This window comes from Lytechinus variegatus, chromosome 12 (genome assembly GCF_018143015.1).
Source record: "Lytechinus variegatus isolate NC3 chromosome 12, Lvar_3.0, whole genome shotgun sequence".
In the NCBI taxonomy this organism is placed as follows: domain Eukaryota; kingdom Metazoa; phylum Echinodermata; class Echinoidea; order Temnopleuroida; family Toxopneustidae; genus Lytechinus; species Lytechinus variegatus.
The window spans coordinates 2,296,260-2,540,052 of record NC_054751.1 but is presented as its reverse complement, the minus strand read 5'-3'; the positions used below and the strand labels follow the sequence as shown (position 1 = coordinate 2,540,052).

General features: G+C 35.3%; 4 protein-coding genes and 1 long non-coding RNA gene across 11 annotated transcripts; 2 read left to right on the top strand and 3 right to left on the bottom strand.

The window, feature by feature from the left end:
• Positions 1–1,674: 1,674 nt before the first annotated feature.
• On the bottom strand, positions 1,675–62,049 carry LOC121425045 (centromere protein F-like). 6 transcript variants are annotated; one of them, XM_041620990.1, is made up of 33 exons: positions 61,778–62,049; positions 58,899–59,625; positions 53,855–54,061; positions 50,411–50,500; positions 48,969–49,022; positions 48,133–48,207; positions 47,439–47,555; positions 46,022–46,189; positions 45,642–45,782; positions 32,258–38,374; positions 30,919–31,071; positions 29,105–29,254; positions 27,450–27,566; positions 22,918–23,011; positions 22,296–22,565; positions 21,561–21,813; positions 20,423–20,663; positions 19,094–19,189; positions 17,494–17,598; positions 16,214–16,285; positions 12,652–12,768; positions 11,459–11,599; positions 10,545–10,700; positions 9,810–9,932; positions 9,105–9,161; positions 7,381–7,956; positions 6,223–6,849; positions 6,173–6,176; positions 5,407–5,591; positions 4,309–4,521; positions 3,762–3,896; positions 2,912–2,983; positions 1,675–2,044 (listed from the first exon to the last, which is right to left on the bottom strand). In XM_041620990.1, exons 2-33 carry the CDS (start codon positions 59,592–59,594, stop codon positions 1,910–1,912), a joined length of 11,757 nt encoding a protein of 3,918 aa, XP_041476924.1. In that variant the 5' UTR covers positions 59,595–59,625; positions 61,778–62,049; the 3' UTR covers positions 1,675–1,909. The 6 variants fall into 6 exon arrangements, with proteins under 6 accessions (XP_041476924.1, XP_041476922.1, XP_041476923.1 ...); XM_041620988.1 differs by having other exon boundaries at positions 20,423–20,681; positions 61,778–62,048; XM_041620989.1 differs by lacking the exon at positions 6,173–6,176 and having other exon boundaries at positions 6,225–6,849; positions 20,423–20,681; positions 61,778–62,048.
• Positions 62,050–65,111: 3,062 nt separating this feature from the next.
• On the bottom strand, positions 65,112–89,339 carry LOC121424964 (isocitrate dehydrogenase [NAD] subunit beta, mitochondrial-like). Its single transcript, XM_041620862.1, has 10 exons — positions 89,233–89,339; positions 78,650–78,712; positions 75,965–76,089; positions 73,459–73,599; positions 72,699–72,831; positions 72,097–72,230; positions 69,802–70,051; positions 69,079–69,173; positions 67,862–67,922; positions 65,112–66,178 (listed from the first exon to the last, which is right to left on the bottom strand). Exons 1-10 carry the CDS (start codon positions 89,275–89,277, stop codon positions 66,104–66,106), a joined length of 1,122 nt encoding a protein of 373 aa, XP_041476796.1. The 5' UTR covers positions 89,278–89,339; the 3' UTR covers positions 65,112–66,103.
• An 8,415-nt stretch (positions 89,340–97,754) lies between these two features.
• On the top strand, positions 97,755–122,179 carry LOC121425072 (upstream activation factor subunit spp27-like). 2 transcript variants are annotated; one of them, XM_041621034.1, is made up of 10 exons: positions 97,755–97,885; positions 111,853–111,943; positions 113,186–113,342; positions 114,910–115,029; positions 115,910–115,963; positions 116,805–116,946; positions 117,563–117,621; positions 118,943–119,002; positions 119,997–120,051; positions 120,698–122,179. In XM_041621034.1, the coding sequence occupies exons 3-10, from the start codon at positions 113,211–113,213 to the stop codon at positions 120,781–120,783; spliced, it is 708 nt and encodes a 235-aa protein (XP_041476968.1). In that variant the 5' UTR covers positions 97,755–97,885; positions 111,853–111,943; positions 113,186–113,210; the 3' UTR covers positions 120,784–122,179. The 2 variants fall into 2 exon arrangements, with proteins under 2 accessions (XP_041476968.1, XP_041476967.1); XM_041621033.1 differs by lacking the exon at positions 97,755–97,885 and adding an exon at positions 100,150–100,319.
• A 15,830-nt stretch (positions 122,180–138,009) lies between these two features.
• Positions 138,010–169,436, top strand: LOC121424772 (sideroflexin-5-like). Its single transcript, XM_041620545.1, has 12 exons — positions 138,010–138,187; positions 151,443–151,511; positions 153,337–153,441; positions 153,929–153,983; positions 154,893–154,972; positions 155,528–155,584; positions 156,602–156,667; positions 157,984–158,074; positions 159,433–159,548; positions 160,612–160,700; positions 165,161–165,278; positions 168,844–169,436. The coding sequence occupies exons 1-12, from the start codon at positions 138,113–138,115 to the stop codon at positions 168,919–168,921; spliced, it is 999 nt and encodes a 332-aa protein (XP_041476479.1). The 5' UTR covers positions 138,010–138,112; the 3' UTR covers positions 168,922–169,436.
• Positions 169,437–169,593: 157 nt separating this feature from the next.
• Positions 169,594–172,710, bottom strand: LOC121424773. Its single transcript, XR_005971428.1, has 2 exons — positions 171,818–172,710; positions 169,594–171,604 (listed from the first exon to the last, which is right to left on the bottom strand). It is a non-coding gene; the product is annotated as an uncharacterized LOC121424773 (long non-coding RNA).
• Between the last annotated feature and the right edge of the window lie 71,083 nt (positions 172,711–243,793).

Below are 243,793 nucleotides of genomic sequence, written 5' to 3'. Positions count from 1 at the left end.
TCTCACCAGCGGCACATACCTACTACTTTTTTGGTCGAGTACCCCCCCCCCCCCCCCGATTCAAACATCCCATTTGGAATTTTCCTTTCATGGATGGAGATTTATCATCACAATGATTATGTATTGTGGTAAAGTCTAAACCATAAAATAAAATTCAAGCTATTCACATACATGTAATTAGCGATACAAGAAAAAACAAAACTTTACAATGATGAATATGTTTATTATATATTTAATCATTGATGGTTCCAGATGCACTATATAATGCATCTAATTATAAAGTTACATTTACTAAGTGCACAAATTTGATATATTTTTTTAAATCCATATGAAAAAAATTAATACAACAAAATTCTATGTCTCAAGGTGAAATTACAGGACGGAGTTTTGAATATAAATAATTTATTACACTTTGTACAATGCAAGTTATTGTGTTCAGTCAAAAATTAATAATTGTGATCCCTGTGGGATTACTTGATCATTACTTGGTATTTAAACACGATATATATCCAATTACCTTAGTAAATTATGTGATTTTTTTGGAGGGGGAGGTAATAGACATGTTCCAGATGAATATTAAATTTAGATATTTTTAATCTCGGCTCCCAAAAAGATTTAATTTTGATCATGGAAGCCTTGTGAGTTATACATCAGTAAATACAGAATATGTCTGAAATATACATAGAAAACAAAGGCTATAGCTTTCTATCGCATATGACACACAATTCATTAGGTATATGAAAGCCAGGATGTTTTTTCTTCTAACATAGTTCTGACAACATGATAAGTGTACAAATATATAATTATACATGTGACAATACTGAAAATCGCTGGCAAGAAAATGTGATGCATTTATAAAACCCCATGCTCATAATAGTCATTACAAGGCTCACATATTTTTACAGCCAAGCCTTGCTATCTAGATCAAATGAATGCAGGTAACCTTCATAGAACAAACATACCTGTCAAATGGCAGACAATTTTGGTGGCCAGTAAAGTGTAGTATAGTGTAGTGTAATAAAGGCCCATTTAAATGATAACACACTGATTCACAACTCAATATATTCATACCTCAATATAATGATATCACCATGTAGATTAACAAGTAATTCATATCTCAAGTTTTGGTTTTAATTTCTCTATTTATTTTAACCCTAATTCTCCAGGGGGGGGTCATAATGCCCCCCCCTTGACAAATTTCATGATATATTTGCTGCGCAAATTTTGAGACCAAACCTGTGAAGCCCAGGTATGCGGTTACAACATTATGCCGTGCATGTCAGACAAAATTGCTCATAAACGTGATTTCATGTACAAATCCAATGCAAATTGGGTATTTAGCCAAAATTCATTAATGTATCATTTCTACTTTTACTGATTAAACTTAATTTTGCCTTGTTTATGATCATAATTAAGAATGGAACGATTTCTATAGAAAAAACAATAAAAAACAAAAAGTAAAAAACAAAGAAATACATAAGAAATTAAAAAACAATAAAACATAAGAAATCGCTCTTGGTACCAGATTTTTTTTCATTCACAATTGTTAGGAATGCTATCAAGAATATTTTCACCAAAAAATAGCATTCTAGGAACCATATTTAGTGAATCAGAGCAAAAAGTATGATTTATTGAATAAATTAGCATAATTAATTCATATGAAATAAAAATATATGAATTCAGTGAAATTTACCAACGCAACTGCGTAGATTATGTCATTCTCTACCATCGTGCAAATTTTTGTTGTGATCGCGCAATCCGCAATTCCCCGGGAGATTTAGGGTTAAATAATAGGCTAATTTATTCTAAGAATGAATATATAGTTATTCATAACACACAGTGAATGAGAGAGTACACAAAGCTCATTGGCTCCCCTGGGTATTATTGCATTTGTCCAAGGAAGATAAATTTACATTCTTGATCCTCTATGTGTTTGTCCTTCTCTTCTTCTACTCTCTTTATCAATCCTTCCTTTCTTTTCTCTTCTTCTCCTTCCATCTGTAATACTCTCTCTGCTTTTCCTGGTATATAATTCTTGTGAGCCCTGCCATAAATGAAAAGGAAAATAGTCATGCATTAGACAGATTGGAATTACAAGTTATTGCAAAGAAACCTAAAATAATCAACATAACTTTAAGTTAGAGGAGACATTCACCCTGGTAACTTGGTTTTGATAAAAGCAGAAATATAAGAGGAAATATTGGTGGAGGCTTTATTGAAAAATGACAAAGTTTAAACAGCTCCTATATATATGTTGTTTGATGGAAAGTGATTTTATTTGAGCACGGATATCAGAAACCTCTTTTCATGCTCCCTTCTTGAAGAAAAAATGATTACATCATATTAAATAAAGCCTCTTCTGGGTTCCTCTAGATGTGGTCTACTCACTGTGACTGAAATTCTCTACAGCAAACGGAGGTTCATCTATGCCTCAAACATATATTGTCGAGCATGCATCAAGCCAACATTCAGCATAATAATACAGCCATGTATTATAACACACGGCTATACAACAAGCAAAACCTCTATAACCTTTTCACTGTATTTTTTTGCCAGCATAATCTGGTAATGCTAGTGGGTCTGCACTTTTGAATTGAAATCAAATCAATTTCTTTGATAAATATCACCCCCAAAATCAGAATGAAACAATATTTTGATGATAAGGTTTGGAGCAAAATAACTTTGAATGACATTTTAAAATGTGTACTGTGAACAATATATACTACATGTGTAAATGGTCATCTCTCAATCTCTTGTCTCCAAGTTGGAACTAACTTTAACTTCATCCTTCAATGAAAGTTCACATAGGTTCTTATTTACATGAAGCTGTCCAGTAAGACCTGATTCTTGACCGAAACAGGAAAATGTATTCCCTCAGTCATAGTTAATATATTGAGAAAGATATGCTTACCTTTTTTCTTGCCTCTCCCTTTGAGATCTCTTCAATGAAGTTTGATGGTACAAGACCCTTCCTTCCTTGAACCTGGTGGAACACACAAAGAATAAAATATATCTCAATTATTATTCATGAAAAATACTCAGAAGATATAAATCATACTTCACAGTTAATGGATCTGCATTACTAGAATAATCACCTTGTCATATACAAACACTTTCACTATGGAGAGCCAGAAAACTGACTGATCTAAAATGTTTTGTTATATGATGCATGCATCAGTGTCTTGAAAATTCAGTGATATACATGAAGATCCAAAATTGCGTATGATTACATAATTGTAAAATGGGCTGAATGGTCTATATCAAGCAACCAAACAAATGACAAGGATCTTTCTTGGTGTCAGATAAAACAGGGTATTCAAAGCTTTCAAAACAAACTTGATGAGTCAATATCATTCAAATGACAACAATAACTAGTATGTCCATCTATCTATCTATCTATCTGACTTTTTGTCTATCTGTCAATCCATTCATGATAAAAAAAACATTGGGTCTCTTATCTTCATCGAGTGTAATCATATCAACCTCATTTATCTATCCATCCCTTCCTCCATCTATCTTTCTATCCATCTGTCCATCAGTGCATATCTATCTATCTATCTATCTATCAAATCATTCATCAATATTTCTATCTATCTATCTATCTATCTATCTAATCATTCATCAATATTTCTATCTATCTATCTAATCATTCATCAATATTTCTATCTATCTAATCATTCATCAATATTTCTATCTATCTATCTATCTATCTAATCATTCATCAATATTTCTATCTATCTATCCATCCATCTAGTCCATACCTTTCCATGATAAAATCCATCAGGTCTCTTATCTCCATACACTGTAATCAGATCACCCTCAGTGAATGTTAATTCATACTCAGGATTGTCGTTTGGTGAATGGCTCTCAGGATCATAGGTGTAAATGGCCATGAACTAGAAAAAAAACACATGATCAAATCAAATGTTGAAAAAATTAAAATTATTGTTATAATTCAATGAAAATTGGAACTTCGAATAAAGCATAATAGCAGACAAGAGTCTGTCCAAAAACTGGGGCAGAAATTGTGAAATTCAACATACACAAGTAACTTGATACTAATCATGGTATACACTTATGATTAACAGGATTTACATTTCTATCAAAATCATATATTTTACTGGAAATTTTGTGCCATTTATATTCAACTTTCATGAAATTATTTGGCAATTAAACCACTATTTGACACATCGTTACTGTTGTTATGTTGCCATGGTGTCTGAGCCCTTATTTTGATTGAGTGAAAAATCTAAACCAAAGTAAATGAATGTGCTGAGGAAATTGGTCTCTGACAGACCCATTACCTACCAGCCTCTCTTCCTTTTGTCTATATTTTGGACCTGACGAGACTTCCGAGCTGATGATAGATTCGCTTCTTCCAGACTCTGAGGCAGTTGATGATGGGATTCTTGATGTGGGATTATAACTCAGTTCAGCCATGTTGGATGTTTGACCATTACCACCAACAGAGCATATACCAAATCTGTAAATAGTCTTCAGGTAGATACCGTCAACCAGTGCCTATAAAAAACATTGATAAACATAGCTTGATATATACACTGCTTTTTCTAGAGGATACCCAGCGCAACTATTATTATACCAACTTAAGCTGGAGTAGCCTCAGTCCATTCAAGGAACTATTTCTACCTGGGACCTGTTTTATAAAGAGTTACAACTGTTGTAACTTTGCCATTATGGGAACTACCATGGTAACCTTGATTTTGATTGGTTGATGAGCCTACATGTAGCTGTTACCATGGTAGTTGACATAATGGTAAAGATACAACAGTTGTAACGGGCCCCTGGTATCCATTCACCTCACCTGAGTTGTATGCAGCACAATGTGGATAAATTTCACCATAGACAATATCATACAGGATGTTGTGTGTTTGATTTACAAACATACAGAAGGGTGAAGATTAGAATGGATTCAAGAATGTGAAAGAAGAAGGCATAAAGATTTATATATCAACGACCCAGGTATCTGCTCTGTTTGAAGACACAAACACTGAATACATATATTCAGGGTAGTTATATAATTAAGATATTATAACACATACATGTAGACTGGTTTAATAATGTTTTACTAGATCAGCTGATTCTTCAGGCTCAGTTCAATATCATGCCATAATATCACTGTGAGATTTTAAAGTGAAAAGATTTGCCTAACATGCTGCTCATCATATCATTCCTAATTCATATGATGTTTACACTCCAAAAAGATTACCGTATTTACCCATTACTTTCAGGAACCCATTTCATCAAAATAAATGCAGAATTTCTAGAACAAGTTTACCATCATCTATGAAATTGAACGATTTCAGGAACTTTAAACTGTTACCATTTCACGAAAGGGAAAAGAGATAGAGAAAAAGGCTACCAGTATTGTAACAGTAACTATGTTACCTTGGTCATATGAGCACTTGACACTAGTTGTTTCTGTTGTCCGTTGACATATATCCTATAACCTACTACCTCCACACCATTGCTACGACACATTACATCCATAGAGGGCAGGCTCCATGTCAGTAGAACACTGTGTTTGCTCACTTCACGGGAGATAGAAAGAGACTTGGGAGGATCAGGTATACCTAAACAACACAAGAATATTAGGGTAAGAATCTTACAAGGATTGCACAAAAGAGTGTGTTTCAAACACAAAAATACAAAATGCATATGAAGTATAAAAAGATGTCTCTTTTCTGCTATCACTTTAAAGCATATTCAAGGCTATATTTTCAAAGATTATATTCTAAACTTGTAAATTCAAGTAAGTTTGTGCCCCCCCCCCCAGTGCAATTAACAACTGCATGTTGCATTCTGGTAATCGAATGGAAATCATGGGGTCTTTTATCTGTCAAGACAAATTTCTACTGGAGAGGGCTTCCAATGGTGGTCATCTACCATTTACCTTTTCTTTTTTTGCTTATCAGAAAGCTTCTGCCCCCTCATCCCCTTTCTGGTAAATATCTGTTTCTGCCACTTCCGAAATAAGCTCCTTTGTGTCAAATTTTCTACCTGTTGGCTTTCATTCATAACATTGCAACATATATAATTTACAAAATGTATGAACACTTGTAACATATTTACAGTATTTTTCTGGGTATTCAAACCTTGTTAGATTATCTAAAAAAAACATTAATTGACAAACAATGCAATGTAGAGTACATGCATGTTTATTCATCCCTTTATCAAGTTCATTGCTGATTACAAAGTGCGCTAACCTGTATTTAAACCCTGGTCAGTAACACTATACACCGGACCATGATAAAGACCATTGGTGTTGGGTTGATTTCCTGGTAAATTCAGCACATTCTGATGACTCAATGGCAAGCTGGCACCAACAGAGGGCGTCTGTCCTACCCCATACATAGACGATGGCATACCGTTGGTTATTGGGTGTCCATTTGGTAACATACTGGGGTGAGGACGAGGGACGGAATTGTTCAGCATTTGAGGTAGTGGTTGAGGAGCTTGTGGGTACTGGTTGGGTGCGGAGATACCTGAATATTGAGCGGATGGTGGGTCCGAGGGATAAGGCCGAAGACCCTGAACAGGTGCTGAAGGTTGCTGCACTGGTCCCGTGGTACCTGGAACACCTTGTGGATGGTTCTGAAGGATGGATGGTGTCTGATGGGGGTAACCCTGGGGTAATGAGGGTGGAGCATGAGGAGGTTGGGGTGCAGGAACATTGTATTGATAGTGAGGCTGGGTAGGAGGAGAGGTAGGAAGGGATGGTTGAGTGGCAAGAGAAGCAGAGATGAGACCATCAGGAATGTCTAATCCAAGAGACCCAGGTGATGTTTGGTTACTACCAGGTACGGGAACGCCCAAGGAAGATGGTCTTGTCTGAAAAGAAGAAAGTAGTGCAAAACCATATCGGTAAGTAGAAAGGCCACCAAAATCAACCCCAATACTTAGTTACACTATTCCAGTCTATATTCTGGAAACCTTCTTCATTCAAGATTCCGAGAGTTTCTAATAATTACATGTACACTGATATAATGCTCTTTCTTACATGGTTACTAACCATTCAAGGGTTAATTTAATCTGTCATCAAAATCATTCCCTGTTGATTGGCCTCTATTCCCCTCTCATTGACTTGGATATTTTGTGTGCTTTTTCTAGAATTTCCCATTTTTTGTGCTGTAATACACAATTGTGTCCTACATAAAAGTGGCCTTTAATTGTCTTAAAAATATTAAAATCTAAGACCTGACTAGTATTTAGAAATCGATTGTTTAAAAGAACTTCTAGCAGATGTCTGTTGATGCCATAATCAAGATGCACTTATGACATCTCAAACAGCTATAACAAAAAATGAGATGGAATGAATTCTGTTGATATCCACTCCTATACTCAGTCTAGGTATGATCTTACCTGGCGATCTTTGACAGCCCTGGATTTGAAGGAAGAAGGAATGGAACTAAAGCCAAAGGAGACTGGTGATCTTCCCTTCCTGTCTCTGCTCCCTAACCCAATACCATTTTCAACTGAGAAATGATCACTACCGGTCTCTCCGGCTGTTCCAAGGAGATCTAGCTCATCCAAGTCAACATCATCTAAAGAACCTTTGATGCCATGACGATAACCGTTTGTTTGTTTCAGAAGTTCTTGGAGCGATATCTCCCCTTGATCATCTTCTCCATCAAACAACGCTTCACCATTTTCCAAAGATTCTCTCTTCAAAAATTCCTTTTCATCATCATTCAACAGCTCTGACAAGTCCGGCAATTTGTCCCTATTTGATTTCCTGGAAGTCTTGTGTTTACTTAATCTTGAACGAGTCTTCAGGGGTTCATTGTATGCTTCATCTGGTAACAGAGTTGAAAGGTTGCCAATTTGCTCCAATAGTTCAGAGGATTTGTCAGACTTCACCACTGCAATCTCCTGTTTGAGTCTCCGGATAAGATTATCCCTTTCTTGGCATTTCTTGGTGAGGTAAGAGACCTTTGCCTAGGAATTGCAGGAAATTCCAGAATTTTTACAAAGAATTTAAATATCTAAATCAAAACTTTTTTAATCTTTCAATTACTTATACTCTATTATTTTTCAATACCTATTACATACTCATGTTGGAAAAATAACAACTTTGGACAATGATATAATATTTTTATACATCTGATCAACATTTATCTCCATTCTATCTTGATCACTTCAAGTACTGCCCAGCCCATAATGATTTGACAGTATTATAAATACATGTATAATATGAACTCAAAAACAGATGCAATGCCTTTCAGGAAGGTCTAACATATAGAGGAACAGACAATCACAGCAAGAATTACAGTTCGATTTAAGCAATCCTGGGGCCGTATTCTGAACATTGTCTTTTCTCCATATTTTATTTTTTCTCAGAGATATGACAAAATTGGTATTCTGGTGGATGTCATAGCTTTTGTCACAAAAATTGTGTCTCTTCTCTTTAGCGCGCACCAAAAATATGCGGCTTTAAATGCGCGTAATCCTTTTATACAAGCAAAAGATATGACAGGGGGGGTAGCAGTCATCAATTTTGTCATATCTTTTAGTACCGAATATCCCGATACCCTGCTGACTAAATGTCAAGCAAATAACATTATTTGATATTATTTAGATTAGATTGTGGTATTGGTTTCACTCATCATCCATGACAATTTTCAAAATTATTTTTTCATGCTACAATCAGTTAGGCCCTACATATTTATTCCTCCTTTTTTCTGTTTTCCTTTTTTTCTACTTCTCCTCTAAAATCCTTCACAGCTCCCTGTCTCTCTTTGTAATTAAGCACATCAATATTCGTGTAGTTGCATAATGCCAGCAACTGGATGGGGGATACGCCCTACCTGTCACGGGGCCTTCCTATTGGCTAGAAGGGCTCCAACTGGGAACTAACAATGATTTTGATTGGTTTGCTTAAAAAAAGATGGGCGGGAACTTTGAGAGATATGACAGGGAAAAGACAATGTTCAGAATACCAACTTGTGACAATCATAGTGGTGTCACATCTCGGAGAGAAATGACAAAATTTATGACAAAAGTTATGACAGAGTTCCAGAATACCACCCCTGTTTGTCATCAATATCGAGCAGAGGAAATTACCTCCTCATTATTACCAAACATACCTTGAGTGGAGCTACCGCAAGTTCAGCTTCATTCCTTTCATGTTCAAGAGTTGCCATCTAAAAAAGACAAAATAGGAATACTATCATAAAACCAAAATAAAGACAATGGTCCAACCATGCAAAGCTTAGTGATTGATTGTAAATCAATTTTACAATCAATTGCAATGATTGAATACAATTGATAGCTAAACTTTGTTGCAAGACCCAGGGTAATTAATGTTTGAAATCAAACTTCAAAATGGCTAATCAACATCATTGATGAATGTAGTGTACATATTGTTCAAAATATTGCTACAATCTGATCAGAATCATTTATAATTGACATTTTGACAAAATCTGCTGTGTTCAGGGGCTAAGTTATTTCATAAGATTACAAATCTCAAATAAACAATAGACAAAATACTAATGCAAATATGTTTACAGCAATGAACATGTATATAACAATAGATTAGAAAAAGAGTTAAAAAAAAGAAGCAAAATAACTTCTTTTACTTTGTACACATATCACATACAGTACATCCAATATTTCTGATATTCACAATTTATTTCTGTTGTCATAATTCTACAAGGAGAATTTTAAGAACATTTATAGATCTAAAAATATCTTTGATTTTGTGAAATATTAGGATATAAAATCCCCACAAAAATCCAGCTTATGTTGAACCAAACTGGCAAAAGCAATTAATTCTGTGCATGTTTTCTTACCTGATCTTCCAATTTAGAGTATTCTTTCTCCAAGTCTTTAGTGTATGTATCTTGGGTTTGTATGGTTCTGAGTCTTTGTTGAAGGCTAGCATTATCTTCTGCTAACCTCATCTCATTCTCTGTCTGATATATTAAAAATAACAGTATTCCAATATGCATCAAAACAATATTTGATCACTGCTTGTTTGATTTCATGTTGTGGGTAAGGACAGGACCCCTTGGGGTTAGCATAAAACTCACATAAGGCAATTCAATAAAGTCTGATTTTTGTCCAACCCCTTACGTTTGGCCCGGGCTTCCTGAAATGACCTTGTCTTTTCCTAGTTCACATGAAAGGTTGTATAACTCTCAAATTATTGTGGCATGAGAAATTCATAAAGCAAGGAAACATAAGGGATGGACGTAGAGAAATGTTAATTATTTCATGGAATCGCCAAGAAGTGTTATAGGGGGAAAATACAGAAAGAATGTGGAAGTATGATGTGTTTGACCATCCTTTGGAAGCAATTACACAACAAAACAGTAAATATCTCATTTGCCACTTTATATTAAAAATAGAAACAATCTAATTGACATCACTTCTAAATATCCAAGTCCTTGGATTAAAACAAAATTGATTCTTGACTGCACACAGCCAAAATAAGTGTCTTCGCCATTAGACATCTGCTAAAATTTCAAATACATTGTATAGGGAAGGAAGTATGCCCTTTGAATATAATATCATACTGTCCCTACCTTTTCGTGGAGCATTTTCTGAGCTACCTGGAGCTTTCTCTCCATAGCTTCAGTGCTCCTGGTGGAATGAGAGCTCCTGCCCAGCTCTGATCGGAGCTCTCCAACTTGCATCTCCAGCGGTTCTAGCTCAGACAGCCTGGTACGGAGACTCTCATTCTAAAAAGTGAAACAGGGATTAAGAAAAGTTATGGCAAGAGAAATATATAGCTCACAAGAAGTCATAACCTTTTTGTAATTTCTTTCTAGCTCTCTATGACTACACCAGAAGACCAGCTTGTCTGAAGACAGCCTATCTAGCCCATGTGTGGAAAACTAGTAAATAAAATATAAAGGATCATCATCAGTGGTAAAAACTAAAATATTAAATGAACCCAGTATCAAAGCATATAGGATTAAGTGTCTGGTTTATAGAGCTAGGTCCATTGACAACCAACCAGCAACTTAGCGGTGGCAGCAGTGGCAGCAGTGGGATAATCATATTCATGAAACTTATGAGAGTATTTCATGAAGCAAAAAGTCATTGACCTTAATTAATTTATTTATTTATTCTAAGCAAATCAAATGAAAGAATTTCATTAGGTTTTAATGATTGAGAATCAATATCTATTTCATGAAATTCTCAGCAGAAAATTTGAAATACAAATTACTCACTAAAATATTTCTTTTGCAATGAATAATGCCTGAACCAGCTTGGCCAAAATCGTGAGGGAGGAAACAACAGTTCTTCAATACTTTTTTTTATTTTTTGAGGGGAGAAAATTTGAATTTGTTTATAAAGAATCGGTCCAAAATCTACTGAGAAGAACAACAACGAGGAAAAGGAAAAATAAATATAACAAAACATGAATTGATTGATCATCTCAGTAATGAATGCGAGGGGAAAAGAAACTGAATTAATAAGTTAAGTTGGTTACCTCAGCTGTCAGTGTGGTAAGTTTAGAAGAATACTCGGAAAGCTGAAGCCTTGTTGTGTCATCTCTCTGACCTTCTTCAACCAGTCTCATCCTCTCCTTGACCATGGTCAACTCATCTATCTTAAGCTGTAAAGCATTCTCCTGTATATTAACAGATTGAGCAGGAATCAGTACAAATACACCTTTCAAACTAATAGGATTTTTGACTGCATGCAATAAAACTTTAAGCATCCACCAATGCAAGACAAAAAATATCAATGACCTCTTGTCAATTTTATCTTGTGACCCCAAAATCTAATCAGACCTTCCATGGTTACTCACATGAACCAAGTTTGAAATTGATAATTAACAAGATTCCTTATAGTTAATGTGGAAACAAAAATATTTAAATGAATATAACAATCCCCTTGTTCTTGACTGCATAACCCCCTAAATAAACAGATCATCCATCTTTCATACATAGACAAAGTTTGAAGTTGATTCTTCATATGGTTCAATTGTTATCGTGAGAATGAAATTGGAATGGAGAGAACGGACCACCAAAAAAATGCATCTAGCAACTTATGAATATGATAGGTGCAGAAAAACAGGTAAGATCAACGCAACTTTTAATACTACAATCATGTAAAATGAATTTATTTTGAGAGCATAATTATTTCTAAAAATACATTATTCTAAAAAGATCTTGAAATTTATCTCTGTAGGTGTGAAGTGTAAAGACAAGAGCTGAAAATGTAATATTTGAAGAGGGTTATAGGACTACAGACTTAGTCTTCACTGCACTTAGCACTGCAGAGAGTATGTAAAACGAAAAATAATCTTGCCATCCGTTAAAAATTTATCCGCTGTGAACTCTTTGAATACGTGTTTCATATGCTTTATATCCATCGAACATCCGTCCACTGTGATTTCATTGTGTGCCCATTTTAATCATTATCAAAGCATTGTCTGGAGCAGATGAAGACGGATGGAGTCACCAAAAATTTTGCTTGTCCGCTGTATACGTTAAGAATACGTTTTGTGTCCGTCGGCCAATAGGAACAGGCCTTAGCTACAAGGTGTTTTTACAAACTATTTGTCTCTGACAAGAATTATATCAAGTACTAACTATTGACATTTTATCTCTAACAGGTTATGAATGTATAATGTAGTCAATGATTGATACCGCACAGCTACTGAACTGGAATTCTTACCTTTGCTAGAAGCTCCGTTTCTTTCTTGACAAGGTCAGCCTTGACTCGACCCAGTGATGCATCATGGGAATGAATCAAACGCTCCTTCTCCCTCAGCTGGTCCTGTGTGCGTTCCAACTGAATACAAGAAATAGGAAGGTATGATCTTAATATCACAAGTAATGCTACTAAGGTTTTATAATGGACAAAAAATATGATCTATGCTCTAATAATATATATATGATGAATTTGATTGGATCTACAAGCATTATCAATCATCATCAAGATCATCATCATAACATCATCATACTCATTGTCATCATAATCACTATCCTCATAATCAAGATTATCATCATCATATACATGTACTATCAACATCATAATGACATTGAAGAAGACATATTATCTAGTGCTATTTATGTGTGTTATATTTAAATGTGCCTTACTCCTCAAGTATATGACCTGTATCACCACCATCAATAGAAAGATTTGTAGTAGAAGCAAAAATACTAGGGGGTAGAAGGAGTAGAAGAATCAAAAATACAAGGGGGTAGAAGGAGTAGATATAGTAATAGCAATAGTAACAAATCTCATCGGATCTCTTCAAAAATTCAAAGATGTTTCAAACTTTCACACATTTTTTAATAAAAAAAGAGGATTCTACAAGACAGTGGAATTTTCATCCTATTTCTCCCCAAATACATGTATAACAACTTCAATTAAAATAGAACCTGAATCTTGAATATTTCTCTTCCCAGTCCTTCTCCCCCCCCCCCCCCCCCCTCTCTCTCTCTTTTTCTGCCTCTCTTCCTCTTTACAACGACAATCTTATTCACAACATGCAAATAATACTGTGCAGTTTACATTATTATTTACAATACACCAAACTATACACTGCACAATTATCATACACATATTAACTTACCAACAACCAAGCAAAAAGGCAAAGCATCACCATATGATAAGCAAATAGCAAACAAAAATGTTAAAGGCCACCAAATTAATAAATTAGTAAATTATGTACCTGTACCAACTGATTAAGTTTTAGTAGATTAAATGAAAAACCACATTTGATACAATGTTGTATTCAGCAATACCATCTGTGATTAGATTAAACACAGCTCCAAAATAAATACCATAATGTTTATGGGCTGTTGAAACCTTTGGTCTCAAAATCTAAACATTTTTTTTTAACAATGAGAATGGTGACAACTAGCTAATATTGACGAGAACTATGTCCAGGTAGAAGAAAGTAATGTAATTTCTTGTGTCAAAACTAGAAAATATAGCCTCATTAAAGCTGTCCTCATTTAAAAAATAATAATTTGGGGAAACAAGATTTAGTATCCCAACAAAAATACAATGTTATGTTGGATCTGCAATTAATGCCGACACATTTTTTGTCCATTTCACTTGTTATTTTTTTTCTATAAATTGGATCAAACACACATTTATAAACTGCCTGTTTTTTTTAAATTTTTTTGATTAAAGTGATTGTAAACATGCCTTCGTATATGGCCCACTCCTTAGAAAATATTACATAACTCAGGATGCAAGCAAATGATAATTCTTGAATGCACCATTTTATCATATTTCTTGGATGTATTATGAAAAATAAAAAAAGAGATGCTAACTTGGCAAACAATATCAATCAGTTAACATACTATTAATCACTATTACATTTCCATATTGCATTATGGTAATACATAACAGATTATTATCAAAATTAATTATTCTTTCTACACTATTAAAAATTAGCTATATTACAGAAAAAAAATGTCTAAGTATAGTTCCACAACATCACATGTGCACATACATTTTTTGCAATGATTTAAAATGAATGATTTTTTAAAACATGTTTATCATTTAAATAACAAAGCTCATGTCATTTGTAGAAACATTACCCAGACAATAACGCAGTGCATTAATTGCTAATGTAGTAGAGATGAAAAATGTGTACTTCATAAGCATAAACATTTTTTTATTTCAAGAATAACTGGCATGGTCAAGAATAACTGGCATGGTCCATAGATGGATAATTCTTTCAAAACCTCTTTGATGTGCATCAGTGCAACATGATGAAATATTGACACATGTGATTTATGCCCGAGGTGATGAAATTGTTCAGTAATATTTACTTTTTATACAGATGGATGAGATGTTGATATGAATTGTTTAAGATGGCGATTCTCAACTGAATGGTAATCATTAATTAATGATTCACAAATTCAAATTACCTTTTCAATCATTGTTGGTTTAAAAATTGTCTTATTTAATAATTCCTTCATCTAAAGGCGCTGTCACACCTTGGCGTTTTAGACAGCGTATGCCCGACGTATGAGGAATTTGGCAAATACGCTGGCGTACGTCGAATACGTTACGGGTAAGTTTTGCATACGTTAAGAGTACGCTAAAACACGCTGGTATACGTCGTCATACGGCGAGGTCGTCAAAAAATTTTGTGCAAGCACAAAATTTTTCGACGTATGCCAGCGTATGGCTCATACGTCCCGCATACGCGGGCCATAAGTTGTAGGCAAGTTACGCGATCGTTGATACACGTTGACACACGTTACTCATAAGTTACTCATAAGTCGATGTACGTCGAGATAATGTCCAGTGTACCCTAAAACTTACTTCTAACCTATGAGTAACGTGCTTTGAACGTATGTGTAACTTAACTCCAACGTATATTGACGTATGAAGACGTGCTCCGGACGACCACAAAACTTACTGAACGTGTTTATAACTTACAGCTACCGTATAATGGCGTATTGACAACGTTTATCATGTTTATAGGAATTGGTATATAAAGGTGGGGTTCACAGGAGTTTTCTTCGGCATGGCGGTGGTGTTGATAGGTGATGTATCGTGCGGTTATGATTTGAATAGTCGAGCGGCAGCCTTTTTATAGGCTACGACACGTGTTCGTCAGCAATACGCTACCGGCGCTATGCGTAAGTTAGGCTATCGTAGGGCATAAGTTGTGTACGCCAGCAATGCGCTAAGCATTCGTTGGAATACGTTACTTATAAGTTAACGAAGCGTTCGATATAAGTTACTAATATGTTATGTATACGTCCAACTCGTTATGAATACGCTAAGTATACGCCCAGAGTTGAAAAAAAAATCAAAGTTCAGCGTATGCCGACGTTTTAGAGAAATTTTGATACGTCGGGCATACGCTGTCTAAAACGCCAAGGTGTGACACCACCTTAACAAAATTATTAGCAGCTATAAGTTGATAAAAAGCCACAATGTTAGTTATGTTAATGTATATTCACAATTAGTTAAGAAACAGCTAGTATTTTTCATAAATTTAGGTTAATACAATTGCACTTTAGTGACTGATGTATATTTCAACTATCTTAAATCAGTGCTTTGTGTCGTTAATATCTTCACAAATTATACTATGACATAATTCTGAACCTTATGTTTGATATTTCTTTGGGCTACACTGCACAGGGAGGGATTGAGATTAGAGGTAGTTGTTTTTAGTACACATTGGTGTGAGGGTAATGGTCATGCATGGGAGATAGGGGCAGGGGAGGGGGAACAGTCAATATCTACACACTTTTTTTACCTTATCCTTTAAATGCCACATTGCCATCTCATCAGACTGACTAGTCTTTCCTGCCTGGGAAAGTGCTTCCAACTTTTGAAAATTGCGGAGAGGGGGGAATGTATGTAACACACAAATGATTGATGGTCATGATAACAGATGATAGTGTGCACAATATGTCAAGAGGCTCTGGATTTAAATAAAGGCAATTCCATAATCTCCTTTTTTCTCTCTCTTCTCCATTCTTACTTCAGATCAAAAATTGTGCAAGCTTTGATTATTTGAGAGCATTACAACTTACTCTTCATATGAGCTAGAATACAAAAAAAACTCCTTCCAGAAGTACAGTTTGGACATATATACTTCATGGAATTGAGTTCAAGTTGAAATCAAATTAGAAAAAAAATAACAACAAATTGCTTTCGAATATGATTTCCTCAATTGATCATAACCAATTAAAACAGAGGGAAATTTTAAGGCTGAAAGACCCATCAAAAACAGATTAATTACCTAAAAAATGACCTGAAAATCAATCAGGAAATTTTCAGCATACACGAGTGAAATACTTAATAAGATAAATTCAAAGAGTGAATCATGTGTTTAATCAAACGTTCCTATATCACAAGATAATTAAACACAGTTTGGGACAATAGTATAAGCAAGCCATAAAATGCTTTTGAAAAACTGCCTGAAAGAAAATTTGGATGATTTACATCTTTACGCATGACAATGAACTGCAATTTTTAAAAGATCTTTTTATACATTAGCAAACCACCTCTGATAGCTTGTAATTTTGTTTAGAAATTCAAACTATTACCTGTAGATGTACAGTATTCTACAAAAGAAAGATGGTTAAATATTGAGATATTGAGATTAAATCAATTATCATGAGCAAGTATAATTTCTTAATGAAAATATAAGTGCATGTAGAGTAAACATGAGTTCAAGGTAAAATTAATTTATATAAGAATTCAAAATACAGATCACTATGTTAAGTTTTATGAAAAGAAATATCCAAATCAATGAAAGTACAGTATGGTACAATTACTATACAAAAATGGATAACATGAACACTGAAAAATTGCTGATAAATATTCTTAACATCAACAAAATGTACATCATATGTAATGAAGAAAACACTACTTACATGTACATATTGTATGTCTCTCTTATCAGTTTGCAAATGGTATTAGTATCATGAACAAACCATACAATAAACAAACAAATACATGTATGTACACAAGTTCATATATAAGATCTGTGATATAAAATATCTAATGGTATTATGATATCATAATCACCTGTGATTTCAGTCGTACCACTTCCATCTCACGCTCTTTTATTTCAGTTTTCAAGCGCATCACTTGACGTTCTTTGTCTTCCAGCTCTAATTCCCGACTCTGAAGCTGTAAGAATTTATTTGAAATGGAGAAATATACTCACTGATATTAATTCCATAATGGATGACAACCAGCGAAATGCCAAAATTGTCCTGATAATGTTGACCTTGAAAATCATCATTCCACTGCTGCCACCATTAATAACACACCATGTTTCACAAACGATTTATAGAAATTTGTTCAGAATGGAGAAAGAAAGTTATCAATATTCAATCCTAACTAGTTGAAAATATATGAAATACCCAACCTTGTCCTGATGATATCTAACTGATCATTAAATATACATCAGGAAAGTGTTTCACAAAGATTTCAGTATTATTTAAAAACACACCTAAAGGAAACCAAAATACAAGGAGTGAATCCATCTTATCAGAAAGTATTAAACGAGAGAAGCAATTAAAAAACTTGTTTTATCAAAATCTGTTATAGAATAAGCGAGTTATGGAAGTATGAAAACTCTTGTTGTACTTTCTATTGGATCCTTAATTTGGCAAACATGCTTCAAAATGGCTGATTTTGTGGAAACCTCTCCATTTGTTTTGTTCACAAATTTTCAGTTCTTCCTCATTATCTTTCAAATTGCATCTTGCCTCCTTCTGAGCATGACATATGTAAAGGGAAAATATAATTCACACCACATATGTCAAGGTCAGGAGATAATGTGAAATACGTAAAATAAAGGGGAAAATCTGAAAATTTGTGTACAAAACAAAAGAAGAGTTGTCCATGAAATCAGCCATTTTGAAGCACGTTTGCCCATTTGAGGATCCCCATAGAAAGTACAAGACTTTTTAAAAGTCCATAACTTGCTTATTTAATAACCGATTTTGATGAAACCCGTTTTAAATAGTTCCTCTCATTTTACTTTTTCCAATAAGATTGCTTAATTTCTTGGGTTTTGGTTTCCTTCAAAGTTACCTGTGGTATATAACACACTATGCGGCATTGGTTACATCATATTCAGGGAGCACATACTACCCAATGCTCATCAGTGATATCATACATTGAATATGACACTCTTTGTGATGCTGCCCCCTCCCCATCCCTCAGCAAAATAGCAATAGACTTTAGCAGAAACTATAACATCATATCAAATATTTGGTAAAATGACCAAAGATAAAGAATGCTTTAATAATAAAAACATTATGCTTAATATAAAAAACAATCTTCTTTTAAATTTGCATCAACATATTTTACCCAAATTTACAAAAAAATGGCCCTTATTGACTTTCACTAATCACATGTTTGAAAGTTTCCTGTCAATTCTTAATGAAGGGCAAGAAAATGTACATTTTTTAAAAGAAAAAAATAAGACTTTTTTCAGCGATCTTTCCATATCTGGATGTTGAATCAAGTTTATTGTGTCAATTGAAGTATAAGATTTAATCTATAATCAGATTTTTACACAAATGTTGTAACTATTGGAAGTAGATATCCTTTTTTTTTACCTGAGAAACAGCATCCCTGATTACCTAAAAGTTTGATCAGAATTTCATTTTACCTTTTGTTGAAATTCTCTTGCATCATTAGCTCCTTGTACTTGTCTCCTCATCTGTTCTCTTTCAACCTTCAACTGACGCAATTCATCTTCCAAAGCCTAATGACAATATCATGATAGAGACGGGAAATAAGTATTATGTTAAAATACAGGAAGCAAAATAGAGAGCGAGTAAAGATTGTCAGTGCTATTTTTTATGTTATTTTCAGTTCATGAAATTATATGAATGGTATAAGTATTTAATGTCAAAATTAAAATTTTTATGCCATAAAATCCACATCGAATAATACTACATCTTGTATAATTACAAATTTCTATTATAACAATTTTGCAAACTGTGGTAACTGTTTTCATAATAAAACTCAACAGCCAATAAAATTCAAGGCTTTCATGAGAGCTACCATACTGGATTTTTCTGCTACAAAGCCATGGTCCTCAATGTGCAATTGATGCAAACAACAAAATTTGAAATTAACTAATCTCTGCTCTCTTTTTAGTCATAATTTCTGTGACTCCAGTGTCCCGTAATACAAAGATTAGCGATTGATTTTACTCTTGATCTTCACAATTAATTGTACATTGTAGTCAATGGAATCAATCGTAGAAAAATGTTCTACGATCATTGCTAAGCTTTGTGTTATGGGCCCCAGGTTGGTATTCCATGATTTTTCTCAAGCTACACACAACTTTATGTGCAAATGGCTACCTGCTCTTGTATTAATAAAAATATTCCACTTCTTTCATGTTTGTATAATTATCATAGGGGTGAAGATCATGCAACCCTGATCAAATTTTGTCAATTGATGAATTTCACATTTGGCTGCTGGGTTAACAATTAACAAACATTTCAATCTCTTAAGTTCAGTGGAAATTTCATAAAACATTGCTACATTGACAAAAGTTGCAATAACAGTTTAAAGCTGCTGGAATCATTCAATTTGAATGGGTGATATTAAAAAAAAAATAATATTGGATTAGTATAGAACAAGTATCCACCTTGTTAGGTGTTTAAGGCGCTCCTATATTACCCCGGCTAAGCTAGTCTACCCATTCTGGTGCGCACAGCTTTTTGAAGAATTCCTTCCTACCGGCACACATTTACCTCACCTGGGTCGAGTGCAGCACAGTATGGATAAATTTCTTGCTGAAGTAAAACATGCCATGGCTAGGATCTGAACCCACGACCCTCTGTTTGAAAGGCGAGAGTCAGAACCACTAGACCACGCAGCACCCATGTCCACACTGATAATAATCTTGTTGTAGAAAGTGTGCATTTCAGGTTACTAACAACCATGCAGGTCAACCAGGTTGCTTGCAAGGATGAGTCCTCACCTGATTGACTCTGGAGAGATGTCCAACCTTCTCCTTCATCTTGCCAAACTCCCCATGTTCCTTCTCCTTCTCTGAATTCTGCCAATCAACCATCTTCTTCAACCACATGGGCGTGCCTGGCTTAGGGGCAAGAGGAGGACCCACACTCCCTGGGACGGTAGGCAAGCGAAGCTGAGGGGGACCGGTGTGGACATCTTGTGAGTTGGACATTTCAATTTCTGGTTCTTGCGTTTCCATACCACTGTCAAGAGAGGGAGCCCTATTATACCAGAAAGGTGTAACATGAGATATATGGTTGATATTTACTAACATTGATTGGAACATTCTGTCATAATAATAATACACAAGATTTGTATAGTGCTATTTCAATCTTGATTAGATGCTCAAGGTGCTTCATAGCAGAACAAGAAGAGCCATTTACATAATAATACATGTCTGAACAATAAGTCAATGTCTGTCAAAACGCACTCTTAAACAGGTATATTTTCCGGTTGCCCTTGAAGGTGGTCGCTGAAGTCTGGGTTTTCAAACTCTGTGGGAGAGAATTCCACAGGTTAGGCCCAGCATGAGCAAAGGCCCGTTCCCCGCATGATTTCTTAGCAACTGGAATTTGTAAGAGATTAGAAGATGTACATGATTTGCCACAGACTCAGTTATGTTTAATTGAATAATTTTATTGGGTATAGAAAGCATAAGAAACAGAGTAAGAGAATGACAGTCAAATTGTTCATTTCTGTGAGGATATAATGAAATACCAGAATCAGATAGTTTTTAGTAGACTCCCTGCCACAATCAATGTAATTGTGTATTAGTTTAAACGTGATGTAGATTCTTCTTGTTCACCCAGTTGTGTTTAATATGGGAAATTAAATCAATATATGTGTACTAATTTTTTAGAAAACACACAATGCCTACTGAGATTAAACAAGTCGAGTATGCGGTATTAATGTGGTATCATATGATCAACTGACAACACGATCAATGCTATAGGGATACAATTTAAAAAGCTTTGAATTCCACACTCTGATACTAGAATCACTCTATTCATTTGCAATCTAAAAGAATAGTTACATCTTCACATATACCATAAAGCTATACTCAAGACACAATCTTTCAAGCAATTATCAACCTATCCTACCTCAGATGGGAGATTTCTCCTGACCCCTCTTTAACCCCGCCCATGTGCTTGGGTGGAGGGGGTAGTGATGGGAGAGGGGGTGGAGGTGGCGCTAGGTCAGAGATGTCTGAAGACGTGGAGTTGGTACGTCTATGGAATGCCTTGAGTTGACCTGGTGGGGAGGTCTCTGGTAGAGGAGGTGCATCTGACGACAGGGAAACGTCATTGTCATCACTTACGGATGAACCAACACGTAACTTGTCAATCTCATCAACTGAAAGTAAATCCAAAGTTATACATCTATAGGTAATATATAGTGTGCCATTGGCATCTCATAAATCCTATATATCATCATTATCATCTTTGTTAGTAATTACTAACATGCAATCTAATCCAATCTGGAAAATAATTAATATTTCATAAAGCAATAGCTGTTCAAACCACTATCTGGTCCATAGAGTGCAAGCTAGTCACTTTCTCAATCACTTGTTCTATGACTTGCTATGAACAGAATGATTATCATTAAATATGAGACAAATGATCTAATGACAAAAAAGAACAGTAACATTATTATAGTTGTCAACTTCATCATCACAATCACAATTATTACTATAATCATCATCATCACCATCCTCACCATCATCACCATGACCACCACCACCATCATCATCATCATCATCACCACCACCACCACCACCATCATCATCACCACCACCACCACCACCACCATCATCATCACCATCATCTGTTACTCACCCTCTAAACCAAAACCATCAAAATCAAATCCATCATCCAGCACGGGTTTTGTTGCCATGGTGACATGTCCTGTTTCTACCTCTTCTCCTATGGGCTGCTCTCTGATTGGCTGTCTATGCATGAAGGTTGATGCTGATTGGTCCACCTGGATCAGGTCTTCCTCTGTTTGAATCAGTGGTCCATACACCCTGATAGGGATGGGAGAGGCGTGGTCTGAGCTCTGGTGTGGAAGTGCATTCAAGAAATCTTCAAGGGTAAGTTCATCATCATCTGTGTGAATGAGGATTGAAAAGAGAGTGCATTCATATTGGAAAACTCAGGTGCCATTCATAATAAAGCAAATTCATTTCATTGTTAAATAATATCCTTGCAGGTATTGTTGATGATGACAAGGGGGCTATATCAAAAACCTTACATCATAAAACAAATTCTATGATTCACAGCCATTTAAATGGAATAGATTTCTGCTAGGATTGATTAGCAAATGTAGATCCTTAGTAAGGATTAAAACCCTGTACTGTGGGATATGTATACCTCAGAAATATGTATCCCTATACTACGGCATCTCATTTTACACTGATATTTCATATTAAGTTATGTCCAAGAGAAATATTCTTCTCACCTGCAAGTATTTTTGTTTGGAGAGCACCTTTTGTCAAAAGTTTCAAGGGAGTTGTTTGGGTTGACTTGGCTTCTATATCCTCCCCTCCAGACTCCTACATAGAATAAATTCATATAAATGGTAGAATCACAAAATGAAATACAATAACTCTACAGGCATAAACTAAGATATGCATGCAGTGAGAATGGGATTTTCCATCGAAGAATGGACAGAATCTGTGGCCATTTCTTTCCTGCTAAAATCATTTAAAACTTTTTTGGTGTAATATAATTCACATTGAGCATACACATGTATATGGAACCACTTTAACACAGAAACCCTAACTTGTACCTGATAACTTTGTAAGAATTTACATCATAACCTGATCTTTCAAAGAAAAATTTACTATAATTTTGTAAAAGGGGAAAAAATCAGTTCTGAACAAACTAGTGCTATACAGTGACATAATATAATGTACATGTATGTATCAGATTAAATCACCTAAAATTTCATTTTTATAAGGGGACAGTAAATGCATAGCACCAATATATGTACTAGATTAGAATCTTGAAAGCAAATAAATCATGGTAGTACATATATTGATTTCCAGTAGTAACAGCTGTGGAACTCAATCAAATTGACATTCATCCAGCTTTTATTTTTTGAGAAAGCAACAATCAAAGTCTTCTCAATTATTAATCTTATCACACAATATCAGAAACAATGGCTTAGGTTTGATTCTGCAGCTGTATTATTGCGCAGATATACAGTGCGTCCCAGAAAAAACGAAACCGAGATTTAGCGATCATTTATCATTACTTAATCATAAATAAAATAGACAAATGACCTACCAATTTAAAGCTTAGAATCTCCTCTTTCATCTGATATTACTTAGATTATTTCTCATTCACGCATGAGTGAGCAAATACAATTTGAAGAAAGGATATCAAAAACTCATTTGGCGGGGGGTATCTGGGTTTCAAAAAGAAAACCACATTTTTGAAAAGTTTAATATCTCCTCTTTAATTTGATACCTAAATTACAGAAAATGGTCAAGAAATAACAAAGTTCTGGTCATTTGAAATAAAGCTTGAATTTCAATAATTTCATAAAATGAAGAGGTTCTCCAGGCTGGCTTTCAAACACACTCAACACTCCGTTTTGTTGACGATCAGCCATGCATTAAATCTTTTGTTCACCATGCGAAAGCTTCTGTGGGAAACCGGTGAAAACACGTTTATCTCATGAAATTATGGAAATACAAGCCTTATTTCAAATGACCAGAACTTTTTTATTTCTCGACCATTTTCTGTAATTGAGGTACCAAATTAAAGAGCAGATATTGAACTTTTCAGAAATGTGGTTTTCTTTTTGAAACCCAGATACCCCCAGCCAAATGAGTTTTTGGTATCCTTTCTTCAAATTGTTTTTACTCACTCATGCGTGAATAAGAAATAGGCTAAGTAATATCAGATGAAAGAGGAGATTCTAAGCTTTAAATTGGTAGGTCATTTATCTATTATATTTATGATTAAGTTATGATAAATGATCGCTAAATCTCGGTTTCGTTTATTCTGGGACTCACTGTACAATCTTAGAAAGGATGTTTACTTTAATGCATATAAAATCAGTAACTACTGGTATATATGCATTCAAGGTTCAACAAATCAATCAATATCTCTTAATAGTGTGATTTTAAGTGGGTTTTTTATTCCCATTTCACACCCATACTCCCCAATACATAAAAAAGTATTTATTATACAAATCCCTGTGTTATATTTACATACATGTACAGCACCAACAGCAAAATGTGTTCTTAAATAAAGCATTTTGATATGATACTGATAATAAACTTTGTAGGGGATGTTGCAAGAAAATATTTGCAATCAGATGAAAATATTTTCTTGCAATTTTACAACTGATAGATTGATTTAGCTCCAGCAAATCAGATTACAGTCCTTGTTTCAAGGAGCATATATAGGCAATTAATCGTGAATTTTCAATTAATTGTACGACATATGATTGGTTTAGGGACCCAAAATAAACTTGCAATTGATCGCAAGTTTCTTGCAACACTCCATTAGCATACTATTATTCAACATTTATATTGACCTTTGAATTCAGCATTTTGATATGATACTGATTTGAATTCATATATTATAGAAATAGGATACAACCTTTCTTTGTGTAGATCGAGATTCACATTTGGTTGCACTGATACAGAATATAAATGTTGAATATGCGAAGAAAAATGAATTCAAATCAGTATCATATCAAAATGCTGAATTCAAAGGTCAATATAAATGTTGAATAATAGTATGCTAATGGAGTGTTGCAAGAAACTTGCGATCAATTGCAAGTTTATTTGGGTCCCTAAACCAATCATATATTTTTAAAAAAAAAATGTATTGACATGTCTCAAAATTAGATATACATGTAATAGGATATATTTTCAAGAATTTGTTTTAATTGAATTAAGATAAGCTTTAAATCTGCCTAAAAACTGGATTGCATAATACAATTTTTCAAAAAGTGGAAGCAATATAGTCTACCCATTTTTCCTTTCTATAAATGCCTACACCATGTATGTATATCACATTATCACATAAAAAGTTGCTGTACAAAGTATATTAAAAATTTATGCATTTTAATTTTCCAGTATGCATTTAATGTCTACTTCTGATACTGTATACACTGTACATACATCTGAAGCTTATCTCCCAAAATTCAAAAAATATCTCATATATCTTATCCCTTAGCACTACAGAGTTAAAGAATTCTGTAATCTAACTGGTCAGAGATACAAAGTATTTCTTGATCAATATCACTCCCTGCTTACTGTCACACAATATGATAAATATCCATGGTCTGTCTCAAGTCTCTTGTCTTACATACATATTGGAGCAAGAACATACTGTAGATACAGTATGTCTCATATCCATTTACAAGCAAGCAGGGTGTATGCCTGATTGATCATATTACCAATGCCTTATCAATATGCACTTTTAAATACCTAACATTTATAATATAATTTCACTTACCACCGATCATTTTCAGAGAATACACCTGTAGAAACACTGCATATTAGTGCAATATACATGTATGAATACAAAAGCCCTGCATGACAATGGACTGATGATTAATATACTGCTTTTACATGCACTCCCAAGTCAAATTCCCCCCTCAATGAGCGCTTGAGTCATCTAGGCCATTGAATATAAGTAATTATAAGCCTCCCTTGATGGTGAATAGTGAGCAAATATACACTGCACATCATCCACCGGCATTCGTTATTGATCTTTAAGTCTTGGGTAAATAAAATAATTTCAATTAAATGCAAGGGGCTTCAGAAATGATGTTAAGTTGAGAGGTTGGCTATATGCCTGTACAAGTACATGTAGGGTGACATTATTGACTAATATTATGACAATGGTATACAAAGCGTACCACAAAAAAGGAAACTCGTTTTCAGAGATAGACTTCACAATTATCAAAAATGCTTTTACTAAAAATTTGATACTCATGGCAAGATTGAAATCTCATCTCTAATTTTAAACCAACAGCTTACCAAATCGTTCACACATGGCAGATAACAAACAATAAATATTGCGACATATCAGAAAAAAATTGCGCAGAAATTCACGAGTGAATCTGAATTCACTCTCATTTCTGGATCAGTGATAGAATCCTAACAATGAATATAAAAGAAATGCTAATGAGCCAATTGTCAAATAAGCATGGTCGTCCTATTATGAACAAATCTTGTCCAATTTTTCTGCACAATCTGGTTTGACATTGAAATTTCAAAATCGTCTTGCTCATTAATGCGTGAAGTGTTTGTCTCATATTAGCTATCAAAATAAAGAGGAAGAATTGAACTACATGATTATGTAAATGAATTATCACAATTCATTTGCCGTTGAAGAATAAAGACATGGGAATTTTTGTTTCCTTTTTTCTGGGATGCACTGTAGCTAGAATTATATAGACTGATATGTTAGTGAATATATTGCAATTAATCATCTATGTTTACATTCATTCCTCTTTAATTATTAAACTCAATGTCTCACAAATAAAAATTACAGATATTACAGATGCATGTATTAAAACATCAAACAAGCAATCAGTGAAGAGTTTGATGTTTCATTTCAGGTATGGAAACAAAAATGATTTTGGTTGCATGATAAATAAATTCCAGATTTATCTTACTGACAAAATACATGTTGAATAAAAAATTCTCAATACATTAACATTTTTATTTTGAATGACAAGTGTAAGATTTCTTTTCTTAATAATTACATGCCAGCATGATGAGGTAATAGTAACAGTGCCCTAAGAACTTTGCAGAGTTAATATGAGCACTTCAATGCATAAAAAATGTAATAGAAAACATACTATATGCAGCTCCTGAACAGAAAAGTGATTATTTTTTAAAGATGGACTATGAATCTGAAAGTGAAAATATGGAAGAAACATGAAGACCATGTCACTCACAAACCACATACTTTGAAACAATTTAAACACATAGTTAATTAATATACCAGTTATTATACCTGGGGATGAATGTGACTGCTAGGGCCTCCCTTTGTTTGGAGGTCTCGAATCCTCTGCTTCAGTTTCATATTCTCTTTAACAGACTGGTTATATAACTCCTGAACCTCTCTCAGTTCCTAGTTAAGCATGAAATGAGTTGATGATGAATGAGTGAGATACTATAAAGAATGGTAGGAGGTATGAGGGTAGTTGGTCTACACACTGTGATCTTAACCCACATGGGTTATAACCAGTTTGACTTCCAATTGCCATTTAGGAATTGAAGTCCTGATGAACTACTAATAAATCTACATTGATACCCCCTCCCCCCTCTTCTTGTCTCTTTTTTACTGACTTTCTTTTGGCAAGATTTGATTCATATACCATTTTGTCAACTCTTCTTTTATACCCATTTTGTCTATTGGTCTTGATAGTTGAACTTTTTCAGAGAATAAAATTTTTATTTCACAAAGAGCGAAATAATTAGGTGATGAATTGGAAATTAGACCATATGGGTATTAGACTTTAGACTAAATATCAGACCAAGTGTACATGTATAGACCAAGACCAATCGGTAGTAGACCATTTCTGGATCAGCCCAGGAGAAGAACTAAGTACTTTCAGACATTGTGACGTCATCAATTTTCTTTTCTTTTATGTTTTTTTACTGTTTTTGATACCATATTTTGTTTGAGCATGATGAAATACCTCCACAACCCAAATTAGTTGGGAATTGTTCCATGGAGGGAAGCCTTAGATATGACCTCATGAATACATAATTAGCCCCATTGAAATCAATGTATTATTGACCTGGTTCTAAATGTTAGGAACCAGGTCAATAGTAGTAAAAACTTAGGAAATATTATTGGAAAGGATAATTACTATTGAAATTAATATTTTTTTTTCAACACCTATCTAAAAAATGAATAAAAAATTCAAATTATGCATATGTATATCATATTCCAGAGTTTAATGCATTATATATGTAACAAGGTCTGATTTATGTAAAGTTCAATCCTGCTTATATGTATTTATTTGGAGGCTTGTATTTTCATTAGAAGTGATGAACATGCCATTCTTTAAGAAGTGAAGACTGAATTATAGGGGCAACCATAATCAATAAACCAATATTACCAACAAGTGCAATATACACAAATGAATGATATATGAATGTAACATATGTAAACTTTGTATGATTTAGTACAAATTCAGTACAAATTATTATGCAGTCAATGAGAATTCACATAATGGTTTTTATGGATGAAAAATAATACTTTCAAAAAAATATCTCCTTGTTATCATGAATTTCACAAAATAAACAGTAAATGAGATAAGAATGTAAAATGTATTTTTTGTGTGTGTGTGCATCTACAAATTTCACAAAATAATTGAAGTAAATGAGCAAAAATGAAAATGCAAATTTGAATAAGTTTTTTTCTGATCAGAAATTCAACAAATCTGGTTTAAGTGTATGAGCAAAAATGTGATATGAAATTGGGGGCACTTTGATCTTTTCTTTCCCCTCAGAACAACTGATTTCATATCAAGTACATAAACAAAGATTAGATGAGACTTTAATATGAAAGTTAACAATTTTATTCTAATCCATGAACATCAGAAATGGATGAAAGAGCAAAAGTTAGATGGGATATAGATATATGTGATATTTTCTCACCTTGTTCTTTTGATCCAATCTCATCCATACTTCTCCTGCTGCTCCTCCTCCTCCTCCAATCTCCTTAGCTCCAGGTGTGTCTCCATCAGCCAAGGAGGCCAGGGTTGCTTGTGCTTTTAGCTCCTGGTATTCACTCACTGATAAACTTACCTTTATCAACAAATAACAAACATTCTATTTCTAACAACGGCTGTCCATGATTTATATACAAAATGATATTAAATGTACATTGAAATATTGTGACATTAAAAAAAACCATTTAGTTGACAATGACATCTTTGATCAGTAATTAATAACACAGAGTTTGGCATACTTCATTACCTCATACATACATGTACATGCAAATATCTATTGAAATTTTAACACATTCATGGCTTTAAAATCAGGTAAAGTTTAAGATATAACCACATTTTCAATATAAAACTTCAAATTATTGAAACCTTATGTATTGACATCTTAGGGGTTTAAGCCGTTGCTTTGCCTGCATTGGTGATCATCAGAAAGCAATCTCTGACAACTCTGTTTATGTGCATTTCATATCCTCCAAAGGAGGGCGCTATTTGATTATGACATATTTATATATATATATATCTGAAAATTTCATTGAAAATTTTCAAATTGATTATGTATTTCATGTTACAGATGGGCAATCGAATATGATTTGGGAATGGGGGAACTGAAAGAAGTATTTCTGAGACTGAAATGTACAATGTTATGCAATAAACACAGAGAATTTCAATACAAACAATTACAAGGGGCTGTGTACACGAAAAGGGAACTTGGTTTTGAGACGGATAATTTGTGTTCCTTTTGTAAAAAAGAAGTTGAGTCTTTTTTATTTATTCTTTTATTGTCCTGAAGTTAAGCGATTATGAGAAGAGATGAGTAAACGATTTCACGTGAATGGACTTGGCAGTGACAGTTGGAAAACAATTTTCATGAGGATATCTGGTAACACTACAAGAGTAACTTTAATAAACTGTATTATATATTTAATTAAGTATATCATTTTTAGTTCAAGAAAACAGGGAATATTGCCCACCGTACAGAAAGTGACACATTTGATTAAAGAGTATAGAGATACGGAATATCAAATAGCGTTTAAAAAGGGGAAGCTGGGGGTGCACTTAAGGAAATGGGAACAAATAAATGCATACCTTTCTTAATACTATGCATATATTGGTTGCTGATTTTGTTTTGTTTTGTTTATTCGTTCAAATACAAATAGTTGTACCAGAGCAGGATGCATCGTGTGTGGGTGTACGTGTGTAGATGGATGTGTGAGTTCTGTGACGGGGAAGGGGGGGGAGCTGTAGGTGGTGTTGAGTTGAAGTGAGCTTGTGTGAATGTCTGGGGAGAGAGATGAGGGGGAGGGGGTATGGGGGTAAGGTGAGTGTGTAGGGACGTTTTAAGATAATAACCTTCCTCTTATTAACCGTTAAAATAATCTTTTATCCTTTTTTATATTTCTTGTACAATAATTTAATTTTCTTTTCAGGGAAAAAGTCATCTTTTACAAAGTAATTTTTTTCTTTATTTTGTCGATTGATATGGGTTTTTCCCCTATACATGTAGTTTCACATTGCCATAGAATAGAAATTTGGCAGTTTAATTTCATTTGTAACCATTTAAAAGATATTTGTAATCTCATTGACATTGATATATATATTTATTTATTTGTTTGTTTATTTGTTGTATACATGCAGAGAAACTTTATTTATATGAATTGCTATTGATTTGAAAGAGGAAGAAAATAAAATATTATTCAAAACAAAAAAATATATATTATAAGATCTAGTATTATTATGTCTTACCATGCCATTACTCCTGAGATTCTGTTCCAGCTGTTGTAATTTTTCTTCCAGTTTGCCATTTGACCTCTCATAGTCATTGGCCCTCTGCTGTGCCGCCTGTAGCTCTCTTTGCAGAGAGTCATAATCCCCTTCCAATTTGTTTGTCTTGGAAACCTGCAAGCGACGATGATTCAAAATGGCAGTCAGTTCCTTGTCTTGTTCATACATGTTCACCTCATTGGCTAATCAACTCTGGGAGACACTACCATTACTGTCGTATGCAATTTCTTATGCACATAGGTATCACTTTCAGATAATAGCACATGAACAAAGTCATCGGCTTCAGCTGTTATAAGCAACCAAAATCAATGCATCTGATTGGCTCGGAGCAAATTTGTCAGGAAACATCAATTCATTTCATGAAACAGTCCCTCATACAGCTGTAGCTGCCCTTTATATTAGAATGGAAACAATACCAATACCACCTGCCCCTCTCAGCAGACATTGACTAGTACTTCATTAGTAGATGTGATGTAGAATTTGATTTGAAATTGGACGTGTGTACAGAAAAGGAAGTGTCCAGAATAGGATGTGTCTATGGATATAAACAACGACAACCATTAAGCAGGGAAGGGGGTGGCTTCTGAAGAACAGAAACACCTTCAATGGGTTGAGTCAAGTGCGTTGCTATATCAGTACATGAATTATATTTGGGTAGGCATACTCCAAGTCCCTAGTTCAAAATAACCACAAAATTAAACAACTGGACAGAATTGTTCTACATAAACTCATTTACCCATATGATTGGCATTTATGGATTTTCCCCAGGACCCTAGTAATGGGTAATAAACTGTAAGTGCTAAGCAGAGATATCAAATTTCAAATGCTACAGTAGGTACAATTAAATAGAGCTTATTTTTAAATCTATAAATATGATCACATGTTTTTGTTTCACAATCATAAAACGATCTGTTTGTAAAACAACTCTAGAGTTGTTAAATAAAATCTATTGAAATCCATGGGTAGCTCTTGCTTGAGGACTTTTGGGTACTGATAGTATACCGGAGTTACTCATTTCTACTCTTAAACAAGCCCTACAAAGCTTGATTTGCTTCGTATATATGTATATGCACAAAGAATAAAGTTAATCCTAAATTTATAATTTTAATAATCACAACAGTTATCTGTTTTGCTTTTCAAATACATACATACTGTACAATAATGCTTGAAATATGTTGATAATACAGGAAGCATAGAGGCAAATTTATGAACTTATCTATTTCTAAATCATAATCATAAACATAAAAAAATACTAAGTTAAAAATACAAAATACAAAAAAGTTCAAAATGTCATTCCTACCTTTTGTTTCAAAGTGGAAATAGAGTCCTCCAAGTCCTTGAGTTGTTCTTTGAGTTTTGCTTCCCTTATCTCAGAATTCTTCAGTTGCAGTCTGAGGTTGCTTTCTCCAATCTCCATCTCAGACAACCTGTTCTGAGTCTGAAGGTCCTGGCTCTTCTTGTCTTCTACCTTCTCCAATAGTATCTCATTCTCATGCTTGAGCTGGCTATTGTCCAGCTTCAAAAGCTTGACCTCTTCCTCGAGCCTCCTGCTCTGTCTCTTGGTGTCCAAGATAGCATCCTCCATCTCCTGCATCTCCTGTTTCCACTTTTCATCTGATCTCTCCAGCTTATTCACCTTTTGTTCCAGGTCTCGATTAGTGGTTTCCACTTGCTTCAAGTTGTTCTTGAGTGTTGATTCAGACATTAGCATGTCCTTGAACTTGCTCTCAAGAACCTTGTTGGATGCCTTTGCCCTCTCCTGTCCTTGGTCGCTCTCCTGCACACGGGAGGTCAGCATCTCAATGCTGTCTTCAAGTGCCTTCACAGTTCTTTCAAGCTGTTCATTGGACTGCCTTAACTTTTCCTGTGATTTTTCACTGGCTTGAAGATCTTCAGTGACTTTGGTTTCTGACTTCTCAAGTTTTTCCACATGAACATTAAGATTATCCACTTCATCCTGCAGTTCTTCTTTTGCTTTCTCCATTTGCTTTATCTTATCATTCATGAGTTGAACACTTGCTTCATATTCCTTATTTTCAGCAATGGAAGATGATAGTTTCTCTTGAAGCTGTTTCAGCTCATCTAGTTCACTTTTGTTTACATTTACCTTTTGTCCTTTACCAATCTTTTCTTTTGATATCTTTGATCTCATTTCATCAAGGTCATCCTTGAGCCTCTGTATCTCATTTACCTGTTCCTCACTAATTTCTGTCAAGGTTTCTTCACTAAGTTTGGTGTCTTTCAACTCTTCTTTCAACTCTTCCTGCAAAGACTCCAGTTCCATTATTCTTTCCCTCAGGGTCTTAACCTCATTGTCAGTAGATGATATGGATACATGTTCTTGAGCATGTCTATCTGCTTCACTTAGATCTTTCTCTTCCAGGAACAGCTTGAATTGATCTTCAAATGGCTTAAATGCATCTAGTTGGGCTCTCAAGGATTGGATTTCCGATTCCATCTCATTCTTCTCCTGGTGTGTAGGACTAGACTTTGCTTGTAATTCCTGATCAGATTGAGTTTCACTCAGGCGTTTCTCCATCTCCTGCAAGGCAGATAAAAGGTCTGCATTCTGCTTTTCCAGTTCATCGACTTTGACCATTAAATCAGCTATTTTCCCCTGGCTCTGCATCAGAGTATCATCACTATCTATCCTCTTCAGTTTTGGTGGCATCTTATTAGATTGCACTGACCTTCTCCTCTTAGCATTCCCTGCTTGGTGTTTTGGTTTTCCAGTCTCCTCAAAATCTTCCTCAAAATCATCATCAAAGCCATATTCTGTCTCACTGTCTTCATCAATGCAATCAAATATGCTACACTCCTCTTCACTTTTAGTCAGGACATCACTGGATCTTCTGCTCATCTGTCCTTGCTTTTTGGCTTCTTCCAGCATTTGTTTCAAATCATTGTTTGAGCTCTGGAGTTCACTTATCTCTTCCTTGAACTCATCCTCTCTTTCTGCCATGATAGAGTCTGCTGCAGCAAGTGTTTCATTGAAGGCACTTTGACGTTGCTCCAGCTCATCAATCTTCTCTTGCAGCCTTTCCTCATTGTCCATGAGGTGCTGGATGCGAAGCTGCAGGGCTTCAATCGTTGGAGCACTTTCCATTCTACCGCCCTCTTCAGGACTGTCAATATCATCATCTTCATCATCCTCATCGTTATGCATTTGAGCACTGTACTGAGTCAGAGGGGGAAGAGAAGTAGGCAGTGGAGGAGGAGGAGCCATTGTTTCCATACATTGAACTTCACTTGAAATGATCTCTTCCACTACAAAGGGAGTCTTCACATTCTCCTCAGGTACTTCAGGAACTCTCTCACTTTTGAGATCATCCATCATTTTTTCTAAATCACAGATGGTGACTCTCAGTTCATTGCATGTTGCAGTAACTGTTGCTAATTCTTTCTTTGTCATATCAAGTTCAATCACTTTCTTCTCCATGATATTTGCATTGTCTTGAAACATTTTGTTCTTCACCACATATTCCTCCTTCAGATGCTTATTCTGTGCCTCCAGCTCCAGGTTCAAATCCATCTCCTCTTCCAACCTCCTTCTCAGCTCTGTCAATTCTGTCTGCCTTTCTTCCAGGACAGTTTCATTTTCTTCTAGCATCCTGGATTTTGAAGCCACTTCACTTTCCAAAGACTCCACCTGGAAGCTCAATTCAGCAATAGACTGTTCTCCTCCAGCCTTTAGTTCCTCTAAAAACTCAATGTCTGCTTGCAAAGCTTTCATTTTTTCTACGAAGCCTGTGCGCTCTTCCTCTGCCTCCAATAGTTGCTTTGCTATCTGCTTATTTTCTTCTTCTAGTTTTGAGACACTTTCTGGAGTTATGAAACTTGAATTGGATGTGTCAAATTCAGACAATGTCCTGAGCTTCTTTTCAAGGTCATCTTTTAAAGTTGCCATCTGAACATAAGCCTCTTCAAGTTCTTTATATTTTGATAATGAGCTGCTATTTTCTTCCTCAAGTTTGTGATATTTATTTTCCAAATCAGTTTGAACATTTTGAGCTTTTTCCAGATCCTTCTGTAGCTGACTTAGTTTCTCATCTTTCTCAGTTTCCTCTTCCAGTTTTAGCAAAAGTTCATCTCGTTCAATCTCCAGTTCTGCCAGTTTTTCCTGGAGATCTTGATTTGTTTTAAGTGCTTTGTCAAGACTCTCTTCCATTTCCTGGTTCTGTACCCTTGTGTTTTCAAGTTGCTCTGAAGCTTCTCTGACAATAGCCTCATTCTGTTGCAAGGATTCCAATAATTCTGCTAACTCGCTTTCAGACTGTTCAAGGATTTCAACCTTCTCCATGAGCATGGCTTCAGATTTCTCAAGTTCTTCAACTCTCCTTTGTAGCTTAACCTTTTCATCAGAATGATCATTAAGTGCTTCAGAAGCCGATCCTTGGGGCAGGTCATCACTCAAGACAAAGTCCTCCTCTACATCATCATCCTCAAAGTCTTCTTCATAGTGGGAGAAGTTAGTCCTTCCTGTGTCTAGAGCACCCAATCCTTCATCCATCAAGGAAGGAAGGCTCTTGTGGGTGCCTCCAAGTTCATCTCCGGCAAGCTTGCTCACAACCTGTAACTCTTCTAACTCTGTCTCCATCTCCTTGAGTTTCTCTTTCATGCTTCTGTTCATAGATTCACTGTTATCCAACTGCTCCTTGAGCATTTCAGTCTCACTCTTCAAATGGTTTCCAGCTTCCTCAAGTTCAGCAACTCTTTCCATCTGCAGCTGCTCCGACACCCTTAGCTCTTTAAACCTCTCCTCATAGCTCTCCTCAAGATTTTTCATTTCTTCAAAAGTATCATTCACTTTCTCTTCAGATTCCTTTAGAGTCAATTCCAGTTCCTGGACTCTTCTCTTCATGGTCTTTTCTATACATTCCAGCTCTACTATTCTCTCCCTCAGCATATCTTCATTATCTATGACACTATCTTTCAGAAGCTCCTCAATACCCTTCATTCTTTCTTCCATTGCTACCTTTTCATCCTCTAAAGTTCTCACAAGACTTTCTAACTTGTTGACTTCCTCTTCTTTCTCTTTGAGCTGACATTGCAATTTCTCTTCTTGAATTTCAGTCAACTGCTCTACAGGTACAGCTTCTGTTGTGTCCTCTGCATGAGCAATGATAACATCTTCACATACAATAGGATTAGAGGCAGACTTTGATTCATTAAGGCTCAGTTTCTCATCCAATAGTTTGTTTTCCTCATTCAAAATTTCAACTTCAGATTTCATTTCCGTCAGTAATTTCTTGAGAGAAGATCGCTGTTCTTCCAACTGTAAAACATTTTCTCTTGTTGCCATCAATTCTCCTTCCAGTTTGAAATGAGTTGTCCTGATCATCTCCTTTTCTGACTTTTCAGTTTCATACTTTTCCTCCATTATATGCAAAGATGCCTTCAGTGTTGACACTTCAGCAATTTTCAAAGCAATATCTCGCTCTGCCTTCTCCACTAAATTTGACACTTCATCTTGAGAATCCTGAAAGTCAGCAAGCTGTAACCGCAATCCAGATAGCTCCTCCTCATATTTCCTCTTGCTCTCTTCTGCTTCAACTAGTTTGTTCTCACTTTCATATAATTTTGCTTTCAGGTTATCCTCTTCTTCTGTAAGCTGCATCTTTAGCTTCTCAATTTCTTGATCTTTCTCAGCAATGACATCATTAAAATCATGCTGTGCTCTTAATTCTTGATGTTCCAATCTCTCTTTAATATTTTCACATTCTTCTTTCTTTGCTGTCAACTTATTCTCTGCTTGTTCAAGTTGAGCTTTAATTTCTTGGAGATGTTTCTCTCTCTCTGCTATTACATCGCCTTGAACTTGCTTCTCTTCCCTTTCTAGCTTTAGTTGTGCCTGAAGCTGGATTATCTCAGAGCATTTTCTAGCAAGTTCTCCCTGTACCTTGTCCTGACTTTCTTCCATTTCTTGAAACTTGGAGACCATCTGCTCTTTACCTAGCCTTTCACTTTCCTCATTTTGTTCATATTCAGCAAGATTGTCCTTTAAAGATACTATTTCTTTGTCCTTTTCCCTTAAAATGTGTTCTGTTTCTGATAATTTCTGCTGTAAATTATCTTTCAGCTGCATGATATTACTAAGCTCATCATGTTTTCTTTCCAAGGTTTGATACTTCAAATCTTTCTCAGCTATCTCAGTCTCGTACTTTTCCATCATGCTGATGTTCAATTCCTCAATCTCCTTGACCCTTTGTTCAGCTCTTTTGTACTTTTCATCTAGATCATCTTGGCAAGTTTCAGTCTTATTCCCCTGGTTGATTGTATCTCCAAATGATTTTAATTGAGATTTCAAGTCATCCCTTTCTTCTATGAGCTGGTTCAATTGTTCCTTCAGAGATTGTTCTGATATTTGAAGGTCTTTGACAACTCTTTTCAAAGTATCCTCCTTCATTTTCAACTCCTCTAGTTTGGTCTCCAAACCTAGGGTATCTTCTGCTACCCTAAGTTTTTCAGTCTCTGTCATTTGATCACGGATCACCTGCTTCAGTGTGCGTGCTGTTGCCTTCATCTCCTGAATGGCCAGGTCTTTCTCTTCTACCAAAGACTTCAGCTCTTCATTTTGTGACACCAAATCAGAGAACTCTGCCTGGGAATCTTCCTCATGATCATCACGATCATATTCTGTACTCTGAGTCCCATCTGTTACTACTTTTGTAGATGAAGTCTTATCTTCTACTCCCAGCTTGTTGAGTACTTCACTTTCATCCCACTCCTTGTCACTTTCCTCTTCAGTATCACTGCTATTATCACTGAAATCCATTGTTGTATGAATTCCAGGAATTTGTGGGCTTTTATCCAGGACTCCACTTGCCTTTTCTGCCGGTGCTCCTTTCATCCCTGAACCTTTGAATTCTCTAGCTGCCATATCTGCTTCTGTGAGGTGTTTGACAGGCTTGTTATCATCATCCTCGGAATCCAGTCTGGACTCGGTGCAAAAACCAGAATTTGCATCTTGGAACATCTCGGGAACCAGAAGCTTCCTCTTTGGAGGCTCATCATCAGAACTATCATCCTCAACCTCATCATCTGGCAATGGAAGACTGAATGAACTATCTGTATCAACGTCATCTGCTACAGTATTTGCATCCTCTTCTTCATCTTCTTTTCTTTGTAAGTCATCCATAGCAGCCCCAGCAGTGGAAGGAGCTTTTTCTGTGCCCTTCTCCAACACTTGGAAGAGTTCCTCCACTGCAGAAGTCTCTTGATCAGACTGATCTTGAAGGAAGTTTAGTTGAGTGTCTGTCTCAGAACTCTTGTTGGCCTCTATGGCTTCCCAAAGGGACTCTGCCTGGAGTTCAGAATCGGTTTTCTCTGTCTCAGTTTCCATAAAGCTTGAACGTCTATGCTCAGACTCATGTGAAATTGGAAGCAATTCCTCACCTCTGTTTAGACCACCTTCTCCCTGTATCAAAGATATGATAATTATAAAAGTAGATGTTATGTTCACTAATGCCTAATAAACGATATAAAAAAGGACTACATGTATATATCTTGCTCTCTCATATATCTCTATGTATATGTGGTAACAGTAGTAGTAGTAAATCCAAAGTTGTAAATCTGCTTTGTCCCTGTGGATGGGGCTGACCAGATTCACCTAACACTATTAGCAATTGCCCTTACCCCCTTCCTCCACTTTGCATGATTCAATGCATCCTCAACCCAACCCTCCTACTCTCCTCCACTTGACTGTCTTCTTTGATTGTTCCCTCCTCCTCAAACCATCCACTTCAAACTAAAAAAGACCCTAAGACATGCCTGATATTCCTCCTCAGCACATGCCTGTTATCCCTCCTCAGCACATGCTCATACCAACGTACCCCACTTGTCTTTGCAAACTGGTCCACTGCTTCTTCCAAACCAAACATCTGCATCAAGACCTCAGTCTTCTTCCTATCCATCAACTTCACACCACACATCCCTCTCCCTATGACACTATGTCTCACTTCCATACAGCATCACCAATCTCACACAACTCTTTATTCTTTCATTTTCAAATGAAATCTTTTCCCGGGTAGTAGCTTGCCACATTCCCTTAACTTCACCCACCCAAACTTTGCTCTACCTGTCACAGCCACCCAACATCCACCACCCACACTTACCCTGTCCCCCAGGTATAAAAACTCCTTCACTGATTCTACCTCATCACACAGCTCTTCCTCCTGTTCCACCATCCCTCAAACTTGTTTCTGCCATCTTCCACTCACAAAAACTCTTGCGAAGCTTAAGGTCAATCCATTGTCTCACTCATTCCAGTTCATTAATCATTCTTTTGCACTCTCCGAAACCACATCAACCACATTTATCAACAGTGAATCTCAATGCACACTCACATCAAACTCCTTGGACAGCTCAGACCCTACTCTAACTCTTGTCTTAGCTCCATCATATAGGGGAAGGTGGGGTAAGTTGTGACACTTTTGGCATTTTGCATGTTAGAATCGATATAACTAATAATATTGTAGAAATAAGTACCTTGCCTTTAAATTTGATTCTTGGGAAATATTTTTCACCTATATATAACTTTCTAACCCCACACTGAAATTCATTGTGACCTTAGAAAAAACGATGTCAAATGGCTCAACTTGCCCCATATGTGGGTTAAGTTGTGCCATCTTCTGGGGTAATTGAGCCACAAAAACCCTGTACAAAATTATGCTGGAAGAAGCAGCATAGCATTTTTTAATTTCAAGCCTTTTCACTTGCTAATTCTCTATAAATGCTAACATCCTATAAAAGTAAAATAACTGTCATGTAAATGTGCACCTCTCTGTCTCTATATTAATGGCTTTTCAAGGTTTGTTTCTTTTTTTTATTATACATTACCATAAGAATTACCATGGCTCAACTTGCCCCATGTTGGCTGGCTCAAAGTAACCCAGTCCATACTTCATGCAATATTTTCACATCCACATATTTCTTATGCATCCATAATTTAAAAGACTATGACAAGAATGAAGATCCATACCTGGACTAACAATATTGCTCTTATTTCTTTATTTAAAGACGTGTGTGGGTAAAAAGCACTCCTCTATTTTACACCCTTTTTTTATACTTTTTTGGCTGAAATTTGTATTTTTCCGTCGAAAAAAGTACTTTTTGTTTCAAAGTCGAAAACAATATGGCTTGGTAAAGGGTTATGTAATGGGTCATCAATACATGACACCACCACAATATCTGACTCATTCATTATTGGTGTGGGGCTGGTGGCTCAACTTGCCCCTATGCTCAACTTACCCTGCCTTCCCCTAAGCTTTGCCTCTGGTACATCTATCTCATAACCCACTTTGTCACCTTCCTCTATCAAATCTACAGATCCACAAAACAAATTTACACTTTCTTCTGGGAGTTTCTTCCCTTTAGCTCAGTATTTCTCTTGCATGCATAGATGCCAAGTTCAAAGACCAGCTATGCATAAGATTTTCTGTGAATCTGAGTGAGATCACAGACATTGTGTACAATGTACATGGGGATAGGCTGTGATAGTTGCGTGAGACAGAGATTTGAGGGGATGAACAAGAGTCCAAAATGCTTGAGTCTCACGCATAATGCGTGAGACTTGGTAGCTCTGTGCATGCAACCTCCTCAAATTGAATACTATACATGTATCTATTACTCCTTTCCCTGGCATATAAACAAGCAACTTGTATTATTGGATTCTGGTCAAACATATTTTGATATTGTTACAACAGCTGGAATATACATGTTTAACCAAACTTATTTGTCATCATACATGACATATCTATTAAATAATATAAGATATAAATTATTATCAAAGTAATATTCAGTCCTTTAAGTAGTTGAGAGAAAACCAAATTTGCATTAAGTTGAGACAATCATGTTGATATTATAACAAAATCTTTGGATTGAAAGAAGCTTATGGAAGGTATTTGGAATCGGACCAGGGGGTGTTTCACAAAAACTTAAGTATGACTTAGAGTCGCACTTAAATGTCTAGTTGCGCACAGTATAAAAGGCATGACACCATTGGTCAGATCATGCCAAGAGGACGCGCACTACTGCGTATTGATCAATAAGATTGCGTGTTGCATATCATGTACGCGTCGAGATTTAAGTGCGACCTAAGTCATACTTAAATCTTTGTGAAACACCCCCCTGGATGGTCAGTAGTAGTACTATAATTTATATTATCACCCGTATCAGACATCTGAGCTGGTCATTTACAAAACCGTATTGCCCTACATTTTCTGAATATCGGGAAGGGTAGGTATATTGTATTTTCCTCGGTCTCAATGTGCGCTTTACTTTGCATGCAGAGACGACGCAAAATATACCTTGTATTTTCCCTTGTCTCACATCCAGGCATTTGTGGATGCGTATTAAGAGATACGCTTCATAAGGATCCGCGCACCAACAATACGTCATAATAAAGACAACGCTGGATCCGAGAGCTTGCAAGTACGTCATAATGGTAAAGTGCAGAGCCTAGACCGATATTAACATGACACAATAGAACTCTATTTTTAAAAGAAATATCCCCATTATCATGATTTTTGCTCTAGATATCTGATTTGGATGATAATAAAAATATTGACTGGCTCTTCTTTCGGGGAACATCAAATATATTGCCCTTAAAAGACCCATATTGCCCTCGTCTAAAGACTCGGGCCAATATGATTCTTTTGCTGGCAATATATTTGATGTTCCCCTCAAGGCCAGTCAATATTATATAATTATATTTTATTTTATATTTTATATTATTTTACTCCTCTAAAAAAAGCTTGATTTTCTGGTAATTCTTTTACCACATATGTAGTACATGTACTCATGAAATAAGGCATCTGGGAATTTGCCACTGGAATGGGTCGCTTTTTTGGAAGAAATCCCTAAACATGGGGTATAGTTTTATGTTGGAAAATCCCTAAACATGGCCCCAATTTTAGATATTGGCATTAAACATGGGTCCATATTCTCCTTCAATTTGGGCTATAACCTTTTTTTCTGTCAAATTTTAATAAATCCTTAATAATGGGTAGCTTTTTAGCCAAAATGACATGTAAATATATGGGTATGGGTTTTGAACCTTCAGCCACACCCCCCTCCAAACCAAATCTAAGTACCCCCCCCCCCCCCCCCCCCGGCACCTAGCCACATCATAATTAATGCTAGATCTGGGCGCTTGCAAGTGCATGTACGTCATAATAGTAAAGTGCAGAGCCTAGACCCTGATATTAACATGACACAATAGAACTCTATTCTTGAAATAAATATCACAATTATTATATTTGCTCTAGATATCTGATTTGGATGATAATAAAAATATTGACTGGCTGCTCTTTCTGGGAACATCAAATATATTACCCTTAAAAGGCCCATATATTGCCCTTGTCTAAAGACTCAGGTCAATATGATTCTTTTGCTGGCAATGTTCCCCTCAAGACCAGTCAATATATAAATATTGGGAGGACAATTGTGATGTTTGAGGACCGGGGGGGGGGGGGGGTCCAGGTAAATAGAGAGAAAACAGATATTTAGATTAAAAGTAAAATGAAAATATAAGGAGAAAGAATGCTTTAAAATCAAAAGAAAAACAAATATTACCGTTTATTGGAAATTAAAGAGAAAAAGAAGTGAAAGAAAAATTACATTAATGGGATGTCCTACATTTTTGTTGTTCGCTTTGGGCCTGTTGTTGTTTGAGTTTATACAATGCATATCATTCAGCCTATTTCACACCCTATAGCGGTCTCATCGGTGGGTACATGGTGTTAAGAACTTGAAGTTAAAAGACTGCTAGGTAATTTCAGTCATAAAGCACATGCACTGACTAATGATAAAAACAAAACTTAAAAAAAGAACAGAATAAAAGAGCTAAACTAAAGTGGGCACCTGCATTATGCTGATTTTAGAGTTAGATTTCAATTCTAAAAAATTAAAACATGTACAGGATGACAAATCATTCTTGCCACATATTAAGGAAAATCATGTATGCTGACAGGTGTACTTTCATGCTATCTCAATGATCAAACTGTAGTTTGTTGCTTGGCAACACAAAGCCAGATGTACACACTACTTGTACAATCATAAAATAATTCAATAAAAAGTAATTTTTATGATTTTCAAATGTATTTCCAAATCAGATGATCGCTTTAAATTAAATGTGCAGTGTAAATGCTGATTTGTCTTTCACCTTTTAGTTGTGAATATTAGGATCTATCTGAATTGTGAATACATGTACATAACAACATTCATATTCATTGTGAAATATACATGTATGTTAATTAGTTACTGTAAAGAATACATGAAGATATTCAGATGAAAATACATGTACTGTACATACATGTACTACAACATGCAGGATATTAACTGTTGACTTAAAAACAAAATTCCAAATTATCTGGGCAGTAAAGATTGTATACTTGTCTTGTTTAATATGCAGTAACTAGTGATTGAATGGCTTGATCTATGTATTCTACAGCTAGGGATTCTCCACCAATGAATAACTATAAGACACAAACAAACTTATAAGGATTCTCTTAAACAAGCCATTCCAATCATCATGAAATACTTCCATAATTTCAAAGTTCTTATCCAACTCACCTTAAATTCTGGTAATATTCCACATTATGATCAATGCAAAGTCAGACAACATCAATAATTCCATGAAAACACTAAACAAATGAGATACCATTCCTGGCGGAGGACTTCAGGGAATGGAACTACAAGGTAAGGTACTTTAACAGACCTCGGAAAAATAACAGTACATAGATAGGGTAGGAAGACCTGCGCTAACACACACATTTCAAATTGACTCCTTCTTCTAACTGTTCAACTCTGCAAACAGCCTTCGTTTACTCACTGCTCCCCTAACTGGTTTTAAAAAGGGGCAGTCAAGCATGGAGATTGCACCCATTCATGATGGGGAAGGGAATGAGGACAATACCATCCCCTAGCCTCAGTAGGCTTTTATTGAGGGGATAAATATTGATTACTGTTACTGTATTCTTTTATGAGGGTGTATAATGGAGTGAAGTCATAGTTATTGAAGAGTCTGGCATGGTTTACATCAGGAAGATCCATCTTTGTTTTCGGCCTTAATCTTATTATTCCACATCTTTGAATTTTATGTACACAGATTTAATCTATTTGCTTGCGTCATTGGATATCTATCAATAATTCACTGACTGATGATTAGACCTTTTGGGCTTATATGTTTTAATGAGATGATCAAAACTCTTGCAAGGGAATGCATATTGATTAGTGGATTGCTACTTTACTCCATCATTGTAGTATGATGTCACAGAATTAAATCTTCCAGGCACCATGCAATCTTCATTGTCACTTTCAATAATTAGCATGACGTGGGGGGGGGGGGGCTTGTCTCTTTGGTGGTTGTTTTTTCTCATCTTACTTGATTTTTTTCTTCCAGATGTCATCTTTGTAATCCTATTCAAAGATTTCCACAAGGAATTATTTTGAAAGCCAGATTATTTCTATGAATTTCTTTGTTTTTTAGAATTTCTTATGTATTTTTCTTTTTCACTGTTATATTTAATGAAAATTACAACAGACCACGACGCAACTAATTTTAACCCTATATTAATTAAGCAGGGTAATTCCATAGGCTGGTGGACATGAGCTTAAAAAATCAAATTCAATACATAGCCATCTGAACTGTAAATTTTAATTGTATGTGCCTTACTTATACTTATATTGCTGGATCTTTAATTGATGTTGAGGGCTTAAGGCAAGAAATGGAATGCATTTGTTTTACATTTTTTATTAACACAGCCCAAGCCAGATCTCAGACAGTTTAGTTTTACATTACCAATATATTGACCAATAAGTAAAAGAGAGGAGGAAACTTATTCAGGAATATTTACTTTAAACCTAAACTTGTGTCTGAAATCCTACTCATATTATTACAGAAACATGAATTTTACACACATTATTGAATTTTTAGTGACATTTATGTTGTTGACCATACATGGACAAAATGTAACGTGAGTAACCGTAACGTGAGTAACCACTTTATCTGCACAACATAGTTGATATAGGAGCCACTGACATTACAAACCCATTGTATATTTGTTTTATATTCCATCATATATAGAATATGTAATTTGTTTATTTAACAAACAGGAAGCCCAAGAAGGAATCATGATATAATACTACAATAAAAAGTTTTAACATTATGAAGGGAAAAATTATATTTTCATTGTTTCATTTGATAGAATACAAAACAAATATTGGATGTGTAACATCTCATTCTTTCACTTTCATATCTCCTTTGTTAACTGTTTTGTGAAATGAAGGGATTCACATGTCATAAATTTTGTATTTTCTATAACAAAATTTAAAGAAATTTACAGTATTATGTATCTTTGATTTTTCTCTATTTATTCAAACTTTCAAAACATTTTGTTTTTTGGGGTAGACTTGGCCTTCAATCACTTGACAATTAAATTTCTGTGTTGATTCTATACTAAGTCTTGTTTCGTTGAGCTAATTCAAGAATAAATGTGGAATCAACTACAATATTTCTCTTGAAACAATAGTAACATGCAAAGGTCAAGTTCATCCCAATGATTGTACATGCTCATTTCAATTAAAAAAAAAAAATCAATCAAGCATAATGAATAAATTTCATTAAACCCTGATGTGAAAAAATTAAGAGTTTAATTTGATGAAAAGCACTTAAAAGAACTCACCATTCTCTGTGTATATTCCAGTTGTCTGCTATGACCTTGATGACCCTGTTGTAGCTCACTTTCCATCTGTGAATGTTCTTTGCATAGATTCTCTATATGGAAGCGCTGCTCTTCCAATAATTTTTCCAACTCCAAGATCCTCTATTGAAAGAATGGTTAGAATAGGATTTATGTCCACTTCTGTGATAATAATGATGATAATATCTGCTTTTTTACAGCATCTACATGTACTATATCAGAAAGAGTTAATGGATGAAAGACGATTCAACTGACACTATTCTATAAGAAGATTGTAAATTTACCAAAGTTTTCTGACAGGCCTTAACAAATTGCCAGATGGAGTATAACATCATAAATAAAAACAATACAAGTAAACACACCTCTTTAAAGCTTTCTTCTGTCTCTTTGGAAGCACTGATCTCTTTCTTCATCTGGTTGTTTTCAAATCTAAGTTTATCTATTTCACTAGCTTTCGTGTCTTCCATTTCCTTGTATGAGGATACTTCTGCTTCCATTTCAGCTAAGCTCTTCTTCATATAGTCATCCCTCTGAAAAAAAGACAATAGACTATAGAACATTATGGTGGTACATAGGATGAAGAGTGGATCCTAAACTACCAGTGTACATATGGGTGCCTTAGGGGAACCCCTGCCCTTACCCTAGCCCCCCCCCCCAAAAAAAAAAAATAGATTTCCCACACACACTACATGTATGTTGTACCCATCAAACTATTTGGTGCATTAATGACACTGCCCTAAGCACACTATGAGTATTTGTCATTGTAAAATTGATAATTTCAGAATAATAATTAGAAGGATTATAATTGCAGAAAGAAGACAATTTAAGAAAACCAACTTCATCATTGAGGTTCATTTATTTCTATGAAAAAATGGGAATAGCAACAACCAAAAAAAAAAGATGAAGAAATGAAGCAAATTTGTAGTTAGTACCTTAAGAGTGCTGACAAAAACAAGAATGTAGAAAAAGATGTAAGATTGCTAGTTAGTAAGATACATTTTTTCAAAAATAGTTCTGGTTCACAGCCTACACTCTTAAAGCAATCAGTCAAATTGACTAGACCAGTAGTCAGCTGCGTGCAACTGATATGACAATCACTGATAATCACATTTCTGACATATATCTAGTCAGAAATAACTCTGTTCTGGTAAAATACAACTAAAAAATAGTATTTAAAAAAACTATAAAATAGTCAAATATGACTAGAATATCACTTGCACCCAGCTGACCATATTAACTAGTAATTTTTTACTGATTTGTTTTTAGAGTATAGCATTATTAAAGAAACTGTAGCGATTAGAGCATTATTCTTTTCTAGTGACAGAGGTGGGATAATATATCTACACAGCTTATAATTAAAATATATTTATTATTCAATCATATCAGTCAATGTGAAAGCATTCAGTATTCACTGGTAAGTCAAGCCTTTCACTGATCCTGTATCTCTACACACAGTGCAACATCTTAATGTTGTATTCTTACAATATACAACTACATGTTCCAGAAATGTATTAATTTACCGCTACTCTTTTTCCAAAAGTTATATCACACATTTCTATGGAAATAAAATGTTTTCCGTATGCTTCCAAGCATTCCGTATATTATCAATAAAATCCAAGGAACGTGATTTCTTCAACTAAAATTCACAACATATTTCTGATTGCATTGTGTAAGGGTAATAACGCTATCCTAATGCACATGATCCTCTGACAAGGTATTCACTCAGTGCTAGCTCTCCTAGGGTTTCACTACCACTTGAAAATAGATGTGATTAAATACCTGCTGTAATTTCTTGTTATCTTCTTCTTTTTCTCTTTTTAGTTTCTCATACTGTTCTTCCATTTCAAGAAGCCTCTGTCTCATATTAACATTGGTTTCTTCAAAATTCAATATGGTCTGGAGAGAAATACAAAGATATACAGAGATAGGAACTTTGAACCAATTAATCCCAATCTAATCAGGGCCCTGCTAATAAAAAGTGACAATAATATGGTAACTATGGTAACTACCATTGTAGCAATGCTCAGCAATATAAAAGATCAAAACAAAGGATTCTATGGGAGAAGCCATTGGATGTTAACAAGAGAGCAACTTAATGTAATGGTACTGACCAGATCTTTGTAAATCCCATAATAAACAACATGTATGTTGAAGTTGATCCACCACAAGGTTCTTCATTTATCATTAAACTGACCTCTGTGACCATTGACCTAGTGACTACAAAATATGATTCAGGCCAATATCATTCCCATGAAGTATACATGAGCAAAGTTTACATTAATTTGATCTGTTTGATCTTCACTAATCTAAAAATTTAATTTTCATGTAAAATAAAGTGACCTCTTTGACCTTTGATGTTATGACCCCAAAAACTAGTCAGATAATTTTCTGCTCCCATATGCATATGCATTATAAATGTGCAATTCAGAAAGTTTACATAAAGAATATGTGAAAAATAATAAAATGAAATTACCTCTTGAGCAGACTGTAGCACCTTTGAAATCGAGAAGATAAATGTCATATGCTCCTGACTAGCTAATACATTTTCCTGTTATAATACGAGGTGAACACATTGCAAGAGATAATGAATATAGAATTATTTAAGAAGCTAATCTGGGCCCTGTCTTACAAAGAGTTACTATTGATACGATCAATCATAACTCTATGGAAATCCGTCAGTGCCATAATTTTTTTCTTCGAAAAATTTGCACAATGTCCTCTGAATGCAAAGAGAAGCGCAGTGAATTTTCAAGAAAACAATGAATGTATAAACACCATAGCTACAAAATATTTTGAACAAACATGCATAATAGATGTTGACGTTGCTGGCCATCCAAAGTTACGATTAAACAGATCAATCGCAACTCTTTGTAAGACAGGCCCCATTAACTGTTTGTATAATGCACATGAATATGAAATATATGAATATAAGGTTGCATAGTGTTGAATCATTGCCATACTTGATCTGCATACATGTATGTACTGACTACATCCATGAACCCATTTTATAACAATTACTAAACAAAATGGTTTTTAGTGCTTTACAGCATTTGATAGGAGATGGCTTCCTTGACAGTAATAGTTCAATTGATCTGAAGTATAATAAATTAATAAGAAATTAATAACAAATCATTATGATTAAAAATATTTCATTGCATGTTCACATTTACATAAGGGCAATTCTAAAACTCTCTATATGTGGGACCTTTATAAAAATATGAAATGCACTCAAATGATCAGAAATTCATGAGAAAAATGAGGGTTGGGTATACAAAACTGTTGATTATTTTATGAAAAATGTAAATATACCTCTTTGCAAGCTAATTGGTCCAACTTTTGCTTCAGCTCTGGAATGTGCATATACTGCATAAGAAAAAGAGAAAAAGAAATGAACCACTAACCCACATGGCATTATATGTAAGATATGGCAAAGTACGAATATACTGTAGGTACATGTATAAACAAGAATGACAAAATATATACAATGTAGTACATTTCCAATTGAATCCTCTCTATCACTGCATTCTTACTCATTCTTAAATTTTCTCTCTCTCTCTGTCTCTCTCTTTCTCTATCTGTCTGTCTACCTCTCTATCTCTTTTATGAGGATAATAATAACGGCATATTTACCCAGAGTAGCCACTTCAGTTGTGAAAACTGTTCTCCCTGTGGGCCCTGCTGTTATTACTATCCTGAAAGCATCTTGGTGGTGTTTTTTTTCTATGTATCTAAACTCCACACTCCTCTCTTGAACTTACATTCCCCACTTCATTAATCATTCTCCTAATATTGTCATTAAATCAACTAGGGGGTCTCACACAAGCCAAGCTTTGTAGTAATATTGCCACGATTCTATCAATTGTTATTGTTTTACTAACGTTTCTACTTGTAAATATTACATTATGAATGTGGAATATGAATAAATCAAACCAATTAATACAATGATGTAGATGTGTATGAAATAAATAGATGGAATCTCAATTGAACATTATCAAAATTTATGCCTCTACAATCGCCAAATTATTATTTTTTAAACATATTTCACCACTAAAATTGTAAAATTGATTCACGATCCCTAATAAGACCGTCAATCAAATATTTCTGTTTCAGTTATGGTAACAGCTCTTGAAGAAACTCTGGACAGCTTTTTGCTGGTAAATGCCAAGCTGGTATATAACTGATTGTATAAACAGTTTGCATCCTGGTTGATCAGGGATAGATAGAGGCTGAAGGCTTATAGACAACAGAAATTACTCTTGTTTCTTTTTTTTTACGAAAGTGGAGACTATGGCAGAATGGAGAATTGAATTCACAACCTCACCACTATGAGTCCAATGCTCTAACCACTAGACCACACGACCCAAACAAATATTTACAAATTAATTTTGGAGTTGATTTGTCAAGCAATTCTTTATTTCTTATTTATCTTCAGGTATATGATGACCTCTAAATCTGCGACCAACGCTCTGATCATAAACACATCTGACTAGTTTTTGAAGGTGATGTAGCAAATGGCTTTCAAGTAATTACTATGAGAATGAAACGGGGCAAACAGATCGACAAATAATCACGGAACATTATCAGGGTTTCCATGGTAAAACAATTTGATAGTGTAGATATGAAAAAGCATAAAGACCCCCAATTTTTTTTAACAAAAAACTTTTTCAGAATAACACTGAATATAACAACCACCTATGGTGGGCACAGTCAAATGAATCATAAAAATAATCTAGACAAAACAGATTACTTACTGAGAGTTGTTCAAAGGCTGTATCAAAATGAATATCACTTGAAAAGTGTGATGGAAGAGTTGATGATTCAGGTGCTGAGTTGTCTTTGGTCTGTAAACAAAAGAAATTTATATTTCACAATGGATTAGAACCGGTCTCCCGAAAAAAGACATCGACCAGGACATTAGTAATGTGAGGAGGGGCTGGCCATTCTCAATCTACGGTCCTAATATAAGAAGAGATAAATAAGAATATAAATCTGCAGAAAAGTAAACATTCTGAATCTTATTCACATTTAAATGTATAGTAACAGTGCATATAAAAAAAGTTTGCACTTTGAAAAAGCCCTGGGAATTAAAGAATAAACAACATGTGGGTAATTTTTTCACATATATTCTTGGGTCTATCCAATGAAAGTGAAAGTTTTGACAGAATGTTACACTTGAGTGAGCACTGTCCATTTTTTGTAAAGCTCGCAGAAATTTGTTTGCGCAGAAATGCTTGTTTCACGCTGTGTCAAGGGGAAAGGCTGAAATCAAACTTACCCTGCGTATAAACATTTCTCATACATTTCCCTTGCACTTTTAGTCAATTGAAATAAAACGGAAACAATCAAGCATTTTGTAACAATTTTGCCACCCAAATTGAAATTTCAACACTTAGTAAGCACAACCTTTACCCTTTTTGTGCCAGCTGGATCTGAGGACATCACAGAATCTGAACAAAAGTTTATATCAGACATCTCTAGCATTTTTTCACAATTTTTTTTATCATTTAAAGTGGATTTACATTTCATTTTTCATTTAATACTTGTTTCTCCACACTTTTCCAAAGCTTGACAATGATTAACAAAATGAAAATCAAGCCTAAGCCATTTTTTTGTATTTTATTATATGAAATATTTTTATTTTCTCGTCATTGTCATGTGAAATGAAGTTTTATTCCTCCCTGAACACATGGAATTCCATTGTTTTAACATTTTTGCTTCAGGCAAGGAGGTCCTAATTGTCAATTCGTAAAAATTGAAATATTGTATAATTCAAACAATAAAAAAAAAAGAAATAGTGAGTGAGTGACATCATATACTCGCTCAATTGGATATAACTGGCTCGTTCATATTAACTATTTTTTTAAAATAAGCGAAACTTTGAAATGTCATAACTTTCTCACTTTACATCTGATTTTGATGAAATTTTCAGCATTGTGCTTGTCTGATTTTTCTCTATTGATTCAAATCAACATTTTTCTAAAGTGGACTTGACCTTTAAGCAAATATCGTTGAGATGGCATCAGTTTGTAGGGAAGTGGGGTGGGGCGCAATGCGCTCTTCAAAGTGTTTTGGGCAAGGAAACCAGTTGAAAAAGATATCCTCAAATCAATTTTACAAGCTATATTTCATGTGTTCTTCATGATTAAGGTCTACTTTTCTTCGCATAACTATTTCAAAGTTCTGCACAAATCATTTTTCACTAACATTTCAAAAGTGGTGCTCACTCAAGCGGAAATATTTTTCGACAGTTATATCATCATTTGCTTAAATGGATCTGTACCAATGTTAAAATGTGGAAATATCTTCAGGATATTACAAATGTATAATTTTACATGATATTTTTTCAGAGTGAAAAACCTTTTTATGCACTGTAGAGACCATACTACACAAAGTGTGGACTTTGAAGAATTTGAGTGCTATTGACAGGTTTTGATAAACTCATGTGCCTCCATGGGAATTGATTTTAGTGGTAGGAAGTACTAGGCAGGTGGCTGCTATAGGCAGGTGGCCACCAGCAAAGATTTGTCTGTATATCACTCGGTTAGAGCACTATATAATACAAATGCTGGGATTTATAACCTCTTGATGACATGTACAAAAACAAAGTAGAAAATAAAGAAGGATCGAACCTTAATCTGTACAGTATTCCTCTGAATAAATGAACCCACAATTTATATAGTTAATGGATCTGTACCAATGTTAAAATGTGGAAATATCTTCAGGATATTACAAATGTATAATTTTACAGGATATTTTTAATCTTAATCTGTACAGTATTCCTCTGAATAAATGAACCCACAATTTACATAGTTAATCCCACCACTGACACAATAATAAACAAATAACATTGATTACAAATGACTGACATTTTGGGATGTGTAAGACCCATTTAACTTCTGAATTCAATTAACCATGCCAGATTGACAGACCCACTAAAAATCTTGGCAAAAATGTGTTTCTTTATAACACAATCTGAGCTAGCATCATCAAGCAAGCACAAAGACAGCCTGGGATAAGTTACAGATACCTTTAAAAAAATATCAATTATTTCTAGACAATTTGAATAAACCTGATATACATGCTGCAATATCATGGCAAATAATTATTAATACATGTATATGCTACTGAAAAAACATTGCTAAGAGTATTAAAATATTGCTTTTTGTCCAAGAGTAATAAAATATATAACATAGTATTAGTAACAAAACTACTCTTACAAATATTTTCCTTTAAATTTTGTCACACAGCAAAATAATTTTTCTTAAATCAGAAATTAAATCATTTTATAAAATAAATCATTAATAATCAAACAGTGTATCTTAAAAGCTGTTTTGCTCATTCAATTTTATTAAAAATTTTAATAATCATTACTTTTGAAAATACATTCTGTAAAAAAAATTGAAAATACGTTCATCTATTACAATCGATAAGAATAGCTATATTATGGTACCGAGTTCTCCAGATTTCTTTTACAATCAATATTTCCACTTTGAACGAAATTTCCTGAATTCCAGGAAATTTATACCTCTTTTCCAAAATTTCTGAGAAATAAAAAGTCTCAAGGAGGTTCAAGGAAATTTGAAATAAAAAATGACACAATACTTTAACGTAACAAGTTACAATAAATATTTGTTATAGAAATATTTGCACAGTTTGTAGCTCGTAACATTTTTATTTGAGATTTCTTTTTTCCCCAACTCAGGAAATGTGTTGACAAAAGCTGTCTTAATCCTTTATTTCTGGCCACCTGGTCTACTTCAGACTTGCATGCTGTATGTATCATCAATGTCTAGTCTCATATGCTTGAGTAATAAAATTTCCTTTTTTATGTCAATGATAAAGCTATAGTGGGTAGTCATGTAAAAAAACGATAACCAATAAAAAGTGATCGATTATGAGTGAATTAGAGGTGAAAATGTTGTGTGTGTCATACAGGACTCAGAAATGTTCCGTACAACACCCAACATTTTCACCTCTAATTCACCCATGGACAACATATTTGTTCATTGTCATTTTTTACTGGACTACCCAATAGTATATACTTATTAATACCACAAAACCAATTGAAGTTTCTCATTTGTTTGGACAGCAAATTGGAAAGTGTTGTGAAAATGGCTGATTTAAAGAGTCCAAGAAATGTCACTGAATTTCAGTTTCAGGGGTAAGGTGTATACACTGTTAACAATTAAACTCACTTCATTTTTATTGCTATCTGGTGAGAGAGCTATACTCCTGCTCACAGATGGACTCCTCTTCTCCCAGGTGTCAGCCATCTTGGCTAGCTTGAGCTCCTGTCCGAGGGTGTCTTTCTCCGCCTGGAGCTTGAGAGCATAGCCTGCCTGCTGTCCTAGCTCTTTCTCCAATTCAGCAATCACACGCTGTTTGCTTTTTAATTCTTCCACCTATGGTTGGAATCAAAATATAGTGAAATGTCATTACATATGAGACATGAGTCTGACTGACTATCATTTATGGCAGCCATAACTGGGAGACTTTCAAAGGAGATCACTAAACTGGTTTACACAATGAGCAAGTTGATGCTATGTCATTGCATCTAAAGCATTCTGGTATACCCCAATTAGAAAATACCAAAACATCCATACTGATTTTGGTGTATGAATCTTCTCTTCTCCAATACTTCTTGAATCAAATCATTGCAATCAATTTTAATCAAATTAATTTTAACCAAAATCATTTGGGCATTTCAGCGGAAGCTAGGCAGTGATTGCTGAATATAGCTTTAAGAATTTCAGGAATTTCATGAAATACTTAAGTACATATGCTTCAAAAAAACAAAGGGTTGCATTCTACGTTATCAAGCTTGTGCACAACTTCTTAAAGACACAATATTATGTGTCTTTACATGTACTCCATGTTCATAAGCACACACATATATACACAAGTGCTGCATAAAAAAAATAATTTACAGCTTCACTAATTATCTAAAAACTATATAGTATACATTTCTAGTCAATCTGCATGAAAAATCATGATTTTTTTAAAAACAATTTATATCTCAAAGAGGTAAATAATAGCAGGTCAAAAATGAAATACTCACACAAAATTATATCAAATACAAGCAATCAAGGTGGTCTGTGATTCCAGTAATTAAACAAACATAGGCAGTTAGCTTCAGTCAAATACTTTGTTGATCTTTTGTACTTTGATCAAAGTGCATTTAAGTTCATGGCTTGACAAATTCCTTTGGTTATCTTGAGATGCAAAGTTTACATAAACTATTGATGGAACAGATAGTTTAAGAAATTAGACTATATATTTTTTTTTCACATTTTTCAATGATTAATATAGGCCAATGTATTTCTTGGTTCTTTTCAAACAATACACAATACCAGAAAAGATTAACTGTTCTATAAAAAATATATTAAATGCTATATAAATGCAGAAAATAAACGAATTATTTAATCTTTCAGATTACAAGATATGAATTGCTCATTATTATTTTTTTACAGACTTTGCAGTCCTAATGCAAATCATCAAATCACCATTTTAGAGGAAAAAAATAACAATTCAAGTGTCAAACAAGTCCACAACCACTATTTAACTTAAAAAACTGGTGAAATATTGTTCAAAGCAATCAAACTTCAGTGAGCATTGTATAACCCTAGTTATCTTTCTTAATTTTGCTTAAAATACCATACTCTTATTACTCTTCTTTCTCCCTGCTTGTAATTACTACTCTATATTTTGGACTAATTTAACCACAAATTTCATCTTGGTGCATTTATGATATTTCCATAATTTTTTTCCTTCACAATTGTATCAAAAGGATGATTAATCAGTATACTTTCTAAAGATGACAGAAGTTGAAAAAGCACCTTAACGGGATGGTCCGGGCTGAAGATATTTATATCTTAATACATAGAGTAGAATTCACTGAGCAAATGCAAAATGCTGAAAATTTCATCAAAATCAGATAACAAATAATAAAGTTATTGAAGTTTAAACTTTAGCAATATTTTTTGAAAACAGTCTTCATGAATATTCATTAGGTGGGCTAATTATGTCACATCTCCACTTTCCATTTTCCTATGTTATTACATAAAATCATATTTTTTTTTCTTTATTTCATACTTGTGTGAATAATATGTCTCCCTGATCATGAAGTAAGTTGCAGCAATAAATATCTAATGCACTAAATCAGTTGTCAATCTAATTTATCTAGTTCTTGGAGGAAAAAATTTGAATAAACCTAATTTTGTATAATAAAATACAAAAAACAAGTGGAGATGTGACATCATCAGCCCACCTTATGAATATTCATGACGACTTTTTACACAAAATATTGCTAAACTTTAAAATTCAATAACTTTGTTATTTTTTATCCGATTTTGATGAAATTTTCAGCATTTTGCTCAGTGAATTATACTCTATTTGTTAAGCTATGTACTTTCAGCCCAGACCATCCATTTAATTCTATTTGGTAGGACTATCATGCACAACATAACAAGGTCATATGGGGGTCACTGTCGGTTGCTAAGGACCTTGTTTACCATAGTCATTTCAATTCTATACTACGCATTCACACCTCATTGCATGTCAATTCAACACATCAACCACAAAAAGTGATATCAGAAGAACAAAATTTAACACTGTCATAAGGTTATAAATAAGAAAATTATGACATTTTTAAGTTCTGCTTATTTTCAACAAAATAATTATAATTTTTATGCACAATTTATTCACATGCAAATAAAAGAATCAATTATGTCCCTCACTCACTATTTCTTTTGTTTTTTATTGTTTGAATTTTACAATACTTCAATTTTACAGATTTGACAATAAAAGGACCAACTTGACTGAAGCATAAAATGCTAAACAATTCTAATTCCACATGTTCAGGGCAAAATAAAACTTTGTTTCACAGGACAATGAGGAGAAAATTAGAATATTTCATATTTGATATAATAAAATACAAAAGAAATAGTGAATGAGTGATGTCATCAGTTCCCTCATTTGCATATCCTGTCCAGGATGTATATAACTACTTTGTGAAATTAAATGAAACTTACAAATTTCATTACTTTCTTATCCGATTTTGATGAAATTTCAGTGTTGTGAATTAAGCTTGTTGGATTTTTCTCTTTTTATTCAAATCAACTTTTAGTTGGGGTGGACTTGTCCTTTAAATACCAATTAATAAGGAAATATAAATAAATAATGGATAACCATGTCCAGATTCAAATAGGGAAAAGGAAAAGAAACAAAAAAGAAGGTAAAATCCAAAGCCATCTCCTCTGGAAGATTTCAAGCCCACAAGTGCTCTATGTTTATACTATCAAATTACAATAGAAGGTCATGGGGTCATGTTGGTTGCTAAGGATCTTGTTTAACATGGTTACAGCATTCTGGCTTGGTCATGGATCAGCAGGGGTATACGTTCTATGAGAAGCACACCTGCTGATATGGAAATGTCAATATAGATCAGCACAATATGACTTTGATTGTGATAGCCATGAGGTACTCCAATCTCAGATTGAGGAGCGAAGTCTTAGTTCTGCACTTGTGTATGGTCAGAGAGAAACACTAGATATAATACCATGTACCTACAACTCGATTCATATTTTATTAAAAAACCTCAACCAAAAATGGTAGGCCTACGGTACATAACATATTTTGGTAGTCAAGTCAATGCTGGCTCTTATTTTCAGTCAGTGAAAATTAAATATCTCACTTTTTTATCATAAAAATTGTGAACTCTTTTAATTTCCAATGACTAGAAACAGTGACCATCGAGTGCAAAAAGCCATGCATTGAATACTTTTAAATAAAGTCATGAAATTACAACAAACTATTCCAAATATGAATTTATAGGAAACTAGAGTTGTCTGGACATTCAATTCAAATAACTAGCCTATATCTCTCACCATACCCATAACAATAGTTCCCTAAATTTGTTATGCTTTAAACATCTGCTACAGTAAAACTTGTTATGATTTTCCACAATTTTAACCTAACCCAATTCAAGCACTTCAAAAATCAATGATAGACTACTCCTATAACCACTGGTAGATCCTTCAACCTGAATCATTCCTTTGATCCCCATCTATTTCTCAAAATACAAAGATTGGGGATGTTGGGGTGGTTGAAGTCTTTTCAATAACACACAAAAGACTACTCCATGCACAGAAGCTGACAATAGAACACTGAGAGCACTATCAATCAAATATTCAATGGACTTTATAGGGAACTACTGGATTTTTTTATTGATTTGCCTAGCTACAATGCAGCACTGGTTGTAAAGTTTTCCTCATGAACTTAACTGTTCTTTATGAGCAGGAGTATAAGGTTTACTAATCCTTGGCACACAATATTCCATGAAATAAGAAGCCAAAGTCAAACTTTCTTGTACATGCAAACTGGAACAAGTTTCTCTTTTCAAATGCAAATTGCAAACAAATAAAACACCAAGTGGTGTACAGTTACTGTGTTTCTTTGAAAGCAAACACTTGTACATTTCTAAGCTGATTACAGAATGATAAGCCATTCATTCTTAAGGAGAAATGTGCAATAGTATGGGTTCTTTGGCGTGGGAGATGTCCTGCTCTTCCCTTAACTTTCCCTCACAAGTAATTTTCTCAAGTTTGCTCTGATAAACATTTCTACAATTAGTAAGAATAATAACAAACATGGTCAATGAATACTTAGAGAAACATAATTCATATGCCACAACCATAAGACTTTAATTCATCTGTAAATAATCCATATATTTTCTTATAATCAGGTGGGTGTTTCATGAAAGTTGTCAGCACTGACAATTTTCAGTGAAATCACTGGTTTTGATTAGCTGAAAGGCACTGGACTCTGACTGTTACTATGGTAACTGTCGGAGAAAGACAACTTCCCAGTGCTGACAACTTACATGAAACGGTCCCCAGATCTTTATTTTCATACAATAGTATGTTGTGTTTTTATTGTAATTTGAATGTAATTTAGCCTTTAATTTGGCTGCTATTTTCAGTAATACTATTTATTTCAGTTGCCACTTAGTAACTAAGGCCCTGTATACCTTGTATTTTAATATTTAAGGGAAAAAAAGCACATGACGACACATCCACACCTTATCATCTCCATCGGTACATGGTATGTCTGACACCCTAGTTTAGCTTGCCTTCAAGAGGGCTGCTTACATTGAGCAACACGTAAGAATCAACAGTAAGCTTACAGAGAAAGTTCCAAGACTAACCCTCCTTTGATATCAAACATTCAGAATGCACTTACCAAATGAATGATGTCCCTCCGAGCCTCTTTCTTCAGCTGGTCCAACTCTCTTGAATGTTCCTCTGAAATTCTCCGAAGCTCACTGCCATTTTTTCTGTTTGCTGCCACCGCATGTTCAAGTTCTGCTTCTAATTTCTTCTTGATACTCCTGAATTCAGATGTCTCATTTAGGAAGCGGGTTCTTTCTGCCTCATGCAGCTTCTTGGCTTCTTCTTTAGCTTCTATCAAGTACTGATTCTTTGATTTCTGTAGGACTGCATCCATCTCCCTTTGCTGTCCAGACTTACTCTTCATGGAAGCATCCTTCTCTTTTAACAATTTACTCCTCTCAGAAAACATCTGCTTCAGAAGAGATTCCCTCAAAGTCTCCAGCTCCTTCACCTTCTCTGTCTCCAGCTTGACCCTGAGGGTTGCCAGAGCTTCAGCAGATTTCTTCTGCTCTTCACAACGGATGTTGCGCAGCTCCATCATCTTGTCACGCTTGAGTCTCTTGGAGGACATCCTCTCCGTCTCCAGTTCCTTCTTAAGTTTTGTGATGTGCTCCTTCATTTCATCCATTTTGAGCTGAAGACTTCCGGGTCTGTCTGTCAGCAAGGTGGAGCTGAGAGAGGCTCCAGCTGCTCCTCCTCTGGGTCGGGGAATGGGATCCGGGGGTTTCTTGGAAGCCATTTTTTGAGGGTCTACGAGTTCTTGCATCCAATGATTAAACCCATGTCAGTTCCTTATTCTGAAACACAAAGTTAGAAGGGAATACAACATTGGTCATAAAATGTTGTGTGATTGAGGATAAAAATAAGTAAAACAGAATGGTGACAGTTGGGTTAGAAATTGAGGAAGCAAAAAATTTATATATGGCTGTTTTAAATATAAAATTGGCAACAGGCTAAGTAAATTATGACAAGTGGTAAGAATAACTTTCCCATATAATTAATATAGGCCATGTACCTATCAAGAATTTGTGGTTTTCTCCTTAATATCAAAATATAACTAGCATTTTTTTTGTTTTTATGTCCTCATGAAAGAAAAAAATTATTTGAAAACTTAAGAAAAAAATTAGCCATTAATAGAGTAAATCGAAGAGTAGTCCTTGCTTTATATCACTTAAAAAAGAAAAAGAGCAACTGGAAGTCTCCATAGGTACAGTGATTACCAATTGTAACTTTAAAAAAGCCAAAATTTTCTTATTGTTTGTTCAATATTGTTAAGACTTTTAATGTAAATATTTCTTTCTGTACTACAATTCAATTTAAAAAAGTAACTTTGTTGTATTCTTTACAAATACAATGTCCATGATAATAGTGAGAATCTACAACATTCAAATTACTTTTGTAGGAGCTGTATTTTATATATTATTAGCTCTAAGTATATGCAGGTTCTTCCAATGTTTCACAGAACAAGAACAGATAAAGAGGTAGATGTTGCTGGTTTGAAGGTCTGTGCTCACAACTGCCTTGGTAGGGCAAAATTTATTCTTCATTTCTTTCCTAGGCTTTCTTTGCACAAGGTACTAGATTTCAATACATATATTCAAATTACCTTGGAAGATGACAATAACAGAAGTAACGCATCGTCATGAATATTAAGAACCAATCACACATAAGGAGTCTTAATATTCATGATTCAGTCAACCAAGAGAGAGGTGGGGAGTAATTAACATAGCTGAAGAGAGGACCAAGAGATAAAGAAATTTGATAACAAAAAGAATGGTCAAGTGTGGGGTGCAAGAAATGCAGGATGGATGAGGATAACAAAGGAGATGGGGATAACAAAGATAAATGAGGATAAATGGCAAGAATGCTGATGGAAACTGAAAAAGGGAAAGCAAATTAAGGTTATTTTGGAGTAGAGCAATGTCCTGAAAATAAGAGAAGGGTTAAAGAACTCTGTAAACTCTGGTTTAAAAGTAATGAACTTGTAACCAAAACTGAAAAGAACAAACAAAACTGCAATAAACTTGAATAATGCACAAACTAGTTCCCTACACTTTTATCATGGCCTATAAATAAGGCAACAAATGATAGAATCATAGGTGAGCAATGTATTTCATACAGAATTTATCATCATCATACCTCCATTGCAAAATAATGTTATTTTAAAATCATTCATTTTTATTTGAACAGACTACATCTAAAAAAAGTCATTCATAAAAAAAATTCAAATATGAAATTGTTTCATATTTTTACAATTTTGCCCAATGTGTGAATTGTTTAATTATGGTCTTTTTCCATTTTGATCATTCTTTTGAACATATATATAGATGGCAAAGTTTGTTTTCCTGTTTTTTGAATGGTGGATATGAAAATGATATCAGGCTGATATCAATCAATGAATATTCCTTATGATTAACATGATTTCATCTTTATATGAGCTCACTTGAGTAAATGGAAATTGGAATTTCAGTGATGTGTGCATGCCTTAGCTGTTTAATCAATTTATGTTCCAATTACATGCCCGGATGAGTTTATCCTATAAAAATGACAATTTCAGGAACTATGTGATCATTCATATATTCATATATTCAAGCACAAATAATCACAATTTTTTTTATCAATTTCATGCACAATTTTTGTTTTGAAAATCCAGGCCAGCACCATAGAAAAGGCCCTCATCCCATATCATACATAAATCATTAACTAATAGAACACGAAGCATTTGATCACCAGTTTTTTTTATTAATATCAAGATTACAGGTATGGTACTTGACTGGTAATAATTTACAGTTTGTCCATTTCTTCATCACTCTTTGACTGATAAGTATGCATCCCTCTACATTACAAAAGCTAATTTAGCCAAGCCATATCAATAACCATGGAAACAAATCTGCATCCTTATTTCTAATTATCTGAATTCAAAGAAGTCATTGTCAAGACAATACTTACTGTCAAGTCTAGCTGTGGCGCTAAACCATGGCATAATTTATCATTCTCTAGAAATTCTGTAATTTATTCCTTCCTGTATTAACGAAGTAGCCTGGTAAAAAGACGATCGTATCGAAGGAATTCAAGAGGTCGGCAAAGGCAACAGAGGAGTTCCTTTCCCATCGCTTAGTATTATAAGGAGATTTGCTGCTATTCCAATGGAGGTCTACTGTACGTTCCGGTATGGTTAAATTCTCAATTTCGCTTGCAGCTTGATGCGTATTGTTGAAGATGCGTGTCAATAGACCGGTATTAATGATGCAAGTGAGAGGTGGACCCGCGATTCGTTGTATTCTTTAGACTCGTTTTCCGTTTTCACACTTGTATTACAAGTTGTAAAGCGTTTTGATTCATTTTGTCACTTCATGTCCAGACCGCCGTACTCAAAAAGTACGGTACTTGGGGGAAATACCCCCAGCACTGAATTGAGTGAGAGTATGTTCGGTCAATGCAATCGGAGACTTGAGTAGGGCGAATGATTACCGGTAATGGAAATATGTCCAGAAGGGGGGGGGGGGGGTAAGTGATTGGGGATGTGAGACTAGTACAGTGGACGAGATTGGAGAGAATAAAGGGGTAGGGGTTGGGCCATTGATACAGGACAGAGAGTCAAGAGAAAAGAAAGATTGGAGAAAGGGAGAAATTCTTTTAATAGAATTTCGAGGATGGGCGTCTGAGGGGTAGAGAATTGCTGGGATGGTTACAATATTGAGGAATGGGTAAAAACAAAAGGGCAGTGAAAAGATAGAGAGGGTGGTTGAATCCCGGGGGTTGAATTCTAGAAAGGAGCCAGAGAATTCCCCATTCCATCTGACTCCTTTATCACCTTTATTAAATCTTTCCACTTTCTCTAATAGTATACATTTTCTTCTTTTTTTCTTTCTCTCTCCTCTATCCTTGTTTTCAACATCTTCTCACCCAGCCCCTTCCCTGACATTGCACTCTTTAGTGATTACTATATTATTGATAATAATGATAGCGATAATAATGATATGATATCATATTTTTTTTTAAATAGAAAATTCTTTCCTGCCCTTCACCCTTTTCTACCTACCCCTTTCTTTCATCTCTTCATCACTATCCCCCTTCCTCCCTGTAGTATTTCTTTCCTAATTCTTTCCTCTTATTCACAAGAAATATCTCTCTTGTTCTAAAGCACCCCCTCTCTCTTACTCTTCTCCCTCCCCCTGTCTTCTCTCTTTCTTCTCTCTCTCCACTCTCCCCTTACCCCCCCCCCCCCCCGATCATTGTCGTTTCCCCTATAAACTTCTTTTGCATAACTTTATATACTTCCCCAGAAATTGAGAAGCAAATCATTTTTAAATATCATCATAATCAATGATTATTTCAAAGTCCAAAATTGGAAGAAAAATTTTTTTTTAAAGTTTTCAATCACTCAATACTAATCTCGACAATATCACCTCAATTTTTTTTAATAACATTTTTTTATTCAGCACCAAGGATATATCCTCATCTGATGATGCAATAAAATTTATATTTCTCATCTTCAACAAGATATTTTACACAAAATAAATAATAAGATAACATTGACAATGACTTTACACAGACTGAGAAGTTTCATTGATATCTATTGCAAATTTGCAATAATGAGATCAAATTTTAACAAAAGATATTCAATTAATTCTTTCTGATGCAAAAAAAAACATACGTCTCAACAACAGCTGTTCCATTCATTCATTCAGTTACAAGAGAAGTAGAACAGTAATCAATCACAACTTGACAAAAGTTGACTTGCGATTGATTGCTAAATCTACTGGAATGCGCCCCCCCCCCCACTGCTTTTCTTTCATATGTCCAGATGACTGCAGATTTAATTGAAGGTATTAAAATAAGGACACTTGCATGATACACCATTTTATTAATTCTGAAATCTGATTGGCCAATATGTTTGTGAGAAAAACCCATATTTACCTCATTTACTTTGTCAAGAAAGACCAATATGAGCCTGTATTACCTGTTGGATGTTCATGTTGTTTTAATATTGTTTTCATTGTAACGTGCATGCCCAGTGCTGATTTCAACCACGCAATATGAGACCGTATAATATGCATATTCAAGCATCGCGCTGCACAAAACCATTTGTGCATCAATTTTAATGGCAAAATGCACATTATTCTTTTTACTGTGATCATTGTGTGATGTCATAAATGATTTTTTTTTTTCTCAAAATACAGAGTTTGCAGTTTTTTCTGGTGATTTCCCTTATTCTGCAATAATTAAGGATACACTTATAGAGAGATAAAATTGTTATACCTTGCTTGTTACTATGAAATTCAGGAAATATCTATGTCCTGGTTCCATATTCCGTACGGCCTCCAGCCTCATGAAATATGAAACCAAAATGTAGATATTTCCCGTATTATGGGAACAAGCAGGGTGAAACTATTAGTATTGGTCCAGTATCATTTCAAAGTGTATCAATATACACATCCAAAGTGCAGCCTAATGTGTTTATCATTATGACACCCTAGCAAAGTGATACAGGTCTGGTAAGATGGTGATGTTGATCCTTGTTTATTTGATAAACCTCATCTCAAAAATATGACCAAAACTAGCTATTAAAACTAATCAAATAAATAACTGGTCAAATGATAGATATTAGCCAATCATTTTATTAGGATGCACATCAGCATTTGTCATACTCTGTATGTAAGACTAGCAATTAATGGAAATTTCTGTTGTATTAATGTGTTTCAATCATTATTGAGTACATATATTATCTCCAGATAACACCAACAAGAACACTCTGAAGAACTGAAGAAACATCGCAACAAAATGAATATCTATCAGAATTAAAACAGGTCATAAATAAATTGAATTAAATACATGCCTCCATCTATTTTTCATACATTGGTTAAAATTGCATGCAAATCACACACAGAAATAGTACAAAAGAGAGGCTATATTATATACAGGAGATAAAAGAATAAGTTTGTGCGTATAGATAAGGGTTAGGGTTTCATTTTTTCATATTGATGAGATCTGGAAAATATGGAAATTGTAGGTATAACTTAGGCCCAGGATTCACAGATGAGACTGGTTTGAAACCATGGTCTATACATATTTCATTGTAAAGATTAATTATGCTTCAATTAAAAGTGGAATTCGATCCAAAGAAAAACTTGCTTTTAGATGAAAAATAAAAATCAGACAAGTTGATATGTGAAAGTTTGAAAAGTGTCTGACAAATGATAAGAAAGTTATGAAATTTTGAAAGGTGTAAATATTGGTAATCATTGTACCCATGGAGACTTCAAATTGGCCACATATGTGATGTCATAGTGATGTAAGGCAAAAAGTACTCTTCCATGTACTCCAATACATAAAATGGCTAAAATGTCATTTTTTCACAGGTTCAAAGGTACTACAGAGAAAAACACAAATCCGTGATAATTAAGTACATGGCCTATGGGAAAGTTGCCCGTGCCCTTATTGTCATATTTACTTTAATACCCAGTTGACAATTCAAAATCTACATAGTCTTAGGAATCTCAATTTTAATGCAGCCATAACTTTCTTATTGCTTGTCAAATTTCTTTCAAACTTTCACAATTCTGTTTTGTTTTGTTTTCTTTCTCCTTTCCAACACAACATTTTATGACCAAGGCTGCATTCCCATTTAGCAAGAACTTTGAAAAGGTCAAATCATGCTTCTGTCTCAGATGTGGTTAATTTATGTTGTTGCTATGGTTTAAGCCTAATTTTCGTTTAAGCCCATAAAGATGGATAAGTACGTCTACTGCTTCCTTCAACTAATCTGAATAAACACTACTATAAGACTTTTCTAACATACTCAGCCTAAGTTTTAGAATGAAATCTGTATAAATCCTGGTTTCAAACAACAATATCAAAACCAACTTTTTAAATCTACCTCTGTGAATTCTACCATGTACATTTTCCCCACAACTAAATTTGAAGTCAATTTGTGCCAGACAGACACATCACAGTACAGGTATTTTTTTCCATATTTGGTACAAAAGCTACTGACACACAAAAAAAAGGAAAATGATTTCTTGTTTGAGGAGAGCATCTTTCAGAACAAAAACAGTTTTGTTGACCAGAATATTCAAACTTCATCATGTGTATGAAATTCATTTAGGTAGAATTCTCATTCGCACTTAAACACCATTTATCACCAATATGATATAATACTCTTCTGCAATCGCAAAAATTAGTTTTTCTATTCAAATAAATACTGAGATATAATGTTGATTTCTTCAAGTCTTTGAAATCTCCTCAGAAAATGGCAAGTAAAAACATGGCCGTCTATCTCATGTTGCTGATGACTGCATTTGTGAATTCATGGGTTGTTGCATAGCCACCGAGATCTTGAGTTCGAACCTAAAAGTCAAGAGCAAAACAATTAAACTATTAAAAAGCAAAGCAAGGACAATGCATTTATTGATGGAATAAGTATGAAACCTGGATAAGCCAAAAGCAACACCTATGATGGCTGGAGTCATGAAAGGTGGGATGACCATATTGCACCTATGTTCCACAAAGTAATAACATACTTTTTTAATTAGTTTGGATGAAATTTTCACTGTTTTACATGTTTACTATCATTCAACAGTTTAACCTCAGGGCAGGGTATCCCATACATAGCTGAGCATGTCTGGTTGCCAGTATATTACTAGAGTAGACTGAAGAATCTGCTGTTTTGGAGGAGTTCTATAACATTTTCTGATTTTTCTCAGCTATCCTCCAACACAGACGGAAGACTCCCATAGGACAAGTAATGGTGGTGATTCGTGACACTCAAAGGTCCTATGACACCAATTCCATCTTATTCTAGATACATATCTATCATTAGTTAGTTTTACTTGAAAAATGCGAATTTGCGTATGACGAACCGGTGTCGTGTTATTCCATGGAAATGAACTTCAACGGGAAAGCCCATTAAAATATTTTTGAAAGAGTCGACTGATAGACCTGTCAATCATTGTGACGTCATCGAAGGAAGGCTTTCCCAGGTGTGCGGCCGGACCCCTAGTTATTGTACATGTTCCTCGTGTACTTGCTGTTTCGACCGAGCCCATCCTTAACAGATTTTTTTAAGATTTTTATGAGGTTTTGATCATGGCTGCATCATCATCAGCTGCGTCTGATTCTTCAGACTTTGAAGATTCAGGTTCTGAATATTATTCCAGCAATTCAATTTATTTACTTTGAATCCACACGTGCATCCACAATAGGCACTTCAAACGTCAACAACGCTCAGCAGCTTCCTTCCCTGACGTCATAATTGTCACGTGATATACGAAACCAATTCGGGCTGAATTTTTGTGGTTGGGGCGAATTTGGCTCAATTTTCAATATAAAATTGCCTTTGAACCTGATGTGGGATGTTTTTCGGGCAAAATTTTGATGGAATCGTAATTAGTAACCAGTAAGCTAACGAATAAATCAGCATCTTTGCTGTATTTCATGGGACCTTCAACTACACCGTATATAGGGAAAAGGGTGAGCTGCCTCACTCTTTTCAATTACTCCTTAAATCCAACTTTTAATGGGACAAACAAAGCGTGTGAATGAAAACTTTTTATGGATAACCCATATGTCGTGTAAAATACAAAAGTTTTACTCCAAACAGAAAGGGCTACTTCATCATGATTTTTCTACTGCAGCTTGAACATACCAACATGCTACCATGTTGGCATCATGTCTACCACCAATACTGCGGTGCATGTGGAATACTTGGTTCTATGGAGGGAAGGGATGCCACAAAACCAGACGGAGCCTCAGCGGAGCATATCCTGACCAAAATAGATTAATTTTTTTGGTCTAATACAAGAGCTAAACATTGCTATTATAATTATTTCAATAAATCAAATCCCAGACCTTAACATTGATTTCAATACTTTCATGCCCACCACATGTGCTGGATGCAATATGTTTTGGGGTTGTTTGTCAGTGTGTGCGTCCAACCAATGTGGCAGATATAATTGCTCTAATTATCATTTCTATTTCCTCCCAATATGACCACTAGCATACATGTAGTGTGTAATGAACAAACAAACTTACTTTTCCACCCTTGATGACTCTCTCAATAGCATCAGTCATTGTCTTAGCATACACGTCAAGGCTGTAAAGATGAGAGAGAGAAAAAAAAACATTAATTTTTACATAATTATAATTTTACTTGCTTACACAGTCCTAATTTTTGGTGAAAATTTCGATTTTGACATTTCCAACAAATATATACAAAAAATTAAAACATATTTAATTTCCTACGTATTTCATTGTTTTGTGAATTCAAGTATTTCTATGTTGATTTCAAACTTTCATTTTTTTTTTTGCTTTTGATGATCTTAATCAGGGACTCTTTTGTAATCATAAACAACGTAAAATGAATTCAAACCAGAGAAAGTAACAAAATTATCAAACATTCATAATTTTGGGTTAAAAACACTATTTGTATTGACTTAATTTCAGACATGAGGGCTCTCCAAAGTTAAGGAGTAGATCGACCCCAGTTCATATACTCTCTTTATCTTTGGTATGTATTCCTGAACTACACCGGAAAGTTTGAAGAATATTTCATTGTTTTGATGGAGACATGGAGATGTTAAATCCAAATTATAAACCTGTGAGGACTAGCAAAGTCCAAATTCCCTTGACTCTGCCCTTTTTATCTTACTCTCAATTTGGAGAACTTCAAAGGTCGATAGGAAAAAAATTAAGCATATAAACCTAAATTACTTTCTGTATACTTTGTTAATATAAAAGTTACTCAGTGTAAAATTTGTTGAAAATGACAGTTTTAACTTTGAAATGTCCTTAAATCCAGATCTAACTCCAGACAAAACAAGAGTTTTGAACCACACTTTATCTTTCTTTTCACTATTCCAACCAACGAAAATGTAGCAAGTAATAAGTAGTAAATTGCAATTTATTGTAATATTTCCTCATTATCATCATTTTCTTCTCCTTTTCATAAAAGATAACAATTTTTTGAATAACTTACTACCATATGATAAAAATTATTTATTCTTGATGGATGAGATGACAAATGACTCTCCACAAGAGTGTGGTCTACGTTAGTCTCTTTTTAGCTGTTGTGGAAATACTAAGCAATGAACAGTACTAGTGTTATAAAGGGTATGAAAATATTGTTTAGCTTTGTTGCATCTGGGTCATGTTTCAATGTACCAATCACATTGAATGGTTTCAGGAGCTCTGTTATTGTAAATTTGTTATGATATATTTTATGAAAACAGGTATATCTGAGCAAGACTTACTTGAGATGTTTGAGCATGTTGGCAGCAGTCAGTAGCATACAGGTAGGGTTGGCAATGCTTCGACCAACAGCTTGGGAAAAGGTGTGTCTTGCTCCCTGCATAATTACATAAACACACATTTCTTTCATATCACAGAAGGTAGTAACAGAGACATCTATAATCAAGAAAACAGTCTGAACTCACCAGAATTGTTTTGTGATATAAAGACCTATAACACTTTCAAGGGTCTGAAATTTACAATGGCATTCCTGTATTCACAAGGTAAATCCTTCATGTATGTGAAAAAAATAAAGCACCGTATTATAGCAAGCAATGAAAATAACATACAAAAGTTTAATGAAAAAAATATAGTAACAACAAAAAAATAAAACATTATTCAGGATTATAAAAAGATTTTAACAATATAGAATGATTTTTTTCTCTTTCCATTAAAATAGTAACACAAGTTAAGGGCAATTCCCCCTAAACAATCAACCTTTTATTTTCAATATAGATCCGAATCTCAACTTTCACATTTTTTTCTTTTACTTCATTTCATAAACTGCTCATTCCCTGATAATTTGAGAGCAATACTGATGAAATTTCATGTGAACTAGAAAAAAAATAATCATTTCAGAAGGGTCCCACAAAAGAGAGGTCAGACACATATAATCGCACTACCGAACTATTTGTTCAACTACATAACATGGTATATATAACAACATGAGAGCACTCATGACTCACCGGTTCAAAGATTGCATAATCTTTTGAGAAGTTCTCTCCTGGAACCACTCCAGCACCACCAACTAGACCGGCAGCGAGGTTATCAACAATGTTGCCATAGAGATTGGGTGTAACCATGACATCAAACTGATGAGGATTGGAGACCAGCTGCATACAGGTGTTATCAACGATCATGGCCTCAAACTCTATCTTAGGGTAGAGAGTTGAGATCTGCCGACAGCTCTCAAGGAATAGGCCATCACTTAGCTTCCTGTAAGACCAGAATTATGAAAAGATTCTCGACCTCACATGCTTGAAGTTTTTGCCTCATCCATTGCCAGATATTAAATATTGCATACTTAATTCTGATGTTGTGAAAACCATCATATTCATCTAATTAAATATTGTCATTATAGGCAATGACTTTTAATATATTCCACACATATATATATATATTTATTCATTTAAAATAAGAGGCCTTTCATGAATTCAAAAGGATCTGTGAGCTTGATCTTTTACCTTGACACAAATGACAAAACTAATAAAATCATTGTAACTCTTTATGCATACATGATCCACATATCAAGTTGATCAGTTAAACAGTTCTTAACTTAAGTTATCAAAAATGGGAAGGACGGATGGCTGGGCAGACATCCAAATGGCACTGTAGAACAGTCATTCACATACTACTTCATAACTATCCTAGCTTATAACAAGGTGGTTCACAAACCAAGAGTCTCACCTAATTACACCATCAATAAAAAGTGCAATATGATCTTTTGACTCCTGGATGATCTTTGACCCAAGTATCATCCTCAAGAACACACATGTCGTTCCCAAAGATAATTTGTACTGAGTATAAACACGATAGATGCATACATAAAGATATGAGAGCAAGTTGAAAACTTGAAAAGGGATAGCCATCACCTTATGTCATTTGACCTCTACATGACCTTTAACCTATTATCGTCATGAACACACACATGTGATACTACCCAAGGATCATTTGTACCTTTCGTAACTTACAAAACTGATGTAGAATTTAAAAAATGAGAGCAGTTTAAATAAATCCTTGATCTTTGAACTCTAGATGACCTTTGACCCCCCATCATCCTCATGAATACACATGTGGTATCCAAGGATCATACATGTATGTACTTACAGTGTGAACAAAATTGATGCAGAAATGAGAAATGAGACTAATTTGAAGAAAAAAAATCCTTTTGACCCTAGACGACTTTTGATCCCACCTTCAAAACACATGTGGTATTACCCAAGGATCATTTTAACCTGATCAAATTTGATGCAGAAATAAAGAAATGAGAGCAAGCTGAACAAAAACTTCAAACAAAGCATAAGCGATGTTGTGTCTCGCCCACTTTTGAAAATGACCAGAAATATTGTGATTTGCAAGGGCATGCAACAGAATTGTATCAAAAGTTCATTGTGAAATAATTGGAATGGAATAACATTTGTCATAAGAGTCTTGAATGTAAACTTTAATGCTGACATTAAAAAATTACCTTTGACCTTACCATGTGACCTCCGACTGCAGCACAACATTCTAGTCCCTAAGTTCATCTACCATCCAAGTTTTATTGAAAAGTGACTTCAAAGAGTCTTGCATGTAAACTTTAACATTGACCTTAAAATGACCTCTGACTGCAGCATAACATGCAGATTCCCTAAGTACATCTATCATCCAAATTTGGTTGAAAAGTGACTGACGGATGGACGACACATAACATTTGGATCTTTAAGTCTCGCCTTCACCTCTGGTGGGTGAGACAAAAAGGATGAATATGACCAAATAGCATTTGACCTGTTGAATCCTAGATGACCTTTGACCCCATCACCCTCATGGACACACATGTGGTATTACCCAAGGATCATATGTACCAAGTATGCAAAAATAAAGAAATGAGAGCAAATTGAACAAAAACATAATTGTCATAACAGACCATTAACGGACCGATAGAAAAAGTGATTACTAAATCTCTGCCAAACTTTGTTTAACTTCAGCTCAATTTTTGGCTTTCAGGGATGACCAACTGGTTAATATTTCAAATTGCACTTTCATATAAATGCATTTAGCTGACAATCATGTCTCTTTGGGATCACAGAAATTAGTTTTGCACAGTCAGGTCTGAGATTCACTTAGAATATCGACTAATGCAGACTTGACTGCATTATTATCTAATAGATTAGGGAGCTGTCATATTCTTCTTTACCAAAAAATGTGAATAAAATATAACTCAAATGTGAAAAAAAAGACATGTATGCAATGCAGAGGTCAGCTCTTCAAATATTACTCACATGATGTTAGCCTTGTGAACAGCAGTGACCTTCTTCCTATCATGTTTTGTGGCATAGTCAAAGGCAAACTTGGCAATCCTTTCTGACTTAGCTCTGGTTATGATCTTCAAACATTCTACAACTCCAGGTATACTCTAAAAAAAGGAAAATTAGTAATCCAAGAATAAAAATAATGAAAACATGCAGAAATGTCTTTTTTAGAATAGTATATCTTTAAAACTATATAACTATAATACTAGGATTTAGCAAACGATTCTTTATATTAAAATGTAAAATGACTTTAGGATAAGACTGCTAAAAAATCCCACTAAATCTACATTTGTTTGACATAAGGTACAAAAGTCCCATAGAGCTGCAAAAATACATTTCAAGTTCTACCACAAAGTCCTAAGATTATTGAGACATTGCTGACAAAGCCAGCAAACATTTTGTATGACTTTCAGCAATAAAGTATATGTTTTAATACATAATCTTATTTACACAAGACTTTATTGCAACTAAAGGTTTAGGTAAAGTGGCATCATATGATGCATAGTTGGGGGTAAATCCTCTCATCACATCTTAGGACTGTGTTTGCTGTGAGGACTTGAAAGCACCCTTACCTCATGTTCCAGAGCACTGTATTCACCTTCTGTCTGTTCTCTGATAACCACAAAGTCTAGATTAGAATGTCTAGTTTTCACACCAGGGATGGTACGACAGCGAACAACATTGGCAAACAGGTCCAACTCATTCCTGTGTGATACAAGGGGGTAGAAACAAATGACAAGGCAAAATTGTATGATGACGAACTCCTATAGAGATAAGAATTGGCAAACAAGTCAAGTTTATTCATGTGTGATGCAAGGGGTGAAAAGAAATGACATGTTTCACCACTGCCATCATGATCACCATCATCTGGGTTAAGATTTGGGACAGGTCAAGCTCATTATTCTAAGAAGTACAAAAAGCTATGATGACTATTATTTTGTCATATAGTTCTGAGATAAATATGTCTTGTTTTGCTCATGTTCTATCATTCTATTATGAGGGGACAATCGGGCATCGTGGTCTAGAATCTCGTCTTTCAATCATAGGGACATGGGTTCGAATCCCATACATGCCATGTTTTCCTTCAGCAAGAAACTTACTAACATTGCACTTTACTCAATCTCAGTGAATAGGTACCTAGGAGAATTAATTCCTTGAATTACAAGGAGTGCTGGAAGGCAGATCAAGCTAAGGCCTAAGGGGGTGGAGGCGGTGAAGTTGTAGTAATAATAATATTGTGCCACAGAACAGATTACTTCTAGAAAGACAGTGCTATATTAAGGACTATTATTATTATTATATTGCTGAAATTGTTGAAATATTTCAACAAACCTTAGTTTCATGTTGAGCGTTTGCAGCTTTCCTGTGCCACCTGCAGTAGGTGTGTGGATGATTCCTTTGAGTGCTACATGATTCTTCTTCAAAGAATCCACCACATCATCAACACCAGCACTTTGATGATCCATCACCTCACTAGTACATTCAAATAGTATGAAAAATAAATACCAGTTCTGGTAACGATCTCAAAACAGAATCCAATGAAATGACCACCCAAGTGTTTGTATGCATTTAATAAAACATATGTGCTAAATGGCTCTGGAAAACAATTTATAGAAGCTGAGAAATGAGCAAAATAAACACAAAATTCCATAAAATGTCAGGTATTTTTCTAAACAATATTAATACACTATCCCACATATGCATATTTGTGTTAGTGATCATCGAATTATCGGTTTTCAGCTATAAAGTTTTCATGATTTCACAAAGATAACTTTATTTCAATGTACCAGATCAAGATCTACCATTATATGGTGGCATTTAAGCTTGATTTTAAAGACTTTCTCATGAAATAATGGTTTGCTGCAACTACTTTCTTTTACCTTTAATATTTATAATAATAAAAACAGTTCATGAACTTATTTTCTCGCTAATTTAGGATGGTATTTTCAAAATTTAATGTAAAAGAAAAATTTTCTCTATTGAAATTATGGCGAGAAAAGTTGCGCAAAGCGTTTTGAAAAATAGTACCTGGGGGATATCTGAGTCTGTAACTCAATTCATATTTTTCTGAAGCACCGTGCCCATGATTCTAAAAAGTCCACTCAGTAAGAAAGCAAGAATGCATGGAAGTAAAAACTGCTGCTGCTCTGGCCTGGCTGTCTGGCTACTATGCAGGCATGGATGGGAGACTGGACAGGCACGGATGGGAGCGATTTTCATGTTGGGAGTTGCTAGGTACTTGGCAGTTTTAGGCAGTTGCGAGTGATTCCCAAGCACACGAGAGCAAAATCGTTCGTCCCTCCCGTAAAAAATGTGCCTGTTATTTCCTAGACATTAATGAATTAGCCGGTCAATTAGCATGATGATTGATTGATCTTATCTCATAGCTGCGCCATTTTTTTCTATGAAATTTTGCCTAAAGCATAATCAGTCAGTAAAGTTCAAACACAATACAAATTCTATTTTGGTCAAAGCAGGGTAAGTTTATCTGCAGGCAATTTTTTTTCTCAATCATTTCAGGCTACTTTTAACAATCTACATTGTAGTGCAACATTGGATAAACATTGCAGTAAATGGGGATTTTTCCAGGGCTCTTTTGATCATTTCAAGGGCAACATCAACCAGAGCCCTATTTCCCCTGTAATAGGGGAACAGATCTTTGAGGAACAATGCAGAGAATAGAATGCAAATTACTTCATAACAAATATGAATTCATACCACATCATCCGATCTTCTAATTCACAAAAGTGTAAACGGTACCACACATAATTTTTAGTTTTTTTAATTTTTACTTAAATTAATAAATTTCTGTCTAAATTTCAAAATCAATCCATCAATAAATGATTTTCAATCTTGATTATTACCTTCTTCGGCCATTCATAATTTGGACATTAAAGAAGATAGGATACAAAATTCCTTTAGGACCAATTATTATTATTATTATTTTGTTTTGGCGTCACCTGTGCCTGGGAGGCGAAAAGCGAACTGAATCACTATGACCCGCAGATCTCTCCTCCCGATATAACTGATTGGGGGGAATGCAGGTGGACCACTACACCAGGGGAGCGTTTCATCAACATTTTTGTCCGACAAGTTGTCAGATCTGACATCTTTCCTTGATTTTGATTGGCTGATGGGCAATGTTACTATGGTAACTGTCGGATAAAATGGGACTTGTCGGATAAAACGTCTGACAAGTCCTTTCATGAAACGCTCCCCTGGGTTACCCCCTACTCTTATACGAATAGTGCAGTGGGTTCTTAACGTGCAAAGGTGGTGACTCTCCTCTACACAGGGCCTCCATTTAACGTCCTATCCGAGGGACGGAGTGTTTTCCATTGTAACATAGCCTGCATCTATGAAACATGGGAGAGACGTTTACATGAAATTCTATGATTACCCAGGCTTTTGATGATTTTAATTTTGCAAAAAATAGAATGGTTTTAAGTACATACAAGTATTCCACTATCAATTTCCAATTATCTGGTTTTCATGTCTAAATATATAATACGATTCTTTCATAAAAGCACACATCATTATAATCTCTCTAAGGCTTTGTACATCAAAAACCCTGACAATATCAGACTGTGTTGTTGATTTGCATGATGTGCCTAAATCTGATGAATCCCCAATAGGCTTGTGTACAAATTATGCTGTATAATACACATGTAGTGACATATTGATATTGGAATATTAATGATCTTGGATGGCTTTTCTTCACGGAATATCAGAAATATTTCACTAATCAAAGCTGATAATACACTCATCTTTGATTTGGGCAACTCATGGTATATGGTATTCCCTTCTAATAATAAAGTAATCAAGAATGATAAAACACCTGATAAAGATCTCATCAAATTGCACAGGAACACCACCAGCTTTAAAGACCTCCTTGACTGATTGCATGAGTTCTGGTCCCACACCATCACCAGGAATTAGGGTGACTGTCTTGATATCATCTGACTAAAATACAAAAGAGAGAAGAAATTTCCAGCATAAGTTCTATAATCCTCATTCTGATCTTACATGTTTAAGTCTGTGGTAATCGCAAACACGTCTCTCTAAAATGCTATCAATCTGAATTTAAATAAACTTCTATCCATTATATAGTAGTTATCAAACAAAATGTTTGTCATTATGGAATAATTGTTTTACATAAATTTCATATGCAAATTATGCATTTCACAAAATGTTTGGTGCTTATTATGAACCAAGGGCGGTATTCTGAAGCTCAATTAGCAATCTGGTATTCTGAAAAGTCACTTAAGTGCCCTTTCCTTATTTGGCAGGGTTGCGTTACGCGCAGTTGAATTAGTACGCGTTATGACCTCGTGAAGACTTAATTGAGTAGTTACAAGACTTTTGGTATTCTGAAAAGTCTCATAGCGCTCAATTAGAGGACTTTCCAGTGGGGAAAGATAATAGTGATAAGAGGTCCATTAAGTCTCATCATCTCTTGCTAAATGAGGCTTTCATTCATATAAATATCATCAATCGGTTTAATAGTTAATACTGCAATCAAAACTAGGAGGAAGAAAGAGAATCTTTGTATCAAGATCGGCTGCTGCAGGTGCACTGCAGCAGCCGATCTTCCGCTGAACTGCAAACCAGCAAAGTGAAGAGACACTGTGCGCTAGGAGAAATTAAAAAATTTTACGTTGTAAGAGCCCTTTGATTGGCTAATTCAGCTCAGTAGGGGAGTGGCCTAAAGGGAGTTAATTGAGTTTTCAGAATACGATTTTGGAGTTAAATTAGCGCTCCATTAAATGGGAAACTTATGAGGAAAGTTGAGTGGAATCCCCCCCCGAGAAGATATTCTTCTTCTGAAATGGGTGCGCATCTCCTGGTTAAGTTGTAGGATGACACTTGGGTATAACAATTATACCAAACATTTTATATCAACTTTTATTTATAAAAAAAAAACTTTCATCATAAAGCCCAGGTTTATACCTGTTTTAAACAAACATTATCCAGGGCACATGTGTGACCTGTCAGCCCCAAACCATATTAAGTCGCTAAATATGAATTTTGATATTTTTATTAAACTTGAAAGAGCACATCCTAAGCTTTTAAATTATACCTTGTTAAAATTGATCGACAATACCCACTCTAGTACTTGACTAAATGTATAAGGAATTCAGAAATAGCTTAAAAGAATGAGAGAAAAAAAAGGTCTGAAGTTCTGGGTTCACTCAATCATGAAATTTGCACATTGTAGAAGAATCTTTAATAGTGAAACTTCCAAAGTAGTCTAGATTTATCTCATTTTTTCTTTAATGTAACAACTTCAAATTTTAACAGCATGAAGGTGAATTATTTTTTTATGTAAGATGAGAACTTTCCCTGATGACTTTTTTTTTTGGGGGGGGGGGCTGTTACAAATACAGTAAGGTAATATACAAAAAAATATTAAAAAAGAGACATTGACATATTAAACGACATACAAATCTGATTGAAAATGAAATGATGCAAATGAGGAAAGGAGGGGGATCTCATGCTTCAACTTATTTTTTTGTAATTTTAAGACGAATTTGCATCAATTTATTAGTTTAATTAGTTTTACAAAAATATATGATTTATGTGAATAGAAGCAGATGAAAAAATACAGAGAAAAGTTTTTATCTCATTTTTTTAATAGGTGAATTTATGTAAAAATTTTCATAAAATTCAAGAAATTACACTGATGTTTAAAACAGGAAAATAAGGTCATTCATTATTTTTTGCCAGTACTGCATGCTTATTCTTTCAAACTGTCTCAACATAATCATGTAGACATGAACTGTTGGGAATTGTGGACAAATTCCCCCCTTTGAACTGTTAAGGTTACAATCATTGCTTTTTGTCAGGAAAAAAATATATCTGCTCTGAACAGTCATATACAAAAATATCTTTAAAGGGATGGTCTGTGCTGAAACTAGGTGTAGCTTAATAAATAGAGTAGAATTCACTGAGCAATATGCCTTAAATTTTATCAAAATCACATAACAAATAACAAAGTTATTGAATTTTAGATTTTAGCAATATTTTGTGAAAACAGTTGTCATAAATATTCATAAGGTGGGCCGATGATGTCACATCTTATTCAAATTAGTTTGTTAATTGTTACCACAAAATTACACACAAATCCACATTTCACATTCACTGACATATATTGTCTGTGATTAATCAAGGGTTCATCTCGTCTTGCAAGAAAAATTCATTTGATTTACAGAGGGAACAGGGTCTTTGAAGAGACTTCTAATCCATCAGCCTAAATGTATATGACTAATGCATGTAGTAATATGGCCTTTAAATACAAATTACTCTGCCAAAGTCAAATCTTTCGGGAACAAAGAAATCTGATATTTTAAACACATCTAGTCCTATTTTTTTAAACATATTCTGGTCTGAAAAAATGTTTTGAGATCATTTGACTCATGGTAAGTCCACTGTGCAATATTCTTTACCATTAAGTTTGCATTTATCTGTGAATGAATGGGTTAACAAGTTCTTAGGAAAAGGAATGCTATCTTCACAAATATACCTGCTTTGTCACTGCTGTAGCAGAAAAGCATCGCTGACTGCCTCTAATGTGTTGTTTGGATAGCTGCAAAGACACAAAGAAAAATATCATTTCTACTTTATTACACTGCCAAAAAATGCAACATCTCCATGTGAAAGAGATAATTAGTAAAACATATGTGCACTGTTATGAAATCTATTATACAAAATATAAAAAAAATTCCCCAATCACTTTTCATCCTTTAAGATAATGGGGGCATTAGATTTGTAATTAAAATCCCTTCATTTTTGTTTGAATATCTTGCAGATGGGAGATGTACATGTAGAAAGCTTTGTTCATCCAATGTGAAACAGGACCTCAGAGCAAAGATTTATAGCTCCATGATAAAAATATCATATTAGAGATCTTGCATAAATGATGGGGTCTAAGGAGATATACAGTCCGACTTCTCTTATCCGGACACGTTGGGACCATACCAATCCAGATAAGGGATCTGGGAGACCCAATATTAAATACACGCAGCTTGTGCCTCCCAATGGTAGCAACACGTAATATTTTGTAGTGGGCGTACACAGACAGTATAACCTGCAGTGTCAGTGCAAATTATAGGCATTTTTTTACGGAAATAAAATCAAATGGTTGCAAAAACTCTTGGATAATTTACCTGCTAACATGATTGAGGAATACATCGAGCATACCTCAAAAAACCGAGAATGATTCAATGAAACTAAGTTTGATAACTGGATCATCGCAGCTTCGAAAAGTCAGCCATTGTTATACTGACTGTAGGCTCAAACATGATAGATGGCACTGTCCGTAAAGCAAGACAAGGCCTGTGCCTAGCGAGACATTAAAAAAAGAGAAAATCTCGGCAAGTGTGCATCCGGATAATAAAAACTGAATAAAGGGAGGGTGGATAAGAGAGCTTGGACTGTACATGTTAACATCAAGTGTTTTCTTCCATGTTTTGCATCAAGCAGCACTATTATCTTTGAAGGTTTGTGGTTTGTATTGTAAAATTGTGTACATGTATTATGAATAATTTATAGCGCAGTGCCCCGAGACTGCAATGCCATCTTGTCTGCACACACGGGTATCTGCGTGATTAAAAGACACACAACAAATTTATAAAATGTACAAATTCTTACTCTGCATTACAGAGAGACATTCATTAAACAAGTGGAGCGCCTCTGGTAGTCTCACATGCATTACCTACTCACTATAGCAGGAGTGCTGACTTTGAAAACTACTATGAAATAAATATTTAAAAAAAACACCATTCATACGATACAATGCGTTCATTGACTCTAAATGACATTTGACCTTGAACATAAGACCTAAAACTTGTCAGTGATACATGATTACCCCTATATCCACATTTCATAAACTATGTCCATAAACTTTCAAAGTTGTGATACTGTAGTAATTCAACAAATACCCCCAACTTAGCCAAAGTTCATTGACCTTAAATGACCTTTGACTTTGGTCATGTGACTTGAAACTCAAACATAATGTTCAATGATACTTGATTACTCTTATGTCCAAGTTTTATGAACTAGATCCATACGCTTTTAGAGTAATGATGGTTATTCAACAAACACCTCCAACATGGCCAAAGTTCATTGATCCTAAATGACCCTTGACCTTGGTCATGTGACTTGAAACTCTGGCAGGATGTTCAGCAATACTTGAAACCTTACATTCAAGTTTCATGAACTAGGTCCATATATTTTCTAAGTTATGATGACATTTCAAATACTTAACCTTGGCTTAGGTGCCTCAGCCTCAGGTTAAGCATTTTGCCGTCAAGCTGAAATATCTCACCTAGCTAAATTTGAGCTTGAGTTTTTGTTTTAATCTCCACAAAAACTTTGGTCCGCAAAGTTAGGTCACACTTTTTCAAGATTTACATAGCGCGCATCCTTGGACGGAATAGAATTTTGGTTTTGAGATCGCAAAGAATATGGAACTCGCTCCCAGCAAAGATAGTTCACAGCACCTCCCTCGCCCAGCAAAGATAGTTCACAGCACCTCCCTCGCGTCTTTCAAGCAAGAGGTGCAGCAAAGGAGGCTTCGTTACGGCCTCTTCTGTTTTTAGCCGCACATAGTTTTGTACAGATTTTTACTCGCACTATTCATCTGGGCACTTGACAAGCACAAAGTACGATAATTTGCCAACGGCAGTCTGTAATTTACAGGAAGAAGAAGAACCAGCAAAACTCCTGTCATGGCCTTAAGCCTAAGGTTTGTCCTTGACCATGACCATGGGTGATTTCAAGTACGGTGTTGAAATCTGGTGTTGGTGTTATGACAACACCAACACCAGCCACAACACCGTACTTGAAATAAGGCTGGTTTTGGGATTGACCTTGAAAAATATGACGTATTTCCGGCAGTCGTGTTGAAGAATGGTGTTAAATATCGTCTGCTAAACCCAGCACTGCGGCTGGTGTTGACGATCTACGTGCAATTTCCCCATTCACCAAAACCAACCCCCAGGGATTGGAAAAATAATGATTTCAAGTTCGGTGTTGGTGTTGGCAATCTCAAGCTCGTGAACAGGCAGCGAAGATGATGAAACATCCCCGTAAAATTTGCTTTTACAGTTAAGATGAGTTCAAATTATTTGAGGTTTATATATTTTGATGAAGAATAATGTTCACTCTTTCGAATTTTTTAATTAATTAAAGCATTTGTATTCTCTACGATGAGAGTTTGATGCACTTCTCTCCGATTTCATTTTCGTCGTCGAGACTTCTCGCGTGAAGTTGATTTGAGATGATGTGCTATCGATAAACGCAACCGGTATCGTTCCTCTGAACTCAGCTCGGTGTTGAAGCTCGGTTCAGCAGACTTTTTACGCTCTCAACACCAGCACCAACTCCGAACTTGAAATCACCCCATGTTGACCATGTCCATGTTGACCTAACCCAGGGAACTCCCGCCCGCATAGCGGGCGGGAGCCCAGGACCTTACGTGTGAAGGCATACTCACCTGACAAGCGTGAAGTATGGTCAAAATAATTCTCTGAACAAATAGTTAAAACAGAAATCAAGCACTTACCACGATTATATGGATGAAGGTCTAACGAGTGGCAGTTTCCTGACATCTGGGCACAAACTGGAACCTCAAAAAAACGAAAAGTTCTCGATCGGCCATTTTGTTACAATTCATAACAAAAATGGCCGATCGAGACGGGGGTAGGAGAACTTTTCGTTTTTTGATGCACTTCTCTCCGATTTCATTTTCGTCGTCGAGACTTCTCGCGTGAAGTTGATTTGAGATGATGTGCTATCGATAAACGCAACCGGTATCGTTCCTCTGAACTCAGCTCGGTGTTGAAGCTCGGTTCAGCAGACTTTTTACGCTCTCAACACCAGCACCAACTCCGAACTTGAAATCACCCCATGTTGACCATGTCCATGTTGACCTAACCCAGGGAACTCCCGCCCGCATAGCGGGTGGGAGCCCAGGACCTTACGTGTGAAGGCATACTCACCTGACAAGCGTGAAGTATGGTCAAAATAATTCTCTGAACAAATAGTTAAAACAGAAATCAAGCACTTACCACGATTATATGGATGAAGGTCTAACGAGTGGCAGTTTCCTGACATCTGGGCACAAACTGGAACCTCAAAAAAACGAAAAGTTCTCGATCGGCCATTTTGTTACAATTCATAACAAAAATGGCCGATCGAGACGGGGGTAGGAGAACTTTTCGTTTTTTGAGGTTTCAGTTTTTGCCCAGATGTCAGGAAACTGCCACTCGTTAGACCTTCATCCATATAATCATGGTAAGTGCTTGATTTCTGTTTTAACTATTTATTCAGAGAATTATTTTGACCATACTTCACGCTTGTCAGTCAGGCGAGTATGCCAAATTACACGTAGGGTCCTGGGCTCGGGCGGGAGTTCCCTGGGTTAATGTTGACCTAGAGTTCGTCCTAAGCACTTGATAGTAGTTACTTCTAGTCTTGAGGACGCAATGATGATGATTTTTTTAGATATGTCATATACTTCTTCATCATTGACGTCTTGACACTCTCTCCATAGTGTCTTCAGCGAAGGACCAAAACAAAGATGGATTTCCCCAAGAAATCCATCTTTTTAAACCGAAGTCACGAGAATTCTATTAATTTTATTAATTCTTACACCTTCCTACGCCTAATGCGTAGGAAGGTTTTAAATATTACTATTTAAAAATGTAAAAAAATGAAGATTTCTTACCTAACTGATGCAGCGTAGACCCCTCCTAGTACCAATGAGGTCCAAACATTACATGTATGGACCTCATAGGCGACATCAGTGCTAAAATTGGGTTAGAGATTTATGTGGATCTAAATTTATTGTAATTTCAACAAAAGTACTAGCTAAATTTGAGGCTTTTGTTGAAATTTTGCTTTAATGATACATTAATGCTTCAATAAGTAACAAAAAATTGAAAGAAATGAAGGGGAACTTACATTTTGACGACTTTTTCCTGATTTTCTTGGCAGTTGTCCTTCACTTCTGACTCTCGATCGGACCTGATATGCAGATCACGTATACGCGTTCTCGTCAGGTGATCGGTCGGTTATTCTTTTCGCCAGATGTTGATAATTATATATTTCATAACGCAGCGTTCATCGCAAATTTAGCTGAAAGAGATTGAAGTTGAACAGCGCAAGCTTTAATTTATTCAGAAATAACGTTTGATTGCACAAGTTTCGCCTCGGACATTTAGGATCATTTGGTCCCATATTGGCGTAACTACGGGGGGGGTGTCCCTACCACCGTCCACACCGGGCGTCCACAAGCCAGCAATTATCTTTTTTCTCTCTTTTTTTAACCAAAATGCTTCCCCCAGAAAAAAAGAACCAGGGTTAAAGAGAAAGACAATTATGATAGAGGAACACAAAATACTTTATTTTTTCAGCTTTTAATGCATCGACTTATAATCAAATATTAAATGGGGCTTAGAACATTTTTTTAAAAAGTCAATTAATAAAAATATTCCGCTCTTCGGGATTTGAGCTTTCATGAAATATCCGATCTTTTTCATGATTACCGAAAATACTTCAAATGTCAAAAAAAAAATTATCGGTGTAGTAGCTGATACCTTGCGCCCGCCTTAATTATTTTAATGTTGAGATACTTTGCTTTAATTTAATGAATTCCTAAAAGCATTAATTCTCAGATCATTTGTCGCAATCGAATGATTCGATTGGTAAGCTAGTTGTATAATTATTATGATTCATGAATTGTTTAAAATGTGTCTCTCTATCAGTTTTGAATATTTAAAAAAATGTCAGCTCGTGCTTTTTGCTCGCAATATTTTGATTAGTAAGAAATTCTTGTGTATGCGAGTTTGATACATAAATAACTAGAGAGAGAGGGGGGTGTCCCTCAGCTACTTGTCCTTGCTTATTCCAATTTTTTTTATTATGCTCGTGTTGTGAGTATTTCAAAGTCTTTTCTTTTTCTCACCCTTTTTATTGTCTCGGAGCTTCCCTCTATTTCTTTGCTACGATGTATAGCCCATCTTACTTGTTTCATTTTTTTATGTTCTCATTTCATTGAAAACATAATTATTAAACTGACGTAGAAGACTTTACAACAAAATTTTGATATTGTTTTTTCTTGTTTGTTTGGCTTTCTTTTTTCTTCTCCTCAGTCCTTTTTCTAATTAGTTTCCCTTTCCTTATTTTATATTATTTCATTTCATGAGGCATCCGCCAACTTATATACAACAACAAACGTTAGAGGCGGATATCCAGTAAGGGGGCGTGGTGGTGTGCCCTCTAAAAAGAGGAAAATAGGAAGGAAAAAAAGCAGGATTTATCTTGGTGAAGATGATAGTGGTGGTGATGGTGGCGGTGATGATGATGATGATGATGATAATAATGATGGTGGTAGTGGTGATAAAGATGAGAATGAAGTTGGTGACGATGATATGATGATGATGTAATTTTGTCTTTAAAAAAATAATAGTGCAAAGGCGAAATCATTTAAAGTTTATTATGAAAATAGCAGAAAAAAATAATTTGAAAAATTGTACGTATGCGTATGGAAAATCTATCCCCCACCAAAAAAGAAAAAAAGTGAGATTTTGTTTAGTTATTTGTGACGGCGTAGGCCTATGCGAACAGCTGTGTGATATAATTATGGTAAAAAAAGTAAATGAAATGCCAAGAAATACATGATAATGACTTTTATTGTACATTCAGTATATCAGTAGATAAATTCATACTCGTTCCAAAAAAAGAAGAAAGTGGGTATATTATGGACCATTAAAAATGGGCAGTTGCTCTATATATTATATTACATAGAATATATAGAGCAACTGCTCGTGTGTAGCGGTAAGTTATTCACCTGATCTACATAATGCATGCGGCGCACGGCGCGTGCGCAATGTTTAATAATTATTGTTGTGAATACAATGAATGTCATCAAAAACATAATAACACAGATCAAATAGTGCCAGCTCGACGCGCAAAATGAGAAAAAAAATATATATTTTCTGCCCTGATAATTTGATAACCCTAACCTAACCCAATTTCTAAGTATTTTTATCATAAACAGGATAACTATATACAATGATTGAAATTAACTTTATATTATTTTGCGAACAAAATGAATATGAAAGACAGCTTTTTGATAAAGAACACAGTTTTAGAGCGTTAGAGCGCGATTTATACCTACAACCGCTAACATAGGCGGATCCAGGGGGGCCGAGGGGCCCGGGCCCCCCTATTGGCGGAGCAAAAAAAGAAAAAAAAAGAAAGGAAAAAAGAAAAGGAAGGGAAAAGAGAGGAAAAAAGAAGAAAGGCAAACATAAGAGGAGGAACATGATTAAATGAAATAACATTAGGGGAAGACTCTGAAAATAATTTTTTTTAAAATCTATTTGTTAGGATAAAAAATTTTCGCTCGCGCTTCGCGCCTTATTGTCTTTTAGGGTATTTGCATATCTTGCTCAATATGGAGCTTGAAAAATCAAACTTTGAAGTCATTATACAAAACATATTTCAGCTGGGAAATTGAACTTTCATTATTTTGTTTCATTTACAAATTGATTTTTAAAAAGTGCTCTGTAAAAATGTCTGTGATATCATCTGAACATTATCATTTTCTGCTTGCGCTGCGCGCTCGCAAAATTTGAATTTTCAGGTACGTATTATTTTCCTGTATTCCATAAAGTTCTCAAAAAGTTCCCTATTCAGGTCAGATTGTTAAAACGTATCAGCTAGCGCCGCACGCTATAGCATTTGGATTAGTCGGTTATGTATATCCCAATATTAATTCTAAATCAAACTAATTTGATGACAGTTTATCAAAAACTTCGACTCGCGATTTCTGCTCGCATTGATAGATATATAATGCCTCTTATGCATAATTACAAAGTGCTTTAAATGTCCAGTTTTCAGGCCATAAAATTAACACATTTCGCGCTCCCATGCGAGAGAAATAGGAAGATGGTCATCAATTTCATATGATGACATAATGCCCTCATAGCATGTTCCGGTCCTATGTAAAAACTCAAAGTAATAAAAATAAAATACATCAGCTCTTTTTTAACTGTGATCCATCACAATTCACAATTTTCCCACAAAGTGTTTGCATTACAGAGCTTAAATTCACCCTTTGTTATATCATATATTTTTAGCTCGCGCTTTGCGCTCTCTTTATTGATTTTCATGATAAGAAAGTTACTTAGAATACCCAAATTCTAGGTCGAAATCTAAAACACACGTTAATTCAGATACGCAGATTGTTCTCTATTTAAATCATCCAGTTTCAGATCACAATATCAAAAAGTGTCTGCTCGCGGATAAATAACTTATCCTTTTCATGATAAAACATGAATAGTGCGTCCAGAATCTTTCCCCATAATTTTGTTTACCCATCACATTTCTCCTATTTTCTCCTCCCTTTTATTTTCCATTAATTTTTCTTTCGTTCACTTTTTTTCTGTCCTCTTTTCCCATAATTTATTTTACCCATCACATTTCTCCCTATTTACTCTTCCCTTTTATTTTCCATTAATTTTTCTTTCGTTCACTTTTTTTCTGTCGCCTTTTCCCTTCTAAGTTCTATTTTTTTTTCTCGTCTCACCGCTTTTCCTCATCCCCAGCCCTCGATCGACGCCCGTGCAGATTCGCAAACAATATCAAGAGTATATGTCTACTTGCAAGGGCGGAAATCTCTCCCCAAAGGTAGGGGGACCAGGGGCTGGAAAATTTGACAAGCAAAAAACAAACAAAAAAAGAAGGTTTATCACCCTCTAAAGAAGGTCATCTTGACCAAAAGAAATTTGACAAGCAAACAAGCAAAAAAAGGGGGCATGCCAAAAGTAAGATCGTCTCTTCCAAAATACATTTCGAATTTGAACGACATGACCAAAAATAGTAGGGGGACATTTCATAATGTGCCCCCTACTATTTTGGGTGAGGGGACATGTCCCCCGGCCCTGGGGTTTGCGCCCATGTGGGTGGGGGTGTTGCGCCTCCCTATCGGGATCATATCACAGCGAGTATACACTCTTCCATATTGGAAGAGTGTTTACTCGCTGAGATTTCGATCTCACACATAATTTTATAAAAAAAATAGAACAGCTACGCCTTGAACACAGGCCAAAATGCCTAACGATTTCTCCGCGGCATTAACAACTCTCGTAAAGGGCGCTCCATTTATAAATAACGTTGCATGAACAGCTCTCTATGGCGACGAAATTTACCGCGGAATTGCAGCCAGCAGCGTGGGAAATTGGCAGAAAATTCAAGAAGAGAACCGGTGAGTACCGATTTAACAGTATTCATGTATTAATTAATATTTATTTAATCATAAGAATAATTTTTTTTTACGGAAAGAAAGCTTAGTTCTAAGCTAGGGCGGCCCAAATGCGCGTGAGTGGAGTCCCAGTTTCTTAACACGGGTAAGTATTGCGGTGTCGCCTAGAGTGCGTAGACCCCTCGTTCCACATGTAAACAACGGAAGTACAATAGCGTCGACCCTTGAACCGCTTATGTATGACGTACTTCCGGAAAGCAAGGCATTGCTTTCCGGAAGTACGTCATACATAAGCGGTTCAAGGGTCGACGCCACAACTGGGTGTTGTGGCGTGCGCCTGTAATCCAAGCTGTGGGGAAGTTATAAATTGATGCAGAGGTTCGAGCCCTGATCACGTCTTTCGGATGGTGACGTTAAAGGTCGGTCCCAGACGTAAATAATCATACCTGATTGATACACGTCTGACAAAACTCAAATACAGTCACACACACACACACGCTATTGTATTTCCGTTGTTTACATGTGGAACGAGGGGTCTACGCGGCATCAGTTAGGTAAGAAATCTTCATTTTTTTACATTTTTAAATAGTAATATTTAAAACCTTCCTACGCATTAGGCGTAGGAAGGTGTAAGAATTAATAAAATTAATAGAATTCTCGTGACTTCGGTTTAAAAAGATGGATTTCTTGGGGAAATCCATCTTTATTTTGGTCCTTCGCTGAAGACACTATGGAGAGTGTCAAGACGTCAATGATGAAGAAGTATATGACATATCTAAAAAAATCATCATCATTGCGTCCTCAAGACTAATTTACTTCAGTCTTCACCTTTTCGTCAATAATTTTGTACTGTACTCTTTAATTAATAGCTAGGCCCACTCATTCAATGAACAAGGTTATAATATAACCTTGTTCTCAGTTATATCTCCATGTGTGACAAAATAAGGGTAGCAATGTTTGGCTTATTTTCTCTTTTTCTTTGGGGCAAATGCTTGATTTTTTTACACTGACAGTTTCCATTAGACCTGTTTATTCATACTGCTTGGCTCTTATTCAAATTTGATTCTTTATATCATTTTTTCTTAATTAAAAATAGAGATAAAAAAATGAAAATTTTCTTGCCATATTACTTTCCACCAATAGAGGGCGTACACAAAAATATGCCCAAAATTCAAGTTTTTGAGCGCTCTGGTGAATACAAAAATTATTCCCACATTACTAATGATAAATAAATTAAAACTGTATGAAAATTAGTAATTTTGGTCACAAAAGTGATATTTTAATGATTTTTTAGAGTGTGTGCTCTATACAGCATTGGCATACCATAGTCCTACCTGTAGATTCTCCACAGGCCAGATGGTAGCAGTGAACAAGTGGCTAGGCCTATTATTATTAGATAATTAGGCCTAGTATTATTTGAAATTTAAATGGAATATTTTTGAACGGATTTCGCCGCATGATGAATACCGTAAATGTCCGCGAAGTTTGGACAACCCGTTTGTCTGGCCTATAAAGCCTTTAGCCTATGGCTATGGCAACCGTAGGAAGACGCCAGGTGAACGGTAAGAAGTTGCGTCTACGCCGGCAGCTCTGGCGACGGCCAAGCAACGGTACCGTAGGCGGTACCAGGTACCGTGGAACTCGCGGCCTGCTGTCTGCTGAGCCAAGTAGATCAGTCAAAAAGATGGAACAAAATATACCGCTACGGTAAAACCTTTGCAAATGTATATTTCCCCGAACCCTGCAATAAATAATCAAATATGCAGAACAGATTATCGCAACAAGAAAGCCTGAGGAAATTTGACACAGTGCAAATGGAAATAAAATTTTGTTACCTGCACGGCGGCAGCCCGGAAAATTTTCGTCATAGAACTCGCCATTTTGATTCGTACCGGTACGGTATCGGTAAATCACCGGTTCAATCAATCAATCGGTCGATTAATTGTCGATGCAGTATGCATGACGTGTTAAAACTGCAGGCCAGGGATATACAACAACTTTAATATCCCTGCTAGCATAGGTGTCGATCACGGGGGGGGGGGGGGGATGGGGGGATATATCCCCCAATATTTCAAGTGGGGGGATGGCCTGTATTATCATCCCCCCCCCCCCAATTTAGGGTAGAAAAATTATAATAATGATGATGAAAAATGTAAAGTTTGATCATGAAATCAAATTTCTCGTCAAGTAGAGTTAGACGGCAATATTGATGATATCTGGACTCTCTTCAAAACATCCCTCATGAAAGTGGTAGATAAAAACATACCATCGAAGATGAGGAGTGGTAGGAAATCTCTTCCATGGTTCTGCCACTCGTTGAAACGCATGGTAAAAAGGAAGGCTAGACTCTACAAGAAGGCTAAAGACCCCAGAAGGACTTCCAACAAAGCTGAAGATTGGGAGAAGTACAAGTGTTTCCAGCTTACTTGTAAGAAGGCCTTTAAGAAGGCAGAGGAGGAGCATGTAACGTCATCAATTGTTCAAGGCCTTGAAGAAAATAACCCGAAACCATTTTGGCGCTATATAGCATCAAAACGCCAAGACAGAACAGGGCTACCCCCACTCAAGAATGCTGGAAACCTTATCCATGAAAGTAAAGCCAAGGCTCAGTTGTTGGTTAAGGAATTCAAATCTGTATTTTCAAGAGGAATTTATGCTCCACCTGAATTGAATAATCCATGCAGAAGAAAGATCTCTCCACTGCACATCACCGTAAATGGAGTTGAGAAGTTGCTATCAAGGATAAATGCGGGATAAATGCTTCCATGCAAAGCGTCGGGTCCTGATCTCATCCCAAACACGGTACTTAAAGAATGTGCAAGGGAACTGGCTCCAGGTTTGCGAGATTTTTTCCAGTTATCAGTTGATCTAGGCAGAGTACCATCCGACTGGAAGAAGGCACATGTTACACCAGTCTTTAAGAAAGGTGATGTACACTCAACTGGAAATTATCGACCAGTCTCCCTCACATCAGTGATCTGCAAACAACTTGAGCATATCATCTGTAAGCACCTCTTCAAACATCTACAAGAAAACAATATCTTGTCTTCTCTCAACCATGGGTTCAGGTCTGGTCATTCAACTGAAACTCAACTACTGACCACAGTACACGATCTCCTTCGCCAAGTCCTGAAACTTACATCCTACTTCAAAGTGGTCGAGGGGTTGGTTCCTGCCCTTCCTGTTGATAAATTTCTTATTAAAGCAAGACCCAAACGTAATATCAAAGCTAAGAAATTTGTAAACTTTGCCAGTGCTACTAATGTGGTAGAGAAACAAGTTACAAATAATTCCAAGTGTTTCTCAATAAGACATTGTAACACAGAGCAGTTAAGAAATTCTTTTTTTGTGAATACAACGTTGGCCTGGAATCAACTCCCTAACGAAGTTGTCTGCAGTACATCACCAGAGGTGTTTAAAGCTAAGATCGAGGAAAGCCACAAACTCATTTGCGCCCTCTCCTTACCCGGTGCATTATACCTAACGGTCCTGCACTGTACTACATCCAGATCCAGATCCATGATGATCATAGAATGCCATCGATCTGTTTGTTTCCCTCACAATTTGTGTATATTGTTATTAAATAAAAACATTCTTTTTCAGGACTATTAAACAGATGGGTGGAGGTTCAAGATGAAAAAGAATGAAATGTTTATGTATATGATATTTTTAACACATGGCATAAAAGGACCCCAACGAAAAACAACTTTTGTTGATAGGGTGTTCCATCCCACCAGTGGCGAATAAATTAATTTTGATAAATCAGAAGGGTGGAAAAATAAACAGGAGTAAAAGGGTGGCAAGATAAATCGTCTAAGTGGTAAGCCCGATGGTGCACGAGAAGCCATACAGTTTGAAATTTGTGCTAGTCTTAATTGTCCGAATCTGCATTTTATCATCGTGCATTAAGAAAAAAGATACTGCCAGTCGGGTTGTATACACAAAGGCGTTGATCCTCAATAATTCCACATGTGCCACTAAAAAATTAAATAAGATTGTAATGTTACACTGAAATCAGAAAGCGAGATTGAGATACCAACTCGATTTTGATTCATAAAATTGTGCTCAAAATGTCTGCTTTTCAGATTGGAATATAAAAATTTTCAGCTCGCGCTTCGCGCTCGCATCATTTCTGTACCAAAAACACATACTTTTCCTGATGAAATAAGTGAATAGAATGTCCCGTTTTCAGTTCTAAACCTCAAAAGAACTCCCGCTTCGATTTGCAATAATCTTTTGTTGGATATATATCTTCTTCTTTATTAAAAGCGTCCAATAATCTGTCATTTTTTCCCAGATCGAAATATCAAAATTTTCAGCTCGCGCTTTGCTCTCGCATCTATTGTTCTTCTCGACAAACATCTTAATCATTGGTACCAAAAATGCTTAGAATATCAAGCTTTCAGGTCAGAATATAAAGAAATTTCAGCTCGTTCTTTAGTCAGATACATGTATCTATCCTCCTCATGAGTTACTACAAACAAACCTAAACAGGTACATTTTTCCTGTTTTCATGTCATACTAAAAAATTTCAGCTCGCACTTCGCGCTCGCATTGTTGGTGAGGGTGAGATATGTGTCTCTTTCTCATAAGTCATATATATATTTATATATATATGCCTATATGTGTGTGGGTGAGTTTGTTCGTTTTGTGTGATAGAGCACCTTTGGAACGTTGATTCATGATTTTGCCCCCCCCCCTCCACCATCTGAAAAATGGATCGACGCCCCTGTGTATACATCATGCTTAATAAACAGATCACTACATGGTCCAGATAATTTTTGTCATTTTTTTCTTTCGCATGAGTTTAGAATAGGCTTACTTGTAACACAAATTAAATTTTCAAAGAAATTATAAAAGTAAAGTACACTACAACAATGAAGGAATTTCCAAGAACACCATGCATATCAACCACTCCCAAATGTCCTAACTTGTGATTTTAGTGGGGGTAATGTTGAAACATCCCCATCCACAAGAAAATTTGTGTCAATCATCCCCCCCAACCAAGAATACCGATAGACACCCATGCCTGCTAGCTAGCTCGAGATAGGGGGAGGCAGGAGGCACTTGCTCCCCTCCCCCTTGGAAAATACCTGATCCACCCCTGATGTCTTTGGTATGCAAATGGAAATCCCAGGGGGCGCGCCCCCTACCAAAAATATAGTAGGGGGACACAATATCCCCCTACTATTTTTGGTCTATTCATAATGGAAAAAAATACATCATTCACAATCGAAATAATAGCTAAGGTGAGGTAAGTTGTGACACGTTTTGTGCATTTTGCACATAAAGCCTTTAAATTTGATACTTTGGAAATATTTTTCACCTATATCTGTCTATATGAGTCATTGTGATCTTTGAAAAAATGAGTGTCAAATGGCTCAACTTGCCCCATCTGTGGGGTAAAAATCGTGCCACCTTCTGGGGTAATTGTTGAGCCACAAAAACTATGTACAAATTGTATGCGGGTAGAGCCAGCATGCCAATTTTTTATTTAGTCTTTTCACTTGCTATAATTCTCATAAATACTAACATCCTCTAAAAGTAGAAGAACTGTCATGTGAATTTGTTCCTTTCCGCCTGCATATCGATGGCTTTTTAAGAGTTTTTATTATTATTATTATTAATATTATTATTAGTTATTATTATTATTACATTCCGCGAATTACCATGGCTCAATTCGCCCAGAACTTGCCCCATGTTGGCTGGCTTAAATTACCCCAGTCCGAAATTAATTGCGATATTTTCACATTTATGATCCATATCATGTAAAAGATTATGACAAGAATGAGAATCCATACCTGGACTAACAAGTATTGAGTCCCATTTTAGGTATAAATCTCGAATATTATAAAGGCTCGCATCATTAATATATACTTATCCTCTTCACGATTAATAAAGAAATGGTTAGAATTTCCATTCTTCAGGTAGAAAAAAAAAATTTGTAGCTCACGCTTAGCATTATTTGATTGTTGAAATATACGTCTCCATGGCTAACTGCAAGCAGTCGTTAACAGATCCTTTTTTATCAGATCAAAACGTATATTAATAATTTCTGCTCGCGCTTCGCGCTCGTAATAATTATGTAATTGGATACACACCTCATTCGCCCAGAATGTTAACATTTTAGGACAGAATACATCAAAATAAAAAAAAATAGCTCGCGCTCTCACTATTTAAATAATGCTTAATATGAAATTATTATATATTTGTTGAATGTTGAATAACGCTTAGAAGTGACTATTATGACCCCTTCAGAGAAAAAAACAAAAATCAAATCCGAGCTGCCGATCGGGGAAAGTGTGGCTGAAAAAAATTCGCCCCCCCCCCCCCCCGTATTGGCGAAGGCTGGATCCGCCCTGTTAAATACATTTGACCCCGTGACTGACCAGTCTTTTAAAACCACCATTTTTGTTTAAAATCGGTGTTTTTGATACCCTTAACGGGTGCTCGCACAGCCCGTGTCTAAAACTAAAAAAAACACACCATCTTAAAAAGCGTTTTTTTTTCACGCATGACTGGCCACCCCCCCCCCCCCGGGGGGATTACCTCTGCCATTCTTACCTCTGGTATTTTTGCCACTATCATAATTGACTGCTATTTTTTCCTCTGCCACTTTTACCTCTGTCATTTACCTCTGCTATTATTACCTCTGCCATTATTACCTCTGCCATTATTACCTCCGCCATTTTACCTCTGCCATTATTACCTCCGCCATTTTACCTCTGCCATTATTACTTCTAGCTGCCATTTTACCTCTGCCGTTTTTACCTCTGCCATTTTTACCTCTGCCAATTACCTCTGCTATTTTACCTCCTGGTAGCGTTTTCGCAAAGAACCTCCTATAAAAAGAAGCTTGTTTTCAGAATCTGCATAAATCTGCAACAATCACGAGCTAACATCCACCCCCATCCTCTCGGGAAAATGTAGGTTTCTAGTTTATAAAAGGCTTTTTAATTAGGTGCGCCGCATTAGACTGGTATGAAACTATTATTTCGGTGATCATAATTGCGAATCCTCAGCCTCCCCTTCACCCTCCTCTCAATGGTGACATCATGCACCGTGTGACGTGCATAATACGCATATGCTAATTTGACGTCACACACGATGTAAGATCAAACAAAATTAACAACGCGAATTCTTCATATTCATGTGATCACTGCTGATTGGCCATAAGTTTATTTACGTCACATTGCTTCCCATAGAAATCACGCTCGTTGCCAAGATCGCACAACAAATCCGGAGGCCTACACTTTCTGATTTATTGTGCATCGAGAACACGCAGTGTCTCTTCTTTCGAGTTTCCGTAAGCAATTTTGCAGCAATAAATTGCTGAAATTCTTAGCTCTCATACTTGAAGTTAGCTTGTATACAAAATGCCTATCATTTTTATTTTAAGGTTAGTTTATAATAAAAAGAGAGAGAGAAAAGGAGGATAAAGTACACATGGCACTTCTGGCTTTACAGTATCAGATTGTTTGCATTTTCTGGAAATTTCCATTTTATTAAACTAAAGTGAAATTGAAAAAAAAACATCTATTTTTTGTCATTAAAGAGCAATAGGAAAATTAAAGCTGTTTTTTTTTATTTTGAGAGAGAGAGAGAGAGAGGAAAAAAGAAACCCCTCGCCCGCCACCAGAGATGGAGATCAAAGATGACCTTTTTTTTAATTTCAGTCTCAATTCTCAAAACAGTCTAGACATAATTATGCTTATTTCATATTGGCAGTTAAAAATACACTGTTAGAAAATTTATCCTTACAATAAAACAAGTTCCTGCAGCATAGTCTCGAGAACACCAGTAATCTTACCGGATTGCGTAATCTTACAGGAAAGATATTTGTTTCAATCTTACAAATTTTCTTAAATAAAACACCCTTTTCCCCTTTTTAACCAGACCTGCTCTGTTAAATTGCAGAAAATTTCATGTTTTATCAATTTACAGAATGATTTTGTTATTACTTTTTGCAAAATCTTCTTTGTTTTCTGTAAAATCACGGTTTTTTAACAATGTACATAATAAAGGGCTGCGACAGAAAAGTCATGAATGATTTGTTCAATTTCTGAAGCATGATCAGACGATGGTCCCAGGTTAAGACGCTGACGTCGTGTGGCTATTCTGTGTCCGTCTCTGCCTCTAAACTGATAATTCTGAGATTGTATCAGCTGGAATAGAAGCACTGCTCGACGGAGAGAGTTGGGTCATGTCGAGAGCCGTACCGATTTTAGCTCCATGGTCGACTACCGACCCGAGAGCAAGTCGTTGACGGCGACCGTTCATACGCCTTGCCCGGCGAAGTCTCTGACCCGACAGTTCGATGTCTGTTGGAGTTGTGATGATCACCATGCTATAACAAAATGTTATAAAAGAAAAGGAAAACTATATTCTAGATGATAGTTTGGGAGAACTTGATGATTGATTTTGTAATGACAATTCCATCCCCATATCCAGATATTTCGAGCCACCAAGATATTGATTCATATATCACCATTTAAACGTTTTTGTCTGTTACATTCCTTTTATTATAATTTGTATGAAACCACAAGATATTAGGTCAAGGATTCAAAGACAAATGACAATGATGTGGATGTGAGGGATGATGATTATGATCATGATTATGATGCTGATACTATGATGATGGTGGTAATGAGATTATGATGATGATAATGGTAATGATGATGATTGGTGGTCGAGCGTGATATTCATGGTGATGGTGATGAAAAATGATGATAACGATGAGGATGATGGTAACATGAAGATGGCGACAATGGTAGTATTGATACAATGGTGATGATGATGATGATGACATACGGTGATGATGATGATGTTGGTGATGATGATGATGGTGATGATGATGATGTTGACGGTCGTGATGATGATGGTGATGATGATAATGATAATGATGATGATGGTGAAGATGATGGTGGTGATGATGATAATGATGGTGATGATGATGGTGATGATGAAGATGTTGATGATGGTGAAGATGATGGTGATGATGGTGATGATGATGATGGTGATGATCAAGATGTTGATGATGATGATGACGGTGAAGATGGTGGTGATGATGATGGTGATGACGGTGAAGATGGTGGTGATGATGATGGTGATGATGAAGATATTGATGATGATGATGACGATGATGATGACGGTGATGTTGATGGTGATGTTGATGGGAATTATTTGTTCTTGTTGATGGTAAGATGATGATGACAATGGAGATGATGGTGATGATGACCATGATAATGATGTAGGCGATGTTGATGATATTGAATAATTGGTGGTGATAATCCCCTGTGGAAAATAAGCAGACTGGACTTGAAACTCATTTCTTAAAAAAAAATCAGTAAAATATCGAAACTGTTTTTTTATTAGTTGTAATTTTTTTTGTTTTTACTTGTCAAATTTTTCGATGAAACAAAATTAATGTCCACCCACAGATGTGCCAAACTTGATCGATCGTGTTTTTTGCAGAAGAGAATCTAAACAATAACGCCATCCCAACCCGCCCCCTCAAAAAAAATGTGCAGGCCAATATTACTGTAGACAAAATTCATATTGCATGAGTTAGGGGCGCATTAGGTCTTTGGGCGCATCTTTAAGATATGACTGGTCAATTAAGAAGGGGAGACCGGGCGGTGCAAGTGTTGTTTCAAACCTTTTTCTACTAAGCAAGCAAAACAATACAATACAGGCAAACAAACAAAAACAAAAATGTGCCTCTGGATCAGCTCTGCATGAGTAATATATGGCAACAGTTTAGTTCTTTCAAAATATGTATCCCAAGTAATGTTCAAGTTTGAAAAATAGAATTGAAACGGACATATTGAAGTATACATCGTAATATACATCTCAGTTAACGTTTAGATTACACTAAAGTATCATTATTTTCAATATATAAGTTATTCATGATGACTTGTATGTCTCATTATGGCAAATTTACAATCAACTAAAAAAAAATAGAAAATTCGATAACCACCCACCCTAAATCAAACTGTAAAACACCCAAACGGAACTTAATTTATTTCTTTAATAAATTGTTTCCCAAGGGGTTTTTCGTGCATGCTGTTCAGTTCATTTTTTTCTTCCATAGAAATCGCCGGAGCTTTTGTCAACTTTTATCAATAAAAGTGATAACACCCTACAAGTGAATAGTTCTTTAGAGTTCTTCCAGCACCCTTTCTCTGCGCTCCATTATCACAATACATCTGATTTCTAAAGAAATTCAGGTGCCCTCTTTTGTAAAAATGAGTAAGCTTTGTTAATGATCGTCGCTGTATGCAATTCTGCCATATTTCATTTTTTTTACCAGACTATTACGTGTCCCGTAATATGTACAATTCTGTTGTTTGGTTCAGTCCGAGTCAGACGGTACTTTGCAATAGTAACCACGTGTAAGGTCAGGTTATATAATTTGTTAAGCGACATGAATGAGAGTTGTATTGCGGTGGTCATCCGGTTTACCAGTTAGTAAGCTATTTGGACTTTGTAAGTTTTTTAGTCTGTTTCTTATTGGTATAGATATTTGAAAATTTAATTTAATCAAAATTTAATCATGCCTCTTATGTGTTGTAAGATTTTGTTGTGCATAATGCAAATCATGTTCGTCTTTCTTATATCATGCTTTTGGAACAAAACAGGTCTTTCCTTTTTGTGGAGTTTTCCCCCAGGTGCGCTTACATTCGTTAAAAAATTGAAACTTTGAAGAATTTCAAACAGTCATACCATATATCGTATGCGAAGAGTGTAAGATGTTTTAACATTTAGAATGGTTTCGATATTTTCTGGTTGAATCCTTGAATACATGCTTGCATGCTTACTCGGACCATGACAACTTATCGTATCAGTCGGTTTGATCAGTCTGATCCCCGGTCTCAGTAGCGGACCGTGATCCGGAGGAGACAAAGCATTGGGGGGGGGGGGGGGCACTGCATTGTTTGTGAACAATGTCGTGCCCCCCCAATGCTTTGTCTCCTCGGGGTCGCGGTCCGCCACAGCCCGGTCTGATCTAGCCATTTGATATGTCTGTCTTAGTCTATCATGTCCATAGATTCCATGCAACGCCGAACACCGTTGCCTATTACGGAGCCTCCCATAGGTGATGATTTGTTCCTAAAACTGAATATAATGCATATAGTGGGTATGTGCCGCGGAGGGGACCCCCCCGGGACCCCCATTTTTACACCCAAATTTCCGTTCCAAGGCATAGCATTTTTGCAATGTCTTATTGAGAAAAAGAAAGAAAGCCGCTCCAAGGCATAGCATTTTCTTCTTATCGAGAAAAAAGAAAAAAGAAATCCGCTCCAAAGCTTCGCATAGTTTTCGTTATAGGCCGTTCCGGTCGCATCGATCTGCTGCAATTTTGGTGAAAAGCGGCCGCCGAGCGCTGTCCGACGATCACGGTCTCTGCGCGAGCGCACCCGGCGGAGGCCGCGCTAGCTGCATATGCACGCATGATATGCCCATCCCATAGAGATAGGGGTGCATACGCGCGTACATACACGCTGGCGATCCGTTCCAAGGACCCCCGTTTTCACAAAATTGTAGTTCAGAAGCCCGTTCCGAGGATCCCTCCTTTTTACAATAAGCCCGCTCCAAGGCCCCCGTTTAATTGTCTCGCCCGCGGCACACCCCTACCACTTTTTTGGTCGACCCCCCGGAGGGGGGGGGGGGGGGGGGAGAGCACTCGGATTGGAAGACGGTATAGTTTGTATCCCCAAATCCGAAACTATCATACCTTAATTGGTCACATTTGCTCTACGGCGGCCGTACGGCGAGTCGAAAACAGCCGTTTTATTGATTTTGATTTAACCACCTATCCCACTTATATAGTTGGACAAAAAATGTAAAAACGGCTGTTTTCGACTAGCGTCGTACGGCCGCCGTAAATGTGACCATAGTATAAGTTACGTCTATTTGAGCCACATAGGACCGAACGGTTAAGAACTCTGTAAATGGGGATGTTATTGGAAATATGCTTTCAATACTTTCCGACAATTACTTGCGATCATGAGGCAGGGGCCGCGGAACCGGGGGGGGGGGGGGGGCTGGGGGGCACCAGCCCACTTTATTCCAAAACCGTGTACAAAAACGCAAAAATGACCATACGATTGTGATTTTTAGCATGGTCAGCCCCCCCCCCCACTTTTGGCTCAGCGCCCCCACTTTGAAAACCGTTCCACGGCCCCTGTGCATAGGGCCGCGCAAGCGGTCGCCCTGCAGCTGGCTATGATTTTTCGAGATGTGAAAACGGGGAAGAAGACAAAAGAAAGAAGATCATCAAACAGAGTAGGTCGTGCAACTTACGTCTGTCAATTAAGAACAAAAAGGTTGGTCGTCTTGCCACGATCCCCCCCCCCCCCGGCCGAAAAAGTGATTAACCAACCAACCAATCAAAACAACCAGAAAACTTCAATAATCAATCAGAATTCGTGTTATTAATTTATTATTTGATTTTTTTTTCCAACTTTTTATTCTAATATTTATTTTATTTTATTCCTTTTTTTTTTGGGGGGGGGGGCGGCCGGGGGGGACTCTCTCTGCATGGTCGGGCCGCTTCCTTTCTAAAGAATTGGGGGGGGGGGGGGGTGCTCCTTTTGGGGACATATGAGTTGATTAAAAAAACATGTTTGACGTCAAATGATTTCTTTTGCATTTCTCTGTTCATTGTTCAAGGTTCAGTCATTCATATTAAAATGTTCGAAGATTGACAAATGAATTTATATCACTGAATAATCCATCCATCAATCAACGCGACCTCGTTTGTTTGTTTCAAGATACCATAATTGTTACTGTCTAGATTTTGATGCGTTGATTTGATTTTGCCTTTCTTTGTTTCCATGCAATTTTCATGCTGAAATCTTAATAATCTCCTTAAAGATGGCCCATCCAACTAAAGAAGAATTGCGACAAGAAATTTCACGTAAGTTTTCGTTCCTTCTAGGTAGAGTGAAAGTGAGAGTATCAGCTTTGACATGTTTATTTTCGTCACGTTCATTGGCTCTTGTTGTGATGGAACTGCTCTGCGATGCGGCACTCGTTCAATCAATGAACAAGGGGCGCGGGGCCGATTGCACGAAAGGGTCTTTGGCTCTGCAAGGACCGTCTTTCGTGTCTTCTTCTTCTTCGGGTTAAATCTGCCTCCTTCAGGATTGAAGATTCTTGCAGATGGTTTATTTAACATGTGTGTATGGCCGGGTTTAGGTGTGCAGTGCAAAATATATACAGGTGCAAGTAAAAAGTCCCATCAGCATGATCAGATTTAGTTCTGGCCTTCCGCCAGTCTCGGGCGGAAGGCTTTTGGAGAAGAGGCATTGATTATGTTGGGAGGAAGAGTATTCCATGCCTTGATCGTCCTTGGAAAGAAGGATTGACGATGGTGCTCTGTCCTGCAGTGTGGTAGACAGCTGGCAGCCGTCTGTTTCGAGGAGTTTTTTAACATTTTTTAATTTCTCCTCGTCCACAGACGGCTCGCTAGCGTGTCCCCGCCATTAGGGGAGGTACAACGCAAAATCCCCCCGGCGGGGCTCATCGATTTATTTATTAATTTCACAACGATATATAAAAAGAAACTTACCAAAATGCAGCTTGTTAATTCCTCTTGGCATTAATTGGCATTAAAGTGGTAAAACATCAATTCGAAAGGAACAAAAACAGTGACTTTCCTCGGCTGTCGTGTAGCTCCCAATTCACTCGTTCCTCCGAAGTCGATATTGTACACAAACATATGAGGTGGGATGAACTTCCGGGTCAACTGCTTATCGAAACCGTTGGCCAATCAGATCATCTCTTTTTACGTCAGGCTTATGAATATTAATATTCTTTTCCTTTTCAACGTTTCCTCGCGCTCGCCAAGCTATATGTGTGACGTAAAGGTCATGGGGCGGAGTCTAACTTTCGTCGGCCACTTTTTCATGAATAATTCATTACCAAGATGGCTGCCCACTCGAGTCGCAAGTGTCAACTTTTAGAGACAATCCTCTGAATGCCAGTTTCAAAGCGGGAATTTAGGGTAAGAAACTGTCGTTACTTAAACATTATCACCTAAAGGTCACCTAAAGGTGCATATAAATGCACTGTTTGTGTAAAATATCACGGTATTGAGGAGAAAAACGAGAAATTAGCCGTGGCCATTGATCCCCCGTACAGACGACGGTTAAACTTCGGTCTATGTATTTGGTGAGTGAAGCCAACGAAGTTCAGCTGAACAACCAACAAAACAGAGACCGAAGCTTTTGGTCTAGCAGTGTGGTAGCTCGTAGCCATTCCCTTGTTGCTGTGATCGAGTTCTTGTTGATCCAGTGAGTGTCGCCCATCTTTTATGATGCTCCATGTGAAACGCATTTTAAATAAATCATCTGCAAACATATTTCATTCGTCCGTTAAAATAAAACATTTGTTTATAAAATGATGTGATATATCATGAAATTGTATAAAATTTGATTTAAAAGCAAGCTAACCATGCTAACGAATCTTATTCTTTATCATAAATTTCAGAAACACCCCCGCTTATATAGCATTAGCGTATCATAAAAGCACTCTAGGCGACACCGCAATACTTACCCGTGTTAAGAAACTGGGACTCTACTCACGCGCATTTGGGCAGCCCTAGCTTAGAACTAAGCTTTCTTTCCGTAAAAAATCTTTATTCTTATGATTCAATAAATGTTAATGAATATATAATTACTGTTAAATCGGTACTCACCGGTTCTTTTCTTGAATTTTCTGCCAAATTCCCACGCTTCTGGCAACAATTCTGCCTACAATTTTGTCGCCATAGACAGCTGTTCATGCAACTTTATTTATAAATGGAGCGCCCCTTACGAGAGTTGTTAATGCCGCGGAGAAATCGTTAGGCATTTTGGCCTGTGATCAAGGCTTAGCTGTTCTATTTTTTTTATATGTGTGAGATCGAAATCACAGCGAGTAAACACTTTTCCATATGGAAGAGTGTATACTCGCTGTGATATGATCCCGATAGGGAGGCGCAACACCCCCACCCACACGGGCGCAAATCCCAGGGCCGGGGGACATGTACCCCTCACCCAAAATAGTAGGGGGCACATTATGAAATATCCCCCTACTATTTTTGGTCATTAATTCTTTCAAAATCGAAATAAAACATTTGGAAGAGACGATCTTACTTTTGGGATGCCCCCCTTTTTTTGCTTGTTTGCTTGTCAAATTTCTTTTGGTTAAGATGACCTTCTTTAGGGGGTGATAAACCTTCTTTTTTTTGTTTGTTTGTTTGTCAAATTTTCCAGCCCCTGGTCCCCCTACCTTTGGGGAGAGATTTCCGCCCTTGCAAGTAGACATACTCTTGATATTGTTTGCGAATCTGCACGGGCGTCGGAGGCTGGGGGATGAGGAAAAGCGGTGAGATGAGAACAAAAATAGAAGGGAAAAGAGGACAGAAAAAAAGTGAAAGAAAGAAAAATTAATGGAAAATAAAAGGGAAGAGAAAATAGGGAGAAATGTGATGGGTAAAAAAAATTGGGGAAAGAAGACAGAAAAAAGTGAACAAAAGAAAAATTAATGGAAAATAAAAGGGAGGAGAAAATAGGGAGAAATGTGATGGGTTACGTCGAGATTTTACGTGCCCGTGCAAAAAGAAATGAGCAGAGGTTGAGATGTTGTCCGTTTGGGCAAATGCCTGTCTGTTTCTCGGACTGGCGCCCGTGTTGCAAAAATTATTACCGTAATGGAATCACTGCTTCATACCGACAGTGACAGGATTTAGCGGTTGTAGGTATAAATCGCGCTCTAACACTCTAAAACTGTGTTCTTTATCAAAAAGCTGTCCATCATATTCATTTTCGCAAAAGAATATAAAGTTAATTTAAATCATTGTCTGTAGTTATCCTGTTTATGTTTAAAATACTTAGAAATTGGGTTAGGTTAGGGTTACCAAATTATCAGGGCAGAAAATATATTTTTTTTCTGATTTTGCGCGTCGAGCTTTGATGACATTCATTGTGTTCACAGCAATAATTATTAAACATTGCGCACGCGCCGTGCGCCGCATGAAATATGTAGATCAGTGAATAACTTACCGCTACACACGAGCAGTTGCTCTATATATTCTATGTAATATAATATACAGAGCAACTGCCCATTTTTAATGGTCCATAATATACCCACTTTTTTCTTTTTTGGAAAGAGTATGAAGTTATCTACTGATGTACTGAATGTACAATAAAAGTCATTATCGTGTATTTCTTGACATTTCATTTACTTTTTTTTCCCATCCCATAGCTGCTCGCATAGACCTACGCCGTCACAAATAACAAAACAAAATCTCAGTTTTTTTTCTTTTTTGGTGGGGGATGGATTTTCCACTGGATACGCAACGGTACAATTTTTCAAATTATTTTTTTCTGCTATTTTCATAATAAACTTTAAATGATTTCGCCTGTGCACTATTATTTTTTTAAAGACAAAATAACAAAATTACATCTAGTCATCATCATCATAGCATCGTCATGCACCAACTTCATTCTCATCTTCATCACCACTACCACCATCATTATCATCATCATCATCACCGCCACCATCACCACCACTATCATCTTCACCAAGATAATTTTCATCATCATCATCATTGCCATCATCGTCTTTCTTTTTTTCTTATTTTTTCCCCTTCCCTTCTTTTTTTCCTTCCTATTTTCCTCCTTTTTTAGAGGGGCATACCACTACGCCCCCTCACTGGATATCGGCCTCTAAATATGTTTGTTGTTGTATATAAGTTGGCGGATGCCTCATGAAATGAAATAAGAGAAAATAAGGAAAGGGGAACTAAGAAGAAAAACAAGAAATGAGGAGAAGAAAAAAGAAAGCCAAACAAGAAAAAACAATATCAAAATTTTGTTGTAAAGTCTTCTACGTCAGTTTAATAATTATGTTTTCAGTGAAATGAGAACATAAAAGAATTGAAACAAGTAAGAAGGGCTATACATCGTAGCAAAGAAATAGAGGGAAGCTCAGAGACAATAAAAGGGTGAGAAAAAGAAGACTTTGAAAACCTCACAACACGTACGAGCATAATACAAAAAAAAATGGAATAAGCGAGGACAAGTAGCTGAGGGACCCTCCCCCTCTCTCTATTTATTTATCTATCAAACTCGCATATACAAGAACTTCTTACTAATCAAAATATTGCGAGCAAAAAGCACGAGCTGACATTTTTTTTTAAATATTCAAAACTGATAGAGAGACGCATTTTAAACATTATTCATGAAACTTATTAATCATTCATTTCCAATCATTCGATTGCGACAAATGATCTGAGAATTTAGTGTTTTTAGGAATTCATTAAAAGCATAAAGTTGTATCTCAACATTAAAATATTGCAGGCGCAACGCATGAGCTAAAATATACAAAGATAAAAAAAATGACATTTTAAGTATTTTTGGTAATCACGAAAAAGATTGATATTTCATGAAAGAAAGCTCAAATCCCGAGGAGGAATATTTTTATGAATTGACTTTAAAAGCCGGGGGCCACTTCCATTCACGAGTGGATACCATGCGCGATCATGGGGTCTCAAAAAGCACCCTAAACACGTAATTTCCTGATTCTGAAAATGCACCCCTTAACAAGTATTGACGTGTACCGTACCCTTGACAAGAATTGGAAACAAAACGATACTCTTTAAATATTCCCTGAAATGACCCCTAAACAAGTACAGGAATGTTTATTGTTACGGGTCCTTCGGCCGGTCTTCGGCTTTTTTACCTTATTTGGCTTAGTACGACCCCACCTAGCTTCTACACCTTGCGCAAATTGGACTCTAAACACGAAGTGTTGGGGGAAAACAAGGACATCCTTTATAAAACATTTTAATCTTGTTTTATCATCCCCTCAAATTCGACCCTAAACACGTAATTTTCCTAGCGAAATAGATAAACCCCTTTTTCATTATTTTTGTGTTTTTGACACCCTTATCACGTTACGTATGTAACGTGCCCTATAGTGAAAAAGATTTTTTTTTTGGTCGCGCATATGGTATCCACTCGTCAATGTAAGTGGCCCCCGGACTTAAAAAACTGTTGAAGCCCCATTTAATATTTGATTATGGGATCATAAGTCGAATAAATAAAAGCTGAAAAAATAAAGTATTTTGTGTTCCTCTATCATAATTCTCTTTCTCTTTAACACTAGTTCCTTTTTTTTGGGGGGGGTATTTTGGTTAAAAAAGCTAGGAGAGAAAAAAAAATCATAATTTCTGGCTATAGTCGTTGAAGTGGTAGGGACACCCCCCTCCCCCCCCCCCCCCCGTTGTTATGCATTACGCCAATATGGGACCAAATGATCCTTCATGTCCGGCGCGAAACTTATGCAATAAATTAAACTTTATTTTTTGAAAAATTTAAAGCTTGCGCTGTTAACTCCAATCGCTTTCACCTGAATTTGCGAAGAATGCTAGCGTTATGAAATATATCATTATCAACGTCTGGCGAAAAGAATAACCAACCGATCACCTGACGAGAAAGCGTATCACGTGATCTGCATAACAGCTTCGATCGCGAGTCAGAAGTGAAGAGCAACTGCCGAGAAAATAAGGAAATAGTCGTCAAAATGTAAGTTTCCCTTAATATCTTTCATTTTATTTTTGTTGCTAACAATGTATTTACGATCCTTAATTATAATATTTAACAAAAAAGAAATAGAGCGCGTACTTGTGAAATAATATTGAAATATCCTGTACTCAAAGATTTCTAACCCCGCAATTCCACTGATGTCGCCAATGAGGTCCATACATGTAATGTTTGGACCTCATTGGTACTAGGAGTGCATAAAAGATGGGCGACACGAAAGACGGTCCTTAGAAAGACCCTTTCATGCAATTGGCCCCAGGTTTTTATATGATATACCCAGTTGTGTGTCCGGACGATCAATTTTAGAAAGTCATTTGGAAAAATTTACAAGCGAAGTTTCATCAATTTTTAGTGCAAAATGTTTATGGAAATATTATAGAAAACAAAATAGAAGATGATTATACTTCCATTGAATTTGTATGTTTAGTGTAATCCAAAGACGAAAAAGAAGGCTTCAAGTTCAAAATATAAAGTGTCCGGATACCCGACCCCCCATCCTATAACCTGTCCTTGTTCTCAGTTATTGGTGAGACTACCACATATCGACCACCTCTTTTGAAACCGACCACCTTGCGCAAGTTAAAATTATTGCGTATTACAAACGATACACGCGGGAGAGTAGGTGCAGTGTCCATAGAAACGGTACTAAGAATCGATTAATTTACAAGAAAAAAAGAAGCAACAAAATGTAAAAATTCAGTAGGCCTAGTAGAATTAATCAAAATTTATATTGACCAGACCAAAGACCAAACCCCGCTGAAAAAGCAAGAAATCCAATAGGAAACGGCTTTAGATTAGAACAAATAATGCATCTTCAATCGTCGAATCATGTGTCGGAGCTCGCAATGGAAGTAGTGAGACGATCATTTATCATGCAGGTTGACATCATAGAACTGATTTGGAAGAGTCAAAATATTTCGCCACCGAGACAAGAATTGGCCGTAAACTTAGTGTATCGCGGGTGGTTGGTTTAAAAAGATGGGTGCAAGGGAGCAAATGTAAAATCGTCGTATTCGTTGTTTGTTGATATATACGCGGATGGAATCGGAGTCGCCGTGCGAAACATGGGAATCTGATTTGCTAAAATTTCTGCACAAATGAGACGAAAACTGGGTAAAATTGATGAATATTTTCGCAGATACGATGCTTAGAAGATTAGGTGGTCGATGAGGGGTAGTTCCAACCATCATCTCTATGTGTGGCAAAATAAGGTTGGCAATGTTTTGATTTTTTTCTGTTTTTCTTTTGGACAAATTCATGATTTTTTTACACTGTCAGTTTCCATTACAGATATGACTTGGCTCTTAGTAAATTTGATTCTTTGAAATATTTTTTCTTTACTAAAAATAGAGACTGAAAAATGAACTTTCTTGTCATATTATTTTCCACCAATAGAGGGCGTACACAAACATATACCCAAAATTCAAGTTTTTGAGCGCTCTGGTCAATACAAAAATTATTCTAAGTTACTAATGAAAATTGAATTGCAACTTTATGGAAATTCATAATTTTTTATTAGTATTATTATTATTTTATTCGGCACTTAATCGAAAAGAAAACATGTACAATGCAAGATTAACAAATATTACAAAAATACAAATAGTGTTTAGACCTTTTCTCACCCAACCAGGTAGCCTGGGTAGGGAATAGGTCAACTTAATGGCCATGGCCCACAGGCCTTCCCTCCCACACCCGATTGAGTGAAAAAAGATCATTACATATAATAGGGTTACGAAATATAAAACAGGTAGGTTGCACAAGAAAAGGAATCAACTTACGTTTAACATAACCATAGAAAACCAGGAGGAACAAATATTTGATTAAAATAAAATAATTGTGCCAAAATTAGAAATCAGTTGAAGTAAATAACTTTATAATGCATGAGATAAAGGATGTAACAAAATCAGGATATTGGAAACCGTTTAGAAAAATATATATATATATAAAATTAAAAAAAAATTCTAAAAAAGCTTGAAAATGTGTTGTGGACCATTTAGACATATTTTTATTTATTTTATTTTAATCTAGCTGGAACTTTAGGATATCCCTCTTGAGGACACCCAGAATAAGATTAATATTTCCTGAGACCATTTCAACTCTGCATTCATAGGGCAGGGTTTCCCATACTATGGGATATCTGTTAATTGCAGTCTGATGGAGTCTCTCTGTTCTTGCCTTTAGGTGTACAAATCTAACACCTACGTCAGAATCCCTTACACGTATTACAATATTATCTCTTGCGACTTCGCAAACTATCAAGCCAAACAACAATTTAGCAAAAAAAGGACACCATTAAGAAAATCCTCCGAGATTTTAACGTGTGCCATTTTAATAATCGCAAACGTTGGTCATATGGCATCTCTTGACTTCGCTGTCTGAGTATCATTCGTGTTGCCCTTCTCTGAATGTGCTCTAGCTTATCAATATGATTCTGAGTATAGACCATCCAAGCTGGCACTCCATAATCAAGGATGGGCAGCACAAGTGACTTGTATAATGTCAGAAGCGCTCGTGAAGAGAGGCCAGCCGACATATGGGTTAGGAGCCCAAGCATACGGTTACACCTTGAAACAACATGATTTACATGGTCATCCCAGTTCAACTGGGAATTGAGAAATACCCCTAAGTACTTGATACAACTGACCTGTTCAATTACCTCATCTTCTATCATGTAACTAGTGTTACCAACATTCTTTTTGCGAGGAGCAATTCTCATTGCTTTGGTTTTACTGGAATTCAACTGCATCTTGTTAAGACTACACCATGATACAACCCTATCTAGATCTTCCTGAAGAAATCTGGTCTCAGCTGGGTCTCTAATCAATCTATATATCAATGTATCATCTGTAAAAAGCAGGCAATGTGATTGGACAACTCTTACTAGATCATTGATAAACATATTAATCTCGGACCCAGGACACTCCCTTGGGGTATACCAGAAGTAACAATTGCAAGATCTGAGCAAGAACCACGGTATTGCACAGCCTGGTAATGATTCGAGACAAATGACTTTATCCAATTCCACAGACTACCTTGTATATTGTAATTTTTAGAGAGCTTATTAAGAAGAATGTCGTGGGGCATGTGGTCGAAGGCCTTGCTAAAATCAAGGAACACAGTATCAATAATTGGGGTAGGAGATTTGTCAAGGGCAGTATACCATGTATGAGTTAGATTAATTAGCTGTGTTACACAGGACCTCTTTTGGCTAAACCCATGCTGGTTGGGGCTTATCAAGCCATATGTTTCTAGATGTTCTCGAATCCTATTATCAATCAAAGTTTCCATCATTTTACACACGATGCTTGTCAAAGCAACTGGATGATAATTTGACACACTAGATGCACTACCAGATTTGTGGACAGGGATAATAAGAGCATCCTTCCATTGAGAAGGCAATTTACCAAGTGAAATTGGTCACAAAAGTGATATTTTAATGATTCTTAAAATATGTGCTCAATACAGCATTGGCATACCTAACCCAGGGAGCTCCCGCCCTCGCAGCTGGCGGAAGCCCAGGGGCTTACCGTGTATTTGACCATACTCACGGGACTAGCGTGATTTATGGTCTAAATATTTCTCCAAATGAATTGTGAAAAGAGAAATTATGCACTTACCATGATTGTATGGATGAAGGTCTAACGAGTGGCAGTTTTCCTGACATCTGGGCACAGACTGGAACCTCAAAAAACGAAAAAGTTCTCTCCTACCCCCGTCTCGATTGGCCATTTTGTTACAATTCACCCGGCTCCCTGGGTTATGGCATACCATAGTCCTACCTGTAGATTCTCCACAGGCAGGATAGTAGTAGTGAACAAGTGCACTGCGGCAGAGTTTTTACTTGATGTTCATGCCTGATTGCTTGGCGTTCCATGCCCCTGGCTCTTGTTAGCTTCATGTCAATCCCGCTGGTCGCTCCAACTCTGCTGGGCCGAATCGGAATCTTGTCATTGATGGCAATTTGATAAGTGTTTAAAAATTTGATCTAGATATAGATCTAAGGCCTACTATTAAGGGTACTAATGATAATTTTAGGGTGCTGAGCTGATTGTGATTCAATGGTTGACCGGTGTAAATTACCGGTACCATACCGTACTTATCAATTTTCTGTAAGTGTAACCCAGGGCCCAGGCATTTCTGGGGCGGCCCCCGTGTATTTTTTTCCCTGGGACTCATCATGGTCAGGGTGACCAGATTTCACAAATTGAAATACGGGACAGTCGACAAATTAGATCAACAAAGAAGGCTACACAGTGTTAGACTTGTGAAAAAATAAACAATTGGAAGGGAGTGTCAGTGTGAAAGAATGAAAAAGAGAAAGGAAAGAGCTGAATTGAGCTTTACTTTACTTTAAGTCCACGATGCTGTAGGCTGTAACCATTGTGAATTTAGCATATCGTCGCTGCACCATCTCCAGCTTCCGGGTGTTGTCCTTGGTGAAGGCGTCCCACACTTCACATCCATATTCCAGGATGGTTCTGAGGAGAGATCTATAACATAGTACCATGACGCTTCTTGGGCTCCTCTGTAACAACGGAATTTTCAGTCTAGAATAGATCTAGATATTAATAATAATAAATGATAATGCTCAATTCTTGTATAGCGCATCACACATAGCATACATGTAGCATGTCCCTATGCGCTTAAAGAAGAAATAGTGTAAGGTAAGAATAAAGTAATCAAGATATTTAGATTAGATCATTAGTTCACAAAGTTGGTATTTTATGCATTGAAAAGATATGTTTTGAGGGATCTCCTGAATTTACATAAATCACTTTGATATATCATTGAATTAGGTAAAGCATTCCAGAGGACAGCAGAGGCATGAGTAAAAGCACACTCACCATATGACTTTGTTAAGACAGAGGGAACAACAAATAATGCTTTTGAGCTTGATCTAAGATTTCGGGATGGCTGGTATATGATACTAAATCGAGTAAATAGGACGGGGCAATTTTATAAAAACAGTTGTGTGCAAAAACTAGAAGCTTGAATACAATCCGGGAATGGACAGGGAGCCAATGTAATTCTCTGAGAACTGGAGTAATTGCTTCATACTTGCGTGTTCGTGTTACTAATCTCGCAGCTGAATTTTGAATGGTTTGCAGTTTTTTAATTTGTTTATTAGGTAATCCTGAAAGGAGACTATTGCAGAAATCAATGTGACATAAAACAAAAGCATGTACCAATTTTTCAGTGGTGGGTTTGTCCAAGAATTCACGAAGTTTACCAATTTTGTATAAGGCATATGATGCAGAGTGACATTTTTGGGATATAAATTCATCGAATGTCAATTTATCATCAAATATAACTCCTAGATTTCTACAAGAAGTACTTGTGCGTATGTCCATTCCACCAAGTTTTAATATCTGGATCGATTCTGTTTCTCGAAAACGTGAGGAAATGTGTAAAAACTCTGTTTTTCACCGTTTAGTTTGAGGCTATTTATCTGTGACCATTCTTTAATCTCTTGAATACCGGTACATTGTGTAATTTCAGCAGTGGGGTCAGAATCCTTAAACTTTTTAATATTAATATTACTAGACTAAAAAAAAAAAACCTGTTAGTCACAAGTCCATGTATTGATTTATCCCATTTATTTTATCAGTGATGGTGACAATTAATCTCCTATTCACTTTGTGTAGAGCTCACTCGTGCAAGGTGGAACATTCTTTCAGTGTTCGGGCAATATTTTCTCTCTCATCTGAGCAGTATTGCTTGTCAAATTATTAGATATTGCATTGAATTCAATGTTCAGATAAAGTTTAATGCATATTTTTTTTCTTAATAAATTTCTTACACGAGAAGTTTACAATACAACAAGCAGTTTTCCTTCTTTTTCTCATCCTCCATTTTCAGAAATACTTGAAGGAGCTGATTTGTCAGCATTGTCATCCAAGAAAGTGAGACTGAAACTTCAGGATATTTTCAAAGTAGACCTTTCTGACAGGTGAGTATATTTCATGTACACAAGCAAATGTAGCATACAAATAAGTGTGATTGTACAACGCCTACTTGACTTGTACGCGAGCAAATTGGAGACTGAATATAAAACATTCGTACCGTTGCACACACGACGTACCATCCAAAATGTACTGTTGCTTAGCTTTAGGAGGTGACGTCACAATACGATTCAATTCATTGCGCTCAGTAAATGATAAAGGGGAAATACTCGTTAGCTTGCTGGCTACATGCGCAATGCTTCCAGAGGTCAATATTTTTGCTCCCTTTTCATATTTGCGCTAAACTCTGAGGCATTGTACAACACAAATAGCGAATATTCTTATTCGTGCAATGGTGTGAGATTTCGCATTCGTCAAAAGAAAGATAGGCCTACACTCTATTCAACTCGGCTAACGCCTTGTTGAATAGAGCATCTTTCTTTCACCTCATGCAAAATCTCGCACCATCGCACTCATGCCTATTCGCTAGTTATATACTAGTGCTATTGAAAGTCGGTATAGTCTCACTCAGTGAACCAAACTTTGAATGAATAATCTAGATCGATCCAAGATATTTTACTATTCATATGAACATTTTTCACTAGTTCTGGGCAAGGGGGGAAGTTGTAGATAAATATAGTGGCCTGCACCAAATAGGAAGATATAACGTTCTGTTAGAGGCCAAAATTTTGTGCATTTAATAATACATGTGCCACTGACCAATGTTCATTATCATGATGGTCATTATGGGTTGACCATTTTTCTAGTGACATAAAAGAGAGCAATATCTGTGAGAATCAAAAGTTAAAAGAAATAGTTCATTGAAAGATTGAATCCATATCGCAAGGAAGAATAAGGGTTAATCAGCTTGGGAAAACTAGTGTTTGAATGGAGTTTTAATCGTAAAGAGAAATATGGTTGATCAATTTGTCTGGATTAAGGTTAAGGAATGACACCACAATGTGGGCTCAGTTTGCAAGCATGTATTATGAAAGGTACAAATTCAATTAAGAATATTGACATGAGGGCGATCTCATAATATACCACCACCTGTATGTGGGACCTTCATGAAATTTTCTCTCTCAGATTTCTGGTTCTTTTGACAGTCTGTAATGTTATAAAATGACCATGACTTGGGTCAGTTTATGAAGTGAAGTAAGACTTGAGAAAAATGTGGGTTGGATACAAAGAAAGGTTGATCAATCTATGGAATTACCCATAAAGTAAAGGCTATTTTTTTCCTATTTCAGGAAGAAAGAGATTGATCAGCTTTTGATGGCTCTTATAGCGGATGGCCAAGCTACTTCATCGTCTAAGGAGAAAGAATCCAAGGATGTTCCTCAAACCAGTGGAGCACACAGCAGAAAGAAAGGAGACACTCATCACTCTGATTCCTCCTCAGATGAAGTAATTTCTAAATATTCATTATCTTTATTTATTTGTTGGTATATTCTAATATTTCCCAGATGGAGTTGCATTCTTTCCAAGGGATTTATTTTGCCTTAAGTATATGGTGCTGAAGGAAAATATTCTCCCAATTAGAAAATGTAGCTTCAGCGAGGAGTTGAGGATTTATTTATTGAACAGGGGAGCATTTCATCAACATTTTTGTCAGACAAGTTGTCAGACATCTTTCCTACATGTAGATTTTGATTGGCAGAGATGAACTGTTACTATAGTAACTGTCGGATAAAACAGGACTTGTCAGATAAAACGTCCAACATGTAGTTTAATGAACTACTCTCCTGATAGACTAAATACCAGGCAATATTTGTTTAGTCTATGTAGATTAACCATCAGAATCTACATCGGCTATATGATGAACTCAATGCTTGTTGCTCTGATCCAACTACAACGAAAAATACAGCTAGTGCGTGCTTCGTGCAATCTACACGTTTTACACGGCTGCCATGCTACAGCTGGAGAAGTAATATCCAAGTTCTTTGGAAGCGCATAGAGACATTATTCATAATTGTGATATGCGCTATACAAGAACTGTTTATTATTACACGTTCACACTACCGGGAACATCAATCAAATTACCTGATTACGCAGTTTATAAAAAGTTAGTGACATAATGACATCACTGTCTGATGGGCTCAAGTTACAAACAAGTTCTAAGTACAAAATGATTATAAAGTGAATGATTTAAAAAAGAAAAGAAAAGTAGAGTAGGCCTATACAGAAATATATTGGAATTATACAAAAATTGAATCTAGGAATAAAGGAGTGGGAATTGACAAGAACTGTACTATTCCAGTTCAGTTTACACTGTCAGGGCAGTCTGCTCTGGGGAGCTATTTGAGACGTTCAAATTCAAAACTGAAGAGAAATGGAGCATTAATGTTGTTTAATGACTGGCCTTCCCCTTAAAAAAGATATAGCAAAAATAATTGATATCCAACTTTTTAAATTGTTTTTACTATATTTTTCATATTTTGCATGACACACTGTTAAGAACACAAAAATTGTCTTTTACTCCCTCTCCTATCAATTCATTGGTGCATCAAAATTTGCTCAGTTTACAAAGACAAGTTATATGATTCTGGCTTAAATTTCTTTATCGACTTAAGATATTTAGCTATAATTTTAGAATACAGAAATATATTTTTTTTGTAATGGATGTTGATAATAGAAAATAAAAGTTATTATAAACAATACAGGGCCTTTCAGGTATTAAAAACACATACTGATGATAACTGTACCTGTATTATGGTCTGCATTATTTGACTGTTCAATATTAGAGCATATCACATTGTGCTAAAATATGACAACCTCCCCCTTGGCTTATCTACAAAATGCTCTGTGAAATATTGTGTTGTATTTCACATTCTAATTTTTTATCTTTACCTAATGAGATACCAGAAATATTCCACTTGCCCTTCGATTTTTTGCAAAATTCCTTAACTCATATTTCTGATATCCCATTCTATGTAGTTCAATATAATGTGATTGTTCAATTGTTTCTAAACAGCTAAGAGATGGAAGCCCACCTGTTAAGAGAAAGAAAAAGAAGAAGAAAGAAAGCTCAAAAACAGCTACCAAGACAAAAAAGAAGGAGAAGACTTACCAAAAAGAAACAAAATCAGGAAAGGTTAGTCATCAATTGAATTTGGCATGTATACTTAATGATGAATAGATAAATAAGTAAATAAATGAATAATAATATATGATTTGTATAGTGCTCATATGTTAACCAATTGAGGAATATCATTGCAGCTTTGGAAAACATAAGGGTTACAGTTGATTTCACTCTTTGTCAATCAACCCAAATAGAATACCTTTTGGTGACTGTTTTCTTCAGTCACCCCAATATATGCCACAAACAATATTCATGGTCATGAAGAAAATGAATATTCTATGTGTGACAGTGTGATGATATTCTATTTACCACATGATTGCTTGTTGCACAAAAAAGTTGCGCTTGAAATGAAAGAAATATCCCCCAAAATTCAGTAATCACCCATTGGGGCAATTCCATAAAATAATCAACCTTTTTGTATATCCAACCCCCATTTTTCTGAAGTCTTAGTTCACTTCATAAACTGGTCAAGTCATGGTTCTTTGAAAACATTACAGACTGTCAAAAGAACAAGAATTTAGAGACAAAATTTCATTAAGGTCCTAAATATAGGGGTCGGACGTACATATTTTATGGAATTGCCATTGTGTAAATAGAAATTATATCCTTCCCCACATCACTGGACTTGAAAGAGTAATATTGATGGAATCTTGGATGTCATAAAGTATTATTTTGTTCTGGATGAAATTTAATCTCTTCCTAATATATGTAATCACATCTGAGTGATGCTCATTTTACTTTAAAACTTCAGATAAGATATATCTTGTATGATGTGTAATGTTTGAAAGACAGAAACAAACTTTCTATGTAATGTCTGCATTTATTATGCATCACTGACATTATTTTGTATCTACAATATGAGTGATATTTTTTTGACTTTGTGCTTAAACAGAAGAGGGAGGCACCTAAGAGCAAAGCTAATGTGGAGGATTCAGATGATGAACAGGTGAGGGGCTTAAATTGATATTCTCCTTCCTTTTTCCTCCTCCTCTTCCTCTTTATTCTTTTCCTCTTCTCATTCTCAAGTTTCTCCTCCATGTTCCTGTTATTCTTCTTTTTCCTCTCCTTTTTCTCGTCCTATTCTTCCTCTTCTTTTCCTGTGTCTCATTATTCTCCTCTATCATCTTCTCCTTCAATATATAGATGAAAATGTAAATGAAAATTAATAACAAACCCTATTATCAATGTTTTAATAGTCAGTTGGTTATATTCTCAGGATTATAATCTCATGGTTTAGAAGTATAATCCTTAAAGAGCAAAGTGTGCTTTTCCTGAAATGACAAAATGCCACCAACCGTAATTGTTTGCCTCTGTTATGGTAAACCACCAGTTTTTTTTGTTTTTTTTTGGGGGGGGGATGAGCAAACCACAAACCCTGTGGAATGGATGTTATGGAAAGTGGTAAATTCTAGTGGCTGTACATTAGAAGATTCCATCATCAAAATAGTGCATTCTGGGTAAAGATTCTTTAATGGCTTGAGTAGTTAAAGCTTTTCAATAAATGAATGAATGAATAAAAATAAATAATTAAATAGATAAATGAATGAATGAATAAATAAATAAATGAAGGAAGGAAGGAATAAATGATAGATGTCAGATCTGAAAACTTTCCCTTTTTTTGATTGGCTGAGAAGCATGATTGCCTTATTTTACTATGGTAACTATTTGAATCAAACTTTTGCTACATAAAACATGTGACAAGTCCTTTCATGAAATGTTCTCTTGAGCAGATGCTGTTCGGTGTGCCATATTTCCTTTTCAAATGAATTCTACATTTTTCTTTTAAGACAATAAATGATGAGGAGTTGGCATGGAAACTACATCAAGAAGAGAGTAGAAGATCTAGAACCAGAAATCATACCACCAGGAGAGTATCTTCAGTCAAATCCAAGAAAGTAAATGGGGCATCCAAGGATAAGGGTAAAACAGGTAGGTAGGTAGTTACAGAAAGTATGGGGGGGGCAATATCGTCAAAACTCCACCAATGCAACTTACACAGGGACAATCTGTCCATGAAGATTTGAATTTTATTTGCTTTTGAATAATTTTTCAAACCGGAATCAATTACTATGAAAGGTAGGTAGTCTCAAGAGTTGGGGGGGGGGGGGGTGAATTGGGCATTGGGTAAAAAAAAGCCTGTTTAAAGACAAAATCCATCCCAAAGTCCATCCCAATGATAATTAGAAAAATTGAATAGGCATAATACTCAAAATTTTGACAAAATGGGATTGTCAAATTATTAATGATAATACATGTATGCAATATTTAAATGGTGCTCAATGCTTACTATTATTCAAAATTAATAATGAGAGTTTTGCTTTAACAGTTGCACAATACTGGCAATATGCAAATGAGGGAACCAGTGATGTCAACCACACATTATTTTAGTTCTATACTCGAGTATTTTATTATGAGATATGAAGTATTTAATTTTTTTCTGCATAATATGTTGCTCCTTTCAAGTTGTTTTAGAACTATCCGGGAGTCCAGGTATTTACCCAAGGGACAATCTTATAATATAGGCATTTTGCGCTCTCTCTCTCAGGATACAATGCAGATATGATATTATCTCCAGAACTTGCCAAAATCATTGGAACAGACAGGGTAAGTTGCTATATTTTTGTCTCACCTGGGGGCCGTTTCATAAAGCTATTAGAAAGTTAAGAGCGACTTTAAGAAGGACTGGTGATCCTTACGCGCTAAACTATCGCCCATTTATTATTCCATTTACCACAAGAAAGGACCACCAGTCGTTCTTAAAGTTGCTCTTAACTTTATACGAACAGCTTTATGAAACACCCGCCTGCATAGCAGAGTGAGACTATAGGCGCTGCTTTTCCGATGGCGGCAACGTCAACATCAAATCTTAACCGAAGGTTAAGTTTTTGAAATGACAGCATACTTAGAAAGTTTATGGACCTGTTTTGATTGCGAAAGAGTCCCTGACAAGTTCATAGGAAAAGTCAATGGAAAACAAATGGTAGAAAACAAAGAAATACATAAGAAATCCACAACACAGTAAAATACATTAGAAATTAATTATGTTTTGGCAATTTTCTTTAGTAGATTTTTGTCAGAAATGTCAAAATTGATATTTTCACCAAAAACTAGCATTCTGCTAGGTATTTATGTGAGGTAACTGCAAAAACAATATTTCATACACTAATATGCATAATTGATAAAGTTTTGAAAATCTTTATAATACAGAATTGTAGTTTACATTCGGTTCTATGTACAGGCAAATTTTACATTACAGAATTGTAGGTTATATTCGGTTCTATGTACAGGCAAATTTTACATTACAGAATTGTAGGTTATATTCGGTTCTTTGTACAGGCAAATTTTACATACAGAATTGGAGTTTACATTCAGCTCTGTGTGAATGTAAATTTTGCGGCTGTCGTACAATCAGCAGCAGAGATCTGAAGGGGGTTTGGTCCAATTTTAGCCCCCCATATATCCTGGCCTGCCATAGCCTAGTTGAATTAGGATTTAAGTTTTACATTATTTTGATAAAAAAGTTCTGTGTATTTACTCATTATTCAGTGAGGAAACTGATGTCATATTCCCACTTGTTCTTTGGTATTTTATTATGTGAAATTATGTTTATTAAAATTCTGTCCATCAAAAATTGGATTGACAACTGATGTAGAGCATTAGATATTTATTGCTGTAGTTTATTTTATTATAAGAGACCTATCGTACACACATGCTAAAAAAATGAAATAATGATGATTTCAGTTTATAACATAAGAAAAGGGAAAGTGAGGATGTGACATCGTCAGCCCAGCCATCATAATGGCATACATATAACTGTTTTCATTAAGTATTGCATAACTTTAAACTTTAATGACTTTATTATTTGTTATCATGTTTTGATGATATTTGCTTGGTGAAATTTGGATGTGTTTTTTTTTTTCTGCAGCTGTCAAGACATGAAGTTGTAAAAAAGATGTGGGCAATCGTCAAAGAAAGAGATCTTGTGGTATGTCTTTTTGTATACTTAGAAATATCATTAATAGTAAAAGACTTCAATTGATAGAATATTGGTTCCATTTGTGGTAGAAACACACTGTTGGAATAATAGTGACTGTTTTATTTGAATGATGCATGGGTAGGAAGTTCATAGGACATGTCCCTAGGAGGACTGTTTCTCTGGATAATATTATATCATGATTCTTGTTGCTGTAATTCAGCTAGGAGATTCCTCCTCAATGGATGTTTCATACATGTATATAGCCAGTAGAACTTCATTATGATTTTCTTTACTTCGCGGATTCTGTTGGCTTCTTACCAGTTAGAATACAATATCTTGATCAATTGATCTTGGGAACATGAGCAGATTTCTTTTTAAAATTTATCAATTTTTAATTTTCTCTCGCTTTGCCAATGAAAGTATCACATGTCCCCCTATCCTACATGTTTTTCTCATTTAAAAATATCACGCCTCGGAATAGAATATTTCTAGAAAGATGGCGCTATTTAAATGTCTATTATTATTAAAGCTGATGTTGTTAAGAAATGGGATATATCAAACAAGTCTATATCATAATGAGTTTATTAATCTTGTCATGTTTGCATCCTTGATTATGTTTCACAGTTTCATTTTTAGATCGTAAAGCAGTTTGTTTTATTCTTATATTTTGAACTCTTTATGATGCATAAGTACTTGATCTTTATCAGTTTACATTTGTGTGAAGGGCTCTTTATTCTATGTTGAATTTGGTTGATAAACACATTATTCTAAAATATATCTTGGACTACCGAAACTGAGCTTTTTGGGGGTACAAAAAGCTTATAAAGTAATTAATTACATGTATAATCACCATATAAACATCAGAATTTTACTTTCATGTCCTAAGGATTGAAATGAAGCTATGAAAAATTAAATTAAAGGGAATCTAACTCAGTGGAAAATTATTTAAAAGACAAATCAGACAAGTAGGTAATTATTATCATCTTTCTCTTTGTTTATGCAGGATCCGAAGAATAAGCAGTTTCACATATGTGATGATGAACTATTCAAAGTATTCCGTGAGTAAAATTTTTACCCTAAATGTACCCCCTCCTCAATAATATGTTAAATAATCCAGATAATTGTATCCAAGGGGAACAATTTTTTGTGATGCCTGCCCAAGAAAGCGAGACTACAGGCGTTTTTTTTTTCAGACTGCCATGGGTTGGCCTCAACAGTAAAATCTTAACCAAGGTTAAGTTTTTGAAATGTCATCATAACTTTGAATATCCATGGATCTGTTTCTTGAAACTTGGACATACTGGTAATCAAGTATTACTACTCATCTTAAATGAGTCACAAGGTCAAAAGTCATAGTGTCAGTGAAATTTGTCCCTGGGGTCAAATTGAAATCTTAACCAATGTTAAATTTGGAAAATCTCATGATTAGTTGTTTTCAATGTCAGCTACTGAATTGAATTGTGTAATGCAAGCAAAACTGTTCTTGTGTCCATTATCATCAAATTCTACACAGGTCTGTATCACCTTTGCTGCACATTTACCATAATCATGAGTTGAAATGTATTCCAGAGTATGAAGCAAACATGAAACTGCAGAAATGGCAAGAGAAAAATGTTTCTTTACACATTGAAAAAAAAAATTACTGTATGATTCATGCAAAATGTTATCTGTTTTCCCTTTTCTTCCTTTTAATTTTACATTCAGGTCGGAGAAGAATTCGGACGTTCAGTATGATGAAATATCTGAAAGGACACATCAAAGACCCAAGGAATCTTACCATACCTGTATAGCTTTTCATCTTGCCTTTCTACCTTTAAAGGGATATGTCAGAACTGATGGTGGAGCTAAATGGTTTGCGGTAAATCTCAACTCCTAAGAAATGCCGAAAAGTATATATGTTAGTGGTGAACAGTCCAATTTTTCATTTAAAAAATCACTGTGATTATGCCATGTTTCATTGTACTTTTTAATAGATTGTCTTTCTGTGGCACACTTTGAATAGTCAAGACCTTTATTTTTTCAGGCAGAATGGGACATTTAAATTCACACCTTTTTGTGGGGTCTCCCTAAAACGAACTGTCTTTATTTCCTAGTTCATATGAAAGGTTGTAATGTAATGTAGCTTGAACTGTTGATAAAAATGAAGTAAACAGGGAGAAAATAGGGGTCAAATGTACACAACACTACACACTACAAATGGGACGCATCCGAGAATGAATCAACAATGGTACGCCGGGCTTCGCGATCTGACCTGAGAGTTGGGAGTCGGTTGGTACTAAAGGGTTGATCATTTGATGGAATTGTGCTTTCTTAACAAGAACTACATGGCTTGCATAAGGACTATTACTTGGCTCTATTATCCCTTGATCTAACAATTGCCTTAAAGTGTCCTTCACTTCTTTGACATAATGTGGGGAGAATTCTACGATAATTTTGGATAGGTGGATTGGTATATGAGGTGTCAGTTGATGATTGTCCTGAAGGGGTAGCTAGTAATAGTAACATGTACACGGATAGTAGTTTGATTCAACATTTCGGTCCCGTACTAGAGAGGGGGTTTGTCGTTTAAATCACCTGAATTCTGATACTCATAATTCCTGTTCTGTGATTGTTTTTGTAACTCCCAACACTGTGCCTGGATATGACCAGGTCTACCACAGTAGAAACAATTTTGACTTCATATAGATATATCACTGACCAAATAGATCTATCATCAGTATCAGTATATCCCTTTACATAGGAAATTTTGTATATATTTTGGGACTTTAAGATAACTTTCAGGGCTTCATTGCTAAAGAGGGCTTGTAAATATGGACCAAAGAATGTAAATCTGGAAGAAGAAGAGAGAGAGAAGTGTAAGCTAACATATGTTTTATTATATCATGATTCAGTATTAGTTAGTTCTCTTTAGAATTATGATGTTTTGATTTTCTTGTAACTTTTCATCAGTAAAATCCCTTGGGACCATGCACATATATTGAATAACGATTCCATGACATTTGCTCTGGCCACATGTCTCCGCTATAAATTCTACACACTAATCAAGTGACATAAACTCTATTGCAACCCTACGTCTTAGACGAAATAAAGCCCAGAGTAATTGTTGCAGGAGAAATCTAAATATAAGTCTGTAACTATTTATTGGTTGATATATATCAGCTAATTTATTGGTTGAATAAATTGGTTGAATATTTTATAACTAACAATATAATTACTTTGATTTTATGCAATTTTAATAATATTCTCTTTTGTTTGTCAGATGTCAGATATTACTTACTTCAAATTTTCCCGTTTGGCATAAAGGTCATAAAAATTTGTTCCAACATCAAGAAAAAATGATCATTTGTTTATATTGGTTTTACAAACTTAGCAAATAGCTAACCCCTTGGTTTGTCGCATTGAATTATGATAAACATTTCAATGTAATATTGGTGACTAGCTGTCGGGTACAGCTAGCGTGTTTGGGTCTGACTCCTGTGCAATTGAGGGTAGGACAAAATTTTGAACACACATAACATGGATGGATGATGATTAAAAATTTATAATTGCCTATTCTTTATTTTTTTGCATTTATTTCTTAAAATAGGATGGATACAATCTTTTGAATAGATAAGGAGGGAGTGTGGTGCATTTTAAAGGACAGCCACACGCCAGACACCAGTGCTTTTCAAAAATGGCACTGGTGAACATGGACCTTCATCTAACTTTTTGTTTCATAAATGCATCATTATTCCTTTTATTGATTAAAATCAATTAATTTGATCTTGTTTATGGTCAAGTCCCAGATAATTTCCATTAAAAAAACAATTTTAAAAAAGTTGAAAAACAGAGAAATACATAAGAAATTTAGAAAACAATAAAATACATAAGAAAATAAATGTGATGTTGAAATTTTCAAAGTATATTTGATCATATTCCTATAAAGAGTCTGTAAACCAAATATTAGCAATTTAGGGGCATTATTTAGTTAATTAGGGCAAAATTTTACACATAAATTAACATAATTGATAAGCAATGAGATTATTTATTTTATTCAGAAACAAATTCTTGATTGGCATGTTTATTAGCATTACACAAACTTAAATTAGACCAAATATGTTGGCTTTGTGTTAAGAGATACTCTACATTATATCCTTCTTTTATGAGAAGCATATTGGTAATTAGCTCATTCCATGTATACTAGTTTAAATTACATGTACCTCATTCAAATGCTGCAAAAAGAGCAATTCCTATGAAATACAATTTATATGATTTTCTCTAACACTTTATATTTCGGAGTAACTTGAGTGATTTCTGTAAATCAAAAGACTAAAATGATTATTATTCTTAAACCAGACGGTCCCATTAACAAATTTCTTTGGTATGACTCAACTTGGATCACACCTGCAAACTTCCTTTTCCAGAGGTGAAGGCGAGACTTATGGATCCAAATGTCGTCCGTCGTCGGTCACAAACCTAATGGACACATAACTCCACAACCATAAGTCGCTTTTCAACCAAACTTGGATGGTAGATGGACTTGGGAGACCTGCATGTTATGCTGCAGTCGGAGGTCACATGGTAAGGTCAAAGGTCACTTTCAGGTCAACGATAAAGGTAAATGCCAGTTTTGGTAACAATATCAAAATGAATTCGTACAGAATCCAATGCAATGACCACCAAAGTGTCTGTTTGTATAAATAAAGAATATGTGCCAAAGGATTCTGGAAGAAATTGTGTAATTGCTGAGAAATTAGCAAATAAACACAGGATTCGGGTCAAGCGTCGGGCACGACATTCAAAGCAATAATAATAGACTGTCCCATGTGCGCTTATCTGTGTTGGTGATCTTCAGTGTGAATATTTTTCAGTGTAGATTTCAAGATTTCACAAAGTTCAGTTTATGTGACTGTACCAGATCTAGATCCTCGATGATATACTGACAATTAGGCCTGGTTTTACAGACTTTCTCATAAAATCAGTGTTTACTGCAACTACTGGAATTTCTCTTTAAAATTGAGATCCCTAAGACTACATTTCAAATTGTCAACTGGGTATTAAGTACATTATGAAAATAGGGGCAAAGGCAACTTTCCCATATGCCATGTACTTAATTATCAGGGATTTATGGTTTTCTCTGTAGTACCATTTCTCCTGGGGCAGTAATCTAAATATAACCCATGTGGTATATTGTTTTTATTCTCATGAAAGAAAACTATAATTTGAAGTAAAACCTTTGAAAAATTGACATTTTACCCATTTTATGTATTGGAGTACATGGAAGAGTAGGTTTTGCCTTACATCACTATGACATCACATATGTGGCCTATTTGAAGTCTCCATGGGTACAATGATTACCAATATCTGCAGCTTTCAAAATTTCATAATTTATCGTTTGTCCGACATTGTTCAGACTTTCACCTATCAATTTGTCTGATTTTTCTTTCTCATCTAAAAGCAAGTTTTACTGCAACTACTGGCATTTCTCTTTAAAGTTTACATGCAAGACTCTCTTATGACACTTAACTCCGCAACCATAAGTCACTTTTCAGCCAAACCTGTATGGTAGATGGACTTGGGGGACCTGCATATTATGCTGCAGTTGGAGGTCACATGGTAAGGTCAAAGGTCATTTTCAGGTCAACGTTGAAAGTTTACATGCAAGACTCGCATGACACCTAACTCCTCAACCTTAAGTCGCATTTCACCCAAACTTAAATGGTAGCTGGACTTGGGGGACCTGCATCATGTGCTTCAGTCGGAGGTCACATGGTAAGGTCAAAGGTCATCTTCAGGTCAACATTAAAGTTTATGTGCAAGGCTTTTATGACAAGCATTATTCCATCCCAGTCATTTCACAATGAAGTTTCGATACAATTCTGTTGCATTCCCTCGCAAATCACGATATTTCTGGTTATTTTCATAAGTGGGCGAGACACAAAATCGCTTTTGCCTTGTATGAATAATGAAGTGTCCGTCTGGATTGCTATTTTCTTGCCATGGAAATCATATGAAAGCTGCAAATGGTTTTGTTTCATTATGTTAATGTAAGATTTTAGAAGATTGTAAGATTGTAGAAGTTTGTTAAATAAAGAGAATTGTTAGGTCATGAAAAAAAAGAAATGAATGTTTCAGGTGACTAATGTATTAGAAATAGAATGGTAATGGTTATGATAATGATCTAGATGATGATAATAAAAATAGATAAATAAATAAATAATGATAATAATATCAACAACAATAATAATAATAATAAAAATAATTATAATACATTGAAAAAGATGTGAGGATGAAAAAAAAGTTAAATTTGTATTGCACAAGTGTCCAACTCTGGTTAATTAGTGCAATTTCTATTTGAACCTCTCCACTCCCTGGGGAACATGTATGATAGAATGCATAAATATAAAATCTCCAAAACTTAACCAGTGTTTGGAGTTACATTGCACGTTGAATTACCGAAAGAAGTAACAGAAATAATTTACCATTAGATTTTATTAATCTATAGAACTAAAAAGAAAATAATATAATTAAAAAGAAGACTATGATAATTTTGGAGATGATATGTAAATAATTGATTATATTGCATGTATTCAAAGAATCATCCTCTGTTGGCATGGAGCCCTCGAACATATCTAGTCTAAGGTATGTAACAATATGTGAACTATTTTTGTACATTTTTAGGAAGTTATGTTGTAAATATTATTCAGAATCAGTAGTTAGAAAGAAAATATATATTGATTTGATTCCTCCCATTTTCAAGAATTCTTTGATAATAGAAGAGGTTGGTTGTGTTTGAAATTGTTTACTGGTAGGTCTTTATTCTGAGGTCATATTCAACTTTGCCATGGTCGAACTCTGATCAAATTATGGGAAACAAACGTTTTGTTTACAATTGATCTTTACTGCAACGTTTTCTGTTTCTAATTACTATTCAGTTGTGAATGATTTTAATATTATTTGAGCTAGAATATTAACTTTTGTTTCCTTGTTTGCATTGACTGCGTAGTAGAATGAGACTGTAAGCACCACTTTTCCGAGGCGGCCCAGCGCCGTCAACATTGAAATCTTAACCATGGTCAAGTTTTTTAAATGTAATCATATTTGAAACTTCAGAAATATGGAGACCTAGATGTAATTTTAGACCAGAGTTTAAAGAATCCAAAGTACATAATACAGGTCAAAAAGCCAATCCAGAAAGATACTAATGATATTATTTTGTGTTTATTGGATTATGATAAAGAAAGCAATGGTAGATTATGTAAAGACCTCTTACATGTACATTATAATACATGTCTATGTTGGAATAAGGGAAAATGGACAAGGAAACCTACATGTATTGATACTTTCGTTTGCCAAGTTTTGCTATTGTTTTTATGGCCTATGAAAGTGCCTATGCATATACATAAGAGTCTGCAATACAAACATTCCCACTCCTCGTAAAAATGTATGTAACGGGCCCTGTTGCTTAAAAGTAAGTATTATTTTAACTTTGACATTCATTAGTATTTAAGTTGCGTAGAATTATTGAGTTTGATTGGTTGTTAAGTCTGGTTACCATGGTAGTTAACATTGGATGCTACCATAATAGTAACTTTATGCAGCAGGGCCCCGTGCCTTGATATTAAAATCCATCCACTTTTAATACATATATATCATAATGCATTCCTTTGTATTTGCCAGTATTTTTAGTATTGTTTATTTTTATGAATGCTTGAGAATGTAAATAATATAAAATTTCACATCAATTTACAAACTTTAAGTTGACTGTTACAAAGTGCTTATATTTATTTCACCTCTGATTGATATTTTAAGTACAAGTCCACCCCAACAAAAAATTAATTTGAATAAAAAGAGAAAAATCCAACAAACATAACATTGAAAATTTCATCAAAATGGGATGTAAAATAAGAAAGTTATGACATTTTAAAGTTTTGCTTAATTTTACAAAATAGTTATCTGCTCATCCTGTTGGGTATGCAAATGAGGAGACTGATGATGTAATCCACTCACTATTTCTTTTGTATTTTATTATATAAAATAGGGAATATTCTATTTTTCTCCTCCTTGTCAAGTGGAACAACAATTAATTCCTCCCTGAACATGTGGAATGGGCATTGTTTAACTATATGATTCAGTCAGTTTGGTCCTTATTGTAAAATCTATAAAAAATGAAATATTGTATAATTCAAACAATAAAAACAAAAATTGTGAATGTGGGACATCATGGACTGTCTCATTTGAGTTGCGCATATCTCTGTTTTGTGAAAAATAAGCAAAACTTTAAAATATAACTTTCTTATTTTACTTCCAATTTTGATGAAATTTTCAGCATTTTGCTAATTTCATTTTTGTCTATTTATTCAAATCAACATTTTTGTGGGGTGGACTTGACCTTTAACTTACGAGTGATTTCATTGTTAATGTTGAATACTACTTTCTGCACTGAAGATATCTGCATACATGTTTATGGTCTGTATGACCAAGACTTTCTGACAATTCAGGAAGCTAAGAATAAAAAGTAAATATCTTAGAAGTGTAAATTATTGTTTTTTTCTTGGAGAGAAGCATCAAAGCTAATAAAATGACCAAGAGATTATGTTTAGCAAAAAGAGTTTACTAAGAAGTAATTATGTTTGAGAAAGTGGCATGCAGGGATGAAAAGAGGGCGGGGGGGGGGGGTCATTATTCCTTTTATTTTTGTGTGCCATACATTGATTTTTTGACATGACAGCTGAAATATTAAACATTTTGAAGATAATTTGAATGCATGGCCTGGCTAATATTTTTTATTAAAAATGGTAATAGGAAACTTTGTCTACAACATACTGTAACTGCATGCATTGCACAGAAAAGAAAATGTAAAGAATATTAATGTTTAAACTTTTGTAAATTCAATTATGTATTGTTCTATGTAATGAAAGCAGATTTTAAGATAGTAGTAATCTTTGTAAAACTCTTCAGTGTCCATAGTCTGTGAACTAAGACGAACAAATCAATGCAAATTTCTAATTATCACAATCTCAGGATTTTATATTTAAAGATTGTTTGTCTTGTTTCTGTATATATATGTAGTCTTGAACTGTTTGGATTAACATTTAAACTGTATGTTGAGGCTGGCCTCAAGGCCAGATTTTGCTGACCTTGGCACAGTCTGGGCCCAAATCACATGTTCAAAGTCAAAAGTAGAAAGTTTTCTGCAGTGCACTTATGACTTGTAAGTACCCGTTTGTATATCCCCGATAAGCAATGTATATTTATTTAACTTCATGAACTCAACCTGTGGTCCATTCTTACTATCAACTGTTATTTCATTAGACCTGCTGAGTATATGAAAATGTACAGTGCATCCCAGATGTAAATATATATAGTGCGTCCCCAAAAAAACTAAACCGAGATTAAGCGATGATTTATCATAATTTAATCACAAATACAATAGACAAATGACCTACCAATGTATTACTTAGATTATTCCTCATTCACACATGAGTAAGCAAAAACAATTTGAAGAAAGGATACCAAAAACTCATTTGGCGGGGTATCAGAATTTAAAAAGAAAATCACATGCCTAAAAAGTTCAATATCTGCTCTTTTATTTGATACCTTAATCACAAAAAATGGTCCAGAAGTAAAAAAAATTATGTTCCCTTGAAACAATGCTTGTATTTCCATAATTTCATTAAATGTGTTTTCACGGATTTTCCACAGAACATGGTTAAAAAAAGACTTAATGCATGGCTGATCGTCAACAAAACGGAGTGTTGAGTGAGTTTAAATGCTAGCCTGTAAAACCTCTTCATTTTATTAAATTTCAAGCCTTACATAGCAGGATGACAAAATTGAATAGACCAAGTGACTAGAATAGCACACCCATGAACACTTTAAGAACACTTTAAGAAGGTAATTGTTTCATTCCTACTTTGAATGCATATCGTAGCATGTTGCACAGTGTAATTTGAAATACCAGTCGTTCAACGCATTGAACGCATTGTTGTTTTTTGTGGATGTAAATGAAAAACACAATTCAAAAGAATATATGAGTAATCAAGACATCAAATTTGGTGCTTATCTCATTAGATTTTAAACCACAAGGTCACTTTAGTACAAATGACCTTCCTCTGATCATGCGTATAATCTTTTGATCATGCGCAGAAAGGAACTACAAACTGGCTTATTGAGGCATCAAATTAAAGAGCAGATATTGAACTTTTGAAAAATGTGGTTTGCATTTTGAAACCCAGATACAGCCCGCCAAATGACTTTTTGGTATCTCCTCAAATTGTTTTTGCTCACTCATGCGTGAATGAGAAATAATCTAAGTAAATTTCAGATGAAATAGGAGATTCTAAGCTTTACAATGGTAGGTCATTTGTCTATTGCATTTGTGATTAAGTTGTGATAAATCTCGGTTTCGTTTTTTTTTGTGGGACACACTATATATATATATAATTCAGTTATTCCTATTTATTTTGATACCTAATTTGTGACGAACACTTCACATATTAAATAATGAGCAAAATGAGTTTAAAATTTAAATGTCGAAACCAGGTTCTGCAAAATGAATTGGATGAACATGCTTTTTGGACAATTGGTTCATTAGCATTTCTTTTGTATTCTTTGATTCTCTCACCGATCCCTCAAATGAAAAAAGATTCAAAATCACATGTGAGTTTATGCGCAAATAGTTTCTGATATACCTCAGTATTTATTATTTGTAATCTGCCAAGCTGAATGATTTGCTAAGCTGTTGGTTTGAAATTAGAGATGAGATTCCACTCTTCCACTAATTTATAGTAAAAAACATATTTAATAATTGTGAAATCTAACTCTGAAAACAGGTTTTCTTTTTTGTTGGACGCACTGTATATTACCAAAGTAAAATGCCAATTGGGCAAGTGCTATATTGTTATTATCTCAAGTACACCCCAACAAAAAGTCAATTTGAATATTATAGAGAAGGATCAGTCAAGGATAACAGTAATTGCTGATAATTTGAATACCAGTAAGCCTAGAATTAAGAGCAAAATACAGCAAGTTCACATGTTAACACCTCAAAGGGGTGCCGTTAATATGCATTTACCAAGTAACATGAGGGATGTGTTACAAAATTTGTGTTCAATAATGTTATTGATAGAAAATTTAATAACTCTGTTGAAATTTGAAAAGCAAGAATTAATGATTACCTTTATCTTTTCTTGGAAACTAAGAATATCCTATTTTCTACAATTATTTACAAAACGATTTGGTGCTGTACAAATGTTGTTCTGTTTGTTTCTTGTTAACTGGAACCACGTATTCCCAGTACAAGGCCAATGGGAATCACAAAAATCAGATGTTTGTATCATACAGGTAGTGTTCATGTAAATTAAATACACCTCGTGTAATTTTTGTAAAAAAGGAAAAATAATGAAATAACCATGACTGACATTAATTCTTTTCTTAATAAAGATATCTTTTGCATGAAATTCAGAAACATATTTAGCTTATTCTTTGAGTAGATTTGAAATTTATCTTATTGAAATCATTGAATGATATGTGAGTGAAGTGGCAGCACTCTAATAAGTAATATGTGGTGAACTGATTATTTAATGCAACTAAAAATTTTACAACAATCTTAAATTAATGAGAAGTACACCCATGGAATGTCAGTGTGAAAGTGCAAACTAAAATTTTTGAGTTAACCTGTATCATTGTGGCTATGTTTATATTCTCTTTGTCTGCTACCAGGATCCCCGTTGCATTAAAGTTACCATTTAACCATTATGGTAACTTTGCCATCCAGTGGTAACTTGTCTAAAATCCTTGATTTTGATAGGTTGGTGATCATCATTACCATGGTAGTTACCATTTATGCAACAGGGCCAAGATGGTCTAATCAGATTGTCTAACACCATCGTGGCTGAACCCACTTGGTCCACTGTCATTTCAGTCTAAGTAGACCTTCTCTCTTGGTCTATTGGCCTAACTGTCATTTATTCTAATGCCCAGATGGCATTACGTCTACTCACCTTTTAGCACTTTGTCAAATGAAAATTTGACTCAAAACTGTAATAACCTAATTGGCAAACCAAATAATTAGTAGATGAACTGATCTTAGACTATGTGAAACAAGACTATATGACAAGTAGACAAAGTGAGTGTAGGTTAAGTGACAAGTTACTGGCCATCATATGAATGTAACAAAAATATTTTGACATGATACCGTTTACAATGATTCAAAGTAAAGATGAATTTACATCGGAAATCTAATTATAGCCTGTGTACTGTGGCCATTGCAATTAATTGGCAAACAGCTTAGGTTTTACGAATATGGACTGATCAAAAATACAAAGTTCCTTGGATTTATTACACTAAAAATCACCGAAACCAACATGGATTTTTTTTAGGTGTTTTCATTATGAGAAGTGGCAATATGTTGCAGTTTAAACTGACTTCAAGATCTCATATGCCATCGTTCCAGAATGCAAACTGTATATTGTCATAAAAGGGTTGAGCAAGAGTCCAATAATCTTCCCTTTGAAAGATCCGAACCCTGATGAGAGTACAAGCCATGAATGTGGCTTGGTACTTTCCTCTAGCCATTGCATGATGTTGGTAGAAACCATAAAGATCAGGCATACAGCTGACCACTTCCTTTCTCTGGTTCCCCTTAGTTGATGACGTTGTGCTACAAGAAGAACAAGGGTTGTCAGGACCACCCTGAGGATGTCATAGCAGGAGGTGAAGAAGGTCATCCAGAGTAGGACTTTTTTGTCAGAGAAGTGCTTTTGATTATCTGCAGGAGGCTCCAGAGACAACGCTATGGCTGCAGAAATGATCCTGAAGATATGGAGTGTGTAAACTCCACTTCCACCAAGTAAAAGCATGACATCGTGAGCACCGATGAGCGTGCGAACATTCGGCATATTGGTCGTCCTGAAGCTTGGGTAGCTGTGCGTGATACAGAGGTATCCAAAACACATGATCAGCGATGGTGCAAAGAAAGAAATCCTGAAGACACCGTTCAAATAGGCATGTTTGTACTTCAAGGAACCATCCTGGTTCCCATAGATGAGGAGTCTACAGCCTGTGAGGTAGGCAAGTGAAGCTGCAAATGATAGTATAAAGGTGGAACGTTTAAGAAGAGTCATTCCAGGATTGTCACGATATGACCCTGATGAAATTGTCTCTTTGGCTTCTTCATAATCTGCTGTCCGGTCCCTAATTTTGATGGTTGACTGTGGGAGGATAGAAGTCCACATGTATAACACTATTGCAGCACCAGTGATGGCACATTCCTCATAAAATGGCTCAATCAAAGTGCCCCAGAAAATGCTGCCATTATCCATACAGGTGGCATTTGCTGTTTGGTTGTTCAAGGAATGCGAAAGCTCATTCATGGGTTGAGTGATTTCCTTGATAGTCACAGAGAAAAAAATCCCAAATAGAAACGCTAAGGCATAAGAAAAAGATGTCTCATCAACAAACACTGCACCATAGAAAGTTCGAAAATAAATGATGGCTATGAGGCTTCCAATCGCAAATATGACATTTCCAAATATGTGGTTTGTAGTTGTGCCTGTGTTTTGGTCGTCTTTCAATAGACATCGTAAAGACAGAATAGTATCCACCAACAAACCGAGCATGATTAAGGCAGAAAATAGTTGGAATATGTTAATCATGGATTTATGTGGAGTTGCATACATTGATCCTTGGGTGTTGGCACTACTTCTTTTATGCCAGATATTTCTGTAGTGACTTGATTGCAGATTGCTTACTTCACTTTCCACAGACGTTCCACTAGATGGAGTTGCATGAGTGTTCCCTTGGATCCTTGATTCCTGTTCATCGCTTTGTGTCTCATCACTTTCTGAATGTAAGGACATTTCTTCAGATGAAACCCGATCTCCCAGTGGCTCATGATATGTTAAACCCACTGATGGACAAACAGATACAAGCTCACAATGATTCTCTTCTTCACAGAACTTTTCACCTTGTTTTGATAGGACTGTCTTTGTGAACTTGAATGAGGTCACTCCTGAAGGCCCATGTACAGAATTAAATCCTTGAAAACTTTCACTGAGTGAATGGCCCTTTTGGACCTTACCTTGAGAAGAATGTCCTTTAAGGCTGTTACTTTGGTCATCCTGCATTGAAGTTCTCTGTAAACCTAATGGTGAACAAACAGATACGTGCTCACAATTATTTTCTTCTCCAGAGATTGCTTCATCTGTTCTCGATGGGTCACTCTTTGTAACCCTAGATGAAGTACTGGTCACTCCCAACGATGCTGTATGGATGTTACTATGATCAGACATCTGTCTCAGGTCATCTTGTGTTGAACATCTCTCTAAAGATACTGTGTCTGAAGTGGGTCTCGGGTCATCTTGCGTTGAAGATCTCTCTAAAGATACTGTGTTTGAAATGGGTCCCAGGTCATCTTGCGTTGAAGATCTCTCTAAAGATACTGTGTTTGAAATGGGTGCATCGGGGGTAGAATTTAAAATTCCAAATGCCCTGGCACAGTGACGACATTGTTTTGGCCAGAATAAAACTTGATTTCGATGGTACACCCATCTGCGAAAGAGAAACCACAGTGAGATCAATGAGCAGAGAAATATGGCTACGATCAAAATACCAAGCTCAAAATCCCCTGATGAGATGAAAGATGACTGGAAGGCAATGTTTCTTGGCATGATTGGCAAAAATTCAAGACAGAAACCAATGCTTGAAGTAAAGCAAAGGATTAGTGCACTGCTGTATCGACTGCCATTACTTATAACTTCTTCAGCCATGATGATATATAAAGAGATTATTTCTCCAGCCCCAGTGTTGGTCTGTCAGGGATTTCATAAAATGATATAGCACAAATTCGGCAATGAATTTCAGCCTTCTAACAAACTAACCTGTGCTACCACAATGCAACATTATGATGTCACTTGTGTTATCAAGACAAATATAGTAACAAAAGTAAATATATAAGTAATGAAGACAAATTGATTGTGCATGATCATTTATTTCATGTAAAGAACAACAAAAGAAAATAGTAATAATTCACTATTGTGATTTAATGGGAAAAAGGAAACCTGTCCTTTCAAGAGCACTCGTTTTAAATGATTGATTAATTAGTGATGATAATGGTGTTTTTAGTATGACTTTTAAAGAAAGTGAAAGGAATCTCATCAGTCCTGCTGCATCACCCAGCTTACCTCCATTATTATCGTCTCCAGTGGTAAAGCTACAGGGGAATTGTCCCCCTAAGGTTTTTTTTAAACAATGATGGAAAAAAAAGATTATAAGAAAAAGTAAGGTAATAGAGAAGACAGAAAATGATATGGTGGCATCTTCAACATTGAAAGCCACGGTTAAGTTTTTGAAATGTCTTCATAATTTAGCAAGTATATAGACCTAAGTCACGAAACTTAGACATAAGGGTAATCAAGTATTACTGAACATCCTGCCTCAGTTTCAGGTCACATGACAAAGGTCAAAGGTCATTTAGGGTCAATGAACTTAGAACATGTTGGGGGAATCAATATCGAAATCTTAACCTAGGTTAAGTTTTTGAAATGTCATCACAACTTCTGAAGTATATAGACCTAGTTCATGAAACTTGGACATAAGGGTGAAGATCCTGCCTGAGTTTCATGTTGCATGATCCAGGTCAAAGGTCACCTCCAACATGGTCAATGTTTGTTGACCCTAAGTTAGGGTCAACAAACTTTGACCATGTTGGGGTTATTTGTGGAATTGTCATCATAACTTTGACATTTTATGAATCTAATTCATGAAACTTGGACATAAGAGTGATAGTGTATTACTGAAGATCCTGCCTGAGTTTCAGGTCACATGACCAAGGTCAAAGGTCACTTAGGGTGAATAAACTCTGACCATGTTGGGGGTATTTGTGGAATCGTCATCATTACTTTGACATTTTATGGATCTACTTCTTGATGCTTAGACATAAGAGCAATTAAGTATCCCTGAAAATCCTGTTCGAGTTTTAGGACACATGACCTTGGTCATTTACAGAGCTACCAAGTCTCACGTATTATGCGTGAGACTCAAGCATTTTGGACTCTTGTTCATCCCCTCAAATCTCTGTCTCACGCAACTATCACAGCCTATCCCCATATACATTGTACACAATGTCTGTGATCTCACTCAGATTCACAGAAAATTTCACGCATAGCTGGTCTTTGAACTTGGCATGACTGCATTTAGGGTCAATGAAATTTGGCCATGTCAGTGGTATTTGTTGAAATGGCATCATAACTTAAAAAGTTTTGGGATCTACACATGTAGTTCATACGAAGCATATAGATATAAGGGAAATCAAGTATGAATGATTGTTTTGCACATGTCTTGGGTCACATGATCATGAACAAGCTTGGTCAATGGACATATAGAATGTTTTCTTTTGTGAATAAGTATATAATCTGTTCTCAAAGTCAGCACTGCTGCTATATCAAATTGTGTAAAGCAGGAGAGACTGCTAGAGGTGTTCCACTTGTTTTTATAAAAGGGATCTCAGTAGTTCTACTCATCACTCACTGACTCCAGGGGCATATTGCTTTGGGATTATTCCCCCCCCCATGATTTTTCAGATGATTAAGAAAAAAGCTAAAATTTAAAGTGGCACATACTCTAAGCATAAAATAATTTGATTTTAACAGAAAATCAGACAAAACAATGAAAATTTGAAAAAATCATACAAAACAATGAAAATTTGATCAATATTCACTTGCTGTAACTTATTTCATTATGTGGGAGACATCATTCACACATAAATGAAATAAAAAAAAACAATTATGACTTCATGTTATAAGTATAAGAAAAAGAAAGTGGGCATGTAACATCACCAGCCCACCCAACAAATATATCAACGTGCACAAAACTGTTTTCACAATTGCTAAACTTAAAAATTTAATAGCTTTAATTGTTATTTGTTATCAGATTTTGATGAAATTTTCAGTAATTTGCTTTATTCTTATTTAGTACTTTAGATATAAATATTTTCAGACTGGCCAGAGTTGGGCTTAGTATCCCTTTAAGAAGACTGAAAAAGTAAGGAATTCAGGGAAGAAATGCAGACTGATAAAAGAGTATGGGGCAGATATGGCAGGTTACCATACCATGTATGGTCATTTTGCCTGAAAAAAAAATACTGAACTTAATTAATCTATATATAGCCATCTACTGAAATTCAACGCCCCTCATTATGAAAGGTCGCCACACCATATATGCCTACTACCCCACTATGAACCCACCACACTTTGAGAACAGGCCCCATTCCCTTCATTATACAGGGGCGGATCCAGCTTTCGCCAATAGGGGGGGGGGCCGAAAAATATTTTGATCAACATTTTTCTCGATTGGCCGCTACAATCTGGATTTTTTTTTCTTTGGGGGGGGGGTTCAGGGGTAGTCCTAACTAAAGAATGAAGTTTTAAGTATTTTTATTGCTATAAACAATATAAGGTATCTCATGTGGTCTTAATATATAATGCGAGCGCGAAGCGCGAGCTAAAAATCATTATAATCATGCATGAACAAAGATAAGTGTCTGACTAAATAATGCGAGCGCGAAGCGCGAGCCGAAATTTTGTCATATAGTAACATGAAAAGTGACTCAATTAGGACTGTTTTTAGTGATTAATGAAGAGGATACAAGTATCACCAATTAAATATTGAGAGTGCGAAGCGCGAGTTCAAAATTTCTGATATTCCGACCTGAAAAAAATGAACAGTCTAAACGCGTTTTTATTTAAATAAACAAGCTGTGTGTCTCAAACAATTAAATGCGAGCGCGAAGCATAAGCTTAATTTTTTGATATACTGACATGCTAATGGAGCATTTTAACAAATTTTGGTAAGAATTTCCAAAGAGCATAGGTTTCTCACAAATCAAACAATGCGAGCGCGCAGCGCGAGCTGAACATTTTGATACACATTAACAATTTGTGTAAATCAAACAAAATAATGAAAGCTTGATGTACGAGCTAAAAAATTGTGTGCAAATTGATATCAGAACTGGATATATTGTATATATATATATTGGTTATATATTAGTGTCATTTAACCCTCTTGAATGGGATTCATTACACAGGCAATGCGAGCGCAAAGCGCGAGCGAAAAATCTTATATAAAGTCTATTTTCCAATTCTTCCCCTCACCTTAATTTTTTTATCCTTTCAGGGTCGGGCCGGTCGTTACGCTGTAAATTACACATCATGGGTAAAATACCTCTTTACTTTTCTTTCTGTTTTTTGTAGTTTCTATCAAGGTAAAGAGTACACTTTTTTCTGCAGGTTGTCAAAAAATAGGGGGGGGGGCCGGCTCGGCCCCCTCCTGGATCCGCGCCTGTTATACCCGTGAATAATATAAAGCAAAGCTCCATCCATCCATCCATGATAAATGTAAATTCGATTCAAGTGGCTAGTGCTGCATGTTTTTATGATGTATAATTATCTCTATTTAAATCTCTGATGATTTCATATATCACCAACTATATATACTTTCTCTTTTTTGTTCTGTACTACATGAAGTTGCAATACAATCAAACATAAGAGAGTTATATACATCTACGTACAATCATATGATTTGTTGGAATCATGATTTATGGCAGCTCCAATGTCTATGATATCCCAGCTGAATTTGCAACTGGCACAGCTTGTTTTTTTTACTTTACTTCTTTTAAAGTACTGTATGTTGTCAGAAGCTACAAAGCTATTAAAAGTTACTTAAGTTATGAACCAAAATAAATTTTAATTCATGGCGTAATTCTAGGAGCCGTGAAAGCAGGGGGGTACTTTTTTTTTCTCCAAAATCATGTACTAAAACGTAAATGACCATACGATTGTGATTTTTTTTTCCTGGTCAGCCCCCCCCCCCCCCACTTTGAAAACCGTTCCGCGGCCCCTGGGTTGAAGCATGGTGGAGTGGAGGTAGTATGGTAAACCACTGAAAGAAAGACTGCACAGCTGAAGCTCGGCCGGAGACGAGCGTCTAGCTATAGCTATAGCTAGCCGGCCGGCTAGCTAGCTCACTGGCGATATCGATATAACTAACGCAACTTATCACTGTGCTGTACTATACTACTCGACTGGGCTAGACCTATATGATTCATGTGATTCTGCTCCAGATTCTGTATCTGCCAAGAACATGGACCAAGTCGAGGCAAAAATGGACCAAGATGGCTATCCTGCATTCCATTTGAGCAAGCCTAGATTCGATCAGGTAGCTTTATGCGTTGAGAGAATGATGTGAAATATTGCTTTCACCGCAAAAATATTGCGGGTGATACCCGACGGGACTGTGCCTGTAATGGGTACCAGTACCGTACCGTATGCATGTTTGCCGCCGAGGGGTTGCCGCATACGCGCATGCAGGCCAGGCCGTGGGAGCGGGGCGGGGCGGGTCTGCTTGTGTTGTGGTGGAAACGTGTTCAGAATTGTATTGCTTAAGGTCATTTAGTCAACTAGTACTTTTAATAGTAAATAAATCAGTATTGCCTCTTTCATGTTTATCTGATTATTAAAATTTTGCTTTATTTTGTCTATTACGTTTTTACTAAATAAATCAAAAGGCCCTAGACCTATCCCTCAATTCAGTCTCGTTTGCAACAATGCAAGTTTGCTTCATTTCGTCGATTCCTTATTTTGCATCTAACGCAGGGTGACCAGACGTCCCCTATTTCCCGGGATTGTCCCGTATTTTGCTCCTTTGTCCCAGCGTCCCGACAGACCCTTGCCGGGACGCCCATTTGTCCCGTATTTCAGAATATTGAAATAAAAAATGTAGTAAATACATTGACAAGTGACAAATTTCAATTAAATAAGCAACAGATGACGAAGCAGGGACAACAATTCAATAGATAACTGTAAACTATTGCAAGTTCTGCGGTGATTTTCTTGCCAACCCAATACATTGCAACGATCTGGCCTCCTGCCTGTGTGTGATAGGCTATACTAGCTAGGCTAGGCATGTAGGATCGGAGCAAATTCTCAGTGGTGCAAACAATCTCACATGATAAATATTTTTTCCACCAAAATAATAAAATCGGGGGAATATTCTTATAATTGTACTATGGATTCTCAGATTAATTATTTGGAGATGTAATCGGAGGAACAAGTTTTCATAACTAGAATCTAGATCTAGTTGTTTCAGCTTTTGTTTCGGGCCCAGAGGGGCCACTTACATTGACGAGTGGATACCATGCGCGACCAAAAAAACACGTAAAAAGGATGTCTTTTTCACGATAGGGCACGTTACGTACGTAACGTGATAAGGGTGTCAAAAACACAAAAATAATGAAAAAAGGGTATCTATTTCGCTAGGAAAATTACGTGTTTAGGGTCGAATTTGCGGGGATGATAAAACAAAATTCAAATGTTTTATAAAGGATGTCCTTTTTGCCCCAACACTTCGTGTTTAGAGTCCGATTTGCGCGAGGTGTAGAAGATGGGGTCGTACTAAACCAAATAAGGTAAAGCCGACGACCGAATGACCCGTAACAATAAAACATTTCTGTACTTGTTTAGGGGTGATCATTTCAGGGAATATTTGCCAAGAGTATATCGTTTTGTTTCCAATACTTGTTAAGGGTAGGGTTTCACACGCCAATACTTGTTAAGGGGTGCATTTTCAGAATATGGAAATTACGTGTTTAGGGTGCTTTTCGAGACCCCATGGTCGCGCATGGTATCCACTTGTGAATGGAAGTGGCCCCCCCGGGGTTTCGGGTCTTGGTGTGTACGATGCCGCGATGTTTCATCTAATTTTTAAGTTTGACAATAATGTTTCAATTTGAAAAATTTTATTCATTTCTAAAACATTTACTTTTTGAAATTTTTAAAATACATTTAAAAAACACCAAATAAAATTATGATTTTTATAAAATGATTGGATTTTTTGTTTACTTGAAGTTTGAACTTTTTCCCTTTTCTTTCTTTTCCACCTTAGCCTTCCTGCATGCCCTTTTTTGTTCCATCTAACTTTATTTCCTATCTTTCTTTCCTAAGCATTTTCTTTTTTCTCTCTCTGTTCATTTTTCTTTCTTTCCTTCTCTCTCTTACTTTCCTTCTTTATCAAATATCCTTATTTTTATTTCCTTCTTTCCTTATAATTACCTAGGCTTCCTTCTCTCTGCCTCTCATGTTTATTTTCGTTCTCTCCTCCCTTCATCCTTCCCTCCCTCTCTTTGTTTCTTTCTTTGTTTTTTGTCCTTATTTTCCCCCTTATTCTTTCTTTCTGTCCCTTCCTTCCTGTTTTCTTTTTTTTCTTTCGGAAAATGAACTAAACATGTTTCTTTCCTTCATTATTTCTTTCCTCTTTCATTTTCTTACCTTTTTTTCCTCTAATTCCCTCCTTTATTTTGTCTTTCACATATTCATCTTCCCTTAATTCCTTTCTTTCTCTTTCTTTATTCATTTCAAAGAATGACGGAAATTTTTTTTTAATCTCTTTTATTCTTTCTTTCATCCTTCTTTTATACTAACCTTCCGCTATTTTGTTATGTTTTCCTTTATTTTCTTTCCTTCTCAATTCATCTCTTTTCTTTTTCTCCTTCATTCTTTCGTTCACATTCCCTTCTAATTCTTAATATTTTTTTTCACAAGTTTAACACTTTGTGTAGGCTTTTTTGTTGATCTTTTGTCAATTGTCCCGTATTTCATTTTGTGAAATCTGGTCACCCTGATCTAACGTTACCTCTTTTTTTCAGTCTCTTTTGTTTTATTTCGTTAAAAAGTAGGCCTACTTTTAATAGTAAATGAATCAGGATTGTCTATAGTTTCATGTTTACCTGACAATTAAAATATTGCTTTATTTCGTTTTACATTTTTACTAAATAAATTTAAAAAATTTCATCTAGGTTCTAGCCCTAGTCTTCAGTCTCCATTTTTAATTTACTAATTTACTAAATAAATCAGAATTGCATCTACTTGTTTTTCAGTCCTTATTGCTTTACTTCGTCTTTTACGTTTTATGCTTAATAAATCTCTTTCCATATATTCATATATTTCTCACAATTTATTTTGTATCATATTTTAATTTTACGAAAGAAATCAAATTGCATGCATCTCCCTTGTAACAGTCTACATTGCTTTGTTTCGTGAGGTAAAAAGAATGTCTGTATAATTACTCCTCGTGATTCAAGTTCCCCTTGATCCGAATTAAATCATTGTGTCACTTTTAGTTTCCTATTTTCGATAAATATGAATTATTAGAATCTGCATTATTAAAAACACTATAAAACTACTCGTGATCCAAGTCCCCCTCTAAAATAAAACAGCAATTAACCTGTTGATATTGATCTACCCCTCATTTCCCTCTTCTTCAAAACCACTCTGCCACATTTAGACAGTTTCCTAGAGATGATAAATGAAAATTTTCAATAAATAAGAATAATTAAAATCAATGAAAATCACTGTTAAAAACACTATTTACTTCTTGTGATCCGAGTCCCCTCCTCGTAAAGACTCTCCAATTTCCCGCAGGAGGGGACTTGGATAACTAGGAATAGTCGTGATCCAAGTCCCCTCTCCTAATAGTACAAAATGGCAATTTACTCGTTGATATTCATCTACCCCTCATTTTCCTCTTCAAAACCACTCTGCCACTTTTAGACAGTTACCTAGAGATGATAAATGAATATTTTTGATAATATGAATTATTACAATCAATAGAATCGCATTAAAAATATTATCTTATTACTCCTCGAGATCCAAGTCCCCGTAAAACAGCAATTAACCCATTGATATTCATCCACCCCTCATTTCCCTCTTCAAAACCACTCTGCCACTTTTAGACAGTTTTCTAGGGATGATGAATGAATAATTTCTTAATACCCAATACCCCTCTACTGCCAGGGAATCCTAAATTGACCAAAATGTGAGCAGCGACTGATTTTAAAACGGTTATAACTCTTTACCCTTACGATGTATAATGAAACTTTCTACACATCAAATGATGCATGGTTCATGGGCTTTATGGTCATGTTATTATCTTTCATGCATTTGGAAAAATGGAGAAAAGATGTAATATTTTACATTGTTTTTTTTCAATAAGTAAAACCTCGAAAATTATGATTTCATGAACATTTTAAAGAGTAAATAACCTGAGGAATTGTAGAGATACCAAGAAATTAAGAAGATAAAATGAATGTTCAATGTTTACCATTTCAAATGACGTATCTATTGATGAAATTGAACAAACAGAAATAACGAAAAATATGCTCTTTTGAATTAAATGCTATTTTGCTATTCAAGTTATTTCCTCTGAAGTACGAGAGAGTATACACACACACAATTGAAAGCGTCCTGTTCCAAAAAAGGGCATTGTCGTCGATCAAGTGCCCAATCACAGCACAGCTGCGATCCCACACAAACACACACAATAATCATGTATTAGAGCCATGTATCCTCAAAGTGCAGCCAACTGTACCCTTTCATTCGTGTAGTCTTCATTTCATGTAATTTTTTTATTCGTAGTGTAACAAAGTTATTGCCAATCAGAAGGAGACAAAATATATAAGAACTAAGATGATATATTGAAATATAGATAAAAAAGGGTCGGACAGATTTAACAAGTTTGGAGTATAAATCCCACAAAATGATATGGGCGTCAGGGACTCAGTTTTATAATTATGAGGGGAGCAATAAATAGCTCTCCTAGATCTTTTAAGGAGAGCGGTAGAGGAGCATTGCAAAAAGCTCTTCTTCAACATACAAGGGGAGCTGTTTGTCCAATTAACAAAACAGATGGAGGAAATGTATGTACTATAAAGTTACAATCAACAGCCAAAGGAAGTATTTGTAATTGTTTTACAATGTTTTGTAAATTTTAGATTGTGTGTTATCAAAACCTGTTTGAGTTAGGTTTTGACTTTGGCTTAAAGTTAAGTCACTAACAATTTTTTTTTTCAGGGGCTCCATTTTAAATTTTTTTGTCAAATTTCGGGGGCTACTTTTTGCATTTCGGGGGCTCTGTTTAAATGCTACTTTTTTGTATTTTGAGGAATACCTGTTCACTTATTAATGAATTATTACTTTTTGTTCAATATTGTATGATTTTTTAAGTTATTTTTCATGCTTAGAATCTTGGATGTGGGTGTGTGTGGGTGAGTGCGTGTGTGTGTGACTGTGAGTTGGACTTGGATATAAATGAATTCAATATCTAATTCCTACTCCATCTATTCCGGTACAATACCCTGTACTCAGCCATGTACATGTAATAAAGGCCCACATCCCCTAAGTTAACTTTTCCTGAAGTTCTTTGAAAACGCAGATCTCCATGAAAATTTCATTTCTCTATTGGGGAGTCTAAATTCGGTGAGAATGTATTCATTAAGAACTTAAATATACATGACAATGAAGAAATCATCAAACTTTATTGGCAGTTTTGAATAATATTCATGAAATGTAAACTCTGTCTGAAACAGAAAATCACCATCATTGAGGCCTTTACTGAGTGAATTGTCCCCCAGAGCTCTGGCAGAGACAGAGCTCTAACTGGCTAGCTAGTAAAAGCGCCAATGCGTGAGCCTGCCGCCAGCCTTGTAATAGATGGAGCTTTGTTTGATGATTTATTGTTTGATATAATACCTCATCCCCTAGAAAAAGAAAATAAATAACTTTTTAGTTATAATTAATAAATAAGGTAACTTATTTTGGAAGTTAATAAGCCGTTTTGAAAAGCAAAGCCGAATGACAACTCACCAATGCTAGGTTACAAGTCTCAGGGATTTATTTCCTGTGTAATTCGAATTATTTAATCACAGAATCGTGATATCTGTAGGGGAAACATGTGCATTCGAAATTGCACATGGTGGTATTCATAATGGACCCCTATACATGCAACTGTTTCCCGACCGTTGCATTGATTTTTTTTTCCGTACTTGGTACCATGTGTATGGAAATACGTGGTACAGAAAAAATAACGCAACGTCGGAATTTGAAACTGCGATACTCGCTATTTTTAAGGATTATTCATGACTTTGAGTGTTGGATTTTGGATGATTTTTAAATGATAAACGGAGCTCGAGCAAATTGAGTTGTTATTCACTCGGCAATAAGCATGATTTTGGGTGATTTCGAGGGCGACTTTAGGCATTTCCGCGCAGGTCAACGATCGCGAGGAGCGCTATTAATCGCGCTACCAAAAATGGATTAAGGCGCGCATGTAGCGCGCGATCGCTCTCGCGCGCCTTAAAATCGAATCCCTGGGGCGTACTTGGCAAAGTGCACAGAAGTAAGAAAATAATGTTTATTTTTCGTGAATAAAAGATCGAAGAGGAAATGCAGATCAGTTACAAACAAAAAAATCAATACAAATTTTCAAAAAGAAAATAGGCCTATTCTGTATTACTGGTCTGACTAAAGTAGCCACCTATTGACATTCTTTTATTCATAACATAATGTACTAAGCGTGGTATAAAGAAATGTAATATTCAACCCGTTATCGTCGTTATCATTTACATTTCTACTCTCTAAAGTCGTTTTAAAACCCCTTGATAGTGACGTCAATGATGCAACAACTAACAGGTCGGTCTGATTGGTTTTGTTAATGTATCCCTTTTTTTTTCTTTTCCTCAAAACATCTGATATTACTGGATATACTCCATTTACATTTTCTCTGACCAATGGTTTGATTTAGCAAAGGAAAAAATCCACCTTGAAAAGAAAATAAATCTTGAGACGAATAAGCGGTATTATTGGCCGTTTTCAATTATCACATTTATTTTTGTTGCTTCTTCCTATTTTATTTGAGGAGAATATTGAACGATTCATATTTTTGTGAGAAGTTTGAATATGATATTGATAAGCATAACAATGTCAATTCTTTTTTTATATGATGGTTTGGGCTATAAAAACACGTATGAAATGAATATGAACTGTTATTTACCTGATCTTAAGTTTATGAAGAGAGTTTGACTGCAGAAGGAATGCAATTGATATGATTACAACAATTATATTTGAATAATAATCATGATGATGTTGATGATTATTCTGATGGCAATAACATTAATAAGAATAAGAAGGTGAAGGAGAAGAATAATGATGATAATAGCAATAACAATAATAATGATTACGATAATACTATAGTAATACTAATAATGATAATAATAACAATAATAAATGAACAAATATTGATGATTGCAGTGCGACGAGAGTTGGAATTGACAGCCTTCTTTTCTCATATATTTATAACGAGAAAAATTTTGTGAGAATGCTAGAACAACAAAGTATAAAGACCTTTTCCCCAGCCCGGTTGTGAAATGAGCATGCTATGGACGTTTAAAAAGTCTTTGTACTTTCTATGGGGATCCTCAAATTGGCAAATGTGCTTTAAAATGGCTGATTTAATTGTGGACAATTCTCCATTTGTTTTGTACACAATTTTTCAGATTTCCCCCTTTATTTTACATATTTCACATTCTTCTCCCGACCTTGACATATGTGATGTGAATTATATTTTCCCATGACATATGTTATGCTCAGAATGAGGCAAGATGCAATTTGAAAGATAATGAGGAAAATCTGAAAATTTGTCATTGTGTAAATGGAGAGTTGTCCACAAAATCAGCCATATTGAAGCATGTTTGCCAAATTGAGGATTTTTTTTTCATTTCAATGAATAACACTTTAAAATGAAATGAAATCAATGAAAATCACTGTTAAAAACACTATTTAACTGTCTTATTACTCCTCGTGATCCGAGTCCCCTTCCCGTGTTGAGACTGCCAATTTCCCATAGGAGGGGACTTGGATCACAAGGAGTAATTAGACAGTTAAATAGTGTTTTTTAGCGTGATTAATTTTGTTTTAGTGTTTTGATCATTGTTTCATCAACTTGGAAGAATATACATCCACAGGAGAGAAAAGAAAAAGACTACATGTATTTTTGTCGTTTGAAAAAGTGTCCGAGTCAGTTGTTATTGTGTCAATGGGAAAACGTGTGGTGGAAGGAAGTCCCCGTTCAGTGAGAAGCTTTGCACTGTTTCATTTCGCGAACAAGAAAAAATTAAAAGGAAATAAAAAATCTGTCGTGTGGTGAATACCGGGTAATTATTTTTTCGCCGCCTGGATATGCTCCTATCAACATTTGTTGTTTAACTCACCACAGGGTATATAGTGCACCATTATTTTTTAAAATGGTAGGAATAGGACTCAATGCTGATTTGATGCATAGATGTTATGCTAACAGATCTATTTATTTTAAGCCTTATTTCAAAATGATTGCTCTATTAGGTCTATGTGTCGCAAAAAAAAATTAAAAAAGTGTTATGATAAAATACCTCTCGACTGAGATGAAATCAAATTAAGTAATCACCTTATCAAAGTGAACATGTTTTGTAAATTACAAAAAAAAAAGTACTCGAGTCTTTTCACAGCGAGTAGAGCTGTTGTTGGTATTTTTTCAATTAGAATTATTGTTATTCACCTCTGTGTGTCTGTTATCTTAGAAAATGCCTGTCAGGACTTTTTAAGCGGTTTTGAAACCTAGAAAGCATTTTCAGATCTATGAGTGTTTTATATATCTCAAGAATCTCAAAAGATTCATTCTTACAACTGTATATCCAGGAATTAATTTGGAGGGGCGGTAGGCCTACATGTAAGTCCACGCAAGGCGCACGAGCGCATATTGCAAAATTAATATCAAAGGGCAATTCCACATGGGAGAGGGTAAAAACAGTAAAATTCAAAATTAATAATATGCATCTGAATGTGAATGTCCTTTTTACACAAAACCTTATATTTTAAGGAACTGAAAATCTTTTTCAAATATCTGTTACGGTTTTTGCGGAGCAATCTTTTGAATTTGATGACCATTTTCAATTAGAGAACATGTATTTTACATTATTTTGGATAAATTTTATAACTAAAAAAATATTTTACAATTTTGGTTCAAAATCATCTAATGTTGTGTGTGAAGGTGTAATAATTACCAGTAGCAAGTGTCTTTATCATGGGTATTTTCAAATTTCTCAGAGAAAATTTTGCAATCTACTACAAAAACGGATGTAATTCCGTTACCATGAAACTGAAAAGTTTTTCCTATGAACTAAATACTTGCTTGAATTTTATATAATTCTGAATTCTCTGATTTCATGTGACTTGCTAAAGACTGAGCAACATTTTTTTAAATATCATTTCTAATTCTGCTGTAACTGTGGTAACGGAATTACATGGTAACGGAATTACCATCATCATATCTTTAAAGGGGTGTGCGTTAGCCAATTTTGTTCCAATGGCATGTTGATATCTTAGCTGTAGATCACAGTTATAAACATTAAAAGCCTTCTGATTAGTAATTACACTCCAAATCAGGATGAAATTATACAATTACTTGACAAGTCCCATTCAATATGGCCTGATGGAGCATACAATGTAGGTGAATGCCTTACAAAGGATTAATGGGCAATCAATTCTTGGGGAGGAGTAGAAAAATGATTATGCAGGATGATCTTAAAAAAATTTTCATTCAGATTGATTTTGCAAAAAATGTCATTGCCAAATACCATTTCTAATGAGATCCAAAATACTGGACGCACAATCACGAAGTGACCATGTTCACTGTGTGTGCCTCGGAAAAGAATGGCATTCCTTTTTTTGTAATTGCCTCTGATCAATTCACCCTCAACAGACTTAGTGAACTTTTCAGTAAAAGAAATTCCGGGACGGCTGGGAGTATTTCTCTGCTTCAAAGAAATGGGTATAGTTTTCAGAAGGGACCGCCTTCTAATTTAAGCGATATCTTCTGTGTAACTGTCCTTGCAACGGAAGATTGGATATTCTTTGCAACAAGCCATGGTGAGGGACCAGACTCTGGCATTGATTGGCAAACAGTGTAGCGAGCAGTAAAAAGTAATGAGTGGAAAAGATTGAAGTGAGATCCATAATTTACAGATGTTACAAGAATCACATGCCAAAAAATCATACTAAATCTTTATACAGATGACATTTCCAAAAGTAAGGTGGATTTGACAGATATTCAAGAATCATGATGCCTTAATTAGCACCAAACCAATAATTTTCTCCACCCCTACTTGTATGCAATGGATGCTCAGAAACATGCAAAGTCAGCATCATCCAATAATCACTGCTTCACGGATAAAGTGAGTAACGACGATGACCCTTCAAGTGAGGATGATACACAGAATGTGAACACTTCTCTAAGGAGAGGATGGTGATAATATTGAGACCAACAAAGTCATTAATAACACAACATCTGAGAACAGCAACATAACTCAGTTTGAATTGGGTAGAAATGTATGTACAGCATTCTGCTGTGAGAGAAATGCTAAGAGACAGTGGTAGTATTCTCATATACATTCTGATATAAAATGAAATATTTTATCTCTATTAAAATAAGTGATATAAAATCACCTAAAATTCGTTCCGAAATGGTATTCCAATAACCATTTTGTCTTTGTTTTATCTCTGTGACACAAACCTATTTTTGAACCAATTTGTAATGAGAAAGGCTGTTTTTTGTAGCACTCATCTCATTCAACCAATTAAAAGCCTTTCTGCCATGAGTTTTGGCAAATGAGTGAGATGGCATTAAATCAAATTCTGTGCCTACAGGGATTTAATTGAAAAAAAAATGAACAAAAATATGAAGTCAATATCACATCATTTTGTACTTCATTTCATTTCATAAACAACATACATGTAAGTCAATAAAATTATTTGAAATATTTCTTTAATCTACAAGAATAATATTAGAGTAGTACTCTAATGATTAAATGATTTATCATTTTCCTTTATTCTTATTTCAAAGTCTTGAGCGAATTGACCTAGAAACATTGCTGAAATTGAAAATGTATAGAGAGAATACATGTAGCCTCCACCTTATTTGCAGTTCTTTTTTTCTTCAAAGGAAATTTGGTGCAGGCACATCATCTGTGATGCAATGATTGGATACGCGATAAACATGTCTATATCCTAGGCACTGCTTTGTCACATATCTTTAGAGACGGAAGATAAAAATGCATCTCGGATAAATTTTCATATTTTATATAAAAGATAAAAAATTTAATATAATAAAAAAAATCATGGCCCAAGAAAACCAACTAATTTCATGAATATGACATAAGATCATCAAATCACTGCAGTTTCTTAGGGTCACATTTGGAAATACATCTGTCAGGAAGATGTCCGATATTGACTTTATACTCAGATCTGCTATAATTGCAGTCCTCAGTGAGCTACATATAGACAGAAAATGAATCCTTACCTTTAAAAAAATTAGCTTGGTGCACTGATTAAGAACCAATTTATTGCTTAGTTGTCCACAACATGTTTTCAAGATGTAAATGTCAACACTATTTTCATGAGGTTTCAGCATTGTTTCTTGTTTTCAAATCATTTATTGAACAACCAAATAGAAAGTTTTCAGTTTAACTGTTTTAAGATGCCAATTGTATGTGAAACTATGTTTCTTTTGAGTATTCAAATACTTTAGAATATCTTAAACTATCATCTACACAAATCTTTGACTAAATATGCAGATCTGATAACATGCTCTCCTCAGTTTTTGTAAAATTCCTAATGTGTATACGTATGGCTGTAGTCCATGTAATTCCGTTACCATGATTACTAGTGATGATTTTTGGCCTTTACATAATTCTTTCCATCAGTACAGGAGGCAAAAAGTGGCTAATAAGTCCTAATACCCCTAAATTTGAAAATGAACTAAAATTTAATTACCACTGATCCCTAATATTTTGTAAAATCATGTTTATTCATGGTAGAGCCACCTATTACGTACTATATACATGTACTTATATTTTATTTAATATTAGAGACGTGAAGTACTTAGATTGTGTTAAGTATTAGAGAAGAATGTATAAACAAGCTTTATTGAGGCATTTCACCAGTCCTAAATGCCTAAAAATATAATTTTCCTTCCCAAATGTCAGAGGCGTAATTCCGTTACCATTATGTGTAATTCCGTTACCATGTACTTGCCCTAAAGAAAGACCAATCATGAAAATTTGTTAATGATATTTGTGAATAAATTACTTTCAAAATAAAGTTGACACTATAATGAATTGAATCAGACATTAACTTGGAGCTAGTGTGTTGTAGATTTCAGAGAAACTTTTACTAAACTTTGGGTTGCAAAATGACTCATTTCTCTGGTAATTCCGTTACCATAGCACATATCCGTCATTCACATCTGAACGTGTGAGAGGTTTTCTAAAAATCTTGGTTCAGTATATAGCACTAGTGGCCATGCATAGTATTAGGTTCAGAAAATTTGAAAATATTGAGATATCTGGATGCTGTGAGCAAAAATAACAGCAAAATTTCTCTGATTTGTAATTCCGTTACCATGGAATTGCCCCAAAAGATGCCTCTACCGTCTCCAGTAATTTCATCAGTTCCAATCCAATTGACTTTATTGTGATTCTGAACCTCAATTGTTTTCAAAAGTAGACCTGATTTTGAACCCTAAAAAGTAATCGGCGCAAAAGCTGAACAGGTTTTATCATACTGAAAAGAAAATGGCATTCTTTGAGTCATAATGCCAAAGATCAAATTTGATATCAAACAATATAGCCACATTAAACATTCCGATCCCAAAACAAAGGATAAATCCGATAAAACAGTCATACCGTAACTTCTTGTGCATAACCTTGGCACAAATTTTATGACTACCTCTAATTAATGAGGAATAGGCCTGCCGGGGCCCTAATTAAATCATGATTGACCAGTTGAAAAGCTGAATCCCTGTATGAAGCCTATATAAGGGGAGTGATGGCATAGTTTACTCGCCCTGCATGAGCTAAGTATCGGGAATGTTGTGTAATCAATTATTTAAAGAATCTGTCTTCATATACTTTGGTCTTTTTACTAATTCCGTTCCCGAATATTTTTTTTTTAACTTGCTGCCACGAAACACAAATCGAGGTGGGGAAAATTAGATAGTATAGAAAGGATAAGGGAAACAAAGGAGAAAAACAATATTATTTCCCTTGCAAAGCGCGGAAGTAACTTTTTTATATGAATTTAGAGAGAGAGAGAAAAGGCTGCGAGAGGCTGCATTTCGAGGCCGTCACATCAATTTCGCAAAATTCATTATTTTTTTCACCATTTTGAGTCAGATTTTTTAATGAATATTTGTCTATGTATTTCAGGGGCTGCAAATGGTTTTCAAAGTGGGGGGGGGGTTACCATGCAAAAAATCACAATGATATGGTCATTTTTACGATTTTGTACATGATTTTGGAAAAAAGTGTGGGGGGGGAGGCTGAAGCCCCTCCATCCCCGTATTTCAGATGGAAAGACTGGTCGTTGCATATCTTCTTTTACATGTATTAGTATCCCGCAGATACGCGTGCGAAGATTTGGGCACCTTGCCGTATATTTGACAAGGGGGGGGGGATTGGGCAAGTAGTGTCAAAACCCTTTATTGTGTATCCACCTTGCCTTTAAATACAGGATATATTACCAATGTATGTTTTTATCATTTTCTTTGACAGAGCACATTTCTTGGACGATATCGTCACTTCTTGGATATTATTGACCCAAGGACTCTATTCGTTTCCAAGGTAAATTTGATGTAAAGTAATGGTGGGCTATTGAAAAGTAATTCAATTCTATTCAAAATAACATTTTATTTTCTTCCAATCATATCCAAATACAGTACTTTACAAAAAAATAGTAGGATAACACATGTAACTATTAAAGGAGTAATATTAAACAAGGAAAAAGTGGCTAGATATTATGAAAAGAGGGTTAAGACAAGAAAGAGCAATTTTCAATGAAAAGGTTAATTAAAAGACAATGATTTAAAAGAAAATTATATAAAAAGACTCAGTTTAATTTCTATGGGATCTATATGTAAAATGGCAATGTTGGTTAATCAAAATGACAGACATACAGTAAAACTCTCAGTATATTTTGTACACACATTTTCTTTTTTTTTTCAAGATGCTTCTAGCCTATTCGTGAACTTTCCACTGATATATCTTGGCCCACCTTTGTATATTTGATTTATTAATGAAATTTATCGTTTGTCAAATCTCCTTTCCTTTATCATGTAGGCAGCAGATACAAATATTGTTTATTCTAATAAAAATCTTTATCACTTGTGTGAAAGTGTAAATACTGAACCGATGTTTGTAAATGGTTTTGTGCAAACAAGCTTACTGTTAGATATAAGAAATACAATTGGTACATTGTAACTCCACAAGGCGTATTGATCTTAATAATGTAGTGGTAAAGCTTAACAACCAAATTATTCCCAAAGTTGAAAATACTAGGTTTCTTGGTGTTATCATTGATTAATTAATTAATTGAGTAATTTAACATGGATACATCACTTAAATGAAATTGAGAACAAAGTTGTCACAAATATTGGAATAATATATCGCCAAAGTTTTTACTTGCCTAAAACTGTATTGCATACATTATATTGTTCTTTAATCTTGCCATACTTTTATTCCTGTAATCTGTTATGGGCTAACACATACCAAACTCATCTCTCTATTTCTCCAGACGTCAAGATACCACTAGCAAATACTAAAGTTACCTTTCATTCCCTAAAATTGTTGAAATTAGATGACTTCAGCAATATAATTTTCTCTACAGGTGTTTATATTCTAAAATTCCACAATTTTTTTTCTGATTCATTTACAACACACACCATTTTGATACCCACTTAAATAATCAAATATTCATTCCCAACATAGAAAAATTATCTTCCAACACAACATTCGTTATACTTGCCCCAAAATATGGAACGAAATTCCAGATTACATAAAAAATCTCTATCAACAACTAGCTTTAAGTATAAAATTTAAAAAATTGCTTTTGTCATCCTATATATATTTATTATACATATTATATAATTCTATTTCAATTTTTTGTTTCATAAATGGATATTAATTGATAAATTCAGTTGGATTGGTCGTAAAAAAGCTATATTTCCTTTATATGGCTGATGCCCTATCAGTATGCATGCATATATTTAATGGCCGGTATTCTGAAGTCGGGTTTAACTTAAACTCAGGTTTAAAGTTGTGGTTTAAGTATGGATAGCCAATTGTTACATAAATCACTAACAGTAGAGATATAAAATTTCAACTCATTTGACTCTCAAATCATTCATAATTGTCTAGGAATTATAAACAGATGATTGTCTTCACCATCAATGAATCAGGAAAGAGCGCAGTAAACATAAAAAACATACAACGTAATGAAAACTTTGACACTTTTGGCTTCCCATAATTTTAGCACAGAGTTAGACCATGGTCTAAGTTAAACCTGACTTCAGAATATGGGCCCATGTGTTTGTATTGATATGTATCATGTTTGTAAAGTATCATTGTTTTTATGCTGAGAATAATGAATTGAATTGAATTTTTTTCGTAGAAAAAGCTGAATGATTCAATTGAGCTCCTTGCTGCATATAAGAAAGGAACTCTGCCTGATGGGGTTACGAATAAACAGCTCTGGGAGGCACAGAAAATTAAACAGGTAAAGTCTTATTATTCTGAAAGGCTTTTAGATTTCAATAGATCTTCTTCCTGTTTTTAATGATTTATTATTGTAGACAACATGGGGGAGAACCTTGTCCCATTGGCTGCTTTATAACATTCAAAATTCTAAGCCTTTTATTCTAGTACACTTGCTGTTTACTGTGTTAATAAGTTTGTGTTTGAAATGAATTGTTTTGTACCACAGCAAAAATAGTAACTTCAGTCATCAACCACACTCTGGTCTTTATTAAAGAACTTGTGTTACAAAATGATAACTCACAAAATTTTAAGTTGTGTTCAGAATATAAAAGAGGAAAAAAACTTTTTTAATAGCTAGAGGGGAGAGATAAATGACTATAGATATATACTGATATACAAGCTTCCATCAAACACAATTTATGAATAAACAAACTCATTTGCAATTGTACACATAATCACTAAAAGTTGTACATGTACATAATTTTAATACTTTATTGATATTTCAGGCAATAATTCATCCTGATACAGGAGAAAAGGTTTTCATGCCTTTCAGAATGTCAGGTAAGAATTCATTCTCTTTATAAAAGTATTTTTCTGACTTCATTCATTTTCTGAAATGTAGGGATTGAAGGAATGTACACAGCATGGAAGATTATATATTTTAAGTTTTTTTGCTGTCAATGCAATATTTCCTGATCAGTTTGCATTCTTGTATAGACATGTGTCTCTGTCAAAGAGGGACCATATGGAGGACTTTGCCCCTTGATATTAGGATATGGGGCAAGTGGACTTTGTTCAAGTGTTACAGCTGTTAGACTACATCCACTTTGAACAATTCCACCGGAGTGTTTCATGAAGGATTTGTCATTGGTTTTCATTGATAGACTTCCTTTCAGCCAATCAGATGCACAGATTTTAGTAGCTTATAACAATAGTCACAGATTATTTGTTTGATGAAATGTTACCTAGGTCAAGACCTATATTACAATCTCATACTCGTCTCATAATGTATCCAATGAATTTTTTTTCTGCTTTACCATACAACAATCATATCACAAAATCTCCAAAATATGCAATATTTTTTTTTCCAAGCATCGTTTTCAATGACAATTGAATTGATAATATCGGATCATGACTTGTGAACCAAGATTTATTTGTGATTTTTTTTGTGAAAGGGTATACAAACAAGCCTGCCTGTTCAAGATCAAACATTAATCTTTTGGACTAACTTTAGTATTAGAGGAAATCATGTTTTGCATAATCAGGTCTAAATAAATTGCTTTGAGTTCTGTGATATTTTGAGATAGAGAAGGTAGATATATATTCAGACTCCAATGTATATTGAATAAAATAATGTTGCTTAATGTGCAATTTTTGAAATGCATAGGCATAAATCCTTAATTTTGTTATTGCATAAATCTCTTTTGATTTTCATTATTTTTTCCTCATTTACATGTATATTTACTTCAGGATTTGTTCCATTTGGATCACCCATTGTTGTAGGCCTCTTACTACCAAACCAAACCCTTGCATCCACTGTATTCTGGCAAGTATGTTTGTAAAATACCTTACATGTTCATTTTGTCAAAATCATAACATAAAAATGTTATTTTCCTGTTGATGGCCATATGTTTGATGTGTCTGTTAGAAGAATCCTGGAAACGTTACATCTAGAAACATAAGGCCTGGGATTGTGGTAATTGTTTTTTATTCAGTTTCTAATAACTTTGAAAGAAATAACAAATGAACTTGATTTTTGTGTACTTTATATATGTTTGTTGTACTAAAAAGTTTTGAGATGATTATTTGAAACTCGATATGAGCAACTTTTTGGAGTTATGTATTTTGGGCAATTAAGGCATAAAGATGAAATTAAATTGGAAGACTTGTGTGAAGACCATGATTGTAAAACAATCTCTCAATTCTATATTTACCTTACCTACATTGTACAGATCATAGTCCATTTTCCATTATTTTTTTTAAGTTTATTCGTTGAATATATTGAATATATAAAGATAAATAAAATTCCTAATATCCTGACTCCATCTTTCACTCCCTTCCCCTTCCCCCCCCCCCCCTCTCTCTATGTTGTTTCCCTTTTATAGTGGTTTAACCAAAGTCACAATGCTGGAGTTAACTATGCAAATAGAAATGCTACTAAAGTAAGTAAAAAAAAATGCCATATTGTAATTGATAAATAACCTGCAGTTTCATAAAATGATATCTTATTTTAGAGTCCTTGTTACATTTAGAATTGTGTAGTATTGAATCAAATTAGGACTGACTTTTATCCGGCCAAGGGTCATTAAGTCACAGAATCTTGTTGTATAAACACTATTGTTCAATCTTGCAAGTAAGTCTAATTGGAAATCTAAATGGGTAGGAAATGAATTGAAATATAGGACTCATCTTTTTATCTTACATTCAACAAAATTATAATTAATTTCTCTATCCTCCAAATATAAGGCCAACAATGGGTAAATTTTCCTACAATTTTTTGAATAATTATCACTTACATGTATGCACCTTATCTATGAATATTTTCTTCTATTTTATGTGATAACAATTAAAAATCTGATTTGAATGGTCATCAGTCCTATAGAATCCTCATAAAGATTTAAAGATTCCGACCAAATATAATGTTGCAAAAATTGAAAATTGTTTATTTGGATTTTTAAATTTCAAACTGTTTTTTTTTTTAATAATTTTCACCTTGTTGACATGATTTCAATTATTTGCCTATTGATTTTCTTTGAAATTAAGGTTTTACAGATAAATTTTTACTACATAAATGGTGCTGTTAATATAAAGCATTCTTTTCATGAATAGTGTATTTTTGTATTGTGTATATAATCTGACATCTCTGTGCACTTCCAAAGTACTTTGGTCTTTGGATATTATTACCCCGGCCTTAGCTCACCAGTATATTCAATAGTGCACAATCATTCAAGGAATTTTTCTTGCCAGGTTCCAATTTACTTCACCTGAGTGGAGTGCGTCAAATGTACATTATTCGATAGGGCTAGAAATGGCATATAAAGCAACATTATTTCAATTCAGGCTGATAATGCAAGTTTTCTCCATCTGTCTATATGAATTTGCAATTCCAACATTTAACAATTCAACAGAATCTTTGGAAAAGGGGAGTTTCCTTGTTTGTTTTTCTTTGTATTTTCTAGGAGACTCCTATGGCTAGTTTTATCATGGGATATGTAGGAGCTGTGTCAAGTGCCTGTTCAATAGCAGTAAGTTAACCCTTTGTCAACTGGGAATTTATGTTCTCTGTACAAAGTTTATAGGAATCACAGAATACAATATACAATAGGCTAAATATAGGGGAGCTAGTTATCTCTGACTGAATATCTTATTTAAGTCCCAAGCTTTGTATGATATGCAATGCATCACCAGATGGGCCCTAATAGTCAATAAGATTGCACATAATGTACAAATATACAAGGCTTTGAGTAAGTATAGCAGGAATTATTTGTCTGAGGTTGGACTGGCATTAAATAGTAATTCTACCAGTACAACAGAGGATGATTACTTCCCTCTATACTTTCAAAAATAAAAACCTTGTTATATTTGTTTTATATGCTACATTTAATAGGTTAGAACAATACATATTGATAATCTAGTTCTTGTACACATAGTTCTTTTTTTTTAAATCAGAACCAAAATATAGATAACGTGCTGTGCTGACTGATTAGCTATACCTGAATCCACGTCCTTAGCAGAATGCGGATTTGGACTTGCCCGGTAGAGTCACCACACTGACCGGTGTGCATGAGAGATTGCATGATCTGTGTCATTGATGTCACAGAATAGAAAATTTTCCTTAGTGGGCATTTCATTTTCAACTTCATCACAAATAGTGGGAATATGTTTGGTCACATGATGCTATTTAGACCAATCAGCATACAGAATTGTTTTATGTATAAAATAATATAAGTATGCCTTGCCGAGATTATACTATAGTGATTGGTTCAAATAACAACTGGTGACCAAACATGAAAAGCTTTGATGTTGAAACAAAATACCCATGAAGAAATCTTTACTATTCTATGATGTCAATGATAGAAGAATACACTATTCCATCATTGACATCACAGATCATACAATCTCTTGAACAATGATTGTTTACAAAGAAAATGATTGGTGACAATATTTCAATCATAAGTACCGTAAGTTTAAATGTTTTTAATCAGTAAAATGACTAAAAGGGCAATGGTCAGTACATACATTTATTAATTTTTGCTCAGTTTAGAATTGGAATACCATTTGTCCCTGAAATCACTTAAAAAAAAAATAAATATTGGGTCTGACATGCATAGAAAATTTAGCGTAACTTTGGAATCACATATTCATGTGTTGTAAATGTGGTCTGAAAAGTTGTGCGAGTCTTGTAAGAAAAAAACCCCTCTTGAAATGCAGTGCAAGCTTGTTAGGGGGGTACATACATGTAAGGCCCCCCTGCCCTTTACAGGCTGTAAATGGTTTATGCTGAATTTAGTTGATATGAAGATTGTTGATTAACTAATTTGATATCACTCTATCATCACAGGTTGGTTTAAATATGTTTCTAAAGAGAAGCACCAATGTCAGTCCAGCAAAACAGATGATCATCCAACGATTTGTGCCTTTCCCAGCTGTTGGTATGTAAGACACTTTGTCTTAACATTTTTCTTCTAAAGAATAATTCTGATTTCGATATCTCCCTTTACTCAGTTGATGGGCAATTCTCGGTCTTGTGTTTGACCAAAATTTTGACAAATCCTGACTTTAATCAATTATGAATCATGAAAGTTTAGATTTAGTAATTCAAAGGTTATATAACATCATTTGGAAATAATTTTTGCTGTCTTCAATATCAAGGTTCAAGTCAGAGGTCATGTGTATGACTTCACACAGAAGCATGATTTTGACAGCTTGATTTTAATTTGAAATACCTGTGAATTTGAAAATTAGATTAAACTTTCAAAATCATCATAATTAGTTATAATTCTCTAAAACTTTTAGATATTTACTGTTGCTAATTAAAGTCAAGATTTGCCATAATTTTGGCCATGCACGTTACCAAGAATGTCCCTAATGATGTTAATTAGGAAATAGCAGTGACTAACCTTTAAAGACCCAGATGAGAAATAATAGCAGAATTAAAAAATGGGGAAATATATATTATCTACATAGTACAACTACATAGTACAATCATCATAGTACAACTATGTAAGTTTAATGCATATTTACCGCTTGACATTTGAATATTTTGCTTATTAAAACAACGACAGTAGGCTTTATTGAGCTTCTTAATAACCTGAATTATGTGACGTTATATCGTTATATTGTGTCAGAAGGGTTGTACGTAGGAAAGATTTTTTTTCAATTTGCAGAGGAAAATAGCAATGACTATTATCCAGTTCTCAAAGTGATAAAAAAAAACTCAAGTTAACTGGTTTAAATACTCTTCACAGTCATCAAGAATGTGACATCATGTTGTGTTAGAAGCATGATTCCATAGATGTGTACACTAAAAAATTGGGTGATTTTTAGTTTTTTAGATTTTGAATTCAATTTATTTTCAATTTGCAGAAGAAAATGGCATTGACAATTATCCAGTTCTGAAATAGATGAAAACCTACAACTCTACTTTATTTTTTGTGATTTCTTTGTTTGGCTCTTATTGGGCCTAAATTTCTATGTCAGAAAAATTTGTTATACATAAACTGAATGCAAATAGAATTGGAAAGCTGTGCCAAATAGGCAGGAAATAATAGGTGACAATAACCTATCCAGAGCAGGATATTTCATCAATTTCACCTTGCAGGAAAAGATATATACATTATCTCTAGATGTGATAGAAGTGTAGAAAATGTGTAACCTGTCAAGCAAAAATATTACCCAGTTTTTTGGTGTACAAGCCTAAGAAATCACTACACTTGTGTTATGGCATGTTATGATTATTAAAGTGATGATGATATAATCACAGTCTTTGTTATACTTTCACTGTTTACAGCCACAGCTAGTGTATGCAATGTAACTTTAATGAGATACAGTGAACTTCAGACAGGGATTGAGGTAATGGATCATAATAATCGAGTTGTTGGTACATCCAAGGTGGCTGCTAAAAAGGTAAGATCATGTCATTTACTTTGAGCAGAAAGGACAGTAGCACACCTTATGATTGGTCTGAGATACGAATTCACATAAAATGTTGTAAATTTTGATGCTAATTTTGAGACTTGGAATATCTTACTGTGTAATGCTCTAAATCATTGTACGAATGCCTATGTTCAAATCTGTGACTATGCTATCATCCTTCTTAGAATAAAAGCGAATTTAATATCTAGTCGTAATGATAGCAGTCGTACGATTGGCTATGATTTGAAACTAATTTGGCCTTTTCTCCAAAATAAAGGCTTGCAATCTTTCAAAATGGTTATATTAGTATTCTTTCAATTAATTTTGACCTCAAATAAAATGATATGTTCCATTCACATTTTCAGAAAATGAGCAAAATGCGATTTGTTCCAAATTGGATTGCAAACAGTCGTAAGGTGTGCGGTGGCCTTTAGGAAAATTGATACGAGTAGAATGTGTTTTGTCAAAATTTGTTTTCACAATGTCCATATGTTTTTAGCTGATTAACCTGTATGGTGATATTCTTACAGCAGTGGTTTAATCCATTATAGGCCAACTTAGATTAGTGTTATTAGCCACTTTATTCATCATAAATTAATCATTTCAATCATGCAGTTACAAATTTTTGTAAAAATCTATTCATGTTTTGAAGTGAATAAAATGGGATACAATAAATTTCAATGAATTATTTGGTATATTATCTACATGTATGTCATAGATATTTATTTAAGAAAAAAATAGATAAATGTTTATCATATAAATTGAAATTTTGTTACTTTATGTTTCACCGACTTAACTCTTAACATCCTGTAAAGTGCTTTCATAGTATTGATTATGGTTCTTACCTAGATAGGGCTTAACACTTCATCAGAAGCTGTGTTATGAATAAACATGTCACATTTCAGAACATCATTACCTACTTTACACATAGGATGGAATCTTGTAGTCTCATAATTTTGAAATAATATGATGAGGCCAATACAACTTTCTCAGCGATCTTCAGTGTACATCTTACCCTATGTTTGTAGAATACTTTCATGTTTCTTTCATTCAGGCCCTTTTGGAGACAGCAATGACCAGAGCGTTCCTTCCTGCTCCTATTCTGTTAATACCTCCCATCGTCATGACACTTATTGAAAACAAGTTAGTAACACAATGCTTTTTAACCCATTGAACCCAAAGTTATTAAGGTGGTCATGACCCATACCTTTAATTATTTGCACGTATTGACCACATTCACAAACTCCCACGATATGAGCCCCAAAGGCATCTCCCCTCCCCCCCCCCCCCCCCGGCTAAAACGTTCCGAAATCAGTATCAATCTTGACTGAATATCCCTCCATGTACTAGATAGATGATGTCATTTATTAAAGTATTTTGGATAGCTCACCATGAGGCCTTGGGTTTAAAGGGTTAAGAGGTTTTCAAAGATTAAAGGGGGCATTTGTTTTAAGAAAAGTAAGGTCTATTGTGACAAAAGTAATTAGTTTACAAGAAATGTATGCGATCTTAAGGAATATTCTTTAAGAGTTTATACAAACATTTTCTTTTTTTTATAATTTTACATATTTTTTGTTCTGAAGTGCCCATTGCTATGGATTGAAATGAACCAATTGTTTTGGAGAGCAATATACAAAAGACATAAATTAGGGTGTCCTGTTATTGTGATTGTTTTTTCAATGAAGAAACAGTTTATTTCAATTCACATTTCTTAAAGAATATGAGTGATACATAAGAAGAGTCATAGACATATTGAGTTTGTTTACTTTTCTCTCAAAGAATAAAAACTGCAGAAAAGCTTCATGTGTTTTGCAATTTTTTTTATCTGATGCAGCTGATTATGATACTGATTGCTACCAAAATACCCTTAAATGTAGTGCTAAAATGTATTTTTGTTTTCAGTTTGGCAATTTGTTTTTATAGAGCTCTCTCTGTACATGTATACAGATGCATAAATTCTGGTATTATTTTTAGCACTGCAACTGAGAATAAAATGAGCTAACAATGATTTAAAATTGATTTATAAGAGACATTAGTAAAGACCCAGACAAGCCTAAAAATGAAATTGACAATTCATGTACCAATTGAAAGCTTAAAACTACTAAACACAACAATGCAAGGTTTATGCATTTGCACTGCTTACCAGCTAAGTATTTTGCCTAAGAATAGCTCTAATTCTCGGGCATCAAAAATAGGTTTTTTGCTTTTCACTGCCTCAAGACCATGGCATCATGTTGTTTAAGAAGGGTTGCGATTCTATATGTTTGTACACAAAGAACTGTTAATTTGAGTTTTTTTCTTAATCAAAATACTCAGCTGTCAAGCAGTGAATATGCATATGACTGACATTGTTGTACTATGTAGCTCATATATTTCCTATTTGTCAATTTCACTTTTAGCTTCGGTCTTGATCTTTAAAGGACAAACGAATCTCTTATTATATGGTATAAAAAATACTTATTCTGTCATGCATTTCTGATGTATTGTAATTTTAGACATAATGCGTGGTATATTGTGGGAGTCAGCATTTTTTAATGTTTTTACAGATAAATAGCACTATACAAATGCTGTTAATCATCATCATCATCATCATCACCATCATAATAATATGCAACATTTATATAGCACTTATTACAAATGTTTCTAAGAGCTGCATACTATTACCCCAGCTTGAGCACGGAAATCCTGATCAGGCGCATCGAGCATCCAAGGACTTTGTTTCTACCGGGTACTCATTTACTACACCTGGGTCGAGAGTGGCAAATGTAGATTAAACGCCTTGCCAAAGGACGCTAGTGGTGCGGTGGGGTTTGAACCCCGGACCTTGTGGTTTTCAATCCGGAGACTTATCCACTGAGGCACAACACCTCTACAATCATCACTATCATTATCATCATCATCACCATCATTTCTGTCATCGTCATCATCATCATCACCATCATTACTGTCATCGTCATCATCATCATCATTACCATCATCATCATCATCACCATCATCATCATCATCACTATCATTATCATCATCACCATCATCACTGTCATCGTCATCATCATCATCACCACCATCATCATCATCACTATCATTATCATCATAATTGCCATAATCATCATCACCACCACCATCATCACCATCACCACCATCATCATTGTCATCACCATCATCATCATCATCATTACTGTCATCGTCATCATCACCACCATCATCGTCATCACCATCATCACCACCATCATCATCATCACCATCATCATCATCACTATCATTATCATCATCATCGCCATCATCATCATCACCACCATCATCACCATCACCACAATCATCGTCATCACCATCATCATCATCATCATTCATCATTGTCATCATCATCACCACCACCTGATCATCATCACCATCATCATTATTCATCACCACCATCATCATCATCATCACCATCATCCCCACTATCATCATCATCATCTACAGTGCGTATCAAAAAAAAGTTTACACTTTTAAAAAATCCTGTAAAATTATACATTTGTAATATCTTAAAGATTTTTCCACATTTGAACATTGGTACAGATCCATTTAAGGAAATGACGATATAACTATCGATAAATATTTCCGCTTGAGTGAGCGCCACTTACTTTTGAAAAGTTAGTGAAAAAATGATTTGCGCAGAACTTTGAAATAGCTATGCGAATAAAAGTAAACCTTTATCATGAAGAACACGTAGAATTTAGCAAGTAAAATTTATTTTAAGATATCTTTGACCTCTTTTAACTTGTTTCCTTGCCCAATACACTTCGAAGAGTGCATTGCACCCCGTCCCACTCCCCTGCACACCAAGGCCATCAAGACGATATTTGATTTACACTGACCTGTGATTTACATAAAATGAATTAGGCTTGATTTTCATTTTGTTAATCATTGTCAAGCTTGGAAAAGTGTGGGGGAAACAAGTATTAAATGAAAAATTAAATGTCAACCCACTTTAAATGATAAAAACTTAATGAAAAAAGGTGAAAGTGTTTGAGATAAACTTTTATTCAGATTTAGTTATGTCCTCAGATCCAGCTGGCACAAAAGGGGTAAAGGTTGTGCTTACTAAGTGTTGAAATTTCAATTTGGGTGGCAAAATTGTTACAAAATGCTCGAATGTATCCTTTTTATTTCAATTGACCAAAAATCTGAGGGAAATTTATGAATAATGTTTCGCAGGGTAAATTTAATTACGCCCTTTCCCCTTCACACAGCGTGAAAACGAGCATTTCTGCGCAAACAGATTTCTGCGAGCTTTTACAAAAATGGACAGTGCTCACTCAACATTCTGTCAAAACTTTTACTTTCATTGGATAGATGAGACCCAAACCCAAGATAATATGTGAAAAAATTACCCACATGTTGTATATTTTCTAATTCCAAGGGCTTTTTCAAAGTGTAAACTTTTTTGATAAGCACTGTAGAGCGGTGTTGGCAGTGTTGGCTCAGTCGGTAACGTGTCTGCCCGTTGAACCAAAGATCGTGGGTTCGAGTCCACCCTGGGCGGATGACTGAAGCCAGTGCGTTGTGTGTAAACGTATCTCCCATGTTTCATAGATGCGCGCAGGCTATGTTACAATGGAAAACACTCCGTCCCTCGGATAGGATGTTAAGTGGAGGCCCCTTGTAGAGGAGAGTCACCACCTTTGCACGTTAAGAACCCACTGCACTGTTCGTATAAGAGTAGGGGGGAAACCCCGGTGTAGTGGTCCACCTGCATTCCCCCCAATCAGTTATATTGGGAGGAGAGACCTGCGGGTCATAGTGATTCAGTTCGCTTTTTGCCTCCCAGGCACAGGTGACGCCAAACAAATAATAATCACCATCATCACCATCATCATCATCACCAACATTATCATCATCATCATCATCATCATCATCATCACCATCATCATCACCATCATCATCACCATCATCATCATCATTATCACCGACATTATCATCATCATCATCACCATCATCATCACCATCATCATCATCATCACCAACACTATCATCATCATCACCATCATCATCATCATTATCATCATCATCACCATCATCACCATCATCATCATTACCATCATCACCATCATCATCATCATCATTCTATCTAAAATATCACAGAGTATATGATACTATTTACTACACAATTCATTTTTAATTTGGCCTTTGAAGGTGCTTGATATATATGTATATATAGCTTTAGTGTACTTGTCATGAATTTTGTGAAAACACTGCAAAAATTGTCATGTTTGTACCAAGACAAAGTCAAAGGAAAGTTGATAAATTTGCATGAAAAAAAATGATTTAGTAATTTTATGTTTGTGAAATATGCGGCATTCATGTATCAGTATCATCGTCTGCCATATCTGTCTAGGGTACTGGGCTCTTTATCACCAAATTATTATTGATGTAAGATTATATCACTAGTAGACCATAAAAGAAGTCTGCAATTCCCTGGCATTTGGCTATGTGGGATAGCCATGTCTGTCAAAATAAGTGGGACCCAGAATACTCTACACGACCTTCAAAATAGTTTTAAGAATTCTTACATGTCCTGGTGGTCAAATTAATCATTCATCTCTCTCCCTCTCTGGGTTTTTTAGGACGACATTTCTGAAGCGTTATCCTCGTCTGAATCTACCTGTCCAGGCCATCGTAGCCACAGCTTCTTTTGCCTTTGCCTTACCACTAGCCATCAGTATCTTTCCTCAGACCAGTCATGTAAGTCCTTTCATTGTGGGTCTTCCAACTGCAAAATAAAAATAAACATAAAACAGTTGTGGTAACAGTCTAAAATGAGTTTAAACAGAATTTTGAAAAATGACCACCTAAGTATTTTTATGTATAAATGAAAAATGTGTTCCAAACTATTTTGGTAGAAAATGTGTTATTGTCTAGAAATGGACAAAATAATCATGGCATTCCAGTAGTAAGGTGTCTGGTCTTTTTTCCAAGTAATAATACACAGTCCTACATACTCTTATCTGTGTTGGTAATCTCCAGTGTGGCAACTTTCCAGCTTAGATTTTGTGATTTTGCAGAATTAGTGAAGGAGAGACACAGGTAGATTCATTTTTTTTCCAATTGTCTTGTATAAAAACATGAAACTGACCATTGGATTGAGATTTTTGCATGGTCAGCCCTGTTACAACTGATAATGTCGCACCAACGCATAATGTCGCAGCAACGCATAATGTTGCAGTCAATGCATAATGTCGTAGTTTTTCTAACCCATTATGTCGCAGCAAATCGTCAACGCATAATGTCACATGTCGCAACGCATAATGTCACAGCGGTATTTTCTTCAGGACTCGAGCTACAGATAAGATATAAAACATGCTTTCACTTAGTATTTTGAGACACGAAAAAGAGAATGAAATTATTTTGAAATCAGGATTACTCTTTGTATGGATATTTGTCGCTTTATTACCATTTCGTCTACTGCCTTTTCCCCACTATCACATGGTCTGATATCATTTCGTCTACCATTAGTTAGTCAACTATCAACATAGTCCAATAACCATTTCGTCTAATTACCATCTCGTCTAATAGCCAGTTGGTCTAATAGCCGTTGTGTTTATTATCATTTAGTCTAATTGTATTTTTTCAGTTGGTCCAATATCCATTTTGTCCAATATCATTACGTCTATTACCTTTTGGTCTAATAGCCGATTGGTCTAATAACCACTTGGTGTACTCTCATTTTCGTCCATGTTCCATTTGGTCTAACTTCAGTTGGTTCGCTATCACTTTGTCTAAATCCATTTCGGCTAATACTCATTTGGTATCGTTGCCACGGGTCCAATCACCAATAGGTCCAATCATTGGTTCTAGGACAATTACCCCACGGACAATCACCCTTCCGGACAACTAATCCCTGACAATTTTACCCACCCGAGGACAATTACCCCCTGAGGACAATTACCCCCTGAGGACAATTACCCCCCGAGGACAATTACCCCCTGAGGACAATTACACCCCGGACAATTACCCCCTGGACAATTACCCCCCTAGACAATTACTCCCGGACAACTACCCCCTGTAAAACTACCCCCGAGGACGATTACCCCCTGAGGACAATTACCCCCCCCCCCCCCCCCCGATCACCAATAGGTCCAATCATTGGTTCTAGGACAATTACTCCATGGACAATCACCCTTCCGGACAACTAATCCCTGACAATTTTACCCACCCGAGGACAATTACCCCCTGGACAATTACCCCCTGAGGACAATTACCCCCCGAGGACAATTACCCCTGGACAACTACCCCCGGACAATTACCCCTTAGGAAAATTAACCACCCCCCCCCCCCCCCCCCGAGGACAATTATCCCCGGATAATTACCCCAGAGGACAATTACCAACGGGAACAATTACCCTGCCCCGGGGACAATAACCCCCTAGACAAAGGGAGTGCACAGAGTTAGGGCCTAAATAGTAAAATTACAAGGCGTTCTTGTGTATATTATCTTTGCATATTTTTTTTTGCTTACTGTATTAAAACTAAAGCCACATCTTAATCTGGAATGTGCACCAATCGTTTCATAATTCTTAGCTTCTTGTTAGATGAATTGTTTTAAAATAACAGGTTTATAGGTTCTTGTCAATATTAGTGTTGATGGTTTGCGTTACCGACTTTCAATATTTCTACCTGTGAAGGTGTCTTTTTAATGTTTTATCTATTTTCCTGATTTTTTCCTGAAATTAAACCCCAAATGAATCAAGAAAAAATCAGATCAGTTGGAATCAGAGAAATTAGGCATTTGTGATTATTATGTCTAATCGTGTCTTTTCATGAATGTTCAATTGTTCTATGAAAACTTAGTATGTGGGCCAGTTTACATATTTTCTGATGTACATATGCGTAGCTATATAGCGCAAGCCCCCTCCCCCATTTTTCATGATGCAGAATCCATTGCTTAACAAAAAAAAAAAGAAAAAAGGCGGAAAAGGAAGAAAAAATGAAAAAGAAGAAAATGAGAGAGAGGGAGAGAGAAAAAGGGAGAAAGAGTGATATAAGAGAGAAAGTTATTAACATAAGATAAAGTAGAAAATATATTGAAAACCTGTGCCACCAACCCAGACCATTATAATGGTTCACGCCCGGGGGGGGGGGGGGGGGGCACTCAGTATATAATAATGTGCAGCGGAAGGGACCCCCATTTTTACACTCAAATTTCCGTTCCAAGGCATAGCATCTTTGTCTTATTGAGAAAAAGAACAAATGAAGCCGCTCCAAGGCAAAACATTTTCTTCTTATCGAGAAAAAAGAAGAAAGAAATCTGCTCCAAAGCTTGTCATATTTTTCATCTGGGGAATCATTGTCCTTGGGGGCATTTGCGGGGGGGGGGAGGGGTAATTGTCTGTGAAATAATTGTCCAGGGGATGATTGTCCGGGGGTAATTGTCCTCGGGGGTAATTGTCCTCGGAGGCTAAATGTCAAGAGGTGGTTGTCCGGAAGGTGATTTTCTGGGGGGTAATTGTCCTAGAACCGGTGATAGGACCTAATGGTGATTGGACCCATGGCAACGATACCAAATGATTGTTAGCCGAAATGGGTTTAGACAAAGTGATAGCGAACCAACTGAAGTTAGACCAAATGGAACATGGACGAAAATGAGAGTACACCAAGTGGTTATTAGACCAATTGGCTATTAGACCAAAAGGTAATAGACGTAATGATATTGGACCAACTGAAAAAAATACAATTAGACTAAATGATAATAAACACAACGGCTATTAAACGAGATGGTAATTAGACAAAATGGTTATTGGACTATGTTGATACATGTAGTTGACTAACTAATGGTAGACGAAATGATATCAGACCATGCGATAGTGGGGAAAAGGCAGTAGACGAAATGGCAATAAAGCGACAAATATCCATACAAAGAGTAATCCTGATTTCAAAATAATTTCATTCTCTTTTTCGTGTCTCAAAATACTAAGTAAAAGCATGTTTTATATCTTATCTGTAGCTCGAGTCCTGAAGAAAATACCGCTGTGACATTATGCGTTGCGACATGTGACATTATGCGTTAGAAAAACTACGACATTATGCGTTGACTGCGACATTATGCGTTGCTGCGACATTATGCGTTGCTGCGACATTATGCGTTGGTGGGACATTATCGGTTGTAACAAGCCCCCCCCCCCCCTCTATCAATTCTGTTCAATATCCCATGAAGTCAACTGCGATTGTTTTTTACTTACATCAACAGAAAGATACACTTACCTGTTATGCATGCTAGTTTTACATTTTATTTTCTTTGTTTGCTGCTACAGATATTAACTTCAAAACTTGAGCCGGAAATCCAGGAAATTTGCAAGGAAGCAACAGTGAAATACAACAAAGGTCTATGAATGATCAGTACTAAAGAAAGCCTGTAATTCCTCCAACACATTCCAGAGTTTAATGATATTTCAACACACTTAGTAAATTATCACTGGTTTAATGTTGTGGTTTAACTATTGTATTCTCACCCTGTGCCATCTTACAGGAAGCAAAGGGCTTTGTTAACCCATTTGACACTTATATTGTCCAAAATTGTCTGGGAATGATACCTGAAGTATTTTTCTTCATTATGAAAGCAAAAGGAAACTTAATAGTAAACATAAGAAATATTTGAAATAACCAGAATTTTTTAATTTTGGCTCCCCATAATTTTAGTAGAGAGTTAGACCGTTGTCTAAGTAAACTTGACTTCAGAATACGGCCCCTTGAGTGATGTATGTCAAAGGTTTGTTTTAGTGAAGGGAGTTCTTAAGAACAAACAAGATCTATTGATATTCTACACCCACGGCCCATTTATCACAAATATGATCAATTTATACTTTGAATCACAAGGATAGCATTTTTTTTTGTCATCTGATGAGAGTATATCATCAAATTTTTTTTCTTCTGACAAGTTCCATTTTGATTTGCTAATAAGCACAGTTCCTTTGGTAACTGTCGGACAGGTCCTTTTGATATGTCGGGAAGCACTGTTACTGCGGTAACTTTTGGATGAAACACACTTGTTAGATTTCATGAAATATTCCTCAGATCTGTTTGGTATTGGTAAGTCATCATTCACATTCCACAATCATCTTTATAACCACAAACTTTTGGAATTCCTAGTTTGCAAAGACCAGGGGGTGTTTCATCACAAAGATTAAGTATGACTTAGAGTCGCACTTAAATGCTGAAGCGTATATGATATGTAACGTGCAATCTTATTGATTAATATGCAGTAGTGCGCATCCTCTTGGCATGATCTGACCAATGTGGTCATGTTTTTTATACTGCACTCAACTAGGCATTTTAGTGCGACTATGTCATACTTATTTCTTTGTCAAACACCCCCCCCCCCACCAGTGGTTGATGAAAATATTATGCAAGAAATAATCAACCTGGAAGACGTAAGACTTGATATTGAACATAACCAGAATTTGTAAAGTTCTTCATGTACCAACACACGAAAGAAGAAAAAATAAAAGTGAAAGCGGAATGCTTAGAAGTAAATCACTGAAGAAGATGATATCTTTCATACCATATATGTAGATATGTAAGGTTCAACTTTTAATTCCAAAATTATTCTCGAGTTCCATGAGGTTTGCAGCAAAGCCCATAGAAATTACATTAGTGCACATTATGAGCTCCTATAGATGTCATTTTAAGAAGTCTGAATAAATTTCAGGTATGTGAAGAAGAACATTCTATGTAGCTCTCTCTCTCTCACTCTGTAAAAATGGAAAGAAACCCTGCTGTTATCCGGACAATTCCATAAAATAATAGACTATTTTTTGGTTTGTCTAACCTAACTTCTTTTTATGAACTGACTAAGCCATGCTAATTTGAGAGCAATACTATCTTTATATAAACTAGAAAACAGAGAAGTAAATATCTCACATATAGGTGGTACATACTGGAATTGCCCATCTTCAAATGTGTTGACCTTAGCAGTGTTCAAAAGGAAATACTGCCCTCTTTAGTTTAACCTTACATACAGGAGATTAAATCTTAGCTGCAGGGAGATGATATATCATCATCATCACTTTATATATTTTGTTAAATATTGGTATCATGATACCAACATCTATGTGGTGCTTCCTTTTCGTGCCTTTGAAATATAAAGAATCTATCTCTGAATGCTCCTTGAATATATTTTATCAATTTCTATGATGCTAGGTCAAGGATTTTTGTGTTTTATGTTTTTGTTAAGAAATATGTGGTCTTTGTGATTAATGAAACATTTTATGGATAAAAGCATGAAACTTAACCTTCCATCTCATGTATCTTTTATATTTGAATTTATGTTATGTGGTAAGTAAAAGGAAATTCTTTTCATCTCCTTTTATTTTTTTCTCCTTTAAATTCTTTGCTGTTTAAAACTTGTGCTTGTAAAATGAAATTGTTAGAATCTGTACTGCTGATATAAGACATTGATTGTCAGTGTTCGTGAATTAGATTTTTTTTCTTTGTTAGTGTGGGATGTAAGAAAATGGCCAGGTGTATATGATTTTAGGAATTTTTTTGTTAAATATTGAATGTAACAGGTTTAAAAGATAATTAATGCTAAAAAATTCCTATACTTAATTACAAAAAAGTGTGAATTTTTAAACCCCTTATTTGCTGAGAAATGAGATGTAATAGACAGCAAGACTATTTTTCTCATCTTTTGCGGTACATCTTTGCATAAGAATAATGTTAGACTCTTTATGACCATGCAGATTTATTTTGAATATATCTAATTCTCATCCTCTAAATAGTTTCAAACAAAATTGGAGGGAGGTTCAAAGGGAAGGAGAAAGTGAACAATTTCAAAGAATTTTAAATATTTTATAACAGTATGTTATTATTATTATATATATATGTATAATATCTATCTTTCTACATCTGCGTTTAAGGCAAATTTCTTTGTCTTTTTTCAATGTTCGTAATGCGCCTTAGCGCCCTCTCCCCTCAACTTAACGTCTAAATGTGTATTAATAATATGAATAAACCCATTCATAGACTTCGCCCTAAGATAGGATGTATGCATATATAGATATATATTTTTTTGTGCTTTAAAAAGATGCATGTACCCCATCAAATCTGATAGTTTTATTTACTACAACTATTAAAAAACATTGTTAAGGTCTGTTTGTGTGTAGTATTGGTAGTTTAATCAAATTATGATTCATGCATATAAATTTCACCTGGTTTATATTTTGTAAGAATGGCTTTATGTTCAATGATGATAATATTGATTTAAAGCAGATCATCATAAGGACTTACCTGTACTAGAAGAGTGGACAAGTTGAGTGTATAGTACAGTAAGTTAAATGTAATGTGCAGGGCTAGAAAAAGATATATTTTCTTGCATAATACTGAAAGAATGAACGAGGAAATGCGCTCTATATCTATCTATTGTATTATCAATGTCTTCCAGAATTATATACAACAACTGAATAGAACTCTGCATATTTCTTCAGATTTTTTAAAAACTTTTGATTTAGAGTGATTGGGTGATACATGTACATGTATGGTAATGAAAAAAAAACAGGGACCATCTATAACACACAAGTTGAAGTAAGGCTGGTATCAAGTGTTATCACTTCTTATGTGATTAGTACAGACACCCAACTATTCCTTTTTGGGTATATTTGTTTCTTTTATTTGCTATGAATAAGCCCCTTTTTGTTCTTTTTTTGCTATGAAGAAGGCAATACCTATTTGTCTTGCCTGAACAAAGTTTGCTAGAGACCTAGTAATCACTTTTCCTGTTTGTCTGTTACAAAAATGTTAGTTTTTGTTTAACTTACTCTCATTTCTTTATTAGTGCATCAATTATGTTGACGTATTATCTTTAGGTAATACCACATGTGTGTCCATGAGGGTCATGGGGTCAAAGATCATCTTGGGGTCAAAAGGTCAATTTTTATCAAATTGCTCTAATTTCTTTATTTCTGCATCAATTATTTTGACACTAGATGTATGTACATATGATCCTTGGACAATACCTCATGCATGTCCATGAGGTCAAAAGCCATCTAGGGGTAAAAACGTTGAGTTTTTATTCAGATTTTTTTTTGCATCAATTTGGTTTACAAGTGGTACAAATAACCATAAGGTAATACCACATGTGAGTCCATGAGGGTGATGAGGTCAAAGGTCATATAGGGGTCAAAGAGTCATATAGGGGTCAAAGAGTCAAGTTTTTGTTCAAATTTCTCTCATTTCTTTATTTATGCATCATTTGTGTTTACACATGGTACAAATAACCATTAGGTAATTCACACATGTGTCCATGATAAGGTCAAATGATCATATTGCATGTTTTATTGATCGCGATATCAGGCGAGACTCGTGGTTCATGAACCACCTTGTTTGCATGTTCTGTTCTGTTTTATTTTCTTCTGATCACAGAGTATGTGCCATAGTATTATGAATGATCTATTTTTTATAGATGGATCCGCATGCCCAAGCTCAGTCAGTGCCTGCAAGAATCCTTAACAGTTACTTGGTATGGCAATATTTGCAAAAATCCAATTTTTTTCCATTCTAAGAATACTTTTTGGGTCTCGCCTGAATGGACTTCAGTAGAGACTTAGTAATCACTTTTCCTATTGGTCTTTCGAAGCTTTAACTGTTTCCATTTTATATGCTTTCATTTCTTTATTTCTACATCAATTTTGTTCACACTGGGTACAAATGATCCTTGGGTAATTATAAAACATGTGATGCTTTCATTTCTTTATTTCTACATCAATTTTGTTCACACTAGGTACAAATGATCCTTGGGTATTTATAAAACATGTGATGCTTTCATTTCTTTATTTCTACATCAATTTTGTTCACACTAGGTACAAATGATATATAATATATGTATATATTTTATATATTTTTAGTTTGAGACTTCATGCTTGTATAGAGATGAATTGCTATTATACATTTTAATCATGCTATTTTGAATACTGTGTGCTTCCATAATATGAATTAATTGATATGATAATTAAGAATGATATAGGATGGTATAATCATGATGATAAGATCTTTTTATTTTTGGTAGTATCTGAAAATTGTATTATGTTGGAAATTCTAAAAAATGCTTATTTCATATTCTATGTTTATTTTGTATGATAATTCCAATTGTATTTGTCTCATTTTATTCCCCATATGTACATATGCATTAATTTACTATTACCTTTGATAAATTTATACAGACAAAATAAATATTTTTTGTATTCAAATGTAAATGATATATTGAGAGTTTTATAATCAATAAATTATATAGAGCACTTGTACTTAATACTCCTATGTATTTTATTTGTGTTTGTCATGTCAGAAATGATATGGCTATATTTTTCAATTTATAGGAGACAAGGGGCACAGTGCAAAAGATCTAGATGAAAACGAGAGGTAGTTTAATAGTTGATCAGAAGTGTACTAATACTGGTGACTTATTTCTAATTAAACCAAAAATCATCTAGAATGATCATTTGATAGTTTCTCACTAAGTTTGAATTTATTTGTTTCCACTTTAACAACAAATTTTGTCAATTTTTTTCAGGTACGGAATCTCCTTAATTTTTGGTAGAAACTTTTTTTTCCTTGCGAAAATGTGCTCCCCCCTTTTGAAAAAACCTCGATCCGCCCCTGATTCTTAGACACAGCGTTTCAAGATAAATTGAAGTATAAAATATGGTACATGTCGCTTGGAGTGCAGGGATAGTGGGGTTTTAGAAAATGATCTTCATCATGAGTGAGAGAGAGAGAGGGGGGGGGGGCATTATGCAGTAGTCTCGAGCCATCGAGATGTATCTCTCTCTCCCTCGAGCTCATTCTTATGCTGAAGAGCGCCATCTATGAATGTCGCAGTAAAGAATTCGAGAATTGATGTGAAGAGATTTAAGAAGAGATGTAGATCCAACTGTATCAGAACACGAGGGTCAACCATTCTTTCATCGCCATCAGTATATTTATTACTTGATATATTGCAGGTATATAACTGCCCAAATCTGGCAGATCAAAATTTTTGTTTTTATTTTCTGATATTATGCGCACCCTATAAAAAAAATAAAAAAATCTGCGATGATAGTGGTGCTAAAAAAATTGTAAACGGGGCTAAAAATTGTTCAAAATTCTGCCATGTGTTTATTGTGAAATCAGATGATACAATATTACATTAAATAAAGTTTGTTCCTCTGGGCTTGCCGAACATCAACACTCGGCATGAGGGAATGTATTTTGTCCCTTTCTACTTTAGAATCTGAGATGCATTGGCATTGGAAGGTCTTATTTCATTTAAAAACAACAATAATGAAGGAAATAAAACATTTTAGATTTAGGGAACATGTCCGATTTCTTCACGAATCATCGGAGAAATCGGTTTGAGGGAAATTGAATGCATTAACGACGAAAATATTTAGTTCTACACAATAAGGAAATAAAGACCTTCAGTTATATGTCACACAAGAAGCTTCTTTCGGGTGCAACTTTTAGTAGATTTTTTTTGCGTCTTTATGAGGGCAGGTAACTAGATTTTGCATCACAAAGTATGTTAATAATTATTGTACCTAGGTAGGCTTAAGGTTCAAATTCACACCCATGATTTGAATGTAAAAATGTCTGTACTCTTCGACACAACATTTAGGATGCAAACAATATAAGAAAGGTATACATTTCCAACACTTTTCTAGGGATGCATACTGCAACTCGAAAAAAAATTATGTATATACTGCTATGTTAACATAAGGATGATCGTTCCTATTATTCTACAACTTATCTAGTTTTTATAAGTTGTAGTACTGACTGGGAGTACTGAGAACATCTGATGCAGGCGCAAACAATACAAGATGAGATGTATAGGTATTGGCGATAATAATCACACGATACTTCCAGCTTCTCAACCTTTCGACCCTAGATGACTTTAATGTCCGTTCGTATAAGCTTCTTGTCATCAGATTAGCAATAATAGTCGGGCAGTCATCGATACGTTGCCTTGCGTCCACGCCGGGTCTCTCCCGTATGTCATCGCTAAGTCACGTATGGCGTTCCGACTCAGCGCCGCTGTGTGTATTCAACATTAGCACACTGTCGTGGAATGCACCTTTGGTTTTCCGTTGCATTTTTATTTCATTTAACGGAATAAATTTTCTATTCAACCTTTCCATATATTTACATATATGTATATATATATATATATCTATATATATATATGTATATTTACAGTTCGCCTAAAGAAACTGTTTGTTTTTCCTCAGTATAAACAAAAACAAACTAAACTGTTCAGGAAGTGAATGACACGATTAAATAATTCATTCAATTGCAATAATAATAATAATATAAATCATCATAAATTATGATAAAACATTGACTAATTAATTTCTTTATTTCGTTTGCGACCAATCGCCATTGAAAAAAAATATTTTAAAAATCACAATGAAAAGATAACTTATCACTTTAAAACAGTTTTTCAACCGCGGTGTTTAACATAGGCCTATTTTTACCTTTTCATCGATTACAATTATGTTCTCCATATTATATTTGTCTATTAGTATCACTTCCGAAACCTGATCCATGTAGGCCCTTGAATAAATCCTTCAAAAAAAAATAGAATTTAGGTACTTGTAATCATGCTCTCATATACAATTAAAAAAATATCAACCCTATTTGATTTTTGCCTTTTCAGTTTTGGAACAGGAAACGTTTTATTGTAGAAATCTCAAAGATGGGCATGTCGAGCCATTCTACGTTCATGGTCAACCGTTTTAGGGTTCTTTTGGGCGATTATTTTCTCATATTTTTAAGGGGTGGGGAGTTTCCCCCCAAAAAAATGATCGTTTGTACTGGTTAGATATATAAATAACAACAATAACAACAACACACAATCAATTTTAAACACAAGCATGTCAAAAGACTCGGGGGATTTACACATGGATAACCATGATTGTACGTGCATTGAACTTATAGTATTTTAAAACATTTACATTATTTTGGGCATGATGGGTGCAAAGTAATATCCTTTAAGAAAGATGCAAAGTTCAACTTTTTGAAAGCAAATTCATGTGTGTGTGTGTGCCAAAATAGTACCGGGTTATGTTGGGTGAAAACTATTATAGTAGGCCTAAGTGATTACAAAATACTGAATGTTTGATATTGTACAACCCTGCACCGATATCTTTGGTTGAGAATAAGAAAGCAAATGAAATAACGTACCGCTTCCTGGTTACATAAAAATAACGTACTTTGCTCTCGCGATACTTTTTTTTCATTTATTTATTATTTCTTCTTTGAAAATCATTGCTCTATTTATGTACATGTTATATTATATTACTTCCGATAGGGCTCCCTTGTAAAGCAGGCAGGCAAATTTGGCTCAATTTGGACAATCCTTTTACCCCCCCCCCAAAAAAAAAAAAATAATAATAATAAAATAAAAATAATTTTAATGATAAAAAATGAATTGCGATATTCACAAAATAATTAATCCGTCAATAATTATATTTCTATATCCTTTTTTTCAATTGTTTAGGTCTAAAAAAATTATTTCGCAATGACTTTAATCGGTTATAGTGTGAAGTTTTGTGCTGAAACATCTCCCAAAACAACACCACCACCCCGCCTTTCTAAATCATTATTTGATTACAAAAGCCAGTCGCAAGAAACAAAACGTTTGTTCTAGAAGTTATATACCAAGTAATAACTTGTCTTGTAAGAAGAACTAGCACTCCTTAACGGTTGCAACTTATCACTCAGTCTATCGTATTCAGTTCGAATGCCATGGGGGGAAACTGTCGCATTATCGACATCTAGTCCTATCCCATCTACGAGTCTTGTTCTCACGTTATGGAGCAGCGGGAATGACAATGAAAATGACTACTATTATAGAGTGGTGGCGACAGAAATCTCTTTCAAACTTGTGTCAAGTTTCCGCGACGGGGATGGGGTTTGATTCAGACGCTATACATGTGTGTTCAGAGGATGTACACCAGTTACGTTTAGACGGGTGATGGTGATGATGATGGTGATGATGATGATGATAATAATGATGATGATAATGATGATGATGACGACGATGTTGATGATGATGCTGATGTAGTTGATGTCTTTGATGATGGTGATGATAATGATTTTGATGATGTGATAGTCACTGATGTTGTTGACGATGATAAAGGTGATGGTGGCGGTAATGATGATGATGATTATGATATACTGTTTTTAGTGGTGGCGGTGGTAGTGATGATGATGATGATAATGATAGTGGTAATGATGATGATGATGGCATTGGTGATGATGATGATGATAGTGGCAATGATGATGATGACGACGATGATGATAGTGGTAATGATGGTGATGATGATGATGATGACGACGATGAAATGATAATGACATTGATATCTATCTGTCCCCAAATTTTAAGATGAAATAATATCGAGTCCTCACCATCTCTTTTGTTATTATCTTAATGAAAGAGTGGATGGTTTATTGATTCCCAGATTAATTCAAACCAATCTTCCTGCTATAAAACGAAATTGTTTAAATTGACATTTAAATACTTTAAGAATTGCAATAATTGAATAATTTCTCAAAAGTATAATGATACGCCACGGGATAGCCAGTAACCAATCAATTATGATGATGACATCTTATCGAGAACTCGGCAGAGTGGATACGAGCTTTATATCATAAATAAATCAATTATTGATTAAATCTTTATTCAATACAGAAAATGTTTTTAAACGGGTAACAAACATGTCAAATATATATTTTATTTTCCCCAAGAGACTAAAATCCTACAAAACAACCTATAAAAAATCAACGGAATATATAACATCTCTGAAAGGTGTTTCGTTGTTTTCTTTGACTAAAGATCATCTGTAGGAACATCTCTTTGCTTCATATCACAACGAAAATAGCACTGTTATGACAATATACAGCAAAAAGGCATTATCACTTTAAGACGAGATTATTATTCTATGGACTTTTTGTAAGTACTAACATCTAATCTCAGCAATAAGTAGATCAACTGTAGTTTTTGAAGAAAAAAAAAACGATAACAGTTATTTTCCGGCATTTCTACCACCCGATATTAGAGGACCAGTAAATTTGAAGAAAGGTCTCTGGAAGCGATCCTGCGACCCGCTCAATGCGGGCTCCAGTTTCACCGGCTCCCGTTCCATCTTACACATCTAAACCATTGAATATATACCCCTAGCGATGACGTATCCGTTCAAATACTTTACTTAAAGTTGACATTAATAGCTGGCGTTTAATTTACAGTGTGTGTTACGGACAACGGACAGGTAATCCTTTTAAAAGGGTAATGTGCAGAGAAGCGTACGAGATCAAGGCGCTGAAATTCTCCCTAATGACTGAAACCATATTAGCCCGACTGGAGAGCCGTGATGAAAAGTTGGTGTGCTACATGGCAGTGGATGTTTGGCAAGCTCTGGCGTCTGCCCTTAACCTTCTAGCAGTAGGTAGACTGCGTGTATTGACATGTGGCGTAGCTCCCTAGGGTACAGGGGTACCATCCCCTAAAACGGCTTAAAGAGATGTGGTGGTTTTATATACGTGCATGCATCCTAACAGAATAACAAAGCTGCTAAACCTTTCTCATGAGAAGCAGAAATATTCTGACAAGACAATCCCCTCAACCCCCACCCCGACAGACCCCCCGTGTCATTTCCATTTTCGGATAGGCCTATCATAGAAAATCATGTTCATCCATTCTTAAACAAGAGTTGCATATCATAGTGGCCTTATGGTCCCCTTACAATTAGTGTTCATATCATGTCTTTAAGTTTAGGTGAGATGGACGATGGAAGGTGAATGGAAATGAGACATTTGGCATTTACCTAAAAACAAACAAAACAACCCTAAAAAACACCCACAAAAACATATACAAACCCACCCTCTCTCACACACACCCACACACATACAAATACAACAATAGGTGCATTGTTTTGTGCGATGAATTATTGTATTAACGGTGCAAATACTTGAAAATATTGAAATATAAAGCATTTAAAGAAACTTATTTCTAACGGATTCATTTTAACATGTATGACACCCATCATCCTTCTATTGATAGAGATACATTGAGTTGAGATGGTTGAGACCAAATCGAAAGTAAGTTCTTAATGTTTGAATTGATGAGACGTCAGCTATACTATCTGCAGCTGTGACTTGATTTTGACTGAAATGTAAAAAACATTTGTTAGCATTGAGATTTGGGAAGGTGACAGCTTTCATCGGGGTTTGTTCTGTATCATGAAAAAGAGTCTTAGAATTTCCTATATATCATATTGCATCATAATTATGAGTAATATTTCAAGCACATAGCTATTTCTAATTGTTATTACAATTATCATTTTCATTATTGATTATTATTATCATTACTATTATTATTATTATTATAATTTTTTTATCATTATTATTACTATTATTATTATCATCATTATTATTATTATTATCATTTTCATCATTATTATCATCATCATCATCATTATTATTATCATTATTGGAATTACTGAGGGCACAAAATTTTAAGGGACGTTCAGGTAGCTCGCCAAGCAACAGTTTTCTAATAGTACAAGGGAAATGTTTAGGCCCTTTTCAGAGTAAGTAAATTATTGTTAGAATACCATTCGTTACAATGTATCATCAAACGGTAAGATCTCACACTCAGCACCTAATTAGTTGTATCATTATAAATTGTGATTGTATCATTGTTGTTTTTATCATTATTTTCATTAGGCCTATCATATTTGTTTTGTTACATTTTTGTCATTATACTATCATCATTTTTGTGATTATGTTTTTTATTATTAGAATTATCAGCATTATCATTATTCTGATCATCTTCAGTATTTCCAGTATATTTATAATTGTTATCATTTACTATTATTACTATTACCATCATCATCATCATCATCATCATTATCATCATTATCATCATCATCATCATCATCATCATCATCATCATCATCATCATTATCATTATCATCATCATCATCATCATCATCATCATCATCATCAATCATCATCATTCCGATTCAAGAAAAAAAAATCCTATATTAAACTTAACCTTTCTTTTTTTTCCTGAAAGCAATAAAACGACTTTCTTCCTTCAGGAAACGTTTATAAGTAAAATATTATCATTAAAAGATTTTAGGGCCCCATTTGAGTCATATTGCAGCGCATGTCACATTGTAGTCCCACACATTGACAAATATGTTTGACTCATCAGCCTAGGCTTAGGCTATAAAGACTCGGTATTTAATAAAAGCTGCGATCGTAATCAATTTGTTAGAGCTCGATTTCTTTTAGTGAGTCACTTCTTGTCGATTTAGTTTAAGTTGATCCAATTTAGATGGCGGAGAAAATGAGCAGAAAGGAACAAAACGAGATACAAGGAATTTGGTGTGTGCTAAATTATTGTTGACCTGTTTACGTGGATCTTTTGTTAGTTAGATTGAGTGTTAACAAGCCATGGGTTCTTCGTGTATTTTTCATGCGCAAATTTAGTCAGCTCATCAGTCTAGTCTTTTCATTACACAGCAAAAGAAGAGAATGCATTCTCCTTATTATGGTTATTACTTTAGCCGATATGTATAGCTTTACGACTTTCTATCATGCAGGCCTATAATGAAATAGCCTGAAAAAAATCTCACCTGGACGGTATTAAAATCGAATGGATTTTTGTCCAAAATTATTATTTTTTGAATAGTTTTTATTCTGGCTGTCTGGCATGTCACAAAAATGGTGGTCATTATCAGGATATAATGGAAGGGCGAGAATGATATGAGAGACAAAATGAAATGTGTGGTCCCCCTCCTTCAACCCCCATAGCAATCAACACCTCTTGCTGTGATTTTATCAGATCGATCTCGTCAAGCAGGAACTTTCACCTACTTCACCATAAAACCAGAAGATCTATTACAGCAATAGTTGAGTTTGAACGCAATGCGAATATTCGTACACAATTCCCACTTGCGTGCATTTGATTGGTCGAGGATTGAGTTATACTTGATTTATTTGAGACCCATTCGATAGTAACTCTCTGTGCAACGGCCCCATTCTTTTTCCGACATTTATATCCTGTCCAGTGTTTTACTATCTGACTAAGATCACAAACAGAGGATACGGGCCATTACGCACGGTGAGACAATTGGGACGGCTCACACAGCGTGAGTGGGTTTCATGTGCGAGCCGTATGTGAGTGTGTTTTCTGGCTATAGGCCTATGGGTGGATGAACCTATGTTGGTTTGACAAAATAATTATGTTATGAACTTGTCTCTAGTTGTGTGTGAGGATGAGGTAGGATGTGTGTGTGGGTGTGTATGTGTCACTAGGCCATATTCATGAGTATAATAGTCTAGAAGATTAAAAAGCAGTATTAAAATCTAGACCTATATAGGCCTATCAGAACGAAAAGACATGGTGTTACTCAAAGGAAAGCTTTTTTAATCAAAGATTTATGGGAATAAGACGAAATCCGACTGGAAATAATTTCAAGCAAGATGGGTTGATTTTAACCAGTGATCTGCAAAGGAGAGACAATTGTATTCTTTTCCTCCTCATGTGTGACTAACCTTATAACTAAACTTCTCATGACACAACATCACGAACATAATCAAATTTCATGACTTCTCTTTCCATTTCGTTCTCTCATCATCACATTTTTTTATTACACATACTTTACGCTGTAACATCACCGAGCACAATCTTGAGGCACAAAAGATTAGAGAAACTCTTTATTGTTTTGTTGTTGATACATTGTACGTGCACATGACCTTGTATATAGGGTTTAAATTGATACCGTTTTGTGAGGGTTGGTTGTGGTACGGGGAGAGACCCGGCTGATGTAAGGTCACATAGATGATGGATGGATGAAAAGGGGTAATCAACAAGGTGACGAGAAAGTCGCTCATCGGTTGCAAATTAGGGTAGACCCTCCGCGACTATAGACCTGCCTGTTGGTCCTGTTCTTGAAGGTAATCTTGAGATCTGCCGGGGCCCGTTTTCAATAAGGACTTGGTATACTTTGCAATTGTTCCAACTATGCTGTATACCATGGTTTCCTTGATTGTGATTGGCTGCTGATTTCCATGGTAGTTGTCTGGTTTGATTTGGAAACTGCCCCTGGACACCCTTCCATTAATACTTGTTATAGTGACAAGTGCATATTTTCTATAATACGTTTTCTATAGTACCAGCCATTAAAACTGAATGATTTCAGTAACTTTGAACTGTTAATGCACAACACGCTTCATGAACCAGCCCCCTAGATCCCTTTTCACGTAGGCCCACGACTGTGACTTCAAGGAAGTACTCTATTTTTACTGGCTGCTGATTCGAGTTGCAAAGGCCCCTTGGAGCTAAAAAGTTAATAACATTATCACATTATCCAGTAAACTTTAGGCGTAATTGGGCGTATATGTAGTGGTGCAACCAGGGAAAAATGAGTTTATACAACTCCGAGCTCAGTAGTAAGCGACTGGTTATAAGAAAACACGGCCAGAGCATTTTCAGTGCAACCTTGCACCACTGGCGTACAGATGGGGGGGGGGGAGTTTGGACCCCCTAAAAAGATCATGACCAGGACCCACGCGCCAATAAAAAAAAAAGGAGAGAAAGGGAGAGAAATAGGGGTGAAATATATTTTTTTTCCTAAATATTATTTCAAAGTCTGTCACAAAATTAAGATTTTTGTATCAAATAGAAAGGTCAACATCTTTCTCGCTTGCTTCGCTCGGTTGCAGCTTTTCAAAAAAATTTTCCCATTCACGCCATGTCTGGCCCCATTAAAATTTTGGCTCATTACGCCCGTGCTAATGCTGCTTGCACCGTAAATAAGTTATAAAGATGCACAATGCACCTTTTTATTTTAGTTTTCATCCACAAATACTAGTTTACATTCTCGAAGGTGAAACTTTGCACCTATTTGGATCTATACATATATGTGTGTGTTCTATAAATGCAAATTTGCAATTTCTTCAAGAGTAATTAATCCAAAATTGAACAGAAAAAAAATTTCCTCTTGAAATCTTAATGGATGGTTTGTGTTGTAGTTTATTCGCTGAACTGAGAATGCCTTTAATTATTTTATTGCTGAATTGTTTTATTTTCAAATTTTCATTTGGGTAATTAATAAACAAAATAAAACATATAACAAAAACAGGGGACGGGAGAAAATCAACCAGAGACAAGTTCATAACTTGCGCTTTGTCAAAACAACATTGTCGGAATGGATCCCAAAGCTCTGTTTAATCAAATCACACGACTTTTTTAGGGGACGCGGAGTCTGGATGAGTTTATCCAAAATGAAAGGCTTGCTCTGTAAACAAAACTTCTGCTAAAGATGCGGTTACATGTACGCTTGTCACTTAAAATTACACCGTAGGAAACATCAGTCCATTTATCGCCACAATTACATGTTTTGATGAGTAACCAGAGGACAAAAATATCAAGACAAACTTTGAAAAATGATAACTCTCAGAGGCACGTTCAGTTATTTCACCCGTCACAAGCGGGTTGAATTGAATTTTTGCTATCAGGGGAGGAATGCGAAACAAACTTGAATTTTGAGTTGGATGTGTTTCGTCAAACGCATTATTAGCGCTTATTGTATTTCCCCTGCGAAGAAATATAGAATTTGTTACAATTCCTTGCAACAAGTTTTGTCGGGATGACCTAGAATACGAGGGAAAGGTATTGGATAACAATGGCAGAAAAAAAATGCGTAGGATGTCCTGGTTTTTGTTGAAGTATGTTTAAGAACTTACTAATAACCAAAAACATCAGATACTTTTCAGTTATTGCTACTGCTTCGTACATTCTCGACGGAAACATGCCAAACTGGCATAAGTTGTTTTCTTTAATTAAAGTTAATGATTGAGATGTACATCAATAAAACATTTTTAAGCAGAAGAAAAATTCTTAAACTAGCATGACTGGAATGTTTGTATTACGATACGTCAATTATCCGACATGGTTTGGACAAAATACTAAATGAAGCCCGCTGTACAATATGAACATTATGGCTCATAGAGCAGCTATCTATGGTATCTTGACATCATAATTTGCAATAATCTTCAAACATATAAACGACCGACCTACTAACCACTTGCCTCTCCATAAAACCTAGAAATATCAGAGCAAATAAACAGATCGACGGCTCATGTATCTTAGGGCATATCACATACAGACAAGATAATATTGAGTCAGGTTGGCTCTCTCTTTGAAGATGAATCGGTGTTTTTACCAACCAGATTCTTTTCCAGATTAATGGATATTAATGGAAGCCTAAAATGACAGGACTGGAAGATGTAGCATATCTGGTTAGCCAATAAAGAAATGGGTTGGGCTTGTGCATCCTTCTCCATCGTAAACCATATGGTGCACCAACTCATCTCATCCAAGATCAATCTCGATCACCTAGTCATCGTTTATACACTCCTTTTTATTTTCATCGTCTTTGATGTTTATGTTTTCTTAAAAGTGCATTTGGGTGTATTTATACACTGATTTTGTTTATGAGTTTGCTGGAAAGGGGGAGCAGTGAGAAAGATTGATAACACCTCGTAAGAGTGTTTTAGCATTTCTACTCGAATTTGGGCTTTACTCAATCGCAGATACTAAGTATACATAAGAAGATACAGACAGGGGAAAGAAAATAGCAAGGAAAGAACCAATGACAAAATAAAACATATTCCAAGTTTATAGACGCATTATGATGGTTTTATATTTTGCATGCGGAGGAACGACTGCTACATGATCAAATAGTTCACTCATAAAAATATGACTAAAGATAAAATAATAAACTAAAAAAAAGATAGATCCTTTATCATCTATACGTATACCAACAGGGTGAAAATGCCATTTAGTATTAGTTAAACCTGAACAGTGACAAATTAAATATCATAAGCTGATTCAATATCATGATTCTGAGAAATTTTAAAGGGTGGGTGGCAATCTACAGAATATGCATAAAGGAATCATTCTTATTTAAAAATTCCCGTCATTTATTCAGAAGTTCTTAAATAAATGCTCTTAGAATTTTCTAGATCACACAAATGTAGCAAAGAACGATTATTACCAGTTCCATTTTTTTTGGCCTTCACTAAAATACTTCTTCATAGTTGCTCATTAGTGTTTTGTTCAATATCCGCTTCAGTAATCTGATTTCTCTATAGACATAAATAATTTTAAAATCAACGTTATTCAGGGGGCAATTATATTCCCTACGAAGACGAATTTTGCTATCAATTTTTTCATCTTCGTCTGCTCCATTGTTCGTGTAATAAATCATATTTATCAAGACCCAAACTGCGTGTATTTGCCTGCAATTATAGACTCCACTCTCTTCATTTCTTTTCAATTTAGTTCGAGATACTTTGTGCCTTTGTATCATATATCACTATGTGAACTCTATCCAAGTTATACAATACTACCTTTATTTGTGTTTTGTTTTGTATCGTCGTTCAATAATTGTTTGCAATAACCCAACCCACATCTTTCATTACTATTTTCTTTGTAAGCTGCACCATGTACACATGTTTACAAAACGCACAAAACGTCTTTCAGCACAGTTTTGACATTTTATTTGTCCAATTCAGTGACATGAGAATTCATCATTGCGGTTCGTTGTGGTGTAGTGGTTATGACTCTCAACTTGGGGGACATGGGTTCTATTCCTAACCATGGTGTATTTTCCTTCAGCAAGAAACTTACCCACATTATGCTGCACTCAACCCAGGCAAGGTGATTGGGTACCCAGTAGGAAGTAATTCCTTGAATGCTTGAGCGCCTAGGCAGTCCAGATGAAGCCGGGACAATAATAATAGCAGGGCCCGCTGGGAGAACAGTTTTCGGAACTGAAGTGGCTACCCTGGGTAAATATACCGTTGTTATTATTATTATCATTCTCATGAAGCTATAGCAGATGCAACACACGAAGTGTTATCTTGACTACTGTAAAAAAAAAAAAAACCGTGAGCGTCGATCCAAGGGGGAGGGGTGCCCCTCTTGAATTTTGAATTTGTATAACAGCCTATGGAGAGGATCGTCTCGCCCATCCCACTTGAGGCATCCCCCCCCCCCTCCCGACGAAATGGCCATGCATGGCTAATGAACAGAAGTAAACTCCACAATCTAATTCCTTCCGGCTTTCAGCGATAGAGGGCAGATTTCGAGAAAGACTTCTTGCACAAACTCTTTGTCGAAGCACCATGGTCTTAAGGATGTATAAGACGAGAAATGATACGGGGTCTACGTCATTATTCCATGCTTCTTTTTTTCATATCTCCATTTCTTAAAACATGTTTAGTTTAAAATCTCGAACAAGTCTCGAGCCATATTCTTGAAACTGTTTTCGTTGTAAATTAGTGGATATTCAACATACACTATCTTCTCAAATCAAATAGATACTTTACCAGATCGGCACTTTATAAGATATTATAATTTTGATTCCTACCAAGGATTGGTTATTCCGTATTCACAAGATAACGGATACACTGTGTATTTTGCAAAGTTTCGCCTGAAACTTGTGTGCATCTTTTTTTTTCTTGCCATGTCGTTTACCAATTATTTTGGAATAATGTTGGTTTACTTTTTGCTTCAGTAGATCTTCCTCATTTAATCTCTTGGTATCTGTAAGCCACAATCCCAAGAAATATATTTATTTTGAGTTTTTGCTCCTGTCATGTAAGCAATATATTTTCAGATGTCGATGCGATGAAAAGAAAACCTACTCTCCCCCACTTTCGTAACTTTCTTTTATCATTTGAACTCTTGAACATACCACAGCGCAAAAGAAAAAGCAAATAAGTAAAGCATGTTGGCAAGTGAGCCATCATTTTGAATACCATAAAGACGCGATAAAAGCAGAAGGTAATTTTGTTATTGTTTTTTTTCATAGGCCAAACGCCTGATCGTTTTGTGTTTCGTTGTAAACAAACAGATGTCTTCTTACACTATTCTATTCTGTCTGTTACACGTGTTATTTTATATGCCAACGTCATTTGAATCTTATTATGTGATCCGTTATATCATGGATGTTTTGTTGTGTTTACTCTGGATGAAAAGGATCAATAAAACATGAATTACAAAACAATAATAGTTGTATCTGTTAACCGGTCACGGTTTTCACATGATATGATGGATTTTTAAATAATAAGGATCCACATCACAATTTTATATATAATAAACAAAACAACCATATAACACATACTCCATTGCTCTGTTATTAGAACACTTAGAACAGTCTTGTTAAGGCCTGGTCACACCGCCAGAACATTGCTGGAGCGTTCTTGGAGCGGTGAAAAAAAATCACCGCCCGGGTAAAGCTGGCGAAGCAGCGGTGGTCCAGCGTTCAAGATTTCTGCGTTGGCCTAGCGGACCCAAGCGTCCACGAACTTACGTCTAGCGGTGCCAAACTTAATTGACTGGGCGTTGTTGGAACTTAGAACAGTCTTGTTAAGGCCTGGTCACACCGCCAGAACACTGCTGGAGCGTTCTTGGAGCGGTGAAAAAAATCATCACCGCTCATTACCGTTCACCACCGTTTAACAGAAGTTGGCCCCCGTAAAGGCAAGGCCGATAACGCTCGGCCACTACCTCCTACCGCTCCGAAAGTTTGAGTTGCACAAAATATTGCAAGCGGTGAAGAGCGGGCAATTTTCCGCTCCGGCAAAGTTCACCACCGCTCCAACAACACCCAGTCAAAGTTTGGCACCGCTAGACGTAAGTTCGTGGACGCTTGGGTCCGCTAGGCCAACGCAGAAATCTTGAACGCTGGACCACCGCTGCTTCGCCAGCTTTACCCGGGCGGTGATTAAACGTTACACAAACTGTGGTGGAGCGGTTGTAAGCATTTTACGAGCAGACCTGGGATTGCTGCTGAAACATTGTCGGGCGTTGAAGCAGCGATCCATTGCGATGATGAACTTTGGTTTGGCGTTGGTATGGAGGTGTCGGAGCGGGACCAGCATATGGCTATAAATGGACCAGGAGCCCATTTGGAATCTATCAGAACTTTTATCGAAGAGATCTGTTCAGTTCCATAGTCAAAAGCGGTATGCCGCTAAATCAACTTTAAACCCCCGCCAAGTTAACGCCCGCATGCGCAGAACGCCGCTCTATCAACGCTCGCGTCTAAGCTAAACCAACGCTCGCTACCGTTAAACCTTCAAACAGTATACCGGCATCGGTTATCCCTTGGGCGTGTTCGTACTGTTCAAAAGTTATCTCGTGTGTATAATTCTTACTAATGCCTTCGCTGATAATGTGCATTATCTGTATATTAACGACCTTATGCATGGCATGTCCCTTTCTCTAATCGATAAAGCCCTTCTATCACCGTTCATGTGTGCATAAATTCTTGATTAGAAACCATTAGCAAACCAAAGCAAGGATAGCCGCCTTTCCTTCTTGTCGATTTGAATGGAAGGTCTTCTAAAAAAAATCAATTCCATCCAGGTCACTGATGACATTTTTAAGAAAGGTGAATAAACATCACTAACAAAGCGAGGTGAATTATGAAGCAGTAAAGAACATAATTAGAAGATTATATATTGTGTTTGATTGCCTATTTTTTCACGATGCGCAGGGAAATGCGGTGTGCTGGAAAGGGACAATTTTAGGTGCACATGGATTCCTGGGGTGGTGAGAAATTTTAAAAAGAGTATACACTGTTAAAAAAATCGGAAGCATTTGCAAAATGTTTCTGTGATATTGATTCAACAGGAAATTTATCTGCAAATTAACAGTGAGGACTTTGAAAAGCGAAAGAAAAAATATACTGAAAAAAAATTGTAAGGTTTTATACCCTATACTGTAATTTTACACAATGTAACATTACATGTTGCTTTTTAGACTCCGCTTTTCTATTTAAATTGGGAAATAAAGAAATATATTATTCCCTCAACTCTCAAGAAATAGATACAAGTAAAATAACATTTTGCAACATTTAATACTGTTTGATTTCCATTGTAGTGTGCATTCTATTATCAAACAATATTTAATTGAACGTTCAGACCATTCATCATACAACATGCCGATCCGAGCATAATATATTTGGCCAACACGCCCTTTGGTTATAAAGATCTTCATACAATCCTAGCTCGACTTTTCTTGTATACATGCGAATCCCTCGATCATGATCTATTACAGAGATGCCTTCTTCCAGGCAATGTACCTAATCAAGAACGCTAGCACGCATAAAGAAAGCTATCCTCGATTCAATGTACATTAATAAGCCCTTAAATGCTGGCCAGAATTAAGAGTGATTACAAGTCGCTTAAGACAAATTGATTGGTCTTCGATTGCCGCCCGCTTCCTCGCTGTTGGTTACACATTAGAGATGCTTACATAGGTAGATGAGGAGTCATTGCAAAATGATTGCTCTATAAGATTATCTTGAACTACCTCAATACAAATCTTTATTGATGTATAGGGACTTGGAGTGCTTATTTTTTTTATCAAAATGTACCCTTGTATAATTATTATGTATTTATATGATGAGTATACTTTCATCTTTAATAACTGCTTGATTTTTGTAAAACAACTACAAAAGTAAACATGGATTCAACGAGAGAAATATAAATTTGATAATGTTTAGCCAATGTTACGTAAATCAATTTATCTTTCTCTTTATCTTCTGGTGCCCGTATTGAGACATTGAGTTATAAAACAATATTATTTGCCTTCTATATGCCAGAATGGCATCGTGTCTAAAATGCCATTTATTCATCTAGCATTATAAAGAAATGATATATAATAAATAAATGCAGCCATGTTAACGCTGACGAGGATGTGATTATGAATCTAAACTTCACAAATGTTCCTGATGTGAATGGGGCATTATTGTTTCGTCAAATACTCAAATTCTAGGACTCAAAATATATATACGCCCGAGGAGAAATCTTGCTAGCCTAACATGGCGCAGAATGACGAGTCTTATGATAGTTGACAGGTAGAAATTTATAAGCACGTCCCGTAGACTAATCGGCGGGAAAAAAGTGGATAATAGCTGCTTGATCAAGTTTTACCTATTTGGGTACTTTTTGCCCTGATATTTCGAAAAAGCATGGTGAAGCAATGATTACAGAAACAGACAAACAGACGAAGTAGTAGAAGTGGTAATATTTCTATGTGTAGTTGATATTTATGATTGAGCCTTGTAGAAGCACCAGCGCGATACCAGAAGTAATAGGAATACTAGCAGTAGCAATAGCAGTAGTTGAAAAAGTAGTAGTAGTAGTAGTAGTAGTAGTAGTAGTAGTAGTAGTAGAAGTAGTAGTAGTAGTAGTAGTAGTAGTAGTAGTAGTAGTAGTAGTAGTAGAAGTAGAAGAAGTAGTAGTAGTAGTAGTAATAATAGTAGTAGACGTAGTAGTATTAGAAGTAGAAGTAGTAGTAGAAGTAGTGTAAAAGTAGTAGTAGTAGTAGTAGTAGTAGTAGTAGTAGTAGTAGTAGTAGTAGTAGTAGTAGTAGTAGAAGTAGTAGTAGTAGTAGTAGTAGTAGTAGTAGTAGTAGTAGTAGTAGTAGTAGAAGTAGTAGTAGTAGTAGTAGTAGTAGTAGAAGTAGTAGTAGTAGTAGTAGTAGTAGTAGTAGTAGTAGTAGTAGTAGTAGTAGTAGTAGTAGTAGTAGTAGTAGTAGAAGTAGTAGTAGTAGTAGTAGTAGTAGTAGTAGAGTAGTAGTAGTAGTAGTAGTAGTAGTAGTAGTAGTAGTAGTAGTAGTAGTAGTAGTAGTAGTAGTATTAGTAGTAGTAGAAGTAGTAGTAGTAGTAGTAGTAGTAGTAGTAGTAGTAGTAGTAGTAGTAGTAGTAGTAGTAGTAGTAGTAGTAGTAGTAGTAGTAGTAGTAGTAGAAGTAGTAGTAGTAGTAGTAGTAGTAGTAGAAGTAGTAGTAGTAGTAGTAGTAGTAGTAGTAGTAGTAGTAGTAGTAGTAGTAGTAGTAGTAGTAGTAGTAGTAGTAGTAGTAGTAGTAGTAGTAGTAGTGGTGGTAGTGGTACACTCTAAAAAATGAAGTGCTAATTCAGCTCTTAAAGAGCATGTATAGTGACTGCACTTCGGAGTGCTGATTTTTCTCGTTCAAATTTGAACTAGACAAATCAGCACTCCGAAGTGCAGTCACTATACATGCTCTTTAAGAGCTGAATTAGCACTTCATTTTTTAGAGTGTAGTAGTAGTAGTAGAAGTAGAAAATACATACATGACATACATACAATAATAATACCATACTAAGATACATACATGAAATAGAAAATGAAACTTTTAAAAATCTAATTTGAATAAGAGTGTACGTATTACTTTCAGTAGCCGCAAAAGTACAAGCTTTGTGTTTTAATAATGAGCCTCTTCATTATTCACGAAATCTCAATCACATGGTTCTATTATCATAAGTTATTAAACAGCATTGGAACTTAAATTAAAATTGAATAATAATTCAAATCAAATCCCAACAAAAACTGTTTTTCCATAAAAGATTATAAAAGATAAATCACACATTATGAAAACAAATTCAAATACAAACATTGCTCTATATTTATATTTAAACAGAAATTATACTTTCTTCAGCACAATTGATAATCCACGTTCGATACAATAAAAACGATTAAACAAAATAGTCACCGAAATACCCATCAAACACACACCCATCCACCCCACCCTCACACACACACCCACACACCCACACACCCACACACACATCCCCCACACACTGCCGCTGAGAAAACATCCTTGCCCTTGGTCAAACTAAGCTATTGAAACAAAGAAAAATCACCACGGAGGCGGAAACAATTGGAACCAGAGATAACAAAATTACAACACACGATTGGGTATTTGTCCTATCCTTTTTGAAGGGGGAACTTCTTAGTTTCAAGTTGATTTGTTAGCTATCATTTGATGATATACTTTATTCCACTCTAACCTTTCCTTATTTCCTGTTCTAGGAACAAGACAAGGATAACCAGCGTCACTTTTCATCATCAGATGCAATGCCAGCTCTCTGCCTTCTCTCTTAACAGTTAAGGAGAAAACTTAGTCATTAGGCATTGAGCAGAAACGCACCTATACCAGCTTTCTCCTTCTGCTCATTTTTATCTGGGAAAGACTGCTTAATAAAATTCCTGACCAGATTAACGGTATTCATCTTCATATTCTACGATACTATAACTGATATAAAAATAATGATTTTATCTCCAGGGATCTGCGTGAAGTGCTGATACTTTCTGGACTAGCCCTAGCCCGGTATTGTCGTTATGCTTGGATATTATGATTGCGCGCTTTTGAATATATTTGACGTTGTAATATTAAAACTTTGTGTGCTTATTTTTGAGATCGTAAATGAATAAATGAATAACTAAGAATATAAATCTACAATCTACATAAGTCTCATTATAGATCTAGCATGTGTTCTTCAAGTTAAAATCATAAGTTTTGTTATTCAAAATCCTCAATCATGCTCATATTCCCACGAACTTCAAAATTCTCCAACATGTCACAAATTGATATAGGCTTGACAACTTTCGCTCGAGCTGGAATTTATCTTTAACTGCAGGTAAAAATCTCATTCTTCCGGCAGTCGGATATGAAATGATTGGTGATGTAAAATGCTTAGGTATTCATTGTCCTTTCTGATAGATTAGATGATGGTGTACAAAATGAAAAGTGATGAGTATGTCTGGTCACCTCAAAGAAAGGCGGATGCAGTGGTTCAGACTGTCGAGGAAATCTCGCTTTTTAACAATACTATCGGTGTTCTGAAGAAAATTTTAATCATACTATCATAATTTGAAGTGAAATAGTTTCTACATAATCAAATTACAGCTTTGTGGTTTTTTGTGTATCCTATGATCTTCAGAAAATGATACACAAAAATGCGCATCCTCACACCTTACACATAATGTCGAATGATGACGTGTGTGAGGCGCCACAAGAAGCCGATTTGAGATAGACTGGGTAGGTTCTGGAGGGTGGGGGTTAAGGGCGGAGTAGGGGCTCCAGAGGCGGGGAGAGGTAGACAGAAAGGGGGCGATGTCACTCCTTCTTTTTCATGAATACAGTTTGGAAAGGGGGTAAAGACGAAAATGGGTGGCATCACCTCTCAATGTCCCCGTGGAAAACATTCAAGCAAATGGACAGTGTCTTTCTTTCTCTATCTATGGTTTGTAAGGGCTAATGGGAGGGGGTACACAGGGGCATCATCTCACCCCTCCACAGTGCCCAGAATGAAAACTTTAATACATCAAAGTGAGGGGCGAGCAATTACCCGGCGATTTGAGACACTTACCATTCACCAGAATCATCGATTTATTCATTACCATTCGTAGTTTGAACTTCAAACAGTACAACGGGGAAATGGCTGTTTTTACAGCAGCGGTGGTTAAGACAAATTCTTGCATGGACAGTAATCGCCAATTTAACGGACAGTACTTTCCAGTAGATAGCGATAAAGGGAATCTATAGTTAATGCGGTGAAAACAAGAACGGGGAGATTATTAAGGGAAATAAATGATCGTTATTTAAATGGTCGATTTCAGAAACAACCGAAACGAATGGAGTGTGTTACACCAGTACCCTTCTCACGCAAGCTTGCCTACATTTCCTTTTCCCATTTATATATCATTGATTTTTTGAGCCATTGTTTTGATCTAATTCTTTCTGCCCATTAAAGAGGATCAAAAAAGCTTGAAACCATATTGCATAAGAAAACTCAAACAAACACCAAAATTTGAGCAAAATTTAATAAAAAGATAAGAAAGTTGAACACTTTAATGTCGAGGCCACTTATTTTGTGGAATACTTCTTTTTACTAATGGAACCAGCATTTATGATGTTCCACATGAACAAAATATCCGTCACTTTTTTGTAGATATTAGATTTCACATTGACTCTATTAGGAAATATATCAATTCATTAGATTTTTTTTCAATAAGAGAAGGAATTTCAATATCTAATACATTATTATTTTGTTCACGTTATACAAGAATAGACATTCTTTATATCAGCTATAAAATTTGATTAATCAGTTCTCGATTGATTTCCATGAAAGATAAATAGAATGACAATTCAATGACCATTCTTTTAGAAGTACTGTTATCATGACAATATCTTTCATCCACTTTGAATAACGAATCAGACATTTGCGTAGTATGAAGATAAAAACACCAGCTCGACATTCACTTTTCATCATATTTTTTCATGCACGGTTGTTATTCATTCTACAAAACAAAAATACATTTGCCAAATTTCCCATTACATCACATCACCCAAAATGACGGTAAAGGTATAACGTAATTGTTACTTGGATCGCATCTATCCCCTCCAATCAGCGATGCTTTCAGAACGCTAATGGTTGAAATGATTACAATGATCGATGGAAAAAGCCAGCAACTTCAGTTTACTTTAAACAAACTAGCGATGAATCATTGTGATACAATTCTTTGCTAACAAATGAATATGATACCGTGAAAATATGACTTTTAAATGGACTATTCGCCTACTGGCAATTGCATTTTAGGATGGTGAACAATCATTTGACAATCTCTTTTTTATTATGCGATAACTCTCTTTTTCGCATCCCTTATCATGTAATTTGTGATTAATATAACATATGAAATGACTTTTTGTAAACGGAATACCTGAATAAATCGACTATAAAGAGGTTGGCTCAGATTCAGAGGTGCATGTTTTAAATATTTTCCTTAAAAGTCTTACTAGATTATCTGCAAGTAACGCATCATAATACAAAAGCAAATAAAAGAGGCAAACATTATAAAAATATTAAAAATCATGGGGGGCGATTATTGTTTTCACTCATAAAAAAAAGAAACAACGTGAGAATTATCTGGAACCTTATATGCTTTGCCTCTTTTTCTTTATTTTCTTTATTTTATCTCGTTTTCCACTATCATGACTATTAACATTAGGTTTTTTAATAATAATAATAATACATTGTATTTATATAGCGCTTAATACATGGTGCTTCTATCGCTTCCAATTATTCGTGAAAAATAATCTTAAAGTCTGTTTGATTTAATCTACTTTGATTTACAATGATTCAAGCGAAGGTCTAAGTGAGCAGCGATTCTACAATCACGTGATCATCATGGCAGATAACGCGCCATCCTTGATTCTTATTGGCGGGCTAATTATTTTGACGAAGCATCCACCTCACTGCAGACGATAATTGAAACGATTACAACCACTTTAGAGATTCCTAGCCTTAATTTCATCTTAAATTTTCCTCGGGGCTTCTTATGGAGCAGAAATGAACGTTCTTGATAGCTACTCACTTCGTTAGTAGATCAGTTGAATTATGGTACTACTATAGGGGACACCAAATTGCATTAGTGCTGGGGAAAAAAGAACCAGCTATAAAATTGCGCTTTCTGTCCAAGGAAATTTGTCTGAGGATCGGAGTATATCGCTTGCGCGCGGATAATTCCGATCTATTGATTTGCACTGATTGCGGGGATGATGAGTTTAGAGGGGATTTCTTTATTTGCAACGAGTGCCGGAGATGATGATCGTTTATCCGGTTTGTACCTAAAGGCACACTTAATCACAATCTATCGGCAGTTTAGAGAATGAACCTCGCCATCTCACCCCCTCTGTTCTTTATATTTGAATCAATTTAAGGACAAATGGAGAGATTTCTGCCACGGTAGGCCTATAGGAGTCGCTCGTACAGCGATGTGGAAGGATACAGTACGTGTATATGCGTATGGTTCATATGAGTTTGGGAGAGGGTGTGCATGCGTGTGTGTGAGGCAAAGACAAGCGCCTCAATTTACTTCAAGCTTTTCGACCTCGGAAACAAGAGTTTAAGACAAATTTACCCTGATCGAAGAGTGTATCACATTGGACAGCTTTCATGGGTACATGCATTTAAGAAGATAGCTCAAATTAGACTGTCTTGTCTCCCCAATTCCAGATACTGCGCGGTTTCTTCTTTGAAGAATCGGGGAATTGTCGCTTAATTGCTCATAAGTATTTACGAAGAAAAATACATCATTTTGTGGTAGTTTCCCAGTCCAGACTTGACATTCTTATAACATGGCAATTCTCTCTCATCCCCTGTCTCACCCACCCCTCTCTCGTTGCCACTCTCCTCTTTCTGAACCCTTTTATTTTGTCATACCTTTAAACTCCCTTTGCATCTTTCTCTTGTTTTATTTGTTAATAGAATGTGTGTCATCGGAATTGGATATATTCATTGCTTAAAAGAACACAAATCCTCAAAATTTTCTCAATAGGATCAAAATGTCTTTAAAAAGAAGAAGTGAATTCGGTTGAAGATGATGCTACGATTTACTCGATTATTTTAAAGAATTTAAATGAAATGACATTTTTAAAATTCTACATATCCATTTGTCTCTACAAAGCCAGATCAGTTAACAAAACCCTGATTTTACAGAAAAATAAAAGAAGATTTTGCAGAAAGCAATACCAGAATCATTCTTTAAATTCATGAAACAGGAATTTTTCTGCAATTTAACAGAACAGGTCTGTTAGAAAAAGGGGAAAAGAGTGTTTTATTTAAGGAAATTTGTAAGATTACACACACCAAATACCAATTTCCTGTAAGATTACGCAATCTGGTAGATTACAGGTGTTCTCGAGACTCTGCTGCAGGAACTTCTTTTAGTTTAAGGATAAATTTTCTAACAGTGTAAAGCCAGATCTGTTGTATATAACATCGAAATGTGTGTGTGTGTGTGTGTGTGTGTTGTAAAAATAAATCGTATTGAAATGTCAATATTTTTTCGTTATCGTTTTTTCATATCAATAATTTATGTTAATGTTTGTGTAACAATGATTTTTTTCTCTCTGAACCGGTGGGTGGGGGTGGGTGTCTCTATAATTTTAGAATCAATTACATAGCTACCATATCATTTGCCAATTATGCCATTATGTCTACATGTTTTGAGATTGTGATATCGATACATTAAAAAATTGTTCTTGAAGTCGTGGACCCTATAGTGAAGGTGAAATACAAGGGAAAAAATAGGACACAAACTATATCCATCCTAATTCTAACCTAATTTTCATGGATTATTACCTCGACTTTTGACAAACCACAACTTAAAAATCTTGTTGCGTTATCACTTTCGTAGAATTCTTTTTACTTTAGAAATGGGCTTTCTTCTCTGCCCTAGAAATTATTATCTTCGTGCAGACCCTTTCCCTTTTTTGAGAGAGTACTTTGTCAGCAGATAATTTTTGAAGCAGTTTCACGACTTTAATATTGTGACAATCAACCTGAAAAGCGTAGAATGTCAAATCTACTTGAGTTTGATTCATGTTTGAAAGCGTTCATGTGCTGTAAATTGGGCAAGAACATCATGAAAATTTACTTTGAGAAGAACAATCTCGCTTCTTCTTCGGTTTCCCCCAATAATTGGCAATAGTCTCATATTCCCGGCATTACTTCTACTTATTATCCTGATGAAAGTTTACATGATAAATGTTTCTCCATTCAGATGAAGTGACGCAGTTTTCGTCGAATATAAGTTGAAAGAATGTTTGCAATAAGGCGAGCTTGACAAGGTGCACGCTCAAGTCATTTCGAAGACAATTTTTCTTTACGGAAAAGAATCGTTTTTTTATGAAGAAGTCTGGCTAATTTCTTTTGCCCTTAATACAAATTCGCGTTGATGTTCCGTGTATATTATTCGTGAGTGCTCACAAAGGGCTGTAGATATTTGCATTTTTCGTAAATTTGCAGATCTTAGTTTGCTTGATTGAGATGCTATATCAAGACAGAAAGATGGGGAAAGAACCTCTACTACCTTGAGATTGAGATGTAATTAAAGGCAACTGCAATCTTGAATGATCGAAATGAACTCAGAGGCTTCGGAAATGATATAACATTCATTCATTCAGATAAACATTCATTCAAATAAACACTCATTTTCTTCAATTTTCACAAAACATTTTTCTTCAACACAAATATAAGTATTAATAAAGAGCAGGGGCCGCGGAAGTGGGGGAGCTGGGGTGAGGGGGGCTCAGCCCACACTTTTTCCAAAACCGTGTAAAAAAACGTAAAAATGACCATTATGATTGCGATTTTTTGGATGGTCAACCCCTACCTTGAAAGCCGTTCCGCTGCCCCTGAAGAGAACTACACTTTTCAATACATATACATCTTTGTTAGAAAAAAAAAATTGGTGATGTTCGTTCTTAATTCTTTCAGATTTCTTTAACATGGTCTGGCACATGGTCAAAGAACACAAACTTAAATACTTTTGCATAAATTACCGATCTCCTAAGTTTAATTTTACATTTGATAATGACATTGGTAAGACAACGTTTTTCTTTCGATCGATTTAAGAATCGTCATACGGATCTAGAGATAGTTAGGAGATCAATATCAACATTGCCATTGTTATGATGAAGTAATAGCCGGAATACTTATACACTCTAAACAAAGTTTACCCAATGATGGGTAAGATAGGAACGTGCATGTTTGAAGGGTAAAAACATACCAAATATTTTGTAAAGTTTACGCAATGTTGCGTTGAACATCAAACATGCATTTTGCCCAATATTGGGAGAAAAAATACCCAGCAAACATGCATGTTCCCTTTTTACCCAATATTGGGAATTTGTTACTCTTTCTTTTTAACCAAAATAACACTGCAGTTTGTACCTTAATCCAACACCTCCTATATCTAAAAGAATAGATGAAATAACTGGATAAAGGGTCAATTGGCAGGTCTTGTAATCAGACGTGTCTGAAAATCTCTTGACAAAAGGTAAACATTTCTTAAGAGGTCAAATGTCACAGCCATTTCTAAAAGCACTTTTCCGCAAATTTCTGGCACCTGAAAAGGCTTTAAAAAATGTCAATATTCTTTCAGTTGATAGAACAGGCACTGTGCTCCCTTTCTATATCAGGTAATTCAAATGAAGAACTATATACAACTTCACATATATAATATAGTTTGTATTAAGTCTTACCAACTACTTTTTCCTCTTCCCATCCTCTCTCTATCTCTATCATTGTTTTCTCTCTTTTTATTGCTACCTCTCGTATTCCTTATATCACCACTCCTCTCCGCCGATTTCTCATGTAATTAGAGAACATTTCTAAAAGATAACGTTCATCTCTCATGTATATTTCATTCTTCTTGTCTGATCTAATAGAATTAGAAGGACTTACCCATTGTCCAACCTCTTTGGATAAATGGATAAAGATAATGGAATACTAATTTATCAAGTGCGCTGACCACATTTATCGTAATTACATTCTTTTTGAAGACAGATTGCTGGATAATCGGATGGTACTTCTCATTGGATGGTACTTTCCATTTCTTGCCCCAAAAAATGTTTCGGGCAGGAAAGGAAAATGTTTAGCAAGCATTGTCAAGGTCGCTCACATCGTTACTTGAATTTCAGTGCAGGTCTTGAAATAGTAATTGGGGGAGGGGCAACCCCCCAAATAATAAAAGCCTAATGGTTTTTATCTCTTAAGGCATGTTACACAGAATAATTGGGAATGTTTGGACAAAGAATGCAGACAAAAGTTATTTTATTGATGTAGTGAAAGAGTATTTATGGAATCTAAACTATTGTAAATGAAAATTATATATTTGGGTATAATGAAAGGGCCAGAGAGATAGGTAATGAAAGGGAGATAGGGCGAAGAAGAGAGAACTTAAAGAGAAAGACGGGGAAGAAAGATAAAGTAAATTTATATCAGAGGTATAAATGCTATCAGGAAAATACAATAAAGCTTTTCATTATATAGGATAGATAGAGAGAGAGAGAGAGAGTGGGAGAAGGAGGGAGAGAGGGAGCGATTTAACACGCACCGTTGAACCAAAAAGAGCGCACCACTGAACCAAATCGTACGCATTTTCTATTGGTTCAACGGTACAATGAGCGATTCGTGTATGGTTCAACTGTGCATGCTGCACAGTTGAACCATCTCGGCAAGGCCGAGCTACGGAGAGAGAGAGTAGTGGTAGAGGAGTGATAGAAAATGAGTGTGTGAGTTTGTGTGTGTGTGAGAGAGATAGAGAGAGAGAGAGAGAGGGGATAAACATGTAGAATGGGGAAATAAAAAACGATATTCATATTGTGATAAAGATTTCACAACAACCATTCTACTACCCTTTAATGGTACAGTTAAAATGAACACTTGAAAAGTTAATATCTGTTGTGTCTCTAACTAGGTTAATAAAAAACTGAGATGTCCCCAACAAAAAGAAGTTGATACATCAATAAATAATGATAACAATATGCATTTAAATAGCGCCATTTATCTAGAAAAAATCTATTCCGAGGTGCATTGTTATTATTATTGTTATTACCCCAGCCTTAGCTCGAGCCTCCTTCAAGCATTCATTACATTCAATAAATCGATCCTTCTGGGCACCCACTTACCTCACCTTGGTCAAGTGCCGCACAATGTGGGTAAACTTCTTGCTGAAAAAAAACACACCATCGCTGGGATTCGAACCAACGTCCCTCGGAGAGAGTTGTAACCACCAACATTAGGATATAAATAAGATAAAAGAAGATGAAATAAAAACTTCAAGAAATAGGCATAAAAAACGGCCAGAAGGTAACCACACCGTCCATTTGCACTGCTTGGAATTGAATTTGGACGGAGTTGATGAACACATTGGTCAATAAGAATTAAGAAGTAGAGGAAAATAAAATAAAAAAATTAACGAAGAATGACATGAAACTAAAATATCGATAACCGCTTTTTCAAAAGCATTATTGATAAAGATCTTTATTGGTCTATTGTACTGATGTATGTCTGATTCCCTTAACTGTAAAACAATTGGATATCCGTCAAACGTTATCAGTTTAAAGGTAAATGGATTTCAGTTCAAAGATTAAGAAAATCTTTATATTAAGTTTAGAGCAAGAAATGAAGAAGAAATCAGAATATTGATGGAGGAAGGTAAAAAAAAATCTACCTCTACTTTTTCGATTATACAATAATCCTAAATTGATCAAAGAACCCGACCGATCATGTGACCCCTTAAAATGGAGAGAGGTAGAAATTTACGCGGGAAAAAACAGGAGCCAAGACGTGGAAGGTTAGATTCGCAGACGATCAGCAGTGGCTTGTTCGAGAATGATATTGGAACAAAAAAAATCTTAGCTCGGAACGTTTACAATCACTTAACCGTACCTTCGATCCAATTTAAGGATGGTTTTTAGGCACAAATGGCAAATGATGGGGCTGTCCAATTTATGGGATGTACGCGCATGGGGAAGGGATGATTAAAGCAAAAGAATAAAGGCTGGTAGTAGAAAGAGAAAAATCGCCCAGGGGCTCAGTATTATCATGGTTGCTTTACCCACCTCCTTCTTCTCTACTTTCGTATGTTTGTCAGTATGCCTGTTTCTCTATATTTCCTTACTTGTAATCCAATGTTTGCTGTTGTTATCTTCTGTTGTTTCTATCTATTTTTATATATATAATCATTATTTTGTTTGATCGTTATCAATTCCTTCCTTTATCTTCATTATTTGTCATTATCAACTGTATAAAGTGTATCCTGCATGAATCAATAACAACAATGATAATCAACATGCTATTGATTTGCAACATTCTATTTTATGAAAAGCAAAATAGGAACATGACTCAGCGGATCAGCTATAGAATGGTTTAACCAGTAACTGAGTATAGTAGAATTCTGACCGAGTAGGTCTGTTCTAATCTGTTAAGTTAAGATCTGACGCCATTTTGATAAGGGGAACTTACATTTTGTATTACATTCACTTTATTTTTTATTTTTTCATTGCAACAAGTTGACCCCATTATTGAGAGAAGTACAGTGGTTACCTGTCCTGCAAAAAAAAATCACATTTAAGATCATGATGGTCATAATGGTCAGGCCCCCAGTTCAAATTCAAATTTATTTATTTCTTAGTTATATCTTAGATCTCTTGAAATTAAAATCCCGATACCATGACCATCACCTTCGTAGCTCACAAGAAACACTCACACCCCAATGGTATTCCAATAGTATGTATAGCATCTTACAGTGCAATAGTATATATGGAAATAGTTTTTTTGCGCTATATCAATGCATGTTACTATCATTCTTACTATAACTTCATTATTATTATTATTATTATTATTACAAGTTTTCTACAAATTCCAAATTATATATATTTGCGTACCACTCAAATTAATCCAGAAAATGCTCATGTTTTCGTTCGAAGACTGCCAAAAGTGTAACCGACCCCATGATTGAAAAGGCTTCCATTTTTTTTTAAATATCACCTTATTGATTATGTATGATTGTATGAGATAATGGTATTATAATCAGTACAATATGTCAAGAAAGGTGTACTGAATCTAATATCATACAAATTAATGTAACGTATCACATGTCGCCTATACCATAAACACACTGCACACTGAAATCCCCCAAGGTTTCGTTATTCACAGTAAAGTGAAAATTTCAAACAACGAATTCGATTGGTTAATAGTAGGAGTAATGCCCAATATGCGCGTGTAATAAAGTTATTAATTGGTTACTGCAATTCTGCGAATCATAAACATTTGGGTTATGGTATGGTACCAGAACATCTCTTGCCATTTAGGAACTTGAATTCTACATACACCCCATTCGACTGTATGTGTGTAAATCAATCAGCTCATACAACTTTTCTGGTTGTTTTCCCGCCCTGGCGCCTGTATTATCAACCCAAACTTTGAGCTTAATAAAAACCAATTCACACCCACAGATATAGGCACTTATCGACTCTATCGTCTACTAAAGACAGATCTAAAGCCGCCAACTATACCACTCTGCATCAAAGGATATGACCAAATTTGTATTCTAGAGGACATTTTAAAAGAAAAGAAGTCTGCAAATTGGCCAAACAACCGAAGTCATTTTCTCTATTATTAGGGTATTTGAAAATCAATATGTAGTCTACATTCGCTAGTTCTTGTTCTGTTTTATACACGATGAGAGGGTGAAGGGCATGGATGTCACAGTGCATTATATTCCGGTAAATATGACCTTTAGGACAAAATGCAAAAATCATGTTATCATCGGTCTTATTCAGAAAAACCAGTTGCCATCTCGACGTAACATGCATGCATCTCTTTCAAGCTTTTTTCAAACAAATATTAGTCGTAGTCTTGTATCAAAGTATCTGGCTACTGATTTAACAGTATACATGTAGCAAAAAATAGTCAAATATGACTGATCGCCAAACAACTGAACAAAAACAAACTAGGAAGGAGAAGAATTTATTCAATCCGTTCGTACAAAGAGTGATGATTGTTTCATAATTCAAGCGAACTTGGAATGAATATCAAAAGAGAGGTATGGAATATATATGACACGCTGCATTTGCATAAGTATATATGCATTATTACTTCCTATTCACATTAATAGAAATCTAACATCGATCATACTAATTTTACAATTTCAAAATGTTGATAGAAGTAAGTGTATTTTAGTGAAAGTGACCAGATTAGTGCAAATGATAAATATATAAAAGATTTATATCAGTAGGCCTAGATGTCATGAAAAGTATCGATTGGAAAAATACAGTAAATATAAAGATAATATACAAAAAAGTTACACAGTTACGAAAAAGAACACAATTGTCCATATGCAGGGTGAAAATCTATACTTGCCTTCTAAGTCAAAAAGCTTCAAATATAATCGATTTTAACTTAGATTTCTTTTTATAAATCTTTTTTTTTCTCTCTTATCATGTCATATATTTTGTTAATATTTCAATTTGTAATTGCTGAAACGCATTAGTATTAATTTCTAGTATTTTTGAAGTTTGATGTATAATTTGTATAATTATATTTGTAATGGATTTATTGTATAATTTATAATTATGTATCAAATAGTTTGTACAAATTGTTTATAGAATGTGATTGTGTATTTTGATTTGAGAGAATATAATAAAACATCCTTTAAAAAAAATTGATGCACTCTGTTATACCTTCCAAAATACATTTTATTTTTCACATTGTACATCTTCTCCTATTCATCTGCGATTATTTCGGGAACATTTAGTTTCTGTCTGAAATGAAGACTACAATTGAATCTTGACCCTGAGAAGGGAGATGCACTCTGAATAAAACACCAATAGGTAGGGCTCGTCTCTTATTAATTTCTCGCGCGTTTTCTTCGCGCTCAGATATATGGTGGATAATAGGTGCGGAAATGGCGGTATGGCAGTGATAACCATTGGGGTGTAGCCAGTCTTAGTTTCTTCGTCAAGGATAGGCGAATGAAGGGGGAGAAAAGTTGAAAGAATTGGATGGGAATATTTGGGAATGGACTATAGGGGGAGGACCGGTATGGAAAGATAACATGGATAAGGAATAATCATGGCAACGTTGAAGGCACGTTTATGACATATTTGTGAGAAGAGTATTTGTTTCTACCTACATGTACCATACTAAAATATTTACCAAAATGGATTCAACTTGATCTTAATTTGCACTTTGGTTATTAATATGATATATCTCTGAATATTTTGTAGAGGTAGAGGATATATTATCAAAGTGAGATGTGTAACATTACAGAAGAAATTTCTTTAAAGAAGAGAGCATATGTATTTCCTTATCAAAGGATTAACGAAAATTGTAAATTGTGTTAATATTTTTTTTTGCATTATTGATTATCTGGTTAAGAAACTCAATCTGTGAGAACGCGACATAATCTATATACAAAACTATGAGATGGAAACAACACTCTTAAACGATCAGTAAAAATATGCTCAAAATGAAAAGGGAAAATATTGGATAACGAAATTAAATCAAGGGTAATGTGTCCACAACTTTAAACATTGTTTACCCAACAAACAGGCATGCCTCCTTTTAACGCAATAACTGTTAAATCTTTCAACATTATTTGTATCGTCAATTATTGTAAACCGGCACGTGAATATACGCGAAAATTACAAATATGCCAGATTAGCTCCAGAGAACAAACCAAAAGAACCCACACACCACATTAAATACCATCATATCTAAACATTCTATATTATGGTAAACTAAGATGGGAAGCCCATAACAACTCTTAAACAACACTGAATGTGAAACATGCTATAGATGGCAAATTATGAGAATAAAACCCATAACACCCCCCTCAAACTCCACCAAATCTGAAACATGCTGGATGACGCCGTCAAGCGAAAATGGCGCCTATATTGGTTGGGCGGTAACGGGGGGTTAACGGACAAAACGCGGCATTGATGAATCAATCACAGGGCCATGATAGGGGACCCTACTCCATGTACTCAGGCTCGATTAGGGGACGATGGGGTGCCTCTATCTGCTACTTATACCGCTATCACCACCCTAATTTAGAGATAATGATAGGGGTCAATGGGTCTTGGACTCCTATTTTTTACCTCCTACATGGAGATGATTATGTCTTTCAAAAAGCCATATTTGGCAGTTTAATTGTTCACACTTAGAGGCTTTTTAGTTTGTAGAAAACTTGATCACTCGTTTGAAGTCAATATATTCATGATCATTAGAAAAATGACATGCATCTGAGGATTTGAGAATATTATATCAATAAAATAAACCACATGAAAAAAAATAACAAGGCGAAAAATAATGTGACTCTGAATGTTTTTATTTTAAAATCTCAGACGAGTTATTTAGTTAAGATTATAAAAGTGGCTTTCTTGAATTTGAAAATTTCCGATTACTTAATCGATTAATTAATTGCATTATTGAGTAAGCAAGCTCCCATAAAAACAACAACAATAAACTTAAGAATACGGGTAAAGCTATCTAGCCCACAATCGATGACGTTGGACTGCATTATTTTAAATAATCTGATTATTTTGTTAAAGTGAACTTTTGATTTAAACTATAATGTTTTTGTTCGACATTTTTCCCGGCTTTACCCTCTGAACGAGGAATATCTGAACACACCCTGACATACCATGTCTCATTTAACGTTATACCTGCGCCGCAAGGTGTGATGGGTATACAATGAAAATTGGCGGGAACATCTTTTATTGCTTGGGTGCGGTGTCGTCACGTTTTTTATGAAGTTATAGATACCTTTCAATTTGTAGAACGATTGGTACTGGCGTTCTCTTATTGCTTGGGCGGTGACAAAACACAAAGAAACATTGATCGATTTAGAATATTGGGGTTGGTAGGGTTGGTTGACTGGTTTGGGGGCAATCATGGGGTTGTTGCCTGAAAAATGAGAGTATTATTAGAGCCCCTGCCTCCCCCATTAGAGAGTGATTTGTCGCCCCATCCACTGCCGTCATATTGACTCATGTAAAAGACGACGTCACAGTGCGCATGGTGATGATGCGCAGTGGGTGAGTGTGTGCGTTAACTTGTAGAGGTGTGAGCGAGTGTACGAGAAGTATATGCGCGCGCATGATATATGCGAGGATGAGTACGGTGCGTGTGTGGGGGTTTGTGTGATAATAGCGGTCTAAAATGTCTAATTGTATAATGAAAGTAGAAAGTAAGGGTGTTCGAGGCGAAGGTGTGTGGGAATGTGTCTGGTGCGTTTTAAGATGTGGTAGTAGGAGTATCGATATATTTGATTGCACAATAAAAGACTTAAAATAATCATGACTTTTTTCTTCTGATTATCCACGAATTATGTTCATTCAAGTTCTAGACCTCCGTAAATGCCTTGAAACTGAGAGCTTATTCACCTATAGTAAAAATATTCTTTCATATTCTTATGGTTTCGTATATCGCATCATAAACTTAACTGAAACATTTCACAACAGAAGCGTGGTTTTATTTTAGAGTGAAAAAAGTAACATTTTCATTAATCAATTTGTTGAATGCTTCAGAAAATGTGAAAACAATTACACGTTAGCTATCTTATACAACCTTTCAAAATTCAAAAAAAGATATTTACAGCCCTTTGTTTTGTTGATAAATTATTTATTCATTGTGATAGTATTGTGAACGAGCGCCAATAAATGGTGATTATCGACCCTTTTCTCCTCAATAAAACCATCTGTTTGAATACCATCATGGTTATTTACAGAGCGCTAACGGTGGCTTTTTAACTAATCAAATATCGGTTCTTTGTATATTGACGGTATCTCAATTACAGAATGATCATCAACGCCTGATTAATATTTATTTTTTCAATTACTGCCAACAATGCACCACCCTTGATTGACAATATACTCAAGTTACCAACAAATTAGCCAAGCGATACATAAACATCGTTTTCTTGAAGGCCGAGGCCTATCGCATCAGGTCTGAAAATTATGATAAATTATTGATGGATGCCTTTATGTCGTATGGTGATAACCGCTATATTATTTCATCATGAATGGAAAATAGCGAGATCATGGCATTCCCACGACCTTGAGATGAGTTCTGAAAATGAGATTCATATTTCAAGGCAATGATAAATGGATTTGGACAACAAGAAAATGACATAGGTCCGGTCCACTTTGATGTTGTTGAGTTAAAATGAAATAATCCTAAAACTTATAACTGAAAAGAACTGATTTATCGATTCATTTAAAAAAAAGAAAAAGAGTGAGAACATGGATGAAAAATGAACATTGTCTTTTTTTCGTTTTATAATTCCTTAAAAATGTATATTTTTTAATTGATTTACATTAACATCTCTTGGACAAGTTTGAAGGACTTGGTGGTAATTTTACACTGTATTAAGGGAATTTTAGTTTCTATAAATCAACATTCCTCTTCTGATATTTTCCATTCATCAAAAGTATTCGATTTTGTGGCAACGCGAAACGAATCTCTAATGAGGTAATGTCAGAGATTTCTATGTTCATAAAGCCTTTTTAAAGTTACATACGTAGGAACGAAATAAAAAACAGTTTTTAGTGTATTCAGGGACGTATTTCAAACGTTGTAGTATGTTGTTGTATACAATTTATCTTTAAATTGAATGTATGTACATGGTAAAATATGAATATTGAAAGAGTTCAACTTTGTTTGAAGCAACTACAAATCATTAAGAAAACCGTGTTTCATTTGTTCATACAGTCATTCGTATCCTTATGAATAGATTTTCGAAACACCCCTGACAACTACATGTATCATCAAAATCATCCACTGTCTTGGGTGGTTTTTGATAGGTGACGAACGACACGTATTCTTTTTTATTTCTTAACGACGATCATTATGACCACCTTCTTTGAAATGACTTTGTGTGAATACCTGAATCTATAAGCCTACATTGTTTGAAGTTCTGGATATTTCAAAGGGGTAATAATCATCCGAATATGAATACTTCATTGTGAAATTTAGTAATTATAATACCTTATTCTAATGTGAAATATCCAAGGATATATGTTTATACTAATCAGTTCAAAGGAAGTTATATCCTAAGTGAAAATTTTAATTGCATTTTAAGTTCAGAAACCCTATACTGAATAATTGAGAAGATGAAAAATGGGTTGAGTTCGTTCTGGAAATATGCAAAAATACATTTACATTATCTATTTCACAAAAATAAGTAACACTGACCTTGCGGTTTTAACCGATACTATTCACAATCCCTATTCATATGTGAATGCCCATCATGGCCCAGTCTTACAAACAGTTGCGATAGATTTAAATCAATCTCAAATCGCTATTAATCTTAATTTGTGTAGCTTTGAAATATGAACTTTGGATCGATCACAATTTGAGTTTGATTCGAATCTATCACCGATATCGTTTGTAAGGCTTTGTTTGTTCAAACAAACCTGGGCTTTGTAACACAGAGATTAGCAATTAATCGCTAAATGAACTGACCAATCAATATCAAAGTTACACGCGCATTTGGTTTAAAATACTGACCAGGAACCAATCAGAAGCGTTCTTTCATATTTGCAATTCCTCGCTAACCTTTGTGTTACGGGGCTCAGTTTTAAATCAAAGCTATATGAAAATTACGATCTTTGTGAAAGTACCAGCAAATAATCATTGCCATAAGGTGTTCTAAAATGGGATTATAGGAAAGCATTCTGATCCATAAACTATGTAACCAGGGGTATTTAATTGCTATACCTGTATACATCACATATTGCAAAATATCACTTCTTCAATAAAGAGAAAAATCAGGTTTAGATTTGATTTTCTACTTTCACTTGAAAAATTATGTAAATAAATGATAATAACTGTGGAATCATTTTCAAAAATTAAGATGATCGGATTTTAATCCTTTTGATTTCTATATCTGAATTCACTGCGATATAGAAGACATTTTGTTCCGAGCCAAATCAAATCATCAGCTTATAAAAATAAAAGCTTAAAATCACGCTACGTGATAAATCAGTATCTACATTTAAAAACATTGTTCGTTTGAACCAGATATATCTTTTTCAAAATTTTCAAAATGGGAGAACTGTTAATGGGAAATTTACTTGGGCTGCAAAAACTAGTTCTTACAAATATTAGCGATATATCTGAATCAAACTCACGAAGTTTACATTTTGGAAATATAATTCATGACCTATCCTTAAATTAAAGTGTGCATTTCGTTCGAATATCGCGTATAAGCGTTTCAATAATTCTTTATAAAAAAACAAGTACTCACCTAGTTACCAATAATGCATATAGTATTTCCATTCATTTGAAAGGAGGATAAAAGAGCATTGTAGATTACATGTCTTGCTCACGGGCATAGATGCCGCGGCCGGGGATCGAACCCCGGACTTTCCATGTATAGCTAGGCACCTGATACCACTCGGCCACGGCAAATAATAATAACAATAGGCATTTACAAAGCGCCATCTATATCTAGAAATATTTTATTACGAGGCGCACAAGAAAAGAAAGAATGAGAGTTCAGATGAGTGTCAAAGTGCCAATAACTAATACTGTTAAAAAAGGATAAGATTTCAAAGTGCAATCAAAGATTTTCTTTTTATTGTGAAAGATAATTATATTCATCGTACCTTTCAAGAAATTGATCTATTGGTAATTGTTTTCAATTTTTGAGACCGAGATTGATACATTCACATGATATGCATATTCAACAATTTACGCGACATGCGATTAGAAGTGTTTGGTGATTTTATTTAGTTTAGATTTTTTTTCTTTTTCCATATTTTAAGGTATGTTTGAACTTCCAAAGCCCTATGCTACGATTTTCGAAAAGTTACCAAATTTTGATCCTAACCTGTCAGAGATACGATACTTCAATCCTATTTGGTAATTTTTTCAAATCTCCTTTCATTTTTCTCCCACTCTCTACATTATTGATCAATGTTTTTAGGTTTTTTGTTGCATTTTTTCACCCCTTTCTCTTGATTTATTCTTTTTATCTTCCCTTTATTTACCCCATTGTCTTCTGTCTGATGTAAAATATATCATTTAATAATGTTTTTTTTAATATTTAAGTTAATAATTTCTCTCTTTCTGCAGGAGAGTGTGTGTAAATGTGTGTGGGTGAGTCGATGTGCGTAGTGTGGGTGTTTATGTCTGTGGGTGTTATCTGATAATTATTGTGCATATGACCCAGTCTTGCTATAAATAGGCCTTAGTATTTCAATGGTGTACTTTTGAAAAAAATATGGAAATTAATAAATTCTTGAATCTCATAAAAATCAACAAGAGAAAATAATAACATATAGTATTAAATTGAAATGGATTGAAATGACATGTTCATGTGTCGCCTATTCTCGATTGGCTAAGAGGAAAAAGCCACCATCATCAAATCACTTTATCTTTATTTCACAGCCCACCTTCCTTTTTTTAGGCAGTTAACAACCCCCTTCCAGAAGAGATATCGGAGCTTGGTAAAAGCAAGGTGTTGAAGATTATGTTACCCTAAGTAATTTGGATAGGCGTAATGAAAAACTTTTGTTTTCAGGTAAAAGTCCTCTCCAGCTCGCCGTCGATGGGGGCAAATGGGTTTGATAGGAGCTAAGAGTAACCTATTGCCTCGTCCCTTCAGCTCCATTCTCTAAACTATAAAGTGCAGAGAGAATCTTCATTAAGTCCGCCACCCTGGTCGCACGGGTCAGTTTAACTTTGAAATGTACCTATCACGTACAGAAATCGAACTGGGCACTTTGCCGAGCCCCTCTTGATTTTCTTCCTTATTTTATATTTTCAAGTGGAAAGAGAGAGGATTTGTGGCGTTAAGAGAGGGAATGAGATGAAGAGTTTAGACTGGAGTGTAGTGTGATGCTACCCATCTCTCGCAGGCTGACAGTATCTTTCCATTAATGGGCTCTCTCTCCGGCATTCACCTGGAGCAGGTGCTGGCGGATGTCCACAATAGCTCTCGCAATTATTACCGCCGATTCATTGGCCCACATAACCCTACCGTTTAGCATTCAGCCCTTCGCTTAAATCGTCTCCTTTTCTCTCACATCCACTTCCCCTCTCCTTCGATACCTTTCCTTTCGCTCCAGGCATCCCAGCAAATATACAAATTTAAAAAAAAAAGGCGGGGAAAACCGGGCCACGTCATTTCGGTGTCCGTTTGGGTGCGTGTGTGTGTGTGTGTGTGTGGATGGATGTTAGTGAGGGTGTGCATACCCAAGCTTATATTTCCTCTTTAATGTGCACATTTTATCCCCCTATTGCCCGATGATGACGATGATGATGATTGAGAAGAGGCTCTAGTTGATTCATATCGCTATCATCCATTCACTGCCTGTCTCTGTTCGCATTAGTCTTGCAGACCGCCTGAGCGCCTGCCAGTCATATGATACACCCAAGGCGTGGTGCACGCCAGCCGCCAGCGCGTGAAAATCATTCTTTATTCGATAGGGAGCATAAACTCCCTTGAGATATAACTGACTCTCAAAGTGCCAAAATGTAAGCAAGATATAGGAATATTATCTGCGGGTGGATGTAGAGCGCGGTTACCTAATACCTCTTGAAGTTAACAATTGTTAAGTATGTCATGGTGGGCTGGAGGGTTTTCGTCCGATTGAGACCGATTCGATCGATATCGGAAGAGCATTCGGGTCGGCAAGAGCGTCGCACGAAAATATCTTGTTCGGGAGTGTCGAATTTTTAAAATCTGGCATGGACAATTAGAGCCCCACTCAAGGGCTGATGGTTAATACACTTCAGGCTTTTAGCTCAGCTTAAACGATTCAATTTATTATTCTAACGGTTAATATATTTCTGATTCACTGAAATCACATCAGGGTTTTTATCTCACGATTTTGAGTTTCAGACAAATTTAAAGACAAAAATGAGAGAAGAGATATAAGCAGACAGGAACTATGCTCGGTTGCTTATTGATTGATTTGTCTAGATTTGAAGGGGTCTTAACTCAAGGAGCTGCATGAGGGGGGGGGGGGGATTACACGCGTGAAATAAGAAAGAAAATAATATAAGCAATGTCTGGTCTAGTGCTCGTTCTTAGTGCCCTTATAAAAACCCTGCTTTCTCGTCACTGCCTCTGCCTCTTCTTCGACGCAAATTACCAGGAAATAATTGGACAAACGCACCCTGAAATAGCAGGAAGGAGTTTATCCGACCCACCGCTTCTGTCTAGAGCACTGGGTCGAATGAGACCTATCATCAAAGTAAGCTAATTCGGCCGTAATTACGTTTGGTCGAGAAATAAATTGCAGACGGGCTCGCTAATTTCATAATAACATCAATTTAATAATTCTAATTCGTATTGACGTATAGAGCAGGAGAGATAGTGTCGCTTCGAGCAGCACCCGTGCCTCGGCGTGTGTGAAATTATCAGCTCCCCTGACCCTGCGCCAATACCTTACCTCTCAACCAATGTTGTCTATTGAATTCGATTAAGCGTTATTGTTTCTGAGAGAATATTTCATTCAAATGATGTCACTTGTGATCAACGGAATAGCTAATCTTGATGCTATTACTTTTGCCGAGTAAAGCGACAACTATTTCGATCTACTCTTGAGCGGCTCGATGAAGGCAAAACATGCATGCTGTGGGTGAACTTTTTAACCATTAAAGGACGGGCGTCCTCAACAAATGGCAAAATTGGAAGATTCAATGACAAATTAGGACATTATAAGGGCAATTGACGATCGCCCATCCCCAGCAGCGTTTAGCAGTTAGCACCCCATAATCGCTTCAACCGTTCCCGAACGCTATTCAAGAAAGATTCTTGATTGCGCGTAAATACCCGTTCGCTTCCACCACTTAAGAACGGTAACCCAACCATTAAAGACAAGATGGGGGCATTCTTTTTTCTCTTGTCATTCAGACTTCCTTCCTCGCCTCCCCTTCTTCTTCCAAAAAGTGAAAATCAAACAAAAACCAGAAAGATTTGAATGTGATTGTAAATGAGGGGAGAAAGCTCATGCCTTCTTGGGGTTTGGTGCTGATCAATTGAGTCGGGCTATCCTCGCGCGAGCGCTCATTATCTTACTTAGTACTATTTACACGGGTAACTTTCATCGAGGGCTTGAAGCACGAATCGAGTCCCATTGTAAGCTATTAAAAGTCATTCCGTGACAGTCCCGCGATGATGTGTCTTCACATATTATCCGAGGACTCTGTCGTCACGTCATCATGCCTTGGGCAAGCTCTTTGGAAGGAGAAGAAGAACATAAAAAATGAGGGCACGGGTCGGACGAAGATGAAGTTCAACGGCGTAAAGAGAAAATCACCCTGGGATAAATTTGTCCTCCCTTTCTTGTCTTCCTCCCTCTATTCTTCGCTCTCTTTCTCTGTTTCTACACCTTCCCCCTTTCTCCTCCAAACTGCCATGATTCTTGAAGATGTGCTCTTAAGAATATATGCGGCGGGAAAGAATCGGGCGTGCTGTATATCCGTCACTTCTATGCGCCACTTCCTGTCTCACTAAGCGACTATTTTTATCCCAAGGCATGTATTAATACAGACTCTAGCCCGAAAAGTAAACGAGGCCCCGATCGCTCGTGACAAGCTATCTGTATTACACTTAGATATAGCTAATTGAATAATACGTCTGATTGGGAAATACCTAGAGCCATTTTATCAAAGTCTTTCTCGGCCTAACGAGATTCCAAAACCGACTATCAAGCCTCAATTGAGAAGAGCCTTATCGACGTAATGATTCAAACATGAAAGTACACACACCCCTTCGTTTATATCTTTCTAGCTCAAAGGATATAGTTCGTCAAGATGAAACTAGATGATAAATAAACCGTATGAAAGAGATGTCAGTGATGAAATAAACGAACTATTCCTTCTATCGAGAACAAAGCATATTGAATGGCGTTTTGTTACATTTTTTTTGGTGAATAAGATGGTGAGAATTCATAAGGTTTCTTTTATGGTGTTGTAATTTCCTTTTGAATTTGAGGGTAAAGCATATTTTCACCATCACAAGACCGTAAATAGATCAAAGAATGGCTATTTTTGTAAAGACGGCGGCGTACTTTTACAAATTCCTCAAGTAGGTTAGAAAAGCAATAAGGTAAAGAACGTCTTGATTTTTTGGTTCATATCAAGCACATCCACGTTCATCAGTATAATCCAGCAATAAAAGAACGATGTTCTATATCTATTGTATAAATCTTTTAATCATGGAGAGTTGTATGTAAAGCCAGTGAAGCACCGTTGAGAATATCAGATTACGAAAATGAATAAATCTGTTTATCTGGACTTACTGTTATTGAAACGGAGAACAGTTTCACTATGACTAATTAACCTATACGTAAATAAAAAGTTTCATATGTAATTGGTTATATACCAGCTTGGCGTTGATGCAGCAGAAAGCTGCTTTACAGAGTTTCTACCGGAGCATATCCCTCAACAGAAACAGAAACGTCCGATGCTGGACGCTTTATCAGCTCGTCTGAACTGACAGGAATCGTCGTTGCCACTTGGAGCTGACGCACAATACATTTATGTGAGATTCATATCTTGCATTGTGAGATTTTAGACGTTGTCCCCGATGTTTTTTTTTCTGGGGGGGGGGGCAATCATTAGGATCGTTTGGTGAAAAGGCAAGACATTATAAGCTGTAAACCCAAACCATCAACTTTGAATATGAATTTATGCATCTTTTGTTCTTGTTGGAAGATAATAAAAATCTGTTTCATCTTACACCATGGGTGTAGATTTTTTGGGTGGGGATATGGGGGATGGCCGCTGTTATCATCTATGATGGGAGGGAGGGGGTGGGAGATATATCATCCATCAGGTAGGGGGATGGCCGCTGTTATCATCTATGATGGGAGGGAGGGGGTGGGAGATATATCCTCCAGGTAGGGGGATGGCCGCTGTTATCATCTATGATGGGAGGGAGGGGGTGGGAGATATATCCTCCAGGTAGGGGATGGCCGCTGTTATCATCTATGATGGGAGGGAGGGGGTGGGGATATATCTTCCAGGTAGGGGGATGACCGCTGTTATTGGTGAAAAACATATTCCCTTGCGAACATTTGATACGGCCTTGATATCTCAGAAGGCATAGAGTTAGAGTGAGGAGAGTAATAGAGTTTTCATTTCAACATAATGTAAGGATTATGGTTTATTTAGTTTTGGAGGTAAGGTTTTATGTTTCACTTAAAGTGCGGATTTTCCATCGGAGCAATTGTCGCCGGAGCAAATGTCATGGAACCGTGTTATCATCCATGATGCCCCAATTATTTACTAGCAATCATAGTTACATAAGGTGAATCATATAACAAGTATGATTGTAAGGAAGGAGTACATGATTGATTGATTGATTGTATTTATTCTTTTTGGTTTCAACTTCAACAGATTTTACAGTCACGACAATTTAAAGCAAAATGTAAAATAGAGAAATGAAAAAGGGAACCCACTGAAAAGCACAACTTGTTTATGTGAGTTCCCTGTAATATCATATTTTATCCTTCCCCAGAGCTCCTTTATTTAAAATCAATATAATATTTTCCTTTCACAGTATATAATTGAATAATCAACATAATATAGGTCACGAAATTCATACATATACAGTGTTCTATGAAGTAGTCATATGATTGTTAAGAAAACAAATTTTCAGTGTAACAAACAAGCAGTTATTTATTCATACAGAGAATGCAATCAGAAACACTGAAGTAAGATTAATGACAAACTTTTCATGAATTTCTTTTCTTTTATATAGGGGAGAGCGGGGCAAGTCCTCCCATATTTTCACGCTCTTCTAGAATCGACATTTCTTGGGCAGGATGGTTGTACTTTAGGATGTATAAAGGTCTAGGTAATATTTACTTGATACATTATTCTCGGCGAGGACATGCATACGGTTTTGGCCGCAAAAATGGGCCGTAAAGAAATTTTCGCTGCAGGGCGAACCTGCCTCACCCTGGGGCAAGTTTGCCGGTTAGGCGGGGCAAGTTCGCCCATAGGGAAAACAGTGATATATGAAACAAGATGATGTGTTCAAAGACACCAGATATTTTTGTTTCATATTGGAACAACAACGACTAGTTCGATAATCTATGAAAAGTTATCATGATTTAGCACATATACTGACATAATTGCATGTCATGTCATGTTTGTAAGGATGGGTCTAAAAGTGGGGCGGACCTGCCCCGTCGCAAAAGGAGCAAACTAGCCCCCCCCGGCAGCCACTTTCTTTTCTCTTGTTTTTCGCAAAATGTGTAACATATTTGAAGTATCAAAGGCATATTTGAGTAAGCAAATATCACACCTTTCTAACAAAAAAATATTATAACTACATTCATGAGTGTCTATTGAAAAATACAAGAAATTTGAAGAAAATGGCCCCGAAATGGACGTATCGCCATAATTTTCTGTAATTCCGAGCAGATGACCTCTCGCCAAGGTATGCTGCTACCTTTGGGGAGGTGAAAGGGATGGTCCGGGATGAAAATATTTATATCTTAATAAATAGAGTAAAATTCATAGAGAAAAATTCTGAAAATTTCATCAAAATCGGATAACAGACACGAGGTTATGGAATTTAAAAAAGAATTTAAAAGTTTATCAATATTTTGTGAAAATTGTGCAGTTATATGCACATCGTCATGAATATTCAATTAAGTAGGCCGATGATGTCACATCCCCACTTTCCCCTTTCTTAAGTTATTACATGAAATCATAAATGTTTCATTTTTTCACACATGTGTAAATGATGTGTCTCCATTATGATGAAATAAGTTGCGGCAGTAAATAACTAATGCACTTAATCAGTTTTCACTCCAATTGTTAAGTTTTTGGTAGATAAAAATTGAATAACTGTAATTTCACATAATAAAAGAAAAAAAGAACAAGTGGGGATATGACATCATTAGCCCACCTAATGAGTATTCATAAAGACATGCATTGAACTGCTTTACCGGAATAATGCAAATCTTTAAAATTCAATAGCTTTGTTGCTCAGTGAATTTTGCTCTATTTATTGAGATATAAATATCTCCAGACTGGACCATCTCCTTAACATTACATCATCAACAAAACCTACATCCAGTCACAGTAAAGTGGAAAATCACGTGGTGGTCGGACTAGCCCAGGGGGCGGATTCGGTTCAGTTTGGTTTATTTTCATTTCAACTCAAGTCAACAGTAAAAGAAATCATTACAAAGATATAAATGAATATGATTAGCCCCGCTATCCCCTATATACTTATAATAATAATATGTTATTTCTTACTTAATATAATGAAAAACCGAACCCCTGCAATAATAACTAATAACTCATAAAATTCAGACCGTAGTAAGTTCAACAGAATGATAAAATAATGATCGTCGTATATAATGTAAGATGACTATCATCCCCCCCCGAAATCTTCGAAAGGAGTAATGTATGGTTGAGAAGAATTTATTTTGACAAGTCGCAGCACCTTCATAAATACAATTGGAGAATTGATAATATCAAACATTAATTTGAATATATGATTGTGAATTGATGGAAATCGACGCTGCGTAAAATCAGATTATCAACCATTTGTAGAAACACAAAAGGGACTTCTTCAATGCCAAATGACAAAGTATGTAAATAAAACCAAGTTTATTTCCATCATGAGGATTTTGTGGGCTTTTGTGGCATGACCACACAAACAGATTTGATAATAAATCACTGGATATTACTTTCAAAATAATATCAATAAAAAACAACACAGGTAGAGTCAAAGAATATAGATCTTTAAAAGTGGAACTATTTGCGCACAGTGAAAGGTACAAGTCCTTTTTTAATTTGACTAGATTGTTTTTCCGGCTATACCGAATTCACAAGCGATTTTCATTCCTTTATACAAACACCTCAACATTATAATTTCATCATTGTTATCATTATGAGGAGGAAAACACAAATCTTTTGCTTCATCCTCTTTCACTCTTCTCAATTCTTCCTATCTCCTCTCCTCTGTATCTTCAACCTCTCTATCTAGTTGCTTGCTCTAATCTTCTTGTTTTATTTGTCTGTAGTGTTTCTTGTTTCTGTCCTATCTTGTCCTGTTTCATCCTGTTTTCTTAATTATCTTTGATTTCTAAAAATTATTGTCTGTCCGTTCTTATTCGTCTGATTTTTATTTGCATTTCCCCACACTTAAGTATGCTTAATGTATTACAGGGGTATTGATTCTTTTGATGTTCACATAATGTATAGGCATAAAAAGCTTGACCCTATATTAGTTTTATTTTTATTATTCGATTGAACCTTGTTAAATACGATTTGAAATTCATTGAACGTAAATATATTTTAATCAATAGCGTACTGTGGGTCACGGCATGTTGGGGGAACCAGCAAACTTTTGAGTCACTAGGCGCGCGAAGCGCGCTCAATTGCCAGGTAGCTGACCTATTAGATAAATTGTAAGTACTGTGACATTAAACGGATATGTATCACACTGATCAAATAATGTGACCGCGAAGAGCGAGCTGAAACTTCAGACCTAAAAGAGGGAAATTATAAGCAATTTTCTGTAATCACGATACGTACCCGTCCCACTAAACAAACGATGCGAGCGCGAAGCTCGCATTGTGAATGTTATGCAACTATTAAATACTTTAATTTATACGTGCTGTATTCAGTGATGTATGTTGATATTGAGCTTGACAAAAACAAACAAGATGCTTCAACTGCTTTAGTGAAACTGAATAGAAACACGTTTATAATGTGACAACCAGATAAACATTACCCATTTTATTATTGCGAAATTCAATGTCAGTAGATACATATAATAGGTGTAGACGTAAATCAACACTTTTCCTTGTGGTTTTACATTAAACATAATATTTGTATCTCGTTGCATATGCAATAAATATGATTCTCTTACAATCACCCCTGTACACACACACGCATACACACACGCCCACACACACACACACCCCCCCCCACACACACACCCACACACCCTCACAAGACCTAATCGTAAGAACCATTATTCGACATGTATTTCTTATTTACTGTCCTCGCTTAGTATAGATATACTAGCCCACACATACACCCTCACACACACACACACACCCTATCCCATATGCACATTCTCATTATCACACTCTTCCACTCCCTCACACATCTACACAATCTTACATATCTTTCTTTGATCGTTTCTTATCTAACAGGGATTCAACCTGCCTCATACTTTGCAAGGGAGTAGGCGTAGGCTGAGACAGAGAGGAGTTCCGGCACTGACAAGCAAAACGATGTGCATCTCCCTATAGATGCTAAAACCAGTCTACGCCCTTGCTTTGGGATCCAAAAATTAACTCCCATATAGCATTAAAACTTTATTGATTTTTTTGTTTGTTTTGTTTTGAAGATAAGAATCAGACTCAATTCGAATCATTTGATTGCCTATCATTAGTTTTGGTACATCCCCGAAATGTACATGACACTTTATTTCTAGATTATGTTATTGTGGCATGAAGGATAAAATACTTTAAAATGTGTTTTAGTGGATGAATATACGGATTTTACATTATATGTAATTCGGTCAGGTGCCTGCAGGAGAGTATCCGTATTTCTGTCCTGTTTATTATGTTTAAAGCACCTCAAACATAGAATGGGCTGACAATTTCAGATTATATAGTAGCTTTCTGATATCCAATTACTAATAAAGTTAGTGATCAAATTGCTATTTTCATTTAAAAAAATGAAAACATTATCGAGAGAGGGCGCTAGATTCAAATTCAAATCCTAATCAGCCGTGGAAAATGCTTTTAAAAAAATTCAATGGGTAAAATTGCATTCAATAACTACCAAGTTTTTGTAATATTCGATGATACTCTAATATAGTTCATATTACCGACCCCTTACCAAAGCTAAAGATGAAGGTCTAAACGAGGACAGATGGTATGATGGGCAATATGGTCTATCACCACAAAGATCATGGGATCATTGTGGAGAGGCTGCCGAGTTTAATCTTTACATTAGCAACATTCTATTGTACAATATCAAAGAGGTATTATATAAACAATGCATTCTTATTAACTTATTCTTATTCCTCAAACTGGATTTCACGTGCTTGAATACAAAAGGAAAATTATTTTACAATAAAATGACTCATACCTATGACAATATTAGAAATAGATTGTCAATCATGATTTGGATTGAATGCCGACACAGGCATGACTATTATTGTATACCAGTTCTGATTTAGAATGAGGCATATAATTATCTTTGTAACCTTTATTATATCAGTAAAGTTCTTCGAAAGTAAAAAAACCGATTGCAGTTCTCACGCCTGACTGGGGACATCAGTTAGATGTCAGTAATTATTATTTTCAGTAAATGTCAAAATATATTTCATCGTTAGATGTCCTTCCGTGTGGGAATTTCCTGGATTTGTAAAGTTGAAGTAACAATGCCTATTCACAGAAAATTTGATTAAATATTATGTTTTAAGAATATGGGCGTCAAATGTTTTTTATTTTTAAGGGGGGAGGGGTTGAAAATCTTGTGATTCTCTAGATTCTAATGGTATATAACTGTAAACTGTAAAAAATTAAGTGCTAATTTAGCACTTATACAGTTCTTGTATTTTGACTGCACTACGAGTGCTGACGCTAGAAATATTTAAAAGCAAATTATAGCATTTTTATATTGCTCTTATATTTCACAAAACAAATATGAGAATGAAATGATATGCAAATGAGAGAGTCAATGATGTTACTCACTCACTAATTATTTTGTTAAATTTTATTTTTTGTGTGAAGTACAAAACATTTAAATTTTCTAGTAATAAATTTTGAGCGTTAAGCTATTCTTCATTTCAATAATAATAATAATTCAATACTTATATAGCGCCTAACAAAATTTCTCTAAGCGCTTTACATCATAAAACCTAACTACTTAACTTAATAAACTAAACTCACTTATCAACTTAACTATTACATAACTAAACATCCAACGTAACTACCTTATAAAATACAAACTTAACTACATGATTACGGGCATATTAACTGTAAAAAAAGAGAAAAGAGATATGTCTTAAGTGCTACGTTAAAGGAACTTAGAGAAGAATGTGATCTTTATAAGCTAAGAGGAAGTGAGTTCCAGAGTGTAGGAGCCACAAATGAAAAGGCTTTGTCACCATGGGTGTGGGAGGTTGCCTTGGGAACAACTAAAAAGTTGAATGAGTGAATGAATGAACTTTATTGATCCTCCTTGAGAAAGTAACATATAACAAGACACATGTACAATTCTATGCTAACGCATATGTCGAAAACGTTTAAAGGCAACAAATATCGATAATTAAAGGAAAGTGATATAAAGACAAGGAAGACGAGGAGACCATTGGAAGCCAGGGTTGTTATACGGTCCTCAGTATATTGAAACAATACGTTATTTGTTTGTTTAAAGCAAAACTTGATTCTAGCTAAACTAGATGATAGTATTAAAAAAAATAATAAAAAAGGATACATATGTGGTTAAAAACTATTTACAGAAAAAAATGGATATGTTGTAAAAAAAGTAGGTATAAAAAATTGATAGATAGATAGAATAACGGGGGGAGCGCGAAGTTACAAGATAGAAAATGGCGAGAGATAAAAGATTTGTAACAAGAACTACAATTGAAATGACTACTAATACTTAATGATAGGAGTACATGTACATGTACCAGTTGGTCGAGAACATTTTACAGAATTTATATTGCTAATCACATAGTTCTGCATGTATTTAAAAGAAAAACAATAATATGCATCAGAAATATACTTATTCAAAAATGAAAGTTTCAATTTCCTTTTAAAAATGGAAATACTAGCAGACCTGGTAATGTGGGAGTTCAAAGAATTCCATAACTTTGACCCTGTACAGATCAGTGTTTTCTGTGCAAATATTGTCCTTACATGAGGAATACGTAGTGCAGTAGCATTTCTTGTTGGGTAATTATGAAATTGGTTGTTCCTATGAAAAAATACGCTAATGTCAATGGCAAATCACCTTTATGAAAATTATACATGAGCAACCCCAATTGCAGAAGATAAAAATCTTCCAACTTCAAAACATGATGTTCATAAAACAAAGGAGAAGTGTGAGCTAGAAAGTCAGCATTACTAACCGCTCGTATATATAGCTCTCTTTTGGACCAGAAATAAATTATTCAGCTGTGTCTTAAGAGAATTACCCCATGCAAGGATCCCATAATTGATGTAAGGAAGAATCAAAGTTGAATATAGAATTTTCAGAATATGTGTTGGGAGATACAATTTAAGGCTGTTTAGAACACCTACATTCTTTGACAATAGCTTACATAATATGCTGATATGAGTTTTCCAATTTAGATTTTCATCAATACGAAGACCCAGAAATTTAGTTGTAACCACTCTGTCAATTGATACACCATCGAAAGAGATATCACCAGGCAGAGCTTTGATTATGTTGCTAAATAACGTGTAATTAGTCTTCTTGAGATTGAGGGACAATTTGTTTGCATGAATCCAGGTTGTTATTTTTTCCAACTCAATATTGACGGTATTCAGGAGATATTGAGGATCTTTATGGGAAAAAAAATATATTGGAATCATCTGCAAAAAATAAAAAAGATAACAGTTTAGCTGAATACTGGAAGTCATTAATGTACAATATAAACAAGAGGGGTCCTAAAAGTGATCCCTGTGGGACACCACATGTTACACTATGTAATTCCAAATCCACACCATTTAAAGAAACAAACTGTTCCCTCTCTGCCAAATAACTTCTGAACCAGTGAAGGGCTGTGCCTCTCATTCCATAAAATTCCAGTTTACTCAACAGAATATTATGACCTACAGTATCAAATGCCTTAGAGTAGTCCAAAAAAAATTCCAATCGTGTGGGTGTGGTTATCAAGGGCATTTGCAATTTTATTAACAAAATGCAAAACAGCATGGCTTGTGGTATGTTTTTCTCTGAAACCGAATTGGAATTGAGAGAACACATTACTCTCATTCGAACAATTTACAGTTCATACGTATACTAGCTTTTCTAAAAGCTTAGAAAAGGTTGTTAATAGGTCGATAATTTGTGAATAATTTTGCATTCCCTTTTTTAAATACAGGCACTACTTTAGCAATTTTCATCCTCAAAGGCACAGCCCCATTTAACAAAGACAGATTAAAGATGTTACCAAGAGGTTCCAATATGCCATCAACATCATTAATTAAACCATTTCCATTACTAACACACCCTGGGCTTTTCCCTTTCTTTAAGGCGCCTATTAGATCAAGAAGTACCTTCTCTTTTATGAGCGAGAGGAAAGTACTTTGCTCGTTTGGTGACTTAAGATAATGACGAAATTGTTGTTGAAAATCTGTTATTTGTTATTTCCCTTGACAAATTAGGGCCAATATTACAAAAATAAGTATTATATTTCTCTACAATAATCTTTCGATCATTGAGCAAGTTGCCATCAACCTCCAACTCTTTTTATATCGGATACTTTTGCTTTCCTTTGAAGCAATTAATGACCTTCCATGTTGCCTTAATGTCATTACACGCAACCTTCAATCGATTAGCATAATATTCTCGTTTAGGTTCTTGTTGGATGACAGAAGTGATCGGTCATTCAGTGATTTTACTATTTTTTTTCACATCAACACTTTGATGGTTGGTAGGCTCGCCCTTTAACGCTCTTTTAAAAATCTCGATTCCTTGGATTAAACTCAATGGTGCTATTTGAACACATTTTGGTGTAGTCTTAAGTACATATGATATCAATATTCTACATGCTATCTTTCATTAGCTTTGCTTCGGATTTACAGCTCCTGCTCCTTTCTGGGTCAATTAAAGGTTGGCAAAGGGGTATTTTGATACATATAGCTATAAAAACAAGGGAAATATCACATGTAAATGGGTTTTCCAGGTTATCTTCTAGATTACAAAGTAAAAAAATAATAATTCAAAGATTATTTTCATATTGTGGGTATTTGTGACGTGATCAAACCAAAATAATTATTATTATAATAAATCACTGAATATTACAGACAATATGAAAAAAAAAACACAAGTAGAGCTGAGATTTCTGAAAGTGCAAACTAGTTGCCCTGAATGGTTCTTCATTTATGATATACACATGACTGCCAAGGAAATAATTCCGTACCCACATTCATCACCTGGGTTGAGAGTGGCTGATAGGAATTTGTTTTCCTTCCTCATGCAAGGTCCAGAGATATCAACACCTCTAAAACAGTGACAGAATTTCCACAGTTCAAGCTGGACTTGTTACCTCTTGATGCGCACATAAAAATCAAATTAATGGCTCGTATATGTCCGACTGAGCCCTTTCTCGTTTTTCATCTCTTTTAAAATTGCACTCCAAATTGTGTTATTAGCTTATCTGTATACGTTAAGGATGAATTAGTGTCCCGTGATGTCATCGCGCTCTGTTTTTCTACCTCCGAAATGCGCTCGTATTTCTATTCCCATTCCAGAGGTGATCAAGCCCAAGATTTATCTGCCCGGCTTCGAAAGGGACAATGAGCGTCTTTTAGACCATGGAATGCAGACTCTTTTAAAAACGTGTAAATCTTCTTCAAACATTTGCTTCATCTCAAAAATGTCGGATGGATGTTGGTCAAGGGGGAGGAAGAAAGAGAAAAGGAGATTCAAGTCCAAAGTTCCGGTGTCGATTTATGGTTCTTGGCATTTGGTAGAGCAAAATTTGTTGACTTACCATTCATGTGTATACAGTTGTGATATATATCATTAGCTCGGTTTAAAGACCATACCATATCACAGAGTGTAAAGACCAGTTCAGTGGCATAACGTGCAGGGAAGGGGGGGGGGACTGGAGTCTGCCCCACTGGCGGATTTCGCTGGGAGAATGAAAAAAACCGTGAAATATGAAAAGTAGAAGAGGAAAACGAAGAAAGAAATGGAAAGTGTAGGAAGAAAAATTATTAGAATCAGGAAAAGAAGCTAGAACTGGATAAACGAATAGACTATGGGAAAGGCTAAAATTGGAAAATGGAGGAATGTGAAAACATTAAAAGAACAAGTATGATTAAAAAAAGGAAAGCAAAGCTAGAATGCGTAGAATTTTGAATACATTTAATGTGTAATAGGGAGCTAATGAAGTTTAAAAAATGAAAAGATAGACAGAAAACTGGAAAAGAAAAGAAACAGAGGAAAAATTGATCAAGAAAGGGCAAGTGAGCAATATGATATTCTGGGTTACAAAAAGTGCCCAGAAAGTCAATTTTTTTAGGTCGTAATATATAATTTCTTTAGCTCGCGCTTCTCACTCGCGTTGTTCATTTGGTAAGATTTGACTTACATTCATAGTTTATTTCAAATTGTGTATATCTCGCAGCTACTGGCTGGAACATTAACATGAATAATCACAGACAAAAGTAATTAGAAATAAATTAATACAAATTCCATGGAGAGAAACTATTTTTTATTTTAAGTTAGGATTGTGAACGAATTCGGAATGGAAACTAAAGTCAATCCCTTAAAGTAATAATAACAAAAAAACTATTGAATATATTATTTACAAATAGAATTAGATTTCCGTATTTTCCAAAATCAATTAGTACAAAAACAGATTTCATTACAATTAAAATAACGTTTCATTCACCGCTGAGAATAACAACTGCACAAGAATTACATGGCGTTGCTGACATTGTAAATATTGCACAAGGCTTTATATTGCTATCCATTAGAATTATTAACACACATGACAATTAATTCGTTTTAAGATTTCATGCTTTCATTAAATAACCTTTTCAAGGCTCGATGACATTCTGGTCTACCCTTCGCTACACCAAATGCTAATCTTTCTCACCTTGCGTGAAGAATTTTAGTCCCCAAAGTTCCGATGTTTGTTAGTAGCTGTGGTGTCGCTGACCGACCAAAAGGTGGTACACTCTTTTTATATTCTCTCAACTTTATCACATTCTCTTCATGAGTCACTCCAATCATTAGGTTCCTTTTCAGGTCAGTATATTGTTAAATTTAGCTCGCGCTTCGCGCTCTCTTTAAATGTGTTGTCTTTGTTTTTAAGGCATCCGATAGGGAAAAAATGGTGATGGCGCTGCTCACCTATAGGTAAAGTTCTATGCTGGTGCGATTTAATGTGTATAAAGCCTCTTTAGGTTTATGTACATTATTTTCAGGTTTGTAAGCTTTGGCTAAGTCTCCAAGGCTTTCGGCCCCGGGCCGCGGTAGGGGGTTATCCACCTATAAACTGCAAATGACTTTATTACGGGACCTCTTACCCTAACTGCATTAAGCATTACGTTGAAGCGATGTGTTGTGTAAAACCTACATCTGTGCTAAATTTTGTTAAAAATAGGGGCCTTTAAAATGGCTAAATCTCGATTTCATCTGGAGGCTTCTTCCGGACCTTAAAAAATTTAGCCCTGGGCACCATCAACGTAGAGCTTCACTAACCGCTAACTCGCGTCCCGTGTGGTGTGTGCTATGCGCACAACAAATACTAAACTCCTGATCACACCATCCACTGATCGAGAATTTTCGGCTTTTGCCCTCTGACAATCGATCCTATTACTTAGCCCCTGGACCCGTTCATATACTCATCATTAATATAATTTCAAAGGTTGGTGCTGAAAGCTGGGTTTGAAATTAATACTTTTTAATATGCTGTATAATTATGCAGTCGGGAAATCAAATTTTTTTTATAACTATATCATTAATAGCAGCCAAGTCGATGCTACATTATACATATTACATTATATATTTTGAATATAAAATATTTATGCCACTTATCCATTTATTCAAAGGAACATGCATTAACACGCTTTTCTTTACAGGAGGTTCCCATTTCCTGTCACTATATTTTATCATAATGCGCATTGCTTTGTAATTTCATTGTTGAAAATTTGAAATGAAATAAATTATTGTATCAATCAATCAATCCATCCATCCTTCCATTCATCAATCAATCAATCAATCAATCAATCAATCAACCAATCAATCAATCAACCAATCAATCAAGTAGAATGAATAAGTTAAGTAATCTTAAAGCGAAAAATATTAAAGTGAATAGAAGTGAATTTATTGGAACATCATTGGCATCTGCCAATATTCTGTTCAAACTAAAATACAAACATGACAAAGTTTACAAAACATACAAAATATATATACAATTCGACGAACATTTGAGGAAAAGCAAAATAACAATAATAAGGGGTAATGTACGTTGCTCTTATAAATCCTACAGATGGTGACTTTAAAGGTTGGTTCCTTATCTCAATGATACATATCTGAAAGAAACCAAAACACATACTATGATCACTTCAAATGTTCACCTCTCTCCATAATTGTAAAAGCTAAATTGTATTTTCTCAGTACTTTACCATGTCCATGCTGCTCTCCTGTTTCAGTTCAATTGCTTCTAAGACCATACCATACACGCCCTCTCTTTATAAAGCTGCAATGTCTTACTGTTGATGATGTCCATTTCTATCAAACTCCCCTTTTTATTCATCGATTTAATGCCAAGTGCTACCTACCTGCTTTTCCACTATGTTTCAACAAAATAATGATATCCATACCACAAGACAAGCATCTGATATGCATCTGTGTATATATGCCGAGATAAAAATGTAATTTCAATATATGGTTTGTTACGTTTTTTTTGTTTTTTTTTTATGCTACTGTATTGAATTTCCTTCCCTGGAATTAAATGATTTTTTTTCTTCCTTGACCGAATCAATTTACCAAACTTATCATACTTCTCATGATCCTTTTTACTTTATAATCCTATGTTTGCGTGATTTACAATGTTTATTTGTGTACCTTCACATGTTTTCCAGTTAGACGAGCAGGCCATTAATTATTCCAAGTCCATTTTTGTTTCTTAATCTATAATTGTATTCTTATGCATCCCCTCAACTTTGGAACAACCTACCTCAGAGCATAAAACATGCAGACTCAACTGACAAATTCAAATCTAGTTAAAAACTCACCTTTTTGCTAAATAGATCGTCCTTAGCATATGCTGCTTCAACTGTCTACTTCCAACTGTCAACATGTATAATTTAATTTTAGCTATTATTATTATTATTATGGTTTGTCCTTTCCCTCTCTCTCTCTCTGTCTCTCCCCCCTCTCTCTATCTTTTTATCTTTACACTCATTTTTGACCTGTAACTGTTCTTCATCATATTGTCTGTGCTTCTAATGTTACTTTGCGAGACATTATGTTATTTTGATATTGTGAATTCGAGTCATAACGCAAACGTTTTACATATTATATGACATGCAATTATTACATTTTTTTGTATATTTCGTTTTCCTACACACATGTGCTTCAATTTCTTCTTTATTTCTTTCTTCTTTATTTCTATTACTGTTCTCTGTTAAGCCTTTTCTTTCTTTGTTGTCTTACCTATTCCCACTTTGAATCTTTCTTCCCATCTCTTCTTTCTGTCAACTCATTCAGGCCTTTTCATTCCCACTTCTCCACCCCATAATATATCCTTTCTAAACATCTCTCCCTCTCTTACTCTCTCCCTGTTTTCCTTTCTCTTATCCCATATATTTCATCCTCTCCTTCATTTCTATGTTTCTTTCTCTCTTGCTCTCTTTTTTATGCCATTCTTTCAACCCTTAGTCTGTTAAAAGTTGTACTTAGTCTTAAGATGTAGTTATTTCATATTATTGTGTAATTGAATTGTGAAAATAATGACTAATCAAATTTGTAACATTACAATTGCAAACTGCATGTAATTCAGCCTTTGGGCTGCGATGTGTTGTTTTTGCCAATAAATACCATTTTACTACTACTACTACTAACCTGTGTACGCTGTTGGCTCAAAAATATATCAGCCATAACTGCATAATTAGATGTTTGGAATTCCCTATATACCTACTAGTACTATAGGAATATCATCAGTGCATTCCTTCAGAAGTGCTGTTAAACGCATACTTGTAATTCCCTAGCAAGACAAATATATGTTGTACTGGATATGTTCAACTTAAAGAGAAATATAATTTCAAGGTTATTTTTTGCCTCACACACTCTTTGTAAATAGTTGTGGCACATAATGATTTTTTTCTGTGTTTTATCATTAGCTAGTTTCGTTTTGAATTTTTAGCATTAAAAATATTTATGTCTGTATTTTCTATATCAAAAGGTGTGACGTCTCAAGCATCTGCTTATATTGTCATACCACTGCATGTCTGTAACCTTGGTATAATCAGTTATGTAAATGATTATAATATTTTTATGTAAAATTTAACGTTTTACTTTCGTAATGGTCACACTATGTACATTGTCATGACATGCAGAAACTAATAAATGAAAAATACTGCTCCTGATACTGTTGATATTGTTCAAACTACATCTGTTGTTACTAATACACTGTCACTAATACATACATAACAGGTACTTATATAGCGCTTTACCAAAAATATGATCAAAGCTCTTAGGCCTATACGGAAGTATTTTGTCCAAAATATGGAATATTAATAATGAAATTACTATAAATGTCAACAATTAAGAGAGAGAATATCCTTCGTATAAGCAATATTTATTTTAGGGGTGAAACTCATCGGAAAATGGTACTTGTGAAGGCACACTTCTGTGGTGATATTTTTTGGTGACTGCCTGGTAATATTGGCCTGCCCCGCCACCAATCGCTACAAGCAGCCTCTTGAACCACATAAGCAACTAACTGCTACCGTACCGTCTACCACATAAACCAAATCAATTAGTTGACATGGTAGGACGTGATGAACAATCAACCATAAAGTTCGAGGTTCAAACATCGGACAATAGCAACCATATGAAATATTATTACCAGTACTCATTTATTAACCATAAAATGGCCTTCATCTCATCATTATCATGATGATTTGCGATCATTCTAAAATCATAACGACGCCCATCACAACTCTTAGATTAAAAACTTTGGTACGTAATTAAACTCACTTTTCTACTAAATGGAAGTATATGCATTGGCAGCCAAGCAAGTAATGGTTGAAAAAAGAGGAAAGAAATGGCCCTCGTTAAGGCGCAGATTACATCTTTTGTTCAAAATCTGGGACATGTTTAGATTTTAATTTAGTCGTCATGTATCATTAGATTTTGGAATCTAAGATAAATTGTCTGGGTAGATGAATTCCTGATCTATTCAAATCTCAACTTTGGATAATAATCTGCCCAAGGTGAAACTAAACATTAGGTATTTTGTCTTCAAATTGGTTATTTAATCCAGAGGAAAGGAATAGAACAAATGCTTTTGGTAAACGTAGCGTGAAAATAATTATTACCCGCAAATAATACACATATTGGCGTCTGCTTATGAAGATAATTGTCATTTTGGCCCAGGGGCCAACACGATTTGTACTCGCTTTATAATATTTTCAATTTCTAATTCTGGACGATAATATTGAAGAGATTGATTTTCTTCAAGGTGACTTGTGATATGATATTTACAATAGTCTACGTTGACATGGTTGATACTTTCGGTTAACAGTTTAATTATTTTTCAGACATATAGCCCATGTGCTCCACTTGTAAATTCATATAACTAATTTGAACAATATATTATGAAAATTATGAATATAATATAGATATGATTCAAAGCAAAATGAATATTTTAGAAATCACCAATATGAAGCTACATGAACATAAAAATAATTTGAAATGAATCAATAGTAATCTATGATGGAAAATCATTAATTGTCAAAAGCAGAATATTATGTTTTAGAGAAAAAAAAGCAATCTTCATAATAATCTGCTTTATGTTTGTTTTTCCAAGTACATTCTATTTAATTTTGGCTTGGTTCCATACTGCAAGGGAAATTATTTTCTTTAGTTGTCAGATTATCATGAAATATTACAAGTAGTTTGAAAGTAAAATTGAGCATGTTTTTAAATGCCACTTTATATGAATTAATCAAATTGTGACACGGCTAACGTAACCTTGAACGATGCAAAAGTAAATAGTTACTATTCAAAAACAAGATTGCGTATTCTTTATCTGAATTGTTCTCATTTCGAATCGAATAATACCTTTTGGTATAAGCAATCGTTTACTATTGGTTATTTCACGATGATTTCATAAGAAATATATATTTTCCACCTTGTTTGCAAAATATTTCTATGGATAGCGCAATTTAATATTAGTGACAATCAATCTGATATTCTATCATTGATAAGATGTTGAGAAGAAGCATTTATTAATATAATCATTATCTATTTTTTTATTTACAAAATTTACATGTATCCAAACAAAATGGGGGTTGGCGAAGTGAATAATTTCAATGACTTTTTAAATTGACGGAAGTCATCAATATGCCAAATAAATGCACGAGCTCAAATTGAGGGAAAAAAAGTTACTTGATACAATGTAGTAGGGAAATGCAGGCCTGATGATTTATTTGAAAATTAAATGAAACAACACAATAATACATAAAAAAATACAACGCATATGTACATGTATACAAAGACGTTGTATTAACCCGATAGATAAAAATAAATGTATAATTAAAATTGATATATCATAACATTAAAAAGTTAAAGAAATATATACGATGGTGGTTATTTGGACGGTGTATATTTTACTTTAGACTTCACAAAATATCGTTTTTATATCATAGTTCATAGTAATATCACATGGTTCAATATACGAATATATTACTTAAATGTTGATTTTTTTTTATGTTTTCACAGAATGAAAAATAAAATGGCAAAATAGACTTACTTGTTTAGTTGTTTGGTTTTGATTTTGAATGCAAGAATTTTACACATTTCTTATATAGTCAGCATACATATAAAATCGATTTTTTTTTTATGAATCATTTGTAGATATTGCCGTTGTTTTTTGTGTAATATGTTTGATTGCTCAGCCTAACGAAGAAATATAATATAATATAATATAAAAAAGTTGTCATATCCAGTGTCAGTAATTATAAAAGTATCTGGTAGAGTGAGTATTATAATGAGGAAAAGGAGATAAAGTCGTGTAAACATTAAGCTCATTTTTGCTTTTGCGGCAATATTGGAGCTACGCTTCACATCCACAAAGCATGTGTATTGGCAGTCCAGATTTCATCTAGAGTTCGGTATCTTTGCCAACTGATGAAAAATATCACCAATAAATCTTTGTATCAAATAAGGAGATGTGCCAATGAATTAACAAATGGGTTTAAACAGGAAAGCTACCAACGCTGGCAGCCGTGCTCGGGAGTGCCATAGCGGGGCTCGGGAAACAGCTAGGCCAGCCCTTCCGGGCGAATGATGGACAGCTCCCGGCTGCAGCCTCGACGGGTATCACCTCAGGCGATGTATCGTGATGGCCCGCTGCAAGTGAGTTTTATGGGACAGCCCCTAAAGGCTCATCATTGTCACAATGAATATAAATATCCTTTCCAGCGCTCACAATTGAAAGATTATTACTTTTCTTTCTCTAAAGCCTCCCCTTCCTTTTCAATTCATCATTCAAACAATTATAGAGTTACGAGTCTTTTTTTTCCATCCTTCTACTTCTATATATTCCCCTTCTTTGTTTCACAAATTAGAATCCAGAGGCTCTTCATTACGCTTTTGGGTTTTAATTGTCTTATTATGCAACATTATGTTAAATACATTATTTCAGCTTTTTTTGTGACGATAATTTATTCGTCATATTGTTTTGGTTTATCGAACAAATGATATTCACTTCACATACATATTAGCCTAATAGTCAGTCATCGGATTCAGTCCTAAATGTATGCAAATTCTCCACTCCCTGGGAAGCATTCCAGTATCAGTTAGCAAGGCATACTGTAATCACATTGCTGTCACATCCTACCAGGTTGTCATTTAACTCTTGGGTTGTGGATTGACGCCTTGCCAAAGGACGCATGTGGTGGGATTCGAACCCGCGACCCTCTGGTAAGACTGATTACAAGGCGAGGTTCAGAGACACTAGACTTAAGGGGGTATTGCAAGACAATATTTGCAATAAATCGCAAATATTCTGTTGCAATTTTACAATGAATAGGTCAATTTTATCTGTAACAAATCAGATTATACTCCTTGTTTCAAGAAGCAGTTTAGCAATCAATCACAAATTTACAATTAATTACAAGACATATGATTGATTTAGGGACCGAAAATAGAATTGATCGCAAATTTCTTGCAACGCCCCAATAGAAGCTCCCAATACGACGTCCTTCTTATTTTTCCTAACGTAATTCGCTATTTTGTTTTGCCGTTTAATTGCATATTTTTCAATTGAAACTAAAATGGCTATACCACACATAAGAACACAACTTAGAGCAAAGAATTCAATTCCTAATCGCAGCCATGGCACGTTATGATAAAACTATTCAAATTCAGTTTAATACATTTTATTTTGGCGTGGATACCTGATGTTTATTTCAGAATTAATTCGTGAAACCAATTTGCTTAACCTAATTAGTTTGTTACAACTCATTCAGAGTATCAGAGACGAATACATACGATGAAATAAAATCTGTCGGAATGGTCGAAGCAGATAACGTAATATTGATGATTAAACACGTAATCACTGTAACTCAATGGAAAGCAATTGTTGAGTCAAGGATAAATAATCATTATAATGATTATAACAATGTCAGTGATAGCGATGCTGATAATGATGATGGTGACGATGATGACAATGATGGTAATGAATAATGCTAATGATAATTTACTAGTATTTCTGATTGTTTAATGAAAATTGATAAAGAAGGGAGATAAACCAATAAATTCAAAGTCAAATTCAAGCTAAAGATGACGATGGTGGGGGATAATGATTATGATGATCAGAAATGATGATAATAAAGATGTTAATTCTCCTCCCCATTATCATCTTCATCATCATCATCATCATCATCATCACCATCATCACCATCATCATCATCATCATCATCATCATCATCATCATCATCATCATCATCATCATCATCATCATCATCATCATCGTCGCCGTCGTGCCATCATCATCATCATCAACATCAACGTCATCATCATCGTCATCATCATCGTCCTCGTCATACTGTTACATACAATTTTTCAATGAATTAGGGGGCATTGTATCCTCATTTTCTTTGCCACAACTGTAGTCATCCAAAAGGGGCGTATCTTTGCGAGTTTAGCGTCCAACACTAGCGAAATCGAGGTAACTTAACGGCGGGGGGGGGGGGGGCTAATGAAAATCGAGGTTGATGAAAGTCGTCACATGAATAACTGACAATGGAGAGTGCATAACAGATCATATCCTGTAAGACGTGTGCGGGATATTCTGTTTTATATTTTCAAAGTTGGAATTTAAAAATATAATTTACCAAGCCATGACACGTGATGGACGCAGACAAGGACGTACGCCATGTACGAAGAGGTGTGCGGGTAATCCATCTAATAATAGTGTGATGATAATGGCTACTTGTTATTGACCACCGATAAACACCCTAACAGAGGAAAAAATATCCAACATGACATCACATGTATATCAGTAAAAACAAACACAAAAATATCAATTCAAATTTAAAAAATATCGAAACTATTATCAATTTATGGTGTTTAATCCACTGATTAACATAATACACCGATGAATTCTTAAATTAAATAAATCTTAAATTCTTAAGTATCTCCGTCACTGTTGTTGATGCAATTGAGTTAAATGTATACATTTATATATATTTTATAATTTGCGATTTTACATGGAAACCTATTTATCCGAGATCATGACCGACCGCTCTGTGCTTTTCGAGTATGACAAAAAATTGAAAGGGGGAAAAGTGAGGAAAAAAAAGAGAAGTAAAAGGTGTAGAGTAAAGGAGATTTAGGCTATGTATCTCCCTATCATACACTGTTAAAAATGAACCGTGGGTTAATATGTGTGTAAATAATAAATTATCAATATAAACACAACACTTACTGTCAGATTGCATTCTAAAAAATGAAATGTTAAATCAACGTTTGAGTGACAACCTATATATTTATCTTTACATTCACTACTTTTCAAATGTTGATTTAAGATTGCACTTTTATATTGTGATTGTTTAAACAATACTTGAGCAGACCCCATCTATTTGATGGTCTTGTATATATATATATATATATATATATATATATATATATATATATATATATTACAAGCGCCACGATGTTTGGTATCGTATCACACAGGAATTTCTCTTATTGCTCAATAATACCTATCCGTACTTAATACTTTCGAGAGAACCATTTTATCTTAACCAATTTGATCTTCGTTCTATCATCTCATCTCTTAAATTTCTTATTGTTGCGTAACAAGAAATGTTATTGCGCAATATTAATTGTTACGTAACAATTACAAACAAGCGTTACTATGTATGTTTCTGTGAAGGGCGCGCATCCTCAGCCAGTCATCATAACAACATCTGTCTGAGGATGCGCTCTCTGATTGATACCACACATTGTATATACTCCTGAAGAAGACGGAGGTCCGTCGAAAATTCGAGGAAATAAAAATTATATTGGCTTTGAAAGCATTAACATTTATCTTCAGCATATTTTGTTACTATATATATATATATATATATATATATGAGGCCCCTTTTCAGATTTTCCTGTTTTGGAGCCGGAGATTCGCCATTGTCATCTTGCAGTCATGGTAACGCGTCTTTAGATGCGTCTTTACAGTGCGCTTCCTCCATCTTCAGCGCATTGATTACTTTGAAAGGTAATTTTCACAATCCGTATGCCCATGAACATACCTGTTTTTCACGACTGTTTCAGAAACGGATTTTAATTTTTCTTTTTTTGTCACACCATGGGCACTAGGCTGACGAAGAGTGTGACTTTACCTTTCATTATGAGAGCTATATGCTCCTTTTAAAATCTTTTATTTTATCTCAACGGCATTTTCTAAACCATTTGTGATAATATATATATATATATATATATATATATATATATATATATATATATATATATATATATATATATATACATATATATATATATATATATATATGTGTGTGTGTGTGTGTGTGTATATATATTTATACATATACATATATATATATCCATATTAAGATATTTACAAGCATTAAAAAAGAGAAAAAAAAGAATCGCACAATTTTTTTGTCCTCCATCGATTTATACTTCATTCTCTTAATCGGTTCTATGACCGATTTTAACCGACTGATGATATCCGACTATTTGGCTGATCCGACATAATGCTTTAGTCACATCAATGAAATCGAATTAAAAACCGACAGACGATATACCATTCAAAATAGTTTGATTGGTCTTGAGTTGGTTTGGTTCATGTGACTGTGGTCAGAATTAGGTTGATATTCACTGAGTCCCTTCACTCTTGGCAATGATAAATAACCTCGAGAAGATGATAAAAATGGCTTTACCTCCTATCTCGCTTTCACCTCATAATGTAACAATCTCCACCCTCCGCGTGTCTGGTTGGGCCTAAAATGGCACAAATAAAAGATGGAACTGGCCCGGGGGTCTTGTCACCCGGGGGCAACGGGGGAGAAATAAGAGACGAAACTGGGCTGAGAGCACGCCCCGGAGATGTAGATTACCATCTAAGCCTTCTCATGTTCACTACCCCATCCGTCTTCTATCCTCCCATCCCTTCTTTACCTCGTCTCCATTTTCTTCCACCATTGCCCCCCTCCCTTCCCGAACATGGGATTTGAGGTTCGATTATTAACGCGCACTGAGTGATAGACCAATGGATGAATATAAACAGGAACTATAGTTTCAAAAGTCTTTATAATCGTGATGAGAAAATGACGTACAGTACAAGCTGAAAAATCTTTGAAGCAAATCTTTTGTTGCCCTTTTTTGCACCGACAATACTTTCCTCGGGTAAATGATACCGCCCACATCAATGCCACTATCCTATATGATTATTTGGCATTTCAATAATTACTTGGAAGGGGTGATGAATACAGATCAGCACTCTTCTTTCAAATATTAATCGGATATCATGAATAAACGAATCACTTACTCTTTGAAATTAATGTCTCCCGGTCGAGAGAGATCAAAGATTTTAATTTGCCAAATACTGTCAGCGGTGTTAAATGCTGAACCTTTATGAGATGTCTTTATATTAGAGTGTCCAATGTATTCATGACCTAAATGTGCATGGATATAAGTTACTTGGAGTTGTCATAATATCTCTTTTAAGGAAAATCCCCTTTTATCTTATGAAACAAAATCTAACATCCATATCAGTTTGCGATAACATCTAACAGTTTAATATTCGTACTATAGCGAATTCGAAACGATTACAATATTAGATTTTCACTGGTAACAGGTGTAAGAGAGAGAGAAAAAATATAAATGACTGAGTTTGAATCTGGTATACTTCTATGTACTGACATTTAGTGAGCGAGAGAAGTGAGAGAGCCAGCAAATAATTAATTCTGACATGACATGTAAACAATGATCAAGATAAAAGGAAGAATGATGACCAGTAAATCACAAAATCTTTAGAATTGTATTTTTTTTGCACTTAAGAGACTAAATATTTGAAAATGTTATGAGGTCAGTAGACATGTTAGAATACTTCACAAAACAAGATTTTGATTGCTGATATATACTCATTAGGCTCTTAATAATGCTTTTAAACTCCACGTAGCATGAATTGTGGCTTATCATGATAATGACAGTAAAAATGTGAAAATATATACACACTTAAAATGTTGGGCAATATGCTGTCCACTGTGTTGGGTAATGTATGTTGGTAAAATATATATATTTCTGGGCAATTATTATCCAATTGAGCAAATTTATTACCCAATTATTAGTTTTTATAACCCCATTTGGACAGATTTAAACCCAACCAATAGTTGGGTGGACAGTATGTTGCCCGGGGTTGGTTAAAATTTTGGCATTTTCCCCAACTATTTTAAGAGTGTAGAGAAATATGGTGATGTAGTGAAACAATTTTAATTCACGAATTATTGATGAATTGAACTTGCCGAAGCAATCAGACAAATCACTCAATCCGGATGGTATAATTTATGGTTGATTATAATACTTTATGTAAGTAGTACAGTCAAATTGGAATTTCATTATATGAAGATGAGAAAAAAAATCTTGTAGTCCTTGTAATTTGAGTAAAGTAATGAATTCTTTATTCCGTTGCAGAATATGGTTTAGAGTGAATGAAGTTGGATTCGTTGTCTTATTTTAGATAATAATGATAATGAAGTCCTGGTTGGGTAAAATTTAGTGGCCTTTGATGAACTTCATACCACCAAATACAGGTCATTGACAGGTCATGATTTTATTTTCATCCCCCCCAACAACAGCAACAATTAAAACATCTTGCAATCCTTAACTGATAGTGCTGGTATATAGCGCCATTAATACGCACGCACACACCCACTTCAACTTACACGGGCGCACACTCACCCGGGCGACACGTTCGGTTTTTACATTGCCCAAAACGAGTTGAATTTTTTATGATTTTTACAAAGAATTACATCTTGTCATGGGATGAAGTGACCGTCAATATATGAGCCCATCAAATCAAACAGACAGGATGAACTCGAAGTACAAAACACCGTGATCAGAACAAAACTAAGCCCATCCTTTTCGTTTAACAATTGGACCCGATTACAGGAGGATTTCAGAGGTAAATGAACCGTCAATTCAATTAAGTAATGTAATGCAATGTAATCTAATGTGTAGGGGTCCCTCTTCTGTTCGCCGTCTCTAAACGAAACTCTTGGCCAATCAGCGCGCTCGCACCTGTACAGATGAAAAATTGCTTGATATAATGTGCATTATAGAAGAAATCACCAGTTACAATTCAGGGACACTTCACGCTTCGCTACCTAGTACGCAACTACAAAAAGCAGTAGGAGAGGGGAGGGGGTTGCTGCCTTGAGCAATAGAAGCAGATTTTTTTTTTTTTTTTAATTGAATGGGTAATATGCTTTATAGGCCTGGTTCAGGGAACATCCATTTATCAAATTTGCTCTTGACAGTTTGCTAACAAAAACTCAAACGAAGGGGGTAATTAACTTCTATAAATGCCTGCTGACATGTGGTTGTTCTGGTTCAATCCACTAAATGATCTTTTAGAGGTAATACCCCGACTATCGCCCTACCAACAGTTCGGAGTCAAAGTACTTTTAGTTCAAAATGCCCGCATTCCCACTTCTCTCCCTCTCTCTCTCTACTTTTCACATAATTGTTCTTCTGCATTCCTCTCCATCTATGTCACTATTTCTCCCTCTCGCTCTCATATATATATCATAAAACTATACACACCCTCATGTGTGTGTGCCTACATCAATTTTCTTTCTCTTTAACTGTCTCCTTTTGTTTCTTATACAATCCTCTTCCAATCTCTACTCCTCTCTCTCTCTCTCTCTCTTCATCGCTCTCACACACGTAAACGCACACCCTCACGTATGTAAACGCGCCCACATAGTAATAACCCCTCTCTCTCTCTCTCTTCCACCATCTTCCCTCCCCTTCATTTTCAATTTTTGCTCTGTTAGAGTCGTACATGGGGGACAAAGCCAGAAAAGGCTTTTGTTGGCAAGCAGATACAAATAAAATGCCTATTCTCATCCCGAAATTCCCTGCTCCGCCTTTGATAAATTTGATTCGGTGTAATTTATCTCAATCACGATATGCATTGTTCCGGGTATTAAACGGTTTACTAAACTTGCCCTCCCTAACTCATAATTTGTCTTTTGTGCGGTGACTAGTAATCAATGGGGTCCCATATATAGGTGTTTAGGTTAGCTTTTTCACCAAACTCCGCTTGTCAGTGTGTTGCCATTTGACCTTGGTCTATTTAGTATTATCAAAACGTCATCAGGAAATTGATTTCCTCTTTCCTTTTCATTTCAAAATTCCTTTCATTTGATTTTAATACTTAATATCATTCTCTTTTGAAGCAATATACCTGTCCGTTTACGAATCCAATTGACTTATGTCTTCCTTTAAATTTATTAGCTAACTCGTCCTAATAAATGTTGAGGTAGGATATTAATTATCCGCTGTGGGACATACTTACACCCTCCAAAAGTGCTCATCTTTTATCAAATGCTCAGTTCATTATAGTACTCTCTCTATCTTAACAACACGTCAACACGATACGTGTTTACAGTTTGTCGTAAATCTCTCCAAATAAAAGAATTGTTATCAAAGTATTTCCATCTAACCAAGGACAAATTTTAATAGTCCTAATCCAATTCGTAATGAACTCATTTTCGGCAAGAGGTAAATCCTCCTGTAATAATGCAACCACAGTACTCTTTAAAAAGTGCGTTGCGATTATTAGTTTGGAACTTGAATTTCTCCGCCCCGCGTTGTTACCCTTTCCCCAAGTTCCTTTACAAAATGATGGGGGTCATTCGAGGGACAGGGGGCATTTTGAAAAATTACTAGGTTATTAGCCTAAAGGTCAACGACCCATGCATCTGTGTAAGCTGCTTCATGTTTATTGGAAATACAGTACCGAAAATCATAAGGCTGAAGACTTCGGAATAGTAACTACTGTACAATTGAAGTTTTACATAAATCAAATAATTCCACTCTATTCGCTGCAAGTTAATTAGAATTGAAGACAGGAACACAAAAGATAACACTACTATGGAATTGAAAAATAAAGGAGGGAAAGTAAAATCTATTAAATCAAATGCCAAAAATAATGAAAGTAATAGAACACACCTGTATCGCAAAATGCACACATTTACGTTTTGATATCGTACAGCTTATACAATCTGTAAGCCAGCATAGGAAGGGTTACGTTAGTTTATCGAGTATCTCATAAGCTGCATAGGTTATAATGTTATATCGTCGGTAGAGATTATCTATAAGAGGATGCAATGTAAAATTTCCAATAAGACTTAATTATGTAATGAATCTATTTTCTTTAGACTGAAGGTAACAAATTAGAAAACAAAACACCGATCTTTGTGACCAAATGTACTTCATGAAACATTGTCATAATTTTAGTTATTGTATCATGTGCAACAATAAAAAAACGAGTGTTAATGTATCATCAGATAAAGTATTCTTTGTAAATGAAAAAGAAGTGACAAATATATCATAGAATCCTCATAAATTATTCATATATTTATTCAACTTATATTTTCAACCATAAAAGATAAACAAATGGAACACCTCTTGCAGTCTCACCTGTATTACTCAATTTGATATAGCAGCAGTGCTGACTTTGAAAACGACTATTGAATAGTTATTCACAAAAACACCATTCATAATGATAATGAAATATTATGTTAATTGACTCCTAAAAAACATTTGACCTTGATCATGGGACCTAAGAATTGTGCAAGACCCAATTCGAGAAATTTCTTCCTACCGGGTACCCATTCACCTCACCTGGGTTGAGTGAAGCACAATGAGGTAAATTTCTTGTTGAAGGATAACACGCCATGGCTAGGAATTGAACCCACGTCCCACAGGATTGAATGACAAGAGTCATAATCACTAGACCACCAAGCCATACTTGATTACTCTTATGTCCAAGTTTCATGAACTAGATCTATATACTCTCAAAGTTATGATGAGATTTCAATAACTTAATCTTGGTTAAGATTTTGATGTCGATTCCCCTAACACGGTCATACTTGGTTACCCTTATGTCCAAGTTTCATAAACTAGGTCCATATACTTTTTAACTTATGATGACATTTAAAAAATAACCTTGGGTTAAGATTTCAACGTTCACGTATTCATACAATCTACAAGAATCCCTTTATTTGTAGCTTAATGAACAAAAACTTAAATAGCAATAACCTTTCGAAAAAAAAATCCGTGATTAGTGAGACGACGAGTTGACCGAAAATTACCCGAAACGATAACTTTTGTCATACACCATCCTTAAAAGGTTAGAGGTGATATCTCCTTGGGAAGACGTAACATTGCTATGTCTTTTAAACAATTGACATGGGGTACAATTGGGATGAATTAATGGAAACCACTTTGAAGGTTTTATGATAGGGGCATTGTTCATGGCAGAATGCAAAACTGTTGAACTGCGGTGATATTTCACAATATTTATGATAATTGACACATGGACTAAGATTAATAGGGATTCGATAGATAAATCAACTAAAATTCTAGTCGATCTGACAAGAGATGTAAACCAGTTTATTATTATCTTATAGATTGATGGATGGTTATTGCCATTATGATGAAAGCAAAATTCTACTCTGAGATGATATACAACACCCCGTCCCTTTCATTTCAATTGGATTTATCTCTGGATAATTGATACAATTATTGGCTGTAGGGGTTCGTGTTTTGTTTGACTCGATTGGGGATAATGACATTGTAATGATTCAATTCAGTATTTCAATACTTGCCCTAATTGCCACCACATCCTCTCTAAACTATTGTCAATATAAGTTATGTTTATCCACCATATCCATCCTTATTTGTGTTGTTTATATGTTTTTCTACTATTTCGTGAAACGCGGTATAATGCATTGTAGGAAGTAGAATTGTGTCTTAGGCATTAACACGAAATTGAGACACCTTATGTTTCGCTCTGCAAATCTTAAATGCGATAAGGCGTATTCAAATTATTTGGAAGTCTTGTATCAAAATGAATGCACAAAGCAAGTAAACAAACAACAAACAACAAATAAACAATTTTACCCCACAAGTGAATGCTGATGATCGCATCAATCATGTTGCTAACTCATCACCCACTCTGCTACTAAAACACATTTTATTCAAAACTGATGGTGTTGCACTTCGCAAACACTAACTGGTGATCATAACAACTTTTACAGTGTGACTCTGCGAGAAGTGATTAAATTTCAGTTCCTCAGTTCATTTATTCATCCCCCCCAAAAATGAAATAGTGTTACATCACATTGAGGAAACGTTGGCAAATCTGTTTATTTAAAAAAAATCCAAAATACTTCCTATGTGAGGATGAATCTTGATGATATTGTTAATCCTATATTGTTACTGTTTTTTTTACACAGATCCAATATACAAACAAACATTGATATGGGTGTGGGGGTATTTTCTGTAGTAGGATTATGAACAAGGCCCTCC

What these genes read in the sequence shown, in the direction of transcription:
- LOC121425045 (XM_041620988.1), bottom strand. Translation starts at nt 59,594, where the DNA reads ATGCAAGAACTCGTAGACCCTCAAAAAATGGCTTCCAAGAAACCCCCG. An exon ending in ATAACAAGAAATTACAGCAG is followed by an intron (nt 46,190 to 47,438) that starts GTATTTAATCAC and finishes TCTTTTTTTCAG; the next exon opens with AGGGATGACTATATGAAGAA. An exon ending in ATGGATTTTATCATGGAAAG is followed by an intron (nt 2,984 to 3,761) that starts GTATGGACTAGA and finishes GTGTTCCACCAG; the next exon opens with GTTCAAGGAAGGAAGGGTCT.
- LOC121425072 (XM_041621033.1), top strand. Translation starts at nt 100,277, where the DNA reads ATGGCCCATCCAACTAAAGAAGAATTGCGACAAGAAATTTCAC. An exon ending in AAGAAACAAAATCAGGAAAG is followed by an intron (nt 115,030 to 115,909) that starts GTTAGTCATCAA and finishes GTGCTTAAACAG; the next exon opens with AAGAGGGAGGCACCTAAGAG. An exon ending in AGGATTCAGATGATGAACAG is followed by an intron (nt 115,964 to 116,804) that starts GTGAGGGGCTTA and finishes TTTTCTTTTAAG; the next exon opens with ACAATAAATGATGAGGAGTT.
- LOC121424964 (XM_041620862.1), bottom strand. Translation starts at nt 89,277, where the DNA reads ATGGCGAGTTCTATGACGAAAATTTTCCGGGCTGCCGCCGTGCAG. An exon ending in TCCGGGCTGCCGCCGTGCAG is followed by an intron (nt 78,713 to 89,232) that starts GTAACAAAATTT and finishes GTGTCTTTGCAG; the next exon opens with CTATCCAAACAACACATTAG. An exon ending in ATTATGCAATCTTTGAACCG is followed by an intron (nt 69,174 to 69,801) that starts GTGAGTCATGAG and finishes GTAATTATGCAG; the next exon opens with GGAGCAAGACACACCTTTTC.
- LOC121424772 (XM_041620545.1), top strand. Translation starts at nt 138,113, where the DNA reads ATGGACCAAGTCGAGGCAAAAATGGACCAAGATGGCTATCCTGCATTC. An exon ending in CAAATAGAAATGCTACTAAA is followed by an intron (nt 155,585 to 156,601) that starts GTAAGTAAAAAA and finishes TGTATTTTCTAG; the next exon opens with GAGACTCCTATGGCTAGTTT. An exon ending in ATGACACTTATTGAAAACAA is followed by an intron (nt 160,701 to 165,160) that starts GTTAGTAACACA and finishes TGGGTTTTTTAG; the next exon opens with GACGACATTTCTGAAGCGTT.